The 288,358-nt window shown below is 45.9% G+C and overlaps 11 protein-coding genes, 2 pseudogenes and 1 gene segment (V, D, J or C); 5 read left to right on the top strand and 9 right to left on the bottom strand.

The window, feature by feature from the left end:
* Positions 1-8,771: 8,771 nt before the first annotated feature.
* LOC128846518 (T-cell receptor alpha chain constant-like) lies at positions 8,772-138,644 on the top strand. The segment is given in 5 exon segments: positions 8,772-9,009; positions 133,573-133,851; positions 135,591-135,635; positions 136,176-136,283; positions 136,952-138,644. Coding segments are annotated over 4 exon segments (438 nt in total).
* Positions 138,645-153,445: 14,801 nt separating this feature from the next.
* On the bottom strand, positions 153,446-166,876 carry DAD1 (defender against cell death 1). Of its 3 annotated transcripts, none has more exons than XR_008446826.1 (3): positions 159,872-159,964; positions 154,356-154,502; positions 153,446-153,579 (listed from the first exon to the last, which is right to left on the bottom strand). XR_008446826.1 is itself a non-coding variant. In XM_054046324.1 (3 exons), exons 1-2 carry the CDS (start codon positions 166,740-166,742, stop codon positions 154,372-154,374), a joined length of 363 nt encoding a protein of 120 aa, XP_053902299.1. In that variant the 5' UTR covers positions 166,743-166,876; the 3' UTR covers positions 153,446-153,579; positions 154,356-154,371. The 3 variants fall into 3 exon arrangements, 1 of the variants encoding a protein (XP_053902299.1); XR_008446827.1 differs by lacking the exon at positions 159,872-159,964 and adding an exon at positions 154,743-154,951; XM_054046324.1 differs by lacking the exon at positions 159,872-159,964 and adding an exon at positions 166,511-166,876.
* Positions 166,877-169,025: 2,149 nt separating this feature from the next.
* On the top strand, positions 169,026-175,146 carry ABHD4 (abhydrolase domain containing 4, N-acyl phospholipase B). Its single transcript, XM_054045510.1, has 7 exons — positions 169,026-169,130; positions 170,321-170,409; positions 170,975-171,350; positions 172,899-173,053; positions 173,277-173,388; positions 173,762-173,948; positions 174,211-175,146. Exons 1-7 carry the CDS (start codon positions 169,108-169,110, stop codon positions 174,298-174,300), a joined length of 1,032 nt encoding a protein of 343 aa, XP_053901485.1. The 5' UTR covers positions 169,026-169,107; the 3' UTR covers positions 174,301-175,146.
* A 24,684-nt stretch (positions 175,147-199,830) lies between these two features.
* Positions 199,831-200,817, top strand: LOC128846192 (olfactory receptor 6J1-like). The gene is given in 1 exon segment (XM_054045226.1): positions 199,831-200,817. A coding segment is annotated over 1 exon segment (987 nt).
* Positions 200,818-209,744: 8,927 nt separating this feature from the next.
* Positions 209,745-210,724, bottom strand: LOC128846804 (olfactory receptor 6C4-like). The gene is made up of 2 exons (XM_054046040.1): positions 209,818-210,724; positions 209,745-209,752 (listed from the first exon to the last, which is right to left on the bottom strand). Exons 1-2 carry the CDS (start codon positions 210,722-210,724, stop codon positions 209,745-209,747), a joined length of 915 nt encoding a protein of 304 aa, XP_053902015.1.
* Positions 210,725-215,507: 4,783 nt separating this feature from the next.
* LOC128846194 (olfactory receptor 49-like) lies at positions 215,508-216,455 on the bottom strand. Its single transcript, XM_054045227.1, is given in 1 exon segment — positions 215,508-216,455. A coding segment is annotated over 1 exon segment (948 nt).
* A 1,198-nt stretch (positions 216,456-217,653) lies between these two features.
* LOC128846195 (olfactory receptor 49-like) lies at positions 217,654-218,409 on the bottom strand (annotated as a pseudogene).
* Positions 218,410-229,701: 11,292 nt separating this feature from the next.
* Positions 229,702-230,646, bottom strand: LOC128846952 (olfactory receptor 6C75-like). The gene has a single exon (XM_054046237.1). It carries the CDS (start codon positions 230,644-230,646, stop codon positions 229,702-229,704), a length of 945 nt encoding a protein of 314 aa, XP_053902212.1.
* Positions 230,647-237,125: 6,479 nt separating this feature from the next.
* Positions 237,126-238,070, bottom strand: LOC128846993 (olfactory receptor 6C76-like). Its single transcript, XM_054046307.1, has one exon. The coding sequence runs from the start codon at positions 238,068-238,070 to the stop codon at positions 237,126-237,128; it is 945 nt and encodes a 314-aa protein (XP_053902282.1).
* Positions 238,071-243,443: 5,373 nt separating this feature from the next.
* On the bottom strand, positions 243,444-244,388 carry LOC128847052 (olfactory receptor 49-like). Its single transcript, XM_054046381.1, has one exon. The coding sequence runs from the start codon at positions 244,386-244,388 to the stop codon at positions 243,444-243,446; it is 945 nt and encodes a 314-aa protein (XP_053902356.1).
* An 11,674-nt stretch (positions 244,389-256,062) lies between these two features.
* On the bottom strand, positions 256,063-256,992 carry LOC128845935 (olfactory receptor 49-like). Its single transcript, XM_054045036.1, has one exon. The coding sequence runs from the start codon at positions 256,990-256,992 to the stop codon at positions 256,063-256,065; it is 930 nt and encodes a 309-aa protein (XP_053901011.1).
* Positions 256,993-261,845: 4,853 nt separating this feature from the next.
* LOC128846196 (olfactory receptor 6C75-like) lies at positions 261,846-268,824 on the top strand (annotated as a pseudogene).
* A 727-nt stretch (positions 268,825-269,551) lies between these two features.
* LOC128846197 (olfactory receptor 49-like) lies at positions 269,552-270,499 on the top strand. Its single transcript, XM_054045228.1, has one exon. It carries the CDS (start codon positions 269,552-269,554, stop codon positions 270,497-270,499), a length of 948 nt encoding a protein of 315 aa, XP_053901203.1.
* A 6,374-nt stretch (positions 270,500-276,873) lies between these two features.
* LOC128846198 (olfactory receptor 49-like) lies at positions 276,874-282,781 on the bottom strand (the record flags this gene model as incomplete). Its single annotated transcript, XM_054045229.1, is given in 3 exon segments — positions 276,874-276,891; positions 278,868-278,885; positions 281,831-282,781. Coding segments are annotated over 3 exon segments (987 nt in total), but the record flags the coding sequence as incomplete, so codon positions are not given.
* Between the last annotated feature and the right edge of the window lie 5,577 nt (positions 282,782-288,358).

A 288,358-nucleotide genomic window follows, 5' to 3' on the forward strand; every position in this document is an offset into this window, starting at 1 on the left:
TAGGCCTTCATTCATAAAAGGTACTAGTAATTTTGGATGCCCAACTTGAGACCCCATAGGGGAGACTGATTTTCACGGGGTGGGTGATGAGTATATTTTGAATCAGGCCTCCTTAAGGTCTGCTAAGTTGGGGAGCCAAAAACTGAAGCCCACCAAATCACAAGTCACTTTAGAAGATCTTGGCCATTATGCCCGTAACACCTAACCTTAACCTCAGCACCTAACCCGAAAATGATTTGTGAGATTTCTTTTCATGACAACGGTGACATTCAGAGTTGAGCTTTTGCACTGCCATGCATGACAACATGACCAATTCCTCCTTTCAGATAACCCAACACCTTCTCAGCCTTCTCTCATGATTTTGAAGTCTGCAGACTCCAGTGGTTCAGCTGCTTGTTTAGCAAGGGATTTCTACCCTCCCGAACTGAAGATGTCCATGAATGCTGACAGCCCAGTTCTATATGAAACCACTGAGCCTGTCCTTTCATCTGGAAAATACCGTGCTGTAAAGGTTGCCAACATTACATCGAACCAAGATGTGCATTGCTCAGTACAACACCACAACCAAAAGTTTAATAAAATTCTCACCTCAGAGAGACCAACAGGTATGGTGTTATGGGTCAGAGAAGAATGAAACCCCTAGTAGATTCTTTAACACTGGATGAGATCTTCAGCTCATGTAAAACATTGTTTTTTCATTGAAGTCAGTGGAGCGACACTGATTTTTTACCAGCTAAGGATAAACTTTTAAGGCCAGAAGGGAGCGTTATGATCATCTTATTTGAGTTCCTGCAGAACCCAGGCCAGAGAAGTCCGTGCAGCAGTTCTTGCAGTGGAGGGAATGAGTCTTCCTTACTATGTAGATTAGCACTTGCGGGAAGACATCTAGTCTCAATTTTTTGTATCCAGTTTAGATTTTCTAATCTGCATAAGGGATTTGCAAATGAGTAGCCCTAATCATTTTTGAAAATCTGAGACTCCATGTGATGATGAATTTATCACTTCCCTCGATAACTCCGTGCAGTTAATTACCCGCACTGTTAAGAAGTTGTGTAATATTCCCAGTTTGACATTAATGACTTGGAGAGGGCTTTTCAAACGTACCAATGGGTCCTATTCACAAAGGTATTAATGTGCCTAAAGATAAAGATCAGCATCTAGTGAGGTTTTGCAAAAGCACCTAATAAGTTAGGTGCCTGAATCCAATTGAAAGCCAATAGGTCTTAGACTCCTAACTGTTTATGCCCTTTTAAAAATACTACTGGATGCCTACCTCCATCTTTAGTTGCTTACCTTTAAAGTCTGGCCTTTTGAAGTCTAAACTCCATTGACATTCAATGAAACTTTAACTTCTAAATGCCTATATCTCTTTTGAAAATGGGACTTAGGCTCCGAAGTCAAGTCGGGACAGTTTTTAAAAGGTATTTAGGCATTTACAATGCACCTAGTTGAATTTTCAAATGCACCTAGATTCTTAATTTCTATTGATATCCATTTTTGAAAATCCCTTTAGGTGCTTAGCTGCAAGGTAGCTAAATACCTTTAAAAACCGGTGAAAAATTTACCCTAGATCTTCTTCTCTTTTTGTCTCCTGGATAAAGGAGACCTTTTCCTGAAATCCTCTCCCTGTGTAGGTACTTTTAGAGTGCGAGCACATCACCCATTAATATTCTTTTAAATAAGTGAAATAGATACAAATTGGGAGATAAACTTTCAGGGCCTCAGTCCTGGCTGATGTTAACTGGAGTGGCTCCACTAAAGTCAAAAGTGCTGTATCTATTTACATGGGTTAAGAAACTGGATCTCGGTTCAGAAACTTAACTGAACCAAAACTCTCAGACATTTCATTTGTTCATTATGGAAGACTTGTGTTCATCACTTGTGTTTCATTTTCTTTCTCTTCAGTTTTAACAACTCCTGGACCTACCACAAGCCTGATTGAGGTCTGCAGAACTTCAACTCCTAGCCCCCAAGGTTGGTTTGAAAATAAGTGGAATTTTAGTGTTTGTTTCACTATTGACTTACTCCAGTTTTACATCATTGTAACCCCATTGATTTCAGTGAAGTTACATCAATGTCAACTTGTATTTCAATGGTGAATCAAGGCAAGAGATCAGATCTTCAACTGATGTAGATCCATATAGCTTCCATTGACATCTATCGGGGTATACTGATTTATTCCAGTTGAGAATCTGGCCCAGTTGAGAAATGTGGCTTGACTCACTGAAAACTATTAGTGCTCTGAACCCTGTAAAATCATCACATTTAGGGCAAAATTGTCCTTTGCCAGCTGTACTGAACATCTGTTATACTAGAGTCAGATTTCCAGTGCACATTCTGCACTGTCTCTACACCTGCAAAAGTAAATGTATCTGTTTGTTTACCACATTGTTTCTGTGCTGATAGCAAATCATCACTTCAAAGCCACACTCTCTCTTGCATTTTTGCAGATGAAGATATGGAGAAAATGAATGTGCTGTCTATCACTGTGCTGGGCTTGAGGGTGTTGCTAACGAAAAGCATTGCCTTGAATATGCTCCTGGTCACTAGATACCTTTATTTCTGAGGTAAGAACTGAGGGTCAGTGGGGTTTATGCAGTGCATAGACCCTTTTCATGTCCTCCAAAGAGGTGTGCATTATGCATAGGGGGAAAGGTTGTTCAGTCGCCATTGTCCACTCCCTCCCCCCCGTTCCTCTTTTACTAATGAAGAAGCAAGGCCTTGAGGTTCAGTCACTGATCTTAGGTTCTAGAGAGTTGGGTTCAAGTCCAGGTATTCCCTATGTGAATTTAGGCAAGACACAAAAAGCCATATTTTAAAGGCTTTTATGCACATATGCACCTAATGGGTTTTTCAAAAGGACTAGGTGCCTAACCCCTAGGGTACTTTTGAAAATCCCAACAGCACCTATTTCCATCCGCATGTGACAAAATACTTTCAAAATCTGGCCCTTAGGTTGGAATAGAAGAACATTTGCAACCATCAGAGGAGGGATGTTCTGGAGCAGCCTCCCAAAAGGTGCAGTTCGGGCAAACAAGTAGTTTAAAGATGGAGTTTGGTATGTTTATGAATGGGATTATATGATGGAACTGCCTGGAATAGCAGGAGGTTGGTTCTGATGACCAAGAAGGCGCTTCCAGTCTTACGTTCCTCTGGGCCTAGGTTCTCCACCTGTAAAACGGGGAGAATGATCTTCTCTGTCTCATCTATTTTGGATGTGTAAGAAGTTAGATGCCCAACTCCCATTGGAAGTCAACAAGACTTGGACACCTATTTCCCATAGTTCCTTTGAAAATTCCACCCAAAGGAACTGATGCAAAACCCATTGACTTCAATGGGAGACTTTCCACGAACTTGAGTGGGATTTGGTCCAGGACTAACAATAATCATTAACTTCTTTTTTCTTACAGGTTGGACAAAGTGAGCCAGAAATGGTTTGAAGAAGATAGCAAATAATTTGTTGACTTTTATTCTTTATTAGAGCTGGTCAAAACATGAAAATAAAATCAAAATGCCGAAGTTGAAATTTTTGAAGGGTTCAAAATGGAGCCAATTTTTGTGCTTTCCAAAAATTTTCACTGCATTTTTACATAACAAAAATTGAATTTTTAATTGAAAATATTATTGAAATAGTTATTGAAATTTTCAGTCTACCGAAAACCTTCCTTTTATCAAATGAACAATTTAAATAAGTATTTTGATATTTTCAATAACATTTTCAACAAATGTTGTGAAAATTTTCACAAAAAATAAAAATAATTAAACAATGCCTTTTTTGAGAAAAATTAAGTTTTGAATAAAAATTCTTTTTGATTAAAACAATTTTCTGCAAAAATTTGACTAGCTCTTCATTTTATTTTACTTTCCTCTAGCACTTTTAGGTTTTCTTTAATTTTTTTCCAGTATATCTTAATTTTGAATTAATTCAGCTCTTTTTAGATATGTGAAATGCTAGTTTTAACAGATGCAGTTAAATATCATATTATTTTAATTGCGTGAAATGGCAACATGTATAGTTCATTTGTTCTAGCTATATTACATGGATTTGTTATTCAAATATATTGTATGTATTAATAAAGTTAAACCCAATTAAAGAGATTCATTTTGTTTTACGTACATATGACAGATATATGAAAAAGCTAATTTCAGTATAATTGTATTCTTATTCAGAATTATATTAACAGAAGAGTGCATTTTAGGACCCAGATTTATCCATGGTTTTGTTTTCTTCATGAATAGTTCTAACAAAAATGAAACATTTTCATTTGCATTAAAATTTTTAGTGGAAAATTTCAACTGAATTGAAACACTGAAAGATTTTTGCCCCAAAACTGCTGAAACCAAAATGTTTTTTGTTTTTCAGCTGAAATTTTTCAATTTTTGGGTTTCCAACAAAAAAAACAAAAATATTCAAGGAAAGCAGACACTTCCAATGTAAAATTGTGTTTAATTAAATACCCAGTTTTCCATAAAAACTTTTAAATGGAAATTTTGTGACCAGCTATTACATGAATATTCTATTGAAATCTATTTTATGGCTTAATAAATTCAAACCCAGTTAATATGACTGATCTATTTTAATTTCACTTGTATTCTTATTTTGATTACATATGACAGATATAGGTAGCAACCTAACCTTCTTTCATCCTAACCTTCATTAGTTAAAATTTAGCTCCCATCCTGAACTATGAGGTTTACTTCTCTTCCAACACTGTTGTTTATCACATCTTTACTCCTACAAAGGCATATTCTAATTTCCATGTAGACGACCAGTCCTCTTCTCAATGCTGCCTGGCTTTTGGCCTCAGTGAATTATTGTGGCAATGAGTTCCACAAGCTAACTTATCACTGTGTGCAAAAGTATTTTCTTTTCTCAGTTTAAAAATTGTTGCTTTTCAGTTTCATGAAATGTCTCCTTCAAGTTTCAGTTACTTCAACAAAGCATATGGTCTTTTCTCTCTATCTATAAATTATGCTTTGGAGGGAAATAAATTCATAATTGGCATCTTTGCTTTAGATTGTATATACTTTGCAAACTTTGGACCTCTGAACATTCACAGCAAACAAGCAGCAATACTTTTTTGAAAATTCTAACAATTTAAACAGGCTTTGTTTTTCTTTCCCCCTCCCCTATTTTCATGAGAGTCACAGAGAAACAAGTGACATTCAAAGTTCACATACACACAAAAAATATTGTTGTCTTTGCTGCAGTCTGATAACAGGCAGGTGCTGCAGCGAGGCAAGGGTTTTTTTTGGCAGTCTGATAAAGAAGAAGGTTTCTGTGGTAACCTGGATCTTAGAGACACATCTGTCCACAATGCTCCGCTTCACACCAACTTCTCACCCCGAAGCGCTGCCAGCTTCTAGTGAGTAGCAGAATGAAGCTGGAGGGCTGTGGTTGCACACTGCAAATAAGTCACATGCTAGAAACCACCAAACATACATTAACCCCCCCACCACCACCAAAACCCAGCATTCAAACAGCTTGGGACAGATCCCCACCTGGTGGAAATGGGCATAGTGCAACTGAAGTCAGGGTGCCAGATCCTCAAGTGGTGTGAATCAGCATAGCTCCATTGGAATCAATGGGCCTGGCCCCCCAGTTGGTGTAAATCAGACTTGCCCCATTGAAGTCAAAAGGTCAGATCAGCAGCTGGTATAAATTGGCCATAGTTCCACTAGAATCAATAGAGTTACACTGATGAATATCCATCCCTCTGTTTCTATAGAACATGCAAAGGCTCTCTTCTGATGGCTAGGTTGGAAGCTAGATTAATAAGTGAAGAGCTCCCACTAGTGTCAGAAGTGTTAAAAGTGTCAGGGGGTAGCAGTGTTAGTCTGTATCTACAAAAACAACAAGGAGTCTGGTGGCACCTTAAAGACTAACAGATTTATTTGGGCATAAGCTTTCATGGGTAAAAACCTCACTTCTTCAGATGCATAGAAACTCTATGAAGTGAGGTTTTTACCCACGAAAGCTTATGCCCAAATAAATCTGTTAGTCTTATGGTGCCACCAGACTCCTTCTTGTATTTGTAGAAGTGTTATAAGTTTTCTAAATAAATCACATACATTTTTGAAGGGGAGTGGTGAGTGGGATGAGGGATAGAGTCAGGTATTGAGGTTAAGGTTAATCATTACAAGGAGAGTATAATTTGCATTGGGAATAGCATTACAGTTGGAATACTTTGTTTTATCACTTTGTTTTCTGACACAGACAAGAAGTCTCTAATGTGGACATTATTATTGTGTGTGTTTCGAGAGCATCTAGTGGTCCCCACTCATATCTAGGCCACATTGTGCTGGGTGCTGTACAGACACATCGTGAGAGCATGTCCAGGCCCCAAAGGCCTTACACAGTAAATAGGCAAAGGGTGGAAAACAGGAAATATCATTGTCCTCCTTGTACATGTGGCGTATGGAGGCCCAGAAAAATGAAGGCTGAGATTTTGAAAACCACCCAAGGGATTTAGACTTAAATTAAACAAAGTTCTAAATTCAGAAAATCCTGGAGTAAGGGTCTTCTCCATGACCACACAGGGAATCTTTGGCAGAGCCAAGAATTGAACCCAAGACCAGAATCCCAGTTCACAAATACAAGACCTACCTTTCCTGACATATATTTACACGTATACAAAGTGTGCAGTTACTGTAGAGCCCTAAAGACACGCGGAAGCACTGTGGGCGCATGGAAGCCAATTTATGGTGACTGCTTTATAGGCGAGGGATCACTCTTGTGCTAAGGTCACCAAAAGTCACCATGTCCATTTGTGTGTGCATGTCTCTCTCTGTGAGTGTCTCCGTATATATGTGAGTTTACATATGTGTATGAATAAACAGTTATACCTACTCATGCCTGTATGTGATTGTGGCCGTGTGTATATTTGTGAAGGACTTGTATCTATAGGTGTGACTGTATGTATATATACATGAATATGTGACTGTGGGTTGTTATGACAACATGTGCATGTAAGTTGGTGGGTGTCATACATGTGGATGGTAGAGTGTGTGCCTGTGTGTATACATGTGTCCCTGCCCGTTGTAAACTTGTGTGACTCTTTATGTGTGAGGCTGTGAGTTTGTGTTTGTGTGAGGTTGTGGGTGCATATGTAGACTGTTAGTTTGTGTGCTTGTCTATGTGTGTTGCTAAGGCTGTGCAAATGTGTGTGTGTACATGAGAAACATTGCATGAGAGTGTGTATACCTCTTTGTGGCTGTGAATGTGTGTAAGCCTGGGTGTCTGGGTGCAACAATCTGTGTTTGTATCTGAGTCAGTAGGGGGGACTCTGTGCGTATCTGAATCTATCAGTCGGTATGTTCCTGATTGTGTGACTGTGTGTGTTTGTGGAGAAGGGGGGGACTGAGAACAAGAAAATGAAGAGAGGGTGAAATGCAAATCAATCAATAGCTTTGTGTAAAACCAAACCAATTAGCAAAATACATTAATAGAAAACAAATAATCTTATTATCCAGCACAACCCCATTGTTGTGTTACAGAATATTCCATATTCCATGTACGGGATATCTCATTGGATTCTACCTGCCAGCACAACTCTGGCCAATTTTTCAATTCTGCACTTCAATTTAGAGAGGAATCAGTATCTTAAAATATGTGTAAAATTTCTTATCATCACCCATGTGGAGTTAAATGAATGTCTTTCTTGGTCTCTTTTGCCCCCTGCTGGTGACATCCTTAATTTTTCTGCTGGCAAAATTTTACATTGAACAATTCCAGTAAATAGGTCAAAGGAAAAACAATCATCCTCTGCTTATACCACAAGGCACATTTCTTCGTTTTTCTTTCCATTTTTCATCTTGTCAGCTGGCTGGGGCGTCTGCATGCCGAGCAACGACAATGCAGTTTGCTGGCTGCAGTGAACAGGTTGCTCCTTTTTAAAAAGAAGACGGAATGAGATAATAGTGTCTAAGAGGAGATTTGACGACGCTTTCCCTTTGGAGAAGTGCTACATTAACTGTATGACAATGTAAGTGACTTATAAAAACTAGTATGGAAGATGGAATTTGGGAAACATTTTTCAAGTTTGCCTCAAGGATTTGGATACTCAGTTCAATTAAGCTTAGTGGAAATGAGACATTCAAATAAATTTCAGCCATGTCTCGTCTGAGGGAAGGAATATCATATTAGCAGGTTTAGATAATGTGGAACTCATTGCCACAAGGTACCATTCTGGTCAAGATAGTAGCAGTGTTCAAAAAAGATTTGGACGTCGATATGAATAATGGGAACACCCAGAATTATGTTAGAGGTCTCATATGTATTAAGGGTATAAACTAGAGCTGGTCAATCAATTCCAGTGGAATATTTTTCTGTCAGAAAATGCTGTTTCATCAGAATTAAAACTTTCTGCTGGAAGGTGTTGATCAAATGTCATTTCAGAAAAAAAAATGGAACAGAGCATTCTGATGAGGTCAAAACATCCTTTTCTGACCTTATTGGAATGGAAAATTTCAGTGTTTCATTTCAAAATGACTTTTTGCTTCCAAATGTTTAAATTAGCTTTTTTCTGTTAAAAAAGAGGCCAAAATCAGAATGAAACATTTCAGTTGTTTGAATTTCAATGCTCTGATAGACCAAAGATAGAATTGTTTTGAAAATATCATATCTGTGGAAAATTTCAATTTTTTTGGTTACAATTTGGAATGAAAACTAATTTCAAAAGTCTTGAAATCTTTCATGAAACAGAAATTCAGTTTCCCCTCCAGCTTCAGTGCACAAACCAACCATTAAATGATGGGGTCAAGAAGAAAGTTCTCCTCTGGACAGATAAGTACATGACATCTTGGTGTCTATCAACTTCTTTTGAAGCATCTGGTACTGACCATGACTGGAAAAGGGCATTGGACTAGAGAGAACATGGTCTATTTTAGTGATTCCTCTGTGCCTATAAACCTCTAGTGTTTTTGCTGAGGGACTTATCACTGTGGGAACAAAGTGTTGCTTCCCCTCCACTGACGTTTGAGGATGGATCAGACTGCTTCAAATGCCAGGTAAAAACCACATCAGCATGGGAACTTTTTATGCAATAAACATATTTGTACCATTATAAAAATGTTCTTTTAGTGTGTTGAAATGGACTCAGGCGCTCTGGGTTTAATTACCAGCTCTGCCACAAACTTCCTGTGTGACCCTGGGCAAGTCATATAATCTGCCTGTGCCTAAATTTCCCCATCTGTGAAATGGGTATAATGATCCTTCCCTATGTCACACTGGAAGGGTAAATTCATTAAAGTCTGTAAGTCACCGAGATATAGCACTGATGGGGAGTCATAGAAGTACCCAAGCAGAGAGACAGAACAGAAATATATGCATTGGTTGTACTCCCCCTCCCCATTCCACTGATAAATGTCCCAGATACTGATTCCTCATTGATGTCAGTGGGAGAGTTTCTGTTCACTTCTGTGGCTTTTTTATTAGGCCTTTGCAGGGAGGTTTTCAAAGTTGTTTAAGTTGTTTGACTCACTGATTCCCTTTAATTTTGGCTGAGGTTTTCAAAGGAGCCTCAGGGAATTACGCACCTGACAACTATAGGAAAATCCCGGACTTTAATGGGAATTGGGTGTCCAAATCACATAGGAAATCGCAACTCTCGCCCTTTTATGCATGAACACATTTTGAACGTCTGTAAGGACAGAACTCCAGTAAGCGTCACACGCCCAGATTTCCAAAATCCTAAAGCAATTTTAAAAAAAAAACATTGTGTATTGTGAATCATGTCTGGAAATTGGGAAGAGTATTCAAGGAAAATCTCTTCATCTAAACTGGGCCGTACGTAATTTACAAATGAGGAAGAAGAAGGTTTTGATGGCAAGTGGCTTAGGGGAGATTTTTGTAAAGTGGAGTCATGCTGTGGTGATCTGATGGGTATAAGGAACTTGTCTTTGGATCCGGAACTAAACTTAAGATTCAGCCAAGTAAGAATGAACTTCATTTAAAGCCTGCCTGTCCTGATTTTCCACACTTGCTATCTGGTCACACTATGTCCACACGGGGGAATTGACTGGCCAAATTATTCTGGAATAGCTCTTCTAGTATCATTGAGCTATTTTTGTATGCTCCAGGATAATTTCCCCATGTGGACATTCTACTACAGAATAAAAATGATTTTATTCCATCATAATTACTCCGCTTTGTGACCAGAGTAGTTATTCTGAATAGCATGTCCACACGGGGAGCTACTCTGACACAGTTTATTCCCCAATAGCTATGCAGATCAGTTTTCCCATGTAGACAAGGCCTAAAGGAGTTAGATGGCCAGTTCCATTCCATAGAACCCGGATACCTAAATTCCTTTGAAAATCACCGCCCAAGGGTCAGATCCATTTGTCTGCTCTGGCTACTTTGTGCTATGCTGATGGTGCAAGTAGCAGAGAACTGGGGATAGCTGACCAGTTAAACAGGCAGCTGTCTGTTTGTGGACCAGTCCTGGGAACATGGTGTGATTTTTGCCAGGGGGTTAAATTAGCAAACTTGTGGCCACGCTGAATGAAATGGTAATGACTGTCTGTGGAAAATGCAATTTTAACACTATTATTTCAGTAGCACCGAGAGGCCTCAGCTGGGCTTGGGACCCTGGTACCAAAAGCACAGTGAGAGACACTCCCTGCCCTGAAAGATTAAACAGTCAAAGGGTAGCAGGGGAAATAGAGTCACAGAACGGTGAAGTGACTTGACCAAGTCACAGTATAAAACAGTAGCAGAGCCAGGAATAGACTCAAGGTTTCCAGACTCCCTGTGCAGTGCTTTAGCCACTAGACCGTGCTGCATCGAGCCATGTGTAATTTGTAGCAAAGGCTGAGATTTACAAAGCACATGTGATATCTGTATGCCCAGGTCTCATTAATTCAAATAGGATTTGGGCATACAAATCCCATAAATTCTTCTAAAATACCACCCCTGTCGTCCACTAAGGCTAAGGAGGAGATGTAGATGAATCCCTCAGAAAAAAATCTCAACCACACCCTTTCAGGCTGGGATTTCCAAAGAATCCTAAGGGAGTTAGGCACACAAATCCCTTTGAATGTAGATATGATCTGGGTGCCTAACTCACGCAGGCCACTTTGCAAATCCCAGCCTGGGGTTTTTATAACCGGATGTCAGAACTCCTTTCCCCGAGAGGTGTTAGAAACAATTCTGGCAACATATGGATCAAATCCCCGGCTGGTGTCAGTCAGCAGAGCTCCATTGACGTCATGTGTGAGACCCTTCGCTGGTGGAAACTGACACCACCCCACTCAGTGGAGCAGAGCTGTGAGCATGGACTAGGACTGGCCAGAAAATAACAATTCTGGTCCATGGACAATTGTGAGTTTTACAGTTTGTTTCCATTCCGCATCAGAATGAAATGGAGACCTCTGGAAATCTGGAAAGAGCGAGAGGGATCCCAGAATAGCCACTCGCCCAGTGGTTGTTGGAAATCCAATTTCAAGCCCCTGATTTGCTTTTGAAACTTGCATCCATGATGAATTCATGGATTAATCTAGTGTGGTGATAAAGGCGGTTTGGACAGACACACAGCTAGATTGCTAGCTAGGCAGAATGTTCACAATATGCAATGAAGGCAGCTCACAGAAAATGATAGTTTCGTAGCTGAGCAGGGGGAGGGTTATTGTAAAGGGCAGAGGGACTGTGGCGATGCCAACAATTTCAAGTTCACATTTGGGAGTGGGACGAGATTAAAAGTTGTGCCAAGTAAGTGTTTCCATTGCAACTGGCCAAACGCTGTAATTGTTTATATTCAAGAGAGCATATTGCCAGCGAGAATCATCATGGGGTGCGTAGGGTGATACACAATGAAAAACAGACCTGGAGACAAAGTGGAGAACACTGTGTGTTTGAGGTGGGGTTTTTGTAACTCCATTAGGGGCCATTGGGGCCAATCCTCTGTACACTCAGAGCAGTGTAAATCTGGAGTAATTCCATTGAAATTCAAGAGGGCTTAGGCACTTTTCAAAATTTTACCCTGGGTGCCTAAATCCCTTAGGGAGTTAAAGATAGATAGATAGATAGATAGATAGATAGATAGATAGATCACATTATGTAACAAATATACCTTATATTTCAGAGAGGAAATGAAGGGGAGTTTTTGTTAAGGGCTTAGATGCTGTGAGAAACACCAATGAGAAGCTCACATTTGGGAGTGGAACACAATTAAATGTAGTGCCAAGTAAGTTACTCAGTTTTAACTAAAGAAATTTTCGGATGGGCTTTCCAAAGAAGTGTAAGAGACCTGAATCCCATTGGTTCCCATGCAAACTAGGCACCTAACTCTGTTAGACTGCTTTGAAAATCCCAAGCCTAAATATTAGAGTCTACTAATTGTTGGTGTGAATCATCTAAATGGAGGACAAAGGCTGAGCTTCAAGTAATTAATGATATAGATAACGAGTAAGAGATTCATAGAAACGTAGAGCTGGAAGGGACCTCTAGAGGTCATCCCGTCCATCCCTAGCTCTGCGGCAGGATTAAGTATACATAGATGATCCCTGATAGACGTTTGTTTAACCTTTTTTTTAAACCACCAGTGATGGGGATTCCACCACCTCATTCCACATAAGGAGAGAAAGCTGAATTCACTCTCTGGTTGCTGTGAGTTTTTGTAAAGCAGTTGGCTGGTGTGCTAATGATGCCAGCAATAAGCTGACTTTCGGAGCTGGGACTAGATTGCAAGTGCGACCTGGTAAGAAAGATGGATTGGAGATGGGGTGTAAATGAAGGGAGAATCGCAAATGATCATTTAGGTTTTGATAGTGGTCTCCCACACATTCAGTTGACCATGAGTGTGGTAACAGTTCTTAAGGCCATTGCTATATATTGTCTTTGATACTAACTCAATAGCTCATTTTGCTGTTGAGAATGTAGTTTTACAGTTAATCCCACTTGGCTCAGTAAGATAGCATTGGATAAGTACTCAACCAATATGACCAAGCGTTGGACAGTCAAGTCCTTGGTTAGAAATGGAGTGAGAACCTTTAGTTGGATAGATAGAGAAAGAAACTGCATCTTGGATGAAAGTTAATGTCAACACTATTTGTAAAGCCCCTTGCTATGGTGTAACACTGGAGGTGACTGGTCTAAGCTCACATTTGGAAGAGGGACAAAGCTTAAAGTGAATGCAAGTAAGTTTACAAATTTATAGGAATTCTTATCTCACAGATTTTAAGTCCAGAAGGGGCCAGTAGATCATCTGGTCTGACCTCCTGTGTGACACAGGCCTGAGATTTCACTCGTTGCCCCTATGTTGAGCCAATAACTTGTGTGTGACTAAAACATATCTTCCAGGAATGCACCCGTCTTGAAGACATCCAGGGAACGAGATCCCGTCTCTTCCATTAGTAGTTTGCGCCAATAGTTCACCCTCACTGCTAAAAATGTGTGCCATGTTTCTAATTTGAGTTTGTCTGGCTTTAGCTTCCAGCCACTGACCCCCCAATCCAATACCCTGTCTCTGACAGTGTCCAAGTACTATCTGTTCAATAACAATGAAATAAATTAGCATTAACTAATTCTTGTTTATTAAATAGGAATTATTAATAGTTCCATTTTTGTTTCTTATAGTTTCAGTTTCCATGTTTGATTCTTATACTTTCAGCTGACAATAAATGTCTTCATAAAAATTAAGGCCACTTTATATCAAGGCCTTTGCTACGCAGCACTGTTAGACATGGAAGAAGAATCGTGGCTGCTGTAGGTAGAGAAGGAAAGGGTCTCTTTGGGGAAAGTTACCACTAGTCGCTTTTTGTAAAGCCCTGTGTTATGGTGTAATGCTGGTTCAGGCACATATGCACTTATCTTTGGAAGTGGGACAAAACTGACAGTTGATCCAAGTAAGTCTGAGTTTTAACAGCAACTGACAGTAATTTACACCAGAATGTCAAACCTGGCAGTCTAAAGGGAGGCTCCTAAATCCCATATTTGCCACCTAAATACAATTCCGATTAATTTTCAAAGGTTCCAAATATCTGTAACTCCCACTGACTTCAAAAATCTTATCAGGTGCTCAGCACTTCTGAAAATCAGGACAAACCTTTGTGTAGGCATCTGAATCTGGATTGAAGAGTGTAACTTTAGTCACTCCGCTCTAAGAATGCTGGCATTTTGCTAAAGACATCCCTAAATACTCAATTTGTGCTTTTATACTGGAATTTTTAAAGGCTCTTATGGGAATTGGGCTTCCAAAAAATGCCAAATATTTCCATCTCCTTTGAAAATCTCAGCTTTAAAGCTTTGACTTTCCAGATATCGTGAATGAAATATGTGAGTGAATATATTGTGAGTGAAGTACACCAGGAGAAAAAAGAAAGAAGAGGCAGAAACAGATATTTTAAAGGACAGACATTTACAGTTGGCTAAAGAGACTTACAACACAATAGTTTTCTTAACATTCTTCCCTCTGCATGGTTTCTTATGCGATCCACATCACCATGAATGAATGCTATGAAAGTCATGTAAGTGCTGGTGAAGATTTTACCAAAGGGCTAGATTCTGCCTTCTTATAATCACAGCTTACTCCAGGAGATGTTCAGTTTATTTTGTCTCATTTTCACAGGGGTGAGATGAACCCAGTGTGTGGATTTTTAAAGGCGACTATAGGAGGCAGGGCCCCAAATCTCATTGAAAGTCAGTAGGACAGAGGTGCCCAATTCAGTTATGTTCCTTCACAAGTCCCAGCCTGTTTGTACACGTTGTGACTTTCAAAGACCATGTGCTTGAGTTTTTGTAAAGCATCTGATGACAGTGATAGTGCAGGTGTCAACGATAAGCTCATCTTCGGTCAGGGGACACGCTTAAAAGTAATTCCTGGTAAGTGGAAAACTCAGAGGCACTTTACAATGGTTATTTTATCTGCTGACCATATTCCACTCTAGCTTGTGTGCTTAAAGTCACTCCTGCTTCAGTAAAGAGCATGATTCAAGGACTTGAGAATAAGCACAGTAGAAAGTTTAGGTGATTTTGAATACCCCACCTACTATAGGGATTTAGAAACCTAGTTCCCATTAGTTTTGATTGGTCATCCAGATATCTTAGGCAGCTATGAAAATTTCAGTATCTATCTATCTATCTATCTATCTATCTAGATACTATGGAGATGTAACAAGTTTGAGATCTGAGAGAGAGAGAGAGAGATTCACAATCTATAATGAATGCACATATACAGTGTCAGATATGAAGGGAAGGTGGATTTTTGTAAAGGGTTGAGATGCTGTGGGAAACAACAATGAAAAACTCATATTTGGCAGTGGAACACAACTGAAAGTAGTGGGAAGTAAGTGGCTCGCTTTCAGCTAGAGAACTTCCGAGATTTTCAAAGTTGATTATGGGATCTTGGGTGGCAGCTCTTTGCAGAATGATTAGGAAGTGGACATCCTTGTACACTAAGTGGTATGAAATGTCCTGCGTGGAAAGACGATCAGTGCGACTCTTTAAGTAAATGGCAAGTGTTGGAGTTTATACATGGGAAAAGAGGTATTGAGAGAAAGCTGAAATCCTGAGATTCCGTAGATGGGTTTTTGTAAAGCTGTTGGCTGTTGTGCCAATGATGCTGGCAGGAAGACGGTATTTGGAGCTGGGACTAGATTGAAAGTGCAGCCTGGTAAGAAAAAGGAAATTCTTTCATATTGAAATTATTGTGGGTTGGACACGAACAGCCACTGGAGACTATCGGGGGTTGACTCAAGGAACAAGATAGTTTTGATAACTAAACAATTGGTGTTGAGGTCTTGAGGGAAGAGATGAATCAATGAGAAAATATTCCCTTAGGAACTCTACCTTCATTTGCACCTGTTTGACCCTATTAACTTCAGTGCTTAAGGTTAACTTCGTCCTGCTATTAAGGCCCCGATACAGTAAAGCGGTCAGCACCTGCTCTGAGTCACATGAATTATACCACTGAAGTCATTGGGGCAACTCAAGTTGCTAAAAGTTAATCATGTTCTTACGTGCTTTGCTAAAACCCCATTGACATCGAAGCACTGACATCAGTAGGATGGCATACGGATACAACTGAAGGCCGGATTGGGCCCACTGTTTTCACAATTAACGCAGTAGGGAATGGTATGAGAAAAACAATGGAATGATGTGTGTAAATTATATGTCCTCAATGACTGAGAGCTGCTCTACAGGATTTTGTAAATCTTTTACATACAATGATCTCAGAAGTAGAGGATCTAAATTCACATTAGGGAAAGGATCACATTTGAAGGTAAATCCCAGTAGGTCAAGTCAAGTCAATCTATCTATCTATCTATCCCCATCCACCCCCTCTATCTATCTATCTATCTATCTATCTATCTATCTATCTATCTATCTATCTATCTATCTAAAGATTGGAATAAGTTCTTCTTGTACTAGTAAGGAGACACAAAGATCACAAAAAACATAGATGCTTAAGTGTTTGTAAAAAAATAGAGGCTGGAGTTCTTGTAAAGCTTTTTATGACTGTGATACTACTGGTGGGCGCTATGACGTTATCTTCGGGCAGGGGACGCGTTTAAGAGTAAATCCAAGTAAGTGGAAAGATCAGAACACTTTACAATGATTAGTTTAAAGTCTGAAAATGATCTAACCTAGCTTTTATGCTTATTGTTGGTGATACTTCAATGGAATGCAACCAGCTCTGGGTTGACTAAGGGAATAAGGACAGTTTATAAGTAGGAGACCAGATCCTTAACTGAAGTACATCTCCATTGAAATCAATGGAGCCAGGCAAATTTACATCACCTGAGAATTGAGTTTGTGGTCCCTAAATACAGATTCCCCAACACTTTCATCACAGGCAATAGTTGATGAATGGAAGTAGATAAAGTGTTCAGTTTCTTCATATTTTCTTTTGTGTTTAACGTAGGGTTTTATTCTAACACCTATCACCACAGTATCTGAACTCCTTCCTGAAAGAACTGTTATAAAGGCAGGTCACCCCAAACACATGCTCTAGGAATGAAGTTGTGAATTAGAGTCTCTGTGGTTGAATCCATTCGAAAGAGAGGGACAGGAAGTCTTTGCTGAGCCTCACCGAGTATATTGGGTGAAAGTTACCAGAAAGCGTTTTTGTAAAGCCGCTTGTGACGGTGCAATGAAGGTATTGCTTATGAGAAGGTCACATTTGGAAAGGGAACAGAGCTCTCCGTATATCCCAGTAAGTCTCAGTGAACAGAATTCTCCATTGATATAACAGTGGGCCCCATCACCGGCTTGTGTGAATCGGCCATAGCTTTACTGGCAAGCTGGGGACCTAATTCCCTTAGATGCTTTCAGAAATCGCAGCCATTGTCTATTAAGGACTGTGCTACTAGTAAGGGGTTGAGTAGCGACCCAGACTCAGTTCCTCAGCTGGTGTAAATGAACATGAGTCCACTGAAGTCAAAGGAGACTCACTGATTTATTCCAGCTGAGCATCTGGCCCTTAAACAGCACGTGGGGGAGAAATAACCGTCCCCGGTTATTGTAAAGCCCCGTGTTGTGGTGTAACACTGCTAGTGGCAGTAACAAGCTCACGTTTGGAAGGGGAACACACCTGAGAGTATATCCAGGTAAGGCTGAGAACGAATCACATTACCTACCAAAATATGCATGGGAAACTAGGAAACGCCAGACTGGATCAGATATGGAGTCCATCGAGGAGCCAGCCTCGGAAAATGACCAGTGCCAGCCACTTCAGAGGAAGCTGTTAAAAACCCTGCAATGGACAGTTATGGGATAATCTTTCCTTAGGGGAAGTTTCTTCCTCGGCTCCATGAGTTAGATCTGGCTCCTGTTCTGAAGCAGAAGAGGTCATATCCCTTCCAATATCCTTATTAACATAGCTCTGGATGGCGTCTTTGAGGGAGATTTCGAAGGAGCAGAGAGCAGTTCTGTACTTATCACCCACTGCAATTCATGGGAGTCAGATCCTTGTAAATATCTGTGTCACTGAAAAGCTTCCCTCTGAGCCACACAATTGTTAGTATTTATTGGGTGTATTACTGTAGCGCTTAGGAGACCAAGGCCTGGCCCAGAACCCCACTGTGTGCTAGGTGCTGTACGAGCACAGAAAAAAGAAGGTCCCAAAGAGCTTACACCCCAAGTATAAAACAAGAGCCAACAGATGGATACAGACAGATGGGGGAGTAGTGGGAAACAATGAGACTATATTGGTCAGTGTGATAGGAAGTGATCTCTGTGCATCATCAGCTTAGCCATTGCCAATACTTTGGGAGGCATCATGACAAATGACAATTTTGCCTTTTTTGGAATCCTGCTAATCTGTCACCCCTTCCTTGTGTCTTGTGGCAGTGAGTCCCACAGGTTAACTTTTGCTATTTTTCCATTGTCATTATTAAATTGATTGCCTTTTAGTTTTAATGAAATGTTACCTTGTTGCTTCATTATGAGGAAGAATGAGAAGCGCCAATCTCATGCAGTGCTTCCTCTCCCTTCCTTCTTGTAGTCAAGCATTAAGAACCATTAGCTTTATCTTTATTTCAAGAATCTCATCATTATGCAGATCATTTTAAGACTGGCGTGTTAAATCCCAGCCCACCTTGGTCAATGGGAATTTTGCCCTTCGTAGTAATAACGCCAGGAGTTAAATGGAGTGTTGTGTGTTTCCATGTAGGTATGATAGGTATTCGCACAGCCTGGAAATGAGAATAGGTGAAGCTATAATCAAAAGGTATGATCTGTGTGTCTAGATTGGTTTTGTAACTAGTGCTCTGTCTAGGAATGTATTCATAGCACTTCAGGCTATTTTAGGTTAAGGGATATGCTTCTAATCATGTTAGAAACGAAACAGGATCTTTTGCTTTGTAGTTAGAGAAAACAAAGGCAACTTGGGTGACAAGTTTTTGTAGAGGCCTATTTTATGGTGTGACACTGGTAACAACTATAAACTCACATTTGGGAGTGGAACAAACCTGAAAGTCAACCCAAGTAAGTCTGTGAATAATCAGCTACAATGATTTAGGCAAAAAAATCACAAAGTTGTGGCTGTGAATTTGAAAGCCCACCTACAGGATTTAGAGAGACATTTCCCATAAATCACTAGGGTTGGGATTTTCAAATGAGTCTAACGAGGGAAGGCACTCAACTCACAATAAATTATATATTGTAGTATCCAGATATTATGGTGATTGATGGGAATCTAAGAAGATAGATAGAACACTCAAAATATGTAATGACTCTATCTGTATTTTCAGAGATGAAGAGAAGAAGTTGGGCTTTTGTAAAGTGTTGAGAGGCTGTGGGAAACACCTATGACAAAGCTGTATTTGGGAGTGGAACAAAATTAGAAATAGTGCCAAGTAAGTGGCTTAATTTCAGCTAGAGAACCATTTCGATATTAGATTGCAGGAATCACTGAATTAAATCACCTATGCGAATGATTAATAGGTAGCACGAAGAGGTTGTATTTGCAGACTGATTGCAATGAGTTTTTGTAAAGTGGTTGACAGGTGTGTGAATAACGCTGGTATGAAGGTGACGTTCGGAGCTGGCACTAGACTGAAAGTGCGACCCGGTAAGAAAGAGGCAAGGTTTTCGTACTGAAATTATTGTGGCATGAACCACGAGTGGTCATTCGAGCCAACCTTGGTGTTGACTGAGATTCAAGGGGTATTTTAGGTTCACTAGCAGTTTTTGCAAAGCTTTTTATGGTGGTGTAACTCTGGTGGTGGTTATGGGAAAGCCACATTTGGAAAGGGAACACACCTGTTTGTACATCCAAGTAAGTCCAAATGAACAAAACCAAAATCTTACTCAGTAAATACATGAATGGCCCAGATCCCCAGCAAGCATAAACCGGCACCATTCCATTGGAGTTCATAGGGCTAGATCCCCAACTGGTGTGAATCAAAGTAACTCCAAGAAGTATGGTCCAATATCTTATTGCTTAAAATACAGCACTTTGTTTTTTACTGCCAATACCACTTGTAGGTTGTAAAAGACTTCCATAACTTTACTGGACAAAAATAGGACCAAATGTAGGGGTCACTGGGGAATGATTTTTTGTTTAAATGGAGGAGGAGTTAGTGGGAGGTTTTGTATCTCCTGCTAGCTTTCTCCCCAACTAACTCTTTTGGAGGTTTATGTAACTGATGTGGTGGGTGTTAGAGTCCCTCATTTGCTCCTGAATTATTGTACCTTTATGTATAGTTTATGAGAGGAAGAGGAGAGTTCTTTCTCTCTTCCCCCTACTTTTTTTTGTAAAGGGTTGAGAGGCTGTGGGAAATAGCAGTGAGAAATTCATATTTGGGAGTGGAACAAAGTTAAAAGTAGTGCCAAGTAAGTGGTTTAATTTTGATTACAGAGACTGATCAATACCAGAGGACATGGGCTGATGCGAGTAACACGAGCAAATGCCATAGGCTGGACCTCGTGTGATTATTAATACACCTCTACCTCGATAGAACGCTGTCCTCCGGAGCCAAAAAATCGTACTGCGTTATAGGTGAAACCGCGTTATATCGAACTTGCTTTGATCCGCCGGAATGCACGGCCCTACCCCCCCGGAGCGCTGCTTTACCGCGTTATATCCGAATTCGAGTTATATCGAGGTAGAGGTGTAGTTATCAACAGGAGGTTGTGTTGGCTGTTTGGTTGCCAGGAGGTTTTATAAAGGTTTTGGCTGATGCGGGGATGACAGTGGCTGGAGGGTCACATTTGGACCTGGAGCTAGATTGAAAGTGCAACCTGGTAAGAAAGAGGGAATTTGTCCAGACTCAGATGACTGCGGAAGGGACCGTGACTGGACATTGGAGTCCATCCTGGTGCCTCAAAGAAGCAGCTAGGTTTGAGAACCAAGCAATGGGAGATTTGAAGAATTGATGGGTCCATGAGAATATTTCCTTACAAAAACTCTGCCCTCAGATAAGCCTGTACGGCCCTAATTTCTCACACCTATGCCCTGGGTGACCCTTATGGCTTCGAGGTTGTTCTGTCCCCTTATTAAGGCCCCAACAGAGCAAAGCACTGAAGCACTGGCTTAATTTTCAGCACATGTGTAGTCCAATTGACTGCAGAAATGCTTAAAGTTAAGCACACGCTAAGCTCCTTTATGTCAAAGCCTTGACTTCAGTAAGGGAGCATATGGCTACAACACAGGGCTGCATTTGGCCCCCTGTTTTTTTCTACTCAGACAGTGTAGGATGGAATGAGAGAAACTCTGGAAGTGGCTGTTAAAATTCCAAGAGCATTTTGAGTGAGAGCTACCCTGGCGCATTGTCATCTAATGGGCTAGGCCACAGGGTGTCTGAAATGACATTTGGGTAGGACACATTTGACAGTAAAGCCCAGTAAGTCAAAACTCTCTCTCTCTCTCTCTCCATCCATCCAGACCTGAAGACCTGTGTAACTTGAAAGCTAGCCTCTTTCACCAACAGAAGTTGGTCCAATAAAAAATATTCCCTCTCACCAGATCTCCCTAAAATCTATCTATCAGTTTGCTAATGTATTAAGAGTGGAATGTGATAAGTTCTCCTTAGATAGGAGGGCAGGATACAAAAATGTACATGCTCAAGTTTTTGTAAAGCTTTTGATGACAGTGATAACACTGCTGGCACCAATAAGCTTATCTTCGGGCAGGGGACACGCTTAACAATAAATCCAGGTAAGTGGAAAGATCAGAAATTCTTTAATATTGTTATTTTGTTGTTTGAAAACCATCTATTCTACCATTTAATAAGAACGGACATACTGGGTCAGACCAATGGTCCATCTAGCCCCGTATTGTGTCTCTGACAGTGGCCAGTACCAGAGCTTCACGGGGAATGTACAGAACAGGGCAATTTTGGAGAAATCTGCTCTTGTCTTCCCCTCCTGGCTACTGGTAGTCAGAGGTTTAGGGTCAGACTGAGCATGGAGTTTCAACCCGGACCATCTTGGCTAATAGCCGGTGATGGACCTATCCTCCATGAACTTTGAACCCCTATTATGTTTATTGCTACTCATCCTTCAGCGGAATGTGTCCATCTGTGCGGTTAGCAGAGGGAATAAGGACAATCTATCAGTTTGGGGCCAGATCCTGACTTCATAGCTATTAGCTTAGCTCCATTCGAGTCAGTGGAGACAGGCCAACTATGCATCCACTGGTGGTCTGGTTCATGGTCCATAAATCCATTGTCTCCAACAGTGTCATAGACACTAATATAAGTATCTGCTTGGACACCACTCTAGAAAAATGGGTAGATAGAGGAGTGTACATGAGAAATAAAATAAAATAAAATAAAATAAAGCGAGAAGTGATTATTTCCTTAATACTTTTTGCCTAATTTAGGGTATTATTTTAGCTCCTATCACCATGGTATCTGAGCTCCTCCTTCCTGTGCACTTTGTCATAAAAGTAGGTCACGCCAAACGTATGCTCCAGTAGTGATTGCTCCTTTGAGCTAGCAACTCTATTGACTGGTCTAGTTTGGAAGAGGGAGAAAGAAAATCTCTCTGTATGTGTTGGTGTGAGTGAAAGTGAATCTTAAGTAACACTGACAAGCACGGTTTTGGAAAGCTGTTTATCAAGGTGTAGCTTTGGTAGCAGCTATGGAAAACTCACATTTGGAGAGGGGACACAGTTGTCTGTGTATCCAAGTAAGTTCCAGTGAAAAAAATTCTCCATAAATGTGTGAGTGGGACAAATTGTCAGCTTGTGTAAACCAGCCATTGCTCCACTGCGATCAGTGGGTCAGATCCCCAGGTGGTGCAGATCAGAATAGCTCCAGTGGAACTAATGGGCCAAATGCCCCAGCTAGTGCAAATCGGAATTGCTCCTTCGGACTCGTTGGGCCCAATCCCCAGCTAGGGAACATCTGATGCAGTTCCCTTGGAGTCAACAGAGCTGTGTCACTGTTACACCAGCTTGTGAATCCATGTTTCTGTGCTTGTGTCTGATACAACCAGCTGGCCATAAATACCTATGTGGCTTGGGATTTTTTAAATAGTTTAAGGGAGTTAGGCACCCAATCCCCATTGAAAGTAAATAAGAGTAAAGCACTTAATTGCATTAGGTTCCCTCAGAAACCCTAGGCATAAGAGTTAAGGCTACTGTATATTAAGGACTTTGCTACTAACGTGGTCAGAAATGGAGTGAGGGTCTGCGATTCCAGAAGCAGAGAACCAGAACCGGTTCCTCGGCTGGTGTAAACCAACAGAACTCCTTTGAAGTCAATAGACCAGCCTTGATTTACACCAGCTGAGCCTCTTATCCCCAAACAGCACCTTGGGAAACATTTGCCTTCCCCACTTATTGTAAAGCCCCGTGTTACGGTGTAACCCTGCTGGCGGTAGCTACAAACTCACCTTGGGGACAGGGACACGACTGAGCATATATCCAAGTAAGTCTGAAGAAAATCATGTTCTCTGCAAAAATGTTCATGGGAACCTACGAAGTTCCAGCCTGGATCAGAGGAAGAGTCCATCTGGTCCAGCCTCTTATATCTGACAGTGGCCGGTTTCTGCAGCTTCACTGGGGTGCCAGAAACCCTTTCATGGATCGTTATGGGATAATCTTTGCCTAGGAAAAGTTTCTTCCACACCTCAATGCATTTGAGATGATCTTGTGCCATGTAGCAGGAGGGTGTAAATACACTGTTAGAACAGATGTGGGAAGACTTCAGCTTTGCAGGTAGCTAGAAAAAGAGTATCCTGGGTGAAGGCTGACATTACAAGTTTGGGTAGAGGTCTGTTTTATGGTGTCACACTGGCACCAGCTACAAAGTCACCTTTGGGAGCGGGACAAACCTGAGAGTCAACCCAAGTAAGTCTAAGAATAAACAGCCACAACCATTGACGTAAAAATCTCAAAGGTAGGTCTGAGGTTTTCAAAGCCACCTTTGAGATTTGGACACTCGCCTACAATTAATGAATAAAGCTGGGATTTTCCAAGGAACTTAAGGTAGTTAGGTGCCAACCTCCCATAAAATTATATGTTGAAGCACCCAGATGCTATAGTGATGGAGGGCAATAGAAGCAGATAGATAGATAGATAGATAGATAGATAGATAGATAGATAGATAGATAGATAGATGGGGAGGATGGGGATGGGGATACATAGATAGCTAGATAGAGGGGGTGTACAGGGATAGATAGATAGATAGATAGATAGATAGATAGATAGATAGATAGATAGATAGATAGTCCGTGATTTCATAGTCTGAGCATTCTGTGCCACTCTTTTCAGAGACAAAGAGAAGGTGGTTTTTTGTAAAGGGTTGAGAGGCTGTGAGAGACAACTATAACAAAGTCTTGTTTGGGAGTGGAACACAGTTAAAAGTAGTGCCAAGTAAGTGTCTTAGTTTCAGTTTGAGAAACTATTAAATCTTAGATTACAGGGATCACTGAAGTGACTCACTTGAGCAAATGGCCACTTAACTTGACCACCACACAATGATTAATAGATCTTAGGATGATTTTGTATTTGCTTTTGGTTGTGAAGAGTTTTTGTAAAGTAGTTGGCTACTGTGGGAATGTTGCTGGCACGGCGATGACATTTGGAGCTGGCGCTAGACTGGACGTGCAACCTGGTGAGAAGGAGGGAATTTTTTCTTGCTGAAACGATTGTGACATGGACCATGAGCGGCCATTCAAGCCTGCCCTGATGTTGATTGAGATTCAAAGAGCATGTTAGATTACAGTCACAATTGTTCCCACAGTTACTGCTGGTTTTTGTAAAGCTTTTTATGATGGTGTAACATGGGAACTGCCCAAGGGAAACTCACGTTTGGGAAGGGGACATGGTTATCTGTACATCCAAGTAAGTCCAAAGGAATGAAAATCTCTGTAAATATACGAGTGGTCCAGATTCCCAGATGATGTAAATTGGCATTGCTCCATTGGAGACCAAGAGCCAGATCCCCAGGTTATGTAAATTGGTTTTGCTCAATTGGAGTCAACAGGACCAGGTCACTAACGGGTGTAAAGCTAAGTAGCTCCATGGATCTGGTCCAACACTGTATTATTCCAAATGGTCCATTTTTTCACCCCATGCCACAGATTTTTTAGTAGAAGGGTTTGATATCTTTCTTGGTGTAGTGATAGGAACACACAAGTGGGTTGCTGGGGAATGATTATTTTAATAAAGGAGAAGTTTGTGGGAGTTTGTTGGGAGATTACTTGTGTTGGGTGTTGTTAGATCTCCTGCTGTTTCCTCCTGCCCTTCTAATTTTTGTTGTGAAGTTTCCTGAAATCCTGCATTTGTGCCATATTTTGTACCCTTTCCTATACTTTCAGAGAGGAATAGAAGGTAGGTTTTTGCAAAGCGTTGAGAGGCTGTGGGAAGCAGGAATGACAAATTCATCTTTGGGAGTGGAACAAAATTAAAAGTAGTGCCAAGTAAGTGGCTTCATTTAAATTAGAGAACATATGAAATGTTAAGATTGTACAGATCAATGAAGTGAATCACCTAACCAAACGACACAGATGGGGATTTATTCCATTCATAGAGATAGGTTTTACTGGCCAGAAGCGACCACTGTAATCATTCAGTCCGACCTCCTGTATAATACAGGACCTAGAACTTCCCTGAATTAATTCCTGTTTGAATGGCTGGAGAGATCAACGATGAACAGGGATCAAGGTGATATCATGTGTGATCTTGGTTCACTGTTAGTTTTTGTAAAGCTGTTGGCTGGTGTGGGAATGATGGTGGAAGGAAGGTGACGTTTGGCGCTGGGACTAGATTGAAAGTGCAACCTGGTAAGAAATTTGTCCAGAGCCAGAATATTGCGGCAGGGACCGTGAGAGGTAATTGGAGCCCATTTTGGTAATACAAAAAATGAGCCGGTTTTCAGAACCAAGCAGCAAGTGTTTGGAGGGCAGGTAGGTCAGTGAGAGAACATCCCTTTGCAAATTCTTCCCCAAATCAGACCAGTGAATTCCTCATGACTTCCTGGTTTTAGGTCAATTTCATCCTCTTATTTAGGGCCAAACAGAGCCAAGCACTTAAGGACTTGGTTAATTTTCAGCACATGGGTAGTCAATCTGCCTATCTGTGTGTTAATGCACCAAGACTGGAATGAGATAATTATCCTTGTATAGGCAGGGAAAATCCAGAGATCATCAAAAATCTTAGATGCTCAAGTTTTTGTAAAGCTTTTGATGACAGTGTTAGTGCTGGTAGCAACTATAAAGTTTACTTCGGGCAGGGGACGCGTTTAACAATAAATCCAAGTAAGTGGATGGAGCAAAAACTCCTTAATACTTTCACTATCAAGCCACTATGGAATAGTATGAGAGAAACTCAGGAATCATGTGTAAAAATAATAAAACCAATCTGAGTGAGCAGCAACAGAGCAGGTTTTGTAAAAAAAAAAATTACATACAGTGTCCTGGGAAACAGTTTCTCTAGATTCACATTCTGGGATGGGACCTATTTCAGACTAAATCCCTGTGGATCTCTCATTCTGTCTCCCCTACATAGGCAGCCATCTCTCTCTCTTCCCCCTTTCCCTCCTCAAGATCTATTTTTGATTTGTTCTTGAATCAGTTCTCAAGGAAGCTGTATTCTGTCGCTAGGCAAGAAGGATTCAAAGATCGCCATAATCTAATCGATGAGGTTTTTGTAAAGCTTTTCATGGCAGTGGTAGTACAAGTGGTGGCTATGGAGTTACCTTCGGGAAGGGGACACACCTAAGAGTATATCCAAGTAAGTGGAGAGAAAAAAAAGCCCTTTGAAAGGAATATATTTGTCTGAGAATAACCCAGGGTTAGGATTTACGCTTAATATCACTCTGGGATTCATTTGAAACAGAGAATTGGTGTGAATCAGTAAGTGACCAACAATATCCAGTAAATGATAGCTCCCTGTGTGCTGTATCTGGAAGACAGAGACAGAAAGAGGTGGCCAAATAGCATAGGAATGGAATCTATGTAAACACCTCGATTGATGGATGAGTGAGAAGATACAGAAGTGGAGTTTGTCCTTTAATACTCTTCTTTCTGTTCATCTTGGGGTTTTACACTGGCTCCCCATTTCCGTGGTAGATTATTGGCTTTCTGCAGGAATTGGGATCATATCACAGCCCCACACTCATACGCTATAGAGATGAAGCCTGTTTTTGAGCTAGTGGACAAATCTGTAGCTGGGGTATATTGGCATATCCACTGTCCCAAACTATTTACATGGGAATCTGGAAGAGTGCCTTTCTGGTCTGGATCGTTGGAAAGAACAGCGCGGGAGCTCTGTCTGCATGTCAGGTTCAGACAGAGAGTTGGGAGTCAGAAATGCACCACTGGTTTTTGTAAAGCTCTTGATTGCAGTGTAACACTGGGGGCAGTTTGGGGAAGTTCACATTTGGAAAGGGGACAAGGCTGTCCGTACATCCAAGTAAGTGCAATGGACAAAACTCCCCGTAGAAATATCCATGGGACAGATCCTCTTGGGGTACAATGTGCATAGGTCCTTTGACCTCAGTGGAGCTGCACTGGGGATGTGACTTCACTAGGTTTAATGGAGCTTTGCTGAATTATACCAGCTGGGGATCTGGCACCACTGACTTCAATCAAACTATGCTGATTTGCACCAGCTGGGTGTTTGGAATGACAGTGGTTAGTTCCTACATATTCCACTTGGTCTTTTAAACCACTCATTCGTCTGGGAAATGGTGTCATATCCTCCCTGGACAAAGAATATATACTTAGGTTGACTTTGAAGGGAATTAGGTACCTAATCTGCTCAGGCACTTTTGAAAATCCCAACTTTTGAAGATGCCTATCTGCATCTTCAATCACCCCAATACCTTTCAAAATATGCCCCTTAGTCTTCCTATGCCTCGGGTCCTCTTCTGTAAAACTGAGTAACAGCACTTGCCTACCTCATTTGTATTCAAAAGCAACATTGCAAACTTTTGGACTCTGTTGCTGGGAAGGCCAAAGCACCCCAGGCCACAATGCTCTCAAACTCTCCATCAACACGCAAAGAGGTGCCCTCACTCTATGTGGAGCTGCCCCTGGGGCTGCCCCAGAGATTGGTGGATTAGCAGGATTGAGCCAGATCTGGGAACTTTGCTACACAATGACTAGTGGGATCCCATCAACTGGGATCACTATAGCTGGCCCAATGGTCCTCTGATACCTCACAGAGGTGTTATGAGTAGGACCCTACCAAATTTACCGTCCATTTTGGTCAATTTCATGGTCATAGGATTTTAAAAATGTAAATTTCATTATTTCAGCTATTTAAATCTAAAATTTCATGGTGTTGTAATTGTAGGGGTCTTGACCCAAAAAGGAGTTGTGGGGGGTCGCAAGGTTATTATAGTGGGCAGTGCGGTACTGCTACCCTTACTTCTGTGCTGCAGCTGGTGGTGGTGCTGCCTTCAGAAATGAGCAGCTGGAGAGCGGCATCTGCTGGCCAGGAGCCCCGCTCTGTAGGCAACGTTGCCACCAGCAGCAGCGCAGAAGGAAGGATGACATCGTATGATATTGCCACCCTTTCTTCTGCACTGCTGCCTGCAGAACTGGGCCCTCAGTCAGCAGCCACTGCACTCTGGCCACCCAGATCTCAAAGGCAGTACAAAAGTAAGCGTTGCAATTCCACGACCCCCCGAAAATAACCTTGTGACCTCCTTTCAACTCCCTTTTGGGTCAGGACCCCCAGTTTGAGAAATGCTGGTGTCCCCCCATACAATCTGTATAGTATAGGGTAAAAACACACAAAAGACCATATTTCACGGGGGTGAGGGTGCCGTGGACGACCAGATTTCATGGTCTGTGACGTGTTTTACATGGCCATGAATTTGGTAGGGTCCTAGTTATGAGTATAAATACATTAATGACTCTGAGGTGCTCCGTACTATAGTAATGAAAGCCAAATAAGTACATAAGATAGATAGATAGATAGATAGACTTAATAACAGCATTTAAGGATAGTTCGTGTCAGGGCCTTTGCTCCTAATACAGTTAGAAATGGAATGAGAACCTTGGGCTGTGTAGGTGTAGAGGGAAACAGCATCTTGGAGCAAGTTTACCACGACCGGTTTTTGTAAAGCTCTGGATTATAGTGTACTGCTGGGAGTGTCAACTATAAATATATATTCGGGAGAGGGACAAGGCTGAGAGTGAATCCAAGTAAGTTTGAAGGAAATTGCTATGTACAAAAAATATAGGCCAATATTCTGAAAACAGAGTGTCTGAAACTTAGGGTCCTACTTATATCAAGGTACAGACAGAGATTCAGATATCAACTTGGCTCAAGTTTTTGTAAAGATCCTGATGACAGTGATGGCAGTGGAGGGAACAAAATGAACTTTGGGAAGGGAACATCCCTTATAGTAAATCCAAGTGAAGCAGTGCTAATAATAGAATGAGAACTTTTTACAGAGCGCTCTCATTGTCTGAAAATATTCGACTATGGTTGTGGGATCTGACTAATGTGACCAATGCTCCAGGGGACTGTAATCTTTAGACATGACTGTGAAATTATTTCTAGTCCTCCCTCCCTTCCTCCAAAAAAGGTGAAAATGATTTTTTTTAAATGTTTTCATCACAGTTTCTCAGACTAATGTAAAAAAAAATTCCTCCCAAAATATTTTAGCTTCCCAACTCCCATTTTTTGGTAATCTGTTTTCGATTATTGGACAGAAACCTATCAAAAGGAACAATTTTCACAGAAATATCCATTTTGCCCCAGATTTTCAAAGGTATTTTGAAAAATCCCTTTGAAAGGTGGTTTCTATGTGCTTCTATTTGTGTCTAAATACCTTTAAATATCTGGAACTTGGTCAATTTTCTATTGTAACAAAGAGTTCTGATGGATTTTCGAGCACCTCTAGAACTATCTCTGGGCGGCTGAGGGAATGGCAACAGTCGTATAGGTCTGGGCACAGATACTTAGCTGGAGTAAATTTATATTGCTTTATTGATATCAGCAGAGTTATGCTTATCTACACCAGATGATTCTGTGGCCCCTTGATTCCAATGTACTATGCCGATTTACACAAGCTGGAGATCTGATCTTGGTATAAATATCTAAGCACCCAGATAGTATGGGGATGGAGGCCAGTGGAGGAAGATAGACAGACAGATCATGAGTTACCCATTTGGGACACCCTATCATGACTTCTCTTTGTGGGAATTATTGCTAGATGTCTTGCCTAGATATGTGAAAAGAGACATTCAACAAAAGAGATGGGCTAGGACAGGGTGTCTGAAATGACATTTGGGTAAGACAAATTTGAGAGTAAAGCCCAGTAAGTCAAATCTCTCTCTCTCTATCCATCCATCCAGACCTGAAGACCTGTGTAGCTTGAAAGCTAGCGTCTTTCACCAACAGAAGTTGGTCCAATACAAATATTCCTTCTCACCAGGTCTCTCTAAAATCTATCTATCAGTTTGCTAATGTATTAAGAGTGGAATGTGACAAGTTCTCCTTAAATAGGAGGGCAGGATACAAAAATGTACGTGCTCAAGTTTTTGTAAAGCTTTTGATGACAGTGATAACACTGCTGGCACCAAAAAGCTTATCTTCGGGCAGGAGACACACTTAACAATAAATCCGGGTAAGTGGAAAGATAAGAAATTCTATATAACTGTTATTGGCTGAAAACAATCTGTTCTACCATTTAATAACCACCACCACACTGGGTTAGACCAATGGTCCATTTACCCCTGAATTGTGTCTCCAACAATGGCCAGCACCAGAGCTTCGGGGGAATGTACAGAACAGGACAATTCTGGAGAGATCCATCCCTATCTTCTCCTCCTGGCTTCTGGTAGGGAATAAGGACGTTCAGTTTGGGGCCAGATCCTGAATTCTTAGCTATTAGCACAGCTCCATTCGAGTCAGTTGAAAGTAAATATGAGTAAAGCACTTAATTGCATTAGGTTCCCTCAGAAACCCTAGCCATAAGAGTTAAGGCTACTGTATATAAAGGACTTTGCTACTAACGTGGTCAGAAATGGAGTGAGGGTCTGCGATTCCAGAAGCAGAGAACCAGAACCGGTTCCTTGGCTGGTGTAAACCAACAGAACTCCTTTGAAGTCAATGGACCAAACCTTGATTTACACCAGCTGAGCCTCTTATCCCCAAACAGCATCTGGGGAAACATTTGCCTTCCCCACTTATTGTAAAGCCCCATGTTACGGTGTAACCCTGCTGGCGGTAGCTACAAACTCCCAGGGGGCAGGGACACAGCTGAGCGTATATTCAAATAAGTCTGAAGAAAATTTTATTTTCTACAAAAATGTTCATGGGAACTACGAAGTTCCAGCCTGGATCAGACGAAGAGTCCATCTGGTCCAGCCTCTTATATCTGACAGTGACAGTGTAGCTTCACATAAAGGTGCCAGAAACCCTTTCATGGACCGTTATGGGATAATCTTTGCCTAGGAAAAGTTTCTTCCACACCTCAGTGAATTTGAGATGATCTTGTGCCATGTAGCAGGAGGGTGTATATACACTGTTAGAACAGATGTGGGGAGACTTCAGCTTTGCAGGTAGCTAGAAAAAGAGTATCCTGGGTGAAGGCTGACATTACAAGTTTGGGTAGAGGTCTGTTTTATGGTGTCACACTGGCACCAGCTACAAAGTCACCTTTGGGAGCGGGACAAACCTGAGAGTCAAGCCAAGTAAGTCTAAGAATAAACAGCCACAACTGTGTAGGTAAAAATCTCAAGGGCACTTCTGAGATTTTCAAAGCCATCTATGAGGTTTGGACACTTGCCTCCAATTAACGAACAATGCTGGGATATCCCAAGAAACCTAAGGTAGTTAGGTGCCAGCCTCCCATTAAATCCTATATTGAAGCACCCAGATGCTATAGTGATGGATGGCAGTAGAAGCAGCTAGGTAGGAAGGTAGGTAGGTAGGTAGAAAGATAGATAGGTAGATAGATGGGGTGGATGGGGATAGATAGATAGATAGATAGATAGATAGATAGATAGATAGATAGATGGGGTGTATGGGGATAGATAGATAGATAGATAGATAGATAGATAGATGGGGTGTATGGGGATAGATAGATAGATAGATAGATAGATAGATAGATAGATAGATAGATAGATGGGGTGGATGGGGATAGATAGATAGATAGATAGATAGATAGATAGATAGATAGATAGATAGATAGATGCGGTGGATGGGGATAGATAGATAGATAGATAGATAGATAGTCTGTCATTTCATAGTCTGAGCATTCTGTGTCATTCTTTTCAGAGATGAAGAGAAGGTGGGTTTTTGTAAAGGGCTGAGAGGCTGTGGGAGACAACTACAATAACTTCATATTTGGGAGTGGAACACAATTAAAAGTAGTGCCAAGTAAGTGTTTTAGTTTCAGTTTGAGAAACTATTAAGTCTTAGATTACAGGGATCACTGAAGTGACTCACTTGACAAATGGCCACTTAGCTTGACCACCACACAATGATTAATAGATCTTAGGATGATTTTGTATTTGCTTTTGGTTGTGAAGAGTTTTTGTAAAGTAGTTGGCTAATGTGGGAATGTTCCTGGCACGAAGGTGACATTTGGAGCTGGCACTACATTGGTCGTGCAACCTGGTGAGAAGGAGGGAAATTTTTCTTGCTGAAATGATTATGCTATGGACCATGCATGACTGTTCAAGCCCACCCTGATGTTGATTAAGATTCAAAGAGTATGTTAGATTACAGTCACAATTGTTCCCACAGTTACTGCTGGTTTTTGTAAAGCTTTTTATGATGGTGTAACATGGGAACTGCCCAAGGGAAACTCACGTTTGGGAAGGGGACATGGTTATCTGTGATTCCAAGTAAGTCCAAAGGAATGAAAATCTCTGTAAATATACGAGTGGTCCAGATTCCCAACTGGTGTAAATTGGCATTGCTCCATTGGAGACCAAGGGCCAGATCCCCAGGTTATGTAAATTGGTTTTGCTCAATTGGAGTCAACAGGACCAGGTCACCAACGGGTGTAAATCTGAGTAGCTCCATGGATCTGGTCCAACACCGTATTATTCCAAATGGTCCATTTTTTCACCCTATGCCACAGATTTTTTAGAAGAAGATTTCGTATCTTTCTTGGTGCAGTGATAGGAACACACAAGTGGGTTGCTGGGGAATGATTCTATTAATGAAGGAGACGTTTGTGGGAGTTTGTTGGGAGATTACTTGTGTTGGGTGTTGTTAGACCAGCTGCTATTTTCTTCTGCCCTTCTAATTTTTGTTGTGAAGTTTCCCGCTGTCCTGCATTTGCACCTTATTTTTGTATTTTTCTTATACTTCCAGAGAAGACTAGAATGTGAGTTTTTGCAAAGTGTTGAGTGGCTGTGGGTAACAGGAATGACAAATTTGTCTTTGGGAGTGGAACAAAATTAAAAGTAGTGCCAAGTAAGTGGCTTCATTTAAATTAGAGAACATATGAACTATTAGATTGTACAGATCAATGAAGTGAATCACCTAACGAAACGACACGAGCTGGGATTTATTCCATTCATAGGTTCCCAGGTCAGAAGGGAGCACTGTAATAATTCAGTCTGACCTCCTGTATAACGCAGGCCATAGAACTTCCCTGAATTAATTCCTGTTTGAATGGCCGGAGAGATCAACGATGAACAGGGATCAAGGTGATATCATGTGTGATCTTGGTTCACTATTAGTTTTTGTAAAGCTGTTGGCTGGTGTGGGAATGAAGGTGGAAGGAAGGTGACGTTTGGAGCTGGGACTAGATTGAAAGTGCGAGCTGGTAAGAAAGAGGGAATGTGTCCAGAGCTAGAATATTGTGGCAGGGACCGTGAGAGGTAATTGGAGCCCATTTTGGTAATACAAAAAATGAGCCGGTTTTCAGAACCAAGCAGCAAGTGTTTGGAGGGCAGGTAGGTCAGTGAGAGAACATCCTTTGCAAACTCTTCCCCAAATCAGACCTGTGCACTCCTCATGACTTCCTGGTTTCAGGTCAATTTCATCCTCCTATTTAGGGCCAAACAGAGCCAAGCACTTAAGGACTTGGTTAATTTTCAGCACATGGGTAGTCACGAGAGCTGATTGGGAACCAGTTTTCCACTTCACAGACTTTTTTGAGGGATTTAAAAAATGTCCCTGTTCTGAATCAATATGAATCTGAGATCTTTCAAAGTCGTCCATGTAACAGGGGAGGCCGAGAACCCTGCCTCCGACAAGCCAATTGCCTGGTGGTTTGGACACTGACCTAGTGGGGGAACCACTTTCCAGTCCTTGGTCTGACTGATTTAGAGCAGGGACTTGAATCTTTGTCTCACGCACCAGAGCGGAGCGCTCTAATCACCAAGCTATTGGATAGTTCTTTCCATCTCTCCTGTTGCAGCTTTCCCACTTTGTGTCAGTAATTAAATAGTCATTAGGAAACAGGCAGATTGATTCTACATCCGAGTGGTTAGGGCACTCGCAGAGGAGGTGAGAGACGCTGGTCCAAGTCTTTGGGCTAAATCAGTCAGATCAGACACTTGTACCTTCGTCTTCCACATGCCAGGTGAGTGTCCAAATCACTAATTCTACCCTGATCCTGAGAAACCTCTCAAATGAGAGTCTTGTGGAACTGGCCCATTCGCACGGAACATTTCAAATGGTGGGGAAGTAGAGTTTTATGAAAAAGAAAACTGGTTGGTCTGAAAATTCCTGGCCAGCTCTAGGGTTCACAGTGAAGTCCATCAGATTGCATACATTTTTAAAATTAGGCATGTGCTTTACTGCTTTATCAACAACCCATTGTCTTCCAAGCACTGACTCTACAAGAGAAGTATATCCCTAGAAAAAAGGCTGATTTTGGTCCATTGTTTTCATTGTTAAACCATTAGGCTATTGTATCAGATAAGATCTGGAATTAAGCATTAAAATTACAAGACCCAAATGAATGAGAGCTAACCTAGCAACATTGTGAAGATTTTTCATACAGTGACCTAGGTAACAATGACTTTGAATTCACATTCAGGGATGGGACAAATTTGAGAGTAAACCCCTGTAAATAAGTAAAAGTAGTTCAGTCAGTCAGTCAGTCAGTCTGCCTGTCTATCTATCTGTGTGTCAATGCACCCAGACTGGAATGAGATAATTATCCTTGTATAGGCAGGGAAAATCCAGAGATTGCCAAAAATCTTAGATGCTCGAGTTTTTGTAAAGCTTTTGATGACAGTGCTAGTGCTGCTAGCAACTATAAACTTAACTTTGGGCAGGGGACGCGTTTAACAATAAATCCAAGTAAGTGGATGGAGCAAAAACTCCTTAATACTTTCACTATCAAGCCACTATGGAATAATATGAGAGAAACTCAGGAATCATGTGTAAAAATGATAAAACCAATCTGAGTGAGCAGCAACAGAGCAGGTTTTGTAAAAAAAAATTACATACAGTGTCCTGGGTAACAGTTTCTCTAGATTCACATTCTGGGATGGGACCTATTTGAGACTAAATCCCTGTGGATCTCTCATTCTGTCTCCCCTACATAGGCAGCCATCTCTCTCTCTTCCCCCTTTCCCTCCTCAAGATCTATTTTTGATTTGTTCTCGAATCAGTTCTCAAGGAAGTTGTATTCTGTCGCTAGGCAGGGAGGATTCAAAGATCGCCATAATCTAATCGATGAGGTTTTTGTAAAGCTTTTCATGGCAGTGGTAGTACAAGTGGTGACTACAGAGTTACCTTCGGGAAGGGGACACACCTAAAAGTAAATCCAAGTAAGTGTAGAGAACAAAAACCCTTTGAAAGTACTATATTTGTCTGAGAATAACCCAGGGTTAGGATTTATGCATAATAGAACCACAGGATTAATTTGAAACAGGGAATTTGTGTGAATTAGTAAGAGACTGAGCATATCCAGGTTTCAGAGGGTAGCCATTTTAATCTGTATCAACAAAAACGACCAGAAGATTTTTTTTTGAAGAATTGCCACTTTTAAGTATGTTATTGTGTGTCCATTTTTTCTTTTGCTTAGAGACTGTCCGGTTTGGCCAATGTACATGGCAGAGGGGCATTGCTGGCACATGATGGCATATATCACATTGGTAGATGTGCAGGTGAATAAGCCCCTAATGGTGTGGCTGATGTGATTGGTTCCTGTGATGGCGTCCCTTGAATAGATATGTGGACAGACTTGGCAACGGGGTTTGTTGCAAGGATAGGTTCCTATGTTTTTGTTTTTGTTGTGTGGTGTGTAATTGCTGGTGAGTATTTGCTTCAGGTTGGGGGGCTGTCTGTAAGCGAAGACTGGCCTGTCTCCCAAGATCTGTGAGAGTGAGGAATCATCCTTCAAGATAGGTCGTAGATCCCTGATGATGCGCAGGAGAGGTTTTAGTTTGGGGCAGCCTCTACACAAAAGAATAAATGGACACAAATCAGACATCAAGAATTGTAACATTCAAAACCCAGTAGGAGAACACTTCAACCTCCCTGGACACTCAATAACAGACTTAAAAATGGCAATTCTTCAACAAAAATTTTTCAAAAACAGACTCCAATGAGAAACTGCAGAACTGGAATTAATTTGCAAACTGGACACCATCAAATTAGGCCTGACTAAAGATTGGGAGTGGATGGGTCACTACAAAAACTAAAAACTCATTTCCCCCTACTGTTACTAACACCTTCTTGTCAACTGTTTGAAATGGGCCACCCTGATTACCACTACAAAAGTGATTTTTCCTCCTGTTGATAATAACTTTAATTGAATTGTCTCGTTAGAACTGACCCCCCTCTTGGTAAGGCAACTCCCATCTTTTCATGTACTGTGTATATACATCTTCCTATTTTCCACTTCATCTATCTGTTGAAGTGGGTTTTAGCTCACGAAAGCTTATGCCAAAATAAATGTGTTTGTCTCTAAAGTGCCACAAGGACTCCTTGTTTCGACAACATCCAGTAAATGATAGCTCCCTGTGTGCTGTATCTGGAAGACAGAGACAGAAAGAGGTGGCCAAATAGCATAGAAGTGGAATCTATGTAAACACCTAGAATGATGGATGAGTGAGAAGATACAGAAGTGGAGTTTGTCCTTTAATACTCTTCTTTCTGTTCATCTTGGGGTTTTACACTGGCTCCCCATTTCCGTGGTAGATTATTGGCTTTCTGCAGGAATTGGGATCATATCACAGCCCCACACTCATACGCTGGAGAGATGAAGCCTGTTTTTGAGCTAGTGGACAAATCTGTAGCTAGGGTATATTGGCATATCCACTGTCCCAAACTATTTACATGGGCATCTGGAAGAGTGCCTTTCTGGTCAGGATCATTGGAAAGAACAGCGCGGGAGCTCTGTCTGCATGTCGGGTTCAGACAGAGAGTTGGGAAGCAGAGCTGCACCACTGGTTTTTGTAAAGCTCTTGATTGCAGTGTAACGCTGGGAGCAGTTTGGGGAAGTTCACATTTGGAAAGGGGACAAGGCTGTCCGTATATCCAAGTAAGTGCAATGGACGAAACTCCCCATAGAAATATCCATGGGACAGATCCTCTTGGGGTACAATGTGCATAGGTCCTTTGACCTCAGTGGAGATGCACTGGGGATGTGACCTCGCTAGGTTTAATGGAGCTTTGCTGAATTATGCCAGCTGGGGATCTGGCACCACTGACTTCAATCAAACTATGTTTACACCAGATAGGAATCTGGTCCATTGAATTAATGGAGCAACCCCAGTTTATGTCATCTGGGGATCGGGCCCCATTGACTTCAATGGAGATATACTGGGGGGTTGGAATGGCAGTGGTTTATTCCACTTGGTCTTTTATACCTATTTAACCCATTGCATTCATTCATCTGGGAAATGGTTTCATGTCCTCACTGGACAAAGAATGTAAACTGAGGCTGACGTTGACTTTGAAGGGAATTAGGCACCTAATCTGCTCAGGCACTTTTGAAAATCCCACAAGATGCCTATCTGCATCTTTAGTCACCCTAATACCTTTCAAAATATGCCCCTTAGTCTTCCTATGCCTGGGGTTCTCTTCTGTAAAACTGGGGTAACAGCACTTGCCTACCTCATTTGTTTTCAAAAGCAACATTGCAAACTTTCTGGCTCTGTTGTTGGAATGGACAAAGCACCCCAGTCCACAATGCTCTCAAAGTCTCCATCAACACGCAAAGAGGTGCCCTCATTCTATGTGGAGCTGCCCGTGGGGCTGCCCCAGAGATTGGTGGATTAGCAGGACTGAGACAGATCTGGGAACTTTGCTACACAATGACTAGTGGGATCCCATCAACTGGGATCACTATGGCTGGTGCAATGATGCTCTGATACCTCACAGAGGTATTATGAGTGTAAATACATTAATGACCGTGAAGTGCTCAGTACTCTAATAATGAAGGCCATCTAAGTACATAGATAGATAGATAGATAGATAGATAGTGGGGGTGTATGGAGATAGATAGATAGATAGATAGAGAGATAGATAGATAGACTTAATAACAGCACTTAAGGATAGTTCGTGTCAGGGCCTTTGCTCCTAATACAGTTAGAAATGGAATGAGAATCTTGGGCTGTGTAGGTACAGAGGGAAACAGCATCTTGGAGCAAGTTTACCACGACCGGTTTTTGTAAAGCTCTGGATTATAGTGTACTGCTGGGAGTGGCAACTATAAATATATATTCGGGAAAGGGACGGGGCTGAGAGTGAATCCAAGTAAGTCTGAAGGAAATTGTGATCTACAAAAAATATAGGCCAAAAATATTTTCAAAGGAGAGTGCCTGAAATTTAGGATTTTACCCATATTAGGGTACAGACAGAGATTTAGATATCAACTAGGCTCAAGTTTTTGTAAAGATCTTGATGACAGTGATTAGAGGACAAAATTAACTTTGGGAGGGGAGCACACCCAACAGTAAATCCAAGTAAGTGAAACAGTAACAATAATACTATGAGAACTTTTTTACATAGCTACATCATTGTCGGAAAATATTCAACTATTAGGTTTCTGTTTAACTAACGTGATGAATGCCCCCAGGAAATATAATCTTTAGACATGGCTGTGAAATAATATCTATTCCCCCTCACCTCCCTCCAAAAAGAGGTGAAAATATTTTTTTTTAATTCCATCATTTTCTCAAGCTATTGTAAAAAAATTCCTCTCAAAATAGTTTACATTCCCCCTATCATTTTTTGGTAACCTGTTTTCAGTTTTTGGACAAAAACCTATGAAATGAACAGTTTTCACAGAAATATCCATTTAGTGCCAGATTTTTAAAGGTATTTTGAAAATCCCTTTGAAAGGTGGTGTCTGTATGCTTCTCTAAAGATGGTGTCTAAATACCTTTAAATATCTGGCCCTTCATCAATACAGCCATTTTCTATTGAAAAAAGAGTTTTGAAGGACCGTTTTTGAGCACCTCTAGAACTATCTCTGGGTGGCTGAGGGAATGGCAACAGTCGTATAGGTCTGGGCACAGATACTTAGCTGGAGTAAATCGACATTGCTTTATTGAGATCAGCAGAGTTATGCTTATTAACACCAGATGATTCTGTGGCCCCTTGACTCCAATGTACTATGCTGATTGACACAAGTGGGGGATCTGATCTTGGTATGAATATCTAAGTGCCCAGATAGTATGGTGATGAACTCCAGTGGAAGAAGATAAACAGACATAGATCATGAGTTACTCACTTGGGACACCCTGTAATGACTTCTCTTTGTGGCAACTATTGCTAGATGTCTTGCCCAGATATGTGCAAAAAGGCATACATCAAAAGAGATGGGAATGGAAATTGAATTCACTTGTTTTTTATTAGTGCTTGTGACACTGAATTAACTCTGGAAGCCACTGGAAATACATCTTTGGGAGTGGTACTACATTGGTAGTGAAGCCTGGCAGGTGATGATAGCTCAGAAAATCTTTGAAATATAGAAGTGCTTTTTCCTATACTGGATAACCAGCTGGGATTTCTGGAGGAACATAGATAGGTAGGTAGACTAAGAGAGTAACTGCCTAATATGATCCCAAAAGGGTTGAAAACAAGGATTTATGGGGGGGAAGGAACACACACATTTGTCACGTAGAGCAAATACTGTGCATTTTAGTTATGAAGGCGTAAGACGGGAATGAGCCAGGGATGGAAGTTAATGGATGTGGATGGAGGCTCTGAGCATGTTTTTGTTAGACTGCTAAGCACTGTGGGAAAGGTAGTGGCTATGTAGTCTCCTTTGGGAGTGGATCGAAGCTTCTTATTAAACCAAGTAAGAGACCGGACATTTACACATTTCAGTGATTTCTGGCAGTGGTTAATTAGCAATGTTGTGGATGAGACGGGCAATTTGAATGACAATGTAATAATACGTGAATCTGGACGTTTTATAGTGACAGAATCCTTGAAATGTATGACCTTGCATTACTGAGATACGAGAACTTCATATTATTGAGAAAGAGAGAGATTGCAAAGGGAAGGACAGTGATACCAAAAGATAAGGGATTTGTATGCCCAGTTCCCACTGAGATTAATTTTAGCTGCATGCCCAAATCCCCTAGGCAGCTGAGAATATTTCTCCCTAAATCTCACACATCAGATTCAAGGATTTGGGATGTCTTCATGACCTTCCATTACAACAATGTGATTATAGACACGGTTGGAAGGATGGCGTCTAGGTTGGAATTTTCAAAGTTTCCTGAGGGACTTAGGGGCAGATTTTAAAAGATCTCTAGGTGCCTAATGGGATTTTCAAAGTGCCTAGGTGCCTAAAACTCATGGTTTCAATGGGTATTAGGTGCCTAGGTGCTTTTGAAAATCCACCAGGTGCCTAAATACCTTTTAAATCTGGCCCTTAGATGCTTTTGAAAATCCTACCTAAAAAGCCTTTAAAAATCTGGGCCTTAGGCACCAAACTTGAACTACATTTTGATAACGGTTGAGGATGTGATTCTCTTATGTCCCTTTGAAAATGCAGGTCTGAATATTTCACTCAAATTTTGTAAGGGAAAAAAACGTGTAAACCAGGACTGGGATGTAGGCGAAGATGAGACTATGGAGAATATACGACTGCAATAAACACAGTAAAGGAAGTTAAGTGCAGGCAGTTTTTGCTGGGCCTCATATCACTGTGTGTATAGCAATGCAGACAAGCAGGTGTTTGGAAGTGGAACCAGGTTAAATGTGAAACCCAGTGAGTATCCTGCTTATTGAATTGAGAATTTCTTTTTGTTAGAAATTGCAGGGGGCAATCTATTGCAGAGGGAAGGACAGGGACCGATGGCTGGCTGGCTGGCTGGACAGAAAACTAAGGGCTTGGCTACACAGATACTTGTTTTGCAGCAGGCTGGGTGTAAATGTACCCCACACTAACGTACAGCAGGCAGGCATCAGGACACTACACGGCTAAAAATACCAACAAGGATGGGGAGGCCCAGCCAGGGTAGAGCAGAGAGCCGTGAAGTACATACCCACACCCTTCAGGCATGTCTTTACTCTACTCTCCTAAGCCTGAGATGCATCCGCAAAGCAAAATCATTGCAGGACTCGGGCTCTGACCCATGCCCCTAGCAGGGTCCTTGGACCTAGGTCCTGAGTGCTTGCTGGCCCGAGTGAGACTGATTTATGTGTGGACAGAAGCGGGACATGGGCTCAAACCTGACTCAGAGCCCAGGCTTTGGGTGCAGAGTACTGATCAGCCGCAGGGTACACACAGCAACAGAGGGTCCTGTGGCACCTTTGAGACTAACAGAAGTATTGGGAGCATAAACTTTCGTGGGTAAGAACCTCACTTCTTCAGATGTACACACAGACTCTTTGTATGTAACAGGTTAAAATGTACCCCCAGCTTGCTGTGAACTAAGTGTTCATGTAGACAAGCCCTTTGAGATTATGATGTCCAATATCAATCGAAATTAATGTCAAAAATGTGTCCAGTTCCCCATGGCATCATTTCATTTCTCACCCTCAATCTCATGCACTTCATTCCTTTTCTTTGTCGCTAGCTTACTGCAATAGAAAGAGACTGACTGGTGGTGTCTGAGTTGCAATTTTCAAAGGCATCCAAGGTATTGCATTTTGTTGGGAGGTGAGCATCTAATTCCCTTGGGCTCCTTTGAAAATGTATATCTGAATGTTTCAATAGAATTTGGTGGCAAAAGTCAGATACGAAATGGAAATGGAACGTGAGTGAAGATACAATGACTAGGTACACATGAAGGGTAGCTGGTTTTTGTTGGGGCTAATATCACTGTGTGTATAACAATGCAGAGAAGCTGGTATTTGGAAGTGGAGCCAGGTTAAATGTTAAACCTAGTAAGTATCATTATTGAATTAAGAATTTCTGTTATCAGTGATGATGGACACAAGAAATTGATCAATGTGATTGAACCAGGCTGACTGAACCCGATTTCAAGGATCAAATATCCAAAATGGAAACAGCCGAGTGAGACAGAAAATGTTTTTCTGTTGTGATGAAAACACAATTTTTTTTTAACAACATTTTTCTTCAAAAGGTTTCAGGTTTGGCTGAAAAACAAAAAAAGCGGGTAACATCTGATTTTTTTCAAGTTTAAAAAAAACAAACAGATTTTTTAATTTTGATTTTCAGATTTTTTACATGAACCCGAAAAACTTCATTGAAATGGTACCTTTCCTACACAAGTTTTGACAAAAAAAGGAATTTTTATTGAAAAAAAAAACAAACATTTCAAATGAAAAATTACAACAAGTTTTAGAATTTTTTACAGCCAATGTTGTTGCCTTTTAAACCCAAATACTATACACTTGCATGGCCAGCAAGGAATGTATTTACCCATTCGTGTGTGATAATCTCTCTTCTTTCACATGATGAAAATGTAGCATGTGGAATTCATGGCCATCAGGTTCACCTGATGCTGGAGTCTCTGGTCTATTTCAGGATTAGAAAGGAAGGCTGGCTTTCTGGAGTACATTTCTGACTCCTTTACAGCCCACCTGGGAGACCTTGCGCGAATCATTCAGGGCTAGATTTTTAAAGGTACTGAAGTGCCTAACTCCCATTGATTGAAATGGATTGTAAGTACCTAAATACCTTTAAAAATCAGGCCCTTAATCTCTTGGTGCCTCATGTCTCCCTATGTACCAAACCTTCCTTTTTGCTCTTCTTTCTCTGTGTTGTGTGGCTGCCACGGTGCTGGATTGGGACCCAAGAGTTCTGGGTTTTATTTCTGGGTCCTATGGTCTTGGGCAAGTTGCTTTATTTGTAATTTTCAAAGAAGCCCAAGGGAGTTAGGCACATAAGTCCCATTGAATTTCACCTCCTTGAAGCTCTTTTGAAAATTCCAGCCTTAATCTCTCCGTACCTCAGTTTCCCCTTCCACCTTTTGTTAGTCCTTCTGTTTAGATTTTAAGCTCCTGGGGAAGGGAACTGTCTCTCCCCGTGTGTGTGCAGCACCTGGCACATGGGGACCTCTAGTCAGCTGAATGCCAACCAGGTGTTGGCTGAAGGATTCCGAGAAGAAATATGCTTAAATAAGATCCATTAGGTTCAGGGATACATTAGCCTTAAATGTTCCCCCATGTCAATAAGTAAGATTTATAGGATGAGTTTGAAGGACATTGGTACAAATGCAGATTCAAGATTTGGCGTGAGCACTCAGAAGTTATGGTTATGTAGATAGATAGATAGATAGATAGATAGATAGATGGGGTGGATGGAGACAGATAGATAGATAGATAGATAGATAGATAGATAGATAGATCACAGGTTGCCCACTTGGTACACTCTATAATGACTTCATTTTATGGGAATCGGTGCTAGATATTTTAGCTGTCTGTGTGGAGAGACGTACATGAAACGAATGGTGCTGTAAATTGCATTCACTTGGTTTTTGCTATTACATGTGTCACTGTGTTAACTCTGGAGGCAACTGGAAATTCATCTTTGGGAGTGGGACTACATTGGTACTGAAGCCTGGTAGGTGCTGATATTTCATGCATTCTCTGAGATATGAAAGTGTTTGTTTCAAATGACTGATAACCAAGTGGGATTTTTGGAGGAACATAGAGAGAGAGATGCTGTTATTGGCCAGAAATATCAATGATGTAGAAGTGAAGTTTAAGTGTAAATGGGAATATGGAGAATAGGCAAAAAGACAGAAGGAAATAAAGAGTGAGGGAACCAGAGATTAAAAAGCCCTCACAGCACGTGTGTGTAGAAGGAAGGACCATGCCATTATAACTAGCTCCAAACGGCTCACACGCGGAGAGAGCTCTTGTTTCTCAATCTCCTTCTCCCTGCAATCAGATTCCAGGGCTTGTCCATTAAGCATCAGGATACCGGTAGGTTAGGGCCCATGTTAATTTCTCCTGAAGGAAACAGACTGAGGGGAAGATTAATGCTTCTTCCTGACCAGTTATTGTAAAGCATTGCATGACTGTGTAAATACAGGCAATCAGAACTTTATATTCGGGCAGGGGACAAGATTGACTGTAACACCAAGTAAGTGAGAACAAACTAAATGATTTAAAACTACAAACAATCATCATTCCTCCTCCACATTGTCCTTTTAATCCTCAGCTTTGCGTCTGATCCAGATCCGTCTATCTATTATCTACATGAGGAGAGAGAGAAAGAAAGAAAGAAACAGTTGCAAAGATGGATGCAAAGGCATGGGGATAGATAGATAGATAGATAGATAGATAGATAGATAGATAGATAGATAGATAGATGGGGTGTATGGGGATAGATAGATAGATAGATAGATAGATAGATAGATAGATAGATAGATTTTGCAGAGGGAAGAACAGGTAGACTGACAAAGTGGCTGGAAGGGCAAGCAGAAAGGCTAAGGATTTCGATTCCCCATTACTAACTGAAATAAATGTCAAATGTAGGTCCTAATCTCTTAGGCAGCTTTGAATATCTCAGCATAAATCTCACACACTTGATTCAATCATTTAAAAATTCTTTATTCCCCCCCATTATAGCAAGCTTTGTGTTACAAAAAGGTCGTGGGTATCTGAGGCTGCAATTTCCAAAGGTATCCAAGGGTGTGGGGAACAAAACTTCTATTGCATTTCATTGGGAGATGAGCACCTAACTCCCTTTGGTTCCTTTGAAAATCCCAGTGTGAATGCTGCCATAGGATTTGGTTTGGTTTAAAATGGAAATGGAATGTATGTGAAGATGAGACTGTTTGGAATACACAAAGGCAATAAACTAAGGGAAGGAGATGAAATGTATTTTTGGGGGTAGGGGGCATCATATCACTGAGTGGATATGAATGTAGACAAGCAGGTCTTTGGAAGTGGAGCCAGGTTAAATGTGAAACCTAGTGAATATCTTGATTATTTAATTAATATTTTTTTAATGATAAAAGTAGAGGAAGAAACTAACTTTATTGAATTGAGTTCACTGTAGTTGGTTTCAGGAACCAAGATGGAAATATGCAGAGTGACTCAGAAAATAGTTTTTGTTCACATGAAAAATTCTGTTGAAAACCAAAATGGGTTTGGTTTTACTGAAATTTTTCTTCAAAAGATTTCAGGGTTCTGTTGAACAAATGAAAACAGAAAATATTCAAATAAAATCTGAAAAGAAAAGTAACCAAAAAAAGGAAACTTTTTTATTTTCAGTTTTTGATGAAAACCCCCAAAATTGCATATTGGACACTTCCCTGAACAAATTCCATTTGGCTAACACAGCCATTTTTCATCAAAAATATATTTTTGGTGAAAGAGTATACCCAGCCCTGGGCACAATATTGGCATCAAGAGAGACTCCAGCTGCGTGTGGAGCACTCTGCGAGGGAGCTGACAGTTTATGTAAAGTGTTTGGTGATGGTGTAACTCGGGCAGCGGCGGTTTGGGGAAGCTCGTTTTTGGGGCTGGAACTCACTTGAGAGTAATTCCAAGTAAGTCTTGAAGAGAAAAGCCTGGCCTGCAAATATACATGGCTTTTCCTAAGTCTTTCCAACTGGGCTCAGATTCTCCTCTCAGGGACCCGAGAGTAAATCCAGAGTGTTTCCAGCGAGTCCAGCGAGTTAGCCTGGATTCCCCCCAGTGTATCGTAGATCCGATTCTTTTCACTCTAGTCGGCTGAATGCCAACTCTGCGTTGGTTGAAGGACTAAGATGAGTAATAAGCTTAAATAAGATCCATTTGATGCAGGGCTTCATTAGCCTTAAGTGTTCTCCCATGTCAATATGTTATATTTATAGAAAGCATTTGACGGATATTGGTTGGGGTTTTGATACAGACGCAGACTCAAAATTTGCTGTAAGCTCTCAGAAGTTATAGTGGTTAGATAGATAGATAGATAGATAGATAGATAGATAGATAGATAGATAGATAGATAGATCACAAGTTGCCCACTTGGTACACAATGTATAATGATTTCACGTTGTGGGAATTATTGCTAGATGTTTTAGCCCCCTGTGTGGAGAGACATACATGAAAAGAGATGGTGCAGTAAATTGCATTCACTTGGTTTTTGCTATTACATGTGTCACTGTGTTAACGTTGGAGGCAACCAGAAATTCATCTTTGGGAGTGGAACTAAACTGGTAGTGAAGCCTGGTAGGTGGTGTTATCTCATACATTCTCTGACATATAAGATATTCATAAATGATCTGGCAAAGGGGGTAAACAGTGAGGTGGCAAAATTTTTAGATGATACAAAATTTCAGATAGTTAAGTCCTAGGCAGACTTCAAAGGGCTAAAAAAGGATCTCTCAAAACTGGGTGACTGGGCAGTAAAATGGCAGATGAAATTCAGTGATGATAAATGCAAAGTAATGCACATTGGAAAACATAATCCCAACTACACATATAAAATGATGGGGTCTAAATTAGCTGTTACCACTCAAGAAAGATCTGGGAGTCATTGTGGCTAGTGATCTGAAAACATCCAGTCAATGTGCAGCTGCAGTCAAAAAAGCGAACAGAATGTTGGGAATCATCAAGAAAGGGAAAGATAATAAGACAGAAAATATCATATTGCCTCTGTATAAATCCACGGTACGCCCACATCTTGAATTCTACATGCAGATGTGGTCGCCCCATCTCAAAAAAGATATATTGAAATTGGAAAAGGTTCAGAAAAGGGCAACAAAAATGATTAGGGGTATGGAATGGCTGCCATATGAGGAGAGATTAATAAAACTGGGACTTTTCAGCTTGGAAAAGAGATGACTAAGGGGGGATATGATAGAGGTCTATAAAATGATGGCGGGTATGGAGAAAGTAAATAAGGAAGTGTTATTTATTCCTTCTCATAACACAAGAACTAGGGGCCACCAAATTAAATTAATAGGCAGCAGGTTTAAAACAAACAAAAGGCAGTATTTTTTTCACACAATGCAGAGTCAACCTGTGGAACTCCTTCCCAGAGGATGCTGTGAAGGCCAAGACTATACCAGGGTTCAAAAAAGAACTAGATAAATTCATGGAGGATCGGACCATCAATGGCTATTAGTCAGGCTGGGCAGGGACGGTGTCCCTAGCCTCTGTTTGCCAGAAGCTGGGAATGGGCGACAGGGGATGGATCAATTGAGGATTCCCTGTTCTGTTCATTCCCTCTGTGGCACCTGGCATTGGCCACTGTCGGGGACAGGATACTGGCTTAGATGGACCTTTGGTCTGACTCAGGATGGCTGTTCTTATCTTCTTATATAAAAGTATTTGTTTCAAATGACTGTAGAAGTGAAGTTTAAGTGTAAATGGGAATATGGAGAATAGGCAAAAAGACTGAAGGAAATAAAGAGTGAGGGAACCAGAGATTAAAAAGCCCCCACAACACGTGTGTGTAGAAGGAAGGACCATGCCATTATAACTAGCTACAAACAGCTCACACGCGGAGAGAGCTCTTGTTTCTCAATCATCTTCTCCCTGCAATCAGATTCCAGGGCTTGTCCATTAAGCATCAGGATACCGGTAGGTTAGGGCCCATGTTAATTTCTCCTGAAGGAAACAGACTGAGGGGAAGATTAATGCTTCTTCCTGACCAGTTATTGTAAAGCATTGCATGACTGTGTAAATACAGGCAACTATGGGAAATTTATATTCGGGCAGGGGACAAGACTGACTGTAACACCAAGTAAGTGAGAACAAACTAATTTAAAACTACAAACAATATCATTCCTCCTCCACATTGTCCTTTTTATCCTCAGCTTTGCGTCTGATCCAGATCCATCTACACGAGGAGAGAAAGAAGGAAATGGATGCACAGATGGATGCAAAGGCATGGGGATAGCTAGATAGATAGAGGGGGGGATGGGGATAGCTAGCTAGCTAGCTAGCTAGATAGAGTGTACGGAGATAGATAGATAGATAGATAGATAGATAGATAGATAGATAGATAGATAGATAGATAGAAGGAGTGTACGGAGATAGATAGATAGAGGGGGTGTATGGGGATAGCTAGCTAGCTAGATTTTGCAGAGGGAAGAACAGGTAGACTGACAGATGGCTAGACAGGGAAACAGAAAGGCTCAGGATTTTGATGCCCAATCCCAATTGAAATAAATGTCAGATGTCTGTTCAAATTTCCTAAGCAGTTTCAATATTTCAGCCTAAATCTCACATACTTGAATCAATCCTTTAAAAACTCTTCATTCCCTCCCATTACAGCAAGTTTGGTGTTACAAAAAGGTGACTGTCTGAGGCTGCAATTTTCACAGGCATCCAAGCGTGTTAGACACAGAACTTCTATTGCATTTCCTTGGGAGATGAGCATCTAATTCCCTTTGGTTCCTTTGAAAATCCCAGTGGGGATGTTGCAATAGGATTTCTTTTGGTATAACATGGAACTGGAACGTAGGTAAAGATGAAACTCTTAGGAATACATGAGGGCAATAAACAAAGACAAGGAGAAGAAATGTATGTTTTTTGTTGGGCCGTGTATCACTGTGTGGATAATAATGTTTACAAGCAGGTATTTGGAAGTGGAACCAGGTTAAATGTGAAACCTAGTGAGTATCCTGATTATTTGTTTAATAATTTCTTTTATTGTTAAAAAATTGGGAGGGGAAATGAACTTTATGGTCACAATTGAACTGTGTTCACTGGAGCCAAATGTCCAAGAGGGAAATAAGCAAAATGAATCAGAAAATGGTTTTTGTTCACGTATAAAATTCTGATGAAAGCCAAAATGTGTTTGGTTTTATTGAAACTTTTCTTCAAAAGATTTCAGGCTTTTGTTTAAAAATATGAAAACAGAAGGAATTCAGCCAAAATCTGGGGGGGGAAAAATAATCAAAAAAGAACATGGAAATGTTTTTGTTTTCAGTTTTTAGATGAAATCTCCCAAAAGTTATTGATATTGGACATTTCCCTGGAAAAATTCCATTTTGATAAAACACCATTTTTCAAGAAAAAGTGGGGAGGGATAGCTCAGTGGTTTGAGCATTGGCCTGCTAAACCCAGGGTGGTGAGTTCAATCCTTGAGGGGGCCACTTGGGGATCTGGGGCAAAATCAGTACTTGGTCCTGCTAGTGAAGGCAGGGGGCTGGACTCAATGACCTTTCAAGGTCCCTTCCAGTTCTAGGAGATGGGATATCTCCATTTATTATTATTATATTATAAAAATACATTCTCAATTAAAAGTTTCAGAGTAACAGCCGTGTTAGTCTGTATCCGCAAAAAGAAGAACAGGAGTACTTGTGGCACCTTAGAGACTAACAAATTTATTAGAGCATAAGCTTTCGTGGACTACAGCCCACTTCTTCGGATGCATATACATCCGAAGAAGTGGGCTGTAGTCCACGAAAGCTTATGCTCTAATAAATTTGTTAGTCTCTAAGGTGCCACAAGTACTCCTGTTCTTCTTTTCTCAATTAAAAATTATAACCACCTCTAGAAACAATATTGGCATCAAGGAGAAACTCCATCTGCGTGTGGAGCACTCTGCGAAGGAGCGGACAGTTTATGTAAAGTGTTTGGGGAAGATCATTTCTGGGGCTGGAACTCACTTGAGAGTAATTCCAAGTGAGTCTTGAAAAGAAAACCCTGCTCTGCAAAAAGAGACGGGTTTTCCTGTGTGGATCCAGCTCAGATTCTCCTATCAGTGACTCAAGAGTAAATCCAGAGTATTTCCACTGAGTCCGGCAGAGTTAGCCTGGATTCATCCCAGTGTATCGTAGATCCAATTCTTTTCGCTCTACTGTCACACGATTCAGCTGAATGCCAACCCTGCCTTGGCTGAGGGACTAAGACGCGTAATATGCTTAAATAAGATCCATTTGATTCGGGGATTCATTACCCCTAAATGTTCTCCCATGTCAATATGTTATATTTATAGGAAGCATTTGAAGGACATTGGTTGTGGTTTTGATACAGATGCAGACTCAAGATGTGGTGTGAGCATTGAGAAGTTATGGTGATAGAGATAGTTAGATAAATTGATCCATCACAAGTTACCCGCTTGGTACACTCTATAATGACTTCATTTTATGGGAATCAGTGCTAGATATTTTAGTTGTCTGTGTGGAGAGACGTACATGAAACAAGATGGAGCTGTAAATTGCATTCACTTGGTTTTTGCTATTACGTGTGTCACTGTGTTAACTCTGGAGGCAACGGGAAATTCATCTTTGGGAGTGGGACTAAATTGGTAGTTAAGCCTGGTAGGTGCTGATATCTCATACATTCTCTGACATGTAACAGTGTTGGTTTCAAACAGCTGATAACTGAGTGGGATTTTTGGAGGAACATAGAAAGAGAGATGCTGTTATTTGCCAGAAATATCAATGAAGTAGAAATGAAGTTTAAATGTCAATGGGAATATGTAGATTAGGTAAAAAGAATGAAGGAAATAAAGAGTGAGGGAACCAGAGATTAAAAGGCCTTCACAACACATGTGTGTAGAAGGATAGTGTGTGCCATTATAATTAGCCACAATCGTCTCACACACAGATGGAGTTCCTGTTTCCTAATCACCTTCTCTTTGCAATCAGATTCCAGGGCATGTCCATTAAGAATCAGAATGCCTGTAAATTTGGGCCCATGTTAAATTCTCCTGTAGGAATTAGAGTGAGAAGATTAATGCGTCTTCCTTATCAGTTATTGTAAAGCATTGCATGACTGTGTAAATACAAACACCTGGAAATTTATATTCGGGCAGGGGACAAGATTGACGGTAACACCAAGTAAGTGAGAACAAACTAAATGATTTAAAACTATAAACAATCATCATTCCTCCTCCACATTGTCCTTTTAATCCTCAGCTTTGCGGCTGATCCAGATCCATCTATCTATTTTCTACATGAGGAAAGTAAGAGAGAAAAAGAGAAAGAAATGGATGCATAGATTGATGCAAAGGTATGGGGATAGATAGATAGATAGATAGATAGATAGATAGATAGATAGATAGATAGATGGGGTGGATGGGGATAGATAGATAGATAGATAGATAGATAGATAGATAGATAGATAGATAGATAGAGGGGGTGGATGGGGATAGATAGATAGATAGATAGATAGATAGATAGATAGAGGGGGTGGATGGGGATAGATAGATAGATAGATAGATAGATAGATAGATAGATAGATAGATAGAGGGGGTGTATGGGGATAGATAGATAGATAGATAGATAGATAGATAGATAGATAGATAGATAGATAGATAGATAGATAGATAGAAGGGGTGTACGGGGATAGAAAGATAGATAGATTTTGCAGAGGGAAGAACAGGTAGACTGACAAGTGGCTGGAAGGGCAAGCAGAAAGGCTAAGGATTTTGATTCCCCATTACCAACTGAAATAAGTGTCAAATGTATGTTCAAATCTCCTAGGCAGTTTCAATTTTTCAGCCTAAATCTCACACACTTGATTCAATCATTTAAAAAATCTTTATTCCCTCCCATTACAGCAAGCTTTGTGTTACAGAAAGGTTGTGGGAGTCTGAGGCTGCAATTTTCACAGGCATCCAAGACTGTTAGGCACAGAACTCCCCTTGCATTTCATTGGGAGATGAGCACCTAACTCCCTTGGGTTCCTTTGAAAATCCCAGTGTGAATGCTGCAGTAGGATTCAGTGGGAAAAGTTTGTGTATAAAATGGAAATGGAATGTAACTGAGGATGAGTTTATTTGGAATTCACAAAGGAAATAAGCAAACGAAAGGAGATTAAATGCATATTTTTCGGTTGGGCCCCATATCACTGTGTGGATCTAATGTAAACAAGCAGGTATTTGGAAGTGGAAGTAGGTTAAATATGAAACCTAGTGAGTATCCTGATTGTTGAATTAATCATTTTTTTTATTATAAATATGGGGGCAGGGGGGTGGGGGAGGATGTGTATGGACACAATTGACTTATGTTCACTGCAGTTGATTTCAGGAACCAAATGTCCAAATGTCCATGATGGAAATAAGCAAAGTGAGTCAGAACATGGTTTTTGTTCACATGTAAAATTCTTATGAAAACCAAAATGTGTTTGGTTTTTCTGAAACTTCTCTTCAAAAGATTTCCGAGTTTTGTTGAAAAAATGAAAACAGAAAAAAATCTGAAAAAAAAAATTAACCAAATAAATGGATTTCACCCCCCAACAGTTTTTGGATGAAAACCCCCAAATGTTACTGATATTGGGCATTTCCGTGGAAAAAATCCATTTGGCTGAAACACCATTTTAAATGGAAAAATACATTTTCAATTAAAAATTATAACGAGCTCTAGAAACACTATTGGCATCAAAGAGCGACTCCAGCTGCGTGTGGAGCACTCTGCGAGGGAGATGACAGTTTATGTAAAGTGTTTGGTGACGGTGTAACTCTGGCAGCGGCGGTTTGGGGAAGCTCGTTTTTGGGGCTGGAACTCACTTGAGAGTAATTCCAAGTAAGTCTTGAAGAGAAAAAAAATGGTCTGTAAATGTACACAGGTTTTCCTAAGTCTTTCCCACTGGCATCGATATTGCAAGAGTGTCTTGTACGGTGCGTTAATAGAAGAGGAAGGTTGGTCTTGTGGGGAGGCATTGGCTGGGGACTTAGGGGATTTGGTTTCAATTCTGGCTCTACCGCAGGCTCCCTCTGTGACCTTGATGAAGTCTCTTCATCTCTTTGTGCCTCAATATTCCAGAAGTGATCATTCTTCATTTGTCTAGTTTGATTGTAAGCTCTTTGGGGACAGGGACCATCTGTCATTATGTGTCTGTGCAGTGCCCAGCAGAAATGGGCATCTTGGAAGTCCAGTAATAGAAATGGCAAATGCTAATAATAGACGAAGGAGGGAGTAGCAGAGAGAAAGTCCAGCTGCAGTCGGAATTTCACAGAGCGCTCTGCGTGGCAGCTGACGGGTTGGGTGAAGTGCTTTAGGATGGGGTAGCCCAGGAGGCAGCAGTTGTGTTTGGGGATGGGACTCACCTGACAGTAATTCCAAGTAAGTCTCTGAGAGAAAGGAATGGCTCAGACTCTCCTCTCAGTGACGCGAGAGACGATCCAGAGAAATTCCATTCACTTCAGCAGAGTTGCCTGGATTCGCACCAATGTAACAGATATCGGGATCTAGAAAACTAGCTTTGCCTTCCAGGGGCACGCCAATCAGTTGACTCATCCAAGTCTGCGTTGGCAGAAAGAATCACACTGGATATGCTTAAACCAGGTCCATTCGATTCAGTCATCTATCGAACCTTGATTCCCCACCCCCCATTTCAGTCATGTCATTTTGATAGGAAGATACAGATCCTGACTCATACTTTGATATAAGCATTCAGAAATTATGGGGAGGAGGGCTGTAAGGTAGATAAATCGACAGTGAAGTAGAAATTAAATTTACTTGACAGTCAGAACAGGGAAATTATTGCAAGGCAGTATACAAACTGAAGGGAGAAAGACGTGAGAGCAAGAGAGATCAAAAACTCTTGAAACGTGTCTGTAAAAAGAAAGAACATGTTGTTATAGTTAGCAACACATGGACCATACACAGCTTGAGTTCTTGTTTCTAAATTGCCTTCTCTCTGCAATCAAATTCCAGTTCATGTCCACTAATAATCCAAATCTCTGTTTGTTAGGAGAGATACTGAGCAGAAGGTTAAAGTTTCTCCCTGAACAGTTTTTGTAAAGCATTTCCTGGCCGTGTACATAAAGACAGCTATGGGAAACTAATATTCGGGCAGGGGACAAGATTAACTGTGAAGCCAGGTAAGAGAGAACAAAACAAATGAGTGATTTACCAATATCACCAATAATCAGATCTCCTGCACATTTTCCATTTATCTTCACATTTATTTGTTGATCTCCATAGATAGATCTATCTCTCTATCTAAATTGTTCAGCTGGGGGAACAAACTCTTCATCTACATTGTAAACAGAAATCTTTAACAGTCTGTATCCCCATGGAGAGTATGTGTGAAAGATTTGGAGAGTCTGGGACAGTGATAGAAATAGAAAGTGAGAGACAAATAGGCAAGACAGGCAAAGAGAGAGAATTTTCCGTTCCAACCCAAGCTATGTTATGTCTTAGGTTGATCAGTTCTTTCATACAGATTCCTGACCGACGTGCTCTGGGTCTGGAATATGCCTGGGTTGAGTCCCGGATAGGAAACAGCAAAGCTCCCCGCTGAGGTGGAGACTCAGAGGGTCTGCAGAGTAGGAGAAGGTTTTTGAAATGGAGTTAAGCAATGTGTGACTACAGGGTCTGGCTACGACAAGCTGCAGTTCGGGAAAGGCACAAAGTTAAATGTTAGACCGAGTAAGTGCAGCTTCTGATTTTAAACTTTTCGAAGTACCAAACAGAGGCAGAGGCTAGATCCTGAATTCAATAGAGCTGGGCTGATTTAGGCCAGCTGGGCTGTGGCCCATTCTCTCAAATGGAGGTGCAGAAATTTACACCAGTTGTTATTTGGAGCAAGCTTTACATTACGTTTCCGTGTGTCATTGGTTTATTGGGGGCTGATCAATCATTACTAGTTGTTCTAACAAATGGTTATTGACTAGTTACAGATTGTATTAGAGTCCCACAAGAGAAAAGATTGCTTGTAACCAGGCATTGTATAAAAAGAGATGGGCCGTTTATATACCACATCTGTGCGGTGATTAAGCCTTCCTCGGAAGCGCTTGATTCTAGCCTCTGTCAGAGTCAAGACTCGGGATTCGATGGCCCTTGGATCTGAGTATGTCAGTTCCCACACGTCTATGTGGCTAGAATAGCTTCCATTCATGTGCTTCTAACCCCCCTGCTCATGCCTGTACCAGGCTTATCACGTCTATTCATCATTTCTAAACTATTTATGCACTTGAGTCGAAAGAGCTGAGCATTATTCCCTACTGCACCGACAGTCAGGGGGAGGAATAATTCAGCTCAAGATCTGGCCCACTATCTTCAATGGGAAATTTTGTTTTTCAAACCTGGGGAGACAAACATAGCAAATGCACCCATTTCACGGGGAGAAATCACACATTTGCACAAGCTAATGCTTATTCCTGTCTGCAGAATTGTCTAGTGCACAATAAATGAGCAATAACCATCCCTGTGCCTGCATTAAAAAATTAGATTATGTGCTCACTCTGGATCAAAATGCATTGTGCAGATGTTCCCATTGTGTGGAGATTTGACACTTGTGCTTCTGTGAGGTAGTATCCTTGATTGCATTTCTGATTATTCATTATTCTTATTTGTATTGCGATAGTGTCTAGCATACGGGTAGTTGGGATTTTTTAATTACAATATTTTTTACAGAAAAATGCAGATTCCTTGAAAACAAAAAGCCTCTCTGCGAGAAAGGATCAGTTTTGATGAATTTCCTGAGCAAAAAAAAAAAGTCAGAAAAAAGTTTCAAAATTGCCTTTGACATTGCAAAACTAAAAGTTTCATTTTTTCGGTTCAAAATGACTTTTTGTTTAGAAACCTAACTTCATCTATACTGAAAAAAAAAAGTTAAAATAAAGGTCAAAATCAAAACAAAATATTCAGAAATTATATAAACAAAAGTGACCCGAAGTAAAAAGAAAAGAAGTCAGTTCATTAGTTCATGAACATTTGGGACAGAATTTTTTTTCAAAATCCCCCAAATTCTCATGGGACAGGAGAATAGTTATCCACTCAGCCCTAGTGATGCACTAATCAAGACTGGGACCCCATTGTGCCAGGCACATTGAGAGAGACAGTCCCCATCCTAAAAAATACATAAGAGAGACAGAGGAAAGATATTTAGATCCATTTTTCAGATAGGGAAAATGAGTCAGAGAGAAATTGTCCAGTCTTTTCAAAGGGGAATTCAGTGGCATTTAGGTATCTAACTCCCTTAGGCTTTTTGAATATCCCAGCCATAAGATTGATTTATTTATGAGACTATTTTAGAGGCGTCACCCAGAGAGTGGGTTTTGTAGAAGGGTTTGTGGCTGTGTGACATATGGCAATAGGGAACTGGTGTTTGGATCAGGAATGGTTTTGAATGTTAAACCAAGTAAGTAAAACAAAACTTTTTTAATCTAATGGGGAAAATTTTCAAAGTCACAAGATGCATTTAGGCTCTGAATTCTCATTATGATTCAAACTCCCTTAAGCCCTATTGAAAATACCAGCCTCCTACTGGATGGTCTATGGGTTGGCAATTCTTCCAAGGTAATTATCTGAACATTTTGGAGTCAACAGGTAGAATTTTCAAACCACCAAGTGACTTAAGATCCTAAGGTCCAGTTTTAAAAGTTTCTTAGGTGTTTTGAAACTCCAAAGCCTCTCTCTTTTATCTACAGAAGTTGGTCCAATAAAACTCTAGTCACTTTGTCTAAGTGCCTAAGTCACTTTTGAAAATGGGATCTAGGCTCCTAAGATAGCTAGGTGCTTTTGAAAATGTTACTCAACAGCTACTAATTAAGGGTAAGATTTTCAAAATTTCCTTAGGCATTTTGAACATTCCATACAAAGATTCCTTTATGTTTAGAGCTGGTAAAATTATTTAAATGTTTTTTGAAAACTTAAAAAAAAAATTCAGCAAAATGGGAAAAATGTCGGTTCAAAGAGAGCAACAAAAAGTTACATGAGCAGTTATTGTAAAGGGTCTTGTGGCAGTGATAATGCAGGATACAGCGAGAAGTTCACGTTTGGGAGTGGGACCAGCCTCTCCGTAAACCCGAGTGAGTCCTGTGGGGAAAAGAGAGTGTCTCTAAATATCACTCAGACGAAAAGAGGCCAGATCCTCAGCTGCTGTAAATGAAGACTGCATGTTTGTCTCAAAGATCTGTCTTGGGATTGTTTTAGGGCAGTTCTCTGACCTGTGCTCGGCAGGAGGGCAGACTAGAGGATCACAATGGTCTCTTCTGATTTTATGACAGTGTCTCCATTGACTGCAGCAGAGGATCTGCCCCCAAAATACAATCTTATCTTTTGTTATTTAAAATACTGGGTTTGGGTCGAATGGGTTCCTTACTGGACAGATGTGTGGTGTGACGATACCGATGGGGTTGTGTGTGCTGGGGGGTTATTATGCCATTTTGAAATAGTGAAAAGTTCTTTGAGGATTTCAAATACTTGAAATTCAGCAGGAAAAGTTTCCTAAGGAGAAGCTGTAGAGGATCACCTTGGCCATATAAAACCAGCAGCCGTGTACACGCGTTACAGAGAGGTGGGAGGAGGGTTAGTCTGAGGGGTAAAAAACTGACCCTCGCTCAGGATTCCCGGGTTCAACATGTCCCTCCTCACAAAGGCAGCAGGGCTCTCTATCAATTCACATTCCCCTTGGCTCAGGATGGAGATCAGAATGGGCTGGAGCACAAAACCAGACATGCAGCTGTGAATTGGCCTCTTCCTATTGTCCCCCTAATACTTGTCCCAAGGCACACTTCCCGTGACGCCAAATAATATAGGGTAGAAACACTGCATCGGGTCTGCCATAGAATTCCTGTGTGAACTCGGGCAAGTCCCTTCATCTCTCTGTACTTCAGTTCCCTATTTATCAAGTGGACATAATAATACTTCCTTGCCTGGGTCTGTTTAGAGAGAAGCTAAATAGCTGGGAGGGAATCAGAGGCTAGAGTAGTTAAGACTTAGAAATGAATTCACCATAGAAGGCAGGATCATATAGTATCTGTCTATCCCCATCCACCCCCTCTATCTATCTATCTATCTATCTATCTATCTATCTATCTATCTATCTATCTATCTATCTATCTATCTATCTATCTCCATACACCACATCTATCTATCTATCTATCTATCTATCTATCTATCTATCTATCTATCCCCATAAACCCCATCTATCTATCTATCCCCGTCCACCCCCTCTATCTATCTATCTATCTATCTATCTATCTATCTATCTATCCCCATCCACCCCATCATCTATCTATCTATCTATCTATCTATCTATCTATCTATCTATCCCCGTACACCCCCTCTATCTATCTATCTATCTATCTATCTATCTATCTATCTATCTATCTATCTATCCCCATTCCCCCCTCTATCTATCTATCTATCTATCTATCTATCTATCTATCTATCTATCCCCATCCCTCCATCTATCTATCTATCTAATCTATCTATCTGGGTGTGCATAGGAATAGATAGATAGATAGATAGATAGATAGAGGGGGTGTACGGGGATAGGTAGATAGATAGATAGATAGATAGATAGATAGATAGATAGATAGATAGATGCCCAAGGAGGTCTTTTCCAATTCTAATGTGTATGATTCCATGGTACACAATTGGTTTGTGGCTAGATAATCATGAAATCACCAAGGAGTTGGTGTTAGGTGCACAGCAGGTTTCTTGAGGGGCTAGGAAACCAGCAGTGATTCAGTAAAGACCACAAAAAGAACAGGAGTACTTGTGGCACCTTAGAGACTAACATATTTATTAGAGCATAAGCTTTTGTGGACTACAGCCCACTTCTTCGGACGCATATGAAGAAGTGGACAGTAGCCCACGAAAGCTTATGCTCTAATAAATGTGTTAGTCTCTAAGGTGCCACAAGTACTCCTGTTCTTTTTGTGGATACAGACTAACACGGCTGCTACTCTGAAACCTGTCAGTAAAGACCCTTTTTGTAAGGGGGATAGTCACTGTGTGTATTCAGGAAACAAACTCATCTTTGGAAAGGGAACTAAACTGCTGATCAAACCCGGTAGGTACCTTCAGCCGTTATGGTCCAGAAAGATTCCAGCCATGTGGGGTTATCAGCAGAAATCTCTGGAGCTGGTGTAAACTGGGCTGAGCCCCATTGGAGTCAGTGGAGTGAGAGTCCAGCTGCTGTGCATGGATGTAACACCACCGAAATCAATGGCTCAAGTGCCAGTTTGCATGAGCTCAAGAGCTTCTTCAAAATCATCAGGATCCTACTTTGCCCCCAGACGTGTGAGCCCTGTTGAGGCAGGTTACAAGGCTAGAGTAAGCGAGGGGAGTTTTTGCTTGGCTCTAAATCACTGTGCCATATAGAGGAGGATCAGAGAAGTTGATTTTTGGATCTGGCACTAAACTGATTGTCCGGCCAAGTAAGTAACAAGGATGATGGGCAGCAAAATATTTTTTTCTATGAAGAATTGCTTGTCAGTTCTCTTTATTTGTCTCACTTTTTATTGATCTGTTGCCTTCATTTCTGAGACTAGATTCAGGAGGAGAAGCAGACATTAAAAAGGAACTGGGATGTTCAAAAGGGAGTTAGGTGCCCAATTCCCACTGAAATTCCATGTAGGTCAGACGGGATGTTCTACTGGTCCCTTCTGATATTAAAAATCTATGAGTCTCCCTCAGTAGGTGTCCTTTGAAATCCTGCAAAAATAGCAAATTCAGTGAGCCCTGCTAAAGTGACTGTGAATGGTATCCAGTGTTCTACCTTTACTCTGAGTTTTGTAAAGACTGTCATTGGGTTGATTTAGTTTATTCATGATCTGTGGGTTGGTTGGTAACTACTGGATGGCAAGCTTATTATCTCTCTCTCTCTCTCTCTCTCTCTCTCCGCTTTTGTTATGCTTGAGGTTAAACTATATTATTATAGTCATTTCTTGGGATAAAGAGCTTTCTTTCTTTCTTTCTTTCTTTCTTTCTTTCTTTCTTTCTTTCTTTCTTTCTTTCTTTCTTTCTTTCTTTCTCTTTCTTTCTTTCTTTCTTTCTTTCTTTCTTTCTTTCTTTCTTTCTTTCTTTCTTTCAGCAGGTTAGATCAATAGCAAAATTCAAATGTTAGGCCAGATCTTCAGTTGTTGGAAATCGGCACAGCTGATTGAATTGAATTGAATAAAACTTTGGTCATTGACCCTAGCTGAGGCTCTGGTACCTTCATTAGAGGATCACACTGTTAATTCTTTTTGGAAGAAGATTCATTGCTGAGTGTGCCTCTATGTTGGTTCACTCGTTTGTGTCAGCTCTGGAAAGCGCTTTACAGAGGTGCTAAGCGAGGTTTTTGTTAAGGTTTCTATTACTGTGAGCAATAACAACAACAAGTTCACCTTTGGAACTGGAACAAAGCTAGTAGTGAATCCCAGTAAGTATCAAGAATATTATTCAACATGTCTAATAAGGCAAGAACAAGAGGCAATTCCATAAAACACAACAGGCAGCAAATTTAAAAGAGCTAAAAATACTTACACATAATTAGCCTGTGGAACTCACTGCCACTTAGTACCATTGAGCTTGACAGGATGTTTTAAGAAATGATTGGATATTTAGAAATAGAGGACTGGAAGGGGCCTCATGAGACATTGAGTCTCCTCCCCAGTTATTGCAACCAACCCTGGCATATCATCTCATTGATTATTGTCGGGGGATGTTCAAAGTGCCTCTGGTATTTGGAAGCAATGGAATGAATGCTCCTAAATCCCTTAGGTGCCTTTGAAAAACTTCTTCATACATGGATAATGGGTGAGATTTTTCAAATGTATCCACACCATTTAGGTGCCTATACACCACTGAAAGTCCCCGGGCATTAGTTGCCTAGGTCACATTGGAACTTTTGAAAATCTCATCCAACGAGACCATGTGCAGTTACATTAGAGAGAGGGGAATGCAACAGAGATATAAATCTGTCTGCTTTAGGACATGCGCCAGCCACTAAACGATGTGGAGTTAGGGAGAAACATCAGACTCCTGCATCACTCCCAACGTCGGGGCTCTTGTACATTCCTCTGAGATAGCGGGTTCTAGGTATTGCTGGAGACTGGGCTAGATGCTCTTATCCACTCTGGCTAGTCCTAGGATTCTATGTCTTCAAGGAGGCGATGAGTTACAGTTTATTGGGCTAAACTCACCCCTTTATTAAATTGACTGATCTGAATGGAGCTACACCTGGGAAGAATTTAGTCCCATTATCCCTCAGGTTATAGCCAATCAGCAGTAATGACACAAGTCAGGGAATTCAAAGTGGACATTTATTTCAACAGCTGTGATTGGTTAATTTAAAACATATCCAGGATCCCTTGGGAAAAATAAGCTTTATTTTAAAGGCAACTTTTGTACAAACTAACTTGTCCCATGAAGTTTTAGGCGGTTAAAAAATACCTGTCCTTATTGTGCGGCTAGGGTGTGTGTGTGTGTGTATAGATAGATAGATAGATAGATAGATCCCAAGTTGCCCACTTGGGACACCTATAATGACTTCTCTGTGTGGGACTTATTGCTAGATGTCTTAGCCATGTATGTTCAAAGAGACATGCATCAAAAGACATGACAATGTAAATTGAGTTCACTTGGTTTTTATTATTGTCTGTGTCACTGTGTTAACTCTGGAGGCAGCTGGAAATACATCTTTGGGAGTGGGACTAAACTGGTGGTGAAGCCTGGTAGGTGCTGATAACATTTGTAAATGTAAAAGTTTCTGTTTAAAATAACTGAAATAAGCTGGTATTTTGGGGAGAAACATAGATAGACAGATGCCCTAAATCTACCTACCTATATTTGTAAATTCAGTTCTGCTCAAAGTATTGAATTTGTAACTATGTGAATATGTGGCTTTAGCCAGTGTATGGACCTAAACTCAACTTGCAAAATAAAGTGATCTGTAAGATAGCGCCAGATTTTCAAAGGTATTTCGACACCTGAAGGTGCGGATAGGGCATCTTTCCAAAAGCACCTCAGTACCCAACTACCTTTGAATTAGGCAGCTAAGCTCTTTTGAAACTCCCACTAGGTGCCTCTCTCTGTCTTCAGCTACTGAAACACCTTTAAATTTCTGGCCCTAGATCCTTAACCCTCCTGCATTGTGTGACCAAGGATGGAAGCTCAGGGAGCCTTCCACGGGACAGGAAAAGGCTCATTTACTTGCTGTGTGGTTCTTGTAAAGCTATGAGCTGCTGGGGGGATTCTGGAGGATACGGCACTAAACTAATTTTTGGAATGGGAACGAATCTCTCTATCAAACCGAGTAAGTGGTGCGGTGTTAATAGAGTTTCTATAAATGCAACCTACACAACATGAGCTAGGAATTTCCAGAGCTGCTCAGATACTCTCGTGATGATCATTACATCATTGCCTAGAGTTATAGATGGATTATGAGTGCGGATAGAGAGCTAGATAAATAAATCTGTTTTTAGACAGACAGACAGACAGATAGATGGGGTATATTGGCATAGATGGATAGATGCATAGATAGAGAGAGATAGCAAGGATGGACAAAAATGCAGAGATCATTCTGTATCTACTCACTTAGGACTTCACTTCATTGTGGCAAATCTAGAGTAACAGTAATGTTCATAACACTGAATTTATAATTGGTTGGGGGATATGGCAGGAATTATTGTATGGGCCTAAACTCAGTTTTATAAGGAAAGAAAGCAGTTCATGATCCCTGGGTCCTTAATCTTCTATGTTATATGAGCAAAGATGGAAAGGTAGGAAGCCTTCTCTGTGTAGGAATAGGTTCCCTCTCTCACACATATGGTTCTTGTAAGGCTGTGTATTGCTGTGGGAACTATGGGGGAAGCAATACTAAGCTCATCTTTGGAAAGGGAACCAAGCTCTCTGTTAAACCAAGTAAGTGGTTTTGTACTGCATGGTATGCACAGTGTAATAATCTGATTGATATTCAAACTCAGAGTTACTAGAGGCAGTCTCACTAATTGGTTAGATAGATAGATGGGGTGTATGGGGATAGATAGATAGATAGATAGATAGAGAGCTAAACCTATCTATCTAGACTGTTTGCCAGCTAACTAGCTAGCTAGGTGGGGGATAGAGTGCTATACAAATGGATATCTAAATCTCTCTATGTAGATAGACAGGCAGATAGACAGATAGAAATTCATTACTTTAACATAACTCCCATCCTGGAGTTTTCAAGATGATCTATCAGGTTGGGTATGTAGCGCCAATAAGTTTAGGGACCAATACTCCATTTCACTATGGAAATAAAATGATTAATAATGTCACATGGTAAGTTTCCCCCTTTCTCTCTTATGGGCCTGATCTAAAAGCAATTAAAGCCAATGAGATTCTTTCCAAAGATCTCAATGGCTTGTGGATCATGGTTTTGTAAACAAAGATGGGATGTGATGAGTCTCCCACTGTGGAGCGAAGGGCTTGGTTATTGTAAGGCTGTGTGTTGCTGTGGGAATTATGGAGGAGGCAACACAAAGCTCATCTTTGGGAAGGGAACGAAACTCTCTGTAATACCGAGTAAGTGGTTTTGCTTTCGCATTTTAATTGAACGCATGGTTGTGGGCAGTACAAATTATTATAGTTAGAATATTAAATAAATATCTGTCACCCAGAAGAAAGTGGGTTTGATTCCCTAGAGTTTGTAGAATACAATATAGTTGAAATAACTTAAATTATAAGAAGTGATCAGTTACTATAATAATGACGACGTCTAGGTAGGTAGGTGGATCAATCGGCCACAGGTTGCATTGTTATGGGGATGAGATACTGGACTATACTTTTTTCTTTTGGAACCTTCTTTGAAGGTAAAATTCATGTGTACATCCCAAGAGCCATAAATTCAAACAGATGATGCTGCACAGTGAATGCACTTAGTTCTTATTATTGGATGCGTCATTGTGTGTCTTCGGGAACAGGCTGGAAACTGATCTTTGGGAGCGGGACAAAATTGACCGTGGAACCTGGTAGGTGATGATATCCAAGATATGCTCGTAAATATCTAATAGATTTGAAAGCCTAATTTGTATTAATTGAAAACGGGCCGCGGAATCCCTTGGGTAGCTTTGAAAATATGAACATCAGTGATTTTTGAGAAGACTAGAGGTGGATCTTTTGCCATGGGTTTTATCACTGTGAGTAACAATGACTTCAAGCTCATCTTTGGATCAGGGATACAACTAATTTTAAAGCCAAGTAAGTATTTGGAATCTTATGGGGGATTTTCAAAAACGTCTCAGGGAGTTGGACTTCCAGTTCTCACTACTTTAGTGCCAACAGGAATATTTTTGGGGGTAATTTCTCTGTTTTGTATTCTAGATGATCACAGTGGTCCTTTCTGACCTCAGAATCTATGAAAGCCAATGAGAATTAGGCATGTAACTCCCTATCAAGTCCCTTTGGAAATGAGGCATAATTCCCTTTTATTAAAGTGATCAATAAAATATAAGAGCAGAAGGAGTGAGAAATTAAGAGAAACACACAAGGGTCAGAAAGGATTTGAAAAGAGGTGGAGTATCTGTCTAATCTTCTTAGAGTGGCGTTGATCACTGTCATATCTGAGCAGGAAAAAAAGTCACAGTGCTTCCAAGAATAGAGTTTACCCTTTTTCTGATCCCTAGTTAGATGACCCTGGTGGCACGTCTCGTTCACATATTCAGTTTAGACAAATGTAATTGTCCCACCAGACTCTGAGAACCAGAGCCTCAATTCTTTTAACTTCCATGTCGTTGCATCAAGTTACCCTAGAGTGGACACCTGGTTGAGCAATCTAGACCTCTGCATTAGGCACCATCGCAATGTGATGTGTCATCTGGTAGAAGGGAAATGGTCTCTCCGCAGTTATTGTAAGGCAGCGTGTTGCTGTGTGAATTCTGGAGGTGGCTTTGCAAAACTCACCTTTGGAGCAGGCACCAAACTCCTTGTTATGCCAAGTAAGTGGCTTTGTTTTTTTGTTGCTGCTAGGGAGTTTGTATAAAAATACCACAGCCCATTTGTGGCTACTCATGGTGTTGGCACAATGGGAGATAGAGAATGGAAGATCTATTAGGTTCTCTCTGCTGGGACCATGGCAGGCTTCTTCCTGATCGTAGAACATCTGCCACAGATCTGTCCACTGCTCATGTTAGCTGTGTCAAGAAACAGGGTATCTATTATGCTCCTTCTTATCTACCCGGAGGTCCTCATGGCTCTAGTATCTGAGCCCTTCTTAGTAGAGGCTCAGTTCAGACCAGGGCGCCATGTAGGGCTGCCAGTTTTGGTTGAACGTGTTCCTGGAGGTTTCATCACATGACATAATCTTTAATGAAAGATGAATCTTTAATTCCTGGAGACTCCAGGACAATCCTGCAGGGTTGGCAAGCCTAGTGCCATATTGCTGGGTGCTGTACAAACACATTAGAACAATCTCTGCTTTCAAAGAGCTAACCGTGTAAATAGACAAAGGGAAGAAGGAAGTTATCATTGTGCCCATTTTACAGATGGGGGGGGGAAACTGAACAGAGGGAGATTAAAAGTGGGCTTTTCCAAGCAACCTATGGGACTTGGATGCTTTTAATTTTTGTTAAGTCTATAAATAAACTGGTGTAGCTCCACTGAAATCAATGAAATAGTGACAATTGCCACCTGCTGAGAGTCTGGGCCAAAATATTCATGCTGTGATTTTCAGAGATCACTGAGGGGGTTGGGCACCTGCATCCCACTGAATTCCAATGGCCTCTTTGAAAATCCCAGCATGCATTTCTCCCTGCACTCTATCGCTCAACATGCCCCACTGGCCTCTGCAGTAGATAGATTTTTGTCATGGCAGAGACCACTGTGGGACCACAACTGGGTACAATAAGCTGGTGTTTGGAAGCGGAACGAGACTGATTGTCAGTCCAAGTAAGTTTCTGCCCTTAATTTCTCCTGCTGTATGGCTTCTGAAGCAGGGCTGGCTGGAAATTTTTTAACCAATACAGTTTTTCCATCAGAAAATGCAATGTAGACAAAACCATTTTTTTTCATGAAGATATGCTGGTTTCGCTGAAACTGATTCTTTTAAAATGGAAATTGGTATTTGAAAATCAAAAGTATTTAGTTTTAGTTTGTGCAACACAAAACTAAAAAAAGGGCAGGAAAGTTGGGGAAATATTTTTTTTTCAAAATTTCCCACAGAAAATTATTTACATTCCAGCTCTATAAACATTACACAAATCTAAGTTATACATGGTTATGGGAGTAAATAACACTGTGATATAGGTGAGAAATGCCCTAGATGTTTTTGTTATGGTGGTACATGCTGTGTGACTAATGATGCACAGAAACCCATCTTTGGAGGTGGAACTCAGCTACTGATAAAACCTAGTAAGTGCTTTTCCTTTCACTCAATGATTTGAGGGTAAAAATAAACAATATTTCAGGATATTTTGGGGTGGAAATTTTTTGAGAAGCCCATTAGGTGCAGATCTGCATTTTTGGCACGTAATCTCTTCAAAATTATGACCCACAATGCCATTGACTTCAAGAGAGTTATGTTGATTTACAATAGTTGAGGGATTGGCCCATATTGTATTTTATCTAAGAACAAAATGTATCTCAGATAAAACAATGGGCCAGATTCTCAGCTGGTGTAACTCAGCATCGGTCCCTCCAAGTCATAGAAGCTACATCAATTTACAATAACTTTATTTCTGATTTAAAATTGACTCCTGTTGAGAAAATTCTGGGCATAAATAGATTCACAGAGAGCTAGTACTCCTTAGAGTGACAGCTGGTGTTTTTGTTATGGTGCAAATTGCTGTGTGAATACTGGAAATGATAAATTTACTTTTGGGAAAGGAACGAGATTGATTGTGAGGCCAAGTAAGTGCTTTTAGTTTTTTTTTAATTGAGACCCATTTTTTAAAAAGGTGAATTAGATTTCCAAAGAGTTGGTTGAACTGGGGGTTTATTTTATTAGGCTTATCTTACGCACAGAGAGGGACAAGGCACAAATGACAATACGGTTCCCATCTAAGTCCATGGGCATTGGGCACCTGCCTTTTATATCATTCAGAGAATCTCCCCCCTTGCACCTAATTATGTTTAACTGAGAGCAGAAACATTTCAGAGTATGTGAGCAACCCCTAGATTCCACTCCCCTGTCTAAGCTGGGGATAGAACCCAGGTGTCCCGACTCCCAACTCAACCCACTAGACCACACTAGCTTCCCAGAGTAGGGAAATCAACCCAAGCATCCTGATTCCCCATCCCTTGCTCTAACCTTCAAGACACCACTCTTCTCCTTGAGCTGGGGCTAGAACACAAGTGTCTGCACTCCCAGCCCATGCTTCTCTCACCTCTGGACCCCATAATTCACCCCAAAACTGAGGGCAGAAATTAGGAAACTTAATTCCCAGCCCTTCCACACTGATCACTAGATCTCGCCTCACATCCCAGAGCTGGGACTAGAAACCAGGAGTCCAGGGTCCTAACCCTCCCCTTCTACCTCACAGGACTTTCCCACAGCTGGGGTAGATCCCGGGAGTCCCAAGTCTTGGAACCCCTGCTCTAACCTACAATTATTAAATACAATCAGGGAGATGTAGACAGACAGATAACAAAATACATTCACTGCTGTATATTGGTGTAACATCATTGACTTCAATGGAATTACACCCATTTACAGAAGCTGAGGTTCTGGTCCATTATATGGAACAATATCAACATTTCATATCCTATTTCCACAAGAAATGGGTCATCTTCCTGACAAGGGCTGAAGAACAGCTTACGTTTTGGTAAGGGAGGGAAACACTGTGTGAACTATGGCAACACATACATATTTGGAAGTGGGACGAGACTTCTTGTGAAGCCCCGTAAGTGTAGCTGATTTTCTTTCCTACTTGGCAGAAACACAAATTTTCCCAGTTGAAAACTAGGCTGCAGCTTGGGCTTTTAAAGGTGTTTTCCTTTTAATTGTGAGGCTGAAGTTTGTGTCCAGGAAAAGGAGAGCGAGAAAGTTCAATTTGGACTCCACCCTACTGAGGGTAGACATTATGAACAGCTCTCAGACCGAGAATGGTCTTGGTATTGTACCTCCCAACACAATAGCTAATGCCCATCTGTCCTGATTCACAACCTCCACTGCTGTTCCAGCCCTGAGATCTTCACACCACATCCAACTCTTCCAATGCCCCTTAATCCTGACCTGCAGTCTCATGCTATCCCAGCCCTACGCTCTGCCCTGTGATCTGACAATCCCCCTCAATCCCGACCCATAGCCTTATGCTATCCCAGCCCTAGGATGTCTCCTCGTTAAATTCCTAGTGTTTAGAATCATATTGCTGACCTTGAGGTGCTCAACTTTGCCAAGTGATTTGCAGGGTTTTAGTTATGGAGGGAAACATTGTGTGAATGCTGGCACAGGGAGATATGGGCTCATTTTTGGCTCAGGGACCAAATTGTCTGTTACACCAAGTAAGTGCTCTGCCTTCATGGGTGGTACTTCTGCGGTACAAGGGTCTTTTTGGTCTTCAAGGCCCTCTTGAAATTAGCTGCTGGTTTTATTGCTGCATTAATGTTTAGATAGATAGATAGATAGATAGATATTATCTATCCATCTATCATTTTGATGGGTGGGATTTTCAAGGGCAACACAGGGTGTGTTGCCCAAGGGGTGGGTAGTGGCTGCAGCATTGTGCCCCTAGATTCCTGGCCCATGGGCGTCAGTTCCATGGGGGCAGGTTCCATTCTCTTGGCTAGGGTTTTTGCTGCAGTGGGAAACACTGTGTGAAAGACAGTACCTATAAGCTCAACTTTGGGAGTGGGACGAGGCTCCTTGTTAAACCCAGTAAGTCCCCACGGCTGTGTCATGGGTGTTAGTCGAATTTATGACTTTCTGAGAACATTTTTGAGATGTTTGGGGAGGGATTATTTTTGTTAATGGATGTGAGTGAATCACTCAGTGCTGGATGCGGCTTCAGCTTCTCTCACAGCTTTGCCGATACCCCTCAGTTCTGACTCACAGCCCCTGCTATCTCAGCCTGGCTTCCTTCTCCCTCCCCCAGATCTGCTGATGTCCCTAAATCCCAACCCGTACCCCTGCTGTGCCAGCCCTGGGGTCCCCCTTTACCCCAGTTCATCCAATGCCCCTCAATCCCAACCCATAGCCCCTGCTGTGCCAGCCCTGGGTCCACACCCCAGCTCTGCTGATGTTACTCAGACCTACGACGAAAGTTTCTGTTTTTTTGGGATCGTATCACCAGCCTTTAGGTGCTGAGTTCTGCCCAGCGATTTGCAGGGTTTTTGTGATGACAGGAAATGTTGTGTGAACACTGGCACAGGGGGATACAGGTTAATCTTTGGCTCTGGGACTGAACTGTCTAGTAGACCAAGTAAGTGCTCTGCCTTTCCACTGAAAAGTTTTCTCATTTAAAAAGGAGGTTTTGGTCATTAAGGACCTGATGAGAGCAGCTGAGGATTGTATGGACGTTTACACTAGATAAGGTTAGCGAGGATCACTGTTCTGATACAGCTGCACCAGCACAACCTGCTAGTGGAGTGCTCTTGCTGCTACGGCTTCTACCGGCTTCCCTAACAAAACAAGATACAGCGGCAAACACGCTCTTTACTACAATAACTGTCCACACTAGGCCTTCGGTATGAAATCACACTGCTGACAAAAACTGTTACACCAGCAGAAGTGTCTAGAGTAGACCTGCTCTTAGTGTAGTACAGCTAGATCTCTCTCTCTCTGAATTGATTCTGACGTATACGTACCTTCACAGGGAGAAAAGCCCTGGCACTACAGGGCTTCCTATTCTGGGGAGAAAGAGCAAAAAACGATGTCTGGATGATTTCAAATTAAAAAAAAAGGCACATTTTTAATAATCCGACCACAGGAACAATGTAAACCAAGGGCAGTGGTAGGTTCTTCGTCTCTTGAGTTTTCAGATCAAGACTGGAAGCGTTGCTGGAAGACATGCTGTAGTCAAACACACATTACTGGAACCACTGCAAGGATAACTGAGAGAAATTCTATGGCCTATGTGGCATGACCTGATGATGCCCCCAGGCTTAAAAAACCCGAAGATCCATATATGGTCCCCGTTACTGTGCCATCTGAGCAGCCCACTGTTTTAGTGTAAGAGAGGAGAGATGATTTTGCCTCTGTATTTGGCACTGGCGTGCCGGCTGCTGGAATCCTGTGTCCCGTTCTGGTGCCACAATTCAAGAAGGATGTTGATCAATTGGAGAGGGGTCAGAGAGGAGCCGTGCGAATGATTAAAGGATTAGAAAACCTGCCTTTAGGGTAGACTTGAGCTCAATCTATTTAACTTAACAAAGAGAAGATTAAGGGGTCACTTAATTACAGTCTGTAAGTAGCTGCATGGGGGACAAATATTCAATAATGGGCTTCAGTCTATCAGAGAAAGATCTAACATGTTCCAGTGGCTGGAAGCTGAAGCTAGACAAATTCAAATTGGAAATAAGGCCAGATTTTTTATCGGTGAGAGCAATTATTCATTGGAGCAATTTACCAAATGTCATAGTGAATTCTCCATCGAATCAAGATTGGATGGTTTGCTAAAAGAGCCACTCTAGGAATGATTTGGGGGCAGGTCTCTGGCCAGGAAGGGCAGACTAGATATCACAATGTCCCTGCTGGCCTTGGAGTCTACAAATCTAGTGTATGTAGACACACACCACCATTGTGAGGTAGGGAAATAGTGTCCCCATTTCACCAATGGGAGATTGAGGCACAGAGAGTGCACGTGACATGCCCAAAGGAGTCCATGGCAGAGCAGTGATTTGAACCTGGATTTCCCAAGGGCTTTGGCTAGCACCCGGACCATTCTACTTCACACCCTGCAGAGCGATCTATTTACCGACATATGTTCTTGTGACTGGATTTTCAAAGGAGCCCAGGGGATTTGGGGGCTCTCTTCCTTTAGGTTCCCTTCAATGACTCACTTGGTATCCGTGTCTAATATAATTGGAAACGTTGCCTGAGGTAAGGGAGGCAGCACCTTCCTCCCCGATCCTGGCCCAGGGAGGTCAGTTCCTAGTCAGCGCTGTCAGGGTTTTTGTTGCAGTGGGAAACACTGTGTGAATGATGGTGGTAAACTCACCCTTGGGAGTGGGACAAGGCTGCTTGTTGCACCCAGTAAGTGCCCGGGCTCCCGTCTGAGCGATCGGTTTTAGTTGAATTTGTGATTTTTGAGCATGTCTATTGTTAATACACGTTGGGAGCTGGAGAATAACTCAGTGCTGGACAGAGCTGAGTTCCCTTCCCCCCCAGTGCTTTTCTGATGCCCCTCATTTCTGATCCACGATCCTTTGCTCCCCTCCCAGTTCTGCGAATGCCTCTCAATCCCAACCCACAGCTTTCTGCTATCCTAGACTGGGGATTTTCCCCTCCTTCCCTCCCAGCTCTGCCAGGGCCCCTCACTCCTGTCCTTGCAATTCCTAGACAAAGGGATTCTAGTTAGACCTTTGAATTTTGCTATCAAGTCTCTTACCCGTGTCTGGGGAAAGGAGCCAAGAACTTTGCAGGGTTTTTGTGCTGGCGGGAAATGCTGTGTGAATACTGATTCGGGGGGCTTCAAGCTCAACTTCAACTTCAAGCTCTGGCACTAAGCTGTCTGTCAGACCGAGTAAGTTACCTTCCTTAATATGTAATTTCATTCCTTCAAATCTGTTTTGGTCTTCAAAGCTCAGTCCTGTTTCTAGGGTCACATATCCATCTGTCCATGCATCTATCCATCCACCTATGTACCCATCCGTTCTTCCCTCCAGAAGAGAGGGAAAGAAATACAGAGTGAACAACAGATTCCCAGAAGGGAAGGATAGATAGATAGACTTGTAGATTCCAAGGCCAGAAGGGACCATTGTGATCATCGAGTCTGAGCTCCGGTTTAACACGGGCCATTCAACTTCTGCTCTAGGAATTATTGTGGGGAAGTTCCCTGGCCTGTGTTATACAGCAGGTCAGACTAAATTATCACAGTTGTGCCTTTCTGGTCTTGGGATCTATCTAGACAGACATCCTTCCCTTCAGGGAATCGTTTTTTTCTTTCTGGTCTGTCTTTCCGTATTTCTTTCTCTATATTCTGATTTCTTCCCTCTCTGTGTATGTTTCGCTGTCCTTCCCTCTAGAAATTTTTCTTTCTTTCTTTCTTTCTTTCTTTCTTTCTTTCTTTCTTTCTTTCTTTCTTTCTTTCTTTCTTTCTTTCTTTCTTTCTTTCTTTCTTTCTTTGTGCCTGTGATTGTAGTATCTGACTGCCCAACTCTGTTAAGTCTCTTTGTTGGTTGACTCATTTGTGTCAGCTCTGTAAAGTGCTTTACAGAGGAGGCAAGCAATGTTTTTGTTAAGGTTCTTATTACTGTGAGCAATAACAACTTCAAGTTCACCTTTGGAACTGGAACAAAGCTAGTAGTGAATCCCAGTAAGTAACAGGAATATTATTCAACATGTCTAATAAGGCAAGAACAAGAGGCAGTTCCATAAACACAACAGACAGCAAATTTAAAAGAGCTAAAAATAATTACACATAATTAGCCTGTGGAACTCACTGCCACATGATACCATTGAGCTTGACAGGATTTTTTAAGAAATGATTGGATATTTAGGAACAGAGGACTGGAACGGGCATCCTGAGACACTGAGATTCCTCCCCTGTTATTGCAATCAACCCTAGCATATCATCTAATTGATTACTGTGGGGGGATGTTCAAAGTGTCTCTGGTATTTGGGAGCATACATGCCATTGGTATGCTATGGAACGAATTCTCCTAAATCCCTTATGTGCCTTTGAAAAACTTATTCATGCATGGATAACGGGTGAGATTTTTCAAATGTATCCACACCATTTAGGTGCCTATACACCACTGAAAGTCCCCGGGCATTAGTTGCCTAGGTCACATTGGAACTTTTGAAAATCTCATCCAACGAGACCATGTGCAGTTACATTAGAGAGAGGGGAATGCAACAGAGATATAAATCTGTCTGCTTTAGGACATGCGCCAGCCACTAAACGATGTGGAGTTAGGGAGAAACATCAGACTCCTGCATCACTCCCAACGTCGGGGCTCCTGTACATTCCTCTGAGATAGCGGGTTCTAGGTATTGCTGGAGACTGGGCTAGATGCTCTTATCCACTCTGGCTAGTCCTAGGATTCTATTTCTTCAAGGAGGCGATAAGTTACAGTTTATTGGGCTAAACTCCCCCCTTTATTAAATTGACTGATCTGAATGGAGCTACACCTGGGAAGAATTTAGTCCCATTATCCCTCTTGTTATAGCCAATCAGCAGTAATGACACAAGTCAGGGAATTCAAAGTGGACATTTATTTCAACAGCTGTGATTGGTTCTTTTACTTTACTTAAAACATATCCAGGATCCCATGGGAAAAATAAGCTTTATTTTAAAGGCAACTTTTGAACAAACTAACTTGTCTCATGAAGTTTTAGAGGGTTAAAAATACCATTGCTGTCCTTATTGTGCAGCTAGGTATATGTTTATGGAGATAGATAGATAGATAGATAGATAGATAGACGGGGTGTATGGGAATAGATAGATAGATAGATCACAAGTTGCCCACTTGGGACATTCTATAATGACTTCTCTGTGTGGGATTTATTCCTAGACGTGTTACCCATATACGTGCAGAGACATGCATCAAAAGACATGACAATGTAAATTGAATTCACTTGTTTTTATTATTGTCTGTGTCACGGTGTTAACTCTGGAGGCAGCTGGAAATACATCTTTGGGAGTGGGATTAAATTGGTAATGAAGCCTGGTAGGTGCTGATATCCCTCTAATGTTTTTAAATATAAAAGTGTTTCAAATAACTGATAATAAGCTGAGATTTTTAGAGGAAGGTAGTAAACCTAAATCTACCCACCTCCCTATCTATATTTGTAAATTCTATTCTGGTCAAAGTATTGAATTTGTAACTATTTGGATATCTTGTTTAGCCAGTGTATGGACCTAAACTCAATTTGCAAGATAAGTGCTTTGTAAAATAGTGCCAGATTTTCAAAAGTATTTTGGCACCTGAAGGTGCTGATGGGGCATCTTTCCAAAAACACCTCAGTACCCAACTACCTTTGAATTAGGCAATTAGGCTGTTTTGAAACTCCCACTAGATACCTATCTCTGTCTTCAGCTACCTAAACAACTTTAAACTTCTGGCTCTAGATCCATAACCCTTCAGTATTACGTGACCAAGGATGGAAGTTCAGGGAGCTTTCCACACGACAGGAAAAGGCTCTTTTTTCTTGCTGTGTGGTTCTTGTAAAGCTACGAGCTGCTGGGGGGATTCTGGAGGATACGGCACTAAACTAATTTTTGGAATGGGAACGAGACTCTCTGTAAAACCGAGTAAGTGGTGCGGTGTTAATAGAGTTTCTATAAATGCAGCCTACACAACATGAGCTAGCAACAGAGGGTCCTGTGGCACCTTCAAGACTAACAGAAGTATTGGGAGCATAAGCTTTCGTGGGTAAGAACCTCACTTCTTCAGATGCAAGACATGAGCTAGGAATTTCCAGGGCTGCTCAGATACTGTTGTGATGATCATTACATCATTGCCTAGAGCTATAGATGGATTATGAGTGGGGCTAGAGAGCTAGATAAATAAATCTGTTTTTAGACAGACAGATAGACAGATAGATAGATCTGATGGAAAAATAAACAGATCATTCCATATCTACTCACTTAGAACTTCATTGTGGCTAATCTAGAGTAACAGTAATGTTCATAACATTGAATTTATAATTGGATGGGGATATGACAGTAATTGTTGTATGGGCCTAAACTCAGTTTTATTAGGGAAAGAAAGCAATTCATGATCCCTGGGCCCTCAATCTTCTATGCTATAGGAGGAAAGATGGAAAGGTAGGTTCTTGTAAGGCTGTGTATTGCTGTGGGAACTATGGGGGAAGCAACATTAAGCTCATCTTTGGAAAGGGAACCAAACTCTCTGTGAAACCAAGTAAGTGGTTTTGTACTGCATGGTATGTACAGTGTAATATTTCTGATATTCAAACTCAGAGTTACTAGAGGCAGTCTCACGAATTGGTTAGATAGATAGATAGATAGATAGATAGGGGGTGTATGGGGATAGATAGATAGATAGATAGATAGATCTTTTCCAATTTTAATGCGTATGATTTCACGGTATACAATTGTTTTGTGGCTAGATAATCATCACATCATCAAGGCGTTGGAGTGAGGTGCACAGCAGGTTTCTGCAGGGGCTAGTAAACAAGCAGTGACTCAGTAAAGACCCTTTTTGTAAGGGGGATTGTCACAGTGCTTCTTCAGGATATGCAGACAAACTCATCTTTGGAAAGGGAACTAAACTGCTGGTTGAACCCGGTAGGTACCTTCAGCCGTTACGGTCCAGAAAGATTCCAGCCATGTGGGGTTATCAGCAGGAATCTCTGCAGCTGGTGTAAACTGGGCTTAGCCCCATTGGAGTCAGTGGCCAGATCCCCAGCTGATGGAAATCAGCCATAGCTCCATGGTCAATGGGGCCTGGTCCTCAGTTGGTATAAACCAGTCATAGCCCCATTGGAGTCAGTGGGGTGGGATCCCAGCTGCTGTGCATGGATGTAACACCACTGAAATCAATGGCTCAAGTGCCAGTTTACATGAGCTCAAGAGCTTCTCCAAAATCATCAGGATCCTACTTTGCCCCCAGACGTGTGAGTCCTGTTGAGGCAGGTTACAAGGCTAGAGTAAGCGAGGGGAGTTTTTGCTTGGCTCTAAATCACTGTGCCATATACAGGAGGCGCAGACAAGTTGATTTTTGGATCTGGCACTAAACTGATTGTCCAGCCAAGTAAGTAATAAGGATGAGGGCAGCAAATGATTTTTTCTATGAAGAAGTGCTTGGCAGTCCTCTTTATTTGCCTCACTTTTTATTGATCTGTTGTTTTCGTTTGTGCACAAAACTAGCGGTGAATCCAGGTAGGCCTGGATATGGGCAAATGTTTCACTGGAAATATACAAGTGTCAGATTTTGCTGTCCTCCTTAATCATGGTCTACTCCTTGCTCCTGGAGTAGACCACTGAGGTCAAAGGAGCTATTCGGATTCACACCAGCCAAGGATCTTGCTCATAGGACACAAGAGTCACAGAATCAGGGTGATTCCACCGCACTGCAACCTGCCAATCCTGCAAAACTAGCAAATCCATTGAGACCCACTAATATGACGGTGAATGATACCTATTGGTCTTACCTTTTCTCTCATACTTGTCAAGACTGGTCATTGGGTTCAGTTTATTCATGATCTCTGGTTTGGTTGGTAACTACTTGATGGCAACTTTATTATTTAATCTAATCTAATCTCTTTTGTTATGCTTGTGGTCAAACTACATTATTATAGGAATTCCTTTTGTTAAAATAACTTTCTGTCTGTCTACAGGTTAGATTATTTGTCTGTAGAGCTAGTTATTAAAATTTTCGACCAGATTTCCAGTTGTTTGAAAATTGGCTCAGCTGATTGAGTTGAATGAAATGATGGTAGTTTACAATAGCTGAGGATCTAGTCCCGTCATTGGATGCTCACATTGTGAAAGTTTTCCTATTAAAAGAAGATTCATTGTTGAATGTGCCCCTTCGTTGGTTCACTCATTTGTCTCAGCTCTGGAAAGCGCTTTCCAGAGGTGGCAAGCGAGGTTTTCGTTAAGGCTTTTATTACTGTGAGCAACAACAACAAGTTCATCTTGGGAACTGGAACAAAGCTAGCAGTGAATCCCAGTGAGTAACAGCAATATTATTCAACATGTCTAACAAGGCAAGAACAAGAGGGCATTCAGTAAAACATGAGAGGCAGGAAATTTAAAAGAGCTAAATATACTTACATTTAGCCTGTGGAACTCACTGCCCCATGATACCATTGAGCTTGACAGGATTTTTCTAAAAAATGATTGGCTGTTTAAGAATATAGGACTGGAAAGGGCCTCCTGGGGCACTGAGTCCACTCCCCTGTTATTGCAGGCAAGCCTGTTATATAATCTCATTGATTATTGGGGTAGGGGGTGTTCAAAGTGCCTCTGGGAGTTAGGAGCATAAATATCATTGATTTGTAATGGAATGAATGCTCCTAAATCCATTAGGTGCCTTTAAAAACTTCCTCGTATATGGATTATGGGTGAGATTTTCAAAAGGATCTACACCAGTTAGGTGCCTATGCCCCACTGCAAGTCCCCGGGAGTTAGATGCCTAACTCACACTGGAACTTTTGAAAATCTCACCCAGTGCAGAGTCATATCAGAGAGGGTGGAATGCAACAGAGCTATAAGTCTGCCTGCTTCCCCGCAGGCACCCGCCACTAAATGATGTGGCATTAGGGAGAAATATCAGACTACCACATCACTCCCTAAGTAGGGGCTGTTGTACCTTCCTCTGAGATAGCGGGTTCTAGCTATTGCTGGAGCCTGGGCAAGGTGGTCTTATCCAGTCTGGCTATTCCTGTGTTTCTATTTCTAATAGGAGGCGGCGAGTTATGTTTGATTGGGCTAAACTCTCCCCTTTAGTAAATTGACTGATCTGAATGGAGTTACACCTGTGACGAATTTAGTCCAAATGTCCCTCTTATTACAGACAGTCGGCAGTAATAACATGAACCAGGGAATTCAGTGTGGTCATTTATTTCAACAGCTGTGATGGGTTAATTTAGTGTCCTTAAAACATATCCAGAACCCCTTGGGAAAAATAAGCTTTTTTTTTAAGGCAACTTTTGTACCAACTGACTGGTCTCATGAAGTTTTAGAGGATTAAAAATATCATTGCTGTCCTAATTGTGCAGCTAGGTGTGTGTACGGGGATAGATAGATAGATAGATAGATAGATAGATAGATAGTTGGGGTGGATGGGGATAGATAGATAGATAGATAGATAGATAGATGCATGTATGGGGATAGATAGATAGATAGATAGATAGATAGATAGATAGATAGATCACAAGTTGCCCACTTGGGAAACCTATAATGATGTCTCTGTGTGGGACTTATTGCTAGATGTCTTAGCCATATACGTGAAAAGAGACATGTATCAAAAGAGCTGACTATGTAAATTGAATTCACTTGGTTTTTATTATTGTCTGTGTCACGGTGTTAACTCTGGAAGCAGCTGGAAATACATCTTTGGGAGTGGGACTACATTGGTGGTGAAGCCTGGTAGGTGCTGATGATGGTTGTGAAAGTAAAAGTTTCAGTTTAAAATAACTGAAATAAGCTGGTATTTTGGGGAGAAACATAGATAGACAGATGCCCTAAATCTACCTACCTATATTTGCAAATTCAGTTCTGGTCAAAGTATTGAATTTGTATTGATTTGGAGATGTGGCTTTAGCCAGTGTATGGATCTAAACTCAACTGCCTAAATAAAGTGATCTGTAAGATAGCGCCAGTTTTTCAAAGGTATTTCGGCACCTGAAGGTTCTGATAGGGCATCTTTCCAAAAGTACCTCGGTACCCAACTACCTCTGAAATATGCAAGTAGGCTGTATTGAAAGTCCCACGAGGTGCCTCTCTCCATCTACCTAAACACCTTTAAACTTCTGGCGCTAGATCCTTAACCCTCCCGTATTACATGACCAAGGATGGAATGTGCAGGAAGGGCGGCCAGCACATCCCTCATCCCACGCTGATTCCCGCAGCCCCCATTGGCCTGGAGCAGTGAACCACGGCCAGTGGGAGCCAGAATCGGACGAACCTGCGGACGTGGCAGGTAAACAAACTAGCCCGGCCCACGTGGGTGCTTACCCTGGTGAGCCGCGTGCCAAAGGTTGCCCACCCCTGGGCTAGATAATCGTGAAATCACCAAGGAGTTGGTGTGAGGTGCATTGCAGGTTTCTGGAGGGACTAGGAAATGAGCAGTGATTCATTAAAGACCCTTTTTGTAAGGGGGATCATCACAGTGTGTATGCAGGAAATGCAGACAAACTCATCTTTGGAACAGGAACTAAACTGCTGGTTGAACCCGGTAGGTACCTTCAGCCGTTATGGTCCAGAAAGATTCCAGCCATGTGGGGTTATCAGCAGGAATCTCTGGAGCTGGTGTAAACTGGGCTTGCTCCATTGCAGTCAGTGGCCAGATCCCCAGCTGATGGAAATCAGCCATAGCTCCATGGTCAATGGGGCCTGGTCCTCAGTTGGTATAAACCAATCATAGCCCCATTGGAGTCAGTGGGGTGAGAGTCCAGCTGCTGTGCATGGATGTAACACCACCGAAATCAATGGCTCAAGTGCCAGTTTACATGAGCTCAAGAGCTTCTCCAAAATCATCAGGGTCCTACTTTGCCCCCAGACGTGTGAGCCCTGTTAAGGCAGGTTACAAGGCTAGAGTAAGCGAGGGGAGTTTTTGCTTGGCTCTAAATCACTGTGCCATATACAGGAGCAGGAAACAGGTTGATTTTTGGATCTGGCACTAAGCTGATTGTCCGGCCAAGTAAGTGACAAGGGTGAGGGCAACAAAAGATGTTTTTTCTATGAAGAATTGCTTGGCAGTCTTTTTCATTTGCCTCACTTTTTATTGATCTGTTGCTTTCATTTGTGAGACTAGATTCAGGAGGAGAAGTAGACAGTAAAAAGGAGCTGAGGTGTTCAAAAGAGCCTAAGGGAGTTAGGTGCCCAATTCCCACTGAAATTCCATGTAGGTCAGACTGGATGTTCTAATGGTCCCTTCTGGCCTTAAAAATCTATGAGTCTCCCTCAGTAGGTGTGCTTTGAAATCCCAGCGCTGGGGTTTTTTTACTGGGTATATCACTGTGTGGCTTCTGGATCGAACTGGAAACTCACCTTTGGCAAAGGCACAAAATTAACGGTGAATCCAGGTAGGCATGGATACGGGCAGATGTTTCATTGGAAAAATACAAGATTTTGCCATTCTCCTAAATCATTCTGAGTAGCCCCTTGCTCCTGGAGTACACCCACTGAGGTCAAAGGAGCTATTCGGTTTCACACCAGCCAAGGATCTTACTCATTGGACACAAGGGTGGCAGAATCAGGGTGTAACTATGTTTGCTGACAATAACTATGAGCCAGGCAAGAATTCTAGAGATACAAACCTGCCTGTTTCCTCCTAGTGAGGACAGACTAGCTTACAGACAGTCTCATCAGATAGTGGTTACATGGCTTGGGCTAAATCTTCTGCTCATGTAACTCCATTAAGTCAATGGATTTGCACCAAAAGAAAGTTTGGCTCCTACATCTCCTGTTTGATATAGGAATTTCTACTCCACTCATAACCTGTCTATCCCGCAAAAATAGGAAATTCGTTGAGTGAATTATATCTATTGGTTCTACCTTTACTCCGATTTCTGTAAAGATTATTCATTGGGTTAAGTTTATTCATGAACTGTGGATTGGTTGGTAACTACTGGATGGAAAGTTTATTATCTAATCTAAACTAATATAAACTAATCTAATCTAATATAAACTCTTTTGTTATGCTTGTGGTCAAACTACATTATTATAACAAGGAGTCCAGTGGCACCTTAAAGACTAACAGATTTATTTGGGCATAAGCTTTTGTGGGTAAAAACCCACTTCTTCAGATGCATGGAGTGTGGTTTTTTACCCACGAAAATTTATGCCCAAATAAATCTGTTAGTCTTTAAGGTGCCACTGGACTCCTTGTTGTTTTTGTGGATACAGACTAACACGGCCAATCCAATACTTTACTTTATTGTGAGTAACTCCTTTGGCTAAAATAACCTTTCTTTCTTCAGGTGAGATCATTTTTCTGTAGAGCTGGTAGGAAAAGTTTAGGCCATATCTCCAGTTGTTTGGAAATCGGCTCAGCTGATTGAATTGAATGAAACGATGGTAGTTTACCCTAGCTGAGGATCTAGTCCCGTCATGAGCTGATCACGACCTTCATGTATTTTTAAAAGAAGATTCATTGATTGTGCCCCTTTGTTGGTTCACTCGTTCGTGTCAGCTCTGGAAAGCGCTTTTCAGAGGTGCTAAGCGAGGTTTTTGTTAAGGTTTTTATTACTGTGAACAATAACAACTACAACTTTATCTTTGCAAAGGGAACAAAGCTCATAGTGAATCCTAGTAAGTATCAGTAATATGTCTAATAAGGCAAGAACAAGAGGGTGTTCGATAAAACATGAGAGGCAGCACATTTAAAAGAGTTAAAAATACTTATACAAAATTAGCCTGTGGAACTCACTGCCCCATGATACCATTGAGCTTGACAGGATTTTTTTTAAATGATTGGCTATTTAGGAACATAGGGCTGGAAGGGGCCTCCTGGGACACTGAGTCCACTCCCCTGTTATTGCAGGCAAGCCTGTTATATAATCTCATTGATTATTGGAGCGGGGGGTGTTCAAAGTACCTCTGGGATTTAGGAGAATAAATGTCATTGATTTGTAATGAAACGAATGCTTCTAAATCCATTAGGTGCCTTTAAAAACTTCCCCATATATGGATTACGGGTGAGATTTTCAAAAGAATCTACACCAGTTAGGTGCCTATGCCCCACTGCAAATCCCTGGGAGTTAGGTGCCTAACTCACACTGGAACTTTTGAAAATCTCACCCAGCGACACCATATGCAGAGTCATATCAGAGAGGGTGGAATGCAACGGAGATATAAGTCTGCCTGCTTCCCCGCAGGCACCCGCCACTAAATGATGTGGCATTAGGGAGAAACATCAGACTACCACATCACTCCCTAAGTAGGGGCTGTTGTACCTTCCTCTGAGATAGCGGGTTGTAGTTATTGCTGGAGCCTGGGCAAGGTGGTCTTATCCAGTCTGGCTATTCCTATGTTTCTATTTCTAATAGGAGGTGGTGAGTTATGTTTGATTGGGCTAAACTCTCCCCTTTATTATATTGACTGATCTGAATGGAGTTACACCTGTGACGAATTTAGTCCAAATGTCCCTCTTATTACAGACAGTCGGCAGTAATGACATGAACCAGGGAATTCAGTGTGGTCATTTATTTCAACAGCTGTGATTGGTTAATTTAGTGTCCTTAAAACATATCCAGAACCCCTTGGGAAAAATAAGCTTTTTTTTTAAGGCAACTTTTGTACCAACTGACTGGTCTCATGAAGTTTTAGAGGATTAAAAATATCATTGCTGTCCTTATTGTGCAGCTAGGTGTTTGTGTACGGGGATAGATAGATATGTGTGGAGATTGTCTGCTAGCTAGCTAGCTAGATGGGGGATAGAGTGCTGTACAGATTGATAGCTAAATATATCTATGTAGATAGATAGACACACAGATAGAAATCCATTGCTTTAACATACCTCCTGTCCTGGAGTTTTCAACATGATGTATCAGGTTGGGGACATAGCACCAATGAGTTTATGGACCAATACTCCATTTCAGTATAGAAATAAAACGATCAATAATATTATTATATGGTAAGTTTTCCTCTTCTCTCCTGTGGGCCTGATCTAAAAGCAATTAAAGTTAATGGAACTCTTTTTGAAGCCCTCGGTGGCCTTTGGATCATGTCTTTTCTGAACAAAGAAGGGGATTTAACAAGTCTTCCACTGTGGAGCAATGGGCTATGTCCCCTGTGCATGGTTATTGTAAGGCTGTGTTTTGCTGTGGCATTTATGGAACAGGCATTGCGAAGCTCATCTTTGGGAAGGGAACGAAACTCTCTGTAACACCCAGTAAGTGGTTTTGCTTTAGCATTTTAATTGAATGCACAGTTGTGGACAGTTCAAAGCTATAATAGCTGTTAGTTTAAATAACTATCTGTCATGCAGAAGAAAGTGGGTTTGAGTCCCTAGAGTTTGTAGAATACGTTATAGTTGAAATAAGTGAAATTATAAGAAGGGTTCAGGTACTATAATAGGTAGGTAGGTAGGTAGATCAATCCATCACAGGTTGTTCCGTTATGGGATGAGATACTGGACAGTACTTTTTTCTTTTGGAACCTTCTTTGAAGGTAAATTTCATGTGTACATCCCAAGAGCCATAAATTCAAACAGATGACGCTGCACAGTGACCGCACTTAGTTCTTGTTATTGGATGTGTCACTGTGTGTCTTCAGGAGCAGGTTGGAAATTGATCTTTGGGAGTGGGACGAAATTGACTGTGGAACCTGGTAGGTGATATTAAAGATATGCTGGTAAATATTTAATGGATTTGAAAGCCTAATTTGTATTATTGGAAATAGGCTGCAGAGTCCCTTGCATAGCTTTGAAAATATGAGCATCAATGGTTTTTGAGAAGACTAGAGATGAGCCTTTTTGTCACGGGTTTTATCACTGTGGGTAACAATAACTTGAAGCTCATCCTTGGATCTGGGACACAACTAATTGTAAAGCCAAGTAAGTATTTGGAATGTAATATGGGATTTTCAAAAACATCTCCAGGAGTTAGTCATAGATATACTTTAGTTCCAATAGGAATATTTTGGGGGAATTTCTCTGGCCTGTGTTCTGCAGGCGGTCAGACTAGATGATCACAGTGGTCCTTTCTGACCTCAGAATCTATGAAAGCCAATGAGAATTAGGCACTTAACTCCCTATCAAATCTCTTTGGAAATGAGGCATATTTCCCTTTTATTAAAGTGATCAATAAAATATAAGAGCAGAAGGAGTGAGAAATTAAGAGAAACACACAAGGGGCAGAAAGGATTTGAAATGAGGTGGAGTATCTATCTAATCTTCTTATAGTGTCATTGATCACTGTCATATCTGAGCAGGAAAAAAAGTCACATGCTTCCATAAGTAGAATTCAGCCTTTTTCTGATCCATAGTTAGATGTCTCAGCCATGTGGCAACTCCATTTTACATATCCAGATTGTAATTGTCCAGCCAAACTCTCATGGCCAGATCCTCAACTCTGTTAACTTCAATGTCATTGCATCAATTTACCCTAGAATGAGCACCTGGCCTAGCAATGTAGATCTTTATATTAGCCACCATCGCAATGTGATGTGTCATCTGGTAGAAGGGAAATGGTCCCTCCACAGTTATTGTAAGGTAGCGTGTTGCTGTGTGAATTCGGGAAGCAGCTTTGCACAGCTCACCTTTGGAGTTGGCACCAAACTCCTTGTTATGCCAAGTAAGTGGCTTTGGTTTTGGTTGTTGCTAGGGAGTTTGTATCAAAATACCACAGACAATTGGTGGTTATGGTGTTGGCACAATGGGAGGTAGAGAATGGAAGATCTGTTAGGTTCCCGCACCTGGGAGCACTGCAGGTTTCTTCCTGATTGTAGAATATCTGCCACAGATCTGTCCACTTCTCATGTTAGCTGTGTCAAGAAACAGGGTATCTATTATGCTCCTTCTTATCTACCTGGAGGTCCTCATGATTGTACTATCTGAGCCCTTCTTAGCAGACTAGTGCCTACAGCCTCAATTCACGCCAGGGCGCCATGTACGGTTGGCAGCTTTGGCTGGATGTATTCCTGGAGATCTCATCACATGTCATAATCTTTAATTAAAGATTAATCTTTAATTCCTGGAGACTCCAGTACAATCCTGGAGGGTTGGCAAGCCTAGTGCCATTGTGCTGGGTGCTGTACAAACACATTAAAACCGTTCCTGCCCGCAAAGAGTGAGCTGTGGAAGTGTACACACACCGGGTGGGAGGAAGGAAGCATCGTTCTGCCCATTTTACAGGTTTGGGAAACTGAAACAGAGAGAAATTAAAACTGGGTTTTCCAAGCAACCTGTGGGACTTGGATGCCTTTAATTGTTTTAAATCTATGCATAAACTGGTGTGGCTCCATGGAAGTCAATGCAGCTGTGACAGTTAAAAACGTGCTAACATTCTGGGCCAAAATATTCATGCTGTGATTTTCAGGGACCACTGAGGGGTTTGGGCACCTGACTCCCACTGAATTCCAGTGGCCTCTTTGAAAATCCCAGCATGCATTTCTCCCTGCATTCTATCGCACAACATGCCCCCCTGGCCTCTGCAGTAGATAGATTTTTGTCATGGCAGAGACCACTGTGGGACCACAACTGGGTACAATAAGCCAGTGTTTGGAAGCGGAACGAGACTGATTGTCAGTCCAAGTAAGCTCCCGTCCTTAATTTGTCCTGACATATGGCCTCTGAAGCAGGGCTGGGTAGAAAATTTTCATTAAAACAGTTTTTCCATCAGAAAATGTGATTTAGAGAAAACCAACTTTTTCTCTATGAAACCAACCAACTTGGTCTCTATGAAAAATTCTATTAGAAAAATTAAGAAATATTAGTGTCCCTTTTTGATTTTTCATTATGAAACTTTTTCAAAAAATCACTTTATTTCATATTTGAAAATTTAAACATAAAGGATGAAAACCAAAACCTTTTGAATGACCCAAAATGAATTATTTTTTGGAATTATATTTCACAAATTTTTTTGAAAAATTTTTTCATCCCAGTTGAGGAAGAATTTTTTGAAAAATCTTTCTAGTCTTAAGCACATATAATTTGTAATATCATTTCTCCTCCAAGGTTAGCAAATCCATGAGGGTGAAATTCACCTTTCTGCAGAGGGGGTCAGCACAAAAGTTATGAATCATTTAAAGCTTAGTTTGAGTGCTAATGTGTCATACACCTGGTTTGTCGGCCTTGTATTGATCCTCTGCACAGGAAGTGAAGAACTGATACTCTGTGGGATAGTTTAACAGTTAAAATGATATTTCCAAAGTCACCCAAGTGTTTTGGATAAAATTGGTTAGCCAAATACCAGAGGTGGTTTTGAACATGGTCTCATTGCTTCCTTTTGTTCCCTGTTGGACTGTCTGTATCCTCCTCATCTTATACTTAGATTGTAAGTGCTATGGGAAAGGATTGTCTTTCTGTCGGGTGTTTGTACAGCACCTAGCACCACAGGGTCCTCCTGGTTCCCGAATAGAGCTCATAAGTACTGCTGCCATAACAACAACAAAGCCTAATTTCTAAGATGCAGTATGGAAACATCACTCTTCCCTCCTCCCTCGCCTGCCCAGTGAAAGCTGTCTTTATCCAAAAAATTAAAATTTTGAAATTTTGAAATTTTGATCAGAATTTTTTGGTTGAAAAACATGGAAACTACAATATTTGCTAAACGTTTTCACTTGGGAAAAAATGTGGTGATCAAAAACTGTTTTCTGTGGAAATTGGTTTTTGAAAATCATAAGTGTCTAGTTTTAGTTTTTGCAACATAAAACTAAAAAAAGCAAATGCGAAAAATTTGGGGAAAATTAAATATTTTCAAAATTTCCCCACAGAAAATAATTTACATTTTGAACCAGCTCTATAAACAGTACACAAATTTAAAATATACATGGTTATGAGAGGATATAGTTGAGAAATGTCTTAGAAGTTTTTGTTATGGTGGTACATGCTGTGTGACTAATAATGCATACAAACCCATCTTTGGAAGTGGAACTCAGCTTCTGATAAAACCTAGTAAGTGCTTTTCCTTTCACTCAATGTTTGGAGGGTGAAAGAAATGATATTTCAGGATATCTCGTGGTGCTTTTTCAGATATATCAGAAAAAGTGAAGAAGTTTGTTGAGTGAAAACACGATGCTTAATTGAGTAGTCTGGTGTGGATGCTGTTTTGTGATCTCGGTACATAGATTAAGGCTCCAAAGGACATTACCATCACTCAGATAACTGCAATCTGACCAAATGCCATTTTCAGAGTTTCACGGGATGGGCAAATCCCCTTTATTTCTAAAACCCCAGGCTAAATATTCCAGGGAGGAGCTGTATCCCATTTATTTTCCTGTCCTCTCTAATGTCACTCTGGAGGTTTTCATTATCCATATGAACGTCCAGTCCTTTCGTGAATCCTTGAAGCACAGTTCTTGGTCTCAACAGTGTCTCTCTGGCAATGGACTATACATTATGTAAAAAAAAAAAGTCTCTCTTTTGTGCAGTTTGAAATTAAACTTAAAACAATTGCTAATAAGGCTACCTAATGTTGTGTTTCTCCAAACAGTAGAAAAAGCAAGTCAGAGTCTCAGCTGGTGTCTATGAACATAGGGCCAATTTTAAAGGTATTTAGGTGCCTGTAAGATCAGAGAGTCGTGCAATGGCATTTACAAAAGAGCCCAGGCACCTAACTCTCATTGATTTCTGGCCAATTAGGAGCGTAGGCTCTTTTGAAAAGCCCACCAGGTGCACATCTGCATTTGTAGGCATCTAATAGCTTCAGAAATATGGCCCACGGCACCGTGGACTTCAAGGGAGCTGTGTTGATTTACCCCAGTTGAGGAATTGGACCGTATTGTATTTTATCCAAGAACAAAATGTATCTCAGATAAAACCAACATAATTCCCTCCAAGTCATAGACGCGACACCAATTTATAATAACTTTACTTCTGTTTAAAATTGACTCCTGTTGAGAAAACTCTGTGCTAGTACTCCTTAGAGTGACAGCTGGTGTTTTTGTTGTGGTGCAAATTGCTGTGTGAATACTGGGAACGCTAAAGAGACTTTTGGGAAAGGAACGAGATTGATTGTGAGGCCAAGTAAGTGTTTTTAGTGTTTTTAATCGAGAATCATTTTTTAAAAAGGTGAATTTCATTTCCAGAGAGTTGGTTGAACTGGGGGTTTATTTTATTAGGTTTATCTTACACACAGAGAGGGACAAGACACAAAGATGGTTCCCATCTAAGTCCATGAGCATTCGGCACCTGCCTTTACTATCATTCAAAGAATCTCCTCCATTGCACCTAATTATGTTTAACTGAGAGCAGAAACATTTGGGCTACACGAGCAACCACTAGACTCCACTCCCCTGTCCCAAGCTAGGGATAGAGCCCAGGTGTCCTGACTCCCAGCCCTCTGCCCTACTCTAACACACTAGACCCCATTATCCTCCCAGAGGAGGGAATTCAACCCAAGCATCCTAATTCCAAGTCCCTGCTCTAACTTTCAAGCCAGCACTCCTCTCTCTGAGCAGGGGCTAGAACCCAAGTGTCTGGACTCCCTAGCCACTGGATCCAATAATTCCCCCCAAAATTGAAGACAGAATTTAGAAATCCTAATTCCCAGCCCCTCCATGCTTACACTAGATCTCTCCTTATGTCCCACAGCTGAGGCTAGAACCCAGGAACCTGGGGTCCTAACCCATCCCCATCCAGCTCACTGGACTTGATTCCTTTCCAGGAACTGGGAATAGATCCCAGCCTTCCCCAGAGATAGTGGGTTCTAGTTATTCTTGGCGATTGGAGACTGGGCTATTCCTAGCCAGTCTGGCTATTTCTATGTGTCTATTTCTAAACTTTCTTTAAGGCAACTTCTGTACAAAGTAAATGGTCTCATGATGTTTTAGAGGGTTAAAAAATATCATTGCTATCCTGATTGTATGGCTAGGTGAGTGTGTGTGCAGATAGATAGATCACAAGTTGCCACCTGGGATACCTATAATGACATCTCTGTGTGGGACTTATTGCTAGATGTGTTACCCATATACGTGCAAAGAGACATGCATCAAAAGATCTGACAATGTAAATTGAGTTCACTTGGTTTTTATTATTGTCTGTGTCATGGTGTTAACTCTGGAAGCAGCAGGAAATACATCTTTGGGAGTGGGACTACATTGGTTGTGAAGCCTGGTAGGTGCTGATGATGTTTGTAAATATAAAAGGGTTTGTTTCAAATAACTGATAACAAGGTGGGATTTTGGGGAGGAACATAGATAAACAGATGCCCTAAATCCACCTACCCATATTTGTAAATTCAGTTCTGGTCAAAGTATTGAATTTGTATCGATTTAGATATGTGGCTTTAGCCAGTGTATGGATCTAAACTCAACTTGCAAAATAAGTGATTTGTAAGATAGTGCCAGATTTTCAAAGGTATTTCGACACCTGAAGGTGCTGATAGGGAATCCTTCCAAAAGCACCTTGGTACCCAACTACCTTTGAAATAGGCAAGTAGGCTGTATTGAAATTCCCACTAGGTGCCTCTCTCCATCTACCTAAACACCTTTAAACTTCTGGCGCTAGATCCTTAACCCTCCCGTGTTACTGGACCAATGATGGAAGTGTAGGGAGTCTTCCACTTTACAGGAAAATGTTCTTTCTTCTCACTGTGTAGTCATTGTAAAGCTATGAGCTGCTGGGGGGATTCTGGAGGATACAGCACTAAACTAATTTTTGGAAAGGGAACAAAACTCTCTGTCAAACCAAGTAAGTGGTGTGGCATTAATAGAGTTTCTACAAATGCAATCTATACATGCCATGAGCTAGGAATTTCCAGAGCTGCTCAGATACTGTCAAGATTGTCTTTGCATCACTTCCGAGATGTACTGATGGATAATGAGTGGGCATAGAGAGTGAGAGCGAGATGGGGGATGGATAAAAAGACAGAGATCATTCTGCATAATATTCACTTAGGACTTCACTTCATTATGGCTAATCTAGAGGAAGAGTAATGTTCAGAACACTGAATTTATAATTGGATGGGGATATGGCAGTAATTGTTGTATGGGCCTAAACTCAGTTTTATTACGAGAAGAAAACAATTCCTAGTCCCTGGGCCCTTAATCTTCTATGCTATAGCAGCAAAGATGAAAAGGTAGGAAACCTTTCTTTGTGGAGGAATAGGTTCACTCTCTCCCATATATGGTTCTTGTAAGGTTCTCTATTGCTGTGGGAACTATGGGGGAAGCAACATCTTTGGGAAAGGGACCAAACTGTCTGTAAAACCAAGTAAGTGGTTTTATACTGCACAGTATGTATAATGTAATATATCTAAATCACATTCAAAATCAGAGTTTTTAGAGGCAGTCTTACAATTTGGATGGACAGATAGATAGAGGGGGTGTATGGGGATAGATAGATAGATAGATAGATAGATAGATGTGGGGATAGAGAGCTAAATCTATCTAGATTATCTGCTAGCTAGCTAGCTAGATGGGGGATAGAGTGCTGTACAGATGGATAGCTCAATATACCTATGTAGATAGATGGACACACAGATAGAAATCCATTGCTTTAACATACCTCCTGTCCTGGAGTTTTCAACATGATGTATCAGGTTGGGGATGTAGCACCAATGAGTTTAGGGACCAATACTCCATTTCACTATGGAAATAAAATGATTAATAATGTTACATGGTAAGTTTCCCCTTTCTCTCCTATGGGCCTGATCTAAAAGCAATTAAAGCCAACGAGATTCTTTCCAAAGATCTCAATGGCCTGTGGATCATGGCTTTTGTGAACAAAAATGGGGATGTAACGAGTCTCCCACTGTGGAGCGAAGGGCTTGGTTACTGTAAGTCTGTGTGTTGCTGTGTGACTTATCTAACAAGCTCATATTTGGGAAGGGAACGGAACTCTCTGTAACAACCAGTAAGTGTTTTTTCTTTAGCATTTTAATTGAATGCATAGTTGCGGACAGGACAGCACAAAAGTATTATAGTTGTTATTTTAAATAAGTATCTGTAATCCAGAAGAAAGTGGGTTTGATTCCCTAGAGTTTGTAGAATACAATATAGTTGAAATAAGTGAAATGATAAGAAGGGCTCAGATACTATAATAGGTAGGTAGGTAAGTAGGTCAATCAATCACAGGTTGCTCTGTTATGGGATGAGATACTGGACAGTACTTTTTTCTTTTGAAACCTTCTTTGAAGGTAAAATTCATGTGTACATCCAAGAGCCATAAATTTAAAGAGATGACAATGCACAGTGACCGCACTTAGTTCTTGTTATTGGATGCATCACTGTGTGTCTTCAGGAGCAAGTAGGAAATTGATCTTTGGGAGTGGAACAAAATTGACCGTGGAACCTGGTAGGTGATAATATCCAAGATATGCTGGTAAATATCTAATGGATTTAAAAGCCTAATTTGTATTATTGGAAATGGGACTTGGAATCTCTTGGGTAGCTTTGAAAATATCAGCATCAATGTTTTTTGAGAAGACTAGAGGTGTCTTTTTGTCATGGGTTTTATCACTGTGAGTAACAATGAATTCAAGCTCATCTTTGGATCTGGGACACAACTAATTGTAAAGCCAAGTAAGTCTTTGGAACGTTATGTGGGATTTTCAAAAACATCTCAAAGAATTGGACCTCCAGTTCTCATAGGTATAGGTTAGTTCCAACTGGAATATTTTTGGGGAATTTCTCTGGCCAGTGTTCTGCAGGCGATCAGACTAGATGATCACAGTGGTCCTTTCTGACCTCAGAATCTATGAAAGCCAATGAGAATTAGGCACTTAACTCCCTATCAAGTCCCCTTGGAAATGAGGCATAATTCCCTTTTATTAAAGTGATCAATAAAATATTAGAGTAGAAGGAGTGAGAAATTAAGAGAAACACACAAGGGGCAGAAAGGATTTGAAATGAGGTGGAGTATCTGTCTAATCTTCTTATAGTGTCATTGATCATTGTCATATCTGAGCAGCAAAAAAAGTCACAGTGCTTCCAGGAGTAGAATTCAGCCTTTTTCTGATCCATAGTTAGATGTCTCAGTCATGTGGCAACTCCGTTTCACATATCCATTTTAGACAATGTAATTGTCCAACCAAACTCTCAGGGCCAGAGCCTCAACTCTGTTAACTTCAATATCATTGCATCAATTTACCCTAGACCTGGCCTAGCAATGTAGATCTCTATATTGGCCACCATCGCAATTGGACGTGTCATCTGGTAGAAGGGAAATTGTCTCTCCATGGTTAATGTAAAGCTACGTGTTGCTGTGTGAATTCGGGAAGCGGCTTTGCACAGCTCATCTTTGGAGTTGGCACCAAAGTCCTTGTTATGCCAAGTAAGTGGCTTTGTTTTTGTTGCTGCTAGAGAGTTTGTATAAAAATACCACAGACAATTTGTGGTTATGGTGTTGGCACAACGGGAGGTAGAGAATGGAAGATCTATTAGCTTCCCTCACCTGGGAACACTGCAGGTTTCTTCCTGATTGTAGAACAGGGGTCGGCAACCTTTGGCACGCGGCTCGCCAGGGTAAGCACCTGGCGGTCCGGGTAAGTTTGTTTACCTGCCGCGTCCACAGGTTGGGTGGATCATGGCTCCCACTGCCCGCGGTTTGCCGCTCCAGGCCAATGGGGGCTGCCGGAAGCGGCGTGGGCCAAGGGATGTGCTGGCCGCAGCTTCCCACGGCCCCCATTGGCCAGGAGTGGCAAACTGCAGCCAGTGGCAGCCACAATCCACCCAACCGGCGGACACAGCAGGTAAACAAACCGGTCAGGCCCTCCAGGGTGCTTAGCCTGGCGAGCCGTGTGCCAAAGGTTGCCGACCCCTGTTGTAGAATATCCACCACAGATCTGTCCACTTCTCATGTTAGCTGTGTCAAGAAACAGGGTGTCTATTACAGTCCTACTTATCTACCTGGAGGTCCTCATGATTGTACTATCTGAGCCCTTCTTAGCAGACTAGTGCCTACCGCCTCAGTTCATGTCAGGGCACCATGTAGGGCTGCCAGCTTTGGTTGAACGTATTCCTGGAGGTTTCATCACATGTCATAATCTTTAATGAAAGATTAATCTTTAATTCCTGGAGACTCCAGGACAATCCCAGAGGGTTGGCAAGCCTAGCACCATTGTGCTGGGCGCTGTACAAACACATTAAAACAGGCAGTGCCCGCAAAGAGCAAACTGTGTAAACAGAGAAAGGCTAGGAGGAAGGAAGTATTGTTATGCTCATTTTACAGACAGGAGAACTGAAGCAGAAGGAAAATAAGACTTGGCTTTTCCAAGCAACCTTATGGGACCTAGATGCCTTTAATTTTTTTTTTAATCTATAAATAAACTGGTGTGGCTCTATTTAAGTCAATGAAACAGTGACAATTTACACCTGCTGAGAGTCTGGGTCAAAATATTCATGCTGTGATTTTCAGAGATGACTAAGGGGTTTGGGCACCTGACTCCCACTGAATTCCAGTGGCCTCTTTGAAAATCCCAACATGCTTTTCTCCTTTCACTCTATCGCACAACATGCCCCGCTGGCCTCTGCAGTAGATAGATTTTTGTCATGGCAGAGAACACTGTGGGACCACAAGTGGGTACAAGCCAGTGTTTGGAAGTGGAACTAGACTGGTTGTCATTCCAAGTAAGTTCCCTTCCTTAATTTCTCCTGCTGTATGGCCTCTGAAGCAGGGCTGGTTCGAAAACAGTTTTTCCATCAGAAAATGCAATTTAGACAAAACCTCCCCCCCCCCACCGCCCCATGAAAATATGTTTGTTTTGCCGAAGTACATTTTTGATAAAAAAAAATCAAAAATATCAGTGTCCCTTTTAGATTTTTCATTATGAAACCATTTTTGGTTTGAATTTTACTTTATTTCATATTTTTAAAAAATTACAAATAAAGGGTTAAAACCAAAACCTTTTGAATGATTCAAAATGAATTATTTGTTGAAATTTCATTTCACAGTTTTTTTTGAAATGTTGCTTTTCATCCGAATTCAGGATGATTTTTTAAAATCTTTCCACCAGCTCTAGTCTTTTATCATTTGTAACACCAGGTCTCCTCCAAGAATGGCAAATCCGGGAGGGTGAAATTCACCTTTGTGCAGAGGGGGTCAGTACAAAAGTTATGACTCATTCAGAGCTGAATGCGGCTCCGACATGGTTTGTCGGCCTTGTATTGATCCTCTGGACAGGAAGCAAAGAACTGATACTCTGTGGGATAGTTTAACAGTTAAAATGATATTTCCAAAGTCACCCAAGAATTTTGGATAAAATTGGTTAGCCAAATACCAGAGGTGGTTTTGAACCTGGTCTTATTGCTTCCTTGTGCTTCCCTGTTGGAGTGTTTGTATCCCCCTCATCTTGTACTTCAAATAATCGCTATGGGAAAGGATTGTCTTTTTGTGGGGTGTTTGTACAGCACTTAGCACTACAGGTCCTGGTTCCTGAACAGGGCTCGTAAGTACTGCTGCTATAACAAAAACAAATCCTACCCCTCCTTTCTAAGGTACAATGTTGAAGTGGCACTTCACACACACACACACACACACACACACACACACACACACACACACACACCATGAAATCTGTCGTTTGCACACTAATTAAAACTTTGAAATGTTCATTTTGGTCAAAATACTCCAAATTTTTTAGATGAAAAACACGGAAACTACCTGTTTTGCTAATCATTTTCACTTTGGGGAAATAAAATGTGGTGATCGAAAATTGAGGGTTTTGTTTGTGTAAATTGGTATTTGAAAATCAAAACTATTTAGCTTTGGTTTTTGCAACACAAAACTAAAAAAAGGGCAGGAAAGTTGGGGAAATGATTTTTTTTCAAAATTTCCCACAGAAAATTATTTACATTTTTGGATCAGCTCTATAAACAATACACAAATCTAAGCTATAGATGGTTATGGGAGTAAATAACACTGTGATATAGGTGAGAAATGCCCTAGACGTTTTTGTTATGGTGGTACATGCTGTGTGACTAATGATGCACAGAAACCCATCTTTGGAGGTGGAACTCAGCTACTGATAAAGCCTAGTAAGTGCTTTTCCTTTCACTCGGTGTTTGGAGGGTAAAAATAAATGATATTTCAGGATATTTTGGGGTGGAAATTTTCTGAGAAGCCCATTAGGTGCAGATCTGCATTTTTGGCACCTAATATCTTCAAAATTATGATCCACAATGCCATTGACTTCAAGGGAGTTATGTTGATTTACAACAGTTGTGGGATTGTCCCATATTGTATTTTATCTTAGAACAAAATGTATCTCAGATAAAACAATGGGACAGATTCTCAACTGGTGTAACTCAGCATCGGTCGCTCCAAGTCATAGAAGCTACATCAATTGACAATAACTTTACTTCTCCTGTTGAGAAAACTCTGTGCTAGTACTCCTTAGAGTGACAGCTAGTGTTTTTGCTATGGTGCAAATTGCTGTGTGTATACTGGGATCGATAGAGTGACTTTTGGGAAAGGAACGAGACTGATTGTGAGGCCAAGTAAGTGTTTTTAGTATTTTTAATCAAGACCCATTTTTTAAAAAGGTGAATTAGCTTTCCAAAGAGTTGGTTGAACTTGTGGTTTATTTTGTTAGGTTTATCTTATGCACAGAGAGGGACAAGGCACAAATGACAATACAGCTCCAATCTAAGTCCATGGGCATTCGGCACCTGCCTTTAATATCATTCAAAGAATCTCCCCCATTGCACCTAATTATGTTTAACTGAGAGCAGAAACATTTCAGTCTATGTGAGCAACCACTAGACTCCACTCCCCTGTCCAAGCTGGGGATAGAACCCAGGTGTCCTGACTTCCAGCCCTCCGCCCTCTCTAACACACTAGACCCCGCTATCACCCAGAGCAGGGAATTCAACCCATGCATCCTGATTCTCAGTCCCTTGTTCCAGCCTTCAAGACAGATTCCTCTCTCTGAGCAGGGGCTAGAACCCAAGTGTCTGGACGCCCAGCCCATGCTTCTCTTGCCACTGGACTCCACAATGTCCCCCAAAACTAAGGACAGAATTTAGGAATCCTAATTTGGAGCCCTTCACACTTAACCTCTCCTCACATCCCAGAGGTACGACTAGAACCCAGGAGTCCAGGGTCCTAACCCTCCCCTTTTAAGTCACTGGACTGGATTCCTTTCTCGGAGCTGGGGATAGAACTCACGAGTCTTGACTCTTAGGACCCAGCTGTAACATACAATTATTAAATACAATCAGGGAGATGTAGACAGACATAAACTATATCCGACTGCTGTATATTGGTGTAACATCTTTGGCATCAATGGCATTACACCGATTTATAACAGCTGAGGATCTGATCCGTTATATGGAACAATATCAACACTAGGTGAGGATGTCTTGGCTAATCCATCCTGAAGAGCTCGTGTTTGCACAAGGAACAGCTCTTACGTTTTTGTGGGGGTGGAAAACACTGTGTGAACTATGACAACGCGTTCACATTTGGAAGTGGGACGAGACTTCTTGTGAAACCCCGTAAGTGTAGCTGATTTTCATTCCTACTTGACAGAAACCCAAATTTTCCCAGTTGAAAACTGGGCTGCCGCTTGGGCTTTTAAAGGTGTTTTCCTTTTAATTGTGAGGCTGAAGTTTGTGTCCAGGAAAAGGAGAGCGAGAAAGTTCAATTTGGATTCCACCCTGCTGAAAGTAGACATTATGAACAGCTCTCAGAACGTCCCTCAACGCAGACCCAGAGTGATCTTGGTATTCTACCTCCCAACACAATAGCTAACGCCCATCGGTCCTGATTCACAACCCCCACTGCTGTCCCAGCCCTGGGATCTTCACACCACATCCAACTCTTCCAATGCCCCTTAATCCTGACCCACAGCCTCCCTTTCCCTTTACACTCCTCCCTGCAATCTCCCAGTGTCCCTCAATCCCCACCCATAGCCCCCTGCTATTCCAGCCATGGGCTCCCTGCCCAAAACATGCAACTCAATCCTACAAACAAATATTTCCTCATTAAATTTCTGGTTTTCAGAATCATGTTGCTGGCCTTGAGGTGCTCAACTTTGCCAAGTGATTTGCGGGGGTTTTTGTTATGGGGGGAAATGTTGTGTGAATGCTGGCACAGGGGGATATGGGCTTGTCTTTGGCTCGGGGACCAAATTGTCTGTTAGACCAAGTAAGTGCTCTGCCTTCATAGGTACTTCTTCTGCGGTACAAGGGTCTTTTTGGTCTTCAAGGCCCTCTTGAAATTAGCTGCTGGTTTTATTGCTTCATTAGTGTTTAAATAGATAGATAGGTAGATATTATCTATCCATCTATCATTTTGATGGGTGGGATTTTCAAGGGCACCACGGGGTGTGTTGCCCAAGGGGTGGGTAGTGGCTGCAGCATTGTGCCCCTAGATTCCTGGCCCATGGGCGTCAGTTCCATGGGGGCAGGTTCCATTCTCTGCTAGGGTTTTTGTTGCGGTGGGAAACACTGTGTGAATGACGGTACTTATAAGCTCAGCTTTGGGAGTGGGACGAGGCTCCTCGTTAAACCCGGTAAGTCCCCCTTGCTGGGTCACGGTGATGGGCATTAGCTGAATTTGTGCCTTTCTGAGAATGTCCATTTTTGAGATGTTTGGGGAGGGATTATTTTTGTTAATGGATGTAGGAGATTTACTCAGTGCTGGATGGGGCTTGAGCTTCCTTCACAGCTGTGCCGATACCCCTCAATTCTTCTGACCCACAGTCCCTGCTCTCCCACCCCAGCTTCCCTCTCCCTCTCCCAGGTCTGATGATGCCTCTCAAACCCAACCTGTACCCCTGCTGTGCCAGCCCTGGGCTCCCCCTGTACCCCAGTTCATCCAGTGCCCCTCAATCCCAACCCATAGCCCCTGCTACCCCAGCCCTGGGATCCCCCTGTACCCCAGTTCATCCAGTGCCCCTCAATCCCAACCCATAGCCCCTGCTGTGCCAGCCCTGGGATCCCCCTGTACCCCAGTTCATCCAGTGCCCCTCAATCCCAACCCATAGCCCCTGCTACCCCAGCCCTGGGATCCCCCTGTACCCCAGTTCATCCAGTGCCCCTCAATCCCAACCTGTAGCCCCTGCTACCCCAGTCCTGGGATCCCCCTGTACCCCAGTTCATCCAGTGCCCCTCAATCCCAACCCGTAGCCCCTGCTGTGCCAGCCCTTGGTCCACACCCCAGCTCTGCTGATGTTACTCAGCCTTTAGGTGCTGAGTTCTGCCCAGCGATTTGCAGGGTTTTTGTGATGACAGGAAATATTGTGTGAACACTGGCACAGGGGGATACAGGTTAATCTTTGGCTCGGGGACTGAATTGTCTGTTAGACCAAGTAAGTGCTCTGCCTTTCCGCTGAAACGTGTTCTTGGTTAAAAATGTGTGTTTGGTCTTTAAGGACCTGATGAGAGCAGCTGAGGATTGTATGAATGTTTACACTAGACAAGGTTAGCGAGCATTGCTCTATTGATCTAGCTGGGCCAGCACAACCCACCAGTGGAGTGCTTGTGATGCTACGGTTTATACCGCGGTGCTCTCCTAACAACATAAGATACACCAGCAAACATGCTCTTGAAGGAGGTTGATAAATTGGAGAAGTTTCAGAGAAGAGCCATGAGAACGATTAAAGGATCAGAAAACCCACCTTATAGTGATAGACTTGAGATCAATCTATTTAACTGAACAAAGAGAAGGTTAAGGGGTCACTCCCTTACAGTTTGTAAGTGCCTACGTGGGGGACAAATCTTCAGCATTGGGCTCTTCAGTCTAGCAGAGAAAGGTCTAACACGATCCAGTGTCTGGAAGTTGAAGCCAGACACAATCAGACTGGAAATGTTTAATGGTGAGAGCAATTAACCACTGGAACAATTTACCAAGTGTCATGGTGGATTCTCCATCAAATCAAGGTTCGGTGGTTTTCTAAAAGAGCCTCTCTAGGAATGATCACAGTAGTCCCTGCTGGCCTTGGAGTCTATGAATCTAGTGTATGTAGCCACACACCACCATTGTGAGGTAGGGAAATAGTGTCCCCATTTCACCAATGGAAGACTGAGGCACAGAGAGTACACGTGACGTGCTCAAAGTGACAGGAGTTGTCCATGGCAGAGCAGGGATTTGAACCTGGATTTCCCAAGTACTTTGGCTAGCACCTGGACCACTCTACTTCACATACTGCAGAGCTATCTATTTACCGACATATGTTCTTGTGACTGGATTTTCAAAGGAGCCCAGGGGTTTTGGATTCTTTCATCCTTTAGGTTCCTTTGAATATCCCATTTGGTATCCATCTAATATAATTGGAAACGTTGCCTGAGGTAAGGGAGGCAGCACCTTCCTCCCCGATTCTGGCCCAGGGAGGTCAGTTCCTAGTCAGCGCTGTCAGGGTTTTTGTTGCAGTGGGAAACACTGTGTGAATATTGGCGCTGGTAAACTCACCTTTGGGAGTGGGACAAAGCTCCTTGTTGCACCCAGTAAGTGCGGCACTCGTGGTTTAATTGAATTTCTGAGTTTCTGAGCATGTCTATTTTTAATACGTTTTGGGAGCTGGAAAATCACTCAGGGCTGGACAGAACTGAATTTCCCCCACACAAAAGTTTTTCTGATGCCCCTCATTTCTGACCCACAACCCTTTGCGATCCAAGCCTTGGCTCCCTTCCCAGTTCTGCGGCTGCCCCTCAATCCCAACCCACAGCTTTCTGCTACTCTAGACAGGGGATTTCTCTCTCCCTCCCAGCTCTGCCAGGGCCTCTCACTCCAGTCCTTGCAATTCCTAGACAAAGGGATTCTAGTTAGACCTCTGGGATTTGCTACCTTTGGGATTTGACTAAGTTGTCTGTCAGACCAAGTAAGTTGCCTTCCTTCATATATAATTTCTTAGCCTTAAAATTCATTTTGGTCTTCAAAGCTCAGTCCTGTTTCTAGGGTCACATATCCATCTGTCCATGCATCTATCCATCCGTCTATATACCCGTCTGTTCTTCCCTCCAGAAGAGAGGGAAAGAAATACAGAGTGAACAAAAGATTCCCAGAAGGGAAGGATAGATAGATAGACTCGTAGATTCCAAGTCCAGATGGGACCATTGTGATCATCGAGTCTGAGCTCCTGTTTAACACGGGCCCTTCAACTTCTGCTCTAGGAATTATTGTGGGGAAGTTCTCTGGACTGTGTTATACAGCAGGTCAGAGTAAATGATCACAGTTGTGCCTTTCTGGTCTTGGGATCTATCTAGATATCCATCCTTCCCTTCAGGGAATTGTTTTTTCTTTCTGGTCTGTTTTTCTATATTTCTTTCTCTATATTCTGATTTCTTCTCTCTCACTGTGTATGTCTCGCTGTCCTTCCCTCCAGAAAATCTTTCTCTTTCTCTCTCTTTTTTACTATGCCTGTAATTATCATATCTGACTGCTCAACTCTATTAAGTCTCTTTACTATTTACATTTTTCATTCTTTTAGGACTTAGGTGAATATTTACTGATGTTGTAAGGAAAAATAGGAACAGAATGGGTCAGAACAAGAATCCCCTCATCCCAGGTTTCTGTCTCCAGCCATTACCAAAGGCTTCAGAGAATGGCTGAGGGAACCTCATGGTGGACAATTATGGAATAATCTGGCCAGGAATAGCTCAGGGAACCCATCTGTAAGTGCCCACCCTTCAGGAAGCTCTGTAGAACTTCTTGTAAAGGCGGCAAACACTGTGGGATTATGGGACTAATAACAAACTAATCTTTGGAGCTGGGACCAAGGTTGTTGTTAAACCAAGTAAGTTTTTTCCTTCTTTGGACAGAGTAGTGGCAGGGGAAAGAAAGACAATTGGTCAGTTTGGAAAATATATCTATACTCAGTGAAGGCCATAGAGCAGAGCCTTTACTCACATTGATGAGTTATTTGCATGAATAGTAATTGGTCACTAGCATGAGTGAGAAGTTCACAGACTAGCACTCATATGTTGTGTGTCTTTGTGACTTGTTTCTTGGCTGAATTTGTCTAACTTTGACTTCCAGAAATTGGATCTTTTTCTACCCTTTTCTATGCGGGCTCTTCCTTCCAGCAGACAAAGTTGTAACAGGAGGCAGGGGCTGGATGCTGAAGTTAGAAAAAATTTGAAGTGGAAATAAGATGCAGCTCTTTAAAGTGAAGGTGATTCATTACGGGAGCAGCTTCCCAAGGGCTGTGGTGGATTCCCCATTGCGTGGAGTTTTTAAATCATGACCGGATGTCTTTAAAAAAACACAAGGAGTTATGGGAATCGTTGGGTGAAAGTCTCCAGCCTGTGTTATGCAGGACGTCAGAGTCGCTGACTATAATGGCCCCTTCTGGCCTTGAAATCGAGGGATGTGATTTTCAAACCCTCCTGGTGGCCAGATCCCTCAGGTAGCTTTGAAAATCTCATCCTTTGAATCTATGGAAGTGTTTTGAATCAATGTATCTTTTCCTGTGAGACATAAGAGCAAGGAATTACGCAAGGAATGAATTTCCACTTTAATACAAACCATAAACGTATGGAAAGGGAAGGAGAGGAGACTGAAAGATGAGTTATTAGTTCAGAGAAGATGCTCAGAGACTATGGTGACGCGGACAATATGAGAACCTGGACAAACCATTGTCTCCTCAAGAGTCAAAGCAGCAGTTACATTTGTGTTTAAAGCCAAATTTTGCAAATGTTGAAAAAAATATCTTGGCATGAAAGCTCGTCAGTTGTGCTAAGATCCGGGGAGGAGTTTGTGGAAGTAATATTAAATCATTTTAATAAGGGACTCCTGAGACTGGACACCCTAAAATTGCACTGTCCTCAAAGCTACAAAAAATCTTTTTTTTTTTTTGGCACAGGTATAGTGAAAAATAAGGTGAAGGAATCACATGAAACTTTTATCACTTGATCCAGGGCTTATATTCTCATAGAGTATTTCCTGGAGCTCCCCCCATGCTCCTCCACCAACATACTATGAAAACGCCAAGGGGATTAACAATATTTACTGGCACTGTGCTCCGGACAGCTCTGAATTTAAATCCTGACTTGATCCCTTTTGTTGAGACCTAGAGCACAGTATGGAAAAGAAGGGTAATAAATGAAATAGGCGGGAGGGAGTCATGGGCAGAAGAAGTGATCAAGGTGGAAGGTTTTAGTAAAGGCTGTAAGTATTGTGTGAATACTGGGTCAAGTGTTGGTAAACTGATCTTCGGAGGGGGAACCAAAGTCTTCATCCAGCCAAGTAGGTGGCTTGTCTCCATTTGAAGTCCAACCCTCAGAGATTAAGTAGAATTAAATTTAAAGTTATAGCATCAGATCCCTTGTGGGTGTAAATTGTCCATAGCTCCATTGAAGCCAATGGGCTCAGATCTCCATCTGCTGTAAATCAGGGGAATCCCATTGAAGTCAAGAGAGCTGTGAAACTTTCACCAGCTGAAGATCCAACCCCACAGGTTTATGTAAAGCGCTATGATACTGTGACAATCAAGGCTATAAATCTTACTTTGGATCAGGGACTAGATTGACTGTATTGCCAAGTAAGTATATTTGCTACTACTATATGGATATGATATGATATGATATGATATATGTATGAGGTGGGATTTTTTGAAGCTGCTTAATGGCTTCCACTGTCTAACTCCCATTCATTTTATCAAGGATTGGGCACCCAGGCCACTTTGGGGTCTTTGCTTTGAAACTCTCAGTCTTAATGTATTAATAACCCCCTGGAACTCATTGTCACAAGAGATCACTGACTGCTAGGACATTGCAAAACAACCCAAAGCAGTAGCTATTCCTCCATCCCTCATTGAATTAGGGTGCCGAAATCCCATCCTAAACAAAAATCTTTATCTCTTTACCATCTGAAAAAAATTGTGTGCAACAAGGGAATACATGCAAGAGAAATGGGATGAAATAAATATGAGAAAAGCAGATATATTTCAATGGGATTCAGGTGCCTAGGCATTTTTAAAAGTCCCAGTAATGTCACATAAGAAATCTGTAATAGAGTGGGAAATCAAAGCAAGGTCTCTCAAATATCACATCAGCACCTTAATCATTGGACCAGCCTTCCTCTTCTGTGTGCATCCAACCCATCAAGAGGAGGGTAGGGACCAGGAGAGAGAGCGAGAGCACAAAGGCGTTCTTGTAAAGGGGATATGTATTGTGTGGATGGAAGTTCTGGTTGGGGGAAACCCACCTTTGGAAGTGGAACAGTGGTGACGGTAACTCCAAGTAGGTGACTCATCAATTTAATTCAGAAATGACCAAGAAATGATTGATGAGATGGAGTAATCTAAGCTCAGTGTAGAGATAGTCAAAGAGTGTCAAGTATTTTTCACAGGAAATTATGAAAAATGTTCATTTTTTCTACATTTCTCTCTCCCCAGATACAAACCAAAACCCCCATAAAACCCAAATCCATGAGTCAAAAATCATGTTCAGCTTTCTGTAAAATTTTACAGCATTTGAAAACCAAAAATTGAACTGTTTTACTGAAAACTCAAAAGTTTATATATATAAAAAAATCAGTTTCTGTTTTTTTTTGCTCAGACAAATGGAAAATTTCATCCAAAATTCATTTTGGCCATTAAGCCATTTGTCAGCAAAGGAAAGAATAAGTTGGTGAAACATAATTGACCAACTCTACCCAAAAGAAGGGAAAGATCTATGTGGAAATGTTTGCACCTGTAGATTGCTGGGATTTTAAAAGTAGTCTGAGGAGTTAGATGCACAGCTGTCTTTGAATTTCTCTGGGATCTGGGTTCCACAAACTCCACTGCAAAACCCAGCCTCAGTCCATGGATCCCCTACGACAAATAGTCGCTGCTATTATTGTTAAGCTACATAATACTGTGTGATAACGACGCGAGAAAACTCCAGTTTGGGCTGGGGACCAAGTTGTTAGTTCAACCAAGTATGTGACTTTTTCTCTGTATGCTTCCCTCCCACATTCTCTTTCGCTCTATCATGTTTTTATCCTGCTGTCCATCCCTGTAGTATCCGAACACTTTCCACATATAATTAATAGGAATTGCGACGTCCATATTGGATTTGATATAAATACATTGGCAGATTCTTTGTTTAAAAGCAGGAATGTTAAGGCACTGTTACCAGATGTGAAATATTTTTTCATAACATGTTACCAGTCATTATTGATTTCTGTATGCAGAAGTCATGGATTCCTAGATTCCAAGGCCAGAAGGGACCATTGTGATCATCTAGTCTGCCCTCCTGGTTAACACGTGCCATAAACCTTCCCCAAAATAATTCATTGAGCAGTACTTTTTAGAAAACCATCCAATCCTGATTTTAAAATTGTTAGTGCTGGAGAATCCACCACAGCCCTGGGTGAACTATTCCACTGGTTAATTTGTACTCTCACTGTTAAAAAATTACATTTTGTTTCTAATCTGGGAAAGACGAGTGATAAAATGTGTTTCAGTGATAATTACCTACCTATAAGGTAGGAAATAGTATTCCCATCCCATGAATATTTTCAAAAGTTTAATTTTTTTTCTCGATTTCAAATCAAGACGAAAAGTCAAAATCTCAAAAATATTCATAAACCAAAAAACTGATTTTTTTTTTCCTGGTTCAGCTCACTCAAAAAATTTGGTTAGGTAATTTCAAAACATTTCATTTCAACTTTGACCTCCACACCCATCTTTTTTAAAGTCTCATGGGCTTTAATACATTAATTTCAGTTTGAACTGGAAAACTGGAATTTTTAATTTTGAAAATGTCAAAACAAAATGTTTAGACAATTTCATAACTTTTTCCTCAACATTTTTTTTTTCAAGTCAGGAAATTCATCAAAACCAATCTAGTTTTATGAACAGTTTTGGTTTCAATGAAAAAAAAAATTTAGTTGAAAAATTCATGACCAGCTCTTATAATGATATAGGATTTACCAGACTGGGTCAGACCTATTGTCCACACAGCACAATTTCCGATTTCTAATAATGGCCAGAATCACAGGAACATAAGACGTAGGACTGGAAGGGACCTCCTAGGTTATCAAGTCTGGATACTTAGGAGGAAGGTGCAAGAAATGCTGATGAGCACAAATAGAGTGGGAGCAAAGCACCCAAATTGCCTTGATTATCAATAGGAGTAGGACGCCCAACCGACCTCTTGTGCCTTTGAGAATCTCTCCTTTGTTAATGAATGACATCAGGAGAGGAAGGGCGAAGGAGTTCTTGTAAAGGGAATGAGTATTGTGTGTATGATGGTTCTGGCTGGGGGAAGATGATCTTTGGAGGTGGAACTACAGTTACTGTAACTCCAAGTAGGTATCTCTCTCTTTCAATCCAGAAATGACCAAGAAGTGGTTGAAGAGATACCATAATTAAAACCCAGTCCCAAGGAAAAGACCTCGGTAGAAGTGTTCGGCACCTATACGTGGCTGGGCTTCTTCAAGTCCTCTAAGGGAGTTTGACCCCTAGGTCTCATTAAATTTCAGTGGGATCTGAATACTGAAACCCCAGCCCGAATCAATGGAGCTTCCAGCTCTTAGTGTGGGGAATGAGCATTGAGTGGGCCAGAGGTCCGTATGACAAGCAAGTAGCAGGTATTATTGTTAGGCTTCGTAGCACTGGGTGAGTAGCGATGCAAGAAAACTCCAGTTTGGGGTGGGGACAAAGTTATCCGTTCAACCAAGTATGTATCTATTTTCCAGTCTGTGTGTCCATCTATCTATCTATCTCTGTTTCACAACGTTTCTTAAAAATACTCGGCCTAAATCCGGAGTAACATCATTAGTGATAAGAGTTTGAACTGGAGGAAGACCTGAATCTGAGCCCTTGGGTCTAGTAGGTTTTTGATGACACTCAGAGCACTGTGTGTATAGCGGGATAGCTGGAAAGCTAACCTTTGGGAAAGGAACCAGGTTAACTGTGACCCCCAGTGAGTATTGGTGTTAAAATCAGCCATTCTCCTTTTATAACACAATAAGGTGCCAAAGGGCTCTTTGGGGATTCTTTAAAACTTGTATATTTGGTTGGTTTTGATTGATCTGAAATATATTTTCACTCCAGTTGTTGCTACCCTAAGTTGACTTACTTATGTATGTTGAAATTGGGACAGGGAATTTCAAAGCAGCGTAAGAGAGCTACATGCCCAAATCCCTTTCAATTTCCATGAATCTGAGCACACAATTCCTTAAGGTCCCTTGAAATCTCCGCCTGAAATGTTCAGCTAGTAAAATAACTGTCTGTTCATTCCCCAGAGTTGATGCTCATATATATGGTGACAAGAGCTAGCTGGATGGGTGTGTATGGGGATAGATAGATAGATAGATAGATAGAGGGGGTGTACAGGGATAGATAGATAGATAGATAGAGGGGGTGGATGGGGATAGATAGATAGATAGAAGTACAAATGATAATAGGCAGTTGGCATTGCCTTGCTTGCAGCTGGGATGTAAGAGATGTATTTGTACGGGGTTGTCTCACAGTGTGTATGATGCAAACAGGTTCATATTTGGAAAGGGGACGGTGCTCTCGGTGATTCCCAGTGAGTATAACAGTCTGTTGGGAAGGTAAACAAAGAAACTGTTATTTTTTTCCATTATTGTAGTGGTGGTGAAGAAAAGAGAGAAAATTAAGGGTGAAAATTTCAAAGGCACTGACGATATTGAGGGCCAGATTTTCAAAGGTGGTTTGGCACCTAAAGCTGCAGATAGGAGCCCAGTTGCATTTCCAGAAGCACCTAACTCCCATTGAAATCAGTCAGTTCTATGAACCCAGATGCTTTTGAAAATCCCACTAAGGAGTCTAAATGCCTTTAAAAATCTGGCACTAAGTCCCGTTTGAAAATGGAATTTAACCTCCTAAGGGTACGTCTACACTGCAAAAAAAGACCCACAGTGGCGAGTCTCAGAGCCTGGGTCAACTGACTCAGGCTTGTGCTACGGGACTAAAACTAGCAGTGTTTGGGCTTGGGCCGGAGCCTGGGCTTTGAAACCTGGTGAGGGGGGTGCGTCTCCTCATAGCCTGGCCTCCAGGAACCCGAATGGCTACACTGCTCCTTTTCATCGCATAGTGAAAGTCTGAGTCAATAGACCCAGGCTCTGAGACTGACCGCCGGGGGGTTGACCCTAAGTCACTTAGGCCCTTCTGGAAATGTTCCCGAGTCTCCCTTATTCAGTCTCTAGAGCCATTCAAAATGTTCCCTGCGTGATAGAAGGAGAGCGATAGACAGCTCAGTCTTCTAACCAGTCAAATGCAACGTAGGGGTCAACTCTCCGCTCTGCCTTCCAGGGGTGACTGATAAACAATATCCACAAAAGAGCAAAATCTCTCTCTCAGGGAGGACAAGGCTCTGTTGGTTTCTGCTAGGCCATAGATCACTGTGTGAATGCTAACAGAGACAAGCTGATATTTGGCAACGGGACCATTTTAACGGTGAAACCCAGTGAGTAGCATGAGTGAATGAAGGATTTCCTTTACTAATAATGATCATTGACAAAACTTTATCGACACAAGCGAATAGAGTTTAGCAAACTTGATTTCAAAGACCAAATTTCCAATAGCAGTGCATCCATTTTTGTGGCATTTTGTATCCCCTTGTAACCATCCAGTGACATGCCATCAGCTTGGAAGGGCTATAAACCAAGGTATAAGCCAAACCCTGGGTTCTCCCACGACTGTCCATTGCAGGGTCGCTTGCACTTTCCTCTGGAACAGCTGGTATTGGCGACTAGCAGAGACAGGGTAATAAACTAAATGGAAAAGTCCCACGTTCTTATCCTGTAGAGTTGGGATTTTCTAAGTTGGGAAGTTGAGAATTGCTTCCACAAAGGAAACAATTCTTCTGATGACTCCAGTATTTCCTGATAAACGTATAGCACAATTAAATTTAATCTAATTTACAATCTATTTTATTTCCTAAACTCGCAAAGAAAAGAGAATGAAGCAAGTAGCAAACCCAGGAGCGATCAGGTTAATTTATTTAAACCACCAGTAAAGAGCTCAGGCTGGAGAGAAGAGAGGCTCGTTTTTGTTGGGACGCAGATCACTGTATGTTTGACGCGAACAAATTGATATTTGGTTCAGGAACCAGTTTAAATGTGGAACCTAGTAAGTAACTACGTCGGTCTAGCTACCTTCCCTTGTGTCATCTCTTTATCATGGCTGGTTGGGAAATTTTTGACAAAACGTTTGGGGGTTTTTGGTTGGAAAATGCTTATTCATTGAGAAAGTTTCTCAGGTGCAGGATGGAATTTCTGGTCAAAACATCAGAAAGACCCATCCCATAATAGCCAGGCAATTATAACACTCATCTGGCAGGCGGGCGACCCAGGTTCTAGATCCTCTTAATGAGGAATAAGAGGGACCTGAACCTGGGTTTGCCACATTGTAGGAGGTGCCCTGAGCATCACGCTGTTGGCTCTTCTGGAACGCTGAGCTGTCTCTCTCATGCTCTAAAACAGAATAATAATAAACATCTGCATTTGGTTCCAATGCAGAATGGAGAAGCTTTTTGAAATCTCAAAAATTCTCACAGGATGGGGAAATCATTTCCCTTCCATCTCTCTCTACACCGTTAGCATGGAGATGCCGAGAAGGCGAGAGGTGAAGTGTAGAATCTGTACTGGTATAGTTCACTGTGTGTATGATACGGGAGATGAGGTCCTGTTTGGAAAAGGAACAGAACTCTCGGTGATCCCCAATAAGTATGAACTTTGGTTGGGAAAGGAAAGTCTTCCTCACATCAGCTGAGGATTTCTGTATTTCTAACTGTCCTGAGAGAGAGAGAAATTTATACCTCTTCCCCAGATGACTGAATCACACTTCTTTCCTTCATATGATATCTTTGTGGTGTAGGTTATGTCCAGTGCCCAAGGGCCAGATTTACAAAGGTATTCAAGCCTCTAAAGATGCAGCTAAGTGCCTAAAGGGAATTTCAAAAATGCCTAAGTATTAAAGTCCATGGGAGTCAGGCACCTAACCTACTATGGCACTTCTGAAAATATCACTAGGCACCAATTTGCATCTTTAGGCACTTAAACAACTTTGAAAATCTAGCCCTAAATGCTGATCTCAACAATAAGAGAAGAAACTCAAGGAAAATAGTTAAAAGCAAGACTCGTCATGGGGTGGGAAGAAATATCATGAAGAAGAAGAGAGCTTGTAGGGTGACCAAAGGGATCTATTTGAGTAGCTAGAAGGGATTTTGATGGGGCATGTAGCATTGTGTGAATACTGCAGGAAGCAGGCTCATCTTTGGGAGTGGAACAAGAGTATCAGTGGAGCCCAGTAAGTACAGAGGGAAAAGAATCTTTCATGGGATAGATTGACCATAACATACACAGAGAGACAAGTTTCAGAGTAGCAGCCGTGTTAGTCTATATCCGCAAAAAGAACAGGAGTACTTGTGGCACCAGTCTCTAAGGTGCCACAAGTACTCCTGTTCTTTTTACAGAGAGACAAGGTGGTTGAAGTTATATCTTTTACTAGACCCACTTCTTCAGGTTTGGGGAACTAACTCAACCCCAAACCTGAAGAAGGGCTCTGTGAAAGCTCGAAATCTTTTCTCTCTCACCAACAGAAGTTGGTCCAATAAAAGATATTACCTCACCCACCTTATCTCCATAATATCCTGGGACCAGCATGGTTACAACAACACTGCCCATAACACACACTGGTAGGAATGCCGGACTGAAATTGAAAAAAATGGGGTTTAGTTCTTTGCTTTGCAACAAACTCCTTGGGCAAGTCAGTTATGGGTTTTTCAATGGTACCCAACTCCCATTGATGTTAAGTTAGATTTGGGTGCTCAAATCAATTGAAAGGCCCGGCCTTTCTTGTTTATCCTTGTGCTCCAGAAGTGCTTATTAAACCCACAATATCATATTGTGCCTATATAGCAGAGTACACAACAGCCTTATCCTTACATTCTGGATTTAGCCCAAAGAACGTTGGCTAAATTGGTAAAGAGATGATGGGAAGTGTGGGGCTGGGGTTTCTGTCATATGGCCAATCACTGTGTGGATTATGGAGGAACTGGTGGCAAACTCTTATTTGGGGATGGAACCAGACTGAGAGTGAAACCAAGTAAGATGATCAATATTCTGGGAGTCGATGAATGTGAACATGGAGTAGCAAACGGCACTGCTTTTGGGTGTGGTTGTTGAAGTAGCTCAAGTGAGTTTGGGCTGTCAACAGTGGGACACTCAGGAAAGTTAATCCAAATTCACTTTCAAAGTGGATACATATAACTGGATTAAACCCATGTGTAGACCTTAACTTGGCTTAGTTTAATTCATACCATTAGTTAATTTGGATTAATTTTGCACAAATCCCATTGAATTTCAATGGCAGTTAAGGGGGCATGTTCAAAAGCATAAGAAAAGAGCCAGAAAATGTATTTGAGTGCAGGAGAAAATGCTTTACACTGTGAGATTCAATCTGTTTAGCTTGTCAAAACCAAGCTCAAGTAGTGACTTGATCATGGTGTATAAGTGTCTTCAAAGGAGAAGATATATCTGGAGACTCTAGTGGAGAAAGTCATAACAAGAACCAATGGCTGGAAGTTAAATCCAGATCCATTCAAAATAGAAACGGAGCACCACATTGTAACAGGGAGGGCGATTAACCATTGGAACAAAATACTAAGGGAAATGGAGAATCCACTCTCTCTCAAAGTCTTCAAGCCAAGACTGGGTGTCTTTCTGGAAGATGTGCTTTAGTCAAAAACAATACAAGGTAACTGGGTCACTATAATCAGTGATAGGAGGTCAAACTAGATGAGTCTAATGAGTTCTTCTGGTTTTAAAATCTATTGAAAAGTCCCATTAAAAACCTAATGGACTGTACTTGTTAATACTTTACGTGCATTTGAAACTCTGCCCCATTGCATCGAATTCCTGAGCCTCCTTTAAAATGTCCAGCCTGAAGACTTTCCCAGATGGGTAACACTAGGACTAAGGGAGAGAAGCGAGTTGCACGTACATACAATGGAAGAATAAATGCTGTATGTTTTAGTTAAGTCGTCCCAGGATGGGAATGAGCAAGGATAGAAGTGGTGCGTGTCTGTCTGTGGTGGTTCTGGGGATGTTTTTGTTGTGCTCATAAGCACTGTGTGAACATTGGTGGCTACAAATTCGTCTTCGGGAGTGGGACCAGGCTTCTTGTTAAACCAAGTAAGAGGCGTGCACGTTCTCCCTTTGAACCCTTCATGACTATATTCTATTTGATGGGACGGGTGAATTCGAATGGCAGCGTGCTAATAAAGGAGCCTGATATTGGTGTAGCGAAGATGTCCATGCTGTTAGCTAATTGCTATAGGAATACCCCCTTCCCCCGGTCTAGTTCTCACACTGCTGTCCATCACTCTAGTATCTGATGGGAACCGATCCAAGGAGACGATAGATGGATAGACGTCATTAAAGTTACTCCTGAATTATACTGTGGTGAGTGAGGAGCAAATTACCTGCATCCATCCATGATAACGTAAAACACAGAGATAAACAGAACATCGGTCTGGTTATTAGCATGTTCCAGGACTGCTTTCTCTATCTGTAGAGGTCATTTGTGGCTTCACTACATTAAATCCTGACCCTAGCCTGAAGGAAGGTGCATACGTTGGTAAAAGGATCAGAGGAAGTGGAGGGATGATGTTTCTGTCACAGCATCAACCACTGTGTGAATAATGTAGGCGCTGGGGTCAAACTCACTTTTGGGGATGGAACCAGATTAAGAGTGAACCCAAGTAAGTGTGACTTTAAATGTGGTAGTGCGGTCGAGCCGTGTCTGATTCCAGACACTCAGCGTCTGTCCCTTTCTCTGCTCTGTGACCTTGGAGGTATAATTTTGCCTCTGTTTCCCATCCCACCCTCCCTATTGCAAGCTCTGTGAGGCAGGGACTGTCTCTCCACATGTGCTTTGTGTAGCTCCCCAGTGCAATGCGGCCCGGATCAATGAGTGCTTTGCCTAGGTCGTACAGCAATAGGAATGAGTGTGATCACAGTGCGGCCCTGACCTTGGATGGAGATTCTAGGTGTTACGAGAGGCTAAAATCTGCCGGGTAGGAAGAGTAACTGTTTAACTTGGTCCAGAAGGGGTTAATATAACTAGGACTAAGGGGGGCACAGGGAAACATCGGATGAGTCAAAATAAATTATGTGTATTTTATCCAAGAAGTGAAAGGATTGGAATGAGCAGGGTGGAATGGGCGTATATAAGATGGTTCCAGGGAAGATTTTGTTGTGGTGATAAACACTGTGTGAACAATGATGGCTTCAAATTCACCTTCGGGAGTGGGACGAGGCTTCTTATTAAACCAAGTAAGATGCATGTGGTTGATACCTCTTAATTATTCAAGGAGTGACTGGTTTGACATTGGAAGAGATGGGCAATTTGCAATGGCCAGGTAATAATAAATAAGTTTAGTGTTGTTATAGTGAACATGTCAGTGAAGAGAACTAGAAGTACCTCTGTCTAGCTGTCCGTCTGTCACACTAATTTGTGATGGGACCAAATGGAAGAATCTAGATAGCTAGATTGATTGCTCTGTGGAGATCTGAGCTTTGGGGTTAAACGTTATCCAGTTAGATTACAGCCAACAGACGTCCACAGTTGTGATGAGGCTTCTTAGACTAAGTTGCCCACAATGTTCTCATTAGGCTCACATTGTCTGTTCCCTGTTGTCTGTACATGTTATTCATGTTGTCTGTAGCCTGGAGGTCCAACCACCACCCTTGGGCTACCATTTCACTGCCCAGTACTCTCTCTATCCTTAACCCTCCACCACCCGTGTGACAGCACAGACAGGCCATTTTGTAGGGCTTTGTACCACAGTGTAAATACTGGAACATTGGGGAAGCTGGTATTTGGAAGTGGGACCAAACTTCTAGTTACTCCAGGTAAGCCGATTTCCCATTCTCTGCGAGCCTTATTCTAATCTCCACTGGCCACAGTGTGTGCTCAGATACCACGGTGATGGGCATGACATAAGAACTGAAAGAGAAAAAGGACAGAGAAGGAGGAAAACATTGAGTTTCAGGTGCTGGATTGGGCCTCAGATGGTCTGGGTTCAATTCCTGGCTCAACTCCTGACTCCATGTGAGACCTTGCAATAAATCCCTTTGGCCAGGAGTTTTCCAGTGAGCCTAGGGGGCTTATATGCTTTTCTCCCATTGGGTAAGCAAACCCCTTTGAAACTCAACTCCCTTACGTTCTGTAGAATAGCCTCTCTGTGCTTCAATTCCTTATCTGTAAAATGGAGACATTACTCCCTCTTTTCTGTGTCTTGTATAGTTAGGCTAAACTCTTTCTTGCCTCGGTGTCTGGGCAGTGACCTGCACAATGCAGCCCTGATCTCAGTTAGGACCTTTATGTTCCACTGTCATATAAACAGCAACACCATAGACTTGCACCAGTGTAACCGAGGGCAAATAACACCCAGGGCACGTCTACATGGCAAGTTAGTGCGCAGCAAGCCAGGGAGTAAATCTACTGCGCTCAAGCATGCCACGCATGAACTGTTCGAGGTATCTCCATCCGCCCCCCGGCAATAGCAGAGCTTTCCAGCCCAACTGGCGGTGTGTGGAGGGGTCATTAATTAATGGTTGTGAAGGGCCTTGACAATTTCAAAGGAGTCTGAGTTGAACTTGGCATCTAACACCCTTAGGGCGGCAAACATGAATGGGGGTCAAATGTTTTGGAATATGCCAACAGGCCAGTTAGATTTTAAAGCTGAAATCTAACAAACTAGATTTGCCAATCTGATCAATATTATAGCCAATATTCCAGTGGACATCTCAGAGGGTTCTTTGAAAATCTCTCTCTAGAATGACTATACAATTGTTGTTTAATCATTATGGGGGAGATCCGCAAAGACACAAATGGATATTTAAGACCCTAAATCCCACTGGAAAAAAAATCAATGGGAGTTCATCATCTAGCTTCCCGCTGTGCTTTTGAAATTCTTCTCCCGGTTGGCATTAATTTTATTACTGCTGCTACATCATGTGAGGAGGATTCCTTGAAGAGAATGGTCAGGATCTTTGTGATTGTATCCTTGCTTCTCTAGCTGAAGGTGTGAGCATGGAAACACCCAGTCCATGGGTCTGAGATCAGTGCTAATGAATGGAAGTTGAGGAACAGGTTCTGTGAGTTTAGGCCTGTTTTTGATACAATGCATAACACAGTGTGAACTATGGAGCAGGAAATAAATTCATCTTCGGCAAAGGAACAAAATTATCAGTCAAACCCAGTGAGTATGTAACCCATGGCAAGATAAAACAACATCAAGGGATTTCAAGAGGTGATTGAATTATGGAAAAAATGAATGAATAAATGATTCACTAATTGATGAGTAAATATTGCAAAAATGTATCTGAATATTATTCAGTTATCTCTAGAGATGGTAGAAACATTTCTTTGTAAGGCACTTATTTGATGGGGAAATTAATCAGATAATTTATCCATATATATATATATTATTTAACCAACACTAGGATGGGATTTTCAGTGGAGTCTAAGGAAGTTAGGTGTGTCAATGGGAGTTGGGTAAAGAACTACCTCCGCCTCTGTTACCCCAGGCCTCGTTCATATATACGTAAATAATGATGAGGGAACTATAAGAAAATATAATGTTTTGTGTTTCTTGAGTGGTACTCTGATACTGTGGTGATGGACACTGAGAGAGAGAGACTTTATAAGCACATTACTGACATATGGATGTCAAATATGCCTTGAATATTTATCTTACAGCATTCAGAGACAGAAGCACTTTGATTTATCAGGATAGATATAGATACTCTGAATGGAAGGCTGGATAGAGGTATTGCAATTGAAAGAGAAAGAAAGAAAGAAAGAAAGAAAGAAAGAAAGAAAGAAAGAAGTCGATATCTAGACATGTTTTTGCTGCAATAATAATTGCTTTTTGCATACCAGTAGCTTCAAAGGCATGTTTAGGAATGGGATGAGGGTTCTTGTTAAACCAGGAAAGTTGCATTCAATGTTTAAATGTAACAGGGGGAAAGTGTCTATATATTTGGCACTGGAGTGATCATGCAACACATGCTAAATGCTGATATAAACAGGAAAATAAGTGGATATCTCTTGAGTTGCCATCACTCTAGGTATCCAGAGACGAGACCCTACAGAGAACCACTGAAGATTCTCTAGGTCTTCTCTACTCTCCACTTTGGTAACACCCCACTAGTGTCTTTATCACTCCAGTATTTATAAGCCTCTGAACAGCATCTCTTCACTCACTGTCAGTCTGAGATGGGAAAGTTCAATTCCCAGCAATATATTACCCAGGGTTACAATTTAGGTGCCAATGAAGTCAATGGCCAAAACTTGCACTGACTTCAAAGGTCCAGAGTTTCACCCCAGGTTTAACAGTCCAATCCCCTCTCCTATGACACAACCACCGGGTCTCTCTTCGGTCCATGTCCTAGGTGTTGTGGCCCCCACAACTATCTCACTGTCCTAGATTGCTGTCCCTTGAAGACCATGGGTCTTGACTTAGACACCCTATTTTGTAGAGATCTGTGTCACAGTGTTGATTCTGGGGCAAGGGGGAAACTCATATTTGGCAGTGGAACTAAACTTGTAGTTACCCCAGGTGAGTTGAAATTCTATTCTTTGCGAGTAGCTGGACCTGATGCTGATCTAAGTTACGTCAGGTTATACAAATGGGAGTGACATTGATTCCAATGGACGTACTCCTGATTTGCACTCGGATGAGTGGAAAGAGAACCAGTCCCATTGACTCCAGTGAAATTATTCCTGATTTACATGTGGATGAGTGAGGGAAGAATCACTCTGATCTAGCTGCGATAATGGAAAATATATGGGCAGAGGACTAACACGTTCCTATTTATCAGCATATCCTAGAAAGGCTTTTGTGGATCCAAGAGGTCATTTTGTAGAGTCCATAGCTGTTCTGCCCTATATCCTGCCCTTAGCACAGAGACCACTGACCACTCAGTGAGGAGATGGTGGTGGATGCAGGGTGAGGGTTTCTGTCACACTGTCAACCACTGTGTGAATTATGGAGGAGCAGGGACTGGACTCATCTTTGGGGATGGAACCCAGCTGAGAGTGAAGCCAAGTAAGTGAGACGTGGCATGAGAACGTGAAAGTGTCCGACGAGCGTGAAGTGGAGCAGAGCAGGGAACAGCTTAGAGTTGTCCATGTTGGATGTAAATAGGGTTAAGGAGAACCAAGCAGGTCAGGGAGTTTGAGGCGGGATTAGGACTAAGCAGAACAAAGTTAAATTCCCATATTTACCCTTTTGGGGCAAGTCACTTAAGCTGGAATTTTCCAAAGAGCCTAAGAGATTTGGGTGCTCAGGTCCTATTGAAACTCAATAGCAGTTAGGTGTCAAAATCCCAGCTGCAATCTCTGTTTCAGTTCCACTACTGTAAAATGGAGACATTAATCATTTCCCCACACACACTTTGGCTGAGATTTTAAAAGCCACCTAGGGGATTTGGACACCCAATTCCTATTAATTTTTAATGGGAACCTGACATCTGACTCCTTCAGGCAGCTTTGAAAACCTCAGTAACTCACTTAGGTGGGCATGGTCTCTGACTCTGCATATGAGCAGCCCCCCAGTTCAATGGGAAAAAAGTATTTCTTTTTATCAGTGTTACATTTGCTGCCTTTCAATTTCTTTGAACATCTCCTTGTTCTTGTACTATAGATTTTCATAGCCGAAGGATATGGGTAACACAGGCCATAGCATTTCATCCATTGACCCCTGCCCTGAGCCCAATAACTAGTGTTTGGGTAAAGCATGTCTTCCAGAAAGCCATCTGAAGCCACCACAAAATGGAGAACCCACCATTTCCCATGGTAGCTTGTTCCAATGCTTAAGACGCTGGGTAAATAGATGTGCCAGATCTACCATCTCTCTCTCTCTCATTCATATGCTATATTCCTGTAGTATGTCCCGTATTATTCTCTTGACTGGCTTTTTCAAAGCTGCCTCAGGGAGTGAGCTGCTCATCTCCCTTTAATTTAAATGGAAACTTGAATATAATAAGGTGTATATTGGACTTGAACTCAGCAGATGTGGGCTCTATTCACAACTCTTCCAGTAACCTGATACTTCACCGCCCTCTGCCTCAGTTTCCCCATTTGTAAAATAGGGATAAAGATGCTGACCTCCTTTGAAAAGTGCGGTCAGATCTATTAATGATAAGAAGCAGGTATTGTTATCATTAACTCTTGGAACTCCCAGCCCTCCTCTCTAAAGTATTTTATGAATTCAATGAGAGGTTAAGTTACAGAAAAAGGTCATAGCAGAAGCCCAAAGTGTAAGAGAGACAGATAAAAATATTGGTTTCAGGATTCAAAATGAGCAATGGGTTCTGAGGAAACAGGCCTGTTTTTGACAGCACAGTGGGGCTACGCCGGAAACAATCTTATTTTTTGGACAGGCACAAAGTTCTCAGTTGAAGCCAGTGAGTATAAAACCCCCTAACAGACAAAACAACATCAGGGAGTTAGATGTGGAAAATATTATTCATGATATGAATAAATTATGCACTGATTAACGGGGGGAAATCTCATCTGTTTTAATTGATAATTATCAATCCAGCCACAGTGCTGGGAAACGTCTGTTTGCAGCAATATGCACTGCTAAGTGATGGGAAAAGTGTAATTAATACATTAGTCATAGCTATTATTCCACCTGCTCCCGCTGATGGAATGTGAAGAATTAGAATGTGGCTGTCAGCAGATATCCAGTGTGGTAGCCATGGACTGGAAATGGGCAGCGAAGAGAGACAGAAAAGACGGACAGACCTATGTGGTGGTTGCCACGGTATTTACTAAGTGATAAATACTGAGAGCATGAAAGGGCCAGAAAAGCGGCCCAATTAAAGGAGAATGAGTGATGGACTGAAGGACAAATAGCGGCACAGACAATGATCGATAGAAAGAGGTAGGTGGCTAAAGTGGTAGAAAGAACGAGATAAGGGGCCGGTGGACAATTCTGAGCACGTTCTTGTTGTACCAGAAATCACTGTGTGAACATCAACAGCTACGAACTCAGCTTCGGGAAAGGGACCAGGCTTCTTGTCAAACCAAGTGAGAGGCCAGCGTTTTATTTGTTTGGACCGTGGCTAGGGCAGCTGGATTCCCAGTGAGTTTGAAGGGCAATGTAGGGTGGCAACACACTAGTGAATGTATGTTTGGTGTTGTACCAGTGACGGTGTCAGTGAAATGTAGCTTGTTGTCTAATTGGCATCCAAGCTTTCATCTTTGCTCCATTGATTTCCATCACCGTCGTGTCTGATGGGCATCGTTAGAGCAAATGGAGATTAGATAGACAGATAAAGTGGAACAATTATTTTAAATAACCCAAGTGTCAGGAATTCCATTCACTTCCTATGAGATACCATCCGCAAACCAATACTTTCTGTGTATTGCCCTAACTGGTCTCCCAGGACGGTTTGCTTCCCCCACATACCATTTTGTAGTGCCTCGTGTCAGGGTGTGAACACGGGGGGTTACAGCAAACTCACATTTGGAGCAGGGACCAAACTTCTTGTATCGCCAGGTATGTTGAATGCCCCGGGGGGTGGGGGGTTAAACTGGTTTGTCAACTTCATGAAGAATAGAATTATATACAGGCACGCAGGGCAATTCCCCCATTGGCGTAAATCGGGGTACATTGACTCGCACTTGAGGATGGAGCTATGTTGATTTACACTAGACCCGAAGACGCCCTAGTGATGTTCATTGGCGGGTTTGAGAAATCCAGTAATAATTAGAGGTGGTCAGAAAATTGAAGGATATTTTTCATGAAAATTTTCAACAAAAACCACAGTTTTTTTGGTTCTCATTGGAATTTGCATCAGAAAAGGTCAACTTTTTAGTGGAAAAATCCTAAATACCAATAATTCCTCTGTTGCCAGCAACTGAAAACCAAAAATATTCAGCTGAAAGTTTTCAGTTTTCACCCAACAATTTTTGATTTTCAAGTTCTTTGGGTTTTCCAAAGAAGAGTGATACATAAATAATTAAATAGATAAAATAACTGAGCAAAGCAGGCAGCTTCCATGAAGGTTTTCATTCAGTTGAAAATTCAGTTTTCCTTTGAAGGGAAGCTTGGCAGAATTTTTTCCAACCAGCTCTAATAAGGAAATCAATTTTGTTTTCTTAGCCCTGCATAGATTTTTATTCTGGAAAGTGGTCATTGCCTTGTAATTAAGGCAGTGGCTAGGGACTGAGAATAACTGGGGTTTCTTTCCAATTCTGCCAGTGTCTCCCTGTGTGATCTGGGACAAATCATTCCTGGTGCTTCAGCTCCTCCTCTACAAATTCAGAATAGGATACTTTCATGTCTATTTCCACTGTAGGATCTTTGGGGCAGAGGCTGTCTCTTCTTCAGTTTGTACAGCTCCTAGCATGCTGCGCTTCTGGTTTTGGTTTGGGCCTCTAAGTGTGTTACAGTAATATTTGTGTGTGTGTGTGTGAGAGAGATTACACATATATTCTCTTTATATATAGCTGTAAGTGTATATACACACACGTAGCTGGAGCTTGGACATTAGCCGAATTGCTAAGAGGAATTCAGTGGAGAAAAGCAAGGAAGTGGAGTTTTGGTTGCATCCAAAATCACTGTGTGAACTAGGAGGCTCAGGAACCAGACTCACGTTTGGGAGTGGCACCCAGGTGAAGGTGGAACCCAGTAAGTGAGAAGTAAGATGAGGAATATGGGTTAATATGCAGGGCGCAGACACCAGAGAGGGGTGTTTAATTTGTTGGAGGGTCTGGAATAATGGTGTGAAACTGAGTAAAAAAGTAAGAAGTCTTTTTAAATGACAAGGGATGGAATAGACTCCCCAGGTGCTCCGACATCATGGGAACAAGGGTCATATGTGTACCGAGACAGACAGATGGATAGAGATACTGTGATGAAGGATACCCCAGTTGGAAGGACAGACAGATAATGCAGATGAAATAAAGGGCATAGACACTGTGGACAAAAGGATAGATAATGAGAGAAGTGCAAGAACAGAGAGCCAGATTTACCTGTCCTAGGGAATGGGGCTTCCATCCCCTTCCCTTGGTGGGTCATTCCACTGCTCAATACCTCCTGTGCACGGACAGAGCTCCACACCCAGTCCAGGGAGCTATCCCCCGCCCCACCATTTTGTAGAGACTTGTGTCACAGTGAGGCCCGGGGGATTCGATAAGCTCCTCTTTGGAGCTGGGACTAAACTTGTGGTTTCTCCAGGTACGTTCGGCGTTCCCAAGTGACTTGTTTTGTTTAATCTGCCTTGGAGTTTTGGGAAGTGCTTTCTCCGTGAGCCTGTTGTGTTTTGGCCCTGGTGGGAGTAAAGCTGTAGGTCAGGGCCAGCCCCGCAGCTGGTATGAATTGGTGCAGCTCCATTGACCTCAAAGGAGCTGTGCCGACTGAGGCCTTCTGAGTCTCTGGCCCTACACCACGAGCCATTAGAGGGGTCGGTGGCAGAAGGAAGGGCTAGACAGTGACTGAGAGCCTTGCCAGACTGGAGCAGACCTGGGGTCTATCTGCCCCAGTCTCTTTTCTCTGACAGTGGCCACTGTCATCATGAATGACTATGGACGGGCCTATGAATGGACTGTGGATAGTCAGTCTCACTCTACATCTGGCCCAGTGACTATCCACTTATGCAAAACCGTCTGTTCCACCTTGGAGTTAGCTGTGCTGCTCTGAGTACCTTTCCCAGACCTGAAGAAGAGCTCGGTGTAGCTTGAAACCTGCCTCTCTCCCCAGCGGGAGTTGGGCCAATACAAGCTCTAACCTCACCCAGCTTGTGTGGCAATAGCCCAGGGGTTAGGGTGTGGATGTCTGAGACCTGCGTTCAAGCCCCTGCTCCAGTGACTTAACTAGCTATAAAAAGTGGAACAGATTCAACCGGAGAGAATGAGAGATCCTCGCCCCACTCTCTCCCATAGCCCAGTGGCTACAGCATTCTCCTGCAAGGTGAGAGCTGGGAACAAATCCCGTCTCCACACCAGGCAGAGAAGGGAATTGGACGTGGGTCTCCGACATCCTAGGCTATTACCCGAACCACTGGGCTAATATTTATAAGGGAGCTCCGCTCCGGTCTAGGCTAGGCCTGCACCAGAGGCAGGTACCCCTGACAACCAAGTGTAGACTGTCCATGCTGGAAGTCGTTAAAATACTGCCGGGTGAGACAGGACTCCTGGGTTCCATTCCTGCCCCCGTGGCTGACTCACTTTGTAACTTTGGGCCAGTCATTTATTCTCTGTGACTCAGTGCCTCAGAATAATATTTCTCCTTCGTCACCGCACCGTTGTGAGCATCACTGTATGAAGGCTTGCGAGGCAGCCAGAAATCCCACACATCTGTAGATAGATGGACCTGAGAGAACAGAAAAGACCAGCCATTGCGGTAGCAGAAATTCACCAATAAGCCATTTTTATTTTGAACAGCATTGTGCGGTCTACGTACAGTCTGAGTTATTATTGGCTGTTTCTGCTACCGTAGCCCGGGAAAGAGGAGGAGCTGCCTGTGCTAGGCGCTGTACAAACACAGATCCAAAAAACAGTCCCTGAGGTACTTTGCAATCCAAGGGTGTTAAAGTACCGTTAGGACCCCAAGCTAAACTTGGGATCCTATGGACAACTGAGCTGAAAAGAAAGCGAGAAGGGGTTTGTGTTGACGTGTGCAGTGATGGGTTTGCGTTATAGCATCCACCACTGGGTGAGTTTTGGGACATCTATAAACAAGCTCACCTTTGGGAGAGGAACACAGTTGACAGTGAGACCAAGTGAGTGAGCTACATACAATCTCATATTCCTCATCTCAAAGGGGGAAGATAGTTTGTTTGGGGAGCTGGGATAAAATAAATTGAGGATGAACATTTTCATAATGGTGACAGAAGGACTAGCTTCCCAAAACGATGAGACACCATTGTGAGGATCGATTGTAGCCGGAAGGATGGGGTCAGGGATGGATAGGTATCAGAAAGGACAGATATTATACAGTGACACAGGGATGTCAAATAATGAGTGGAAAATTTAAAACCATGGAACTTCTTGCCAGAAAATATCACTGAAGGGAGTTTAGCAGGATGTTAAATAAGGAGATCTTTATATCTATTTGGATAATGAGGACATCAACAGTTAATGTATGTACAAACTAAAATATTTAGAGGGGGTATAACCCCGTAATACTCAAGCATCGCTGATCTGTAATTGGCATCACTGCCCAATACAGAGTATTTGGCACCTTTGTCTGGTCTGAGGTGCAGTTAAGAGAGGGATGGCAGCTGGGGCATAGAGCTAGGTTGGGGGGAGGCTGTGGACTGTAGCGCCTGTAGATTGGACTAGACGGGACCGTCTCCATCTCTAGCTCTCCTGAGGTTCTGAAGCAAAAAGGATTCATAATGGACACATGGGAGGGCCAGTCAGAGACAGGCTTGTTGATCAGAGCCGAGATACTCACAGTTGTATAAAGGATTTGTACACTCAGGGGTCATTACAATTCACGGGAATTGAGCATCCAAATCTGAAAGGCAGCTCTGGAAACATCCCCATGGTTTCCATGGCACGAGACATTCGGGAAATAGTAAATAATCCAGAAAAGCGAATTGCAAGCGGAATCGTAGGCAAGAGCACCGCAGTCAGGAAAGCTTGTGAAGGTTTCCTGGCCTGTGTGGAGTTTGGAGCAGATCAGCTGCCGTTTGGATGCGGACGTAGCTAAGGGTCAGCTCAGGTGAGCAGGACACGGATAAATCCACAAAAGCAGAATGTGGAGAGTGCATGATGGAACTGGAACGCAGCGCTTCTTATTTTGTGGCTGGTTTTCATGATATAGATAAATATTACCTGGGGAATGCACTACTTGTAACCCTCCTATGTATTGCTAGAATCTCTCAGGTCATCACATACATCCTAGAGTTACAGAAGTCAGGGATGAAAGAGCTGGGCAGGTCTTTCCCCATCCATGTGCCAATGGTCTGTTGTTCCCATAATATTCACCAGGGACCTTTTACAATCCTCCCCATCACTTCCTCTGGGAAATCATTCCCCAGTCCTCTGACCTGTTTTGTACGACCTGGTAAAGGGACCGTTGCCTGCATTTCGTAGAGGCTTGTGTCACCGTGTGAATAATCAGGGAGCGTGGGCAGTCGCATTTGGAACTGGGACCAAGCTTCTTGTTGCCCCCGGTGAGTTTGATTTGCCTAATGCTGCTTCAGCAGCAAAGCCAACCACCCCTCCTAGACAAGTGTGGTGTACTGAGAAACGGTGCTAAAATGACAGGCTTTCCCTTTCAATTCCAAGGGGCTGCTTGCAGGTTAGGGGGCTCAGAGGGAAGTGCACGATCCTCAGCAGTTATTTTGCGAAGAACCAGCCCAGAGCAAGGTGGGGTGAGATGTTCCTCTCTGCCTTAGGGAGAAGCCTGCTTTGTCTCTCACTGGTTTTGGTTCTTGATAATGAGAGTTGTGGAGTCTAAGAGATAAAGCAGTGTTACTTTGCAATCTTCCAGAAAGATAAAACTATAAACTACTCTAACTTCCTTGCATGCATGTTGCGAATATAACACCAGTGAGGGGGTGAGCCAGCTTTCATGGGGCACCCAGGTTGCCCAGACAGCTTTGACAATGTCAGCTTAAATAACTTGACCAAGGTCACACAGAGTCTGTGACGGCAAAGCTGGGATTTGAAGGCAGATCTCTTTTGTACCAGCCCAGCCAAAACCAAAAAACCAAAAACAGCCTTTCCCTTTACTTCATTAGCTGTAGCACATACAGACTAAGTGAGACCTAGGAATCCCTGGGGATGGAACTAGATGCATCTTTTCCATCTCCAATTCCCATGCGATGGTGGCAGAGAAGGGGTCCATCATGGACACATGGGGAAATCCAGTTAGAAATGGACTTATAGACCTGGTGTCCAAAGCAGGCAATGTTCTGGAAACCCTAACTGAGGGCAGAATCATGTCAGACATCAGCCCAGTCACAGATGTTCTTGTAAAGGCTTCCTGGGTTGTGTGAATTATGGAGGTGGGGGATATAAGCTCACGTTTGGAAAGGGGACCAGGCTGACAGTCAAGCCAGGTGAGTATAAAATAGCGATGAAATGATAAGGGCAGAACAAGAGTGTGTGTGATGGCTGCAGAAGATAATGATTCATGTTCCATGGACTAGAGAGAGATACCTAAGTGATCCTGCAGATGGAAAGCTAGAAAGCTAGACAGAGGGTTAGGAAGAGGTTTGCATGGGGATAGATCAATACAGCAGTGCTGCCCAATGAGAGAAAGAAAGAAAACATATTAAACAGATGGGTCTGGGTAACTAGACGTGTACATATACAGAGGGAAGGGTACAGCTGGATAGGACCTTGAGGCCTGGAGATTATATTAGGTGACCCACCTGGGCATGAACCCTCGCATTTATTGAGAGGGAGTAAAATTTTCAAATGAATGACTTTGGGTCCCATCTTCGAGTGACTCAGGAGGCTAAGGGGGAAAAAAATCCTTTGTGAGTTAGAAGCCTAAGACCCATTGACTTTCAACAAAAGTTGGCCTCCTAATGGAGGTATTTTCCTAGGTATTTTGGTGCCTAAAGATGCAGATAGGAATTCAATGGGAGTTAGGAACCTTACTCGGTTTGACACTTTTGAAAATCCCACTAGGTGCCTATCCGCATCTTTGGGCTTCTAAATATCTTTGACCATCTGGCCAAAGGTGCTGAGTTGGATTTTTCAAAAACACCTAGACACTTAATGTCTATTGACGTTAATGGGTGTTAGGTGCCAACGGGTTGTTGAAAATTCCACTCGGTGCCTAAATACCTTTAAATCTCATGTCACTTCTGAAAATGGGACTTTGGCTCCTAACTCACTCCAGCGCATCTGAAAATTTTACCCAGAATCTTTTCACATGATCATGTAATTCCTAGATTTACAAGATTCAGAGTTAGTAAATCACCCAGTCAAACTCCAATCTCTGGGTAAATATTGGATTCTTGACAGGAGATTTCCCCAGGGATTTCTTCAGTTCTTTTAATAAATTAGTAATGTGATTTCTCAGTCTAAACGAAATAGTTCTACAAATTTCATGTCACCTGAAAAAAAAATCAGACTGAGTTGAGACAGTCACCCTCCCATTTTGTAGAGGCTGGCATCACAGTGTGAAAACACAAGGCTATGGAAAAGTCATATTTGGAACTGGGACCAAACTTCTTGTTACCCCGAGTAAGTTGACTTCTCTGTGCTGCTTTAACCAAAGGACCATCCATCCCTTCTCCACCTCCTTTAGCCATCGGGGAGCTGGCCTGGGCATTGGGGAGACTGGGTGTCCAAATCCCCTAGGCAGCTTTGAAAATGTCAGCTTAAAGGAGTCTGTGGTACAGCTGGGAAGGGAACCAAGATTTCCCGACTCCCATCCCAAACACAAGACCATCCTCACCCTTTAATACATTAGCAAGTAGGGTGATGGACCAGCCAAGAGCAGGGGTATGGGCCTAGCTGGAACTTTTCCAGCTCCAGTTCCTGTCAGGTTTTGAAATCAAAGAGGGTCCAAATGGACACATTGGAACCTCAGCTGGAAACAGTAGGAAACATTCCGTAAAAGCTTAAGAGCAAGCAGAGGGTTAGGTAAGGTCAGCACCGTGAAGAAGGTTCTTGTAAAGGTTTCCTGGGTTGTGAGAGTTACAGAGATAAGCTCACGTTTGGAAAGGGGACCAAGCTGATGGTGAACCCATGTGAGTATGGCACAAGGACGAAAGGAAAAAGGCTTCAGGGAGAGAGGCAACCAATTCTCATTGAAATTCAGTGGAAGTTGGCTGCCTAACTTTGAAAATATCAATCACAGTGTGGAGGATACATGATGGAACTGAACTGCAGTGTCTCGGTATTTTGTGGTAGGTTTTCATGGCAAATCGATAGATCTATGGATGGAAAGGAGGATGGATAGATACCGCATCGATTAGCCATGAACTTTAAAAAACAGTTTTCAAAACCTGGACATTTCGAAACTACCTGTCAGTTTCAAAATGGAATTTGGATAACTCCCATTATGAACCTAAAATGACCAATCAAAATGGGTATATTAAGGCTATATTTATAAATCATGTAGACAGGGTCAATAATCGGTTATTCGGTTTTATGAGCCTGTCAAAGGCACGATTCGTATGTACTATGAACAATTATAATTCATCAGTAGAAGGTGCTAAAGAAAGGTATAATCCATGGTTATGTGCTAGTTACTGACTTCTTGGATTCTTTAACAGTCTAGGACAGGCACTGGCAACCTTTGGCACGTGCTCACCAGGGTAAGCACCCTGGCGGGCCGGGCTGGTTAGTTTACTGCCACATCAGCAGGTTCGCCCAATCACATCTCCCACTGGTCATGGTTTGCTGCTCCAGGCCAATGGGAGCGGCGGGAAGTGGCGGCCAGCACATCCCTCGGCCCGCGCCGCTTCCTGCCGCCCCCATTGGCCTGGAGTGGCGAACCTCGGCCAGTGGGAACTGGGATTGGCCGAACCTGCCAACGCGGCAGGTAAACAAACTGGCCCGGCCAGCCAGGGTGCTTACGCTGGTGAGCAGCGTGCCAAAGGTTGCCAATCCCTGGTGTAGGAACAGTTGATTAACCATTCAATAAATACCTATCAGTCATTGCTTTAACTTTTATAAACCATATGTAAATTGTACTGGAGTATAATGGGTTGGAATCTAGTCTATTCAGCGTCTGTACCCCTCTCCTCACCATAGTACCACAGAGGGCTGGTAGGTCATATTTAGCTGAAATCCACTCTAACAATATTTTTCCTTGCCATATGCGGTAGGGACCTCACTTAGTATCTATGCAAGCTTGGAAGATGCCCAATTCTATAGTGACAGGCACCAACGCAAAGCCCTGTGGTAGACAGACAGACAGACAGAGACACATGCATGGTTTGGAAATGCACTAGCTGACCCACCAAGGCCTTAGAACCCTCACTTATTTCTCAAAAAGAAGAACAGGAGTACTTGTGGCACCTTAGAGACTAACAAATTTATTAGAGCATAAGCTTTCGTGGACTACAGCCCACTTCTTCGGATGCATATAGAATGGAACATATATTGAGGAGATATATATACACACATACAGAGAGCATAAACAGGTGGGAGTTATGCTCTCTGTATGTGTGTATATATATCTCCTCAATATATGTTCCATTCTATATGCATCCGAAGAAGTGGGCTGTAGTCCACGAAAGCTTATGCTCTAATAAATTTGTTAGTCTCTAAGGTGCCACAAGTACTCCTGTTCTTCTTTTTGCGGATACAGACTAACACGGCTGTTACTCTGAAACCTGTCACTTATTTCTCTTCATGTCGTCCTACAAATTCCAGAATGACAAATGTGAGAGAAGAATAAGGGATTACTGGGTCAGCCAATCCCAGCCTCCAGTTCTTAGCTATCGCTGGATTTTCCCCACCCACCTGGTTCCCCAGAGATGTGTTAAATTGTTTTGTCCAATGGGATTTCCCAGCCCTTCACTGGGAGAACATTTCACAAGCTTCTCCACTTCGTACCCGAGATGAGCAGGAGTTGAGAGTCACCACTCATTTTGTAGAGGCTGGTGTCACAGTGTGAGTAATGAGGGGCTAGGAAAACTCATATTTGGAATGGGGACCAAAGTTCTAGTGACTCCGGGTAAGTTTTCCTCCCCCTATCCCCCACCAAGGGTTTGATGTTTTTGTTTAGCCTGGATTCTGTTTGTTTTGAAGCAGCTTCCCATGTAGGTTTAAGGCCAGGTAAGAATAAACATTCCCCCCTATGTTACTATTCATCATGTTTATGACATTAGTGCCTGAGGCCCAGCCCAGAAAGGGGCCCCGTTGCGCTAGGTGCTGTACAGACACGGACGCTGCCAGTCCCTGCCCCGAGGAGTGGACAATTGAAATAGACAGACAGGCCCAGGGTGAGGGAAGGGGTCAGAGTGAACAAGGGGATGGCAGGACATGGCATGTTAGTGCCACGATTTTTGAGTTGAATTTAGTGAGGAGGGAATCAGCCAAATGAAAGGAAAAGGGAAGGGAAGGGGGTGAGGAGGACAGGGCAGGGGAGAAGGAGGTAGGAGGACAGTGTGACGTGCTTAACATAATACATCTTCACAATCCTACCAAAATAGAAGAGAATGGATTTTTCCTCCAAAATGGAAAATGCTCCAAAGTACAAATTTTTGCTATGGGGAAAAAACCAACAACAGCCATGTGACAAAAATGCACTTTGGAAGTATAGAGGTTTTCTTACACTCAAAGAATTGCTAATGAAGAGCTAAAGTGTGGTCATCTAGACCAGTCCCCTGCACTCATGGTATTATCTAGACCAGTGGTTCCCAAACTTGTTCCGCCACTTGTGCAGGGAAAGCCCCTGGCAGGCTGGGCTGGTTTGTTTACCTGCCGTGTTGGCAGGTTTTGCTGATCGCGGCTCCCACTGGCCGCGGTTCCCTGCTCCAGGCCAATGGGGGCGGCGGGAAGCAGCGGCCAGCACATCCCTCGGCCCGCGCCGCTTCCCACCGCCCCCATTGGCCTGGAGCAGCAAACCACAGCCAGTGGGAGCTGTGATCAGCCGACCTTCAGACGTGGCAGGTAAATAATCCGGCCCGGCCCGCTAGGGGTTTTCCCTACCCAAGCAGCGGAACAAGTTTGGGAATCACTGGTCTAGACCATCCCTGACAGGTTGAAAAAAAATCTAGGGCAGTGTTTCCAAGTTTGAAAATCAGGCATATTTAATGGGGGAAGAGAGGTAGCAAAGAAAAGTTTCAAGCACCTCCACTTGGTATCCATAGAAGGAAGTAACCAAGGGCTAAACTACGGGAAATGGAACTAGGTCTGGGGAAGCTCCTCTGGAGTGTGGAATACAGAGGTGGAGGCTCTCGGGTTCTATCTGGAAGTGGAACCACGCTGGCGGTCAAGCCACAAAGATGAAATGAGAAAGGCAGACTAGGAGAACTCTCTGCTGGAACCAGAGCTGAATGATTGAGGGTAGATAGAGCGAGCACAGTTTATCCATGGAGATTTTAAACAATGTTTTCAAAACTGGAAAGTGTAGAAAACAACTTCTTTCCAGCATGTTTCCAAATTGGTAAAGGGAATTTTACACGTTGGATGAAAACTGAAACGTCAGAACGAAAACTGCGGGGGGGGGGGGGGAAGGGGAGGGGACGACCTAGTAAAATTTTAAACTGATTTTTTTTTTTTTTTGAAAAATGGGGGCGGGGGAATCATTTTGAGAAGGGGGCAAATATCCATTTTCATGAAATGGCCAAATAACTAAAATATTTTGAATGAAAAATTTCAGCTACTGTACCTAAACTGGTTCCTACTTTGGCACTAAGAACATGTAATTTGGGGCAGAAACACTGGAATATGTAAGTGCAGTTTTGGATGCTTGTAAAGGCCTTTGCTGGGGTGTGAATGATGGTGGGGAAATGAAAAGCTCACATTCAAAAGAGGGAGTAGGCGGAGGGTCAACCCAGGTGAGTATGACCCAGAGAGGCAGGCTATGAAAAGCGTAGGATGGAACCAGAGTGCAATGATAGAGAAATTGATGAAACTGAAGTCACTACCACTCAGGTGTCTGTGAGGATCAACTCCATTCCACTTTATGAGGGGCCAGATACTATGAAGTGGGAACCCATGTAAGCACCTGGATTGAGAGAACAGTCAGAGAAACCACCACATTCATCCTGAAGTCTCTCTGAAAAGGAGAGTTTCCCTGAGTGGTTTCTCTGACTCATTCTCGGAGGAGAGTATTTGTAATAGTTCAGACGGGGGTGGGAATACCGGCTCTAGGACGGTGACCTTTGGAGCTGGAACAGAACTCTTAGTGCTTCCAAGTAAGTTTCCTAATTAAAATAGTCATTAAGGCCGAGATTTGTAAAATCATCTCTTTTCTGACCAGGGATTTTAATGTGAATGAGGTGTCCAGCTCCTGAAGCAGCCAAATCTAGGCCAAAAAATTCTTTTGACTTTTCTAGATCAACCTAAAAATCTTCTATTTGATGTGCATTTTCTCTCCCCCCTGCCCCCCCCCCCACTTCACTAAGTGGAGCTTTTGGGCACTGCTTGGGAAGTATATTCTTTAGAGCTGGTCAGGAAGTGGGTTTTTCCTCCCGTCCCTGTTTAAAAAAAAAAGTTTCAACAATTTTTTTAAACTTCATCTAAATATTTTTCAGAAACTTTTTGTTTCCATTGAACCCCCCCCCCCCCCCCCCCTCCGCAATTGGCTTTGGTTTGGGCCACCCAATGTGGTTAATTGAAAACAAACAGTTTTGGGATTTTGCCACAACAAACAACGCAAAAAAAAAACCCAAACTGTTTTCAGGTTTATGGCTCTTCAACAAACATGCCAACGTTTGTCAACGAAAGCAGAACTTTATTGCTTAAATATTTTCATTTCATTGAAAAGCAATTCAAAAAAAGATGGGCGATGTTGTACCAGCTCAAATCTTTGTTCCCAAAGGGGATGACGTTGTTTTGCTTGATGGAGGCGTCCCTGAGTGGGGTTCTCTGGCCTGTGTTATACAGAGCAGCTAGATGATTTCCTGATCCCTTCCTGCCTTTAATGTATGGCTGGGGAGCCAGAGGCCAGGTACACACTGCAGCCTTGGGCTGGCCCAGCGCTGTTGGTTCGGGGCGTGACCAGCTATGATCCCTGGGCTGGCCGAAGTCCCTAGTTTAGATGCGGTTAGACTAGCAAAGCTGCACTTTTCCTGACCGAGCTTGTCCCTCTCAGAGGGGGGGTTGGCTACACTGGGGCAAAGCACACCTTTGCTAATGTCTGCTGCGTCCACACTAGGAGTCCTTTGTGTGCATGTAGCCTAAGGGAGTTAGGCACCCGGGTCCCAACTCTATGGAAGTTGAAACTCTCAGCCTGTGCATGTATGTAAAGTTACCTCCAAGGAATCTCCCCTCCCCCGTGAGTTTAACAAATTCCTTAGGAAGAAACTTCTGCTGTGGGAAAATTGTCTCATAAGGGCCAGATTTTTAAAGGTATTTTGAAAAGCATAAAGGGACTTAACACCCGGTATCAATACGTATAATGATCCAGCCATGACAGCCCACTGCAGAGACCCTTGTATCTCCCTGGGAAGCAGCAGGCCCTGAGCTATATGGACACTGGGTCTGATGGGGAAATAGCACCCCAAAGACTTGTGGCCAGTTCTTAACACTGCCACAGGCTCACTGTGGGCAAGTCACTTTCTCCGGGAATTTAAAAGAGATTTAGGCACCAAATCCTAGTGAATGCCAATGGGGTTAGTTATGCCTAACTCCCTTTGTGCTCCTTTGAAAATCCAGCCACACAAGAGCTGAGCCTCAGTTTCCCCCGGAGTGGGAATACCGCTGAGTGGTGTGGGAGGAGCACTCGTCTGAGCAGCGCGGCTACTACGGTGCAGGGCGCCAGATAGGAACTTAACAGTTAGGTTACAACGCTGATGTTGTGCCATTAGAATCACTTCCATCACGCCACACTATGAGGTCACAAATGCAGCATTCTGATGACTTCAGATTCTAAAGCACAGAAAATCGGGGGGCGGAGTGGATACAAGAAATGAGGGGACACTAAATTTCTTTCTGCATCAATTGTTAACGCACTCAGAGCGGGGAGAAATTCTTCTGAAACTTTTTTCGGTAGAAATTGCAGAGTCTGCAACAGTGCTTAGCATTTCGTGAGTTTGTCAATTGTGCCAAATGGTTCTTTGGAAAAAGAAAAAACCACCCAAAACTGAAGGAAAAAAACCCAGTGTTTCATTTCAACGTCTTTGAAATGAATTGACTATTGAATCTGAAAGAACTTTGCTTCAATGTTTAATTTAATTTTATTTAAATAAATTCAAAAAACATTTTAAAAAGTGGTCAAAATAAAAACTACGAGGAGTCCAGTGGCACTTTAAAGACTAACAGATTTATTTGGGCATAAGCTTTCGTGGGTAAAACACCCACTTCTTCAGATGCATGGAGTGAAAATTAGATGCAGGCATTATATACTGACACATGAAGAGAAGGGAGTTACCTTACGAATGGAGAACTAGTGTTATAGATAAATATATTATATTTATGCCTACAGCTGTAATTTTCACTCCATGCATCTGAAGAAGTGGGTTTTTTACCCACAAAAGCTTATGCCCAAAGAAATCTATTAGTCTTTAAAGTGCCACTGGACTCCTCATTGTTTTTGTGGATACAGACTAACACGGCCACCCCCCGATACTTGGCAAAATTGAAATAAAACATTTCAGTTTTGTCCAAGTGAAACATTTAGTTTAACCCCAATTTTTTTTTAACTCTTCCACTCACCAAAACTTTTCATTTCCAGTCTGACCCCAAACGAACCATTTTTGGGTTGACTTTTCAAAATGACCAATGAATCCCCCCCCCACAAAAAAATAATTCTGTGATTTGCCCAGCTCTAGTTTAACTGTGCCCCAGGCGGATGTCAGCCCTTTAACGGTTTGGGGTAGGGCGTGGGATTGTTCTTGCAATGCCATTTCCCTGAGTGTGAATGATGGAGGAAATAACAAAATCACTTTTGGGAGTGGGACCAAACTAACAATAAATGCTAGTAAGTGAGGTGATATGTTCCTAGTATACATCTTTGTGCAAAATCCATGTACAGTGGATGGCTCAATGGGGCAGGGAATGGGATATAGGGCCTTTCGTCTCTAGGGGGTGCTGGTTTCAATTGGCCCGGATCTGGGATGGGATATGGGGCTTTTCCTAGCTGGGAGGGGGTAGTTGGAATCCAGTCCCAGGTCAGGGGGACCGGCTGTCTCAGGAAAGTTGGGGGAATGGAATTGGGGCACTGATTCCCAGCCAGAGGGACCGGTGGGGTCAGGGGATAGGATCTGATGCCTTTCACTTCTAGGACACTCGTAGCAATCCAGCGCGAGGCTGAGGGAATAGCTGGCTTGGGGAGGATGGGCAATCAGATACCGATCCTCACACCTCTGGCTGAGTTTTCTCTACGCTGGCCTGCGTGGAACAAATATGGTCCGAGGCTGCAACTGAACAGGCATTCACCTCTGAGTCACCGCTGGGGCTGGCCTCCCAAGGGACGGCTCCAGGACTGAATGGTCCCTGGACTTCCCTGGGACGTCTAGGCAAAGCCCTGACAGTGGAAAGTTGAGGTCCGTTGGCAGGAGGTTTGGTACAGTTTGGACCAGCCCTGTCCATCCTGCACCCATTCTGTAGATAAAGGACCTCAGAGATACCAGTACGCAGCAGCTCCAACAAGCCCTCTGTTCACTTAGACATAGAGAATAACAGGAAATGGGGGCGATGGGCTGCGGTTCTAATAGCACCGATTTACCAAAACAACCTGCAAAGTCTCAGAGCGAGGTGTGAATTCTGTGGGCGGTTACAGGAAATTGGCCTTCGGAGCTAGAACAAAGTCCCCGGTCGCGCCGAGTAAGCTTGAGAAACAAACACGTCACAGGCGCTGCACTCTGCAAAACCAGCCTCCAATTGTTATTTGCTCAATCAGCCATTTGCAAAAGTACTGCACAGTCAGAAAGGGAGTGAAACAACCACCAACACCACGCACCTCCCCCACCCCGCTACTGCTAGTCAAGGGTTTGGGGTATGGAGCACAGAGTCAGGCAAATAATGATTAACCGTAACACTAATGAAGAATCTACCTGGCCTTTCTCTGGTGATAGCTAGCTAGCTACCCGCCCAACCATATCCATTCTTTCCTCTTTGAGATCTACCCATTGATCCTCACTCCTCCAATATCTAGCCAATCATCCATCCATCCATCATTTCCCCTATATTTATCCATCCATCATGTCCTCTGCAGTTTCTCTCTCTCTCTCCATCCATCTTTCCCTCCGTAAGACATATCCTTGTCTCCCAAATAGTCCAAAACTGAAACCTAGCCATCCATGAGCAGAGATCAGAGAGTGGAACTGCCACACCACAGCACACCAGGACACATTCCGGACAGAATGGGGGTGAAAAAGTGACTTTTCTGAGTATCCCAAACCCATAATGAAGGGAACGCAGAGACAAGCCAGACAACTGAGCCGCTGGCTAGAGGGTCTAACCTTTGGGGAAAGATTAAAAAAACCATAAACGTCCATAGCTTGAAGTGATGAGGTCTATAGGGTAATTATCAACTAGTATTCAAATAGGTGTAAGGAGGAGAAATTTTGAAATCAAGGTTGCTCTTTTTCTTGAAAGACATGCGCTAGTTCCAACAGGAGTTAATTCAGTCAACTCCTACAGTCCATGTAATATATGAGGCCAGACTAGACTAGAACAGTGCCTGGCTTTCTAATATCTATGATTTTGTTCAGCCTTTGCTAGATTAAAGGGCTGCCTACTATCAGAAATCTCTTCCTTGTGTAGACTGGGGTGAAGTTGCCCCTTGCCCAATCCAGTCTATCCAAGAGGAGGTTATCTTCAGTCTCTCGCTGCGAGGCCTGGTTTTCAGATTTAGATGAGGAGGCATGCAAGGACTGTGGTTACTGACCCCCGGCCATGTGATTTTTCTCGTTCACAGATCTCACAGACTCTGACCCTTCTGTCTACCAACTGAAGTCCCAAGATGGAAATTTTTCAGCTTGCCTTTTCACAGACTTCGCCCCTGAGAACATCTCAGTTGGGAGTTCACACAATGCTCTGACACAAGTCAGTGGCTCCATTGTGCAGGTGAAAAACCCAGACAGCGGAAAAACGGAAGCGAGCTATGGGACAGTGCTTTGGAGAAAAGAGAAGTCGCTTCACTGCTTTGCTGAACATAAAGCAAAACCATTCGAGCTGGGCGACAGTGACGAGGAAGGTAAATGGGGGGGCGGGGAGGTGATCTCTAGGCTGCAGGCTGGGCTCTGGGCCCTGGCTGGTGGTGACCAATGAAATGACCCGTTCTTGTTGACATGTGGGAGATATGGATGAGCTGGTGGCAGGGATGATGGGTCTTGTGATGTAATTGCTGATGTTGGTTAGAGTTGTCTAAAGGAGTCAGCCACCCAAGTCCCGCTGGAAGTCAATGGGGAATCATCAGTGAATGGAATTGTTTCTAGTAGGGGTCCACAGGCACCGGTGCTAGGCAAGATGCCATTAAATCGATGACCTGGAAGCAAATATAAAATCACTGTTCTTAAAATTTGTGGGTGACCCAAAGATTGGCAGAGTGGTAAACAAGGGGGCGGCCAGGGCACCCTGGTTCACTTGGCCAGCCGGCCCATTCAGATAAAACGTGCTTTGAGACAGCCGAAGGCAGAGTTATACATCTAGGAACGCAGGCCACCCCCACAGAACAAGGGTCTGTATCCCAGAGAGCAGCGAGGCTGAAAGGGATTATGGGGTCACAGCGGACGAGCAACCAAACGTCAGCTCCCAGTGCGGCCCTGCACCGAGAAGGGCTAATACACTCTCGGACATGGTACCAAGTGCCCTGCTCACCCAGAGGCGTCCCTTCGCAGCCACGTGCAGCGGGGCAGCTCCTGGCGGGGCTAGCGGCCCGCCGCCCCGGTGACGGTCACTGCAGCACTGTGGGGGTTTCTTTGACAGGTGGCTCAGCCCTCTGGCTGGGTCAGTCGTTAGCCCACTCCTGCCGGGGTCACAACTCTCCAAACTGACCTTCCAAACTCTACCAGAAACAAAACGTTCGGCCTCTCCTGCAGCCAGGCTCTTCCCCAGTGACTGAGGGGCTTCCCACAGGCATTTCCCTCTGGCCCTTCCCCGAGCTGGGCCCTCCTAGTGCTTCCACCTGACTCCCGATACCTCTCAGGTGGGCTCGGCCCCAGCCTTGGCAACCCAGGGAGCATGCCACCCTGTTACAGAGGAGTTGTGAGTCAGCCGGGTGGGGGGTGGCTTGACCTGTGTACACAGCATGGGGGAGCCCAGTACTGCATCCAGCTCCGGCATCCGCCTTTCAAAAGGGTGCGGAATAGAGCTACAGAAATCATTGGAAAGGCTGGGAGATCCCTTGCAGTGAGCTCAGTCTGTTTCTCTGCCCACAAAGAAGGTCAAGGTGGCTTGGTTAGAGTGCCCGAGTACTGTCAGAGGGGGAACACGCAGAGTCCTGGAGGGCTCTTTCACCCAGCTGAGAAAGGCACAACAAGGACCCCATGCTGGAAGCTAAAGCCAGAGAAGCTGAGATGAGATCTGAGGCACAACTTTCTAGCAGCAGGGGTGACTAAGCCCTAGGACAAAATCCCCAGGGGAGGGCTGGATTCTCCAGCTCTGGCTGGGTCAGCCCAAGCCTGAGGTCCGTCTGGAAGATGCTTTACTCAGACACACGATTGGGATCAATGCAGGGGTGCCTGGGGAAATTCTCTGGCTGTCTTATGCAGGGGGTCCGACTAGATGATCTAATATTCCTTCTAGCCATACAATCTGTGACACTCTGAACCTTAGCCCATGTGTGCACAGCACCTAGCGCGCTGGAGCCCTGTTCTCAGCTGGCCCCTTAGCACAGCCATTGGAAACATGCTAAATACAAAGACACAGATACTTGTGTAATTTAAATTGTTTTGATTATTTCTATTAATAGCTGATGGGTATTTTTATTTACAGGTGACACCTGCGGGATGATAGAGATGCATGACAATTTTGAGACAGGTATGGATGCAGTGTCCAGGATAAAGCTAGGACTGATAAGAGGAAGCACTTACATAAGACCATAAGAACAGCCAGACTGGGTCAGACCAAAGATCCATCTAGCCCAGTGTCCTGTCTTCCGACAGTGGCCAATGCCAGGTGCCCCAGAGGGAGTGAACAGACAGGGCGTGGATCACTTGATGATAACCTGTCACCCAATCCCAGCTTCTGGCAAACAGAGGCTAGGGATACCACTCCTTTAACCTGTGGAATTCTCTGCTGCGTGGAATTGCTGAGGCAAAGAGCTTCATCTGGGACTTTCAAAGTGGGCCGAAGGGAGTTAGAGACTGACTTTCAAAGGGAGTTGGGCACCCAACTTGTGAAAATCCCAGCATCTGTGAACAGGATCAGCTAGTCTCTGGTAGGGTCAATGTCATCTCATTCCTTGTAGTTTCCAGCTGCATCTAACCCCCGAGTAAGCGCCAGGAGTGAGGCAGACATCAGAAGCCGTAGCGTGTGTGTCTCATCTTTTGTGACCTTTGCTTTCCTGTTATCTTACAGACGAGAAGCTGAACCTCCTGTCATTCACGCTGCTGGGCCTGAGAATCGTTTTTGTGAAAGGAGTGGCGGTTAACCTGCTACTGACCATCTGGCTGTGGAAAAGCTAAAGTGAGTGGGATGGGGAAGGCTTCGGGGATCTGTGTAATCCAGCCAGCCAGTCTTCCTTCACCCTCTAATCTCTCTCTCCATCCATCCGTTCCTCAGCAGCATCTATCTGTGTAGCTATCTAGCCACCTTCCCCTCTTTCTCTCTGTCCAATCTATCCATCCTTCCCTCCACAGTATCGCTCTTCCTATCATCTGTCCATCCTGGCTTCATAGTCTCTATTATCTATCAATCCATTTTTCTCAATATCTGTCATCTGTCTACCTATTATCTTCTATCCTTCATTTGCACTTGTATTATCTAAGGATCCATCTTTTCTATCACTCCTTCCTTCCCAGGATCTGTTTATTCATCTCCACCCATCCTTTTCACTATCCATCTATCCGCTGACCCATTTTTCCTTCCCACTGTCTACACATCTATCTATACCCAAGCACACCCCTCTATCCATCCAACCCCATAAACAGCTATCTATCCATCATACCCACTATCCATACATCTGTCAATCCAGCTTTCCTTGCCAGTAGCTATCCATCTCTCGCGCTCTCTGTTTATCTTCCCATTCCTAGTTCTCTACCCAGCACACTGAAATTCTTCATCCTGGCTGGGGTCTCCAGACCTGACCGTACTGTAAACAATGAACTGACCCTCTCATCCTGCTCTCTTTACAGGAGTGGAAGGAAAGAGGACAGATGGAATCTGGAGAGATGGGAATTCTTCAGAGACCTGCTGTCATCTCTTCACCTTCCCCTGCAGCAGGAAATCGAATACAATGAACGATCCCCATATCACCTCTGTAGTTAGGCCTGATGTATAATGATCGGCTGTGTTTCCATTTAGCGAGTTTTAGAAGGATCTCACCTACCTAGCCTGGTTTTTCCATGACCCTCATTCCTTTCACCCTCCACAGACTGACACATTTCTCCTCACAAGCTCCCAGTGTGAGGCAAGGAATTCCTATTAACTAGAGCTGGTCAACAAATGTATGTGAAAACATTTTTTGATGGAAAATTGGGGTTTCAATTTTTTTGGCAGAAAGTCCCCATTTTCCTAGAAAAAAAAACTTCAAATTTTCATCAGAAACCCAAAATGTTTGGCTAAAAACTGAATATTTTTCCATTTGTTTGTTGTTGTTCTTTTACAGTTTTTGGCCATAAGATTTTTCAGATTTGTCTGAAAATTTTCAGTTCTAAGTTGTCAAACACCAAAAACAACTTTTGTAAAGGTTTTTTTAAAAGTTTAAACTTTAAGCATTTTTTTCCGGTGCAAATTTCAACAAAAGTGAATATTTTTTTAGTCTTCATTGAAATTTTCTGCAGAACAAACCAGCTTTACCATTAACCCTATTTTGAAAAGGGCAAATTGAAGCACAGAGAATGAGGCTGAGATTTTCAAAGCCACCTAAGGGCTTTGGGCTCCTGCTTTCCTTGGAAATCAATGGGAATTGTGCATTAAAATCTCCTAGGTTGAATTTTACACTCTCTGCCACACACTGAGATTTTCAAAGCGGCCTAGTGGAATGAGGCCTCCATCTCCACTTGAAATTCAATAGCATTTAGGCAGCTAGTTCCTTGGAAAACCCAGCCAACACATTTCTGATAGTAGTGGGTTCTTTAAGGCAGATGCGTGGAAGTTGACGCTAAACAAATTCAGCTTGGCAATAAAGTGCAAATTAACAGTGAGGGTAATTAACCATTAACTAGACATGTGTGGATTTCCCTCACTTGAGACTGGATGTCTTTCTAAAAGGCTGCTGGAGTTCACCTAGACGTGGGCTCAAAGCAGGGATCAGTGGGCAAAACTCTCTCATTGTGTTATATGCAGGAGGTTGGGCTAGATCAGAATGGTCTGATCTGGCCTCTGTGACTTGAAGAAACTCATTCAAATGACTCCATGCCGCAGTCTCTACCCATCCCTGCTCTGCAGAATTGGAGGCCAGATGCCCGGGTGGTAGAAGTCAGCACAACCTCACTGATTTTCATGCAGTTACAGCAATTCTGGAAGATGTGCGTTAGTCACAGACAGGTTCTGGGCTCATTGCAGGAGAGATGTAATAGCCAGGAAATCAGACTAGTCTTTCATGCTGTAAACGCTATGAATTTATACCAGTTCAGGACTGATCCTACATTTTTATTTTTCCAATCTGCATTTATACCGTCCCTTAGCTCTGTTAACCTGACTTTCAAAATGTATCTCCCTATTTTAAACATTTTTAAAATGTGATATTTGCTCATGTTTATGCTTTGGAAAAGATTTTATCATTTGTTTTCATTTCCTGCCGAGCTTCTTTGTATGGCATTGATGAGATGATCATGTACTCACATTTCCGGTCCGCCCTGGGCTGCTATTAAAGAACTTGGCTGAGCGTGAGAACTCTTGCTGTTTTGTGTGTCTAGCCCTGGGGGATTTATTCAGACAACCGGCTGAGGAAATACAGGGAGGAATTCCACCTAATGGACAATGGGTGGGCTTGGGTGAGAAGATGGTTGATCTTCGTCCCAAGCATTGAGTGTTGGCCATTATTAGGAATGGGATACAAGGCCTTTCCCCTCTCTCCGGCGCAGGATGGGGGGTCAGGGAATGGGGTATGGGAGTTCTCCCCTCTAGCCAGTTCCAATCCATCCCCACGGCTGAGGGACTTGCTGGCTCAGAGGGGTGAGGAATGGGATATGGGGTCTTTCCCCTCTAAGGGGCACTGGCTGAAACTATCAGCCAAAGCAAATGGCCCACATTGAAACGACAGGTGAGGACTAGAACCCAGGTCTTCCGGGGCCTGTCCTAGTCACTAGCCACACTGCCTCTCCAGCAAGAGATGCAGCACGTGCCAGCGTGAGCAGCTCTGCTGGTTTCCAGCTGCTATCAGGAATGGTCCCGAGGATATCACGTACTCATGGGACGGCTCCTAGCTAGCCTCTGCCCAACCATCCTCTTCATCTCCATTCCACTGGGGGCCATGGGGAGAACAGAATTCCCTGCCCTCCTCTCAGCATACTCATAACTCCTGCAGCTCTGCACTAAGTCACTGACTCTCATCCATTCTCATGCTTCAGGGCTGCAGCCAGTCGCTGGCTGATACACGGTTGGCCAGATGTACTCCAGATTTCCCCCCCCACACACACACACACACTGTCCTCTGAAGCATCAGGGATTGGTCCCAGCTGGAGATGGGACACCAGGCAAGGCAGGCCAGGGCACTGCAGTGGTACAGAGAATCCTCTTTCTAGATGCTGGGCCGGTGCATCTTGTTCACGTGATCAAGGTCACCAGATTTGGGGTCAGGAAGGAATTTGCCCTGGGTCAGACTGGCAGGGACCTGGGGGAGGTTCGCCTTCTTCTGCAGCATGGGGCACCAGATTTACCTGAGCATCACTCACCTAAACAATTCCCTGCCACGTAGGGGACTGTGACGTACAGGGGGTCAGACTAGAAGATCTAATGCTCCCGTCTGGCCTTAAATCCCATGAAATCTACCACAGCCCTTCTCTCTAGGCGAACCACCGACCCCCGTCACCCTCGGATCTGAGCCGCGCCCGGCTAGTGAGGGATTCTCCAAGGCCACCTGTAACACTGCCTGTAATTTAGTCATCAAGCCAGCTTCATGCAAACCGGGCCCAGTGCAGAGAGGGCGACTGGGATGATCAGGGGAATGGGGAGCAGCTCATAGGAGAGGGGGTGGACAGAGCGCTCGCTGTAAATATCCTGGGGGGCGAGGACCACGGAGCAGGGAGCTCTTGCAGCAGCTGAAGTTCGCTGGCCAGGAACAAATTACAAGGTTTCTAACCCTCAGAGGAGGCAGCCTCCCAGCAGGCGCCAGTGGGGGACAGACGCCCAACACGGTTTAGGAAGGAGTTTGGTACGTTTATGACCAGGATGGATTGTGCCAGCAGGGTACGGCACTCGACAGCCCAGGAGGCGCCTTCCAGCCCTGTGCCCGATCGTTAGGGCCCTACCGAATCTACAGTCCAGTTTGGTCAATTTCACAGTCAGAGGATTTTAAAAATAGTAAATATCATGATTTCAGCTACAGAGAATCCTGTGGCACCTTTCAGACTAACAGATGTATTGGAGCATAAGCTTTCGTGGGTGAATGCCCACTTCGTCGGATACGTGTCAGATAAATGATTTCAGCTATTTATCTAGGATCGGGGGTAGCCGTGTTAGTCTGTATCCACTGTGATAAAGCTCTGTCCTAGTCTCCGTGGGTCCTGCGTTTCCTGGCGGATTTCGCTAGCCTCAGAGGCTCGCTGTGACCCTCCACGTAGCCCGTCTCTCTCTAGAGACAAGGGTCACAGTCTACGGAGCCATCTTCATCAGAAGCCAGCAAGGGAGGTGAGGAGAAGCAACCCTCCCTCACACAGTCTCTGTTGTCTCCCATTCTCAATGATTAATCGGGGAGGGGAGGGGGGAGCCCGGGCCCGCCCTCTACTCCGGGCTCCAGCCCAGGGGCCCTAAAATTAGCAGCTATGATAGCTGACTTTTTGGAACTAGGACGTGTACAATTCCCTGGGGCACTTCCCCACAACAGCCCCCACTCAACATCTCCTTCACCGTTACCTCAGGGCCTCCTTGCTTGCACCTGATATGGATTCGTACTACTTCGTTCCTCCAACAGCACAGCTCCCTCCTATAGCTCCTGACACTCACCCCGCACTGACTGACTGGGAGGCTTTTAACTAGTTCCAACCAGCCCTTGATTGGCTTCAGGGGTCCCAATCAACCTAGCTGTCTCCACTGCCTTCTAGAAGGATCTTAATTGGCCCCAGGTGTCTTGATTAACCTGGAGCAACTGCTATTTGGTTACCATGGTACCAGGGATTTGTTTAGCCTGGGGCTAACATACCTGTTCCTCACTACTTTACTGTAGCCATCTGGCCTTGCCCCATCACACCACAAAAACAACGAGGAGTCCACTGGCACCTTAAAGACAAACACATTTATTTGGGCATAAGCTTTCGTGGGTTGAAACCCACTTCTTCAGATGCATGGCTATTTATCTGAAATTTCAAGGTGTTGTAATTTTAGGGGTCCTGAACCACAAAGGAGTTGTGGGGGGGGGGTGATCACAAGGTTATTGTAGGGGGGTTGTGGTACTGCTACCCTTACTTCTGCGCTGTGGCTGGTGGTGGCGCTGCCTTCAGAGCTGGGCGGCTGGAGAGCGGCGGCTGCTGGCCAGGATCCCAGCTCTGAAGGCAGAGCCGCCACCAGCAGCAGCGCAGAAGAAAGGGTGGCAGATATGGGATTATCACCCTTCTGCGCTGCTGCCGACAGGGCGCGGCCTTCAGAGCTGGGCCCTCGGCCAGCAGCCGCAGCTCTCCTGCTGCCCAGCTCTGAAGGCAACAGTGTCGTCCCCACCCCCACCCCCGCAACTCCCTTTTGGGTCAGGACCCCCAATTTGAGAAACGCTGGTCTGTATGGTATAGGGGTAAAAGCACACAAAAGACCAGATTTCATGGTCATGAATTCCATGACACATTTTTCATGGCCGTGAATTTGGTACCGGCCCTACCTATCGTTCATGCTCATGGCCTGCGAGGCAGGGAAGGATCATGACCCCCTCATCATAGATGGGAAACCGAGGCACAGAGCTATTAAGTGACTAGCCGGTGAGGGGAGGGGGGGTCACCCAGGGAGTCTGAGCACAGCTGGAAATTGAACCCACATGAAACAATAACTTCCAACGAGAGAGTCCCACCGCTCAATCTATTGAGTATCACAGGGAAGGTGAAGAGGTGACTAGAGAGATTTCCGATAGCACGGGGCTCTCTGACCTGGCACACAAATGCAAAATGGGATCCTATGGCTGGAAGGTGGAGCTAGACACTGAGGGGCAGATTGCTAACACAGAGGGTAATTAAGCACTGGAGCAAAGCCCCCGGAGATGGGGTGGATTCTCTCTCAGGTGGGGTCATTAAGGCTAGGATTTCAAAGAATCCTAGGGGAGTTGGGCTCTGAACCTGGATTTTCCATTGCACAGGGAATTCTGTGAGTTTGAACTTCTTCCCCAGCCCGAAACCAAGCAATTTTTAAAAAATTTCTCACAAAATGAAATTCAACCCCCCTCCCCCCATTCATTCTGGGTCAATCCAAAAATCTCCCTTTGATACCACCAAGACATTTTGTTCTGATTTTGACCTTTTAAAACATGTTATATTTTTTATATATATATCTATAAAAACAAAAACTCAAAACGACTCATTCCACAGTGGGTGGATTCGACATGGTCGAAACGCTCGGACTCATCCCGCTCGATGTTTCTCCCGACCTTCTGATTTTGCTGGAAAATGGCATTTTGTGTCATAAACTGATCGGATGAGACGGTTCTGAGTGGCTCTCTTAGGCACGCCATGCCCAGCTACCCCTTTGGAAATCCCAGGCACAACCGACATTGGATGGCTCTTCCCTAAAGATGAGCTCAATTGCTAGCGATCGGGCTAGACGCTGGAATCGCCAGGGGAGCCCATCAGGGCCTGTGCTTTTACCGGAGGTCAGATGAGATGATCTCATGGTCCTTGTTGTCTTAAAATGCACCAGACGCCAGAAGTTAGTGCGTTTGCTTCACAGACCCTTTTAGACTTTGAGGTTTCCTACCCGACCACCTCCCCACTTTGGTTTGTTGTTTATTTCAACAACAAGTCCCCCGCATGCAGCTGGGAGGCAGGAAATAACAAGTAGGACAGGAAGTGGAAAATGACTCAGAACCCAGGTGGGGGTGAGGTTAAGGACACGTCAACATTTCCATGACAACACGCCGCCCAGAGATCTGGGTCACCTTTGAAGCTCCCCCCCGTGCAAACCACTTCCTCTGGAAATAGGAGTTAAAAATCTGAAGGGGGCAGAGAGGGGCACGTGGCGGGGTGAGTGGGGGGCACGTGGCAGGGAGAGGGGGGAAACATGGCACAGCAGCCGTTAGACCGCCAGCTGGGGCACAAAGGAGACTTGCCCGCAGAGCACGCGGCCCCCGACCGCACCCGGGGGTGTGTGGAAATAACAACCTATGTTTAGAGTCACACAAGGGGAACGGAAATTACCCTGGGGGGGGGGAGTGCTCCATAGAGACCCTGCCCCTCCCCCCTTCATGCAAGGAGGGGGGTCCCTTTGGGATACATCCCTTTCACTCACTACCCACCCATGTACCCCCCATTCTACAGGGCAGGGAACCCCTGGGGATAACCCCTACCCACTTCAGCACCCCTTTATACAGGGCAGGATACCCCGAAGATACCCCCCTATGCAGCCCTTTATACAGGGCAGGCCCCCCCCGGGGATAACCCCTACCCACCTCACCACCCCTTTATACAGGGCACGGTCCCCCTGGGGATACCACCTACACACCTCTGCACCCCTTTATACAGGGCAGGATCCCCCCAGGGATACCCCCTAACCACCTCTGCACCCCTTTATACAGGGCAGGGTCCCCCGACGATACCCCCCTATGCACCCCTTTATACAGGGCAGAGTCCCCCTGGGGATACCCCCGCCCCACCTCAGCACCCCTTTATACAGGGCACGGTCCCCCTGGGGATACCCTCTACCCACCTCTGCACCCCTTTATACAGGGCAGGGTCCCCCGAAGATACCCCCCTATGCAGCCCTTTATACGGGGCAGGGTCCACCCAGGGATAACCCCTACCCACCTCAGCACCCCTTTATACAGGGCACAGTCCCCCCAGGGGATACCCCCTCCCCACCTTTGCACCCCTTTATATAGGGCAGGGTCCCCCCGGGGATAAACCCTACCCACCACAACACCCCTATATACAGGGCAGGGTCCCCACTGGGAATACCCTCTACCCACCTCAGCACCCCTTTATACAGGGCAGGATCCCCCCAGGGATACCCCCTACCCACCTCTGCACCCCTTTATACAGGGCAGGGTCCCCCCGGGGATAAACCCTACCCACCTCAGCACCCCTTTATACAGGGCAGGGTCCCCCCGGAGATAACCCTGCCCACCTCAGCATCCCTTTATACAGGACAGGATCCTCCAGGGGATACCCCCCTACCCACCACAACACCCCTATTACAGGGCAGGGTCCCCACTGGGAATACCCTCTACCCACCTCAGCATCCCTTTTAAAGGGCAGGGTCCCCCCGGGATAACCCCTACCCACCTCAGCACCCCTTTATGCAGGGCACAGTCCCCCCAGGGGATACCCCCTCCCCACCTTTGCACCCCTTTATACAGGGCAGGGTCCCCCTGGGGATACACTCTACCCTCCTCAGCACCCCTTTATATAGGGCAGGGTCCCCCCGGGGATAACCCCTACCCACCTCAGCACCCCTTTATACAGGGCACAGTCCCCCCAGGGGATACCCCTCCCCACCTTTGCACCCCTTTATATAGGGCAGGGTCCCCCCGGGGATAAACCCTACCCACCACAACACCCCTTTATACAGGGCAGGGTCCCCCCGGGGATAAACCCTACCCACCTCAGCACCCCTTTATACAGGGCAGGGTCCCCCTGGGGATACCCCCTCCCCACCTCAGCACCCCTATATACAGGGCAGGGTCCCCACTGGGAATACCCTCTACCCACCTCAGCATCCCTTTTAAAGGGCAGGGTCCCCCCGGGATAACCCCTACCCACCTCAGCACCCCTTTATACAGGGCAAAGTCCCCCCAGGGGATACCCCCTCCCCACCTTTGCACCCCTTTATACAGGGCAGGGTCCCCCTGGGGATACACTCTACCCTCCTCAGCACCCCTTTATATAGGGCACGGTCCTCCTGGGGATACCGCCTACCCACCTCTGCACCCCTTTATACAAGGCAGGGTCCCCCGACGATATCCCCCTATGCAGCCCTTTATACAGGGCAGGGTCCCCCAGGGGATACCCCTTACCCACCTCTGCACCCCTTTATACAGGGCAGGGTCCCCCCGAGGATACCCCCCTACCCACCACAACATCCCTGTATACAGAGCAGGGTCCCCACTGGGAATACACTCTACCCAGCTCAGCATCCCTTTTAAAGGGCAGGGTCCACCCAGGGATAACCCCCTACCCACCTCAGCACCCCTTTATACAGGGCAGGGTCCCCCTGGGATAACCCTTACCCACCTCAGCACCCCTTTATACAGGGCACAGTCCCCCCAGAGGATACCCCCTCCCCACCTTTGCATCCCTTTATACAGGGCAGGGTCCCCCTGGGGATACCCCCGCCCCACCTCAGCACCCCTTTATACAGGGCAGGGTCTCCCGAAGATACCCCCCTATGCAGCCTTTTATACGGGGCAGGGTCCACCCAGGGATAACCCCTACCCACCTCAGCACCCCTTTATACAGGGCACAGTCCCCCCAGGGGATACCCCCTCCCCATCTTTGCACCCCTTTATATAGGGCAGGGTCCCCCCGGGGATAAACCCTACCCACCACAACACTCCTATATACAGGGCAGGGTCCCCACTGGGAATACCCTCTACCCACCTCAGCATCCCTTTTAAAGGGCAGGGTCCCCCCGGGGATAACCCCTACCCACCTCAGCACCCCTTTATACAGGGCAGGGTCCCCCCAGGGATACCCCCTACCCACCTCTGCACCCCTATATACAGGGCAGGGTCCCCCCGGGGATAACCCCTACCCACCTCAGCACCCCTTTATACAGGGCAGGATCCCCCCAGGGATACCCCCTACCCACCTCTGCACCCCTTTATACAGGGCAGGGTCCCCCCGGGGATAAACCCTACCCACCTCAGCACCCCTTTATACAGGGCACAGTCCCCCCGGGGGATACCCCACTCCCCACCTCTGCACCCCTTTATAAAGGGTAGGGTCCCCCTGGGGATATCCCCTACCCACCTCAGCACCCCTTTTTACAGGGCAGGGTCCCCCTGGGGATACCCCCTCCCCACCTCAGCACCCCTTTATACAGGGCAGGGTCCCCCCGGAGATAACCCTGCCCACCTCAGCACCCCTTTTTACAGGGCAGGGTCCCCCTGGGGATACCCCCTACCCACCACAACACCCCTATATACAGGGCAGGGTCCCCACTGGGAATACCCTCTACCCTCCTCAGCACCCCTTTTAAAGGGCAGGGTCCCCCTGGGATAACCCCTACCCACCTCAGCACCCCTTTATACAGGGCACAGTCCCCCCAGGGGATACCCCTCCCCACCTTTGCACCCCTTTATATAGGGCAGGGTCCCCCCGGGGATAAACCCTACCCACCACAACACCCCTATATACAGGGCAGGGTCCCCACTGGGAATACCCTCTACCCACCTCAGCACCCCTTTTAAAGGGCAGGGTCCCCCCAGGGATAACCCCCTACCCACCTCAGCACCCCTTTATACAGGGCAGGGTCCCCCCGGGGATAAACCCTACCCACCTCAGCACCCCTTTATACAGGGCAGGGTCCCCCTGGGGATACCCCCTCCCCACCTCAGCACCCCTTTATACAGGGCAGGGTCCCCCCGGAGATAACCCTGCCCACCTCAGCACCCCTTCATACAGGACAGGATCCCCCCGGGGATACCCCCCTACCCACTACAACACCCCTATATACAGGGCACGGTCCCCACTGGGAATACCCTCTACCCACCTCAGCACCCCTTTATACAGGACAGGATCCCCCCGGGGATACCCCCCTACCCACCACAACACCCCTATATACAGGGCAGGGTTCCCACTGGGAATACCCTCTACCCACCTCAGCACCCCTTTTAAAGGGCAGGGTCCCCCCAGGGATAACCCCCTACCCACCTCAGCACCCTTTATACAGGACAGGATCCCCCCGGGGATACCCCCCTACCCACCACAACACCCCTATATACAGGGCAGGGTCCCCACTGGGAATACCCTCTACCCACCTCAGCACCCCTTTTAAAGGGCAGGGTCCCCCCAGGGATAACCCCCTACCCACCTCAGCACCCCTTTATACAGGACAGGATCCCCCCGGGGATACCCCCCTACCCACCACAACACCCCTATATACAGGGCAGGGTCCCCACTGGGAATACCCTCTACCCACCTCAGCACCCCTTTTAAAGGGCAGGGTCCCTCCAGGGATAACCCCTACCCACCTCAGCACCCCTTTATACAGGGCAGGATCCCCCCAGGGATAACCCCCTACTCACCTCAGCACCCCTTTAGACAGGGCACGGTCCCCCGGGGGATAAACCCTACCCAACTCTGCACCCGTTTATAAAGGGCAGGGTCCCCCCGGAGATAACCCCTACCCACCTCTACATTAATAAAATATAGGAGGAAAAAATATTAGCCTGTGTGCAATTCATAATGGCAGCCACCAGAGGGCAGCAACATCCGCAGAAACTACAAGAAAGAAAAGAAAAGAAAAGAAAAGAAAAGAAGGATTGTGAGTCATAAAGGGGTTTAAAGAAAAATATTCTCAGTTCATTTGGGACCATTAGTGGAAAATCTTTCACCACCGGGGGAGAAAATGTAGCCTTTTAAATCCAAGGTACCGGTGAAGATGTGAAAATCCACCAGAGGGCACCCATGTCTTATCAATAGGAACAGATCCCCTGGGGGGGAGGCCCTGTGCCCCATTCCCTGCCCTCCTGAGTCAGCCAGCCCAGACTGGCACAAGGGAGGCAGAGGAATTGACACACCAGATTGGCCAGGTGCATTGGCTGGCCTGGTGTGGCAGGGCTTGGGGAAGGGGATGGGGAGGAGACCCGGGAATGGATGGATGGAGAGCTCAGCAGTAGGGACAGGTACCAGCGCCTTGCTCTGATCCCGCAGGGCAAGAAGGAGGGAGGAGTGTGTTGAGGAGCCCATTGGTCTTATCTGACACAGCAGGAAGTAAGTGTGTGTGTGTGTGTGTGTGTGTGTGTGTGTGTGTGTGTGTGTGTGAGAGAGAGAGAGAGTGAGTGTGTGTGTGTGTGAGAGAGAGAGAGAGAGAGAGGGTGTGAAGCAGATTAGGAAAGGGACAGATTTTAAAGTTTTATGAAAGCTAATGTTAAAAAAATGATGTAGTACATAGGTTGAGAAAAGAGTGTCTGTACATCTGGGTACAGTGCTTCGATTAGCCACAACTATAAAGTTTGGCTGTAAAAGTCATAGGATACAGAGAGCACATCATCAGGAATAACCCCAGTGAGTACAACTGAAAATACCCTAATGCCACCGTACCCCCCCATGACACTGCCCCAGTTCTGGTCACCTCCTCTCAGAAAGATACATTCGAATTGGAAAAGGTGCCAAGAAGGGCAACAAGAATGATTAGGGGATGGGACAGCTTCCGGATGAGGAGAGATTAAAAAGACCGGGACTGGTCAGTTTAGAAAAGAGACGACTACGGGGGATACACTAGAGCAGTGGTTCTCAACTGGGGGTACACAGAGCTCTGGGGGTACACAGAGGTCTTCCAGGGGTACAGCCTAGGTGTACAACGGGCGACATGAAAAGCACTAGCAGAGACAGTCCAAACTAAAATGTCACCCGATGACTTGTTTGTGCTGCACACCGAAACGGCCGTACAATAGATACTCCAGCTGATTTATTTTATAATTCTATGGTACAGGTGAGAAAGTCAACAGTTGTTCAGTACTGGGTCCATCAATGGCTATTAGCCCATGGTCTGGGTGTCCCTAAACCTCCAACTGCCAGAAGCCGGGACCGGACGACGGGATGGGTCACCCAAAATTGCCCTGTTCTGTTCATTGCCTCTGGCCGCTGTCAGAAGCCAAGACACTGGGCGGGATGGACCATTGGTCTGACCCAGAACAGCTCTTCCTATTTCAGATTGCAGTGGTGGGGCGGCAACTTTCAGCAGCGGCCCAAGGGCCGGTTAGTCCCCTGGATGCTCTTGGGTTTAAGGATAAAATGTAAAATTTGTGTTTTGGGAACATTTGTTAGATTATTGCCTCTATTGTAACGTGTCATATGGGGCCCTGCAGCAAACTGGCCAGCCCAGGCCAGCGTGGTGGTGGGAGCTGGCGTGAAAGAGGAAACGGAGGGTGCCAGCTTCCCTGACCGGGCGCTGTGGGGGAGCGGTGCCACAGGCAGCAGGGGCGGAGTAGCAATTCCAAGCCGGCTCCCCCGGTGCTCTGTGTCACACGCAAGGAGGGAGAACCAGGAGGCAGGAAGTGTTCAAGGATACAGACAGGTGACTGGCAGGGCTGGCCTGTGACCTGGGAAAGCAGATAGCCACAGGGACCCCTGGCACTTGGGAGAAGCCAGAACTGGAACAGAAAAGCTCAGCATTCGTGCCAACAGCCAAGTTTCTCGCCCTTGGCTTCCTGGAGATCTTGGGAAGGGTGGACCCACAGCCCAGGCTGGGCTCTGATCTCTACCAGACACCTCAGGGAGCTCCCAGTCCCTCAGTGCGAGCGCCCAGTGCTGAGACGTACGCCCCCAGTGCCAGAGGAGGGAGTTTAGGGCCCAGGGAAGGAGTTGCCATCACAGGCAGGAGCCCCCAAGGCAGGCACCTCTACCCCCACAGCTCCCTGTTGGCCTGGGGCCTCCTGCCAGCACCGCCAGGCTTGGATGCTGATGCCAGGAACAGGGAGCAGCACCTCCGCAGCTGGCTTCTCGCCCCATCGCTCCGCCTCTTGGGACGGGACCAGGAACAGGCACCTCACTGAGAAGAGCCCGGCCCGGCCTGACTTGGTGTGAAGCATGGGGAGGAATGGCAGCCTGGGGCGTGGGGAGAGGGACAGTACCTCCCCTAAGGCTTGATGGAAATGTGCTTAGACTGTGTTTTGTGCTACGTATGCCATGTCACATCTCTCCGTAAAGTTATGATCCACTGAATGTATTAATCCTATTTGTATGCAGTATCATTTTCGTATTCGAAGTAATGAATGTTATAAATGGTGGCTGGGTACTGGCTTGATTTCTAAATAACCTTAGTAGAGCATTTGGTCAGTTCCTGGAGAAAGGAATGTTGAAATTATTTACCTAATCAAGAAACACTTAAAGGACAAGGGATCTTGGAAGGCTCCAATCCACATAAGAAGTCTACTTGAGGACATTCAAGGTAGCATGTAAACAATGGATGCTACTTGTAAAAACTGAGTCATGCATGGACATGTGACTTGCCCAGGAGACTCCTAAACTCCATCTTGGAGCTGGACTTTGCATAGGAGTGAGGAGGGGGGTCTCCACCCACAAGAGAAAGTCTATTTAAACCCCTGGGAGACCACCTCCATTTTGTCTTCAGCTGGCTAATGAGAGAGCCTCTCCATCCCCCAGATACTTGGAAGAAACTGGAACAAAGGACAGTGTGGAAGGGGTGTGAGTGATTGCTGGACCCAGGCTAAAAGGAGTTTAGCCGGTAAAAGGGAGCACTCTGGAACGGGTGAGGATCTCATCTGTATTCAGCTCGATTAGACACAGATTTGTGCATTTTCTTTTCTTTTGCTTGGTGACTTACTTTGTTCTGTCTGTTACTATTTGGAACCACTTAAATCCTATTTTCTGTATTTAATAAAATCACTTTTTTCCTTATTAATTAACTCAGAGTATGTATTAATACCAGGGGAGGCAAACAGCTGTGCATCTCTCTCTATCAGTGTTATAGAGGGCGAACAATTGATGAGTTTACCCTGTATAAGCTTTATACAGGGTAAAATGGATTTATTTGGGTTTAGACCCCATTGGGAGTTGGGCATGTGAGTGTTAAAGACAGGAACACTTCTGTGAGCTGCTTTCAGTGAAGCCTGCAGCTTTGGGGCAAGTGATTCAGCCCCGGGGTCTGCGTTGGAGCAGATGGAGTGTCTGGCTCAGCAAGACAGGGTGCTGGGGTCCCGAGCTGGCAGGGAAAGCAGGGGGTAGGAGTCTTGCCCCATCGGGTGGCAGCTCCCAGGGGGGTTCTGTGATCCAACCGGTCACAGGGAGTACCAGGAGAGAAGGACCCATTGGTCAGATCTCATGCAGCAAGGGTTGTGTGTGCAGGGGGATACCGGGCTAGACAGGTATCCGATGGAACCAGTACGTATTTGGGGCGAGGAAAGCCCTGAGGCTAGATCCACGAGGGGGCTGGGGTAGCAGAGCCCCTGCTCTAACCCAGCCCAGCAGAGAGGTGGGGTACCAGGCAGACGGGCCGCTGTGTCCGCTCAGCGAGTAGGCACTCGCTGCAACACCTTGTTATCCTGATGTTCTTGACCCGTGGAGAGGCCAGCGCAGACCGTTGAACCAGGGTTTGTCCCAAAGTCATGGTCCTTGCTGGCCCAGCGGAGCCCCAGCACGCTGGCCACAGGGGACCCTTCCAACCCAGCCAAGCTCTGCAACGCCGCCGAAGCGCTGCTCCTGGGAAACATGCGGCTGGGAGGTGAGCGCCGCGCTAGGAGCAGGGACTAGATCCGTGGGAAGAAAGCACAGGCCGGGGCACTGGAAAGGCTGGGCTCGCCTAGCCCAGAACGAAGGCTGAGAGGGAGCCGACCGTGGCTGGTTAAAAACAATGTGGGCATGGGGACACATGGGGAGAAATCGGCCCGGAATAAACGTAACCTGGAAATGAGAAAAAGGTCCCAGCCCTCTCCAGGGAGCAGGGGCCTGCAGCAGCCTCCCCTAGGAGTGGGGACAAGCCACCTGGCCGGTCAGGCGATGGGCTGGGACCAAGTTAGGAAGGAGTTGCCTGAGACAGCTCCGAGATGTGTAATGGAGAGATCAGACTGAGGGGAGACGCGCTTTGGGATCTCAGGAATTGGGAGGGTTTAGTAGGGGATTGGGCAAACTACAGCCCTTTTAATCTGGCCCTCGAGCTCCTGCTAGGGAGTGGGGTCTGGGGCTTGCCCCGCTCCAGCCGGGGAGCAGGGTCGGGGGTCGCTCCACACGGCTCACAGAAACAGCGGCATGGCCTCACTCTGGCTCCTATGCATAGGGGCAGCCAGGGGGCTCCACACGCCGCCCCTGCCCCAAGCGTTGCCCCCCACAGCTCCCATTGGCCAGGAACTGAGGCTAATGGGAGCTGCAGGGGCGGCACCTGAGGATGGGGCAGCGCGCAGAGCCACCGGCCGTAGCTCTGCATAGGAGCTGGAGCAGGGACACGGCCGCTGCATCCGGGAGCTGCTTGAGGTAAGCGCCACCCGGAGCCTGCACCCTGACCACCTCCCGTGCCCCTACCCCCTGCCCCAGCCTTGATCCCCCTCCCGCCCTCCGAACCCCTCGGTCCCAGCCCGGAGCACCCTCCTACACCCCCAACCCCACCCCAAACCCCTCATCCCCAGCCCGGATCTCCTCCTGCAGCCTGAACTCATTTCTGGCCCCACCCCAGAGCCCTCACCCCCTCCCACACCCCAACCCCAATTTGGTGAGCATTCATGGCCCACCATACAATTTCTATGCCGATGTGGCCTAGTGCCCCACTACAGCCCAGCCCAGCTGTCCCATGCTCCCCCCCCCCCCCCAGCAGAGATTCTCCCCAGAGGAAGCAGCTTGTTCTCCCCAGCCAGCCTACGGCTACTCGCTACAGGAGAGGGTCAGTGGGTGGGTGAAGCCAAGCCCAGCCCAGCCTGGGAGTGACTGACATTAGTTGCTCGGATGGTCATTTGGGAGCTCCCAGCTAATGGGCACGGGGCACAAAGTGCCCTCCCCCATGGTAGCTTGAGGAGAGAGGCTCAAAGACTCAGTGGGGTGGGGGGCACTCCCCCATGCTCCAGAGCAGAGTTGGAGGGTACTGTGCTACATGCAGTAGGGGGCATGCGGCCCCAAGTCACAGCTGGCCCCAGGGTGGCACGAGGAGGCACCGTGGTGCAGGGTGAGCTCCCCCCTGGGGGACAGCGTTAACCCTGGGGTCACAGGTGGTTCACTCCGCAGGGCAGGGCGTGTGGGGAATAGGGGCACAGATCCTCTCCCCCTGCCGCTGCTCCGAGACCCAGCGGCACGGGAGAAAGCACACACACAGGTGCGGGAGCATTTGCCTGGAAGAGCCAAAAAATAGAAATGACCCCCTCCCCCAGCACTGTCTCCACCCAAACTTTCCACAGCTCTCTCCCCCCCCCCCCCCAGCTGGTTTGGAGGCTGGGGGCCCTGGGGCACAGAGCGATGGTTTCCATGTGATAAGAGATGGGAAGTGGGGGGTGGGCATGGGCTCTGGGTCTCCATGGCAACCCACTTCCTGCTCCCCCCCGAAACTGGGTCATGCAGAGAAGTGACTCTGGGGAGAGGGGGGTGGGGCTGGGTGAGTCTCCCTGGCCTTGGGGGTGTCTGAGCTAGGGAGAGGAGAGCCCCCCTCCATCACAGAAGCACTAGATACAGAACCCCAGAACAAAGAGGTTTATTGGGGGAGGGGATAACGAAAAGGCCTCATCAGTTTGCAGGACCCGTGTCCATAGGGGGTTGGCACACCTGTCTCCTGGGCATGACAGCAGCTGAGCATGAGAGGTCGTCAGGACCTGCAGGGAGACAGAGGGGGCACAAGGATATCTGGGGTCACTGCAGGGAAAGATGGGGGTCCCCCAAATTACACAGACACCCCCCCCCCAGCTCTCCCATGACCCGACCCCGAGGAACACCATGATCCTGAGCTCGCAGCCAGGTTCCATGATCCTCATCTCCTCAGAGCCCTGGTCCAACCTTCTCCAGTGCCCCAAAGGTCCAGCTAGCCCCGTGTCCTGTGCCAGGTGCCCCAGAGGGAATCACCGAGTGACCCACCCCCATCACCCATTCCCAGCAAAGAGGCTAGGGGCACCCTCCCTGCCCAGCCTGGTAAAACGGGGTCCCAGCCCACAGTTTGAGAACCTCTGATGTAGATCATACAGATCTCCAGGCCTGTAATCCCCCAAACTCCATCCACTCCTTGGCCTCCAGCTGAGCCCCGACACTCGGCCTCCTCCAGGGGCACTACACCAGGATTAACCCACTAGCGCCCACTCCTCTCTCAGCCTGGGCCAGAACCCCGGCTCCCTGGTCCCTCTGCCTCACAGCAGCAAAGAGGAAATCCTGGTTGCTACTGACAGAGTTCAAAGGGCACGTCTGCCTCAGGCAGCAAGATGAGCAGTGGGGGTCTTGGAGTCAGGACTCCTGGGTCCTATCCTGGCTTGGGGAGGGGAGTGGGGCGCAGCAGAGGGGCCGGGTATCAAGAACTGTGGGTTCTAGTGCCAGCTCTCTTCCAGCCCACAGAGTTTAAGCCGCCACGGCAAACAGACTGGCCCCCTCCCCTGAGCTGTACCTAATGGTCCCCCGGCTCAGCCCACGAAGTTGATGACAACGAGGTGCAGGATGGTGCTGGCGAAGAGGAAGTCGGCGAAGGCCCGTTCTGGCGAAATGCCCTGGAAGTCGCCTTTGTTCTGTGGATTGATCTGGATCCTCAGGCAAACTAGGGGATGGGAGGAGAGAGCAGATTGCACCAGGGGGCCGTGTCTGGGGGCAGAGGAGGCATCAGGCTGGAGCTGCTGGGCCCCCCCTCCCCCCAGGAAGGGCCCCCGTCCAGGCAGTGGGGGGCAGGCTCAGCCCCCAGGAGGAAGCTGCCCAGAGCTCTGAGGAAGGCCCCCAGGCTGGGCAGGAGCGCTGCTCACTCGGGGAAGGGGTTGCCTGTCGGTGCTATGAGGTTACTCACCGCCCAGGATGAAGCTGCCCGCAGAACTGAGGGCGTAGGCAGGAGCTGGAGTAAGATGCCCGGGCAGTGTGTGGGGGGTGCTGGTTACTATGGAGTAGGGATGCCATGGGGGTTACTCGGGGAAGCTGACTAATGTAGCTGCTGGGGGACAGGTTGCCATTGGTACCCACCACGCAGAACAAAGCTGCGCAAGGAGATGAACCTGCTCAGGAAGGTGCCCAGACAGTGCAGGGGGAATCATTACAATGAGACACGGTTGCCATAAGGGGTGTGACGCTTTGGGGTTCAACCAGGCCAGCGGGGGGTTTGGCCAACACCTACCTTGCAACTGTGGGTGCCTTAAGCACTGTGCCTCACAGCCCTGGCACCTACCACCAGCCTGACGCTCTAACGGTGGCTTCCACCGCCCAGCTACTGTTTGCAGGGGGACCTCCAGCCCCAAGCTCTCCCCAAGCATGTTTTTCTGCAGCGCTCAGCCCCCCCGACTTTAATAAGTACGCGGCTCCTCTAAAGAGGCAGGGCCAAGCAGGCTGTTAGCTGAGTGGGGATTAACACACCCTCCACTTCAATACACAGTTCTGAGCCCATCTACAGTAAAAGTAAAACAAGTTCCTTAACGAAGGAACAGATTTAAGTGGTACCAAGTAGAAGGAATAGTCACAAACAAACCAAGGTAAAAGTCTGCTTCTAGGACCAAAGTCTAACTTAAACTGGAGTCTTTTGCTCCAAGTAGGTTTCTCACCACAGCACGGCCGGCCACTCTTCAGCCAAGAGCCAAAGAGCCTGAGGCGCTTGGTTTCTGGGTCTCCTCAGATGAAAGATGATGCAAACGTCTCTGCCCCCCCCGCCCCCTTACGTTATCCCAAAGTTCACTGTGTTTTGAGAGCCACGGGGCTGGAGTCTGAGCCCCCGCCCCGTGCTCACAGGGCTACTGCGGGTTAGCTTTGTTTCCCATAGATGTGAACGTGCTTTCATTGTCTTCTGCCAGGAATCAAGCCGGCCAGACAGGTAAACGTGCACAGCTTCCCTAGGTAAAAGCATGCAAAGATTGTATGCAGCGTTGCTGTAGCCGTGTTGGTCCCGGAATATTAAAGAGACTAGGTGGGTGACGGAATCTCTTTTATTGGACCAACTTTTATTAGCAAGAGAGACAAACTTCTGAGCTTATGGAGAACTCTTCTTCAGGTCTGGGAAAAAGCTCCGTGCAAGTGCCAAAGCTTGTCTCTGTTACTAACAGAAGTTTCTCCACTGAAAAATATTACTTCATCTACCTTGTCTTTCAGACAAAGTTTGTCCCCTGCTAGAATTAAGTTTCAGTCATCACAAAGTGAGTTTTGTTTGTTTTATTTGTAACCTTCCCTGCCTCTTTCACTTGCAATCACCCATGTCCTTGGTCAATACACTTGTTTTTTATCAGAGGGGTAGCCGTGTTAGTCTGAATCTGTAAAAAGCAACAGAGGGTCCTGTGGCACCTTTAAAGACTAACAGAAGTATTGGGAGCATAAGCTTTCGTGGGTAAGAGCCTCACTTCTTCAGATGCAAGTAATGGAAATCTCTAGAGTTAGGGTACCCCTAACTCACCCAGCAATATCGTCAATTTATCCAGCTACACACTCAACCCAGCAGAAGAGTCTGTCCTATCTCGGACTCTCCTTTTGCCCCAGCACCCCCACGAACATGATACAGTTCTGTGGTGATCTGGAAGCCTACTTTCGCCGCCTCCGACTCAAAGAATACTTTCATGATAACACTGAACAGCGCACTGATACACAGATACCCTCCCACCAACAACACAGGAAGAAGAACTCCACATGGACTCCTCCTGAGGGTCGAAATGACAGTCTGGACCTATACATAGAATGCTTCCGCCGACGTGCACAGGCAGAAATTGTGGAAAAACAACATCGCTTGCCTCATAACCTAAGTCGTGCAGAACGCAATGCCATCCACAGCCTCAGAAACCAACCTGACATTATCATCAAAGAGGCTGATAAAGGAGGTGCTGTTGTCATCATGAACAGGTCTGACTACCAGAAGGAGGCTGCCAGACAACTCTCCAATACCCAATTCTACAGGCCACTTTCCTCAGATCCCACTGAGGAATACACTAAGAAACTACACCATCTACTCAGGACACTCCCTACACTAACACAGGAACAAATCAACATACCCTTAGAGCCCCGACCGGCGTTATTCTATCTACTACCTAAGATCCACAAACCTGGAAATCCTGGACGCCCCATCATCTCGGGCATTGGCACTCTCACTGAAGGACTGTCTGGATATGTGGACTCCCTACTCAGACCCTACGCCACCAGCACTCCCAGCTATCTCCGTGACACCACAGATTTCCTGAGGAACTACAATGCATTGGTGACCTCCGAGAAAACACCATCCTAGCCACCATGGATGTAGAGGCTCTCTACACAAACATCCCACATACAGATGGAATACAAGCTGTCAGGAACAGTATCCCTGATGATGACACAGCACAACTTATTGCTGAGCTCTGTGACTTTATCCTCACGCACAATTATTTCAAATTTGGTGACAATATATACCTCCAGACCAGTGGCACCGCTATGGGCACCCGCATGGCCCCACAATATGCCAACATTTTTATGGCTGACCTGGAACAACGCTTCCTCAGCTCCCGTCCACTCATGCCCCTTCTCTACCTACGCTATATTGATGACATCTTCATCATCTGGACCCATGGGAAGGAGGCCCTGGAAGAATTCCACCATGATTTCAACAGCTTCCACCCCACCATCAACCTCAGCCTGGACCAATCTACACGGGAGGTCCACTTTCTGGACACCACCGTACAAATAAGCGATGGCCACATTAACACCACCCTATACCGAAAACCAACCGACCGCTACGCCTACCTTCATGCCTCCAGCTTCCACCCCGGTCACACCACACGATCCATCGTCTACAGCCAAGCACTGAGGTACAATCGCATCTGCTCCAACCCCTCAGACAGAGACCAACACCTACAAGATCTACACCAAGCATTCTCAAAACTACGATACCCACACAAGGAAATAAAGAAACAAATCAACAGAGCCAGACGTGTACCCAGAAGCCTCCTGCTACAAGACAGGCCCAGAAGAGAAACCAACAGAACTCCTCTGGCCATCACCTACAGTCCTCAGCTTAAACCTCTCCAACGCATCATCAGTGATCTACAACCCATCCTGGACAATGATCCCTCACTTTCACAGACCTTGGGAGGCAGGCCAGTCCTCGCCCACAGACAACCTGCCAACCTTAAGCATATTCTCACCAGCAACCACGCACCGCACCATAACAACTAACTCAGGAACCAACCCATGCAACAAACCTCGATGCCAACTCTGCCCACATATCTACACCAGGAACACCATCACTGGACCTAACCAGATCAGCTACAACATCACCGGCTCATTCACCTGCACGTCCACTAATGTTATATATGCCATCATATGCCAGCAATGCCCCTCTGCTATGTACATTGGCCAAACTGGACAGTCACTACGCAAGAGGATAAATGGACACAAGTCAGACATCAGGAACGGCAATATACAAAAACCTGTAGGAGAACACTTCAACCTCCCTGGCCACACAATAGCAGATGTAAAGGTTGCCATCTTACAGCAAAAAAACTTCAGGACCAGACTCCAAAGAGAAACTGCTGAGCTCCAGTTCATTTGCAAATTTGACACCATCAGATCAGGATTAAACAAAGACTGTGAATGGCTATCCAACTACAGAAACAGTTTCTCCTCCCTTGGTGTTCACACCTCAACTGCTAGCAGAGCACCTCACCCTCCCTGATTGAACTAACCTCGTTATCTCCACACTGATATATACCTGCCTCTAGAGATTTCCATTACTTGCATCTGAAGAAGTGAGGCTCTTACCCACGAAAGCTTATGCTCTCAATACTTCTGTTAGTCTCAAAGGTGCCACAGGACCCTCTGTTGCTTTTTACACTTGTTTTTGTTTGACTACAAAACCATCTTAGTGACCTCTGATGAACTGAAGTGCAGGTCTTCAGCTAAACTCCCAGGCTGGCGTGGGCTCTGTCTGTTTGGAGGGTCCCGTGAGAGGGAGCGGACGCTGCAGGGGAGACAGTTTGGGGGACTGGAAGGGCTGCTAGTGCCACCCTGGGAGCAGTCACTAGGCTGGAGGAAGGCAGGGGAGGCCATTGCGTTGTGCACAGGCTGCTGGTGTCGAGGCCCTGAGCCGAAGCGGCACAGAAGCACCCAGGGTCACAGGGCAGGTGGTGACAACCCCCTACTGGCCTGGGCGAACTCCCGGAATATCAGAGGGGGTTATGGGATGGTGCTGCCAGGGAAAATATGGTGAGGTTACCCTGGGCTAGGGCTCCCATAGATACAGCCACCATCAGAAGATGCCATTGACATGTGGGGGGTGGCGGTTTACTATAGGAGGGCGTTGCTGTGGGGAGCGGGGGAAGGTTTGCTATGGGAGGGCGTTGACATGGCAGGGAGAGGTTACTATAGAATGGGGGAGGGGGTTGGTTTACTAGGGGAGGGCATTGCGGGGGGGCGGGATTACACTACCAGAGAGCATTGCTAGGGGAAGGGCGCAGGTGTTTACTACAAGAGGTTACTATAGGATGGGATTGCTATGGCAGGGAGGGGTTAGTACCACATGAGGTTGCCGGGGGGGAAGCAGGGAGGTTACTATGGGATGGTGTTGCCAGGGCAGGGGGGGGGTTACTACAGGATGGGGTCACTGGACGAGGGGAGTTACTACAGGAGGCATTGCCCTGGGAAGTGGGGAGGTGTGGGGTGACTATGGGAGAAGGTTACTATGGGATGGGGTTGCCATGACAGGGATGAGTTACTATGACATGGGATTGCCGTGGGGAGGTTATTATGGTATGGCGTTGGGGGGTGTGTGGAAGAGAGAAGAATACTACAGGAGGGCATTGCCATGCATGGCAGGGAGAGGCTACTATGGGAGAGGGTTGCTGGGGGGCAGGGTTACGCTACAGGAGAGCATTGCCCAGGGAAGTGGCGCAGGGAGGTTACTAGGGGATGGCGTTGCCTTGGGAACCAGTGGTTACTATGGGATGGGGTTGCCAGGGATGGGGGATCCGGCCCGTCACTCACCGCCCAGGATGAAGCTGCCCACGGCCGAGATGAAGCCGCTCAGGAAGGAGTTGAAGGGGAAGGTGCCCGGGGGGAGGTTACTATGGGATGGCGTTGCCGGGGGGGCGGTTGCTAGGGGAGGGCGTTGCTGGGGGATGGTTGCTAGGGGAGGGCGTTGCCCGTGGACGGTTGCTAGGGAGGGATCCGGCCCGTCACTCACCGCCCAGGATGAAGCTGCCCACGGCCGAGATGAAGCCGCTCAGGAAGGAGTTGAAGGGGAAGGTGCCGGGGGGGGACGGTTGCTAGGGGAGGGCGTTGCCCGGGGGGACGGTTGCTAGGGGAGGGCGTTGCCCGGGGGGACGGTTGCTAGGGGAGGGCGTTGCCCGGGGGGACGGTTGCTAGGGGAGGGCGTTGCCCGGGGGGACGGTTGCTAGGGGAGGGATCCGGCCCGTCACTCACCGCCCAGGATGAAGCTGCCCACGGCCGAGATGAAGCCGCTCAGGAAGGAGTTGAAGGGGAAGGTGCCCGGGGGGGGGTTGCTAGGGGAGGGCGTTGCCCAGGGGGACGGTTGCTAGGGGAGGGCGTTGCCCGGGGGGACGGTTGCTAGGGGAGGGCGTTGCCCGGGGGGACGGTTGCTAGGGGAGGGCGTTGCCCGGGGGGACGGTTGCTAGGGGAGGGATCCGGCCCGTCACTCACCGCCCAGGATGAAGCTGCCCACGGCCGAGATGAAGCCGCTCAGGAAGGAGTTGAAGGGGAAGGTGCCCGGGGGGGGGGTTGCTAGGGGAGGGCGTTGCCCAGGGGGACGGTTGCTAGGGGAGGGCGTTGCCCGGGGGGACGGTTGCTAGGGGAGGGCGTTGCCCGGGGGGACGGTTGCTAGGGGAGGGATCCGGCCCGTCACTCACCGCCCAGGATGAAGCTGCCCACGGCCGAGATGAAGCCGCTCAGGAAGGAGTTGAAGGGGAAGGTGCCCGGGGGGGGGTTACTATGGGATGGCGTTGCCCGGGGACGGTTGCTAGGGGAGGGCGTTGCCCGGGGGACGGTTGCTAGGGGAGGGATCCGGCCCGTCACTCACCGCCCAGGATGAAGCTGCCCACGGCCGAGATGAAGCCGCTCAGGAAGGAGTTGAAGGGGAAGGTGCCCGGGGGGGGGTTGCTAGGGGAGGGCGTTGCCCAGGGGGACGGTTGCTAGGGGAGGGCGTTGCCCGGGGGGACGGTTGCTAGGGGAGGGCGTTGCCCGGGGGGACGGTTGCTAGGGGAGGGCGTTGCCCGTCACTCACCGCCCAGGATGAAGCTGCCCACGGCCGAGATGAAGCCGCTCAGGAAGGAGTTGAAGGGGAAGGTGCCCGGGGGGGGGTTACTATGGGATGGCGTTGCCCGGGGACGGTTGCTAGGGGAGGGCGTTGCCCGGGGGGACGGTTGCTAGGGGAGGGCGTTGCCCGGGGGGACGGTTGCTAGGGGAGGGCGTTGCCCGGGGGGACGGTTGCTAGGGGAGGGCGTTGCCCGGGGGGACGGTTGCTAGGGGAGGGATCCGGCCCGTCACTCACCGCCCAGGATGAAGCTGCCCACGGCCGAGATGAAGCCGCTCAGGAAGGAGTTGAAGGGGAAGGTGCCTGGGGGGATGGTTGCTAGGGGAGGGCGTTGCCCGGGGGGGACGGTTGCTAGGGGAGGGCGTTGCCCGGGGACGGTTGCTAGGGGAGGGCGTTGCCGGGGGGGCGGTTGCTAGGGGAGGGCGTTGCTGGGGGACGGTTGCTAGGGGAGGGATCCGGCCCGTCACTCACCGCCCAGGATGAAGCTGCCCACGGCCGCGATGAAGCCGCTCAGGAAGGAGTTGAAGGGGAAGGTGCACGGGGGGGGGTTGCTAGGGGAGGGCGTTGCCGGGGGGGCGGTTGCTAGGGGAGGGCGTTGCCCGGGGGGGCGGTTGCTAGGGGAGGGCGTTGCCCGGGGGGACGGTTGCTAGGGGAGGGCGTTGCCCGGGGGGACGGTTGCTAGGGGAGGGATCCGGCCCGTCACTCACCGCCCAGGATGAAGCTGCCCACGGCCGAGATGAAGCCGCTCAGGAAGGAGTTGAAGGGGAAGGTGCCCGGGGGGGGGTTGCTAGGGGAGGGCGTTGCCCGGGGGGACGGTTGCTAGAGGAGGGCGTTGCCCGGGGGGACGGTTGCTAGGGGAGGGCGTTGCCCGGGGGGACGGTTGCTAGGGGAGGGCGTTGCCCGGGGGGGACGGTTGCTAGGGGAGGGCGTTGCCCGGGGGGGACGGTTGCTAGGGGAGGGCGTTGCCCGGGGGGGACGGTTGCTAGGGGAGGGCGTTGCCCGGGGGGGACGGTTGCTAGGGGAGGGCGTTGCCCGGGGGGGACGGTTGCTAGGGGAGGGCGTTGCCCGGGGGGGACGGTTGCTAGGGGAGGGCGTTGCCCGGGGGGGACGGTTGCTAGGGGAGGGCGTTGCCCGGGGGGGACGGTTGCTAGGGGAGGGCGTTGCCCGGGGGGGACGGTTGCTAGGGGAGGGATCCGGCCCGTCACTCACCGCCCAGGATGAAGCTGCCCACGGCCGAGATGAAGCCGCTCAGGAAGGAGTTGAAGGGGAAGGTGCCCGGGGGGACGGTTGCTAGGGGAGGGCGTTGCCCGGGGGGGACGGTTGCTAGGGGAGGGCGTTGCCCGGGGGGGACGGTTGCTAGGGGAGGGCGTTGCCCGGGGGGGACGGTTGCTAGGGGAGGGCGTTGCCCGGGGGGGACGGTTGCTAGGGGAGGGCGTTGCCCGGGGGGGACGGTTGCTAGGGGAGGGCGTTGCCCGGGGGGGACGGTTGCTAGGGGAGGGCGTTGCCCGGGGGGGACGGTTGCTAGGGGAGGGCGTTGCCCGGGGGGGACGGTTGCTAGGGGAGGGATCCGGCCCGTCACTCACCGCCCAGGATGAAGCTGCCCACGGCCGAGATGAAGCCGCTCAGGAAGGAGTTGAAGGGGAAGGTGCCCGGGGGGGGGTTACTATGGGATGGCGTTGCCCGGGGACGGTTGCTAGGGGAGGGCGTTGCCCGGGGGGACGGTTGCTAGGGGAGGGCGTTGCCCGGGGGGGACGGTTGCTAGGGGAGGGCGTTGCCCGGGGGGACGGTTGCTAGGGGAGGGCGTTGCCCGGGGGGACGGTTGCTAGGGGAGGGCGTTGCCCGGGGGGACGGTTGCTAGGGGAGGGCGTTGCCCGGGGGGACGGTTGCTAGGGGAGGGCGTTGCCCGGGGGGACGGTTGCTAGGGGAGGGATCCGGCCCGTCACTCACCGCCCAGGATGAAGCTGCCCACGGCCGCGATGAAGCCGCTCAGGAAGGAGTTGAAGGGGAAGGTGCCGGGGGGCGGGGGTGGTGGTTGCTAGGGGAGGGCGTTGCCCGGGGGGACGGTTGCTAGGGGAGGGATCCGGCCCGTCACTCACCGCCCAGGATGAAGCTGCCCACGGCCGCGATGAAGCCGCTCAGGAAGGAGTTGAAGGGGAAGGTGCCGGGGGGCGGGGGTGGTGGTTGCTAGGGGAGGGCGTTGCCCGGGGGGACGGTTGCTAGGGGAGGGCGTTGCCCGGGGGGACGGTTGCTAGGGGAGGGATCCGGCCCGTCACTCACCGCCCAGGATGAAGCTGCCCACGGCCGAGATGAAGCCGCTCAGGAAGGAGTTGAAGGGGAAGGTGCCCGGGGGGGGGTTACTATGGGATGGCGTTGCCCGGGGACGGTTGCTAGGGGAGGGCGTTGCCCGGGGGGACGGTTGCTAGGGGAGGGCGTTGCCCGGGGGGGACGGTTGCTAGGGGAGGGCGTTGCCCGGGGGGGACGGTTGCTAGGGGAGGGATCCGGCCCGTCACTCACCGCCCAGGATGAAGCTGCCCACGGCCGAGATGAAGCCGCTCAGGAAGGAGTTGAAGGGGAAGGTGCCCGGGGGGACGGTTGCTAGGGGAGGGCGTTGCCCGGGGGGGACGGTTGCTAGGGGAGGGCGTTGCCCGGGGGGGACGGTTGCTAGGGGAGGGCGTTGCCCGGGGGGGACGGTTGCTAGGGGAGGGCGTTGCCCGGGGGGGACGGTTGCTAGGGGAGGGCGTTGCCCGGGGGGGACGGTTGCTAGGGGAGGGCGTTGCCCGGGGGGGCGGTTGCTAGGGGAGGGCGTTGCCCGGGGGGGCGGTTGCTAGGGGAGGGATCCGGCCCGTCACTCACCGCCCAGGATGAAGCTGCCCACGGCCGAGGTGAAGCCGCTCAGGAAGGAGTTGAAGGGGAAGGTGCCCGGGGGGGGGTTACTATGGGATGGCGTTGCCCGGGGACGGTTGCTAGGGGAGGGCGTTGCCCGGGGGGACGGTTGCTAGGGGAGGGATCCGGCCCGTCACTCACCGCCCAGGATGAAGCTGCCCACGGCCGCGATGAAGCCGCTCAGGAAGGAGTTGAAGGGGAAGGTGCCCGGGGGGGGGTTACTATGGGATGGCGTTGCCCGGGGGGGACGGTTGCTAGGGGAGGGCGTTGCCCGGGGACGGTTGCTAGGGGAGGGATCCGGCCCGTCACTCACCGCCCAGGATGAAGCTGCCCACGGCCGAGATGAAGCCGCTCAGGAAGGAGTTGAAGGGGAAGGTGCCCGGGGGGGGGTTACTATGGGATGGCGTTGCCCGGGGACGGTTGCTAGGGGAGGGCGTTGCCCGGGGGGACGGTTGCTAGGGGAGGGCGTTGCCCGGGGGGACGGTTGCTAGGGGAGGGCGTTGCCCGGGGGGGACGGTTGCTAGGGGAGGGCGTTGCCCGGGGGGGACGGTTGCTAGGGGAGGGCGTTGCCCGGGGGGGACGGTTGCTAGGGGAGGGCGTTGCCCGGGGGGGACGGTTGCTAGGGGAGGGCGTTGCCCGGGGGGGACGGTTGCTAGGGGAGGGCGTTGCCCGGGGGGACGGTTGCTAGGGGAGGGATCCGGCCCGTCACTCACCGCCCAGGATGAAGCTGCCCACGGCCGCGATGAAGCCGCTCAGGAAGGAGTTGAAGGGGAAGGTGCCCGGGGGGGGGGGGTTACTATGGGATGGCGTTGCCCGGGGACGGTTGCTAGAGGAGGGCGTTGCCCGGGGGGGACGGTTGCTAGGGGAGGGCGTTGCCCGGGGGGGACGGTTGCTAGGGGAGGGCGTTGCCCGGGGGGGACGGTTGCTAGGGGAGGGCGTTGCCCGGGGGGACGGTTGCTAGGGGAGGGCGTTGCCCGGGGGGGACGGTTGCTAGGGGAGGGCGTTGCCCGGGGGGGACGGTTGCTAGGGGAGGGCGTTGCCCGGGGGGGACGGTTGCTAGGGGAGGGCGTTGCCCGGGGGGGCGGTTGCTAGGGGAGGGCGTTGCCCGGGGGGGCGGTTGCTAGGGGAGGGCGTTGCCCGGGGGGGCGGTTGCTAGGGGAGGGCGTTGCCCGGGGGGGCGGTTGCTAGGGGAGGGCGTTGCCCGGGGGGGCGGTTGCTAGGGGAGGGCGTTGCCCGGGGGGGACGGTTGCTAGGGGAGGGCGTTGCCCGGGGGGGACGGTTGCTAGGGGAGGGCGTTGCCCGGGGGGGACGGTTGCTAGGGGAGGGCGTTGCCCGGGGGGGACGGTTGCTAGGGGAGGGCGTTGCCCGGGGGGGCGGTTGCTAGGGGAGGGATCCGGCCCGTCACTCACCGCCCAGGATGAAGCTGCCCACGGCCGAGATGAAGCCGCTCAGGAAGGAGTTGAAGGGGAAGGTGCCCGGGGGGGGGTTACTATGGGATGGCGTTGCCCGGGGACGGTTGCTAGGGGAGGGCGTTGCCCGGGGGGACGGTTGCTAGGGGAGGGCGTTGCCCGGGGGGACGGTTGCTAGGGGAGGGCGTTGCCCGGGGGGGACGGTTGCTAGGGGAGGGCGTTGCCCGGGGGGGACGGTTGCTAGGGGAGGGCGTTGCCCGGGGGGGACGGTTGCTAGGGGAGGGCGTTGCCCGGGGGGGACGGTTGCTAGGGGAGGGCGTTGCCCGGGGGGGACGGTTGCTAGGGGAGGGCGTTGCCCGGGGGGACGGTTGCTAGGGGAGGGATCCGGCCCGTCACTCACCGCCCAGGATGAAGCTGCCCACGGCCGCGATGAAGCCGCTCAGGAAGGAGTTGAAGGGGAAGGTGCCCGGGGGGGGGGGGTTACTATGGGATGGCGTTGCCCGGGGACGGTTGCTAGAGGAGGGCGTTGCCCGGGGGGGACGGTTGCTAGGGGAGGGCGTTGCCCGGGGGGGACGGTTGCTAGGGGAGGGCGTTGCCCGGGGGGGACGGTTGCTAGGGGAGGGCGTTGCCCGGGGGGACGGTTGCTAGGGGAGGGCGTTGCCCGGGGGGGACGGTTGCTAGGGGAGGGCGTTGCCCGGGGGGGACGGTTGCTAGGGGAGGGCGTTGCCCGGGGGGGACGGTTGCTAGGGGAGGGCGTTGCCCGGGGGGGACGGTTGCTAGGGGAGGGCGTTGCCCGGGGGGGCGGTTGCTAGGGGAGGGCGTTGCCCGGGGGGGCGGTTGCTAGGGGAGGGCGTTGCCCGGGGACGGTTGCTAGGGGAGGGCGTTGCCCGGGGGGGACGGTTGCTAGGGGAGGGCGTTGCCCGGGGGGGACGGTTGCTAGGGGAGGGCGTTGCCCGGGGGGGACGGTTGCTAGGGGAGGGCGTTGCCCGGGGGGGCGGTTGCTAGGGGAGGGCGTTGCCCGGGGGGGCGGTTGCTAGGGGAGGGATCCGGCCCGTCACTCACCGCCCAGGATGAAGCTGCCCACGGCCGAGGTGAAGCCGCTCAGGAAGGAGTTGAAGGGGAAGGTGCCCACGCCCAGGCAGTAGCCGAACTGCAGCGCGCCGCTCAGCAGCACGTAGAGCAGATACGCGTCCAGCACCTTGAGGCGGCTGGCGGTGCCGCTGCTGTACTCGGCCAGGAAGCGCCGCACCACGGAGCCCACCGAGCCGCCCCCGGACCCCGCCGCGCCCGACATGCTCCCGCCGCCGAGCCGAGCTGAGCTGAGCTGGCCGGAAGCCGCCTGCAGCGCCGCAGCGAGTACTTCCGGGGCAAGCAAATGGCGGACTGCGCAGGCGCAGTGATTGAGTCCTGCAGTAGAGCTGCTCGAGCGTATTCGGCACTTACACGTCGGCTTTGTACTCAATGCGCATGCGTGTTAGTGTGACCGACCTTGGGGGCCGACTATGAGGTTTACGAGGCATGCGCACTGTGGACTCCCCGGCAGGATGCAAATGTTACGCGCTTGCGCACTGCCGTCCTAGCGATAGAAAAGCCCCTCAAGTGCGCATGCGTAGACACTCCCTTTCTGAAACCGTGTTTCTCCATGGTCCAATCAGAATGCAGCGCTAGCGGTTGCGGGGGGAATGGGGGGTGAGGGAGGGGGAGGGGGAACAGGGACCGAGACCCCGTAATAATGGTTCCGGGAACATTTCCTACCTATAGGGGCGCCTGAGGACCCCCCCATATTATACCCCCGTGTGTGTCCGCCACATATACTATTCTCCCTCACAGCCCTCTGCTCTGCCCCCTTAGAACCCAGGTACCCCCCAAACCATCCCCCATCTGAGCCCCCATTATAACCCACGTGCCCCCCTAAACCACCCCCATCTGAGCCCCCCCTTAGAACCCACGTGCCCCCCAAACCATCCCCCATCTGAGCCCCCCACTATAACCCACGTGCCCCCCTAAACCACCCCCATCTGAGCCCCCCCTTAGAACCCACGTGCCCCCCAAACCATCCCCCATCTGAGCCCCCCACTATAACCCACGTGCCCCCCTAAACCACCCCCATCTGAGCCCCCCCTTAGAACCCACGTGCCCCCCAAACCATCCCCCATCTGAGCCCCCCACTATAACCCACGTGCCCCCCTAAACCACCCCCATCTGAGCCCCCCCTTAGAACCCACGTGCCCCCCAAACCATCCCCCATCTGAGCCCCCCACTATAACCCACGTGCCCCCCTAAACCACCCCCATCTGAGCCCCCCCTTAGAACCCACGTGCCCCCCAAACCATCCCCCATCTGAGCCCCCCACTATAACCCACGTGCCCCCCTAAACCACCCCCATCTGAGCCCCCCTTAGAACCCACGTGCCCCCCAAACCATCCCCCATCTGAGCCCCCCACTATAACCCACGTGCCCCCCTAAACCACCCCCATCTGAGCCCCCCCTTAGAACCCACGTGCCCCCCAAACCATCCCCCATCTGAGCCCCCCACTATAACCCACGTGCCCCCCTAAACCACCCCCATCTGAGCCCCCCCTTAGAACCCACGTGCCCCCAAACCATCCCCCATCTGAGCCCCCCACTATAACCCACGTGCCCCCCTAAACCACCCCCATCTGAGCCCCCCCTTAGAACCCACGTGCCCCCCAAACCATCCCCCATCTGACCCCCCATTATAACCCACGTGCCCCCCTAAACCATCCCCATCTGACCCCCCATTATAACCCACGTGCCCCCCCAAACCATCCCCCATCTGAGCCCCCACTATAACCCACGTGCCCCCCTAAACCACCCCATCTGACCCCCCATTATAACCCACGTGCCCCCCCCAAACCATCCCCATCTGAGCCCCCCATTATAACTCACGTGCCCCCCCAAACCATCCCCATCTGAGCCCCCCCATTATAACCCACGTGCCCCCCCAAACCATCCCCCTCTGAGCCCCCCCATTATAACCCACGTGCCCCCCTAAACCATCCCCCTCTGAGCCCCCCCATTATAACCCACGTGCCCCCCTAAACCATCCCCCTCTGAGCCCCCCATTATAACCCACGTGCCCCCCCAAACCATCCCCATCTGAGCCCCCATTATAACCCACGTGCCCCCCCAAACCATCCCCATCTGAGCCCCCATTATAACCCCTTCCTTTTTCCATTGCCCCCCTCCCTATACCCCTCTCCCCAGTAGAGACCACGTGTAGCACAGCTTTACAGTCCTAGCACCCCACTACTGGATCCAGGCACACCCCATAGAGCCGAGTCCCCCATTACTGCTGGCTACACCCTAAGATTAACCGGTGTCCGTGGCCCATGAGACCCGGTTCTTACCCAGGAAAGCTTATGCTCCCAATACTTCTGTTGGTCTCAAAGGTGCCACAGGACCCTCTGTTGCCGCCCCCGTGTCCTAACCCCACCTTTGCAACCCAGCTCCTCCCCCTCCCAGGGGTTTGGCAACACCCTCCCCCGGTTATACAACCCCGGCATGGGGCCGCCCTCTCCCATTCATAAACCCCAAGCCCCGCCCCCGCCCTGCTAGCCCCGCCCCCTGCGTGCCCATCCGCCCTTCCGCACACCCGGATCAGCTGCTGTTGTGATGAGCTCAGCTGGGGGCCGGGCATGGCGGAGGATCTGGAGGAACAGTGAGTCTGCGCTCCCCCCCCCCTCGCTTATGGGGGCGGGATAGCTGGGTCCCTTGGGGGGCCCTGTTCCCAAGGTCCCTAAGCGCCCCTAGGACTTTGCAGCTGGGTGCTTGTGGGGGTGTCCCCCGTTCCATGCGTGGGGGGTCCCCGTGGCATGCACAGAGGTGGGGGAGCTGGAAATGGGGGGCGGGGGCGTTAGAAGCTGCATGGCCGGGGAGGAGGGGTTGTTAGGGGGAGAGGTGTCTGGCAAAGGCAGGAGATGAAGTGATGGGGGGCAGGAAGAGGGGGGCTATTGCGGGACTGGGCAGAGGAGGGAAAGGGTGGAGGGCTCTTGGGGTCAGAGGGAGGGGGTTATTGGGGTGTGGGGAGAGTAAGTGAGGGATTTGGGGGAAAGAATGGAGGGGTTACTGGGGTGCAGGGGATTGTTTGGGGAGTGGGGAGAGAGGAGAGGGATCCTTGATGGAGGAGGTTGCTTGGGGGCAGGATAAAGGGAATTATTTGGGGAGACAGGGAGGGGGGATGGGGAGGGAGGAGGAGTTATTGGGGTAGGGGCTCTTGGGGGGGGGGCTGAGCATGAAGGGTGAGGGGTTATATGGAGTGAAGGGGAGGGGGCTGTTGGGGGGTGGGTCCAGAGGGGGGCAGTGGGAGGTGGTTATCTGGGGCAGGAAGGGGAGCTGGGGGGGAGGGGGTCCACACATTCTGTCAGGTTGTTGGAGGGGTGGGCAAACAGCTGGATCCTGGTATCCCTGTGTCCCCTGGGTGTGTGGTTCCCCCCCCCTTGCCGGGAGACACCAGCCAGCACCTGCTCTCCTGCGGAGTGATTCAGCAATATCCCTGCCCCAGAGCTCCTTGCCACGGGGCGGTGACCCCTGAAAGGCCCCTGGGTAGTGTGGGGGGGCAGTGGGACCCTGTGAGAGGAGCTCTGGGACCCTGTGGGGGGCAGCTGGGACCCCAGTGACAGAGAGGCAAAGTGGGTGGTGAGGGCCTCTGACCCCCAGGACGGTGAGGGACCCCCCCAGCCTGGGGGAGGGGGAGATACTTGGGTCCCTCTATGTGGGGGGTCAGTTGATGCCCTCATTTGGAGCCAGACCCTAATGGATCACTAATGTGTTTCACCCCCCGCCCCCCCCCCATTGCTCCTCGGTTGTGTCTGTCCATCCTGCTGACCGTCTGTCCGCCCCCCGGCTCAGGCCCCAGGGCTGGCTCCGTGGCTGGCTCCCTGCCTGGCGCCCCACCTCCATGTCCCACCTGAAGAACGTGGAGGCCCGGATCCTGCAGTGTGAGTGCTGAAACCGGGGGGGGGGGAACCTCGCTCCTGGGATCCATGGGGGGTGTCCATGGTCAGGGGGCTGCGTAGGGCTTGGGGTGTATTTCCTATGGGGGGTGGCTGGGGGCAAACAGCAGCTGCTGAGTAAGGAGGCCATGGGGTATGTCCCCTTAAGGGGGCTGGGTTGGAGCCCCCCCATGGTTACACTCCACCCAGCCCCCCCAACTATATCAGAGAAGGGGGCCCAGGACCCACTATGGGGGGGCTGGGAGACCCAAAAAGTTAAGTACTCCCTATGGGTGCGCTAGCTGATCCAGGGGCTTAGGTAGGAATCTAGGGTGTATATCCCTCATGGGGGGCACTGGGGGACCCAGGGGCTAAGTGGAGGCACGTGGGGGGCTGGCTCAGGGGCTGGCAGCTGGGCCAGGGTCCGGGCAGGGGGACACACTGCCTATGGGGGGGCTCGCAGGTGAGGGGCTGAGTCAGGGCCTGGTGACCAGGCTGGGGGCTGGGCAGGGGACACGCCCCCCCATGGGCCGCTGGCTAAGGGTCCCCCTGACCTCCCCTCCCCACGCAGGCCTGCAGAGCCGGTTCGTGGGGCAGTACGTGACCCTGCCGGGCCGGGCGCACGTCTGGACCATCTCGCTGTGCCCGGAGCAGGGCAAGGGGCGCACCCCCCTGGTGCTGGTGCACGGCTTCGGGGGCGGCGTGGGACTGTGGGTGCTCAACCTGGACCGGCTCGGGGCCCGGCGGCCCCTTCATGCCTTCGACCTGCTGGGTTTCGGGCGCAGCTCCCGGCCCCCCTTCCCCCACGACGCCCAGGGCGCCGAGGCCGAGTTCGTGCGCTCCATCGAGGACTGGCGCCGGCAGATGGGCATCGGTGCCATGATCCTGCTGGGGCACAGCCTGGGGGGCTTCCTGGCGGCCTCCTACAGCCTGGCGTACCCTGAGAGGTGAGACACCCCCCCCCGGCTCCCCCAGCCTGCCCCTCGATCCTACAGCCTGGCGTACCCCGAGAGGTGAGACACTCCCCCCGGCTCACCCAGCCCAGCCCCCTCCCCCAGCCTGCCCCCCGATCCTACAGCCTGACGTACCCCGAGAGGTGAGAGACCCTCGCTTCCTGCCCCCCCGCCCCGATCCTACAGCCTGGCGTACCCCGAGAGGTGAGACCCCCCCCAGCCCCTGCTACCTGCCTCTCCACCAGCCTGCCCCCCGATCCTACAGCCTGATGTACCCCAAGAGTTGAGCCCTGCCCCGGTCCCTGCTACCAGCCCCTCCCCCAGCCCGCCCGCCCCCCCTACAGCCTCACATACCCAGAGAGGTGACAGACCCTCGCTTCCTGCCCCTCCTCCAGCCCGTCCTGCCCCTCCCCCAGCCCGATCCTACAGCCTGGTATACCCCGAGATGTAAGACTCCCCCGGCCCCTGCTACCCAGCCCGTCCTGCCCCCGCACCCCGTCCTGCAGCCTGACGTACCCCAAGAGGTGAGGCCCCCCCAGCCTGGCCCCGCTACCTGCCCCTCCTCCAGCCCGCCCTGCCCCCAACCCCGATCCTACAGTCTGACATACCCTGAGAGATGAGAGGACCCCCCCATGCCCCCACAGCCAGGCCCCTGCTACCTGCCTGTCCCCCAGCCCGCCCCCCCAATCCTACAGCCTGGCGTACCCCGAGAGGTGAGACCCCCGGCTCCCCCAGCCCAGCCCCCCGATCCTACAGCCTGACATACCCAGAGAGGTGAAAGACCCCCGCTTCCTGCCCCTCCCCCAGCCCGTCCTGCCCCCCCCCCCCATCCTACAGCCTGGCATACCCTGAGAGGTAAGACCCCCCCCCCCCCCCCCCCGCTACCTGCCCCTCCCCCAGCACATCCTGCCCCCGCATCCCGTCCCGCAGCCTGACATACCCCAAGAGGTGAGGCCCCCCCCAGCCTGGCCCCGCTACCGGCCCCTCCCCCAGCCCGCCCTGCCCCCCAACCCCGATCCTACAGTCTGACATACCCTGAGAGGTGAGAGACGCCCCCCCCAGCCCAGCCCCTTCTACCTCCCCTCCCCCAACCCCCCCTGCCCCCTCCAATCCTACAGCCTGATGTACCCCAAGAGGTGAGAGACCCCCCCTGCCCCCACAGCCTGGCCCCTGCTACCTGCCCCTCCCCCAGCCTGACGTACCCCGAGAGGTGAGAGACCCCTGCCCCATCCTTGCCCTGCCCCGCTGCTTGCCCCGTCCCTCCTCGCTACCCCCCCCCGTCTCTCCCCTACCCCTACTGCCTGGTCCCCGTTTAGCCCTTTGCTCTCCCGTCCACCCCTCTCCATCCCTGCCAGGGTCCCGCAGGGCTCAGAGGACAGAGGTGGGGGCAGGGTGGTGTCTGGGGGGTGGGGGTTAAGTCGGGGGGTGTCTCTGTCTGTGGGATGAGGGAATCTCGGGGGAGGGGTGTGTGTGTTGCCTTGTGGGGGTGTCTGTGCGTCCGTCTCTCACCCTTTCTGCTGCTGCCCCCCTGGTCTGGCGCAGGGTGAAGCACCTCATCCTGGTGGACCCCTGGGGCTTCCCCGTGCGCCCCACCGACCCCAGCCAGATCCGACCCCCCCCCACCTGGGTGAAGGCCATGGCGGCTGTCCTGGGGCGCTCCAACCCCCTGGCTGTGCTGAGGGTCGCTGGGCCCTGGGGTGAGTAACCAGGGGGCAGGACAGTCTGGGGGGCAGGGTAGAAGGGCTGTGGAGGGGGAGGAATGTGGCTGGGGGATGTGAGTTATTTTGGGGGTAACTAGGGGCAGGAGGCGGGACTGGGGGGGGGCAGGAGGCGGGACTGGGGGGGGGCAGGGCCCCCTCCACACCTCCTCCCGCACCCACGTAACGGGATGTCTGTCTGTCTTCACATCCCTCTGTCCAGGCCCTGGCCTCGTCCAGCGCTTCCGTCCTGACTTCAAGCAGAAATTTGCCGAGTTCTTTGAGGACGACACCATCTCGGAGTACATCTACCACTGCAACGCCCAGGCACCCAGGTGAGGGGCGGGGGGCCCAGGGTCACCATCGGGCTCCCGGGCCTCAGGGAGGGGATGGGACCCAGGCATCCAGGATGCCAGTGCGGGGAACTCACCCACAGGCCCCAGCGCCAGGGGGAATGGGACCCAGGTGTCCGGGACACCACGCCTAGGGAGGGGAAATGGGGACACAGAGGGTGAGGGGTGGTTTGTGAGGGAGACGCAGACAGGGCGAGGGACCCGGGTGTCTGGGGGGTTGTGAGTGGGGTATTGGGAGGGAGACATGGAGCGGGCGAGGGACCCAGGTGTTCGGGGGTGGGGAATTGGCAGGGAGCCGCGGACTGGTGAGGGACCCAGGCGACCAGGGAGCACTCACCCCTCCCCCTGCCCCCAGTGGCGAGACGGCGTTCAAAGCGATGACGCAGGCGCTGGGCTGGGCGCGCCGGCCCATGCTGGAGCGGATCCACCTGCTCCCGCGGGAACTGCCCATCACCCTGATCTACGGCGCCGAGTCCTGGATCGACACCAGCACCGGGCGCCGCGTGCGGGACCTGCGACCTGGCAGCTACGTCCGGCACCTGGTACGGCTGGGCGCCCCCGGGGGTGGGGGGCAGGGACTTGGGGGCCAGGTCTAGAAGGGTGGGGAGCCCTAGGGCAATTGGAGTGGGGCAGGTCATGGGGACCGGACCCAGAGGGGCTGGGGGCTGCAGTGTAGACGTACCTTAAGGGGGATGGGGGGGGGGAGTGGGAAGGGGGGAAGGGAGCCTTGCATCTTGGGGCATGCTGCAGGGGAGGGAGGGGCATAAACCTGTCTCCTGACCCCCCGTTTCTCTCCCTCCCCAGGCCATCGCTGGCGCCTCGCATCACGTCTACGCTGACCAGCCTGCCGCCTTCAACGCGGCCGTGCAGGAGATCTGCGACTCTGTGGACTGATGGGCCGACCCCACCCCAACGTGGGGATACAGACCCCCTCCCCAGCGGGGCTGGGCCACAGGCTACATCCCCCTGTGCCTCCCCAGAGCCCCCCGCTCCCCAGCCACCTAGGCTCCTTCGCTGCCACTGAAGTCTCGGGGCTGCAAGTTGGGGGGAAGGGGGGACGCATCAAGATTGTGCTGATTGAGGGTTTTATTCCTCCGTCTCCTGGCTGATTCATTCCCCCCTTTCCCTTTGCTTCTCGCTCTCCTGGGCTATCCCTGTCCCCTGTGGCGGGGGAGGACTGGTCCTTGAGATGTCGGGGAGAAGTGGGGGGGCAGGGGCCTGGGACCCGGGGGCCTTTCCCCTCCACGGGTGCTAGATGTGACCCGGCCCCAGGGCGGGGGACCGGCTCTCTGTGGAAGAGGGGCAAATGGAGCCCCTCCCCCCCCAGCCATCTGAATCTCCCTCTGCTCTGTGACCCTCCTGATGTGCCTTAGGCTGCTGCAGCCACCTCTGGGGCACGAGGCCCTGTGGTCGTGTGTGCGCGACGCACAGTTTTGAATGCACATGGCTGGCAAGCTGCCAGGGGTCCTTTGCCCCTGTTGTGTCCCCGTCAGCCCCGCAGCCTGTGCGGGACTGAACAGCACCGCCGGCTGCCCCTGCCCCTGTCCCAGCTCTGCCCTGGGCTTGGGTTGGGCGGGGAGAGGACACGATACCGAAGCCCAAGGGATCGTCCCACGCTGGGACTGGGCGCGTCCATCTAACGGTGCCATGTTCTCCCGTGGGCCACACCGCGGGGCTTTGTACGGGAACCGCCCCTTTGTACCAAGTTTCTATCTTAATAAACAAAACCACACTGCAAAACTTCGCATGTGCTGCTGGGGGTGGGGGGGCTCGGCAGGGGGCGGTCTCTCCTCGCTCAGTGCAGTGCCCGGGGGGGGGCTCGGCAGGCTGGGGAGCTCAGCAGGGGGCGGTCTCCCCTCACTGTGCAGTGCCCGGGATGGGGTGGGGGCCTCGGCAGGGGCCAGGCTGGGGGGCAGTCTCCCCTCGCTCAGCTCTGACCCCAGTGCCCCAGCCTGGTGCTGGGGGTTTGGGAGGGGGGCTCAGGAGGGGCTTGTCTCCTCGTGCTGATCCCAACGGGGTGCTAAGGTGCACAGACAAAGGGTCCCTGTTGAAACAGCCCTGTGCCCAGAGGCAGCTGCATCTCCGCATTGGGTGAATTTTGGAGTGGGGGGACCATGGGACTTTCTCGTCTTCCAATTTCCCCCCCTTTAAGTCCCTTCTGTCGCAGCCAGTCCCTGCACTGAGCAGCCCCATGGGACCCCCTGGTGAGGTCAGCCCCCCCCCCCTCGCTGTCCCAGTAGTGCCCTCTGGGGCGAGGGCATCTCAAGGTGTTGGCTGGAGACAGTGGCCCAGCTGCCATGGGGAGCCTGGTCTCCTCTGGGAAGACATCGACGTACGAGAGGACGGTGGCCAGTCCCCAGGCGCAGGAGACAGCAATGGGGGGGCAGGATCTGCTGAGCCGTTCCCCCAGGAGCAAGTGTGCTGTGAGTTAGAGCCGAGGGCGTCTCCCAGCCCCAGGGCACGGCCGCGATTCACCTTGCTCCCTCCACAGCTCAATGGAGGGCGGAGATGGGCCCATCTCCAAGGGGTGTCTCCATGGGGGCGGGGGAGCCTTGGGCAATTTGCGGCAGCCATGTTGACTCCCGGGAGGCAGGGTCAGGGCCCAGTGCCTCTGAAGGCTTACGGTCGGCAGGAGATCTGGGCGGGTGGGGAATGAGGTTGCCTGAAAGGCCACCGGGCAGAGCTGTGTAAAAGGGACTTGGGGCTTTGGGGGCAGAACTGAGAAATCCTGGGGTGCCTGGCAGGGAACTGGTTCGAGGGAACCCAAACCAAACGTTTTCCATTTGGTTGTTGCATCGAAAATTCCACGTTCATGTCGTGCGGGCTGAAAGATTTCTGACTTTAAATAATCCCCCCCCTCCAGGGGCTTGTTCTGATCTGGCTGTTTCAGGTGCCTTTTGCCCTTTTTTAATTTCTTTCCTGGCCACACTTGAGGTTGAAATGCCTTTTCGGATCGATGTGAAAGGCATCGGAAGGAAAGGTTTGGAGTCTCTTCGTTTGGTTCCCCCCCCCCCCCCCCCCCCCACACACACACTGAAATTGCGCTTTGAATTTGGTGCATAGTTTCAAACCCTCCAGAAATGCAATTTTTTACTGAAAAAAACCCCAATTAGTTGAAAAGCTCTCACTCCGCTCTCCCCCTGGGCCGAGACGGGCGGCTTCTCTCCGGGGACCGGCCCTGACCCTCCACCCCTGGGTGTGCCCAGAACGAACCCACGTTCTGCACCTCGGAGCAGAGCATCCCCTCTCCCTCCCTGGGGCCTGTCCCGTCCTTGCCTGGGGCCTGCCCCTCTGCTGCCTGGAAATGAACCATGTGCCCCAAATCTTTGCTCCTCTCTCAGCCTGACCCCGCTGCACGGCCGCCCCTGCTGAAGGTCCCCGGACAGTTGGACGTGCTCCTCTCAGGGCCCTCCTTCGGCAGAAGAAGCAGACGGGATCGTCAGAGGCTTCCCAGCTTGGACCCTCTGCCGTTCTCCTCCATCATCCCCTGGGAGCCAGCGCAGCCCCCCGCCTCCCAGGTCCACCTCCCCTGGGTGCTGCTGGAGCTGCGGAGGGAGACCTCGCTCCAGGCCAGGAGGTGCCGAAGGGGGCGGGAGCAGCTGTGGGCTGAGCCACCAGCCGTCGTCCCCTGGGTCCATGTTGGGAGAAAAGGCTAAAGTTCAATAAAAACACCCCCCCACACACACCCATGATACAGTTCACAGGCTGCGGCTGTGTGTGGTGTGAGGCCGGGGGGCTCCAGGACGGACGGTTCATGGGTGGGGAGGGAGGGGGGCTCTAGGGGGTGCTGTACTACAGGGAACAGGGTGGGGGGCTCAGCAGGGGGCGCTCTCCCCTGGCAGGCAGGGCTGGCCCCAGGGCGGCGCTAGGGGCTGCTGTGGGTCAGGGAGCAGGGCGGGGGGCTCAGCAGGGGGCGCTCTCCCTGGGCAGGCAGGGCTGGCGTTGGGGGGCAGGGAGCGGGGTGGGGGGGCTCAGCTGAGGGGCACTGACTCCAATGCCCGACCTGCAGGGCAGGCGTCTATCTGGGGCATCCGTCCCTCTGCTCAGAGACCTGTTCTCATTCCTTAGCGTCTGCTGCCCCCTGTGGCCCTTCCCAGCAGGGCGCCCCCTCTCGCTGCTGCTGTTTGAATAATCCTAGGAACACCCCGGCCACCCCTTGCGGAGACCAACCCTGCTGGGTGTTTGTCCCTGTTCCTAAAAACCTCCCAGGACCGGGCCTCCACGACCGCCCTTGGGAGCCGGTTCCAGAGCTTCGCTCCCCTGACATTAGAAAGGGGTTTTCCTGCTATCTAACCTCTTCTCCCTTAACGTGGGCCAGGGCAGTTCGGAGCCCCGGCCCCTCTCGGCTCGCTGCTTCACTCTGAATGGCCAATGATTGCTGGAGCCCTGGCCCCGCTTTCCCGGCAGCGCTGTGTAGCTCCCTTGCGGCCAATTAAGCCCATCACGTCTTGACCTACTGTCAGCGGCTGTGGATACAACTCACCCCCAGCCTCTCTCTAGCCCTTCCCAGATCTGACCCCCTCGGTCTTTTCTCCAGGCTAAACAGACCCAATTGTTTTAACCCAGGGATCGGCAACCTTTGCCACGCGGCCCGTCAGCGGGAAGCAGCGGCCAGCACGTCCCTCGGCCCGCGCCTCTTCCCGCAGCCCCCATTGGCCTGGACGGCGAACCGCGGCCAGTGGGAGCGATCAGCCAAACCTGCCGACGCTGCAGGTAAACAAACCGTCCCGGCCCGTTAGCAGATTTCCCTGACAGGCCACGTGCCAAAGGTTGCCGATCCCTGTTCTAACCTCTCCTCAGAGGTTGGGTTTTCTAAACCTTTCATCATTTTTGTTGCTCTCCTCTCCTCAAATTTCTCCAATTTGTCCACATCTTTCCTAAAGCATGGGGCCCGGATTTAAATGCAGTATCCATCCGAGGCCTCCTCAGAGCCAAATAGGGCTGGACCATCGTCTCCTGTGATTTACATTGTTCCAGCCTCTGAATGATAGTTGCCTTTTTGGCGACTGCACCATGTTCTTCCAGGGCTCCTCCATCCCAGAGCAGAGGGGGTTGCCTCTTTATCTGGCTGTGGGGAGCATTAGGGGGTCCGGTGGGGCAGGACTAAGCAAGGGGAGGAATGGAGGGTGAAGGGGGCGGGGGTGGTCTGGCTCTGGGGGGATGGGACAGGGCCCTGGGAGCTAGGCAGGGGAGATCCCGGAGAGGGATAATGGGGTGGGATGGGACCCAAGGGGCAGGGCCGACTCCAGGGTTTTTGCCACCCCAAGCAGGCAAAAAAAATAAAAAGCCGCGATCGCGATCTGCGGCTGCAATTTGGCGGTAGGTCCTTTGCTCTGAGCGGGAGTGAGGGACCCTCCGCCGAATTGCCGCCGAACAGCTGGACGTGCCGCCCCTCTCCGGAGCGGCCGCCCCAAGCATCTGCTTGGTAAGCTGGTGCCTGGAGCCGGCCCTGCCAAGGGGACTTGATGAGAGCTAGGCGGATCTCCTGGGATCTGGCTGGGGAGGCAGTGGGATAAGTTGGGGCCTGTCTGGGATCCTGGTGGGATGATTTGGGGCTCTGGTGAGGATCCGATGAGATCACTCTGGATCTGGCTGAGACCTCCCTCTATGATGCTGTCGGCCTCTTGTGAGGTCATGGCTGGCCTCTGAGGTCAGTTTTCCTCTCTTCCATCCGGGGCTCCCAGGCACAGCACAGGTGCATGGGGATGGGGAGTGGTGCCTCCCTGGAGCCAATCTCTGCACCAGGGGGAGCCAGCAGCCGGTGCGAGGCTGGGGAGAAACGGGGGCTCTTTGGGTGCTGCGGGCCCGGCGGCTGTGCAGTGAGTGACAGCACAGGGAAGGGTGGATGGACACACACTGGCCTGGCACGAGACATCTGGGCCCTGGTACTTCGTGTCCCTTCCCGTCTCACTTTCTGTGCACCGATGTTTGGGGGGCTCCCCCGAGCTTGGGGCCCTGTTACAATTGCCCCCCCCAATTAGCTCTGCGTGTGCACACGCGTACACTCTGCCTCCCCTGTGCAATACGTGTACAATGCACAGCACGCGCTAGACGCTCACTGACACACACTGGCTGGGAAAACTGCTTCCATCCAGGGAGCGTTTTCAAGACAGACCGACTCTCCCATCGCCAATCCCCACAAAGCACTTGCTGATTGCCTGTTCTGTTCATTCGCTTTGGGGCACCTGGCATTGGCCACTGTCGGAAGATGGGATACTGGGCTAGATGGACCTTTGGTCTGACCCAATAGGGCCGTTCTTATGTTCTCTGACTTCTCCTTGATGCACCCTGCTAAGACCCAGCCTCTCCTGTTCCCTTCCAGACCCCGCTGCCCCCCAGGTCAGCAACGCCCCCTAGCACCAGAGACCTGAGTTCCCCGTGGCCCGGCTTTGCCACGCCGTCTCCCCAGGCCGGGAGGGGCTGGAAGGAGAATTTCCACTACCGGGACCGGTGCCTGTCTCTCTCCGTGCTGCAGCGGGTGGAGGCGTCGCTGGTGGAGCTGGGCTGGGAGGTCTCCCAGCGGGGGGATCCGGGCCAGGCGTCCCCGGGGCAGCTGTGGAAGTGGCTGAGGAGGGAGTGAGGGGCAGGCTGAGAATAAAGAGCAGGATATTAAGTGGATGGCCCTGGAGTGTCTGTCTTGCTGAGAAGGGGCGATTGGAGCAGGGAGGGGGAGTGAGGGAAAGGGGTGGGGGGCTCAGGGGGGCAGGGAGGGTGCCCTGGAATGGGTGGGGAGCAGAGATTTGGGGGGGGATACTGTGGATGTGGGAGGGACAGGAAGTGGACTGGGTGGTAGGAAGTGGGTGGCAGAATGGGGAGGGCAGCTGATTTTGAGGGGGGGCATGTTCTGGAAGCAGTGGGGGATGGATGGGGGAGGGGAGATGAGGGGGTGCTCCAGAAAGGATGGGGGTTGAGTTTGGGCAGCGGGGGACACCTGGAAGTAGGGAGGGAATGGGGCAGTGGGGACCGGGCACAGGGATCTGTGTGGGGGTGGGGACAGTGGGGTGGGGGGAGCAGGGAGGGGAGCAGGGGAGTGGTGGGGGAGCAGAGATCTGTGTGGGGCAGTGGGGAGCAGGAAGGGGAGCCGAGACCCCCCTTGGCCCCCCAGGCTGAGTGCAGTGTGACAGCCCCCTGGCCAGCCCTGAGGTCACAATCACTCCAGGGGCTGTGCAGCCCCCCGGCATGGGGAGTGGGCAGGGCAGGCAGGGAGGGGACCCCGCCATGGGGAGCGCGGTCTCTTTGAGGAAGTCATGGGAGGAACGAGCGTGGGCATCAGGGCTGTTGAGCCGCTGGTGGAGGGGCCGGGGGACGGTGAGTGAGATGGTGGGGCCCAAGACCCTCCCCCTATGGGTCTGTCCGCCTCTCCGATCCCTCTGTAACCCAACACCCCCCTTCTCTTCCAGCCCCGAGAGGCGCTCCTCAGCTCCCCGGACACGCTGCGCCGCCACCTGGAGACCTTGCCCTGGGGGGCGGCCCCGTCTCGGAGACGCTGGCGCCGCAAGCCCAGACCCCTGCCTCCCCTGTCCTCCTCGTTGTGGGTGGCCGGAGACGGAGGCGCGTGGGAGGAGAATTACCGCTACCACCGGCTGGCGGGCAGCCTGGTGTCCTCAGAAGAGCCCGTGGAGGAGTTCCCGTCGCTCATCCACCGGGAGGCGCCGAGGGGCCAGGCCCAGGGGCCCCCGCTGCCACTCCGGGACCTGGCCTATGCCCAGATGTTGGGTGAGGGGCACTTCATGCTCCATCTCCCACCGTAGCGCCTCGGGCACTGGCGAGATGAATAAAAGCGATGGAGGAGGATGAGCCATCTCCGTGGTATCTCTGGGAGAGCCGGGTTGTTTTGGGCCTCTGGCAGCTGTGGGGGGGAAACAATCAGTTTTGTGTTAAATGAAATGTTTGAGTCCTGGCCTTTTTTTAAGTGTTCCTGGGTTTTTTGATGAAAACACCAAAGACTTTTTGAAGAAACTTTCAGATAAAGTTTTCCATTAGTCACCCCGTCTCCCTCTCCAGTTTTGTACCCGGGGGAGAGTTAGGGCATCCCTGCCCTCTGGGAGGTGTCACTTTCCATGGGGCTGAGGGAAGATATCCCCCTTGGAGACTAAGCAGAGCCAGCTAGCACTGAGTCGATAGCTCAGTCCTCCCATCGCTCTTTTTAAGCTGCACAACACGAATTGGGGGACCTTGCTAGGTCTCGGAGGAGCTGGGAAATTGCAGCAGCCTTCACTCTGTCCGGACCTTCTGCAAATGGCAATTCAGCTTCGTGGGTCAGCAATCTCTGAACCCACAATCTATGTCTTCCCTGTAGGACTAGGGCGAAAGCCCAACACATGGTGCATTCAAAGGGCTTAACTTAATTCCCCTAAATCCCTTTGACAATTAATAGGGGTCTGAATGAAAACCCCATTGAAATCAGTGGAAAGATGCCCATTGACTTCAGTAGGCTTTGGATCAAGCCCGAGCTCTGACAGGCATAAGCACTAGTAGGCTAGTATCCTTTGCAGTCCTCCAGGTTCTCACAGCAGGCTGCCTCCGTTTTGGGGTATATGAGACACTTTGTGTATACCAAACACACAAACTTTCAGAGATTCGAAGGCCAGAAAGGAGCATGGTGATCATGTGCTCTGACCTCCTGCATAGCACAGGACTTCCCGAAGTTCATGCTTGCTCCGAGTTCAGTCGCAGTATGGCTTAGAAAGCCAGCCGGTCTTGATTTCCAGATTTCCAGCGATGGTGCATCCACCACAGCCCTTGGCAAGTTGCACCAGTGGTTAATTACCCCCTACTTGCATTAGGAAAGGTCAAAATACAAACATGTTGAAGTTACCAACATGACAGCTTTCAACTGATCCTCACTACATTGTTTTTCCAGTTTGTCAGTTCATAACAAATGTTGAGATTTCAATGTTTCCATCATTTCGATTTGGGATATGAAATCTCAAAAATTCTTGTGGGATGGGAAAATTCTTCCCTCCAAGGCCCACTCAGGAGACCTGGTTTCTGGTGTGACGGGTTGGGCCCCTGGGGAAGTCACCCGATGTGCTGATATCACTGAGTCTACCTGTTCTGCCAGCCTGGGCCCCCTTTAACCTGTCTTGCTGAGCCAGGCTCTTCAAACCTCCTCTAGCGCACACAGGCAGGGCCACCCCCAGCTGCAAATCAGGTCTGGGAAGACCCAGCTTCAGGGACTTGCTCCAGCACTCAGATGTCCATCTCCCTTGGAGTGCAGACCCAGAGATATATTATATTCGCCTCTTCCCTCAATGTGGAAGAGGGTATGCACAATTTCTCTCCCCCCTCCCCCCCAATTTATAAATCACCTAAACTGGGTTGTATTTTACATCAGAAATAAATGTATTCACTATAACAGGTGTAATTTACGTAGTTAAGGAGGTAGCAGACAGAACAAGGCTGATTATTAAGAAAATAAAACAGAGCCCACAAACGAAGCTTCATACACTAAAGAAACTGGCTCCATGTAAGTTCTCACCCTAAATGTGGTTCTAATAATCTTCACAGGCCAGACGCCCTTCCAGCCTGGGTCCAGTTCCTCCCCCCGCCCCCCCTCCCCAGTTCAGTTTTAGTCGTTTCTGGCCATCACCTCGGGTGGGGTAACGGGAGAACTGACAACCAGGACGACCTCACTCCCCACCCTTAAGTAGGATTTGCATAAGGCGGGAGTCCTTTGTTTCCTAGTTTAACCCCCCCCCCCCCCCCGTGGAAAGTTCCAAGGAGTCCCAGGTCATGTTTTAGCATCAGGTGCCAAGACCACCTGACTCTGCAGGGCCCCTGTGGCCATTCTTCACAGGCTGACCCACACGGTCACAGGAAGACTGAGCTCTGTTACAGTCCATTGTCCTCGCCGATGGGCCGTCAGCGCTGTTTGGCTTTTCCATTGTTCTACCTGAAGTGTTCGCAGGGGGGCGTCACCCAAAGAAGCACAGTTGAAATACAGATACATAGTCAATATTCCTAACTTCAGACACAGGAGTGATACAGGCACACACACAGGATAATCACATTCAGTAAAGCAGAACCTTTCCGATGATACCTCACAAGAGCCATCTAGCATAAAGTATCTCTCAGTTATGTCATATTCAGATCACCAGCATATTTTCATAAAGAATATGGAATGAGACATCACATCTGGTTCCTAGTTCTGCCACTGCCCTGCTGTGTGCCCTTGGTAAAGTCATGTCCCTTCTCTCCAGCCTCCCACCCGTTGTCTATTTAGGCGGTCAGCTCTTTGGTGCCCAGCTGTCTTTGTGCGTGCAGCCCCCGGCACAGTGGGCTTCTGATCTCCATTACTGTGTGTCTCATCATCCACAAGGAGCAGATTTTGGTCACCCACTGCTGACCTGTGGTGGGATTCAAACCCATACCTCAGAGAATAGCTCAGAGAATAGCTTGTTCAGTGGCAGGGAGCTAGCTAGAACTTGAGAAACCCAGCTTCAATTCCCTCCCTCTGTGACATTTGGGCTCTGTGCCTCAGTTTCCCATCTGTAAAATGAGGACGATAATTCCCTACCTGTGAGAATAAACACATGGAAGATGCCCAGCTATTAGAGTAATGGAGGCCAGATAAGTACCTTAGTTAAATAGATTTTGGGAACTGAAAAAATGAAGAAAAAATCCAATAGGGGTACATTTAAATGTTTCATTTCAATTTTGACAATTTTTTGTCTTTTTTGGTAACCTTTTCTCATGTCTAATTAGTTTGAATTTCAAAATGAAGTCTTATGAAACAAACCCAAGTCCAGTTTTCCAGTGATGACAGTGTCAAAACCAAAAGTTTCAAGGGCTTCAAAACTTTTTTTTCAAAAAAATTGTTGAGGAGTGATTCACCCAAATGGACCCACCTTTGCAAACCGTTTTGGTTTTGATGACTCACCATTTTGTCAACAAAAACATTTTTTTATTGACAAAGTCCTGATTCACTCCGGATTTTAAGGTGGGATAAGACCATTATGGTCATGTGGGCTGATGTCCTGCATGACATTAGCTCCTGCATCCGCTTCTATGGTTCATGATCTTCCTCCCATTGGCAGCCCCCCCTGGAGTGACTCCTAGGAGATGAGGTCCCTGAGGGTGCCGCCGCCGCAAGTAACATGCAATTAAGGAGGAAGCTCTTGGACAAGTCTTTATCTCAAAGCAGCATCCGTCAGAGATGCCCAGACACACACCAACTCCTTGTCCACTTGTTTTACTCAGTGAAAGACTCCTCAGGCCAACTGCCTGCATGGAGACCATGAAGATCTCTGCTCTGCATTGGGATGTAGAGTGGCGAGAGATAGACCATGCTGCTACTGGAGAAGGTCTCGACTAGACCATGCTGCCTGGAATCTAGCAACAGCGAGTGCCCCAGCGTCTGCTGGGCCATGGGTCTCGTGACGCACTGATGCCATTGCAAAGGTACGTTCACACAAGTGATTGACATGACTGCGAAGATGTGATTAGCGCACTAGGGAGTAGGACAGCAGCAGTGTGGGTGTTCCCCACTCACAGCACAGACTCACCAACGCACTAATCCACCAAAAATACAGCCCCCCGCCCTGCAGTCACAGTGGCTACACATGCACACGCTAATCTCACCTCTCAGGTAAGTCAACATTTCTGCTGTGCCAAGGTGGGAAAGCTTCATTCCAGATGGTTTATATCATCCAGATGGTGTTGTCCTTGAATGCCTCAGGCAGTTAACACAGTTCACGCCCAAACCCCGTTGCCAACTCTGTCCGCATATCTATTCAAGGGACACCATCATAGGACCCAACCACATCAGCCGGACCATCAGGGGCTCGTTCACCTGCACATCTACCAATGTGATATATGCCATCATGTGCCAGCAATGCCCCTCTGCCAGGTGCATTGGCCAAACTGGATAGTCTCTACGCAAAAGAATAAATGGATACAAATCAAACATCAAGAATTGTAACATTCAAAAACCAGTAGGAGAGCACTTCAATCTACCTGGACACTCAATAACAGACTTAAAAGTGGCCATTCTTCAACGACAAAAAAACCTTCATAAACTGACTTCAACAAGAAACTGGAATTAATCTGCAAACTGGACACCATCAAATTAGGCCTGAATAAGGACTGGGAGTGGCTGGGTCACTACAAAAACTAATTTCCCCTGCTGAGACTCACCCCTTCTTGTCAACTGTTTGAAATGGGCCACCCTGTTTACATTGGCCTCATTACCACTACAAAAGTGATTTTCCTCCTGTTGAGAATAGCCCACTTCCACTTTAATTGCTATGGCTCATTAGCACTGACCCCCCATGTGGTAAGGCAATTCCCATCTTTTTGTGTACTGTGTATATACATCTTCCTACTGTATTTTCCACTCCATGCATCTGATGAAGTGGGTTTTAGCCCACAAAACCTTATGCCCAAATAAATTTGTTAGTCTCTAAGGCAGGGGTCGGCAACCTTTGGCATGCGGCTCACCAGGGTAAGCACCCTGGCGGGCCGGACCGGTTTGTTTACCTGCCGTGTCTGCAGGTTCGGCCGATCGCGGCTCCCACTGGCCAATGGGGGCTGCGGGAAGCAGCGCGGGCCGAGGGATGTACTGGCCGCTGCTTCCCACTGCCCCCGTTGGCCTGGAGTGACCAGTGGGAGCCGCGATTGGCCAAACCTGCCGACGCAGCAGATAAACAAACCAGCCCGGCCTGCCAGGGGGCTTACCCTGGTGAGCCGCGTGTCAAAGGTTGCCAATCCTTGCTCTAAGGTGCCACAAGGACTCCTTGTTGTTTTTGCTGATACAGACTAACATGGATACCACTCTGAAACCTGTTTCCATTCTAATGTAGAACCATAGAGAGTTTTGGGGTTTTTTGTATTGCTTTTGGCTTTGTGTGCTTTTTTCTTGGGTGTCTGGTTTCATTTATTATTAAGTTCTTATTTTTTCATTTTCTTTTCTGTGTGTTTTGATTTCAATTTTTATTTTTATTTCTGGTTTTTTTTTTTTTGTGTGTGTTCAGTTTGGTTGGTCATTTTAACAACAGGGTCAGATTTTTCAAAATTAAAAAAAGAAGAAATTATTGAGGGTTTTTTGACACCCAAAATGTCATCTTTGAAAACTGCTCAATTTTCAAATGGAGAAAAATGTCAAATATTCAGAGGGAAGTTTTCAAAACCAAAAATCAATCAGATTAAAAACTCAACAGAATGAAGTTGTCTGTTGTAAGAGTTAAACAATGTTTTAACATTTTTTTTTAACCTCTACTTTTTATGCTTTTCTATTTCATTTTTGGAATAAATGGATAATCCTTCTAGGCATCTAAATGCGTCCTTACGCACCTAAACATCTTTAAAAAGCTGGCCCTTCTTTAACCTCCTTTCCTGAATCTGTTTGGAATAAAAAAAAGACGTGAAATATTTAAAAGGTTAATGCGTAGAAAAGAAACCAACAAGAAAAGCTGCCTGGTTCTTTGTTATCCTGGGGTGCCTCCTTGTGGCTACACTTAAAATAACTTCTCACCACTTTAAAAAAATCCTTTTCCTACTTCAGTAAACACTGTCATTTCTTTGCATGCTATGTCCGTTGGTTAATTTGAGTGTCTCATCACATTTTACATCCTGGTTCATTTATGTGAGAACAGAGGTATTGAGAGAATTCTGGGAATGTCCCAGACTGGAATAAGTCTGTCTTAAATAACAAAAAACCAAGGGCTGGAAAAAATGTCTGAAAATGAGGGATTTAGGGAACTCAGTCTGTTTAGTTTATCAAAAAGCAGATTGAGAGATGACCTGGTGACTCTTGGGAAGAAAATACCAGGTACTAAAGGGCTACTGAATCTATTAGAGAAAGTCATAACAAGAACCAATGTAGGAAGTTAAAGCCAGCCACATTTAAACTGGAAAGAAGCCACAACTTTTTAGTGGTGACGGTTACGTAACAACTGGAACAAACTACCAAGGGAAGTGGCAGATTCTTGGGTCTGTGATAAATCTGTGAATCTGTTCATGGAAGAGCCCATTGTAATATTCATCCACTGGGGCAAACTCCAGGCCTGCTTTGATCTACACAAGAGAATAAGGGTCTACTACTGGTGCCAACCAAGGGAGTGCCTCCTTTTACATCCAGGTTCAATTCCCAGCATAGCTTGTCAGAAAGTAGAGTGTTTTTTTTTTTTCCTGCAGAAAATGTCAATGAAAATAAAACAAAAAGTGTAACTTTTTAAACAAAAATAAAAAATGATGGCCAACGTTTTTGGTTTACTGAGGAAACTAGAAAGATTTCCAGAGAGCCCACACATTTTTCATGGAAACTTTTGTTTTAATCAAGAAGCCAATTTTCTATCCAAAAAAAATTGACAGGGAAAGTTTGGACATGCTTTCATCCCTCATTGAGCAAGGAGCCATGAGAAGGGCTGGTAATATGTGGGTTGTCTATAGTCAGATGTTTGCTAGTCAATACTCAGAGTCTGGGATTTGACGGTATTTGGACGTCTCAGCTCCCTTTAGGCGCCTTTGAAAATCTCTGCCTTTCAGACGTGCTCGAGGCCTCTTTAGGTTTGACATTAGTGCTGGGTGGGGACTGGAGTTCTGTTTCACGAAACATCCCGTGATTCTGAATTTCCTTCTATTCTGAAATGGAATGAAAACAAATTTCAAATTTGTCCATGTCACAATTTTTAAAAAAAAATAATATTTTGGGGTCAGTCAGGATGTTTAATTCTGATTCTGGCCTTTCAAAAAACTTTTACATTTTTTTTTAATTTAAAGCAATAGTCCTTTCAAAATGAAATTCCGGTGAAATGCTGTTTAAATGGGATGTAACAAGATTACCAAAATGCTTCCTTTAATGTTGTTGAAAACATAATTTCATATAAATCAACATTGTTTTTGAGCAACTTTGATTTCCACAAAAGATGGCATTTTTCATCAAAATTGTTTGGTTTAAAATTTCCCCCAGACACCTGGCAGACAATACTCCAAGTGTCATTAGCTCCAGCCCTGGAGTTTCTCTTGAGCCGCATACCCAGATTGATAGACGTGTTCATGAGCGCTTCAGTCGCATGAGATTTTAGATGCTCAATTCTCATTCAAATGCCCCCCAACTGCCATGAAAACAAATAGGCGTTTGGGTGTCTGAATCCCAGAGGCAAACTCAGAAATCCCAGCATCTATCCCCTCTTCATCTAACAGCCATGGGGTGAAAAGACCAAGATATTCTCATTGATATTTCAGGATATTTTGGTACTTGCCCTGAGGTTACCAGCACTTATTGGTGTGTGTGATGCTGTGGACTGTTCTCCAAAACTCTGGCCTAATGATTCCAGACCAGCAATGCGCTTCCACATTGCTGCCCTGGAGAAGACAGAATTGATTAGGCCTGGGGATAGAAACTAAGAGCTGCATTGGTGAAAGCACAGAGATGTCTCCGTAACTCGCCTTCAGTAGCAGTATCCTAACGCAGGCGCTCAGGCATTATGTTACCGAGAGTCACAACAGTACACAGAGAGACAGAGGAGAATCCAGTGGACTAGAGAAGATCTCTAGATGTGGCTGGATGGACAGACAGACAGATACTGCGGCGAGAAGGATGGATAGAGAGAGAATGTGGAGGAAAGGGTGCTTTAGATGGATGGGGAGATACTGAACAGGAAAGGTCTGGATGGATAGATGGAGATATGATATTTTTGATGCATTTTCCTCAGAATTGGTGGAACACAACATATTTTTACAGTCTTCCAGCCCTTACTGATCTGAGCCACAGCCCAGTCCCACAGAGAGAGGGAACGGTGATTGCAGAGTTCTGTCATCTTTGGCCTTCTGCAATGTGAGTATGTGACTCTTTTCGCGTATTACTCGTTGCTTTGTAACTCGGATGTTTGTAACCCCTGCATTTGAACCCACATATTGACCCTTCCCCTTTTTCGTGAAGGGGGAGCATGGTCTAGTGGTTTCATAGCAGAGGTGATCTAGGGGGTGGATTCCGCACCATGGAAAGGGAATGCATCTTGAATAAATCAATGGCATTCCTCTGCATTTACACCAGAGGGACTGCCAGGAAAAGGACAGATGGGCCAGTAGTCAGGTTCAATCTCCTGTTGCAGCACAAATTTCTTGTGTAACCTTGGGTGAGTCACTTAGCCTCTCTGTGCCTCAGTTGCCCATCTGTAAAATGGGCACAATAATTTCAGGTGTCTAATGGGAAAGCCAAAATTTTCAGGCAAGTGCAACTTTCCTGCAAATGGAGTTTAGTTTAAACCCCATTTTTCTAATGGAAATACGTTTCAGTGGAAAAAAACGGAACCAGCCCAGATTCCTACCTGACTCATGAGGGAAGATGGATGGATAACTAATAGAGTGATGGGCACGTATCGTGCTAATAGACAGAGTATGTATTGGGTTAGATAGCAACATACAGTGAAGAGAGAAAGATGGGGCGAAAGGGGGGCTATATATGGTGATTGATATTGTGGTTGGGAGATAGCTAGGTATATCCTGTGACAGGAGAAAGCGAGGGAACTGCGTGTGTGGGGGGGTATGTAGACAGATTCCCAGAAGGGAGGGAGGGACGGAATAGACGGATAGAAGAGCATGTATGGAGCTGGAGAGATAGATAGGTTTGATGGCTATGCAATACTGATATATAGAGGGGGAGGTATGGATCAGAGAGAGAAGGGTGTGTATAGGAGGCATGTAATAGGATACATGGAGAAGAGGAACATCTGATCATGGGAGAGAAAGGAAGGCTGTATGTGGGGCTGGCACGTACCAGGATAGATTGGGAAGAGGGAAGATAGATCTATAGCCCCGTACACGGCTGTATGGGACAGCGCCTTATTTGCCTTACATTCATGCCACGGGTTTCTTAGGCTACGTCTGTCCTACAAAGTGTGATTCGCTTGCTCAGGGCCACACAGCGGCACTAGTTCTCATTGAGCTTGGGTCAGTAGGAATAGACTTGTAGCCGCAGTAGCACAGGCTGAGTTGGGCCGAGTTCAAATCCTCCAGAAAGTGGTGGGTACGTACCTGATACGGCTCAGCCCGGCCACGGCCGGGACCATGGGTTTGCTATTTATCCTCATGCTAGATTATGTGCACACGAGCAGGGGAGTCACAGTCCTAGTTCACAGTGTGCGTAGCCTTCCAGTGCCCTGTCTCCTCATGCCCCACAGGTGAGCCCGTAGCACGGCCGGAGGGAAGATGGACCGAGTTCACCCTGCTGGGTTCCCGATGGGGCGGCAGGCGGAGATCCTGCTCTTCATGGTGCTGCTGGCCATGTACCCCCTGACCTTGACTGGGAACATGGCGATCCTGGGTGTTGTGCCCTCCGCACCGCTAGATACTACTTTCTCGGCAACTTTTCCATCGTCTTCACTGCCGTCATCACCCTGCAGCTGCTCAGCAACTGCCTCCCAGGGATAAATCCATCTCCTCCACCGGCTGCATGGCTCAGTGCTACTTCGTCTCCTTCCTGGGCACGGTGGAGTTCTTCCTCTTGGCCTGCATGTCTGCAGCCTGCTGCACTACCCCGTCCTCATGAACGGCCGCGTCTGTGTCCAGACGGTGCTGGCCCGTTGGCTGGGTGGATTCCCAGCCATCATGATCTCCAGGTTGCCCTATTGCCGTTCCAATGTCATCGACCATTTTTCCTGTGGATTTTGGCCCTGTGGTGGAGCTGTCCTGCACTGACACGTGACTGACTGAGCTGAGGGACTTCATGCTGTCGTCTGTGGTCTTCCTTGGCTCGTTCATCCTAACAATCGTCTCTTACACCTATATCATCTCTGCCGTCCTGCACATCCCCAGCACCACGGCTTGGAAGAAATCCTTCATCACCAGCACCGCCCACCTGACCATCATTTCAATATCCTGCAGCGTGGCCATTTTCATCTACGTCTCCCCATCACAGAAGGAGATCCTGGGTTTACCAAAAGCACCTGCTGTGATGTCAACCATTGTGTGTCCATTTCTGTAAGGACTGACGCTGTCAGGGGAGCCTTGAAGCAGTCTCAGAGGCAGTGTAGGCAGGTTGTTGTTGAAAGGTTTGGGGAATTTCAACAAAGCAGAGCAGTTTGTTGCTAAGAAATTTCATGGGAAATTTTGGACTTTTTTTCTTAATCCAACCGGACCATAGCAGCTACTGTGATAAACCTAACTTTAAGAGAAAGCTATTCCTGGGGTCCTAATGCTGTTAGATGGAGGCAATTTTAAAAAATCATGCTGGGAAATTTTTCCTTTTAATGGAAATTTTTATGGGGAAATTTAAAAATTTTCTTCATAAGTTGTTAAATGAAAACCCAATTCCTTTTTGTGACTTTAGCCGCTGAAAGTTAATGTTTTCAGTTTACTAAACAAACAACAAACAAACAAATTAATTTTCATCTGACAAAACCCAGAACATTTTCAGTTTATGGATTTCCAAAAATCCCCCAAAATATTTGATGAAAATTAGGGTTTTTTTTTCTTTTTTCTTGATTTTGTCAAATATTTTAAAGGGGGAAAACATGATTTGGTGATCAGCTGTGCAGTTAGAATTACAAGCTAGACAAATTCAAGCTATTTATATGGGCTTCTAACTCTTTACACTGAGTGAAATTTCTAATCTTGTCAGCATTTTGGAGATTTTTTTCCTTCGAAAAACTGAAATCTGTTCAGGATTCAAACTGATTTTTTTTTATTTTAAAGTCAAATACATCATTTTAACTTCCTGTTTTTTTTCTTTTCCCACAAATAAACCAAAAGTTTTGACAGAAATGGGAGAATAAAGAAGAAAAATCCCCTCAAAATTTGAAGCTTTATGTTGTGGGGTGGGGGGATGGGGGAAGGAGGCTTGATAAAAGCGGAGAGCATCCAGGCTGGATAAATTCAAATTAGAAATGTAGTGAAAATTTTTAACCATCAGGGTAAAGAAGCTATTGGAACAACTGGAAGAGGGAAGTGGTGGGTTCTCCGTTACTTGAATCTTTTTAATTGAGACTGACCACCTTTCGAAACCGAAACTGTCAGAGGATGTACCTCAAGACACGAAGGTAGCAAGATTCAATGCAGAATTGGACATTTTCTTGGGTAACAAGAATACCCTGGCTCAATATTAGGAACATTTTTTACAGGGATTTTAAACTTCCTACTACAGTAAAACCTCAGAGTTACAAACACCAGAGTTATAAACTGACCGGTCAAACGCACACCTCGTTTGGAACCAGAAGTATGCTACCAGGCAGCAACAGAGACCAAATCAATAAATAGGCAAATACAGTATTGTGTTTAAATGTAAACTACTAAAAAAAAAAAAAAAGGAAAGTTTAAAAAAAAAGATTTGACAAGGGAAGGAAACTGTTTCTGTGCTTGTTTCATTTAAATTAAGATGGTTAAAAGCAGCATTTTTCTTCTGCATAGAAAAGTTTCAAAGCTGTATTAAGTCAATGTTCAGCTGTACATTTTTTGAACGAACAACCATAATGTTTTGTTCAGAGTTACAAACATTTCAGAGTTACGAACAACCTCCATTCCCAAGGTGTTGGTAACTCTGCGGTTCTAACGTACAGGGTTTGAGACAATCTTGGTGGTTAGGAGGGGACTATCATGGGGGCAGATGATACTACATACGCACACTGCTAGCACAGCAGTGACTAGTAGTAAATATTTAACTGCTGAAGGGTTCTTGCAACTTTTTATGACACATCTGGTGCTGGCTACTCTCTGAGCTGCAGACTGGGCAAGACGGATCAAGGGCCTGACTTGCAATTTCTATGTTCTTCTGTAAGATCTGTTTAGGTTAGGGGCTCAGTGCAGGAATCAGTGCCCTGGCTTGTTTCATGCTTGTTTCAGGTGAGTACAATGGTCCCTTCTGGCCATGAATCTCGACCAATCCCATCCTGCAAGTTCAGTGAATTGACAGCACATGGATATTCTCCATCTTCGCAAGGGAGAGCGCCACAGTGAGAGTTACAATAGCAAGTGCACGAAGAGCCCAAGCTTGTGATGTTCAGTTCTTAGGACATAGAGTCCCAACACCCATTAATTGCCAAGAGGAACTGGTCCTTTGCTAACTTTGAACTTCTCAGCCCAAGAGCTTTGGAAGAGTCACTAGACATCATTACTGAGCGTGTGAGCTCTTAGGGGCCCGGATCACGTCTTTGTTCTGTGTTTATAGAATCCTGGGACTGGAAGGGACCTTGAGATGTCATCTAGTCCACTCCCCCGCACTCAAGGCAGGACTGAGTATATCTTAGACCATCCCTGGCAGGTGTTTGTCCAACCCGCTCTTAAAAATCTCCAATGATGGAGATTCCACCACCTCCCTGGGCAATTTATTCCAGTGCTTAACCACCCTGACAGTTAGGATTTTTTTCCTAATGTCTAAACCTTCCTTGCTGCAATTTAAGCCCATTGCTTCTTGTCCTATCCTCAGAGGTTAAGAAGAACAATTCTTCTCCGTCCTCCTTGTAACAACCTTTTATGTACTTGAAAACAGTTATTATGTCCCCTCTCAGTCTTCTATTCTCCAGACTAAACAAACCCAACTTTTTCAATCTTCCCTCATAGCTCATGTTTTCTAGACCTTTCACCATTTTTGTTGCTCTTCTCTGGACTTTCTCCAATTTGTCCTCATCTTTCCTGAAATGTGGCGCTCAGAACTGGACACAATACTCCAACATCAGCGTGGAGTACAGTGGAAGAATTACTTCTCTTGTCTTGCTTACAGTACTCCTGTTAACGCATCCCAGAATCATGTTTGCTTTTTTGCAGCAGCATCACACTGTTGATTCATATTTAGCTTATGATCCTCTATGATCCCCAGATCTCTTTCCGCCGTACTCCTTCCTAGGCACTCATTATGCGGCACCTAGCTCCTATGCAGTATAAACAATAATCATGGAGGCCAAGGCTGGGATTCTCCAATGAGCCGAAGGACGTTCGGCACCCACAGTTTCTGGTGCTGAGAGCTTCTATCAATGTATTTTTCCGGGAAGCAATGGGGATTGGCATTAATTTGTCCCTGGGCTGTTCCAGTTTATAATAAATGCAATGTCACACCACAACTCTCTGTGCTGTTTTGTGTATAGGTGCTTTTTAAACTAGTGCTTCCATTCCAGGTTCTGTGAAAGTTGTTAAAGTCCCACGGCTGAGAATCTCGTGAAGCGCTGATTTCATTCGCTAACGATCAGTTCCTTTAACCCTCTAGATAGGGTCAAGTTTCTAAAGAGGTTCCAGTTGTGAGGTTTGCACACTGCAATATCCGTGTGTGAATCTGCACCTGGGAAACGGTTCAAGATGCAGAGTTTGGATTCCAGAGATGGGCCTGGTGACTTCAGTTCGCAAATCAGGGCCCAAAACGAACGGTTTTAATTTGTGAGGGAAAGAAAACACCTTTTCAATGGAAAATGGCTCTTCACACTAATCATTTTCACATTGTGTGAAATGTGGTTTTCTTTTTTTTTTTTCTTTTTTTTTTAGTCAAAATGAAATTAATCTAAAAATTTCATTTCAGTTCAAGTTGAAGTTAAATGGAAAAAAAATTCAGGTTTTGATTTTTTGTATCCTTCCTGCACCTCCTTTCCCCTCCCTTCCATTGGACAAAACAATGGCTGGGCAAAAGGGAGGAGACCATTTGATTTGAAACAAATTATTAGCAGATTTTAATTTTTTTTATTGAATTCTCAAAAAGAAAAAAAATTCACAGAAAATACTTAACACTTTTGAGCAGTTCTGCCAACAAAGAACACTATAAATAAATACTATGATTAAGGCTCCGTTTTCGTCACAGAGGTCATGGAAGTCACGAATTCCTTGACTTTCTGTGACCTCCGTGACTTCTGCAGCAGCCCGTGCGGCTGGCCTGGGAGCTGCCTGAGCCACCTATCTTGGGCCCCTCCACCTCCCAGCAGTAGGAGTTTGGGTGTGCGGGGGCTCAGGGCTGGGGTGTGGTGCAGTGCTTACCGGGGGGGGGGCTCCCCTCCCTCAGCTCCTAGGTCCATGTGATGCCTCTGCCAGCAGGCACCGCCCCCACAGCTCCCATTGGCTGCGGTTCCCAGCCAATGGGAGCTGCAGAACCGGGTCTTGGGGTGGAGCAGAAGCAGCAAGTGAAGCTAGGAGCTGGAGGTCACCACTTCCCTTGAGCTGGTAGGGAACCTGCCCCAGTCCTGCCAACCCCGCTCCCCCAGCACCCGCGACGTCCCCCAGGCCACCCCCCGCCAGCACCCATGGCACCCCCTGGGCTGCCCCCATCAGCACCCATGGCATCCCCCAGGCCACCCCCCCAGCATCCCCAGCACCCCAGGGCCACCCCCTGAACCTCCCCCTCCAAGTTTTAGTCAGGGCTATATAGTATAAGTCATGGACAGGTCACGGGCCGTGAATTTTTGTTTACTGCCCTTCACCTGTCCATGACTTTTACTAAAAATACCCGTGACTAAAATGTAGCCTTAACTGTGATTACTGTATTTCTTATGAGGATGGTTATCCATTGGAGCAATCCCCAAAGGGAAGTGGTGGAGGAGTCTTTGTCTCTTGATGTCCTCAAATGGAGATTTAATGCTTTAATCAAACACAAGTTCTCAAACTCACGGCAGGGCTGGCTGGGTGAAGGTTAATGACCTGTGACGTACTAGAGAACAGAGAGATGGTCTACTGGTCCCTTCCCTAGGCGTCTAGCTCTCCCCATTGCAAGCTGGGTTTCCTAGCTCGGGGTTCAATGCTCTACTGGGCAGCAGGGCACCTTGGCATGGGGTGTTGCAACGCCGAGCACAGCAACATCTACACACCTTTGCGGACCTGGGCCAGGCAGGCTGCGGATTGTCAGAAGGGGTCAGCACTTGCCTACCTCTGCTCCCGTTAAAGTCAGAGCTGAAACTCCCACTGAGTGCAAACTAAGTCAGCACAGAGTGCCTTTGAAAAATCCCACCTTAAGTGATTTGCCAAAGGTCGCATGCAGCAGCTGTGGCAGAGGTAGTATTTGAATGCAGACATCCTGAGTCCTAGTCCAGTGAGTTACCTGTAAATCTGCCCTCCCTATCAATCCGTCTTGCCCATCACTGTAGTATCTGACCACTTATTAAAAACTGGAAATCAGCCCTGAAGTTCATAGTGGTTAATGATTACTGCTGAGCCCATAAATCATTCCCTAGGCTGGCGCGTGAGCATCTGCCCAGCGATACACGCTGCTAAATTGCTTCCCCAGAGAAGAGAGAAGAAATTAGCCCCTGGAGGTGTATTTGCTGGGTTAAAATGACCCATCTTAGCACAATGGTTCCTCTGCAAAGCATCTGAGATTTGCCATGAAGAGAGAGAAGAGATTTCTTAAATGTAGCAAACTCTCACCATGGAAGCACAAAGCCTGTTGCAGGGTAGAGTCTGGTATCTCTCTCGCTAATCGTTGTACCTCAGCGGCATCAGAAGAGCCAAACGTGGGTATTTGTAGAGGTTCCAAGATTTCATTTACCCAGCTTGGGCGAGACTTGTTTATGAAATTTTAATCTGAGAATTTGCTCAGTGAAATTTATGATCTGTTGTTCAATGAATGCATTTTTTCCTCACTATTCTTCCAGCTTGGGGGAAAAGGCACAGACATATTGTATAACAATTTATTCAATGGATTTAATGAGATTTTTTTTCAATAAAATATTAGATGCTTTGTTTTGTTTGTTTCCATCACTCAAAGATGGCTAAAAATAATGAGTAACTTATTCTGATCTATGCAGCGTGATGCAGAGGAGAAGGTGACTGTGTATGGGGAGACTTTGGCAAACCAGTAAAGTGCCTGAAACTACTATGGCTTATTGTTAAAGGCGGCCTAGTCAGCAGGCTGTAAATTGGCCATTCAGCAATCTCGGCTTGACCAAGGCAGGAGGGGAGGGGGTTTGGGTGCCACAGAAAGGGCAGCTTGACCCCGTGTCCTTCCTGATAAGAATTGTGTTGAAGTTGCTGACACATGCATTTTAAAAGAGTAGGATGTGCCTCAGGAATGTCTATTGGGGTCTCCAGGCTGCAAACTCTGGAAAAACCCACACCTGGTTAATCAATAATCAGAAAGAACCTCTTGCTTGATCATTGAAACTGCTTACTTAACAAGATTTCTTTAAGGGACGTGATTCTATTACTAATGTATAAATAAGGGGAAAAAGCTTGAGATAGTTGGATTCGTTTGGGGACTCTTTTTGGACTTGCCCTCTGGATACATCTTGCGGTCCCCACAAGATTTGGCCACTGGAAGCCTGCCACTGTGTCACTCGAGAGTCACACTCAGCTTTGGTAATTATCAAGGGTTGTGGGTGTTTCACTGATCTTGTTGTGGACGTGTGTAAGTCCTTGAGACTCAGTAAAGCTTAGCTTTAAGTGAAAGCACTCTTGTGTTGTCCTGTTTGTGCCAGCCAGCTATTGGTCGGACGGCCATGTCTCCCCTGATTTATTTCCTGACACCTCCTCGCACAGAGTAAAAGTTACCAAGAGCTTTGGGTTGAAAGAACCCCAGGTAACAACTGGAGTTCTGTACTGCTCGTCTCTAAGGCAGTGAGTATGTTTACACTAGTGTTGTTCATGTGTCTAGACTGGCATTTTCAGATGAGCCTCAAGGAGTTAGACACTCAAATCCATTGAAAGTCATTGGGAACTGGACACCTAACTCCCTTGGTCACCTTTGAAAATCTTCATCTCCGTAGTCTACATTTTCAAAAGCATCTGTTCATTTTGGGTGCCTCATCTTTTGGCCTGCTTATGACATCTTAAAGGAGCCTGATCAGCAGAGAGCACGTCCTCAGTATTTTCTGAAAATCAGGCTTACTTAGATACTTAAGGCCAGATTGTTAAGGTGTGTAAAGATGCACATAGGCATCTAGTGGGCTTTTCCAAAGTGCCCAACTCCCATAGATTTCAATGAGAGTTAGGCACCTAGTCACTCTTGAGAATGCTACCAGGCACCTATATACTTCTTTAGGTCCCTAAATACATTTGGCTCCTTAGAGTGTAAATGCTTTGATATTGGGACCAAGTTTTGTTTTGTGTTGCTCTTCTTTGCTGCCTGCCTCGGTTTCCCCATCTGTCTCACAGGGGTAACAATACGGCCCTCCTTTGTGAAGCATTTTGAGATTAGCGCCAGGTATTGCTATTATTTATTGTTGTTGTACAGCGTCTAGCACATTAGGTCCCCGGCAGCAGCACTGTGTCTCAATACAATTCATTATAATCAACATCGCAGTTTGGTCACCCCAGAAACGAATGCAACCAACATCACACTAGTCATTGGTCTGCTTTCCCGCGGGTATACATCTCTCTGGCTGAGTTGAAGTCAGTGGGCCAGATCAACAGCTGGTTTTGAAGGGATGTAGCTCCATTGAATTCATGCACGTTTTTATCGGCTGAGGATCACATCACATCCTCACCTCTCAACCCGCTGAGGCCCAGATAAGAAACACAATGTGTGACAAACACCGCAGATGAGTGACTCACAAATTATTCAGTCAGGGAACTTGATGATGTGGGATTCCTTTGTAATGGACTCTTTCTCTCACCAGGGTTGGATGTCTGTTTCCAAACATCAGTGTTGTGGTGCAACAAGAAGCTATACATTTGGTGAAGGGATTCACGAGCGAGGTCCTTTAGACTGTTGCACACAGGAGGTTAGACTAGATGATCATTCTGGTCCTATTTGTCCCTAGAATCTAGGAATTGATGAACCTCTGATTCATGATTGTCTACATTTCTGATGTTAATCATTTTGCACAAATTAAGTGAGAGGAGGAATATCCCATCTGTGCTGAATGTAAGTTACTGTGAGTAAAAATCATTAGATTGAGAGCTGGTCATAAAATTTGGGTGTTTTTTCTGGCTAAGGAAAATGTTTTTTGTTCAAAAACTCGGAAACTTAAAATGTTCACCCCAAACTTTTCAGAGACCATTTTCCCCCCAGAAAACTGCCAGAAACTGAAAATTGTTTGGTTCAAATGTGGAAAATATTCAGTTTTCATATGTTGCTTTTCTGGTGATATATATATGAGCAAAAGAGAGATGTAGGGCTAGCTTTTCAAAGGTTTTTAAGCATCTAAAGATGAAGATAGGTGGTTGGTGGGATTTTTTTCTAAGTGCCTAAACATATTAGGCATATAATGTCTATTGATTTTAATGGGATTTAGGTACCTATGTGCTTTTGAAAATCCTTTAAAAATACCTTTAAAAATCTATCCCTAACCTATGTAGACGCTTTTGAAAATCCCACTAGACACATAGCTGCATCTTTTGGTGCCTGAATTCCTTTGCAAGTGTGGCCCATGGACACTTACCACCACCATTTTCTTTTAGTCAAAATCCAGTTTTCTGGGGCTTTTTGGTTTTGTTTTTTGAAAATTTCTGACAGTAGAATTTCACCCAGATGTAGAGATGCCCCCAGACATGAAGGACATTTGAGAGTTATGATCTGGCCCCAAGATTTGACAAACCCTACTGTATAATTGTTTCCTTATCCCAATAGGTCAATGGGGAATGGAGAACCACACTTCAACTGTGGAAGAATTCATCCTCTTGGGGTTTCCCATCCGACAAGAGACAGAGATCCTGCTCTCTGTGGTGCTGCTATACTTGTATCTTTTGACGTTATTCAGCAACATGGTCATTCTCTGCATTGTCTACGCTGACGGCCGCCTACACACCCCCATGTACTTCTTCCTCTGTAACCTCTCGGCATTGGACCTATTTTTTACCTCGGTGACCGTGCCCAAGATGCTGCAGAACCTCCTCTCTGGAGATAAATCCATCTCCTTTGCTGGCTGCATGGCCCAGTCCTACTTCTACTTCTTCCTGGGCACGGTGGAGTTCTTCCTCTTGACCTCCATGTCCTACGACTGATATGCTGCCATATGCAGCCCGCTGCACTACCCCATCCTCATGAATAGCCGTGTCTGTGTCCAGATGATGATGGCCTGTTGGCTGGGTGGGTTTCTCTCCATCCTCTTCCCAACCATCATGATTTCCAGGTTGTCCTACTGCCGTTCCAATGTCATTGACCATTTTTTTTGTGATTCTGGCCCCTTGCTGGAGCTCTCCTGCACTGACACGCATCTGATTGAGCTGATAGACTTCATGTTATCTTCTCTTGTCATCCTCTGCTCATTAACCCTAACGATTATCTCCTATGTCTTCATCATCTCCACCATCCTGCGCATCCCAACCAGCACTGGCCGGAATAAGGCCTTCAGCACCTGTGCCACCCACCTGACCCTGTTTCTCATGTCCTGCAGTATCTCCATCTTCATGTATGTGACGCCGTCACAGAAGTCCACCTTGGGGACGCGCAAGATCCCTGCGGTGCTCAGCAGCATAGTTAACCCACTGCTAAGTCCTTTTATCTACACTTTACGGAACGACATGGTCAAGAAGGTCTTGAGGGAGACTTTTAGCCACAGCAAAGCACTTGTATTTCATAGCGTGGGCGGATTATTCCTGACTTGCAGAAAGAGAAGTGTAGCATAGGAATGACCAGATCCATGGGTCAGACCCATCGTCCATCTAGCCCAGTATCCTGTCTCTGAATGTGGCCATCACCAGATGTTTCAGAGGGAGGTGTGAGAAACCTCACAGCAGCCAGATGTGGGATAACTTGCTCCTCATGAAGGACTCTGTTACTTAGAGGGTGAAAGCAGGAATTTTTATATCTCTGCCAAAACTAAAACTGCCCTTTTTACCATTAACTATTCTAACTTTGGATATTTTTGTCTTCGATATAAATATCCAGTCCCTCTTTGAATCTTGCTAAATTCATTTTTGGTATAATTTAAGGCCAGATCAGACAATTAGGTCATCTAGTCTGACCTCTCCTGTATATCCCAGGGCATTAAATTTCACACTTTTACTTCTGTACCTTCTTGGCCTCTAATATCCTGTGGTAATGAGTTCCATAGTCTAACTGTTGTATGAACAAGCATTCCCTTTTGTCAGTTTCTGCATTTGCCACTTTCAATCTCATTGACGTCCCCCTTCTGCTTGTGTTAAGAGACAGTGAGAACAGAAATACCTGATTTGCCTTCAGTATTTTATTGCCTTTCATCATGTCCTAAGAACATAAGAGAACATGAGAGTGGCCATATTGGGTCAGATCAAAGGTCCATCTAGCCCAGTATCCTGTCTTCTGACAGTGGCCAACGCCAGGTGCCCCAGAGGGAATGAACAGAACAGGTGATCATCAAGTGATCCATCCCCTGTCGTCCATTCCCAGCTTCTGGCAAACAGAGGCTAGGGACACCATCCCTGCCCATCCTAGCTAATAGCCCTTGATAGACCTATCCTCCATTAACTTATCTATATCCCCTCTTCTCTGTCTCCTATCTATGATTAACCATCCCAGTCTTTCCAATCTGTCATCATATGAGAGTTTTCCCATGCCCCTCCATTCGATAGTATTCTTTTTGGGATGGGCGGACAAGCACTGTGAACAGTACTTCACAATGCAGATAGGCAGCTCTGGACAGGCCAATCCACACTGTAGCATCACTAATTCTGTGTAGAGATTGTGCTTTCAGAGTATGGTGTGCAAAGTGCAGTCATTGGGTCCGTCTACATTTATGGCAGCATGGAGAGTGCAGACACCGCGGGTCCAGCTGGACTGGATATAAATAGCCGTGTAGATGGCGAGGCACGGCTTGTGTGAGTAGAAAAGAGTTTCCTACATGCATGAACCCCAGGGTATGTACCCGACACAGCTCTCTAGATGCCCAAGTCATGTTTCCCACTCTGCACTGCTATTTTCCATGCTGTAGTGTCTCACTGCCTCCCCACAGCTTTTCACTGTGGCTTATAGTTAGGTGAGTAATGCCTGTACTCTCCACGCCACCATAGCTCTAGCAACAGATTCATAGCAGATTGTAAGCCTAGAAGGGACCATTCGGTCACCCAGTCTGGCTTCCTGGCTAACAAAAGCTGTAGAATTGTTTCCACTTACTCCTGTATTGAGCCCAATAACTTGCATTTGGCTAAAACATCTTCCAGAAAGTTGTCCAGTCTCGTCCGGAGATGGAGAATCCACCACCACCTTTGGTAATTTGTCCCGGTGTGAAAAGCATTGTGCCCTAGCTCTGATTTGAGTTTGTCTGGCTGTAACATGCAGGCAATGGTTCTTCTCATGCCTTTCTCCAGCAGGTGACAGAGCCCTTGTAGTATCTGGTATTTGTTCCCTCTGATGGTACTTGTACACCAGAACCAAGCCATGTCGGTGCTTCTCAAATGAAGTTTTGTCTGTGTGGACCAGACCTCGGACTCAGACAATTTTTCCCGAATATCCCATCAGCTTCCTTTGTCACCTTGGGAAAGTCATTCAATCTGTCTGTCAATGGGGCCAGATCCCCGGTGGCGTAAATCAGTGCAGCAACCCTGAAGATGGTGGAGTTATGCTGATCGACACCAGCAGAGGGTCACATAATCCTTTGGCAATGGGGTTAAATATCTCAGAAATAGCCTCTCATCTGGATCTCGGGGTATGCTGGCGCCCAGCCCAGAGGCTAAGAATGATTAGTGAGTTAGTAGGATTCCCAGGTCTATTCCCTGGGCTCTTGGCTAATGATTACAACTCAGTGATGTTCATTTAAATTGTTCCCCTGAGAAGACGGAAGTGATTAGATCCTATTATGTGCTGGGTAAGCTAGAGGAACCAGCTTCAGATGAAGGCCTGTCATCCTTAGCAGGAAACACAAGTGCCATTTTCTATATGAAAAGGACAGATTTCTTCAGTACAGGCCACCAGGGACCTTAGGATCACTGTAGAAGGCTGTATGCTCATCGTGTGTTGTTAGCAAGCAGAGTCCAGGAGCATTGCTTAGAATAAACAGCATTAGCTAGACTTATTCTGTTATTCTTACTACACCTCAGCATAAACCAGGAGTGATTCTGTTCAGGTTAGATGGGCTCATGTTCTTACTCACTCCAGTGTTATTCAGGAGTCACTCCACTGGAGTCAATGGGGCCTGTTCTGTCACGCTGGTGTAAATCAGGAGTCACTCCACTGGAGTCAATGGGGCCTGTTCTGTCACGCTGGTGTAAATCAGGAGTCACTCCACTGGAGTCAATGGGGCCTGTTCTGTCACGCTGGTGTACATCAGGAGTCACTCCACTGGAGTCAATGGGGCCTGTTCTGTCACGCTGGTGTAAATCAGGAGTCACTCCACTGGAGTCAATGGGGCCTGTTCTGTCACGCTGGTGTAAATCAGGAGTCACTCCACTGGAGTCAATGGGGCCTGTTCTGTCACGCTGGTGTAAATCAGGAGTCACTCCACTGGAGTCAATGGGGCCTGTTCTGTCACGCTGGTGTACATCAGGAGTCACTCCACTGGAGTCAATGGGGCCTGTTCTGTCACGCTGGTGTAAATCAGGAGTCACTCCACTGGAGTCAATGGGGCCTGTTCTGTCACGCTGGTGTAAATCAGGAGTCACTCCACTGGAGTCAATGGGGCCTGTTCTGTCACGCTGGTGTAAATCAGGAGTCACTCCACTGGAGTCAATGGGGCCTGTTCTGTCACGCTGGTGTAAATCAGGAGTCACTCCACTGGAGTCAATGGGGCCTGTTCTGTCACGCTGGTGTAAATCAGGAGTCACTCCACTGGAGTCAATGGGGCCTGTTCTGTCACGCTGGTGTAAATCAGGAGTCACTCCACTGCATTCAGTGCAGCTGATTCCCCTTTCATTCATCCTGATGTCACCCAGTGGTAACACCAAAGGAATCGGTGGAGCTGTGACGCTGTCAGTAGTGTAAGCGAGAGGCGAATCGGCCTTACTCTTACTTCTAGTTCACAAGCGTTAGCTTTGGAGCAGCAACGTAAGACTAGGGAGGCTGGATCAGACCAAGGGCCTATCTAGCAGCGTCTTCTGTCTCCAGCAACGGCTGGAACCAGCTGCTTCAGGGGAGGAGGCAAGCAAGCCTGCAGTGGGTAGTTACGGGATAATCCACCCACGTGGGACATTTCTTCCTAAAAACAAACAAACAAAAAAATCCATAGCATTATAGCAAATGTTTGACAAAAAAAAAAGAACAAAACCACAACCTAATATACATGAAATATTTTCATAATCCCCTCCCAAAATTATTTTAATAAAACAACCTTTAATTTTTTTTTAATTGAGCAGTTCCACTGACCTGCTAGGTGACCTTGGGAAAGTCACTTCTGCTCTGCATCAAAGGTTCCCCATCTGTAAAGTGGGGGTGCTGACACTGACCTCCCTAACCCTGACCGTAACCTGATCAGGGGCGGCTCCAGGCATCAGCATACCAAGCGCGTGCCTGGGGTGGCAAGCCGCGGGGGGCGGCCTGCCGGTTGCCATGAGGGCGGCTGTCCGGCGGCTTTCAGCGGCATGCCTGCGGGAGGCCCGCCGGTCCCGCGGCTTTGGCGGCAATTCGGAGGCGGGTACGCCGAAGGCCCGGTACCAGCGGACCTCCTGCAGGCGTGCCGCCGAAGGCTGCCTCACTGCCGTGCTTGGGGCAGCAAAATACATAGAGCCGCCCCTGACCCTGATACTGACCTCCTTTGTATGCAGCACTTTGAGAGCTACTGACGAAAAGCTCCAGTTACAAGCTCAGCGTTATCGTGAGATACTAAAGCTGGTGGGGAAAAAAAATAAAAAACTTGTGCTTTGAATAAGCATGTTGGGAATGTTGGAGTTGTTACTGGGAAATGTTTTGAAAGTGACCTACTTTTGTTTTTTTGTTTTTTATATACTTAAAAAAAATCATTATTTTCCTTCTGAAAATTATCAAAAATGTTTTCAGTAAACTAATAGTTTCCATAAGGCATTCTATATTGTTTAAGGCCATATCTATATAAAACCATGAACATTTTCATTAAAAACAGGTCATTTTAAACAAAAATGTTTTCATTCCACTCATTTCAAGTAGCTCTACTAAATACTAAAGCTGGCTGAAAATGAAAATCTGTATTTTGACAAAAATATTGAGGATTTTGAAGTTCTTTTAGTTGAGTAGAGATTAAAATGGGCCATTTTCTGTGATTTTTAAAAAAACTAGCGGTGATTCTTTTGTAGTTGAATTTCTTTTTTGAAACATGGGTTTTGGTAACCAATTTCAGTAAGCAATATATTAAAGAAGGCAGTGCATTGTTCATGGAAAAACCCAACTTTCTCTTTGATGAAAGACCGTTCTTTGACCAGCTGTGCGAAATAATGCTGAAGGAGGAAAAGAGAGTTTTCAGGCATGACAGCCGATTTTACATGTGAAATGACACGGTGTAGCAGAATGGCCGAATAAGCCACCCAGGATAGCGTAAGGGAAAGGAAGTGAGAGAGATTGATTAACAAATCAATAGCATCAATCATTAAAAAAGGCTACACTTTCACTGACTCCAACCAGTGACGGACTCCGTGAATGATTCTTCCATGTGGGCTTAATCTCCAAGTGATGGACGAACCATTAGGTATAGATACCGTCCTTTCTGCAGAGAATGTAACCCTGAGTCAAATTCACTCCTCTGACGAGGCCTACTTCCCTCTTGGCCCCCTACGTCCATTGGGAAGCCTGGTGTGAAGTCAATGAGCATCTGGGTTCACTTCATTCTTGTGCCTTTGGGTTTTCAGTCTCGAAGCCTAAGGCACTCAGAAAATCTCCTGCCATTGGCATCCTTTGACTTGTTTGTTCCTCAGAGCATAGATGGAGGGGTTAAACAGCTGAGTTGCCCCAGTGTACAGAAAGGACACAGCTTTGTCAAAATCCTGCCTGCCCCGCAGAGCTGGTGGGATTTACCTGGAGATGATCTGCTGTGCAATACCCACAACCATGAGATGGACAGAGCAGGGGGAAAAGGCCTTTTTCCTGCCTGTGGAGGTTGGGCTGCACATGACAGTGCAGACGATGGTGACCATCAATGTGCCATAAGTACAGCTGTCACCAAGGCCACTACTTCAATGATCCCCGTGTCTGTGCAGGAGAGTTGGAGCAACGGGGCTGTATCACAGTAGAAGTGGTTTATGATGTTTGGGGTCACCAAACAGCAAGCGAACAAGAGAAGGATGGTAGGAAACACCAGTAGGAAACTCACCAGCGAGCAACCAAGCACTGACTGGAGGCAGACTCTGTTGCTCATGCTGGTGATGTAAGATCGTGGGTTGCAGATAGTCAAACATCTTCCCTCTGAGATGGATATCTACCAACTATGGGCACTTTGAGAAATTCTGTTCAGGCAACTGAACCAAGCAGAGACTCCCAAATGAGTACGATAGATAGATAGATAGATAGATAGATAGATAGATAGATAGATAGATAGATAGATAGATAGATAGATAGATAGATAGATGGTGTGTGTGGAGATAGATAGATAGAGGGTGTGTGTGGGGATAGATAGATAGATAGATAGATAGATAGATAGATAGATAGATGGGGTGTATGGGATAGATAGATAGATAGATAGATAGATAGAGGGGGTGTATGGGGATAGATAGATAGATAGATAGATAGATAGATAGATAGATAGATAGATAGATAGAGGGGGTGAATGGGCATAGATAGATAGATGATTAGATTAGATAGTCAATGGGACGTAAGCTCTGAACTGCCTAAGTTACGACTGAAAGTGGACTTAGCCACATTTAAATCACAAGGGCCAGAGTTTTAAAGGTACTCAAGGAGCCTAACTACTGTTGATTTCAATGAGATGTAGGTGCCTAACTATCTCTTAAAAACTCTGGTCCTTAGACATTCCAGCACTGAGCAGAGCCCACCTAAAGACCTTTACCAGTCGGTGCCTTTATCAGTCTGTGACTCAGTTCCCCATCTATAAATCGGAGATAATGATGTTGCCCTTCCTGAAAAAGGGCACTATAAATATAAATCCATTCATCTTTCTCAGGTGCTCTAATGCTATTACCTCCATGGATTTGAGAATCTCAGGCTAAATGGATGAATCACTAATGCCATTCTGAGATGGAGAACTGAGAAACAGAATGGTAGACTTAGCATTTGGGGAGGAGTCGGTGACCCATCACCCACTGGATTTCAGTGGATTTGGGCACTGTACTTCTTTTGATAATTCAAAGTAAAGAAACTTAAGCCAAGCCACACAAGGATTCTGAGGCAAAGCTGGGTTCAAACCAGCTCCCCTGACAACCATCCCATTTTCTTAACCCTAAGAACGTCCTTCTGTTTCCACTGATAGAAATGAACTACTCAGCATGAGTAATGGCAGGATACTAACCACAGACCTTCAGCAAAGACATTTGTCACTTCCTGGGTATGTAAAATCTGGGCCCTGATTCAGAAGGTGAGATCTGAGCACACTTTACCATATTGGGCCCCTAGGTGAGCTGGGGTTTAGGTGTCCGGACACCTAGAGTGGGATGTGGTGTGCGTGTGAATATTCACTCTGGATCTTTCTAAGTGCCTGAATATCTTTCAAAATGTGGCCCTGAGACGTGACGCTCGGGAATTTCAGAGGCGCCCAAGGGAATCTGGCACTTATTGGATTCCATTGAGATGTGGGCACCTAGGATTTCTTTTGGTTTCTTTTGGAAAATCCCAGATTCAGGGCCAGATTGTTAGAGGTCTTTATAGGCCGAACTTCCTTTTATATCAATAGGAATTCAAGACATAAATACCTTTTAAAAACTGGGCCTAAGTGACTTGCCAAGGTAAATACGGAAGAAGTCAGAATTGAACAAATGTCGATTCCCCCCTCCCCCAAAGACTGAGTCCTTCCCCGCAACACCACCCTTCCTCTTTGGAATGGGGGGTTACCTACCAAGGAGCCCAAAGACCCCATAACCAAAGAGGCAGTAGATCTTGGGATGAAGCTGACGGGAGACCCAAAAGAAGGAAGTGTATTGCAAATACCAACATATGCAGTAAGTTTATTGTTTAACCACATCAAATGTTATAGCTTTACACATGTCCGGACAAAAGGACGTGTTCAGCCTTTGTCCAGGAGCGCAATATTGATGCTGTTGCAGAACATCATCCACTGCTTCCCGAACGAGAGATTTTCTGTTCTTCCTCTTCTCAGTCACCTTCTATTGGGGAAACTTTCTGAAGCAAGACAAGGGTGATTATCAAAGGGGCAAAGGAAAATTTGCACCCAACTCCTATTGCTAGTTGAGCACCTGGAGTAAGATTCTGCTTACACATGTCAATGGTAAAACTCTGAATTCAGTGGAGCTGGGATTTCACCCCCACCTCCCTCCCTCTGTAACTTTGAAAATATCCACTGCCAAATCAAGGAGGAAACAAATAATTTCTTCGCATTCCACTGCCAGCATTTCTGTCATAGAAATTGATACATTCATAGCCTTTAAGGGCAGAAAGGCACATTCAATCATGTAATCTGTTCTCCTGTACAGGACACACCACAGAAGCGCACCCAGTTACACCTGTATTGACCACAATAACTTGTTTGACTGAGGGCAGGTCGTCTACTGCTTAAGTCGATCTAACTTATGTCACTTGGGGGTGTGAAAAAGCCTCCCCCTGAGTGACGCAAGTTACAGCAACCTAATTGCTGTCCGCCCCAGCGCTATGTCAGTGGGAAATGCTCTCCTGATGACATTGCTTCCATCTCTTGCAGAGGTGGAGTAATTATGCTGGTGGGAGAGCGCTCTCCCGTCGATATAGAGCATCTTCGCCAGACGTGCAGCTGTCCCGATGTAGTGTTTCTAGTGTAGACCTGCCCTAAATCAAAATATCCCAGAAAGGCATGTGGTCAAGACTTGAAAACAGCGAGTGAGAGAGAGAATCCACCACTTCTCGTGGTAGTTTTTTCCAATGTTAAAGAGAGAGGTCTTATTTCTCATTTGCATTTGTCTGGCTTCAACTTCCAGCCCTTGGTTCTTCTTCTGCCTGTCTCCACTAGATTCAGAAACACTCTGACATCTGACATTTTCTCCCCATGAACGTACTTGTATATCATGAACAAGTCAACTCCTAATCTTCCTTGTAATAAATTCAATAGATTGAGTCTCTTATGTCACATTATAAGGCGTCTACCCATTTCTAAGATCTACTCTACAAGGCCTGCATTGTCTTTTGTGTAATGTACAACGGCCTGTGAAATGGGGTGCTGATCTCCGTTGGGGTCTTTAAGCATTGCTGCAACAATACAAGGTGTGGTAAGAAGCAGACCAGGGTAGTGGAGGCCAGGTAACCAATAGAACAGGATGTGCCCATGTCTTAGCAATTCAGTAGAAGAGATAAGCCAGGACAGGCTTTCACCAAAAGCAAGCAGAACTAGACTCTATGAATATCCATTTAATTCTTCTATTGATTGCGTGTCTATACAGTGACCAGAATAGTAGGTGTTGACTGGCTTCCTTTTCCAGAGGAAGTTACCCTGGATACATTGGTTCCAAAGTGCAGCGTCTTACATAGCACTCATGACACACCTAAGCCCATTGTAAGGTTGGAATGAAATCAAAGATATTCACTTTACTCTTGCATCTTCCGATTTTAATTTTTTCAGGCCCGATTCGGATGCTTAAAACATACCCTGTCACAAGCATCCTTCAGGGCCTGTTTGACTTGTTCATTCCTGAGAGCATAGATGTAGGGATTAAACAGCTGGGTGACCACCGTGTAAAGAAAGGACATAACGTTGTCAAAGTCCCACCCACCGCGCTGACTTGGTCGGATGTACCTGAAAATGGAGCTACTGTACAATATCACCACAACCGTGAGATGAGTGGAGCAGGTGGAAAAGGCCTTTTTCCTGCCCGTGGAGGATGGGATGCGCATGACAGTGGAGATGATACAGCCATAGGAGATGATGGTGACCGTCAACATGCTGAACAGCGTAAGTACAGCTGTCACCAGGGCCACTAATTCAATGATCCCTGTGTCTGTGCAGGAGAGTTGGAGCAATGGGGCTGTATCACAGTAGAAGTGGTTTATGATGTTGAGGCCACAGAACGGCAAGCGGACAAAGAGAACGGTGGTAGGAAGCACCAGTAGGAAACTCACCAGCCAGCAGCCAAGCACTAAGTAGAGGCAGACCCTGTTGCTCATTACAGTGATGTAATGTAGCGGGTTGCAGATAGCCATGTAACGGTCAAAGGACATTAAAGCCAGGTGGAAAAACGTAGAGGAGCCCAGGAAGAAGAAGAAAAATGACTGAAGTAAACAAGTGGGGCGAGAAATGGCTTTCCTTCCTGTCAGGAGGCTGTAGAGGAACCGAGGGATGATGACGAGGGTGAAGCATGTTTCCAAGAAGGAGAAGTTCCTGAGGAAGAAATACATGGGCGTTTGGAGGCGATGGTCCACCAGGGTGATGGTGACAATGATGATGTTTCCCATCAGGATCAAGAGGAAGGTCACTAATAGAACTAGGAATATGACGACGTTCAAATGATTGTCGTTGGTTAGTCCCAAGAGGATGAATTCCACCACTGCAGTGTGGTTTGGCATTTATGGTTCATCTTGAAGCAAATAAACAAGACATAATACTTTAAAAAACAACAACACAAAAATGACAGGGTTTTTTGTTTTGTTTTTGTTTTGCAGAACAGATAGGAGAATAAATCAGACAAATACTTTCAATGGGAATTCAGAACGTGAGCGAGATGTATGGGGATAGATAGCTCAGTATTTCTCATTGCATCCTGCAGAGTAGAACAAGTATGTTGCCTGTGGCTTTCTGCTAAAACGATGGGCAGTGAAATAGTAAGCGGAGATGACACTTAGGGCACCTTCGTTAGGTTCAGTAGGTAACATCCCCTCCAGGTGATTCACACTTCTCTCTGCAGCCTCAAGCAGATGTAGCTGCATCACTATACATTGGTTACAAATACAGTGCACGCCCCTGTCTTCACACCCTTCCTCCCTGGGACCCATCGCCTTTTGACTTTGAATACTGGCATAATTTGAATGTCTACATTTTTGATCATTCAGGTCATCCCGGTTTATACCATGTTCCAGAAGCTCCAAAAATCTCTGGAGAAGCTCTTCTTGAATTGAGTATGCTTGGGATTAATGTTGTTAAAACTCTGATGCTTGTGCAGAGGTCCTTATGGAGTAGGAGATGTACAGAGATGAGGACACAAATATTTGTAGAGAGGAAGAGCTGCTCACCGCATCTCAAAGAGATCCCTGTCTCTTTTCAGGTTTGGTTCCCCAACCTTCTCCACTCCCAATGTTCTAATCTTTTTAACCATAGTTCTCCATGACTTTTAATTCACAGCACAAGGTGGTCCCCTACCCCTGAGGACTACCCATTTTGGAACAAGGTTTATGCAGCTGTGGTTTGTGGGATGTTTTTGGGGTCGGGTTTGGACATCAGGACATCTGCCGTAACTTGTGCCCCAAACTAAAAAAAAGTTTAATTTTCCTTAATTATATATTTCCCTTTAAGAGGATTCCTAGAAGAATGTTAACTGCATTCTCTAACGAAGAACTAATCTTGTGCTTTGACCTCAGTTTACCAATCAATTTCTCACTGTCAACATCTGCGTCATCCCTTATCCCAACCAATCTGTTTATCCCCACCCACAGAGCTGTGCCACGTTGTGCACTGACGTTAAAAGCTGTCTAGGCACAGAATCCATCTCCATCTAGCACATTGGTGGCTCCAATATGGTCCCACAAAATAAACCATAAACTATAACAATGATAACAACACCCACCACGTTCTTCAATTCATTGTCGCTCTAAACTCCCACTCCAGCAGCCATGCCTCGCGCATCCTCCCTCAGACGCTGTGATGTTGGAGACCTCTGGAATACATGGAGCAAGAACTGAAGAAGCTCACAAATCTTGCAGCTACAGAACTGATATGCTCCAAATTAGGTCTGTGGTCCAACAAAACATGGGGACAGGCTTGGGCGTTTGCTCCTGTGACAAATAGCACCTCGTTTTTTAAGGGTTGTGGTGCATGGAATTCTTCTTCTTCACCACTGGCTGCGAGACCAATTAGCTAATGAGCTTTGCTGAGAAAACACTTCTGATCCTTTCTTCCGAATGTTTGGGGACACACTTGTTTGCTTGCTATGGGCAAGCCAATGAACTCTGTCACCATTTGCAGATTCACTCATTTTCATGGCATGGCAGGGAATGGAGATAGAAAACGTGACTATAGTATAATGCCCTTCTGAGAGATTGGCCCAGGTTTATAAAGGTATGTAAGTGTCTATTGGGATTTTCAAAATCACATAGATCCCTAAAACTCACTGATTTGAATGGGTTTTGTTCGTCACTCCGCGTGTGTTCAGAGAAACAGAACTTTGTACATTCCTTGTAAATAAAGAAGATTGAATCAAAGAAAATACCAGACTCCATCAATTTCTACTTCCTACTAGAACAGCCCCAGGGCCCTGAAATTTGAGTAGCTTTTGAAAATCCCCAAATACCTTTAAAAATCTGGCCCTCAGGATGCAAAATCCCATTGAGAATCAATTGGGTTTAGGTTTCCAGATTTTTAAAGATATTTAGATATTGACACTCAATGGGATTCAAAATCCCTTTTGAAAATGAGATTTAGGCTCCTGAATCAGTTAGGCATTGCAAGGCTGAGAGCAGCAATACCTAAATATCTGGGTCCAAATGCCTAAATCACTTTCTTAAAATGAAATGTAGACTCCTAAAGCAATTAGGCCTTGTGACTCTGAGCACAGCAACACCTTACAAACTTATGAGCTGAGCGAAACCTTTGTTGTGGGCTGAAGTAAAACCTCATTTGAACTGAACACGCTCTTCAATTAAGATAGTTGTAAGAGACATTTAAAAGGGCAACATCTGAAATAAGTGCTAAAAATCTGCCCAGAAACTAGCACTATATGGGTGGAGGGCTTGATTGAGTATTAGTTTGGGTAAGTGTGTGAGGAAGGCAGATAAGAATTCAGAGAGAAAGGCAGAGGCAAAAAGCAAGCAGTAGCCTGGAAGGTCAGTGGAACTCTGGAAAAAGCTGGAGTGAGAGCTTTTGGGTCTGGTGTTGGTTAAAAAGACGGGGGGCTGGAAGCTAAAAAACTTCTCCTTTTGTTCGTCACTCCGCGTGTGTTCAGAGAAACAGAACTTTGTACATTCCTTGTAAATAAAGAAGATTGAATCAAAGAAAATACCAGACTCCATCAATTTCTACTTCCTACTAGAACAGCCCCAGGGCCCTGAAATTTGAGTAGCTACTCAGGTTGAAATTTACGGGCCACAATTTTTTTTTTAAATCTGTGTTTTTAGCTCCTAAATCAATTTGGCATTGCAACATTGAGTGCAGGAATGCCTAAACACCCTAGCCCTAGATTCAGATGTTCAAAGCCACCTAAGAGATTTACACACATAAAATCCATTTGAATTAATAAAAGTTGGGTGTTTAGATCTCTTAGGCACCTTTGAAAATTCCAGCTTTATTCTCTCTGTCCCAGCCTTTTAAAAAGTTTAAACCTCATTGTCTGTCAATGCAATTTAAATGTTTGAAGTGTTGCGTCCATGTTGGTCCCGGGATATGAGAGAGACAAGGTGGGATCAGCTTCTGTTGGTGAAAGACACAAGGCACAAGGTGAAGTGGCCGGTTAACACCCCTGCAGTCATAGGACCAAAAAAGGGGGATTAGTGAGTTACCGGCTATTGTAATAAGCCATAAATCCAGGGTCTTTATTATGACCATGATTTTTAGTGTCTTTCAAAAGATGTGCCTGGGATCTTAAATTCAAAACTTTGCAAGTGTTGTGCAGGTTTCCTTTGAGAACTGAGAGGTTGGGCATGGTGTAATCACTTTGTGAAAAGTGTTTGCCATGGGGTGATGTGGTGTTTTTGTATTTTATCATTGTTCTGTGAGAGTTCATTCGAGAGCATAGTGATTGTCTGATTTCACTCACATGGTAGTTATTGGGCCATATAGTGCACTAGATGAGGAACATAAGAACGGCCATACTGGGTCAGACCAATGGTCCATCTAGCCCAGTGTCCTGTCTTCCGACAGTGGCCAATGCCAGGTGTCCAGAGGGAATGAACAGAACAGAGAATCACGGAGTGATCCATCCCCCCATAACGCCACATGTTATGATAGGCATGTAAGGTCCATGGATCTTGAAAGGTGTGTTTCAGGGGGTGTTGATCATTGTAGAAGTAGAAAGCATAATCCTAACTATACGTATAAAATGATGGGATCTAAATTAGCTGTTACCACTCAAGAAAGAGATCTTGGAGTCATTGTGGATAGTTCTTTGAAAACATCCACTCAATGTGCAGCAGCAGTCAAAAAAGCAAACAGAATGCTAGGAATAATTAAGAAAGGGATAGATAATAGGAGAGAAAATATCACGTTGCCTCTATATAAATCCATGGTATGACCACATCTTGAATACTGTGTACAGATGTGGTCGCCCCATCTCAAAAAAGATTTATTGGAATTGGAAAAGGTTCAGAAAAGGGTAACAAAAATTATTAGGTGTATGGAACGGCTTCTGTATGAGGAGAGATTAATAAGACTGGGGCTTTTCAGCTTGGAAAAGAGATGGCTAAGGGGGATATGACAGATGTCTATACAATCATGACTGGTGTGGAGAAAGTAGATAAGGAAGTGTTGTTTACTACTTCTCATAACACAAGAACTAGGGGTCACCAAATGAAATTAATAGGCAGCAGGTTTAAAACAAACAAAAGGAAGTATTTTTTCACACAACACATAGTCAACCTGTGGAACTCCTTGTCAGAGGATGTTGGGAAGGCCAAGTCTATAACAGGGTTCAAAAAAGAACTAGATAAGTTCATGGAGTATAGGTCCATCAATGGCTATTAGCCAGGTTGGGCAGGAAAGGTGTCTTTAACCTCTGTTTGCCAGAAGCTGGGAATGGGCGACAGGGGATGGATCACTGGATTATTACCTGTTCTGTTCATTCCCTCTGGGGCACCTGGCACTGGCCACTGTCATTAGACAGGATACTGGGATAGAAGGACCTTTGGTCTGACCCAGTAGGGCCGTTCTTATGTTAGAAACAAAACCAGGTTTGCTGTCTGAAGGGTAAAGACTTCGGATTATTTGAAAATCACTGTGCAAAGGCAAGGTCCAAGGCCTCAGTAGTAGAGGGCCAGGGTCTGAAACCTTTCCTCCTGTTCCGGACGTCCCCACTCAACATAATTTGAAATGGGTATGTACCTTTATTAGATAGATAGATAGATAGATAGATAGATAGATAGATAGATAGATCAGATGATAGATTAGATCGATCAATCAATCATTGTTTGCATTTGTCACCTTGTGTTACATCTTTGGATTCTTAGAAAATACCATGGTCTGGCTGAGTGTATCCCTCAAGGCCTCTTTCACCTGTTTGTTCCTTAGGCTGTAGATGAAGGGGTTGAGCAGAGGGGACACAACGTTGTTAAGAACAGCCACAGCACTGCTCAAGTCCAGCCTGCTGCTCCATGTGGGCGTGACATACATGAAAATGCAGCTGCCGTAGGTGATGGAGATCAGGGTGAGGTGAGAAGCGCAGGTGGAGAAAGCTTTCTGCCTCTCGGTCGTGGAGGGGATGTGCATCACCGTGGAGATGATCTTGAAATAGGAGAAGACAGTGACGGCTAAAGTGCCCAGTATACTGCTTGTGGCCAAGAGGAAATCCAGGAGTCCTAGGAGTCAGGTGTCTGTGCAGGCAAGTTTAAGCAATTCAAAGTTGTCACAGAAGAAATGGTTAATGATGTTGGGGCCACAGAATGGCAACCGGAACAATAGAACAAGTGGGACGAACACATACCCGAAACCAATAAGCCAAGAGCCCAGCACCAGCCAGTTACAGAAGTGACTGTTCATGATGGATGTGTATTGCAGGGGGTTGCAGATGGCCATGTATCGGTCAAAGGACATGGCCGCCAGCAGGCAAAACTCAGCAGTGCCCACAGTGAGATAAAATAAACATTGTGCAAAGCACCCAGCCACAGATATGGACTGATGACCGGATGCCAGGTTGAACAAAACTTTTGGGATCGAGGCCAAGGTGAAGCTGATCTCCAAAAGCGAGAAATTCCTGAGGAAAAAATACATGGGCGTGTGGAGGCGCCGGTCCACCAGAGTGATGGAGATAATGAGAATGTTTCCAGCTAAGGTCAAGACATAGGCGATGAGGAACAAAACGAAGAGCAGGATCTGCAGCCAGCGAACATCTGTGAAGCCCAGAAGGATAAACTCTGTCACTGCAGTTTGGTTCTCCATGGTGGCTGCTCACTCACACAAAGTTTGAATAAAAATACAAATGTCAAGTGATGTACGATATTTAGCAATGGATCATCTAGAGAACTTGTGTCAGAGCTAATAAGTTTTACTAATGTAGCTCTGATGTTGCAATGCCCTCGTTTAGATGTATGAAATCAAGGTCTTGCAATGAAACCGAGCATGGTGATTGCTTGTTATGATTGTTACCTGCAGCAAATGCCCAACACTATTTCCAGTCCCCCTTTATTTATTTCCAATTCCCATGGTTCTTTTTCCACTTCTACTGGTACTGCAATTCCTTCAGAGACCAATTAGCTAATGAGTGCTGCAGCATCCCTGAAGATACCAGGACAAACTCAGAAAGTTTGGGTATTTTTTTTTTTGGTCACAGCTTTACTGTCTGAAAAGAAAACAAATGGCTAGAATGTAAGGAAAACAATTCCATCTCTTTTTTTGCTTTTTCTTGCCCCCAAAATCAGAGAATTCTAGAAATGTAGGCGTGGGAGAGACCTTGAGTGGTCATCTAGTCCAGTCCCCTTCCCTGAGGAAGAACTAAGTATTATCTACATCATCCCTGACAGGTGTTTGTCTAACCTCTTCTTAAAAACTTCCAATGACGGAGATACCACAACCTCCTTAGGCAATTTGTTTCAGTCCTTAACTAGCCTGATGGTTAGGAGATTTTTCCTAATGGCCAGTCTAATCCTCCCTTGCTGCAATTTTTGCCCATTACTTCTTGTCCTGTCCTCTGTGGGTAAGAAGAACAATTTATCACCCTCTACCTTACATAACATAAGAACATAAGAACAGCCATACTGAGTCAGACCAAAGGTCCATCTAGCCCAGTATCCTGTCTACTGACAGTGGCCAGTGCCAGGTGCCCCTGAGGGAATGAACAGAACAGGGAATCATCCACTGATCCATCCCCTGTCGCCCATTCCCAGCTTCTGGCAAACAGAGGCTAGGGACACCATTCCTGCCCATCCTGGCTAATTGTAATTGATGGACCTAACCTTCGGTACTTAGAAAATGCTTGGCCACAGATGTCCTTCAGACCCTGTTTGACTTGTTCTTTGTGGCGAGCGTAAATGTAGGGGATAAACAGCACAGCCAACACACAGTGCAGAAAAGACACATCTTTGTCAAAGTCCCAAGTGCCCCACTGATCTGGTCGGATGTACCTGAAGATGGCGCTACTCTACAATATCACAACAACCAGGAGGTGAGCAAGCAGCTTGAAAAGGCCTTTTTCCTTCCTGTGGTGGACGGGATGCGCATGATAGTACAGATGATACAGCCATAGGAAATGATGGTGTCTGTTAAAGTGCCAGGTAAGACCACTACAGTTGCAACCAAGAGCATTACCTCAATGTGTCCTGTGTCCCTGCAGGAGAGTTGGAGCAATGCGGCTGTATCGCAGTAGAAGTGGTTTATGACATTGGGGCCACAGAATGGTAACAGCACAACCATGAATGCTGCAGGAAAGAACAAGAGAAAACTCATCACCCAGCAGCCCAGCACTAACTGGAAGCAGACTCTGCCATTCATGATGGTGCCGTAACGCAAGGGGCGGCAGATAGCCATGTAGCGGTCAAAGGTCATGACAATTCCCATGGCAAAACATAGAGGCGCCCAGGGGGAAGAACAACCACAGTTGCAGGAAATAACCAGGGAGGGGAATAGATTTTCTCTCTGTCAGGAGGCTGTGGAGGAACCTGGGCATGACGACGGAGGTGAAGCAGATTTCCAAGAGGAAGAAGTTCCTGGGGAAGAAATACATGGGGGACTGGAGGCGATGGTCCCTGAGGGTGAGGGTGACAACAATGATGTTTCCCATTATGGACAGCAGGAAGACAACTAATAGAACCACACACAGGATGATGTTTAAATGACAGTTGCTGGACAAGCCCAAGAGGATGAACTCCTCCACAGTGATTCTTCGTTTCTGGCTCATCTTTAAAGACAAAAACACAAACATCAAAACCAAAGTGGATACCACCATGGGGACAGAATACACTCAGGGGAAACTCCATGTCTAAATAGAAAACATCTCTTCAATGGGAGGTGGGTTCCCAGCAGACTTGGGTTTTATGAAAAGATCCTGACAGAGAAATTAGAACCGAGCAGAGGATCTCAGAGGACAATCACTGAGAATTGCAAAGAGGGAGGGAGAGAGAGAGCTGGAGGGGAAGGAAAAATGAAAATATTTTCTTTTTTAAAACCATACATTTTTACTTTTTTTTCATAGAAACACAGATTATAAACCTAGAGGGCACCATTCTGATAATCTAGTCTGATCTCCTGTATGACACAAGCCAGAGACCTTTCCCTGAATTAACTCCTGTTCTGCACCTCCTTTCGAAAAACATCATTTTAAAAAATGTGATGGTGGAAAATCCACCACAAAGCTCAGAAAGTTGTTTCAATGATGAAATGCCCTCACTGCTAATTTTTATTTGTTTGTGTTCTTTCCATGTCATTGATGAAAATATTTAAAAGTACATGACCAAGAATCGACCCCAGTAAAAACATACCCGCTCAGTGATGATTGCCCTGATACATTTCCATTTGGAGTCCTTTCACTTAGACACTGTATAATCCATTTAATGTGTGCTGTGTTAATTGTGTATCATTCTAGTTTCTTAATCACAATGTCAAAAATCTAATCAAAAATAGTATCTGTCTTTAGAAAAGGGGAAGAAAGGAACATGGGGAATTATAGACCAGTCAGCCTAACTTTGTTACCTGGAAAGATACTGGAACAAATTTTTAAACAATCAAATTTAAAGCACTTAGAGGATAATGGGGTTTTAAGAAACAGCCAGCATGGATTTGTGAAGAACAAATCATGCCATACAAATCTAATGTCCCTTGGCACAGTTACTGGCCTGGTGGATAGTTGGGAACCTCTAGATGTGATATATCCTGATTTTAGTTAATGCTTTTGACACAGTCCCACATGACATTCTCACAGGCAAATTAGGAAAATGTGGTCCAGATGAAATATAAGGTGGGTGCAAAATTCATTGAAAGACTATACTCAAAGCACAGCTTTCAGTGGTTCACTGTCAAAGTGGGAGGACCTAGCCAGCGGACTCCCACAACAGTGTGTCCTTGCTCTGATACTTTTCAATATTTTCATTAATGACTTAGATAATGGAGTGGAGAGTAGGCTTATTCCATTTGTGGATGACACAAGCTGGGAGGGGGACAGGATTAGTATTCAAAATGTCCTCTCCAAATTGGAGAGGGATAGCTCAGTGGTTTGAGCATTGGCCTGCTAAACCCAGCATTGTGAGTTCAATCCTTGAGGGGGCCATTTAGGGATTTGGGGATTGGTCCCCCTTTGAGCAGGGGGTTGGACTAGATGACCTCCTGAGGTCCCTTCCAACCCTAATAATCTGTGAAATGTACAAGTTGAAATTCAATAAAGACAAGTAGAAGGTACAACACTTAGGAAGAAAAAAAAATCCAATGCACAACCCCAAAATGGGGACTATCTGGCTAAGAGATGATACTGCTGAAAAGCAGGTAGGGGTCAGAGTAGATCACAAATTGAGCATGAGCCAATAATGTGATGCTGCTGCAAAAAAAGGCTAATATAATTCTGGGGTGTAATAATATAGTGGTGTTGCTGTAAGACTTGGGAGGTAATTGTCCCACTCTTCTTGTCACTCGTGAGACCTGGGCTGAACTACAGTATCTGGATCTGGATGCCTCACTTAAAAGAAAGATGTGGAGAAATTGGAGAGAGTCTAGAGGAGAGAAACCAAAACAATACAAGATTTAGAAAACCTGACCTATGAGGAAAGGTTAAAATAAACAAGGCCTATTCAGTTTTGAGAAAAGAAGACTGAGGGGAGACTCGGTAACAGTCTTTAAATATATTAAAGGCTGCTCTAAAGAGGACAATGACCGGTGGTTCTTCATAGAATATCAGGGTTGGACGGGACCTCAAGAGGTCATCTAGTCCAACCCCCTGCTCAAAGCAGGACCAATTCCCAACTAAATCATCCCAGCCAGGGCTTTGTCAAGCCGGGCCTTAAAAACCTCCAAGGAAGGAGATTCCACCACCTCCCTAGGTAACGCATTCCAGTGTTTCACCACCCTCCTAGTGAAACAGTGTTTCTTAATATCCAACCTGGACCTCCCCCACTGCAACTTGAGACCATTGCTCCTTGTTCTGTCATCTGCCACCACTGAGAACAACCGAGCTCCATCCTCTTTGGAACCCCCCTTCAGGTAGTTGAAGGCTGCTATCAAATCCCCCCTCATTCTTCTCTTCTGGAGACTAAACAATCCCAGTTCCCTCAGCCTCTCCTCATAAGTCATGTGCTCCAGACCCCTAATCATTTTTGTTGCCCTCCGCTAGACTCTTTCCAATTTTTCCACATCCTTCTTGTAGTGGGGGGCCCAAAACTGGACACAGTATTCTAGATGAGGCCTCACCAATGTTGAATAAAGGGGAACAATCACGTTCCTTGATCTGCTAGCAATGCCCCTACTTATACAGCCCAAAATGCCGTTAGTCTTCTTGGCAACAAGAGCACACTGTTGACTCATATCCAGCTTCTCGTCCACTGTGACCCCTAGGTCCTTTTCTGCAGAACTGCTACCTAGCCATTCGGTCCCTAGTCTGTAGCAGTGCATGGGATTCTTCCGTCCTAAGTGCAGGACTCTGCACTTGTCCTTGTTGAACCTCATCAGGTTTTTTTTGGCCCAATCCTCTAATTTGTCTAGGTCCCTCTGTATCCGATCCCTACCCTCTAGTGTATCTATCACGCCTCCTAGTTTAGTGTAATCTGCAAACTTGCTGAGAATGCAGTCCACACCATCCTCCAGATCATTAATAAAGATATTAAACAAAACCGGCCGCAGGACCGACCCTTGGGGCACTCTGCTTGAAACAGGCTGTCAACTAGACATGGAGCCATTGATCACTACCCGTTGAGCCCGACGATCCAGCCAGCTTTCTATCCACCTTACAGTCCATTCATCCAGCCCATACTTCTTTAACTTGGTGGCAAGAATACTGTGGGAGACCATATCAAAAGCTTTGCTAAAGTCAAGGAATAACACATCCACTGCTTTCCCCTCATCCACAGACCCAGTTATCTCATCATAGAAGGCAATTAGGTTAGTCAGGCACGACTTCCCCTTGGTGAATCCATGCTGACTGTTCCTGATCACTTTCCTCTCCTCTAAGTGCATCAGAATTGATTCCTTGAGGACCTGATCCATGATTTTTCCAGGGATTGAGGTGAAGCTGACTGGCCTGTAGTTCTCTGTATCCTCCTCCTTCCCTTTGTTAAAGATGGGCACTACATTAGCCTTTTTCCAGTCATCCGGGACCTCCTCCGATCGCCGTGAGTTTTCAAAGATAATGGCCAATGGCTCTGCAATCACATCCGCCAACTCCCTTAGCACCCTCGGATGCAGCGCATCCAGCCCCATGGACTTGTGCACGTCCAGTTTTTCTAAATAGTCCCAAACCACTTCTTTCTCCACAGAGGGCTGGTCACCTTCTCCCCGTACTGTGCTGCCCAGTGCAGCAGTTTGGGACCTGACCTTCTTTGTGTAGACAGAGGCAAAAAAATCATTGAGTACATTAGCTTTTTCCACATCCTTGGTCACTAGGTTGCCTCCCTCATTCAGTAAGGGGCCCAAACTTTCCTTGACTTTCTTCTTGTTGCTAACATACCTGAAGAAACCCTTCTTGTTACTCTTAACATCTCTTGCTAGCTGCAACTCCAAGTGTGATTTGGCCTTCCTGATTTCACTCCTGCATGCCTGAGCAATATTTTTATACTCCTCCCTGGTCATTTGTCCAATCTTCCACTTCTTGTAAGCTTCTTTTTTGCGTTTAAGATCAGCAAGGATTTCACTGTTTAGCCAAGATGGTCGTCTGCCATATTTACTATTCTTTCTACACATCGGCAACCGCAATAAGGATTCTTTAAAATACAGCCAGCTCTCCTGGACCCCTTTGCCCTTCATGTTATTCTCCCAAGGGATCCTGCCCATCTGTTCCCTGAGGGAGTCAAAGTCTGCTTTTCTGAAGTCCAGGGTCCGTATTCTGCTGCTCTCCTTTCTTCCTTGTGTCAGGATCCTGAACTCGACCATCTCATGGTCACTGCCTCCCAGGTTCCCATCCACTTTTGCTTCCCCTACTAATTCTTCCCTGTTTGTGAGCAGCAGGTCAAGAAAAGCTCTGCCCCTAGTTGGTTCCTCCAGCACTTGCACCAGGAAATTGTCCCTTACACTTTCCAAAAACTTCCTGGATTGTCTGTGCACCGCTGTATTGCTCTCCCAGCAGATATCAGGGTGATTAAAGTCTCCCATGAGAACCAGGGCCTGCGATCTAGCAACTTCTGCTAGTTGCCAGAAGAAAGCCTCGTCCACCTCATCCCCTTGGTCTGGTGGTCTATAGCAGACTCCAACCATGATATCACCCTTGTTGCTCACACTTCTCAACTTTATCCAGAGACTCTCAGGTTTTTCTGCAGTTTCATACCGGAGCTCTGAGCAGTCATACTCCTCTCTTACATACAACGCAACTCCCCCACCTTTTCTGCCCTGCCTGTCCTTCCTGAACAGTTTATATCCATTCTTCTAGTCCTACATTCATGTCCACTGAATGTAGGACTAGAAGAAAAGGGCTTAATCTGCAGCTAGGGAGATTTAGATTCGATATTAGGGAAAAGTTTCTAACATGAGGGATAGTTAAGCACTGGAATACGTTACCCCAGGAGGTTGTGAAATCCCTGTCATTAAAGGTATTTCAGAGCAGGTTAGTCAAAGATCTGTCAGGGAGGGTCTAGGCATACTTAATTTTGCCTCAGTGCAGGGATCTGGACTAGATGACCTCTGGAGGTCCCTTCCAGCTCTTCCTTTCTGTGACTCTGTGTCATTCTGTACCACGTCAAATGCCTTGCAGTAGTTGGAGATTATCACCTCTATCAATCAAACTTCTAATCACATCCAAAAAAATTCCAATTACTTTTACAGAATTTCTTTTCCATAAGCCCATGCTGATCGGAATTAGTTCTATTGCCCTCCTTTAATTCTATATTAATCAAATCCCAGATTAGCCGCTTTGTCATTGTGCTCAGGATTGATGTCAGGCTCACATTCTCGTCCACCCCAAAGAACTTTCCTAGCAATTATCTGTCCTATTACACCCCACCCTGAAATCAGACTCTACACCCAATGGTAAGTTGTCTGTGTCTTTCTGCTCAAGGGATAGGTGGCAAGATAGACAGCTCTGCTGCCACTGAAGATAACGTCATTGGTTTTCAAAGTCCTATAGAAGTGAATGGGAGATGCTCATGTTTCTCTGTGAGCTATTGCTACAGGCTGGTTTTGGATTCAGGTAGACATTGCTTTAACATGACACATGGGTTACTAATTAGGAAGGATTTATTCTAAATCCCTGGTTTCATAATTCATTCCTTTCCTGCATAGACACCCGCCTCCACTTGTATTGAATAGAAGCAAGTTAGAATGGCTAAATGTTAAAATCAGTCAGATCACCCAGCTTAGACCATCAGGATCGGATCCAGAGCTCTTCAAAGTCAATAGAGAGCTTCCCGTTGGCTCTAGTGGGCTCTGGGTCAATGCTGCTAAGATTCTGGTGTCCGTGCAGAGGGAATTACAGAGTTGGAGAACCGAGCATGAGGACACACATGTTCACCTGCAGGGATGGCTGCTTTCTGCATCACAAACAGAACCTGTCTTTTTTTTTCAGATAACGTCCTGTGCGCATCTCCAAACCCTTCCTCTTTCAACAATATTTCTCTAGGAGTTTGAATACACAGTGCATGATGGCCCCTTCTTCCTCTGAGGTGCCCATTTTGCAGTAAGTCAGATCATCTATTCGGTTGGGTTTACAGCTGGGGGTTGTAGAATTTTTTGCAGGGTATTGGGCTCCAGGACTTGAGCAACAAAATGAAATCAATCTTAAAGCTTTCAAATTAAATATATCCCATTAAGGGATTCCAAAGATAATGGTAGCACCGTTCTGTATCCTAAGGTGAAAGCAAGTCTCAAAGACTGATACCTTGCAAAAATCTGCAAAACCACCACATTGTTCACCTTCAAATACATATCACCAATTCCATGATAACTAGGAAACAATAAAGCTTAGCATCTGCTGTGTGCTACTGTTGCTTATCAAATTTACTATAATGTTCTCACTTCTATATCTATTCTCCTGTCCCCCCAACTATTTGATTATCATATCCATGTCTATGTGTCACATTTCACCCCTATACTGGGAGAGTGACCCTCTTTGCCTAGCCCAGTGGGACTGGGATCCCAGCCAGGGGGTCTCAATCTCATAACACAAAACAAACAGATTACCCAACAAAGCTCTTCGGATCATGATTTCATTCAAAGGCCCCCGGCGATCACACCCAGTGCATTCTCACTCACACTCAGCAATGATGGAGACCTTAGAATTACATGGAACATGAACCCAACTATCTCCCAAAGCCGGCAGGTGCTGAATTGAGATGCTACAAAATAGGGCTATCTGTACAACAGGACACTGGGATAAACTTGGGTGGTCTGTCAAATAATCCCTCCTTTTTCAGGTCCCATTTATGAGTTGTAATCTCCGGTATTCTTGTCCCTCATTGCTGGGTGGGACCTCTGAGTTTACTAATGAGTTTGCTGACAACATTCAGAGAACTCACGTCTGATCCATTCTACTGAAAGTTTTAGGAAAGAGCAGGACAATGTTATGTCTCTCTCTCTTCCACATGGAGAAGTCAGTGGGTTCTGTCACCATCTACCATCTCACTTGTTTTTGTGGCAAAATACAGAAAAGTTACAGAAAACTTGGACAGAGTTAGATGCCCATATGACTGATGGTGTTGTGTTTAACGTATGAGAACAGGACTCTTAGAAAGCAGTGTCCAATTCCTGCTTTAGCCCCAGACCTCAGGCAAGTCACTTAGGTCTGGGTTGTTAAAGATATTTAGGCACCTATTGGGATTTTTTTAAAGCAGGTAGGCACCTACCCCCCTTTGAAATCAATGCATTTTAGGTGACTTGGTGAAAAACCCATTAGGCACCTAAATCCCTTAAGTCCAGCATAAGTGCCTTTGATAACCTGACACTACAGAGACGCAAGAGTGGCTACTATCCCATTTTGACAATGGAGAAGTGAGACAGAGTGAGAAAGCTGGAACTTTGAAAGGATTCGGGCACCCATCACACCCTGAATTTCAGTGACATGTGGGGTACAAACCAGCTCGCCTGAGAGACATGCTAGATTCTTAACCACAACCATAGAATCATAGGTCTAGATGACCCTTCTGGTCCCTGCTAGTCCAGCCCCCTGCCAAGATGCAGGACTTGTTGGGTCTAACCCATCCCAGACAGATAGCTCCAGCCTCCTTTGGAAAACTCCAGTGAAGGAGCTTCAGCAACGTCCTGAGGCGTCTGTTCCATTGTCCTGCTGTTCTGACAGTGAGAAAGATTTTCCTGAGATTTCATCTAAATCTGTGATGTTGTAGTTTGTTCCCACTGCCACTCTGCTCCACTCGCCTCCCTGCCGGCCGCTTCCCACTCCGCTCCGCTCCACTCGCCTCCCTGCCGGCCGCTTCCCACTCCGCTCCGCTCCACTCGCCTCCCTGCCGGCCGCTTCCCGCTCCGCTCCGCTCCACTCGCCTCCCTGCCGGCCGCTTCCCACTCCGCTCCGCTCCACTCGCCTCCCTGCCGGCCGCTTCCCGCTCCGCTCCGCTCCACTCGCCTCCCTGCCGGCCGCTTCCCGCTCCGCTCCACTCGCCTCCCTGCCGGCCGCTTCCCACTCCGCTCCGCTCCACCGGCCGCCCTGCCGGCCGCTTCCCACTCCGCTCCGCTCCACTCGCCTCCCTGCCGGCCGCTTCCCACTCCGCTCCGCTCCACTCGCCTCCCTGCCGGCCGCTTCCCACTCTGCTCTGCTCCACCGGCCGCCCTGCCGGCCACTTGCCACTCCAGTCCACTAGCCGCCCATTCATCACTATTCTCTGCACTCTCTTGGATCTCTTGAGGGCCCCCACTTAACAGAGCTCTCCCTGATTTCAGCTCTTAGTGGGGGAGCCCTAATGCCTAGGCCTGGCTATCAGTGATTTCAGCTCGATTGGTGTGCAGTAAGACTCTCCATTGAGTCTTTACCAGGTCTGCAATTACACAGTGGGGAGAGGAAGGGTCAAATGGTGTCTAGGATCCCTACGCTGGGCCCACACCCCCAGGTACACATACCTACATACAGCCTCTCTCAACTCATTGGGCTTTGGCACCCATGTCCCCTGCCTTGGGAGTGCCGTTTCTCTGAGGGTGAGTCCCTCACTCAGGGGACGCCAAGCACCGTTCTGCTGCCCTTGATTCACACAACAAGGATAATTTCCCTGATTACTCCTGCTCCCCATGAGAAAGCGACTTGTGATCCAACACCAGCCAAATATGGTCATTTGGGCAAAGCAGCCCCTCGTGCTCAGTGAGCACCTACGCAGGGTGGGTTTGTCCATGCGAACAAGGTCAGCTCCTGAAGTCCTCTTCCCCAGCTCATCACTGGGGAGAGCTCATTCAGAGCCCACTTACGTGTGAATAAGAAAATCCTTCCTTTGTTTCTCCACTGGGGATTCTCACACAGAGGGGAATTATTTAAAGTGAGTAACGGTAGGATAAATAAGCACAGGACTGAAGCACAGAAACTTGACACTTCCTGGGGATGTAATATCCAAGTCACCACAAAGCACCAATAACCAATGGACCAGTTGGCCGTGGAATAGAGTTGAAGGTGACCCAAAAGAATGAAGCTCATTCAGAACAGAACCCTTATTATTCTGTCACACCGTATCATACAATGTCATTTATGTCCAGGAAAAATAACAGGAGTAATCCGGTGTCTGACCCCAACTATGAAGCTGTCTCAGAATAACTTGTGATTGAGTTTCATGTGGGAAATTTTCAGTTCTTGGTCCTGTTTTCCATCACTTCCATTGGGGAAATTTTCTGAACAGGTACATGGGCAATTCCCAAAGGAATGAAGGTCAGTTATGAATCTTGATGACATTGAAAGTGAATTTGAACTAGACACCTAGAGTGAAATCCTGACCTTACTGGAGTCACTGGAGAAACTCCCACGGTTTTTCATACACTACTGTTATTTATATTGTGGCCATGCCTAGGAGTGCGGTTTCTCAATGAGTGATTAAGGGACAGGATTACAATCCCAAAACTCATCCGTTTGAGTCTCCCTCCCTCTCATAGGGAAAAGCCAGGCCCAGCTGCAAAATGTGGACCTGATCCATTGGATTAGGGCAGCCAATGATGGTTGGACGTGATGCTGGTCACATCACTTTCTTGTGTGCCTTTGGCTATGAATCTGCCTTGGGGGAAAACTCTGATGTTGACAAGCCTAGAAACACCTGTCACAGACCAGCATCCCATTGTGCTAAGTACTGTACAAAGCCAAGCCCCTGCCCAGAAGAGGTTACAAAATATAAGACAAGAATCGGCCGGGAAATCTATGAGATAGCATCGGTCAGCATGATGCACGGTGGACTCAGCAAAACAGCTGTCAAGTGTGTGTGGAAGGAATCACAACCGAGGAGAGTTTGAAGGTCAGTGATGTAGCTTTGCAGATGTTTACTGGGTGCTCTTCCTAATCATGCGGGGCAGCATGGAGAAAAGCATGAAGCTGCTTCTTTGAGAATGTAAAGGGGGTAAAACATCTGGCATCAATGGCCAATTGCAGGAAAGAGTTAATGTCTTACTAGTGTCTGAGAGATGATTGGTAGGGTTTGGCTAGGACCTGGTGGGTCTATCAAATGAAGACAGCTTGCTTATATTTGATGAAGAGTCCAGAGCGGACCCAGCGGAGGAACACAAAGCAGTGGTGAGATTTCCAAAACAACGAGGTAGGAAAATTAGAGACATGTGTTGGGTGAAGCTGTATCTTTTACTGGACCGGCTTCTTTGGTCCAATACAATGTATCACCTCCCCCACCTTGTGTCTCTAATATCCTGGGACCGACACAGCGACAACAACACTGCAGACAAGCTAGGAAAATGGCTTTGAAGAAAGACCGATTCCAATGGAGCCAGGATTTCCCCCTGATCTCTACTTGTGCCTTTGAAAAAATGCCCTTACAAGGTCTAAGAGGAAACCAAACATTTTCCTTACTATACATCACTGTTCATTAGATTATAAGCTCTAGAAGGATGTGGGTCTCTTATTTTTGTCTATTTAATGCCCAGTGGAAAGGGGTGCTGATCTCTGTTCAAATATCTCAGAATTAACAAGAAAACAGCACTACTAACAACACTGAATAAAGACAAAGCATAACAGGGAAATGGTACAAACAACCCGAGCAAGGCAGGGTACAAGATATGAAGTAACTAATACAATAAAATGTGCACAGATCTCAGCAACTAAGGAGCCATTTTAGGCTCTTTAAAGAGCCATTCATCCCGCCTGTTGATTGAATATCTAAAAGTGTTTCTTGTTTCCATTTTCCATAGGAAGTTCCCCTAGCACAGAAAGGTAGAACAAGAACCATTGACTGGTTAAAACATTGTTAAAACCACACAAGTTGGAATTACAAACAGAGTGGGGAGAAATTTTTCAGATGAATAATTTCTTCTGTACAAAATAGAAGTTTCAGGTCAACTAAAAGTATTTGGAAATTCAGAACGATTCTCTGAATTCACACTGGACACAAAAAATATTGAAAAAATAATTTTAAAAAATTCAAAACCTTTCAGTTTAACATCTTTGAAATGAAAAGTTCTCTCCTTTTTTCTTTTCAAATAATATTTTGTCCAAAAATGTAGCTACATGTGAAAGTAAAGGTGTTTAGTTCAACGTAAACTGAATTTTGTTCGGTATTTCATTTCAGCAAGAAAAACTTAATAATTTCCATTTTTGGAACAAACTACAAAGAAAGATTCTCCATCTCTTAAAGTCTTCAGATCAAGACTGGATGCAATTCAAGAAGATATGCTTTCATCAGGCAGAAATTGCTAGACTGAATGCAAAGCTAACGAGGTGGAATTCTCATGTCTGTTTTATGCAGAAGGTCAGACGAGATGACGTAATCACCCCTTCAGGCTTTATGATCTATTAATCTAGATATGGAGAGACAAATTCACCCTGTGTACTGCTGAGGACCCACCAACCCCATTGTGAAGCCTGGCAAGAAGTAAATGACCATCCATGCTCTCTTCACTCCTGCATCTTTGTGGTTTTGGATTTTCATGAGAGCCTCACACATTTAGAAAATGCTCTGCCACAGACATCCTTCAGAGCTTGTTTGACTTGTTCGTTGCGGAGAGCGTAGATGTAGGGGTTAAAGAGTTGAGCCACCACAGAGTACAGAAAGGACACAACTTTGTCAAAGTCCCTCGCTCCCCGCTGACCTGGTCGGATGTACCTGAAGATGGAGCTACTGTATAATATCACAACCACCAGCAGGTGAGCGGAGCAGGTGGAAAAGGCTTTTTTCCTTCCTGTGGTGGATGGGATTCGCATGATAGTGGAGATGATACAGCCATAGGAAATGATAGTGACTGTTAACGTACCAAGTAAGATAACTGTTGCTGAAAACAAGATCATTACCTCAATGTGTCCCGTGTCCCTGCAGGAGAGTTGGAGCAATGCGGCTGTATCGCAGTAGAAGTGGTTTATGACATTGGGGCCACAGAACGGTAACAGCACAACCATAAATGTTGGGGGAAATATTAAGAGAAAACTCATCACCCAGCAGCCCAGCACTAACTGGAAGCAGATCCTGCCATTCATGATGGTGCCATAATGCAAGGGATGGCAAATAGCCATGTAGCGGTCAAAGGACATCATAGCCACATGGAAAAATATACAGGTGCCCAGGAGGAAGAACAACAACAACTGAAGAAAACAACCAGGGAGGGAAATAGATTTTCTCTCTGTCAGGAGGCTGTAGAGGAACCTGGGCATGATGACGGAGGTGAAGCAGATTTCCAAAAAAGAGAAGTTCCTGAGGAAGAAATACATGGGCAATTGGAGGCGATGGTCCACCAGGGAGAGGCTGACAACAATGATGTTACCCGTTATGGTAAACAGGAAGATAACTAATAGAACCACAAACAGGACGGTGTTTAAACGACGGCTGTTGGACAGGCCCAAGATGATGAATTCCACCACGGTGGTCTGGTTCTTCATTCTCAGATCATTCTTAAAAGAAAAAAATTAAGAAGCATGTCAAAAACAGAGTGAATGGAATGTTTGCAGGAAAAATTCTGTAAGTCAATAGAATACACATCATCAATGGGAGTAGGGTACCCAATAGACTTGGACTCTATGAGAAAAGCCTGACTGGAAAACCAGAACCAAAGACAGGATCTTAGAGGAGAATATTTGATACTTTAAGGGGGCGGGGTAGGGGGGAGAGAGAGAGAGATAACTGGAAGGGATGAAAGAATGAACATAATTTTTAAATAAGAAAATGTTTACCCCAATTTTTCATGTATTTCTAGATTATAAGGCCCAAAGGTACCACTGTGATCATCTAATCTGACCTCCTGCATAGACCAAGAATTTCCCTCAGTTAACTCCTGTAAGAACTAGAGCATAGTCTTGAGAGGGACAGCCAATCTTGGTGTAAAAAATTTCCAAGGGTGAAGAATCCAACACACAATTCTTAGTAAGTTGTTCCAATGATTACATACCATCACTGGTCATCTTCTGTGTTTGTTTTGCTTTTCTTCCAGGTCATTGATAAATATTTTAAAAAAGCACCGGGCCAAGAACTGATCCCTGTGGGACTCCACTAGAGATACACCTGCTCAATGATGCACCGTATGCAATTCCTGAAGGAGATCTGTCAGTTACCCACTTTGTAATTCATTTAAAGGGTCTCACCTCAAGTGTGTATCATTCTCGTTTCTTAGTCAAACTGTCAAAGACTAAATGAAAAATAGTACCTATCTTTAAAAAAAACAACAGAAATGAAGAGGACTGAGGAATTATAGACCAGTCCACCTAACTTCAAGACCTGGAAAGACACTGGGACAAATTATTAACCCACAAGTTGTAAGCACCTAGAGGATAATAGGGTTTTAAGTAAAAACCAACATGGTTTATCAAGAATAAATCATGCCAAATCAAAGTAATTTCTTTCCTTGACAGCATTACCGGTCTGGCGGATCGATCGAAAGCCATAGATATGATGTATCGTGATTTTTAGTAGGGGTTTGACACAGTCCCACATCACATTCTCGTAAGCAAACTGGAGAATGATGGTGAAGATTAAATTACTATGAGGAGGGTGCACAACTAGGTGAAAGACTTTACTCACAGAGAGCTATCAGCGGCTCACTGTCAAAGTGTGGGCATTTATCTAGTGCAGTCCTGCAGGGATCTGTCCTGCATCCAGTACAATTCAATATTTTCACTAATGATGTGGATAATGGAGGGCAGATTATGCTTATAAAATGATCAGATGACACCACATAAGAACAGCCACAGTGGGTCAGACCAATGGTCCATCTAGCCTAGTGTCCTGTCTTCCAACAGTGGACAATGTCAGGTGCCCCAGAGGGAATGAACAGAACAGGGATTAATCAAGTGATCCATCCCCTGTCGCCCATTCCCAGCTTCTGACAAACAGAGGCAGGGATACTTCAGAGCATGGTTTTGCAGGCTGGGAGAGTTTGCTAGCACTGTGGAGGACAGGATTAGAAATCAAAATTACATTGACAAATTTGAGAATTAGTCTGAATTCAGCAAGATCAAACTCCGTAAAGACAACTGCAAAGTACTACACTTAGAAAGAAAGAAATTAAATGCACACATGCAAAATGAGGACTAACTAACTAGGAGGCCATACGGCTGCATAGGCTCTGGGAGTCAGAGTTGATCACAAATTGAACATTAATCCAATGAGATGCAGTTACCAAACAAAGGCTAATATCATTCTGGGGTGCATTACCAGAGAGGCAGTTGTCCCTGGTAAGGCGTCGGCTAGGGTGCTGTGGCTAGTTCTTGTTTTCACACCTTAGGAAAGACGCAGACTAGTTGGAAAGGGTCTAGAAGGGTGCAACAAAAATGATAAAAGGGTTAGAAAACTTGACCTTGAGGGAAGGTTTCAAAAACTAGGCCTGTTTAATCTCTGAATGCGTGAAGGGCTGTATAAAGAGGACAGTGATCAGTCGGTCTCCACGCCCACTGAATGTGGAGCAAGTAATGCAGTTAATCTGCAGCAGGGGAGATTTGCCTTAGGCATTAAATAAAAATGTCTAACTGTAAGGATAGTTCAGTGCTGGAACACTTGACCATGGGAGGATGGGGAATCCCAGTAATTGGAGATAGCAGCATTCTGTATCCTACGGGGAAAGGAAACCTCAACATTGCAAATCTGCAAAACCTCCACAATGCGCACCTTGGAATTCATTCTCAGATCTCACCAGTGCCTCGATCGCTATGAGACATTAAAAACTGGCAGCTGGTACCTCTGTTACTATAAGTGTTACCTCTGCTTATAGAATCACAGAACCATAGCGTTAGACGGGACCACAAGGGTCATCAGGCCGATTTCTCATAATAGTCTCACTTCTATTTTCAACTTCCCTGGCCCCGGAGTAGTCTTTTTATCATAGCTAGACATTTGTGTCTCGTTTCACCATAAGACTGAATAATTTTAGGAGTGCGACCCTATTTGCCTAACACAGTGGAACTGGGATCCCAGGCAGGTGGTCTTGATTTTGTACCCAAAACAAACCAAAAAAAAAAAAAAAAAAAGATTACCCACAAAGTTGTTCAGACCACGATTTCTTTCACCTCCCAATCTGCAATCACACCTTGTGCATTCTCACTCAGACCATGCAATGATGGAGTACATGGAACACGAACCAAAATTATCACACAAAGCCGGCAGGTGCTGAATTGAGATGCTCCAAAATAGGTCTGCCGATTTATGCTTCTCTATGTAACAGAACATTGGGATAAACTTGGGTGATCACTGCCTCTGCCAAATAATCCCTCATTTATAACAGTTGTAGACTCTGGTTTTCTCGTCCCTCATTGCTGGCTGGGACCTCTGAGACCAATTAGCTGATGAGTTTGCTGACAACACTCAGAGAACTCAAGTCTGATCCATTCTACTGAATGTTTTAGGAAAGAGTATTACAATGTTATGTCTCTCTCTTCTACATGGAGAAGAAAATGGGTTCTATCACCATCTTCCACCACACTTGTTTTCATGGCAAGACAGGGAAAAGATTCAGCAAAGTTGGACAGACTCAGATGCCCTTATAATTGATGTTCTTATGCTTAACATATTAGAACAGGACTCGGGAAAGCAGTGTCCAATTCCTGCTTTTGCCACCCACCCCTCCACAACCTCAGGCAAGTCACTTAGGGCTGGTTAAAGATATTTAGGGACCTAATGGGATTTTTAAAAGCCTCTAGGCACCACAGAGCCTAAATAACCAGAGGACCAGTTGGCCAGGGAATGGAGTTGAAGGTGACCCAAAAGAATGAAGCATATTGAGAACAGAAGCGTTATTGCTCTGTCCCATCACGTTATGCAATGTCATTTGTGTCCAGGAAAAATACCAGGCGTAACCAGGTGTCTGACCCCCATTATGAAGCTGTCTCAGAATAACTTGTGATTGAGTTTCATGTGGGAGATTTTCAGTTCTTGGTCCTCATTTCAGTCACTTCCATTGGGGACATTTTCTGAAAGGATACGTGGGTAATTCGCAAAGGCACGAAGGGCAATTATGAAGCTTGATGATCTTGAAAGTGAATTTGAACTAGACACCTAAAGTGAAATCCTGAGCTTATCGAAGTCCTTGGAGAAACTCCCACGGGGTTTCATACACTACTATTATTATTATCTATCATTTATCTTCTGGCCATGCCTAGGAGTGCGGTTTCTCACTGAGTGATTAAGGGGCAGGATTTCCCAAAACTCATCCGTTTGAATCTCCCTTGTTCTCACAGGGAAAAGCCAGGCCCAGCTGCAAAATGTGTTCCAGAGCCATTGGATTAGGGCAGCCAATGGTAGTTGGACGTGATGCTGGTCACATCACTTTCTTGTGTGCCTTTGGCTGCGAAAGTGCCTTGCCTTTGCAAAGGGTGAGCCATTTGCTTGGGGGAGACAACTGATGTTAACAAGCCTAGAAACGCCTGTCTGTACCCTGATTTAGGGTGTGTTAATAATATAAATGTAATGTATCAATTTAATATTTCATTAATTTTAATTTAATTAATTAATTAATAATATTATTAATTAATCATTACTATTATTTAATGGGTTTTAGGCTCACCAATCTGTTTGATCAGAAGATAAAATTTCTTGTCCCAAATCAGGCTCCACAGAATTTATAAAGGACCCTCGGGGTGTGACAGGAAGCTCACACTGTGACAGATATAGTCGTAAAGACTTTTTATTAAAATCAATAATAGTAAGTAAATGGTAAATACCCAGAGCTACAAAGTTACAATTGCATTACTGCTATTCAAAAGATACATATGATAATATACTATTACATGCAACAAAGCTTTGGTTAACATCCTCACACCCTTCCTTGATAACCTGGGGGTAAGAGACACAGGACCAGCCTTGTGGTTCAGGTTTCTCAATTCTTGAGAGAGGGATGCAGCGCTTAGAAAAAGCTAATGCTAGGACCTATCAAAACTTAATTAGGGTTTACTCGACTAACTTAAAATCAAAACCTAATAAACAAACTAAGAATTAAACTTAGGGAAACCCAGCTTAGCCTAGTTCCCTTGAAACTTAAAGTTTAAGAAGAACAAGTACAGCCTACGAATAGTAGAGTCATCGTAGATAGATAGAATAGAGAGAGAGAGAGTGGAGGAAGCAAGTGAGAATGATAGAGCGGAATGCTCTAGCGAGGTGGGTCAGCTCATTTATCAGGCACAAGTGCCGGAAATCCTTCCCCTTTGCCTAAATTTCATTCCTCAGCCACAAAATGTTAGGGTACACTTACCCCATAGGCTAGTATGTTTGTGCGGATTGATGACATGTACCTACCACATAAGTTCCCTTGTGGTATATCTGTTAAGCCTGTGGGTACAACATTGAACCCCCCCCCATGTCATTCTCCATTGTCTATTGGTCTAGATAAAAGGTCATGGACATAGGCGTGGGCACTCAGCTATTTAGGTAACAAGCTATAGGTCAACTTTGCTTTTTGAGTAAAAGGTCTTAATATAGACGTGCTAACTTTGCCTTAGCTTAACATACAGGATATGGCCTGTAGGTCTCTTGCATTACAGCCAAACTGACTTTAATATAAATCTATAAACCTATTACAATAAACCACATACTTAAACTATAAGAAAAGATATATATATATATATGCAAGCAAGCAGGTTAGTCCTATAGGCTCCATGTCTCAGACCAGCATCCCATTGTGCTAAGTACTGTACAAAGCCAGAGCCCCTGCCTAGAAGAGATCACAAAATATAAGTCAAGAATCGGCCGGGAAATCTATGCGATAGCGTCTGTCAGGATGATGCTCAGCAAAACAGCTGTCGAGTTTGTGTGGAAGGAATCACAACAGAGGAGAGTTTGAAGGAGGTCAGTAGCTTTTGCAGACGTTTACTGCGTGCTCTTCCTTAGCATGAGTAAGGCTATGATTTTTTCACAGAGATCACGGAATCTGTGACTTCCAAAGATCTCCGTGACTTCAGCCTGTGGTTGTTCTCTCTTATAGGTGTCGGTTTAATGACCAGTGCAAAGGGGTGCTGATCTCAGTTCAAATATCTCAGAGTTAACAAGAAAAACAGTATTACTAACAATATGGCATATTAGGTGAATGGTACAAACAAGCAGACCAAGGCAGGGTATGAGAGATGAGGCAACCAAAACAGTAAGATGTGCACATATCTTAGCAACTAAGCAGCCATTTTAGCCTCTGTGAGGAGCCATTTATCCCTCCTGTGGGTTGAATATCTAAAGTGCAGTGTTTCTTGTACCCCTTTTCCAGGGGAAGTGCCCCTCACAGAGAAAGGTAGAACAAGAACTATTGACTGGATGCTAAAACCACACACGTTGAAATGACACATCCGGGAGAATTTTTTCAGATGAATAATTTCTTCTGTAAAAAATACAGTTTCAGGTCAGCTAAAAGTATTTGTGAATTCAGTCATGAATTCAAATTGTGACCTGACCACAAAAAAAAAAAAAGGAAAATAATAATTGAAAACATTTATTTCAACATCTTCAAAAATCAAAAGGTTTCACTTTTCAACAATTTAGCAAGATGTTAAAGAAATGTTCTTCCCAAACTGAATTTTGTTTAGTGTTTCATTTCACCAAGAATAACCTAGTAATTTCTATTTTGGGAACAAAGTAGCAAGAAAGAATCTCCATCTCTTGAAGTCTTCCAGTGAAGACTGGATGCCATTCAGGAAGACACGCTTTCATTAGACATGAGTTACTAGTCTCAGTGCATAAATAACTGGTGGAATTCTGTGGCGTGTCTTATCAGGAGCTCACACTTGATGATCTGAGGATCCCTTTTGGGCATACAATTTATCAACCTAGACATGAGGAGGTAAATTCACCCCTGTTAAAAGCTCAGGACCCACCAAGCCCATTGTGAACCCAGGCACGAAGTCAAGGACCATCCATGTTCTCTTCACTCCTGTATCTTTGGGGTTCCAGATTTTCATGATATCCTCCGGCACTTAGAAATTGTTCGGCCAAATATGTCCTTCAGAGCCTGTTTGACTTGTTCATTGCGGAGAGCATAGATGTAGGGGTTAAAGAGTTGACTCACCACACAGTACACAAAGGACACAACTTTGTCAAAGTCGTGAGTGCCCCGCTGACCTGGTCGGATGTACCTGAAGATGGCACTACTGTACAATATCACAACAACCGTGAGGTGAGCAGAGCAAGTGGAAAAGGCCTTTTTCCTTCCTGTGGTGGACGGGATGCGCATGATAGTACAGATGATACAGCCATAGGAAATGATGGTGACTGTTAAAGTGCCAGGTAAGACCACTACAGCTGCAACCAAGAGCATTACCTCAATGTGTCCCGTGTCCCTGCAGGAGAGTTGGAGCAATGCGGCTGTATCGCAGTAGAAGTGGTTTATGACATTGGGGTCACAGAACGGTAACAGCACAACCATAAATGTTGGGGGAAAGATTAAGAGAAAACTCATCACCCAGCAGCCCAGCACTAACTGGAAGCAGACCCTACCATTCATGATGGTGCCATAACGCAAGGGATGGCATATAGCCATGTAGCGGTCAAAGGACATCATAGCCATATGGAAAAATACACAGGTGCCCAGGAGGAAGAACAACAACAACTGAAGGAAACAACCAGGGAGGGAAATAGATTTTCTCTCTGTCAGGAGGCTGTAGAGGAACCTGGGCATGATGACAGAGGTGAAGCAGATTTCCAAGAGGGAGAAGTTCCTGAGGAAGAAATACATGGGGGACTGGAGGCGATGGTCCACCAGGGAGAGGGTGACAACAGTGATGTTTCCTATCACAGTCAATAAGAAAACAACTAATAGAACCGCAAACAGGATGATGTTGACATGGTGGTAGTTAGACAGTCCTACGATGATGAATTCCACCACCATGGTCTGGTTCTTCATTCTTCACTCATCTTTAAAGAAAAAATATTAAAAACATGTCAAAACCAGAGCCTATTGGACAATAGGGACAGAACGCTTAGAGAAAAAATCTGTAAATAAATAGAACTAATCTCTTCAATGGGAATTGGGTGTCTAACAGACATGGGCTCAATGAAACAATCCTGATAGAGCAACTAAAAACAATTACTGATAGTTGGAGAGAGAGAGAGAGAGAGAGAGAGAGAGAGTACTGGAGGGGAAGGGAGAATTAAAATAATTTTATTTTAAACATTCATAAGTTTTGCCACAATTTTTCATTGATTATAAGGCCAGAAGGCAACAGTATGATCATCTATCCTGATCGCCTCTATAGAACAGACCAAGGAATGTCCCTGAATTAGCTACTGTTAGAACTAGAGCGTAGCTTTTAAAGAAAATCCAAGCTTTATTTTAAAATTTCCAGTGATGCAAAATCCACCACAAACCTTGGAAAGTGGTTTCAATGATTAAATACCCTCATGTGAAAGTTTTGTTTTTTTGTTTTGGTTTTGTCTTGGTCATTGATAAAAATATTAAAATGTACAGGGCCAAGAACCAAACCCTGTGGGACGCCACTAAAACCACGCACGCTTAATGATGATTGCCCATATATAATTCCAGTTTGAAACCGTTCAGTACCCACCTTTTAGTCCATTTTGTGCCATGTTAATTGGGTATCCTTCTAGTTTCTTAATCACAAAGGCAAAAGTCAAATGAAAAATAGTCCCTGTCTTTAAAAAAGAGGATAAAGAGGACCTGGGAATTATAGACTATATACCCTAACTTTATACCTGGAAAGATACTGAAACAAATTATTAAACTGGTTGAAAGACTGAACTCAAAGACTAGCTCTCAGTGAGTCACGTTCAAAGTGAGGGAAAGTGTCTAGTGGACTCCTGCAAGGGTCTGTGCTGAGTGCAGTACAACTCAATCTTTTCATTAATGACATGTATACTGGATTGGCGATTACACTTACAACATTTGCAGATGATACCAAGGTGGAAGATGTTCCTAGCAGTTGGGAGGACAGGATTAAAAATCAAACCAACCTTGACAAATTGACGAATTGATCTGAAATCAACATAATGGAATTCTATAAAGACAAGTGCAAAGTACTACACGGAGGAAGAAAAATACCAGATGCACAGCTACAAAATGGGGAATAACCGGTTAAGCGTTAGTACTGCTGAAAGGATCTGAGTGTTATCGTAGAGCATAAATTGAATATGAGTCAGCGAAGTAGTTGCAAAAAAGGCTAATATCATACCGAGGTTATTCACAGGAGCGTTGTATTTATAATGCGGGAGGAAATTGTCCAGCTTTGCTGGGCACTGGTGACGTTGCAGCAGCAGTACTCTGTCCTCTTCTGGATTCCACACTTTTAAAACAGTCAAGTAATTGGAGACGATCTAGAGCGAAGCAAGAAAAATGATAAAAGGGCTAGAAAACCTTACCATGATCAACGGTTTCAACAATAGGCACGTTTAGTCTTGAGAAAAGAAGACTGAGGAGAGAGCCCATAACAGTTTTCCAATATGTTAAGGGCTGTTCTATAGAGGATGGGGATTAATTGTTCTCCATGTCCACTGAATGTAGGACAAGGAGAAATGCACTTAATCAGCAAGAAGGGAAATTTAGGTTCAATGTTAGGGAAAACTTTTTCTAACTATAAGAATAGTTAAGTACTGGAATACATTACCATGGGAGGTTGTTGAATCCCTGTCAGTAGAGGTTTCTAATAACAGGTTAGACAAATGCCTGTCAGGGATGGTGTAGATTTACGTGGTACTGCTTCAGCGCAGGGGGGGTGGATTAGATGACCGCTCAAGGTTCCTTCCAGTCACATAGCTCACCGGTTACAAATTAGGAAATGTATTCCTTAGAAGCTCCTGGCTTCATTCCCTTCCATCACAGACACCCAACACCTCCCCTTCTATTGAATAGAAGAATAGTTTGAATGGCTAAGTTTTATATCAGTTGGATCAATCAGTTTAGACCTTCAGGGTCTGGTCCAAACTTCTCCAGAGTCAATAGAGAGCTTTCTGTAGGCTCAAGTGTGGTTTGGATTCACGCTGCAAAGCTGCCCATGCAGAGGTACTTACAGAGTTGGAGACATGGAGAGTGAGGACACAAATATTCCTCAGTGGGGAGGGCTTCTGTGCGCATCACACAACTTATTCCTCCGAGGTGCCCATTTTGCAATAAGCCATACCAGCTATTAGCTTGGGTTTGTGGATTTTTTTACAATGGGTTTCGGGCTCCCGGATACCACTTGACCAAGACAATGAAAGAAATCTAGCATTTCCCTAATTAAATATATTCTTTAATGGGGATTCCTAGGATAATGGCAGTGGCGTTGTGTCTGCTAAGATGAAAGCAAACCTCACAAACTCGTATCCTGTAAAAATCTCTTAACCCATTGTCCGCCTTCGAATCCAGCTTCTGACCTGACCTGTGTCATGCTATCAGTGAGACACTCAAGAACGGCAGCCGTTGTGCATTACCTCACCGTGTCACATTTATCATACGCTTCTCAGTCTTAAACTGCACTCGCTGGCCACAAACTGTTCTTTTTATCGTAGCCATATATCTGAATCTCATTTTACATCAAGACTGGAAAATGTTGGGTCAGTGACCTGCTTTGCCTAGCACAATGGAACTGGGATTTCAATCTCATGCCACAAAACAAAACACTAAGATTACCCACCGAGCTCTTCAAGGCATTATCACTTCAAAATCCCACCCCGCTGTCATATGCTGGGCATTCCCACTCACACCCTGTGATAACAGAGACCTTAGAAATACCCAGAACAAGAACCAAAATTATCACACAAACCCTGAAGCTGCTGAGTTGAGATTCTCCAATTTAGGTTTCTTAATTTATGCCTTTCTGCATACGAGAATACAGGGATAAACGTGGGTGATCAGTGCCTGCATCACATAACCCCTCCTTTTCCCATCTGTATTAGTTGTAGTCTCTGGTGTTCTTGTCTGTAGTTGCTGGCTGGGACCCCTGAGACCAATTAGATAAAGAGCTTTGCTGACAACACGCTGAGAAATCCCTTCTAATCCCTTCTTCTGAAAATTTGAGGAAAGAGCAGGACAAAATTATGTTTCTCTTTTCCCCATAGGGAATTCAAAGGGTTCGGTCACTATTTCCCATCTCATGTGTTTTCGTGGCAAGACAAGGAAATGATACATAAAAGTCAGGTAGCCATATGACTGATGCTACTGTGGTAAGAACACGACTCAGGAAATCAGTGGTGAATTCCAACCTCTGCTACAGACCTTCTCTACAACTTTACCCAAGCCAGTTAGGGCCAGGTACTTCAAGGTACATAGGCACCTAGTGGGATTTTTAAAAGCATCTAGGCACCTAAATCCAATTGAGGTCAATACGTTTTTGGTGCGTAGGTGAAAATCCCACTAAGCGCCTATATATCTTCATTTCAGCGTACGTGCATTTGATAACCTCAGTCTAAAGAGACAATAGGTGAGAAAAGGGGGGAGCCTCAGGAACCAATGAGATAATATTGGTCTATGTGATGGACAGTGCTCTAAGCAAAACACCTTCATAGTGTTGTCAAGTTTGTTTGCTAGAAATATTAGCACAGGGAAGTTTGATGGAGGTCAGTGAGGTATTTAGTAGATGTTTGCCGATGTTTTTCTCAATCATGAAGGGTAGCATGCAGAAATGTATGAAAGTACTTCTTTGAAAAGTGGATGATGTTGGTTTGTCATCAAATCCTGTGGTTTAGAGACTTCAATTAGCAGAGAATCCTCCTGCTAGTGATCCCTGCCCCATGCTGCGGAGGAAGGCGAAAAACCTCCAGGGCCTCTGCCAATCTACCCTGGAGGAAAATTCCTTCCCGACCCCAAATATGGCGATCAGTAAAACCCCGAGCACGTAGGCAAGATTCTCCAGCCTGACCCTCATTAACCATTATACTATTTACCTGCCATGGCACGCTGTTCCTTTGACTAAAATCACATTATCCCATTAAACCATTCCCTCCATAAACTTATCTAGCTTAATCTTATGGAGCATGGAGTCAATGTACGAATAGTGTATGAGCGATGATTGGAAGGGTGGGAATAAACCAAGGAGGGAACTTAACTGAAGAAAAGTGGCTTATGTTTGATGCAAAAGGTACTCAGTGGAGACATACAAAGCGTGTGGTGAGATTGTCAAAACGATAAGCTAGGAAAGTGACCTTTAAAGCCAGAACGACTTCAGTGGAGCCAGATTTTCCCCTCACCTCCATTTGCGCCTTTGAATATATCCCTTTGCAAAATCAAAGAGGAAACCAAACATTTCTCCTGCATATACATCTCTATTTTTTAGATTATAAACTCTATATTCAGCAAGGATCCTTGCTTATTTGTTGTCTATCTAATGCCCAGTGGAAATGAGTGATGATCTCAGTTGGAGAATCTGAGAGTTACCAGAAATGCAGTGCTACTAGTAATGACACATAAGGACAAAGCCTGGCAGGTAAATGGTAGAAACACACAGACTAAGACAGGATACAAGAGACGAGGTAAACAGGATATGCATCGGTCTTAGCAACTATAAACCCGTATTAGACTTGAGGAGTCATTCATCCCTCCTGTGGGATGTGCAGATCAGTGTTACTGAGGAAGTGCCTCAGCAGAGAAAGACAGAACAAACACCGTTGGCTGGACGTTAAAGCCAGACAAACTGAAATTAAAAACAGAGCTGGTAGAAATTAAAAAAAAAAAAAAATTTATTCTGTAAAAAAAATGCAGTTCTAGGTCAGCTAAAAGAATATAGAGTGACTTCAGAAAATAGCTTTGGCTGAAAATAAAGAGTGTAAAACAATGTGAAAAATTCAGAACATTTTATTTCAACATATTTGAAAAGAAATGTTTTCTATTTTTATTTTTAAATGCTATTTTATCTCGAAATTTAGCTAGGTATTAAACATATATCCTTTATATCCAAGCAAACTGAAGTTTGTATTTTTTTTTCATTTCAGCAAGAATGACTCAAATATTTCTATTTTGGGAACAAGCTACCAAGGAAATGTTGGATTCTCCAACTCCTGAAGTCTTCTGATCAAGACTGGATGCCGTTCTGGAAGACGCGCTTTCAACAGACAGGTGTTACGAGGTTCAAAGCAGAACTAATTGGGTGGAATAATAAAGCCTGTGTTACCAGGAGAGCAGAATTCACCTTACAGACCTGGCCTTACAATTTATGAAGATAGGGATGAATTTCTCTCTCCATGTCTATGTACTGCTCCTGACACACCAAGCCCATCAGGATGCCTGACATGAAGTCATTGACCAGCCAAGTTCACACCCATCCTGCAACTTTGCGGTTTGGCATTTTCACGAGAACCTCAAACTCTTAGAACCTGCTTTGCCACAGGCATCCTTCAGGGACTCTTTGATTTGTTCGTTGCGGAGAGTGTAGATGTAGGGGTTAAAGAGAGGGACCACCACACAGTACAGAAATGACACAACTTTGTCAAAGTCCTGCACACCCCGCTGTCCTGGTTGGAGGTACCTGAAGATGGAGCTACTGTACAATATCACAACAACCAGGAGGTGAGCGGAGCAGGTGGAAAAGGCTTTTTTCCTTCCTGTGGTGGCCGGGATGCGCATGATAGTGGAGATGATACAGCCATAGGAAATGATAGTGACTGTTAAAGTACCAAGTAAGATAACTGTTGCTGAAAAAAATATCATTACCTCAATGTGTCCCGTGTCCACGCAGGAGAGTTGGAGCAATGCGGCTGTATCGCAGTAGAAGTGGTTTATGACATTGGGGCCACAGAACGGTAACAGCACAACCATAAATATTGGGGGAACCATTATAAGAAAACTCATCACCCAGCAGCCCAGCACTAACTGGAAGCAGACCCTGCCATTCATGATGCTGCTGTAATGCAAGGGGCGGCAGATAGCCACGTAGCGGTCAAAGGACATGACAGCCCCATGACAAAACATAGAGGCGCCCAGGAAGAAGACCAACAATAACTGAAGGAAACAACCAGGGAGGGAAATAGATTTTCTCTCTGTCAGGAGGCTGTAGAGGAACCTGGGCATGATGACAGAGGTGAAGCAGATTTCTAAGAGAGCAAAGTTCCTGAGGAAGAAATACATGGGCAACTGGAGGCGATGGTCCACCAGGGAGAGGGTGACAATAATGATGTTTCCCATTACAGTCAACAGGAAGACATCTAATAGAACCGCAAACAGGATGATGTTGACGTGGTGGTTGTTGGACAGTCCCACAATGATGAATTCCACCACTGTGGTCTGGTTCGTCATTCTTGGTTCATCTGTAAAGACAAATTAAAAACATGTCAAAACCAGAGCTGCTTGGACAATAGGGACAGAACGCTTAGAGGACAAATCTGTAAATAAATAGAATGAATCTCTTCAATGGGAATTGGGTGCCTATGACGGGGCGACGACTCACCGGCGCGGCACCTCCTGCTGGTTGTCTAGGGAATTAGCTCTTCCCAGTCCGGAGCGCCCTCTGCAGGCTGGTGTCCTGCCTGCCACTGGCCCCGTGTCCCTCCAGGATCCCGGTGCCCCTCTATGTCAGGGTCCTTCCCCCAGCAGTAACCCGCAATTTGGGTCTCCCCACCCAGGGGATCCCCCAACCTCCTATCCCCACCTTGCCTCAGTGGCTACTGCCAGTCACCACTTAGCCCCCGCTCCCTGGGGCAGACGCAGTCTGTAAACCGCTCATCATCGGCAAGGGGGGTTGGACCAACTGCCTCTGCCTATTCCTGGGATGCCCCTCTGCAGCCCCAGTACCTTTCGTGGGCCCTTAACTCGGCCTACAGCCTGGGGCTTTGCTAGACTGCGGCTCCCCAGCTCCCTCTGCCCTTCCCCAGCACTGCTCCAGCCTAGGTACCCTGCTCAGCTCCCCAGCAGCCAGGTCCTTCTCTGCCAGGAAGCGAGAAAGGGAGTGTCTCCAGCTCCTGGCCCACTGCCCTCCTATAAGGGCCAGCTGGGCCTTAATTGAGCTGGCCACAGCTGCGGCTGCTTCCTTAATCAGCCCAGCTTTTCCAGTTGCAGCCCTCTCCAGGGCTGCTTTGAACCCCCGATTACTGGGGTGGGGAGTCGCCCCACCACAATGCCTAACAAACATGGGCTCAATGAAACAATCCTGATAGAACAACTAAACCAATTACTGATAGCTGGAGAGAGAGGGGGAGAACTGGAGAGAAAGGGAGAATGAAAATTTCTTCTTTTAAAAATTCATAAATTTTACTTCAATTTTTCATACATGAAAAAGGCCAGAAGGAACCAGTGTGAACATCTGTTCTGACCTCCGTACAGAAGAGAGTGAGGAACTTCCCTGAACTAGCTACTGTTAGAACTAGAGTGTCGCTTTTTAAAAAAACTTCCAATCTTTATTTTAAAATTTCCAGTGATGGAAAATCCATCAAGTTGTTCCAATGATTACATACCCTCACTGTGAAAGTTTTGATTGTTTGTTTTCTTCCAGGTCATTGATACAAATATTAAAAAGTACAGGTCCAAGAATCAAACCCTGTGGGACCCCACTAAAAACACCCACACTCAATGATGATTGCCCATATATAATTCCAGTTTGAGACTGTTCAGTACCCACCTTTTAGTCCATTTAATCTGTGCCATGTTAATTGTGTATCATTCTAGTTTCTTAATCACAATGTCAAAAATGAAATAAAAAATAGTCCCTGTATTTAAAAAGGGGAAACAAAGAGGAGCTGTGGAATTATAGACCAGTCAGCCTAACTTCTATACCTAGAAAGATACTGGAACAAATTATTCAACAATCAAGTTATAAGCATCTAGAGGATATTAGGGTGTTCAATCATAGCGAACAAATTTCTCAAGAACAAATCATGCTAAATCAATCTAATTTCCTTCTTTCATATGGTTACTGGTCTGGTGGAGAGTTGGGAAGCTGTAGATGTGATATATCTTGATTTTAGTAAGGCTTCTGACACATAAGAACATAAGAATGGCCATACTGCGTCAGACCAAAGGTCCATCTAGCCCAGCATCCTGTCTTGCGGCAGTGGCCAGTGCCAGGTGCCCCAGAGGGAATGACCAGAACAGGGAATCATCCAGTGATCCATCCCCTGTCGCCCATTCCTTGCACATACCATTCTCATAAGCAAAATAGGGAAATGTGGTTTAGATGAAATTACTGTAAGGTGGGTGCAAAATTGATTGAAAGGCTGAACTCACAAAGTAGCTAGCAGTGGTTCAACGTCAAAGTGGGGGAAAGTATCTAGTCAGGTCCCATAAGCGTCTGTCCTGGGTCCAGTAGAATTCAATATTTTCATTAATGGCATGGATAACAGAGTGGAGAGTCTGTTTACAAAATCTGCAGATGAAACCTGCCTGGGAGAGATTCCTGGCACTTGGAAGAACAGGATTAGAAATCAAAACAACCTTGACAAATTGAAGAATTGGTATGAAATCAAAAAGATGGACTTCAATCAAAACAAGTGCAAAGTTCTACACTTAGGAAGAAAAATATCAAAACTCACATCTGCAAAATGGGGATTAACTGGCTAAGAGGCAGTACTGCTGAAAAGGATGTGGGTGGTATAGTGGATCACAAATGGGATGTGAGTCAGCAAGGTGATGCAGTTGCAAAAAAGGCTAATATCATTCTGGGGTATATTGACAGGAGGGTCGTATGTAAGATACGGGAGGTAATTGTCCTACTCTACTCTGCCCTGGTGGCATTTCAGCAGCAGTACTGTTTCCTGTTCTGGATTCCACACGTTGAAAAAAATGGGAACTAATTGGAGAGGATCTAGAAGAGTGACACAAAAAGGATAAAAGGCCTAGAAAACTTTAACATGAGAAAAGAGGATGGGGAACAATTGTTCTCCATATCCACTGAATGCAGGAGAAGGAGAAATGGGCTGAATCTCCAAAAAGTGTGATTTAGGTTCAATATTAGGGAAAACTTTCTAACTGAAAGAATAGTTAATTACGGGAATACATTACTGCAGGAGGTTGTGGAATCCCCATCATTGACAGTTTCTAATGGAAGATTAGACAAACACCTGTCAGGCATGGCCTAGGTTTACTTAGTCCTGCTTCAGCTCTGCGGATGGATTAGATGACCGCTCAAGGTCCCTTCCAACCCTACATTTCAGAGAGTCTGTCTCATTTGTACCACCTCAAGTGCTATTCAGAAGGCTAAATGGAGGACATCAACATTATTACCTTTATAAACCAAACTTGTGATGTCACCAACAAAAAACATATCAGGTTAATTTGACAGAATCTATTTGTCATAAGCCCATGCTGATTGGACTTAATTCTTTTCCTCTCATCTACTTCTATACAGATTGAGTCCCATATCAGGTGCTCCATGATTTGCCCAGCATCTATCTCAGGCTCACAGGAGTTTAATTACTTGGCTCATCCCAGTTACCCCTCCTTTTCCACCATTAGACGTGTGAAGAGGACATTTGGGAATTCAGGCTGTCTTGGATGTGAATTACTTCCTGCCCACCCCACTCTGAAATCAGATACTACAGCCAATAGTGATGGATAAGTATTTTTGAGAGCATCTTTCTGCTAAAGGGACAGGTGGCAAGATAGACAGCTATGCTGGCACTAAAAATAACTTTCTTGGTATTCATAATCCCATTGAAGTGAATGGGAGATCTTCATTGTTCTCTCCAAGTTATTTTTTCCAGCCTGTCTGCAGATTCAGGTAAACATTACAAATTAGCTTAGTAATTCCTTAGAAGTTCCTGGCTTCATTCCCTTCCATCACAGACACCCAACGCCTCCTCTTCAATTGACCAGACATGTTGTTTGAATGGCTACATTTTATATCAGTTGGATCACCCTGCTTAGATCTTCAGGGTCTGATCCAAACTTCTCCAGAGTCAATAGAGAGCTTCCCGTAGGCTCCAGTGTGGTTTGGATTCACTCTGCGAAGCTGCCCGTGCAGAGGTACTTACAGAGTTGGAGACATGGAGAATGAGGACACAAATGTACATCAGTGGGGAGGGCTTCTGTGCGCATCACACACAACCTGCAGAAGCTCCCTGGCTTTTCTCAAACTGGGTCCTGGGTGAGCCTCCCCAAACCCTCCCTCTTTCAATAGCTCTGCTTTTTCAACAGTATTTCTCTAGGCGTTTGAGGGAACTTATTCCTCCGAGGTGCCCATTTTGCAATAAGCCATACCAGCTATTAGCTTGGGTTTGTGGATTTTTTTACAATGGGTTTTGGGCTCCCAGATACCACTTGACCAAGACAATGAAAGAAATCTAGCATTTCCCTAATTAAATATATTCTTTAATGGGGATTCCTAGGATAATGGCAGTGGCATTGTGTCTGCTAAGGTGAAAGCAAACCTCACAAACTCGTATCCTGTAAAAATCTCTTAACCCATTGTCTGCCTTCGAATCCAGCTTCTGACCTGACCTGTGTCATGCTATCAGTGAGACACTCAAGAACGGCAGCCGTTGTGCATTACCTCACCGTGTCACATTTATCATACGCTTCTCAGTCTTAAATTGCACTCGCTGGCCACAAACTGTTCTTTTTATCATAGCCATATATCTGAATCTCATTTTACATCAAGACTGTAAAATGTTGGGTCAGTGACCCGCTTTGCCTGGCACAATGGAACTGGGATTTCAATCTCATGACACAAAACAAAACAGTAAGATTATCCACCGAGCTCTTCAAAGCATTATCACTTCAAAATCCCACCCCTGCCGTCATATGCTGGGCATTCCCCCTCACGCCCCGTGATACCGGAGAGCTTAGAAATACCCGGAACAAGAAACAAAATTATCACACAAACCCTGCAGCTGCTGAGTTGAGATTCTCCAATTTAGGTTTCTTAATTTATGCCTTTCTGTATACGAGAATACCGGGATAAATGTGGGTGATCACTGCCTGCATCACATTACCCCTCCTTTTCCAATTCCCATCTGTAATAGTTGTAGTCTCTGATGTTTTTATCTACAGTTGCTGGCTGGGACCCCTGAGACCAATTAGATAAAGAGCTTTGATGACAACACTTTGAGAAATCCCTTCGGAAAGAGCAGGACAAAGTTATGTTTCTCTTTTCCCCATCGGGCATTCAAAGGGTTCGGTCACCATTTCCCATCTCACGTGTTTTCATGGCAAGACACAGAAAACATACAGAAAAGTCAGGTAGTCATATGACTGATACTACTGTGGTAAGAACACGACTCAGGAAATCAGTGTTGAATTCCCAACCTCTGCCAGAGTCCTTCTCCGTGACCTTGGGCAAGTCAGTTAGGGTCAGATAGTGCAAGGTATATAGGAAGCTAGTGGGATTTTTAAAAGCATTTGAGGCATCTTCCTCCCATTGAAATTAATGAGTTTTAAGTGCCATGGGGAAATCCCATTAGGTGCCTAAATATCTTCATTCAGGCAGAAATGGATTTGAGAACCTCACACTACAGAGATCGATGAACAGATTTTATCTCCATTTCTGAGATGGGGAACTGAGACATACAGTGAGAGAACTGGATTTTAGAAAGGACTAACACACCCATCATCCACTAAATTTCACTGTGATGTGGGGTTCAAACCAGCTTATCCAAGAGACATGCTGGTTTCTTAACCATAAGAACATCCTTTCTCTGCTTTTACACTGGGGCTATTGCACAGAAAATAATTCCTCCAAGAAATGGTAGGATAATTAAGCACAGACCCTCAGCACAGAAACTTTGGATATGTCAAATCCAGGTCTCCAGAATGACCCAACCACCAGAGGACCAGCTGGCCATGGAATGGAGTTGAAGGTGTCCCAAAGAATGACGCATATTGAGAACAGAAGCTTTATTATTCTAACACACCACATACAATGCCGTTGGTTTCCTTGCAAAATAGGAGGAGTAACCATGTTCCTTACACCAATTCATTGCGATTGAGCCTCGTGCAGGAGCTTTGCAGTTCATTTTCCTCTTTTCAGTCACTTCTAAGGGAGAAATTTCCTGCATCGGTACAAGGGTAATTCCCCAAAGCATGAAGGGGAGTTATGGCTTCAAGATTCATTGAAGGTGAATTCCAAGTGAACAACAGAAGTGACATCATAGAATCATAGAATCATAGAATATCAGGGTTGGAAGGGACCTCAAGAGGTCATCTATTCCAACCCCCTGCTCAAAGCAGGACCAATTCCCAACTAAATCATTCCAGCCAGGGCTTTGTCAAGCCAGGCCTTAAAACCCTCCAGGAAGGAGACTCCACCATCTCCCTAGGTAACACATTCCACTGCTTCACCACCCTCCTAGTGAAATAGTGTTTCCTAATATCCAACCTAAACCTCCCCCACGGCAACTTGAGACCATTACTCCTTGTTCTGTCATCTGCCACCACTGAGAACAGTCGAGCTCCATCCTCTTTGGAACCCCCCTTCAGATAGTTGAAAGCAGCTATCAAATCCCCCCTCATTCTTCTCTTCTGCAGACTAAACAATCCCAGTTCCCTCAGCCTCTCCTCATAAGTCATGTGCTCCAGACCCCTAATCATTTTTGTTGCCCTCCGTTGGACTCTTTCCAATTTTTCCACATCCTTCTTGTAGTGTGGGGCCCAAAACTGGACACAGTATTCCAGATGAGGCCTCACCAATGTCGAATAAAGGGGAACGATCACGTTCCTCGATCTGCTGGCAATGCCCCTACTTATACAGCCCAAAATGCCGTTAGCCTTCTTGGCAACAAGAGCACACTGTTGACTCATATCCAGCTTCTCGTCCACTGTGACCCCTAGGTCCTTTTCTGCAGAACTGCTACCTAGCCATTCGGTCCCTAGTTTGTAGCAGTGCAGGGGATTCTTCCGTCCTAAGTGCAGGACTCTGCACTTGTCCTTGTTGAACCTCATCAGGTTTTTTTCTGCCCAATCCTCTAATTTGTCTAGGTCCCGCTGTATCCGATCCCTACCCTCTAGTGTATCTACCACGCCTCCTAGTTTAGTGTCATCTGCAAACTTGCTGAGAGTGCAGTCCACACCATCCTCCAGATCATTAATGAAGATATTAAACAAAACCGTCCCCAGGACCGACCCTTGGGGCACTCCGCTTGAAACCGGCTGCCAACTAGACATGGAGCCATTGATCACTACCCGTTGAGCCCGACGATCTAGCCAGCTTTCTATCCACCTTACAGTCCATTCATCCAGCCCATACTTCTTTAACTTGGCGGCAAGAATACTGTGGGAGACCGTATCAAAAGCTTTGCTAAAGTCAAGGAATAACAGATCCACTGCTTTCCCCTCATCCACAGAGCCAGTTATCTCATCATAGAAGGCAATTAGGTTAGTCATGCATGACTTCCCCTTCGTGAATCCATGCTGACTGTTCCTGATCACTTTCCTCTCCTCTAAATGTTTCATAATTGATTCCTTGAGGACCTGCTCCGTGATTTTTCCAGGGACTGAGGTGAGGCTGACTGGCCTGTAGTTCCCCAGATCCTCCTTCTTCCCTTTTTTAAAGATGGGCACTACATTAGCCTTTTCCCAGTCATCTGGGACCTCCCCTGATCGCCATGAGTTATCAAAAATAATGGCTAATGGCTCTCCAATCTCACCCGCCAACTCCTTTAGCACCCTCGGAGGCAGCGCATCCGGCCCCATGGACTTGTGCACGTCCAGCTTTTCTAAATAGTCCCGAACCACTTCTTTCTCCACAGAGGGCTGGTCACCTTCTCCCCATACTGTACTGCCCAGTGCAGCAATCTGGGAGCTGACCTTGTTCGTGAAGACAGAGGCAAAAAAATCATTGAGTACATTAGCTTTTTCCACACCCTCGGTCACTAGGTTGCCTCCCTCATTCAGTAAGGGGCCCACACTTTCCTTGATTTTCTTCTTGTTGCTAACATACCTGAAGAAACCCTTCTTGTTACTCTTAACATCTCTTGCTAACTGCAACTCCAAGTGTGATTTGGCCTTCCTGATTTCACTCCTGCACGCCTGAGCAATATTTTTATACTCCTCGCTGGTCATTTGTCCAATCTTCCACTCCTTATAAGCCTCTTTTTTGCGTTTAAGATCAGCAAGGATTTCACTGTTTAGCCAAGCTGGTTGCCTGCCATATTTACTATTCTTTCTACACATCGGGATGGTTTGTTCCTGCAACCTCAATAAGGATTCTTTAAAATACAGCCAGCTCTCCTGGACCCCTTTGCCCTTCATGTTATTCTCCGAGGGGATCCTGCCCATCTGTTCCCTGAGGGAGTCAAAGTCTGCTTTTCTGAAGTCCAGGGTCCGTATTCTGCTGCTCTCCTTTCTTCCTTGTGTCAGGATCCTGAACTCGACCATCTCATGGTCACTGCCTCCCAGGTTCCCATCCAGTTTTGCTTCCCCTACTAATTCTTCCCTGTTTGTGAGCAGCAGGTCAAGAAAAGCTCTGCCTCTAGTTGGTTCCTCCAGCACTTGCACCAGGAAATTGTCCCCTACACTTTCTAAAAACTTCCTGGTTTGTCTGTGCACCGCTGTATTGCTCTCCTAGCAGATATCAGGGTGATTAAAGTCTCCCATGAGAACCAGGGCCTGCGATCTTGCAACTTCTGCTAGTTGCCAGAAGAAAGCCTCGTCCACCTCATCCCCCTGGCCTGGTGGTCTATAGCAGACTCCAACCACGACATCACCCTTGTTGCTCACACTTCTCAACTTTATCCAGAGACTCTCAGGTTTTTCTGCAGTTTCATACCGGAGCTCTGAGCAGTCATACTCCTCTCTTACATTCAACGCATCTCCCCCACCTTTTCTGCCCTGCCTGTCCTTCCTGAGCAGTTTATATCCATCCATGACAGTACTCCAGTCATGTGAGTTATCCCACCAAGTCTCTGTTATTCCAATCACATCATAGTTCCCTGACTGTGCCAGGACTTCCAGTTCTCCCTGCTTGTTTCCCAGGCTTCTTGCATTTGTGTATAGGCACTTAAGATAACTCATCAATGGTCCCTCTTTCTCAGCATGAGCCAGGAGTCCTCCTCTCTTGCGCTCTCCTGCTTGTGCTTCCTCCCAGGATCCCATTTCCCCACTTACCTCAGGGCTTTGGTCTCCTTCCCCCGATGAACCTAGTTTAAAGCCCTCCTCACTAGGTTAGCCAGCCTGCCCCCACTGAAGTCTCTAGAAACATGCCTACTCACTTCATGTTTTTGTATTATCTATAATGTGTATTGTGGCCATCCCAAAGAGTGCCAGTCATAAAGCATGACCCACTGTGCTAGGCGCTGTACAAACATAGACCAAAGCCATGGTCCCAGCCCAAAAGAGGATACATGTATAACACAAGACACAATAAGTGAAAAAAGAGGGGAGCATCAGGAACCAATGAGAGAATGTTGGGCAGTGTGATGGACAGCGCTTTAAGCAAAAGAGCTGCCTTAGTGTAGTCAAGTTTGTTTGCTAGGAATCACAGCGAAGGGGAGTTTGATAGGAGGTCAATGATGTATTTAGTAGATGTTTACCAGCGTTGTTCCCAGTCATGAGGGGTAGCATGGAGGAAAGTCTGAAGGTGCTTCTTTAAAAATTTGAAGGTCAGTGATGTGATCTGGTATCATTGGCCAATTGGAGGATGTTGTCAATGTACGAATAGTGTATGAGCAATGACTGGAAGTGTGGGAATAAACCATGGAGGGAACTTCACTGAAGGAAAGTGGCTCATATTTCATGGAATGTCTAACCCAGTGGAGGCATAAAAAGGGTGTGGTGAGATTGTCAAAATGACAAGCTGGGTAAATGACCTTTGAAGCAAGAACGACTTCAGTGGAGTGAGATTGTCCCCTCACCTCTATTTGTGCCTTTGAATATATCACTTTGCAAAATCAAATAGGAAACCAAACATCTCTCCCTAATAGTCATCTCTATTCATTAGATTATAAAATCAACATTGACATGGGTTCTCTTAATGCCCAGTGGAAATGGATGCTGATCTCAGTCTGAGTATCTAAGAGTTACAAGAAACGCAGTGCTACTATTGATAATTTGTAAAGACGGCATGACAGGGAATTGGTACAAACAAGCAGCCAAGACAGGGTACGAGAGACGAGGTAACAGATACAACAGGATGTGCACAGATCTTAGCAACTAAGGGCTAGTCTACACTACCCGCCCAGATTGGCGGGTAGAAATCGATCTCTTGGGGATCGATTTATCACGTCTCATCTAGACAGATAAATCGATCCCCGAATCGACGCGCATACTCCCACCTTGTCAGGAGGAGTAAGTGCTGTGAACAGGAGAGCCACGGCGGTCGATTTGCTGCCATCATCAGGGCGGGGTAAGTCGAATAGGATATGTCGAATTCAGCTACGCTATTCGTTTAGCTGAATTTGCATATCTTAAATCAATCCCCCAATGTAGACCTAGCCTAAGTAGCTATTTCAGACTCTGTGAGGAGCCATTTATCCCTCCTGTGGGGTTGAATATTTCATGAGGGGTGTTCCTTGTATCCCTTGTACTGAGCAAGGGGGAGACCTGATGAAGAGCTCTGAGTCGCTCAAAAGCTTGTATCTCTCACCAACGGAAGTTGGTGCAGTCAAAGACATTACCTCACCCACCTTGTCTCTAATACCTTGGGACCAGCACAGCTACAACAACTTAGCAGAGAAAGGCAGAACAAGTTAAATTGGCTGGACATGAAAGCCAGACAATCTGAAATTAGAAACAGACCTGTGTGAAATTTTTCAGATGAATAATTAATCAGTAAAAAATCCAGTGGCAAGTCAAGGAAAAGCATTTGTGATTTCAGCCTGAACAGTTTTGGCCAAAAATTAAAAAGATTGCAAAAAATAATTTGAAAAATTCAAAATATTTTGTTTCAAGATTTTTCACATATAAGGTTTTCTTTTTTCATTTTCAAATAATATATTGTCCCAAAATTGAGTGCATGTATTGTGACAGACCCAGACCAGTGGGGTACAAGAGTCTGGTAGAGGGTAAATATATCGGCCACTGGATGAGTAGTTTTCTGTTCCCTGAGTGACCAGAGCAGGGGCTGCACTAGAGTAATCAGGAACCTGCTAGAACCAGTTAAGGCAGGCAGGCTAATTAGGATACATGGAGCCAATTAAGAAGAAGCTGCTAGAATCAATTAAGGCAGGCTAATCAAGGCACCTGGGTTTTAAAAGGAGCTCACTTCAGTTTGTGGTGGGAGTGTGAGGAGCTGGGAGCAAGAGGTGCAAGGAGCTGAGAGTGAGAGGGTGTGCTGCTGGAGGACTGAGGAGCACAAGCGTTATTAGACACCAGGAGGAAGGTCCTGTGGTGAGAATAAGGAAGGTGTTTGGAGGAGGCCATGGGGAAATAGCCCAGGGAGTTGTAGCTGTCATGTAGCTGTTACAGGAGGCACTATAGACAGCTGCAGTCCACAGGGCCCTGGGCTGGAACCCGGAGTAGAGGGCGGGCCCGGGTTCCCCCCAAACCTCCCAATTGACCTGGACTGTGGGTTCTTCCAGAGGGGAAGGTCTCTGGGCTGTTCCCCAACCCACATGGTGAATCTCTGAGGCAAGAAAATCCGCCAATAAGCGCAGGATCCACCAAGATAGAGGAGGAACTTTGTCACTATAGATATATAGTTCAACCCCAAATACATTTTGTAATTTTTTAATTTCAGCAAGAATAATCCAAAACATTCCTCTTTTAGAACAAACAACCAAGGAGGTGGTAGACTCTCCATCTCTTGAAGGATTCCAATCAAGACTGAATTCCCTACAGGAAAACATGCTTTCATGAGACACAAGTTACTAGGCTCACCATATAGCTAACTGGGTGGAATTCTAAGGCCTGTTTTATACTGAAGGTAGACTTGATGATCAAATAGTCCATTTTGGCCTTATATCCTAGGCATCTAGCTAGGGGGAAATAACACTCCTATGTACAGCTCAGGACCCCAAAGTCCATTGGGGAGCCTGGCATGAACCCAATGACCATCCAGGTTCTGTGCCTGCCTGCCTCTTTGTGGTTTGGGATTTTCATGAGAGCCTCACTTAGAAAATGCTCTGACGCAGATGTCTTTCAGGGCCTGTTTGACTTGTTTGTTGCGGAGAGCATAGATGTAGGGGTTAAAGAGTTGGGCCACCACAGAGAAGAAAAAGGCCACAAATTTGTCAAATTCTTGTGCTCCCCGCTGACTTCTTCGGACATACCTGAAGATGGAGCTACTGTACAATATCACAACAACCAGGAGGTGAGCAGAGCAGGTGGAAAAGGCCTTTTTCCTTCCTGTGGTGGATGGGATGCGCATGATAGTACAGATGATACAGCCATAAGAAATGATAGTGACTGTGAAATTTCCAAGTATGAGAAGTGAAGTTGAAAGCAAAAGCATTACCTCAATGTGTCCCGTGTCTATGCAGGAGAGTTGGAGCAATGCGGCTGTATCACAATAAAAGTGGTTTATGACATTGGGGCCACAGAATGGCACCAGGACGGCCATAAAGGCTGGGGGAAACATTATTAGTAAACTCATCACCCAGCAGCCCAGCACTAACTGGAAGCAGACCCTGCCATTCATGATGGTGCCGTAACGCAAGGGATGGCAGATAGCCACGTAGCGGTCAAAGGACATCATACCCACATGGAAAAATATACAGGATCCCAGGACAAAGAATAACAACAACTGAAGAAAACAACCAGGGAGGGAAATAGATTTTCTCTCTGTCAGGAGGCTGTAGAGGAACCTGGGCATGATGACTAAGCTGAAGCAGATTTCCAAGAGGGAGAAGTTCCTGAGGAAGAAATACATGGGCGATTGGAGGCGATGGTCCACCAAGGAGAGCGTGACAACAGCAATGTTCCCCGTCACAGTCAAGAAGAAGACAACTGATAGAACCATGAACAGGATGATGTTGACATGGTGGTTGCTGGACAGTCCCACAATGATGAATTCCACCACCATGGTCTGGTTCTTCATTCTTCACTCATCTTTAAAGAAAAAATAAACCATGTCAAAACCAGCACCAATAGGCCAATAAGGACAGAACGCCTGAAGAAAAATTCTACACATAAATAGAACTAATCTCTTTAATAATTTCTTTGAAAAAGTCATACGTTTTACCACAATTTATTATAGATTTTTAAGGACAGAAGGCACCAGTATGATCATCTATTCTGACTTCCTATATAGAATGGACCAAGGAACGTCTCTGAATTAAATAAACATCCAACATTAAAAAAAAAAATCTAATATTGGTTTTAAAATTTCCAGTGATGGAAAATCCACCAGAAGGCTTGGAAAGTTGTTCCAAAGGTTAAATATCCTGTCTGTGAAAGTTTTGTTTTTGGTTTATTCCAGGTCAGTGATAAAAATAATTTAAAAGTACTGGGCCAAGAACCGATCCCTGTGGGACCCCTCTAAAAACACCCATGCTCAATGATGATTGCCCATATAGAATTCCACTTTTCAGTTAGACGTGTTTTAAATCTCTTCAGTTTGCACCATGTTAATTGTGTATCATTTTAGTTTCTTAATCACAATGTAAAAAATCAAATAAAAAATAGTCCCTGCCTTAAAAAGGGGAAACAAAGGGGACCTGGGGAGTTATAGACCAAGCAGTCTAACTGTGATACTTGGAAAGATACCGGAACAAATTATTAAACGATCAAGTTGTAAGCACCTAGAGGATAACAGGGTTTTAAGTAATAGCCAACAAGTGCAAAGTACTAGATTTAGGAAGAAAAATATCAAATGCACAGGAAAATGGGACTAGCTGGCAAGTAGGTAGTACTCCTGAAAAGGTCCTTGGGGTTATATTGCCTCACAAATGGAATCTGTGTCCGCAATCCGATGCTGTTGAGAAAAGGCCAATATCATACCGGGGTGTATTAACGGGACTGTTGTATGTGAGACACAGGAGGTAAGTGACTCAATACTGGTGAGACCTCAGCTGGAGTGCACTGTCCAGCTGTGTAGTCCACACTTAAATAAAGTTGTGGACAAATTGGAGAGGGTCCACAAGACTGCAACAAAAATGATGACAAGGTTAGAATACAGCCTAGATATATTTGTCCTGCCTCAGCACAGGAGGGATGGAAAAGATGACCTTTCAAGTTCCCTTCCAACCCGACATTTCTATGGTTCTGTATCATTCTGTATCACATCAAATGCCTTACAGAAATCTAAACATATTGCATCAGCATTATTACCATCATCAAACAAACTTGTAATGACATGAAACAAAGCTCTCAGGTTAGTTGGGCTGAATGTACGTCCATGAACCCACGCTGACTGGAATTAATTCTGTTATCTGCCTCTATTTGTATGTTAATCGAGTCCCAGATCTGCCACTCTATAATTTTATCCATGGTCAATGTCAGGCTCATGGGAGTTTAATTACCTGGCTCATCCCATGTTCTCCTGCTTTTCCACCAGACCTACAAGTGAATAGGGTAGTTGCAATGTTAAGAACATAAGAACGGCCAGACTGGGTCAGACCAAAGGTCCATCTAGCCCAGTATCCTGTCTGCCGACAGTGGCCAATGCCAGGTGCTCCAAAGGGATTGAACAGATCAGGGAATCACCCAGTGATGTTAGGTTGACAAGATCTTGGATAAAAAGAAGAACAGGAGTACTTGTGGCACCTTAGAGACTAACAAATTTATTAGAGCATAAGCTTTCGTGGACTACAGCCCACTTCTTCGGATGCATGTAGAATGGATCTTGGATGTGAATCCTTCTTGTCCACCCCACACTTCCTATGACAGGGACTCTCTCTTCTGTTACACCCCACCCTGAAATCAGACATGGCAACCATCAGTGCTGGATATGTATTTTCTCTAAGATCAATTGTTTTCCTGCCAATGAAGATAATGTCACTGGGTTTCAAAGTTCGATAGAAGTAAATGGCAGATGCTCATGTTCTGGGCAAGCTACTGCTTCTGGCTGGCTGCAGATTCAGCCGGACATTGCTCTAACACAACATATTGGTTACAAATTAGGAAGGATTTTCCTCCCTAAACTCTGGTTTCATTCCCGTCCCACAGAGACACCCGCCTCCCCCTTGTATTGAATAGAAGCATAGCTTGAATGGCTAAATTTTAAGTCAGTCACATTACCCAGCTTGGACCTGCAGGGTCCGATCCAATGGTCTTCAAAGTCAATTGAGAGCCTAACACTGGCTCCAGAGGCCTCTCAGACAATGTTAAGATGCTGGTGGCCACGGAGAAGTACTTACAGAGTTGGAAAATGGAGAGTGAGGACACAAACATTCGTCAGCAGAGACACCTGCTCTCCGCATCACAAACAGAACGTGGAGAAAAGTCCTGTGTCTTTGCAGATTGGGTCCCATGCACCTCTCCAAACACTTCTTTTCTCAAAAGCTCTACTTTTTCAACAGTATTTCTCTAGGAGTTTGAATACACAGAACAAGAAGGTCTCTTATTTCTCAGAGATTCCCATTTTGCAATAAGCCATCTCACCCATTCGCTTGGCTTTGCAGCTAGGGGTAGCAGTGGTTGCTCACTTGAATAGATATGTGGACAGAGTTGGCATCGGGGTTTGTTACAAGGATAGGTTCCTGGGTTAGTGGTTTTGTTCAGTGATGAGTGGTTGCTGGTGAGCAAATACTCACCAGCAACCACACATCACTGAACAAAACCACTAACCCAGGAACCTATCCTTGTAACAAACCCCGATGCCAACTCTGTCCACATATCTATTCAAGTGACATCATCATAGGACCTAATCACATCAGCCATACCATCAGGGGCTCGTTCACCTGCACATCTACCAATGTGATCTATGCCATCATGTGCCAGCAATGCCCCTCTGCCATGTACATTGGCCAAACCGGACAGTCTCTACGCAAAAGAATTAATGGACACAAATCTGACATCAGGAATCAAAATACTCAAAAACCAGTGGGAGAACACTTTAACCTGTCTGGTCATTCAGTGACAGACCTGCGGGTGGCTATATTACAACAGAAAAACTTCAAAAACAGACTCCAAAGAGAGACTGCAGAGCTAGAATTGATATGCAAACTAGACACAATCAACTCCGGTTTGAATAAGGACTGGGAATGGCTGAGCCATTACAAACGTTGACTATCTCCCCTTGTAAGTACTCTCACACTTCTTATCACACTGTCTGTACTCGGCTAGCTTGATTATCACTTCAAAAGTTTTTTTTTTCTTTCTCTTAATTAATTGGCCTCTCAGAGTTAGTAAGACAACTCCCACCTGTTTATGCTCTCTGTATGTGTGTATATATATCTCCTCATTATTTGTTCCATTCTATATGCATCCGAAGAAGTGGGCTGTAGTCCACGAAAGCTTATGCTCTAATAAATTTGTTAGTCTCTAAGGTGCCACAAGTACTCCTGTTCTTCTTTTTGCGGATACAGACTAACACGGCTGTTACTCTGAAACTTGTTATATAGAAAAAAGTACTTAAAATGAACATTGATATTATCTGTGAAAATTATTAAAATGCTAACAACTGAATTCTGCCACACCTGCTTCTAGTACAGAGAACCAACATGTTGGACTATCTTGGGGAAGAAAACAGAACAGTTAATCATACATGGCTTTAGAAATGGAGGTTCTTTGTCAGTGCAACTGCTGCTACTGCAGGGCTAGTCTAGTGAAGTCCACGTTAACTTCCACATGAGTTGACTATGTCTTCAGAGTGAGGCTCTGACCTCCGACCAGATGCCTGTGTGCTCTGCCACAAAACTAATTCATACCAATAATAACCATTATTAATAACAATGCTTGCATGGGCCATGAGTGAGCCAGCCTTAACTGCAATGACTAGTATCTGCAGGCGGACCTACTGATTTCAGTGGGCCCGTATTACAACCACTTTATGAAATCCTCATACGGACAGCTGAATTCTGCAATCTCAGTCCCAAAGTCCATGCATTTTGCACATGAGTGGGAGGGATCGCCGGACTTCTCTGTAGGGCTTCATAGTCCAAATCATAATTTAGCCCCAGGAGACTGGTCATGGAGCAAAGTTCTACTCAGCTGGAGTAAATTTGTCACAATCTGCCCCATGAAAATGAGCCCTGTCTCCTAGAGGCAATGGAGCCTGGATGGGAAGTCACTTTTATTCCCTAAAAAAACCCTGCCAGATGAAAATGATTTTTATTTTGTCGAAAACATTCATAGAAATGTTTTGGACTTTCACTAAAAACCCCAAACCCACCATTTACCCACCCCAGCACTCCCTGCCCCAATTTTTGTCAGCTCAGCTATTCCTTTCTTTCTTAGATGTAAATTTCAGTTTGTAAAATATGAATAATTTAAGGAATACCCCCACAATTTTCCATATTTCAGGTCAATTTCCATTTAATAACAAAAGACATTTTCTGGGGGTAAGAAAAAGCAAACAAACAATTGAGATGGAATTTTCCCCTTCAGTTCTACCTGTTTGCTTTCTTTTCAGAGAGAAAAGCGGTGCCATCAAGATCCTGTCCTAGTATCCCCAGAGATGCTGTAGTGCTCATTAGCCAGTTGGTCTCAAGGAATAGCAGTACCAGTGAGAGAGGAAAAATAATCATGGGGATTGAAAATAAATAAATGGGAACTGGAAATAGAGTCATGCATTTTCCACAGGTATCAATCACTACATACAATCTCTATGCTCAGTTTCATTGCATGACATGGAATTCATAGATCTAAGACCAGGCATGGAAAGTTCATTGTTACATTAGTATAACTTATTACTTTTGAGACTAGTTCACTACATGATCCATTGCTAGATATCGTAGATCACATGAAATTTGCATCTTTGTTCAAACACCAGGTAAGTGAGCAGCCACAATGGAGAACCAAACTGCAGTGACAGAGTTTATCCTTCTGGGCTTCACAGATGTTGTCTGGCTGCAGATCCTGCTCTTCGTTTTGTTACTTTTCACCTACATCTTGACCATAGCAGGAAATATTCTCATTATCTCCATCACTCTGGTCAACCGGCGCCTCCACACGCCCATGTATTTTTTCCTCAGGAACTTCTCGCTTTTGGCGATTGGCTTCACCTCAGCAGGGACAGAAGGATTGTGAAGAGGTTTGGCAGCATGTGACCTCCAGAAGGAGAAAGAGGAGCGTCCATGCACCAGCAATGGAGATACAGGTGAGCAATCGTTTCCATGTTCTCTCTACAGGTACTAATGCAGAGAGTGGACTAGATGACCCAACTGAGGGAAGGAAGCAGAAGGAGACTCCACCGATTGGAAGGCAAAAGATGCACTGTCCTAGGGATGGGGGTTCCACGACCACCACTCCCAAGAGGAGGAGGAGGGTGGTGGTGGTCGGGGACTCCCTCCTCAGGGGGACTGAGTCATCTATCTGCAGCCCCGACCGGGAAAACCGAGAGGTCTGCTGCTTGCCAGGAGCTAGGATACACGATGTGACGGAGAGACTGCCGAGACTCATCAAACCCTCGGATCGCTACCCCTTCCTGCTTCTCCACGTGGGCACCAATGATACTGCCAAGAATGACCTTGAGCGGATCACTGCAGACTACGTGGCTCTGGGAAGAAGGATAAAGGAGTTTGAGGCGCAAGTGGTGTTCTCGTCCATCCTCCCTGTGCAAGGAAAAGGCCTGGGTAGAGACCGTCGAATCGTGGAAGTCAACGAATGGCTACGCAGGTGGTGTCGGAGAGAAGGCTTTGGATTCTTCGACCATAGGATGGTGTTCCAAGAAGGAGGAGTGCTAGGCAGAGACGGGCTCCACCTAACGAAGAGAGGGAAGAGCATCTTCGCCAGCAGGCTGGCTAACCTAGTGAGGAGGGCTTTAAACTATACACAAATGCAAGAAGCCTGGGAAACAAGCAGGGAGAACTGGAAGTCCTGGCACAGTCAGGGAACTACGATGTGATTGGAATAACAGAGACTTGGTGGGATAACTCACATGACTGGAGTACTGTCATGGATGGATATAAACTGTTCAGGAAGGACAGGCAGGGCAGAAAAGGTGGGGGAGTTGTACTGTATGTAAGAGAGCAGTATGACTGCTCAGAGCTCCGGTATGAAACTGCAGAAAAACCTGAGAGTCTCTGGATAAAGTTGAGAAGTGGGAGCAACAAGGGTGATGTCGTGGTTGGAGTCTGCTATAGACCACCAGGCCAGGGGGATGAGGTGGACGAGGCTTTCTTCTGGCAATTAGCAGAAGTTGTTAGATCGCAGGCCCTGGTTCTCATGGGAGACTTTAATCACCCTGATATCTGCTGGGAGAGCAATACAGCGGTGCAGAGACAATCCAGGAAGTTTTTGGAAAGTGTAGGGGACAATTTCCTGGTGCAAGTGCTGGAGGAACTAACTAGGGGCAGAGCTTTTCTTGACCTGCTGCTCACAAACAGGGAAGAATTAGTAGGGGAAGCAAAAGTGGATGGGAACCTGGGAGGCAGTGACCATGAGATGGTCGAGTTCAGGATCCTGACACAAGGAAGAAAGGAGAGGCGCAGAATATGGCCCCTGGACTTCAGAAAAGCAGACTTTGACTCCCTCAGGGAACAGATGGGCAGGATCCCCTGGGAGAATAACACGAAGGGCAAAGGGGTCCAGGAGAGCTGGCTGTATTTTAAAGAATCCTTATTGCGGTTGCAGGAACAAAACATCCCGATGTGTAGAAAGAATAGTAAATATGGCAGGCAACCAGCTTGGCTAAACAGTGAAATCCTTGCTGATCTTAAATGCAAAAAAGAAGCTTACAAGAAGTGGAAGATTGGACAAATGACCAGGGAGGAGTATAAAAATATTGCTCAGGCGTGCAGGAGTGAAATCAGGAAGGCCAAATCACACTTGGAGTTGCAGTTAGCAAGAGATGTTAAGAGTAACAAGAAGGATTTCTTCAGGTATGTTAGCAACAAGAAGAAAGTCAAGGAAAGTGTGGGCCCCTTACTGTATGAGGGAGGCAACCTAGTGACCGAGGATGTGGAAAAAGCTAATGTAATCAAGGATTTTTTTGCCTCTGTCTTCACGCACAAGGTCAGCTCCCAGATTGATGCACTTGGCAGTACAGTATGGGGAGAAGGTGACCAGCCCTCTGTGGAGAAGAAGTGGTTCGGGACTATTTAGAAAAACTGGACGTGCACAAGTCCATGGGGCCGGATGCGCTGCATCCGAGGGTGCTAAAGGAGTTGGCGCGTGAGATTGCAGAGCCATTAGCCATTATTTTTGAAAACTCATGGCGATCGGGGGAGGTCCCAGATGACTGGAAAAAGGCTAATGTAGTGCCCATCTTTAACATAGGGAACAAGGAGGATCCGGGGAACTACAGGCCAGTCAGCCTCACCTCAGTCGCTGGAAAAATCATGGAGCAGGTCCTCAAGGAATCAATTATGAAAAGTTTAGAGGAGAGGAAAGTGATCAGGAACAGTCAGCATGGATTCACGAAGGGGAAGTCGTGCCTGACTAACTTAATTGCCTTCTATGATGAGATAACTGGCTCTGTGGATGAGGGGAAAGCAGTGGATTTGTTATTTCTTGATTTTAGCAAAGCTTTTGATACGGTCTCCCACAGTATTCTTGCCGCCAAGTTAAAGAAGTATGGGCTGGATGAATGGACTGTAAGGTGGATAGAAAGCTGGCTAGATCGTCGGGCTCAACGGGTAGTGATCAATGGCTCCATGTCTAGTTGGCTGCCGGTTTCAAGCGGAGTGCCCCAAGGGTCAATTCTGGGGCCGGTTTTGTTTAATATCTTTATTAATGATCTGGAGGATGGTGTGGACTGCACTCTCAGCAAGTTTGCAGATGACACTAAACTAGGAGGCGTGGTAGATACACTAGAGGGTAGGGATCGGATACAGAGGGACCTAGACAAATTAGAGGATTGGGCCAAAAAAAACCTGATGAGGTTCAACAAGGACAAGTGCAGAGTCCTGCACTTAGGACGGAAGAATCCCATGCACTGCTACAGACTAGGGACCGAGTGGCTAGGCAGCAGTTCTGCAGAAAAGGACCTAGGGGTCACAGTGGACGAGAAGCTGGATATGAGTCAACAGTGTGCTCTTGTTGCCAAGAAAGCTAACGGCATTTTGGGCTGTATAAGTAGGGGCATTGCCAGCAGATCGAGGAACGTGATCGTTCCCCTTTATTCGACATTGGTGAGGCCTCATCTGGAATACTGTGTCCAGTTTTGGGCCCCACACTACAAGAAGGATGTGGAAAAATTGGAAAGAGTCCAGCGGAGGGGAACAAAAATGATTAGGGGTCTGGAGAACATGACTTATGAGGAGAGGCTGAGGGAACTGGGATTGTTTAGTCTCCAGAAGAGAAGAATGAGGGGGGATTTGATAGCAGCCTTCAACTACCTGAAGGGGGGTTCCAAAGAGGATGGAGCTCGGCTGTTCTCAGTGGTGGCAGATGACAGAACAAGGAGCAATGGTCTCAAGTTGCAGTGGGGGAGGTCCAGGTTGGATATTAGGAAAAACTATTTCACTAGGAGGGTGGTGAAACACTGGAATGCATAACCTAGGGAGGTGGTGGAGTCTCCTTTCTTGGAGGTTTTTAAGGCCCGGCTTGACAAAGCCCTGGCTGGGATGATTTAGTTGGGAATTAGTCCTGCTTTGAGCAGGGGGTTGGACTAGATGACCTCTTGAGGTCCCGTCCAACCCTGATATTCTATGAAGAACCACTGGTCATTGTCCTCTTTAGAGCAGCCTTTAATATATTTAAAGACTGTTACCGAGTCTCCCCTCAGTCTTCTTTTCTCAAAACTGAATAGGCCTTGTTTATTTTAACCTTTCCTCATAGGTCAGGTTTTCTAAATCTTGTATTGTTTTGGTTTCTCTCCTCTAGACTCTCTCCAATTTCTCCACATCTTTCTTTTAAGTGAGGCATCCAGATCCGGACACTGTAGTTCAGCCCAGGTCTCACGAGTGACAAGAAGAGTGGGACAATTACCTCCCAAGTCTTACAGCAACACCACTATATTATTACACCCCAGAATTATATTAGCCTTTTTTTGCAGCAGCATCACATTATTGGCTCATGCTCAATTTTTGATCTACTCTGACCCCTACCTGCTTTTCAGCAGTATCATCTCTTTGCCAGAGAGTCCCCATTTTGGGGTTGTGCATTGGATTTTTTTTTCTTCCTAAGTGTTGTACCTTCTACTTGTATTTATTGAATTTCAACTTGTACATTTCACAGATTATTAGGGTTGGAAGGGACCTCAGGAGGTCATCTAGTCCAACCCCCTGCTCAAAGGGGGACCAATCCCCAAATCCCTAAATGGCCCCCTCAAGGATTGAACTCACAATGCTGGGTTTAGCAGGCCAATGCTCAAACCACTGAGCTATCCCTCTCCAATTTGGAGAGGACATTTTGAATACTAATCCTGTCCCCCTCCCAGCTTGGTGTCATCCACAAATGTAATAAGCCTACTCTCCACTCCATTATCTAAGTCATTAATGAAAATATTGAAAAGTATCAGAGCAAGGACACACTGTTGTGGGAGTCCGCTGGCTAGGTCCTCCCACTTTGACAGTGAATCACTGAAAGCTGTGCTTTGAGTATAGTCTTTCAATGAATTTTGCACTCACCTTATATTTCATCTGGACCACATTTTCCTAATTTGCCTGTGAGAATGTCATGTGGGACTGTGTCAAAAGCATTAACTAAAATCAGGATATAATCACATCTAGAGGTTCCCAACTATCCACCAGGCCAGTAACTGTGCCAAGGGACATTAGATTTGTATGGCATGATTTGTTCTTCACAAATCCATGCTGGCTGTTTCTTAAAACCCCATTATCCTCTAAGTGCTTTAAATTTGATCGTTTAAAAATTTGTTCCAGTATCTTTCCAGGTAACAAAGTTAGGCTGACTGGTCTATAATTCCCCATGTTCCTTTCTTCCCCTTTTCTAAAGACAGATACTATTTTTTATTAGATTTTTGACATTGTGATTAAGAAACTAGAATGATACACAATTAACACAGCACACATTAAATGGATTAAACAGTGTCTAAGTGAAAGGACTCCAAATGGAAATGTATCAGGGCAGTCATCACTGAGCGGGTATGTTTTTACTGGGGTCGATTCTTGGTCATGTACTTTTAAATATTTTCATCAATGACATGGAAAGAACACAAACAAATAAAAATTAGCAGTGAGGGCATTTCATCATTGAAACAACTTTCTGAGCTTTGTGGTGGATTTTCCACCATCACATTTTTTAAAATCATGTTTTTCGAAAGGAGGTGCAGAACAGGAGTTAATTCAGGGAAAGGTCTCTGGCTTGTGTCATACAGGAGATCAGACTAGATTATCAGAATGGTGCCCTCTAGGTTTATAATCTGTGTTTCTATGAAAAAAAAAGTAAAAATGTATGGTTTTAAAAAAGAAAATATTTTCATTTTTCCTTCCCCTCCAGCTCTCTCTCTCCCTCCCTCTTTGCAATTCTCAGTGATTGTCCTCTGAGATCCTCTGCTCGGTTCCAATTTCTCTGCTGGGCACCCACCACCCATTGAAGAGATGTTTTCTATTTAGACATCGAGTTTCCCCTGAGTGTATTCTGTCCCCATGGTGCTATCCACTCTGGTTTTGATGTTTGTATTTTTTTTCTTTAAAGATGAGCCAGAAATGAAGAATCACTGTGGAGGAGTTCATCCTCTTGGGCTTGTCCAGCAACCGTCATTTAAACATCATCCTGTGTGTGGTTCTATTAGTTGTCTTCCTGCTGTCCATAATGGGAAACATCATTGTTGTCACCCTCCCCCTCAGGGACCATCGCCTCCAGTCCCCCATGTATTTCTTCCCCAGGAACTTCTGCCTCTTGGAAATCTGCTTCACCTCCGTCATCATGCCCAGGTTCCTCCACAGCCTCCTGACAGAGAGAAAATCTATTCCCCTCCCTGGTTATTTCCTTCAACTGTGGTTGTTCTTCCTCCTGGGTGCCTCTATGTTTTGCCATGGGAATTGTCATGACCTTTGACCGCTACATGGCTATCTGCCACCCCTTGCGTTATGGCACCATCATGAATGGCAGTGTCTGCTTCCAGTTAGTGCTGGGCTGCTGGGTGTTGAGTTTTCTCTTGTGCTTTCCTGCAGCATTTATGGTTGTGCTGTTACCGTTCTGTGGCCCCAATGTCATAAACCACTTCTACTGCGATACAGCCGCATTGCTCCAACTCTCCTGCTGGGACACGGGACACATTGAGGTAATGCTCTTGGTTGCAGCTGTAGTGGTCTTACCTGGCACTTTAACAGTCACCATAATTTCCTATGGCTGTATCATCTGTACTATCATGCGCATCCCATCCACCACAGGAAGGAAAAAGGCCTTTTCAATCTGCTTGCTCACCTCCTGGTTGTTGTGATATTGTAGAGTAGTGCCATCTTCAGGTACATCCGACCAGATAAGTGGGGCACTTGGGACTTTGACAAAGATGTGTCTTTTCTGTACTGTGTGTTGGCTGTACTGTTTATCCCCTATATTTACGCTCGCCACAAAGAACAAGTCAAACAGGGTCTGAGGGACATCTGTGGCCAAGCATTTTCTAAGTGCCTAAGGTTAGGTCCATCAATTACAATTAGCCAGGATGGGCAGGGATGGTGTCCCTAGCCTCTGTTTGCCAGAAGCTGGGAATGAGCCACAGGGGATGGATAGGTGGATGATTCCCTGTTCTGTTCATTCCCTCAGGGGCACCTGGCACTGGCCACTGTCAGAAGACAGGATACTGGGCTAGATGGACCTTTAGTCTGACTCAGTATGGCTGTTCTTATGTTCTTATGTTATGTAAGGTAGAGGGTGGTAAATTGTTCTTCTTACCCACAGAGGACAGGACAAGAAGTAATGGGCAAAAATTGCAGCAAGGGAGGTTTAGACTGGCCATTAGGAAAAATCTCCTAACCATCAGGCTAGTTAAGGACTGAAACAAATTGCTTAAGGAGGTTGTGGTATCTCCGTCATTGGAAGTTTTTAAGAAGAGGTTAGACAAACACCTGTCAGGGATGGTGTAGATAATACTTAGTTCTTCCTCAGGGAAGGGGACTGGACTAGATGACCACTCAAGGTCTCTCCCATGCCTACATTTCTAGAATTCTATGATTTTGGGGGCAAGAAAAAGCAAAATAAGAGATGGAATTGTTTTCCTTACATTCTAGCCATTTGTTTTCTTTTCAGACAGTAAAGCTGTGACCAAAAAAAAATACCCAAACTTTCTGAGTTTGTCCTGGTATCCTCAGGGATGCTGCAGCACTCATTACCTAATTGGTCTCTGAAGGAATTGCAGTACCAGTAGAAGTGGAAAAAGAACCATGGGAATTGGAAATAAATAAAGGGGGACTGCAAATAGTGTTGGGCATTTGCTGCAGGTAACAATCATAACAAGCAATCACCATGCTCGGTTTCATTGCAAGACCTTGATTTCATACATCTAAACGAGGGCATTGCAACATCAGAGCTACATTAGTAAAACTTATTAGCTCTGACACAAGTTCTCTAGATGATCCATTGCTAAATATCGTAGATCACTTGAAATTTGTATTTTTATTCAAACGTCGTGTGAGTGAGCAGCCACCATGGAGAACCAAACTGCAGTGACAGAGTTTATCCTTCTGGGCTTCACAGATGTTCGCTGGCTGCAGATCCTGCTCTTCGTTTTGTTACTTTTCACCTACATCTTGACCATAGCAGGAAATATTCTCATTATCTCCATCACTCTGGTGGACCAGCGCCTCCACACGCCCATGTATTTTTTCCTCAGGAACTTCTCGCTTTTGGAGATTGGCTTCACCTCAGCCTCCATCCCGAAAGTTTTGTTCAATTTGGCCTCGGGGTGCCAGTCCATATCTGTGGCCGGGTGTTTTTCACAATGTTTATTTTATCTCACTGTGGGCACTGCTGAGTTTTGCCTGCTGGCGGCCATATCCTTCGATAGATACGTGGCTATCTGCAAACCCCTGTCCTATACGTCCATCATGAACAGTCACTTCTGTAACTGGCTGGTGCTGGGCTCTTGGCTTATTGGTTTCGGTTATGTGCTCGTCCCACTTGTTCTTTTATTCCGGTTGCCATTCTGTGGCCCCAACATCATTAACCATTTCTTCTGTGACAACTTTGAATTGCTTAAACTTGCCTGCACAGACACCCGACTCCTAGGACTCCTGGTTTTCCTCTTGGCCACAGGCAGCATATCGGGCACTTTAGCCGTCACTGTCTTCTCCTATTTTAAGATTATCTCCGCAGTGATGCGCATCCCCTCCCTGGCTGGGAGGCAGAAAGCCTTTGCCACTTGTGCCTCTCACATCACCGTGGTCTCCATGGCTTACGGCAGCTGCATCTTCCTGTACTTGAAGCCAGTGGGGAGCAGCAGGCTGGACTTCAGCAAGAATGTGGCTGTTCTCAACAGCATTTTGTCCCCTCTGCTCAACCCCTTCATCTACAGCCTGAGGAACAAACAGGTGAAAGAGGCCTTGAGGGAGGCTGTCAGGTGGATCACGGTATTTTCTAAGAACTCCAAAGTTTGACATTAAGGTGACAAGTAGAAACAAGGTTGGAATCTATCTAGCTAATAAAGGTACAGATCGATTTCAAATGATGTAGCTACAAAACTCAGGCCAATTAAGAGCTGAATGCCAAATTGTGTCACCATTCTTCATGCCAATTGGTATATTATTTTGCAGGAAGGCCCACTAAGTTTGACCCCCTTTATACAAGATTTGGGTGCCACTACAGGACCTTGGTTGCAACAATGATCTATATGGTCCCAGATTAGATCAATAACGTCACAAGGTCCCTTCCCCGAGATAGCTGTCGGCTGGAGACCTGATCCGGCATTCTTGGAACAGCCTAGGAAGGGGCATACAGGGGCAGTGACTCTGAATCTGTGACACTGTGCTCTAAGGAAGGGGAAATGTAATGAATGCTGGTGACCAAAGGTGACTGCAAAGATGCGTATGCTGCCTATGCTTTGGATAGGAAGGATGGCTTGTGCCTGAGACATCTGCCTAAGGCTATATAAAGTTGGGGTCAATTCTTTATTCTGCCACAGAGTCCCTGCCTGAGAACGGGTAAGCCACTGCCTCTCTCAATGCCTCATTCCCCATCTTGTAGAATGAAGAAGGTGATATCTTATTTCTCTGCCACTTGGTGTGTGTCGGGAGAGCACTATGAGCTCTGAACTTGGCTGGGGACTCTAAGCACAACCATATTTTTTTTTCATTAATGAGACACTTAGATTCTGTGAATGGTACAAAATTACCAAAGTGTTGCAAAAATATGAGTAAACATAACCTGTAGGATGTGAAAGTTCTCTGCCAGTGCTGCTCGAGAAACATTTTAAGATGTGGTGTCAGATTATGTGTTATCTATGTAGAGTCAGAACTGTGCAGACCACAGAATTATGACCTAGTAGCTAGGCAGGGAAGTATTTTGGTAAACATTACAGGTAAATGCCTGTAAATGTTGATTTCAGCTGTACACACACAAACCTATGAAAAAATATGTCTGATGATAATATAAATTTTAAGATAGGCAAAGAAAGAAAAATCTGCTTGAGAACTTATTAGAGTTTCAATTAAGGAATTTATTTTGTATATTTTGACATGTAATCTTAACCATTTGTGTTTTCATGGCAATAAATCTTGATCTTTTTAATCTCAGTGTTCACTGTCACTAATCATTCTTGTCTGACTGCCACTCCCATATGTGCCTGGAATCGTGAACATTTAAATGGATAAAAATAAGTTAAAAAAAAAAAGCTTGAAACTCACTATTTTGTGAAAATTTAAATCGATATCAATATGAAAAAATGCTAAAAAAGATACTTTGATATTTTCTATCAAAATTATAAAAAAAATTAAAGTTGAATTCTGCCAAGCTTCCTTATAGAGCAGGTAAAGACCGGGCTGGACAATACTGGGGAAGGGAATCGAATGGTTAATCATGCATGCCTTTACAAATGGAGGTTCTCTGTCAGTGCAACAGCTGTTACTGCAGGGCTAGTCTAATCTAATGAAGTCCACGGTCACCTCCACATGAGCTCCCCTCTGCGTTCACTGTGGTGAAAGGTGTATTTATCTTTTACTTCACGGTATCTCACTTGTGGGAGCTGTGGCCCAAGGGTTGTACTGGCACATCTGTGTTCAGTCTTTCCTCAAGCAGAGTGGACTCCCAGTACTCTAACCACTGGGGGATGGGGGGGCTCCACCATCTCCTCTTTTTTCTTGAAGATCCTATCGAAATTTCATTTCCTTGTCATAAAAAAGCAGCTAAAATGCCCCAAATCAAAATGAAACAATTTGTTCTACCCAAAATGACTTTTAAAATGTTTTAAAAACAGAACAAAACAAAACACCCCACAGCAGTTTAAAAAAGAATAAGGTGGTGTGTGTCAAGATTCTAGCTGGAGTATAAAGACACTGGGGACCTTAGATCATCTAGTCTCACCTCCTGTACAAAACAGGGCACAGAATTTAATCTGGTTATTCATGTACTGGGCCCAATACCTTGTGTTTGACTAAAACATAACTTCCGGTCTGATGGAATAGTCATGTGAAGAGAGAGAATCTATCACTTGACTTTGTAATTTGTTCAATGATTGGTTGGTAGATAGATATCGCATTAGCAGGCTAATTCCATACATCAAGGTTAATACACCTCTACCCCGATATAACGCGACAAATTCGGACATAACGCAGTAAAGCAGTGCTCTGGGGGAGCAGGGGATGGGCTGCGCGTTCCAGTGGATCAAAGCAAGTTCGATATAACGCTGTTTCACCTATAACGCGGTAAGATTTTTTGGCTCCCGAGGACAGTGTTATATCGGGGTAGAGGTGTACCATAAATCCCCAAACGTCAGTCTGAAATCCGATCTCTTTAATTCAGGCTCTTATATAGGGTAAATGTGATCTGCCCCATTAATGAGAAAATTAAACCTAATTCTCCCTGACTGAAATATTGTCAGGTACATTCTAGATGTACATTATTAAAGTACAATCAATTGCTCATTGCCACATTAAATAAATTACACCCATCGGTAACCTGCAGCTGTTTCCTTGTTGTAGGGATGGGTTGTCCCTGAGCATCTAGGAATGACGGCACTCTCTTTTTTTTGGTGCTCACGTGATAATAATTCAGCTTCCCCTTTTCTTTACAGTATGTCTAGCTCTTTTCATAATCCCATCACCATGGCATCGAATCCTCTCTCGTTGAACAAAGCCCCTGTGAGATAGGGCAGCATCATTACTCCCATTTTCCAGAATGGAACTGAGACACCGAAAGATAAAAGCTGCAGTTTTCATAGAGGACTAAGGGAGTTAAGCAACCAAAGCCCATTGAATTTTTAGGGTTTTAGGCTTAAATTCCTTAGACACCTTTGATAATTCCATCCTATATGTGAAGTACAGTGACAGTGGGGAATAAAATGTGGGTTTCACCCACTGCAAATGTTTTCCCCCACCCTTTGGTAAGTTGTTTCCCTTAAGGGATTTGGATGTCCAATGTCCTTTAATTGTAATGGGAATTGAGTGTCCCATTTCTTTAGCAGCTTTGACCCTGTCAGACTAATTGGTCATAAAGCAGAATCACAATATTGATGACAGGAGCAACTCAAAGAATTTGGGGTTTACTACAAAGAATACTTTTATTATGTAACCCTTCTGCCCATCTAAGTTGGCAGCAACAAGGGCCGGGTTCTGTATCTAGGGGTTCCGTTTCAATAACGCAATGCAAAACCGTCTCGAGCCCCCACCCAGTGACCTGGGACAATTACATACCACCCCCTGGGCGCCTCTAGGAGGCAATACTTCCCCTCTCGCAAGCACGGAGTCTGAGTGTAACAGAAAATGTTTAATAACATGAGGTAAACGACATCAGCATTAAATTGGAAAAACAACACAAACAGGCTTCATGAGCAAAAAACCCACCCCAGCAAATTGGGCTGTGTCCTTTCCCTTTGGTTCTTGAAACCAGCAACCCAAGAATCACCAAGGTCCCAAAAGTCCAACAACCCCAAAGTCTCTTGGGTCCAGCAACCCAAGGATCACCAAAGTCCCAAAAGTCCAACAACCCCCCAAAGTCTCTGTCCCTGGTCAGTGCAGCCCCAGAGTTCAAGCGGGAGGGGGGGGAGGAAGGCACGCAGGGTGTTAAGGGGCACCTTACGTGATCCGAGGCCGACTGGCTGCCTCTCCGTGGGGTTCTGCCGCAGCCTTCTCCACGAGCCGCTCCACTCCACCAGCTGTCCCGCGAGCCGCTCCCGCCGTCCACGAACTGCTCTGGCAGCTGCTCCGCTCTGCTCACCGACCTGTGAACCGCTCAGCTCTGCTCCACTTCAGCTGTTCCTTGGGCCGCTCCCACAAGCCTCCGCTCTGCTCTGCTCTGCTCGCTGCTTCTCCAGCCGCTCCGTCCTGCTCACCGACCTGTGAGTCGCAGTTGTAAGAAGCAACTTTTAACCAAGTAACAGAAAATGACCAGTTCATAAGGCAATTTTTTTTAAAACAAAAAAATCACCAATTGCCATCAGTTTGACAGACACACTAGTTATTTCTATGGTACCCATCATGATGATGTCTACCTTCCAAGCAATCATTAATGTTTTTATTCTTACAACCCTCTACTGAGTAAGGAAAACCAAATTAATTACAAATTAATTAGATGAAGAATTGAGACATAGAGACACTAAATTGCTTTGTGACAGGTTTGGTCACAGAGATCTCCTTGGGACTGTCACCTGATGTTCTGAAATTACCTCTGACTACATTTTCCCTACCAGCTTGGGACTCCAGAACCCTGCCTTGTTGAGCCAGAGGGGCTAGCCTGCTGCAACACAGACCCAGAATTTAACTAAAAACAGCTCAGCAGGTTACCTATCTCCAGCACCCAGACACCTAGCTCTGAATGGGATCCAAACCCTAAATAAATCTATTTTACTCTATATAAAGCTTATACAGGGTAAATTCATAAATTTTTCACCCTCTATATCACTGAGAGAGAGATATGTACAGCTGTTTGCTCCCCGAGGTATTAATCACTTACTCTGGGTTTATTAATAAACAAAAGTGATTTAAGTGGTTTCAAGTAATAATCATAGAATCATAGAATCATAGAATCATAGAATATCAGAGTTGGAAGGGACCTCAAGAGGTCATCTAGTCCAACCCCCTGCTCAAAGCAGGACCAATTCCCAGCTAAATCATCCCAGCCAGGGCTTTGTCAAGCCGGGCCTTAAAAACCTCCAAGGAAGGAGACTCCACCACCTCCCTAGGTAACGCATTCCAGTGTTTCACCACCCTCCTAGTGAAATAGTTTTTCCTGATATCCAACCTGGACCTCCCCCACTGCAACTTGAGACCATTGCTCCTTGTTCTGTCATCTGCCACCACTGAGAACAGCCGAGCTCCATCCTCTTTGGAACCCCCTTTCAGGTAGTTGAAGGCTGCTATCAAATCCCCCCTCATTCTTCTCTTCTGGAGACTAAACAATCCCAGTTCTCTCAGCCTCTCCTCATAAGTCATGTGCTCCAGACCCCTAATCATTTTTGTTGCCCTCCGCTGGACTCTTTCCAATTTTTCCACATCCTTCTTGTAGTGTGGGGACCAAAACTGGACACAGTATTCCAGATGAGGCCTCACCAATGTCGAATAAAGGGGAACGATCACGTTCCTCGATCTGCTGGCAATGCCCCTACTTATACAGCCCAAAATGCCGTTAGCCTTCTTGGCAACAAGAGCACACTGTTGACTCATATCCAGCTTCTCGTCCACTGTGACCCCTAGGTCCTTTTCTGGAGAACTGCTACCTAGCCATTCGGTCCCTAGTCTGTAGCAGTGCATGGGATTCTTCCGTCCTAAGTGCAGGACTCTGCACTTGTCCTTGTTGAACCTCATCAGGTTTTTTTTGGCCCAATCCTCTAATTTGTCTAGGTCCCTCTGTATCCGATCCCTACCCTCTAGTGTATCTACCACGCCTCCTAGTTTAGTGTCATCTGCAAACTTGCTGAGAGTGCAGTCCACACCATCCTCCAGATCATTAATAAAGATATTAAACAAAACCGGCCCCAGGACCGACCCTTGGGGCACTCCACTTGAAACCGGCTGCCAACTAGACATGGAGCCATTGATCACTACCCGTTGAGCCCGACGATCTAGCCAGCTTTCTATCCACCTTACAGTCCATTCATCCAGCCCATACTTCTTTAACTTGGTGGCAAGAATACTGTGGGAGACAGTATCAAAAGCTTTGCTAAAGTCAAGAAATAACACATCCACTGCTTTCCCTTCATCCACAGAGCCAGTTATCTCATCATAGAAGGCAATTAGGTTAGTCAGGCACGACTTCCCCTTCGTGAATCCATGCTGACTGTTCCTGATCACTTTCCTCTCCTCTAAATGTTTCATAATTGATTCCTTGAGGACCTGCTCCATGATTTTTCCAGGGACTGAGGTGAGGCTGACTGGCCTGTAGTTCCCCGGATCCTCCTTCTTCCCTTTTTTAAAGATGGGCACTACATTAGCCTTTTTCCAGTCATCTGGGACCTCCCCCGATCGCCATGAGTTTTCAAAAATAATGGCTAATGGCTCTGCAATCTCACCCGCCAACTCCTTTAGCACCCTCGGATGCAGCGCATCCGGCCCCATGGACTTGTGCACGTCCAGTTTTTCTAAATAGTCCCGCACCACTTCTTTCTCCACAGAGGGTTGTCCACCTTCTCCCCATGCTGTACTGCCCAGTGCAGCAATCTGGGAGCTGACCTTGTGCGTGAAGACAGAGGCAAAAAAATCATTGAGTACATTAGCTTTTTCCACATCCTCGGTCACTAGGTTGCCTCCCTCATTCAGTAAGGGGCCCACACTTTCCTTGATTTTCTTCTTGTTGCTAACATACCTGAAGAAACCCTTCTTGTTACTCTTAACATCTCTTGCTAACTGCAACTCCAAGTGTGATTTGGCCTTCCTGATTTCACTCCTGCACGCCTGAGCAATATTTTTATACTCCTCCCTGGTCATTTGTCCAATCTTCCACTCCTTATAAGCCTCTTTTTTGCGTTTAAGATCAGCAAGGATTACACTGTTTAGCCAAGCTGGTCGCCTGCCATATTTACTATTCTTTCTACACATCGGGATGGTTTGTTCCTGCAACCTCAATAAGGATTCTTTAAAATACAGCCAGCTCTCCTGGACCCCTTTGCCCTTCATGTTATTCTCCCAGGGGATCCTGCCCATCTGTTCCCTGAGGGAGTCAAAGTCTGCTTTTCTGAAGTCCAGGGTCCGTATTCTGCTGCTCTCCTTTCTTCCTTGTGTCAGGATCCTGAACTCGACCATCTCATGGTCACTGCCTCCCAGGTTCCCATCCACTTTTGCTTCCCCTACTAATTCTTCCCTGTTTGTGAGCAGCAGGTCAAGAAAAGCTTTGCCCCTAGTTGGTTCCTCCAGCACTTGCACCAGGAAATTGTCCCCTACACTTTCCAAAAATTTCCTGGATTGCCTGTGCACCGCTGTATTGCTCTCCCAGCAGATATCAGGGTGATTAAAGTCTCCCATGAGAACCAGGGCCTGCGATCTAGCAACTTCTGCTAATTGCCAGAAGAAAGCCTCGTCCACCTCGTCCCCCTGGTCTGGTGGTCTATAGCAGACTCCAACCACGACATCACCCTTGTTGCTCACACTTCTCAACTTTATCCAGAGACTCTCAGGTTTTTCTGCAGTATCATACCGGAGCTCTGAGCAGTCATACTCCTCTCTTACATACAACGCAACTCCCCCACCTTTTCTGCCCTGCCTGTCCTTCCTGAACAGTTTATATCCATCCATGACAGTACTCCAGTCATGTGAGTTATCCCACCAAGTCTCTGTTATTCCAATCACATCATAGTTCCCTGACTGTGCCAGGACTTCCAGTTCTCCCTGCTTGTTTCCCAGGCTTCTTGCATTTGTGTATAGGCACTTAAGATAACTCAACGATCGTCCCTCTTTCTCAGCATGAGACAGGAGTCCTCCCCTGTTGCGCTCTCCTGCTTGTGCTTCCTCCCAGGATCCCATTTCCCCACTTACCTCAGGGCTTTGGTCTCCTTCCCCCGGTGAACCTAGTTTAAAGCCCTCCTCACTAGGTTAGCCAGCCTGGTGGCGAAGATGCTCTTCCCTCTCTTCGTTAGGTGGAGCCCGTCTCTGCCTAGCACTCCTCCTTCTTGGAACACCATCCCATGGTCGAAGAATCCAAAGCCTTCTCTCCGACACCACCTGCGTAGCCATTCGTTGACTTCCACGATTCGACGGTCTCTACCCCGGCCTTTTCCTTGCACAGGGAGGATGGACGAGAACACCACTTGCGCCTCAAACTCCTTTATCCTTCTTCCCAGAGCCACGTAGTCTGCAGTGATCCGCTCAAGGTCATTCTTGGCAGTATCATTGGTGCCCACGTGGAGAAGCAGGAAGGGGTAGCGATCCGAGGGCTTGATGAGTCTTGGCAGTCTCTCCGTCACATCGTGTATCCTAGCTCCTGGCAAGCAGCAGACCTCTCAGTTTTCCCGGTCGGGGTGACAGATAGATGACTCAGTCCCCCTGAGGAGGGAGTCCCCAACCACCACCACCCTCCTGCTCCTCTTGGGAGTGGTGGTCGTGGAACCCCCATCCCTAGGACAGTGCATCTTTTGCCTTCCAATTGGTGGAGTCTCCTTCTGCTCCCTTCCCTCAGATGGGTCATCTAGTCCACTCTCCGCATTAGTACCTGTAGAGAGAACATGAAAATGCTTGCTTGCTTGTATCTGCATTGCTGGTACATGGACGCTCCTCTTTCTCCTTCTGGAGGTCACATGCTGCCAAACCTCCTCACAATCCTTCTGTCCCTGCTGCGCCTGCTCTGAATCTTCAGAACATTGCGGCCGTAGAAGCATCTCCTGACGTCTGTCCAGGAAATCTTCATTTTCCCTTATGCAACGCAGAGTCGATACTCGTTTCTCCATCCCTCGAACCTTCTCTTCCAATATGGAGACCAGCTTGCACTTTGTGCAGACAAAGTCGCTTCTGTCCTGTGGAAGAAAGACAAACATGGCACAACCTGTGCAGGTGACAACAGCTGATCGCTCACCTTCCACATCACCGTCCTCGTAAGAGCTTCCTCAACTGTTGCAGGAACTACTCAGAGAAACCTGCAGATGAAAGCCTCAGTGCGCTCTCCCCAAGTGAACTCCCAGGCAAACTCCCGCTGTTAGCCTCTGCTGTTCGCCGCTCAGCTGGTTCGCTGCTGACTGCCCTTATATACCAGTCAGGCCCACTCAAGGCCCAGCTGGAACAAAGCACTCCCAATTCACACTTTTCAAACAAACAAGCAATCAATCAAGCACACGGTCAAACTGACCAACTGTCCCAGCAGCAGACACTCAGATACTCACCAACACAGCCACCCTAATGCAGCACTTAGCGTACCTCCTCTCGGACAGCTCCCAGGCAAACTCCTGCTGTTAGCCTCTGCTGTTTGCCGCTCCAATAACAGACAGAACAAAGTAAGTTACAAAGCAAAATAAAACAAAACACTCAAGTCTAAGCCTAATATGTTAAGAAACTGATTACAGGTAATATCTCACCCTCAAAGATGTTCCAATGAGCTTCTTTCACAGACTAGACTCCTTCCTACTCTTGTTAGGTAAAAAGCAAGTCCTTACTCACCTCTCCAGCACCCGAGTTCGTGCGGAGTTGGTATGGGGCTCACAATCTGTCAGAGACCAGACACCAATTCGTTGATCAACGGGCTCACACTATCCTTAGCTTGAAAGGCTTCAGAGTAAGTGTGGCAAGTTTATTAGGGGTGAGCATCAATATTTATACACAGAAGTAAACAAAGTGATTAACAGATCATAATCAATCAAGATTCTACAGGATAAAACAGGTTAAAATGTAAATTAAGAAAGAGAAAAGGGGAGCTGGCTACTTAAGGGGAGGGGGGTGTCATGAGTAGTTCGCAGGTCAGAGCTTTGATTAAAAGTTCAGACAGAGACATCAAGTCTGGGTTAAGTTTAAGCTCATCAAAAGTTCAGACTCAACAGTCTGGGCCCAAGCCTTTCTCCTGGTACAGTCTTTGTTAGATCCAGCAGACATCTCAGGTGGTAAGAAGGGCTTTTCTCATGACTGGAAGCCTCCTTTGTCCTCCTCCACCCCCTTTTATAGCTTTGGCACAAGGCGGGAATCTTTTGTCTGTGCTTGTCCCCACCACCGCTTCATCAGTGGAAAAGTACGAGGATTAAGATGGATTCCAGTATCGTATGATATGCTCACATATCACTGTAAGTCCCTTATTCTCCATTCTTCCTGGGTTGGCCCACACATACACTGGAAGGTTTGCAGATAAATAAACCATATACAACCAATTGTCCTAGTGAATTGGAGCCATCAAGATTCTAAACCGCCATTAATGGCCGACACTTTGCATAATTACAATAGGACCTCAGAGTTATACTTCATATTTCTAGCTTCAGATACAAGAATGATAGATGCACACAAATAGGAGGAATATATTCTGTAGGTTATAACCTTCGTTATGATGCCTTACAAGAGACCTTTTGCATAAAGCATTTTCTAGTTACATCAGATTCACACTCCTAAGCCTATTTCCATCAGACACATGGAGTGCAACGTCCCAGGCTTGTTAGAGGTGAGGCAGGGAGAGTAAAGCAAAGAACTGATCCAGGAACCCCAGAAGGCAATGGCTTCTATATTAAGAATTTTTGTTCTGCTGCTCAGCACCATCATAAAATACCAGGAATGGGGTTGGGATTTTCAAAGGAATCCATGGAAACTATGTACCCAACTCCCATTCAATTTCAACAGCATCTGGGAAACACTCTCCCTTAGAGTCATTTGAAAATAAGAGTCTAAAATATGAAATGCCTCATATTACCCATATAATATAATTATTACCCATAAAATAGAAAACCTCATATTACCCATACCCTCAGGTGTACTGAGGGTATGGGTAAATCTCTGCTCTTTCAAGCACTGAAGAATTCAGGATAGACAGATAGATAGATATGGGGATGGATGGATAGATAGATGGGTGTCTATGGGGATAGATAGATAGATAGATAGATAGATAGATAGATAGATAGATAGACGGGGTGTACGGGGATAGATAGATAGATAGATAGATAGATAGATAGATGGGGTGTACGGGGATAGATAGATAGATAGATAGATAGATAGATAGATAGATAGATAGATGGGGTGTACGGGGATAGATAGATAGATAGATAGATAGATAGATGGGGTGTACGGGGATAGATAGATAGATAGATAGATAGATAGATAGATAGATAGATAGATAGATAGACGGGGTGTACGGGGATAGATAGATAGATAGATAGATAGATAGATGGGGTGTACGGGGATAGATAGATAGATAGATAGATAGATAGATGGGGTGTACGGGGATAGATAGATAGATAGATAGATAGATAGATAGATAGATAGATAGATAGATAGATAGATAGACGGGGTGTACGGGGATAGATAGATAGATAGATAGATAGATAGATAGATGGGGTGTACGGGGATAGATAGATAGATAGATAGATAGATAGATAGATAGATAGATAGAGGGGGTGTACGGGGATAGATAGATAGATAGATAGATAGATAGATAGATAGAGTGGGTGTATGGGGATAGATAGATAGATAGATAGACGGGGTGTACGGGGATAGATAGATAGATAGATAGATAGATAGATAGATAGATAGATAGATAGATAGATGGGTGTCTATGGGGATAGATAGATAGATTGATAGGTGTCTGTGGTGATGGATGGGTTGATAGATTAGATAGGAATTCTTTGCTCTTTAATATAGGTCTCTCTCCAATCTCCAGGCTTTCACCTTCCACCCACTATTAAATATTAAATAAAACACTGCACTGCCAATGGCCTTCCTCACTGCCTCCTGAACTTGCCTGTTCCTCAGGCTGTAGATGAAGGGGTTGAGCAGAGGGGACACCACCGTGTTGAGAACAGCCACAGCCTTGCTGAAGTCCAGCCCGCCACTCCACATAGGTTTGACGTACAAGAAGATGCAACTCCCGTAGGTGATGGAGACCACAGTGATGTGAGAGGTGCAGGTGGAGAAAGCTTTCTGTCTCCCCTGGGCAGATGGGACGTGCAACACGGTGGAGATGATCTTGATGTAGGACACAAGGGTGATCGCTAGAGTGCCCAGCACTGAAAGCAGAGCTGTGATGAAGCCCATGTACTGTATGAGCCATGTGTCTGCACAGGCAAGCTCAATCAATGGTGTGCTATCACAGAAGAAATGGTTAATCACATTCGGGCCACAGAAAGGCAACTGGAACAGTACAATCATCGGAGCAATAATAAACAATATGCCTCCAATCCAGGAGCCCAACGCCAAGAGAGTGCAGACTTGACCGCTCATGATGGCTGTGTATTGTAGAGGGTTGCAGATGGCCACATATCTATCAAAGGACATGACTGCTAACAGAAGGAACTCGGTGGTACCCAGGATAAAATAAAGAACAGATTGAGCAAAACACCCAATCAAAGAAATGGTTTGACCGCCTAATGCCATGTTGGCCAATGCTTTTGGGATGATAACAGAGGTGAAGCTGATTTCCAGGAGGGAGAAATTCCGGAGGAAGTAGTACATCGGGGTTTGGAGACGCCGGTCCACCAGGGTGATAGTGATGTTAAGAATGTTGCCCGCGATGGTAAAGAGATACGCGACTAGGAGCACCAGACAAATCAGGAGCTGTAGGCGGTGGTCATTGGTGAAACCCAAGAGGATGAACTCCATCATCACAGTTCAGTTCTCCATCTTTCGACATACAAAAGCACTTCAAGAACAGTGAATAGCACAATACGGAAGAGGGAGCAGTCATGAGCCTACATCCCCAAGACCTCATTCCCCAAACCTGCCTTCCATCTGAATCTCTAGGGGCTTCTCTCGGCCCTTGTGTCTCTGAGTGAGTCTCCAATGTCCAGTATGAGTCCTGGGCCTTGTTCGGGAATTGTCACTGGAAATCAGACTCCGGAAAAATGTTAAACTCCTTGGGGAAGAACCTAGCACAGACTCTCTAGCCTCTAGGTTCTTCTGTAATAATAAAACGAATGGAACTGATCTTAATTATAATAATGGAGAAACTGAGCTTCAATCGATAGAGAATATATATCTATAGTTATATCTCTTTTCTCATAATGGAATGGGACAAGTAGAAAATCTGTTAAGTTTTTAAGTTTCTCAGAGCAGACACTGTCCTTTTGAAATACATATATAGAGAGTTACCAGCAGGCTGATGTCTGATTGGGGGATCAGCATCTGAGGTAATATATGGGCAACATTTTCGAAGGTGCCTAAAGGAGCTAGGCACCCTAACCTTGATGATTTTCAAACCAAGAAATAAATTCATAACAAGAATTGTTTTTGGTTTTTTTTATGCAGAGCTCAAAAAGGTGGAGAGATTGCTGCCCATCATGCTGCCCAATGTTGCCTCATTGTTTCCTTGTGCTCCCCTGTCTGGCTGTATCTGTTTGTCAGTCTCTTGTCTTATAGAATTGTAGGACTGGCAGGGACCTCGAAAGATCATCTAGTCCAGTTTCCTGCACTCATGGCAGGATACATATTATCTAGAACATCCCTGACAGGTGTTTGTCTAACCTGCTCTTAAAAAGCTCCAATGATGAAGATTCCACAACCTCCCTGGGCAATTTATTCAAGTGCTTAACCACCCTGACAATTAGGAAGCTTTTCCTAATGTCCAACCTAAACCGCCCATGCTGCAATTTAAGCCCATTGCTCATTGCCCTATCCCTCAGAGGTTAAGAAGAACAAATTTTCTCCCTCCTCCTTGTAACAACCTTTTATGTACTTGAAAACAGTTATTATGTCCCCTCTCAGTCTTCTCTTCTCCAGACTAAACAAATTCAGTTTTTTCAGTCTTCCCTCATAGGTCATGTTTTCTAGACCTTTAATCATTTTTGCTGCTCTTCTCTGGACTTTCTCCAGTTTGTCCACAACTTTCCTGAAATGCGGCGCCCAGAACAGGACACAATACTCCAGTTGAGGCTTAATCAGCGCAGAGTAGAGCGGAAGAATTACTTCTCATGTCTTGCTTACAACATTCCTGCTAATACATCCCAGAATGATGTTTGCTTTTTTTGCAACATTGTTACACTGCTGACTTATATTTAGCTTGTGATCCAGAAATGACCCCCAGATCCCTTTCCACAGTACTCCTTCCTAGGCAGTCATTGCCCATTTTGTACCGTGAGCTGTTTGGGAGGAGGACCCTGTTTTTGTTCTGTGTTTGTACAGCCCAATGGGGTCCTGCTCCATGACTGGGGCTCATAGGTGCTACCTCAATACAATTAATATGTCAGAATAATAACAATTAGCCTGTGGAACTCACTGACACAAGATGTCATTGAGGCTCAGAGTTTAGTTTAACAGGCTTAATAAAAGGCTTCAATATTGGCATGAATAAGAAGAACACCCCATGCACGTCCAGCGGAGAGGATGTTTTCAACCAGTTTGAAAGGTCTATAAATCCTACTGCTTCAGGGGATAAGCCAACTTCATTGACTCATTTATTGCAGGACCAGGGTTTTGGCCTCCTGTGTGTTCTATCTAGGGACAATCCTGATATTCAGGGCTTTGTCTTATATAGGCTCCTATCACCCCCACTCCCTGTTCTGATTTTTCACACTTGCTATCTGGTCACCCGAGGTCTATCAGTCCCTAAACTTGGGCTTGTCACAGTTCAGGGAAACTGCACCTGTATTCCCCCTAAGTAGTCCACTCTAGGCTCCCAGCTTTTCAGCTGTCACTTTTCTTGGGCAGAGACCCATGACTCTCACCTTCCTGTCTGGGTTTTTTCCAGGCTGCATAGTGCCCTGCAGACACTGTGAATTGCCCAGCAAGTCAGACTGCCTCAGCAGGTCGGCTTTGTCTTCTCCGCAGAGCCTATCAACAGTGTAGCCATCCATAGGTGTAAGCTATCACCTAGTCCTGTCTAAGCTAGCACATTTACTCTTAAAGTGAAAACATTAAAACATTAACATCACAGAGAAAACATTAAACCAATAGAAGACCCTGCACGCATGCTAAGGAGTGGTGATCCGCCAGCCAGCATTCCCCTCCCAGGGGGATGTGTCAAAAGAGCACGTCTTGGCATAACTGGTAATTTGCATTCAGCTCCCCCCAAGATGTTTCCTAGGAACCCCACTTTACTCTGTTTGTCCAGCACATTGTTTAAAATAGTCCTTTTACGCTCATAACACTTCCCCAGGGTCACGCCAGCCAGGGAGCCCCATGAGAGACGGTATTCACAATCCCACAGCCACAGATAAACTTTGCATTTTTAATACACTGGACCCAAAAGATACTTAAACTTAATCCAGTTCGGTTTGTTCAGGAAATGACCATTCTCTTCAGAAGCTCTGCTGTCTTTTTTATCATGGAGTATTTTCTTTGCACTGGTTCAGACAACATGAGCAGGAGGATGTGTCCTTCCTCCTAGAACATTAAATACATGTAGCTACATGAATGTGAGGCATAGACACACATACTCACCATTCAGGGGGTGGACAGACGGATGGCTCTGGGACAGAATTCCTTCATACTTTGGGGATTGTGGTATCTTCTTTGTGTGTGCGGGGGGGATGTCACAAAATCTCAGGCAAATAAAGTATCCCCAGGCTAGGACAATCTCCTCTGACAAGGTTTCCTTGGTAACAATTAATTGTGTGCTGTCTCCAAAGACACTACAAACCAGATTCTTCAACTCTCCAGATGCGTATGACCTGGAGACACATCAGGTGCTGCCTCTTACAAACCTACACGGCAGTGGTTTTCAACTTGTGGACTGCAGACCCCTGGGGATCTTCAGATGGGAAATCTTAGATATAAAGTGGTCCACACCTGCATGCAAAATCTTTTAGGAGTCTGCAAATGAAAAAAAGGTTGAAAACCAACTGCTAACCACCAAGAGCTGCACCATTCATCGTGCTTTAGCCAAGAGGCTCTCTCGATCCCTCGGTGTCATTGCAGTTGAAGACAATGCAGGGTTCCTCTATGCTAGCAAACAGTTCCTGCTTCACTCACTAGGAATATATAACATTTGGGATCACTAGCATTGTTCCCATTGGTCATTAGTAGGCTCCCAGGAGACAACCCAGCTGGCAAATTGGCGGAGATCCCAAGTGTGTGTCACTGTTGTGTGAGGACGAATCAATCCATTCTTTATCTTAGTTTATTTCCAGTTCCTCTCTGGCCCAGCTGCACATGTAGTTCCCCATCAGTCCGAGGTTCTTTGGGAGATAGAACGGTTGTCACAGAACTAGCATTCCATGGTGTTTGGAGAGAAAGGAATGTGCAGGGGGATGGAGGATCTGCCTCTGAAGACAGGGAGAGGGAGGTGCAGGGACAAAGGGGAAGCAGACTATGCCCCAGTACTAGAAGAGGGGATATCTGGATAAGCTGAGCCTACCTAAGCTTTAGATAGGGCAAATATGCACACAAGCTCTTTCTCTTTCTCATGCTTTGATTCCTATATGAACATAAGAACAGCCATACTGGGCAGACCAATGGTCCATCTAGCCCAGTATCTTGTCTTCTTGCATTGGCCAGTGCCTGGCATTTCAGAGAGAATGTACAGAGCAGGGCAATTCATGAGTGCTCCATCCAGCTGTTGAGAGCAAATCACACTTGATTTTGAAAAGGCTGATTTCTGCCACTGGGCTCATGTCAGAGCTCCTGAAGGGATGTCTGGTGGGCAGCCAAATCCAGTTGGTCCTTCTGAGTAAACCCTGTCGATACACAGGGACCTATAGGCGTCCAGTCTGAGAGCGAGAGAATCATGTGATGCCACCTCAGTGATGTGAAGGCAACTTTAGTACTTGATGTCCTTCATGACCTCTGCAGTTCAGGTTTTTTGTTTGGTTGTTTGGTTGGTTTTTCCAAAGAATGAATCTTGAATTTTGTTATTTATCTGCTATTTCCATCTCAGACATGTAGTTACAGATGTTTCGTTTCCATATGTGTTTATATTTCCTGTCAAAACAATAAAAAGAAGGTTTAAAAAAAGGCTCACTCATTCACACCATGGCGGCTGGCTTTCTCCAGTCTTCCTAGTTCTCATTGCAATAGGAGAACCACCGGCTGCCAGGGTTAGAGAGACTGAAATAACAGTGGAAATAAAAATTGAGAAAGCGATGGCAACTTACACCAGCTGAGAATCTGCATTTAGTTCCTAAATAAATACAACGGGATGGTAGATACAACGCTAAAAGAATTATGAGGATCTTTTCGCTTTAATGCAGGATGCTTTGACAGACAAGAACTTGGGCCACCTAGATAGGTCCTTTCTGACCAGTGAATTGATTTATTCCATATCGATCAATCCCTCTGTACACCCTCCATTTCCGTAGAGGTCTCCTTAAGGGCCTCCTTAACCTCTTTGTTTCTCAGGCTGCAGATTGGGGGATTGATCAGGGGTGTCAAGACAATGTAAAGGGCAAAATACACTTTGTTTGGGGCTCTCGTGGCGCTGGTGTTTGGTAACATATAGACAGTCATTAGGGTCCAATAGAAAATAATAACCACGATAAGGTGGGAGAAGCAGGTGGAAAAGGCCTTTTTTCTCCCGCTGGTGGAAAGGTTTTCTCAGGATGGTGGAGATGATATAAACATAAGATGTCAGGGTCAGCAGAAATGGGGGAGCACTGTCTCTGGAGGTGAATATACAGGTCACTGGGATAACCAAACTGGTGTTGCTGCAGGAGAGTTTAATCACTGGGATAAGATGACAAAAAATGATCAATTTCATTAGGGCCACAGAAGGCTAATTGTGGTACAAAATATATTAATTAATTAATATGGTAATAACTATGAGGAACTTATCCAAGATCTGACTGCTAGCTGGATACATACGGGTGACGTAGTGCAGGGGTTTCCATACTGGTAACTAGTGATCATCAGACATCACAGCTAGCAGGTAACACTGAAGGGTCACTCACAGATCAAAGCAGGAAAACTGTAGGATGCCTTGGCTAACAAATGGTTCTGTCCCCCGCCAGGAGACTGGACAAGAGGGTGGAGGTGTAGCAGGTCTCCAAGCAGGACAAGTTCCCCAGGAAGATGTACATGGGGTGTGAAGGGGATGATCAACCACAGCCAGTGCAGCAATGAGCATGTTTGCCATCCTGGTGACTACCTAGGTCACTAGAAAGAGCAAGAAGAAAAGAATTTTGCAGTTCATGGGGATTCCCAAATCCCAGCATGATGAATTCTGATCGATGTTTGATTTCCCCCTTCTCCTCTCTCCATGAGGTGTACGTCAATTTCCTCTTTCTCCTCTCTCCATGTGGTGTTTCTAGTCATAGAGAAAAAGTACTA

This window comes from Malaclemys terrapin, chromosome 12, assembly GCF_027887155.1.
Source record: "Malaclemys terrapin pileata isolate rMalTer1 chromosome 12, rMalTer1.hap1, whole genome shotgun sequence".
NCBI lineage: Eukaryota > Metazoa > Chordata > Testudines > Emydidae > Malaclemys > Malaclemys terrapin.

What these genes read in the sequence shown, in the direction of transcription:
- DAD1 (XM_054046324.1), bottom strand. Translation starts at nt 166,742, where the DNA reads ATGTCGGGCGCGGCGGGGTCCGGGGGCGGCTCGGTGGGCTCCGTGGTG. An exon ending in GGGCAGCTTCATCCTGGGCG is followed by an intron (nt 154,503 to 166,510) that starts GTGAGTGACGGG and finishes CCCATCCCCTAG; the next exon opens with TTTGCCTGAGGATCCAGATC.
- ABHD4 (XM_054045510.1), top strand. Translation starts at nt 169,108, where the DNA reads ATGGCGGAGGATCTGGAGGAACA. An exon ending in GGAGGCCCGGATCCTGCAGT is followed by an intron (nt 170,410 to 170,974) that starts GTGAGTGCTGAA and finishes CTCCCCACGCAG; the next exon opens with GCCTGCAGAGCCGGTTCGTG. An exon ending in GCAGCTACGTCCGGCACCTG is followed by an intron (nt 173,949 to 174,210) that starts GTACGGCTGGGC and finishes CTCCCTCCCCAG; the next exon opens with GCCATCGCTGGCGCCTCGCA.
- LOC128846804 (XM_054046040.1), bottom strand. Translation starts at nt 210,724, where the DNA reads ATGCCAAACCACACTGCAGTGGTGGAATTCATCCTCTTGGGACTAACC.
- LOC128846952 (XM_054046237.1), bottom strand. Translation starts at nt 230,646, where the DNA reads ATGAAGAACCAGACCACCGTGGTGGAATTCATCATCTTGGGCCTGTCC.
- LOC128846993 (XM_054046307.1), bottom strand. Translation starts at nt 238,070, where the DNA reads ATGAAGAACCAGACCATGGTGGTGGAATTCATCATCGTAGGACTGTCT.
- LOC128847052 (XM_054046381.1), bottom strand. Translation starts at nt 244,388, where the DNA reads ATGACGAACCAGACCACAGTGGTGGAATTCATCATTGTGGGACTGTCC.
- LOC128845935 (XM_054045036.1), bottom strand. Translation starts at nt 256,992, where the DNA reads ATGAAGAACCAGACCATGGTGGTGGAATTCATCATTGTGGGACTGTCC.
- LOC128846197 (XM_054045228.1), top strand. Translation starts at nt 269,552, where the DNA reads ATGGAGAACCAAACTGCAGTGACAGAGTTTATCCTTCTGGGCTTCACA.